We start from the raw sequence: 288,358 nt of genomic DNA on the forward strand, positions 1-288,358 counted from the left end.
TCGACTAACGCGGAGGCATAAGCTTTCGTCTGCAGTGCCTATATGGAGCCGAATCGCGCTGGTTCGTAGGCCTCGTTAAGGTGCTGTTTGGTGGAGCCCGGACGTCGGAGCACTGCGAAGGTAACGTACATTACTTGTATATTATTAACTTCGTAACGAACGCAAAGCCGGATTTTGAGCAACTATGCGCGGCCCTAGGTCATTTTAAATATGTCACCCCCTTTAGAAAACAATTTTAAGTTTGCATTACTCGTATAAGTTTCAACGAATTAGATCTATTAAAATAAACAATAAGCAATTGCACGAGAAAAACATGTTTAAGAATTTATGAACACAAAATTTAGATATTCAACTAAAGTTGTGGCATAAAATTATAAAATTAGAACTAATAATCAGTAAATATTTTTTTATAACAAAATATGTTCCTACCCACGGGGTAACCGGTTATCGTTAAATGTTGATATTATGGTACCGCTCCTTTAAAGATATTTCAAACACTATGATAACCGTTAATCGTTTAAAACCCGTTGATAAGGTTTTTTGGTAATCAATTACCGGTTAAAACCGATTTTTAAAAATCATATTTTTAAATTTTTTAACCATATTTTTTAAAATTGTTTATTTAGGTGATTCGTGGGTTAATAACATAACTATTATTATTGCAAAATCAAAAACTTAATATGCTTTAATTTGGTCGATTTCACTCAATTTCAAAATTTATTTTTTCAAACAGCTTTGAAGTTTGAAACATATGATCGAGATAATGGCTATCTTAAAAAATCAAAAAACTAAATAGCACAACAATTTTTTACTGTCATCATTTTCTTATTTATAACTGTCAAAAACCACAATTAAAAATAATAATTTTCCAAGATGACACTAAGAGTGATACATTGAAACAGAACTTTTTGGGTTTATTGTATATACTACAGTACCCCAAAACCTGGGTGTGCCATTCGAGCATTCTACGCTAGCCTACGATAGATAGTAGACACGATATAATAGCTACGTAAATCTCGGACTATATTCTTGATTAAAATATCGTGAATAGTACCTTTTTTAAAATATTATTTATAGTTTTCCTGACAATCATCATCTAAACTTATGTATGTAAAATTTAATTTTTTAACATTTGAATATTGGATCACAATGTAAATAGTACTAAAAACTAAATAGAAAAATGTACTAAAATATAGACTAAGTCCCTATTCTACCAACTATTTAGTAATAGGTATCAGTGCGCGATAACGACGACGACGTTTATGACAGTATTTATAATATATAGAATATAGATATACCTATATAATATATATATGATATTCACAACAGATAAGCAATGCTCGAATGAAATTAATTGAGGAAAAAAATTTAAAAATAGCTCGAAAATTAAATACAACTATAATATAATCATGATATAATTTAAGTGTTGAATACCACGAAAAAACCGTTAATTATTTTGGTCGGAAATAGGTTTTGATTATACAACCGTGAACCGTGATTGAAAATACGTGGTAACCGCATTGATGTTAATATTTAGATATTTACCTTGATTACCGATAACCAATAATCGCTTACAGCATTTCAAAACTAAAAACGGTTATCGGTTTTCGGTTCTCAAATTTACGGTTTTTTTACCGGTTTTCGTTACAAACCGGTTACCGGTTTTAAGCCCTGAACTAAATGTAAAACTAAGACTTTAAATACTAAAATTAAAAATTAAATTATAAAAATATTTTACATTATACCTACGTATAAAATATAGATATATATATAGATTGTCGAATTTTACTCCTCGGAACAATTCATATCTACACACCAATAAAACACACACAAAAGAAAAAGGTCAGGTTACAGGTATATCTTTAAACCCAACGGTCGCCGTGTGCCATATATAATTTACACGTTTATTTTAGTTATTCATAATAACTAATGATTTATTCACTTTATCGGTATAAATCTATGCATATGACACTCACAAAGAATGTAGCTTTCTATTGGTGAAAAACATTTCGAAATCGGTTCAGTAGTTCCAGAGATTACCCTCAAAAACGTCAACTAATAACTCCTTTTTATATAATAGTATAAATATTATTGCTGTAGTATAGATACGTACTCTCGATGGCGGACAGTCCGTTTTTTTGATCTTCTATTATTATAATGGTTTCTTTTTGGTTTCCTGTAGCTTCTAATCTGATCGCATCGTCTTCTGTCTACAATATATTAAACATGCAATATATTATATTGTATAACTACGTTCTGTGGCTCGTAGAACTACATTCTATGAATTTATTATATTATACTAGTTTTTACTCTCTAATTGTTCGAGTCTAATATTGACGTTTTGTATGTTTGTTATGCAATTATAAAAAATTTGTAGATAGGTATTTATTTTAAATACACAACAATACGTTAAATGTTTAAAATTAAAAAAATCATGAACACATCATAAGCAAAAGCTATAATTTTTTGGCACACCAAAAAATTTGCCCCTTTCACCCTCCTCTAAATGCGCCACTGTGACCACCACCCGCACGTTGTATCTATGTTATTCTGTATTTCTGTAGTAATAATCAGCCTATATGCTGTACGGATAACGATCCAAATAAAAACCATTCCGATTTATACGGTCCTGTGTTTTAATTTCCTGCTAATTATTATTTCAACATAATACTTCTTGTTCCGTATTTTTCTTATAAAATAATATTTCTTTCTACTACTAGGTATCCCTCGTGAATATTTTCCTGTAAATCTTAAAACTTATCCCATCCTTATGTTTAACTGCTCGATAGTAACCACGAAATTTTTGTTTTCAGCAGCTGCAGTATATTCTTGATTTTTATCTTTTTTATTAAAATTTTCTGTCTGTATTAAACATACGATATATTTGGTATAGCTACGTATAGGCTGACTGACTGTTTTCGCTCAGAATCGTTTTTCTTATACAATGATATTATATCATTAAATTAAAATTTAACACCATCTATTACAGTGACCTACTTGTGACCTATTGTACAGCAGAGCGACATCCGCTTACCTACCTTTTTATTCTTATAAATTAAAACTACCTACAAAACGATGAAATTAAAGAAAAAAATGAAGAAAAGTAGGTTAGTTTAGTTTAGGTTAGGTAGGGTTACATAATTTTAAATATATTGTTTTAATTAAATGTTCAACAAACATATTTTTTTGCTAATTTTTCTATGCAAATTTTTAATTTTTCATGCATATTTAAGATTTTTTAGCGCATAAATTTGATTGTTTTTTAATGCATATAAATCGGCGCTCTAGTTATACAGTCATAACTAGTCTTCGTGTTTTTTTCCCGTGCAAAACAGTTGTAGCGTCCTCTTAAACACCAAGTGAAAACGTATACGCGGGCTACATATAATATAATATGTTTGAGGTGGATCTTATACGTATAATATTATTGTCGTCGTACACCCTTTGGTACACACGATGGGTACCTGCTGGGTGCAAGTGCGAGGGGGCCATTTACCCGCGCAAAAACAGACCCTTTGGCGCTGGTCGGCGGGGCGAGCGTGTGCGGAGGCGTCACACTACACGACTAGCCGGCGCGCGGCGGCGTTAGCGGCGGCGATGGTGGCTGTCCGCTCTCCACCCGCGTACACTACCCCCGGGCAACAGTAGTGTAGCCGACCACACCACGAGCTGGACGTTCCGAGCGCGTATTGTATCATAATAATATTATCATATTATTATATATTATTGTAGAGTGTGCGTGCACCCGATTTTGGATTTCGATCAAATTTTTCTTGCTCCGGCCCGGGTCGACACCTGTAGCGCCGTATATCGTCTCTCAACTCTCGCGATATACACTGCACGCATTTATTCGTACGATAATATTATATCACTATACATACGGTCATCACACGGCGAACAGAGGTATGTTACATTATATACACAATGTATGTAAATTATTATTACCTAAATCATTGCAGTGGTCACGTTTTATTATTCTCACAATTGTATAGCTTTATTGTACGGGTTTTGCACGGGGTGGGTAATCGAGTCTGTTGCAGGCGAAATACTAGTTGAATAGTCGATGCGTAATGTTTTGTGTTTTGATTCTGCAATCGTCGCGCCTCGCATCACATATATTATTATATACGATATACCTGTGCTTCGCGTGCCTATAGGTTACTTACCGGTGGAAGTTATCATTGTAATAAGTTAAATTTTTGTGACGTGTCGTCGATAGTCAAATAATTGCCGAAGTTTATATGTTAAAATATATCGATCGATGAAGTAGCGCGTGCCTACTTAACAAAAGAAGAAATATATGCGTTTAAGACGCGACGTTTAAACCCACCGTATTTCACGCATATTCTTGTAACGGACGCGTACAAATGAATCATCGAGTACCCAACACATTACACAATACGAGTTTGAAAGGATTCGCGCCTTTGATAGTCTGGGCGACACCTATACTCGATAACGTTGGAGTATTTCGAACACGTTTCTGTTTTTGTCTTCGAATCGTCTCCACTTGCCACCTGCTAAAATATATATTATTATATTACACGTGTGTACGTATATAACCACGTTAAAATTTTTCACTTGTTATATTATTATGTACCTACACTCCAGGCGTGCAACTGGCCTAACGCTAACGGCTATAAACGTACGTGACTGGTAACTGTAATGAACCTACACCTGAGAACAACAGTTCAAATAATATAGTAAAAACATAGCAGCAGGATTTTCCGAGTACATAACAATTATACAAATCGAAACGAACCGGTGGGAGGGCGAGGGGCTGTTCATACAAGGGACGTTTGTAATGTCGCGAAGTAACAGAGTGCGGGATGGAAACAATTTTAGACTTCCGCGTTGAATTTCTGTAAAATAGAATAACTTCTGACTCATGTTATGGTAATATCGTGTAATTCAATTATGCGTATAGTCGCCAGTGGGGTAATTTATATGCTGTATATCAATAAACCGAAATGCTATAATATCATATTTTATATATTTTTCCGCTTATACACATGAAAATGAATACATAACCGTTTCAATCAAAAGGCTAATGTTTAAATTTTAAATTGTTCAATGAATTAAATATGTTATATTTCTATTCCATTCATCGTTAGGTTAGGTACTACGGCTACATAAATCCATATTACTACCGGAAGAATGTTTGATGTTAAATTGAACGTGCTATTATATCACATGCATTAACTCATGCAGTTCCACGTTTACATTAAATTTTTAAACATAGGTTATTGAATAGAAAATAATAGTTAAGAAATGACATACAAAGTGATAATGAATAAATAATAATGATATTATAAACTAATTTTAACTGTTTTTTTTTTATTATGACATTATAATATTTTTTGTTCGGTTAGGTGCATTTGAAAATAATATTATTGTTCACCCCTGAATAAAGAAATAAATTATATTTAATGTAATATATTATCCATATTATTTAATTTATAGGGCTTATAGACGTCATTAATTAGTCATGTAAGTGTATAACTAATAACTATATAATTAAATATAAATTGAATAGTTTTATAAAAAATAGTGTGCATTAAAAAAAAAAAAAAAAAAATGTCACTGTTTTTTTTTCTTTATACTAAGACTTATTTTTTTTTTTTATTGGGTAACCCGCGGCAACAGGCCATTGTGTGTGGGGGAGGGCACTGTAGGTTTTTAAATTGGGTAGGTTGGTACACGTGTGTGTTGTGTTTGGCAGAATTTCTAATGTGGCACCCGTAGGTTTCTGCCGTGCCCCGGGTGGGGGGATGGCGGAACTTGTTCTCCGGACACCGTGACTTGCCCGAAGAAAAATGCCGCCCACGGCCAAGGTATCGAACTATGGTCGGCTGCATTGCAGCCAACGCCTTTGTCCGCTCGGCCACTCCGTCCCCCACTTATTTTTTAAATTATATTTAAACAATAAATAATTATAATTAATTGCTTACGCTTTTATCGTATACATTTATGCCGTTATTCGTTATAATCTTTGGTATTATGTACAATTAAATTTTTCTAAAGAGTATTATTGAACAAAGCACTCAAGCACTCACACTATAAGATCAACATAACACACGCGCATATAATATGATGTAAAGTAGAATAAGCTACCTACCGTAATGGATAATATAATGGGTTATAATATATTCAGAGGATACACTCGCGGAGAAGCAGAAAATCAAATACCTATCAGTAAAGGATGCTTCCGTCATCGTGTATGTGTACAGTGAATATATTTTGTTATGTCGGTCATCACACATCACTAATCGAAGTCATATTTATAAGAGCGAGAAACGTCTCATAATTTTTAAATAATTATGTTTATTAGTTTTAAAAGGTAATAATATTGTAAACTCAAAGTTGTATAAATATTATCTGCTCATTAGTTTAAATTTTACTCTACATAGGGTTTATTCATCAATAATTATTATTATAGTTCCATTTTGGACGTTGTTTAGAAAATTCTATATTTAGAAGAAAAAATGGTTATTCACGGAATCGCAAGTATGCAAACGTGGACCTAAAAAAATAGTGATTTCAGGTTTATAGCGGGTTTTAATTTAATTGCACCATGTTGAATAATGACGTTTGCTTTAATAGTTTTTTATGAACTTGAAATATGCAACGTAGATGACAATTCTTTTCTTTTTTTTTGTGGGGGAAGTTTGTGAGTTAAGTAATTAGTTCATGCATGCGATAATGAACCATCTTAAGTCACAATTTTTTTTCAACAGATTTATTAATGAATATATAAATATATATAATATTATGCAAACGATTAAAAAAATAATAAAAGAGTAATGATCAAAAGTTTGATGCCCGCTGGTGTAAAATTTGAAGTTTTACAGCCATCTTACTATAGGTATATTGTATTGCATCAGGATGGGCAGGTAATTTGTGAATTGTGTTCCACGAGAAAAAAGTTCAGGGAACGTTAACGATAAGGTTTGAATTAAAACGTTGCAGTTGTTATATTACGATAAATTTATTATTATTATTATAGTCATCAACTACTTTTCCGTAAACGTTTTTAAGTGCCATAATTTAAAAGAAACCAAACAGTTTTGACGATAACCGTTGTGACAGGTTTATAAGACCAGATTAAATAGTCGACTTAAATGGTATTAAGCAAACGTTCTATAGCTTACTTTTTGGTGTATGATCATGAATTTCAAGTATAATATATTTTTTGTTTTTAGATTGTAAACGAAGTTTGAAAGCAATTTATATTACGTTTATATGTATTTTTATTAATTTGAAATGTATGTTAGAAAATACCACCTTTCATGTCTTTGTATGTTCGAAATATCAGAAATAAGCTTTAAAATGTGATTGAACAGTTCTTGGAAATACGGAAATATAGGGTAGGTACCTATTCATAATTTCAATCTGAACGTTTCAGAAAATTCATCAGTTAATTTATAGACTTATAAATTATAATAATATTGTAATTAATTACATTTTTTTTCCATAACGTTTAGTTTTATCGAAAGATCCAATTTCATATGCTTTGCGAAGGAATATTCATTTTACAATAATTATATGCGTTGTTGGTTTTTCAAGTATAGGTGTGCCACTAAAATCTAGTAAGTTTTTTAATAATTGCGAAAATCTGAAGAAACTCCTCGCTCACGTCGTTGCAGGGTACCTACGGGTTCAAGAAAAACTTTTTTACTGTTTAAAAACTTTAAAATATTACTAGTTATTTTAATTTTACGTTGCTTATTTAACGTTTATTTTACGCTGAATTTACGATTCACTTTACACATGATTCAATTATTTAAAAACAAAAAATATCGATTCATGTTGGATCTACAGTAAGAGTGTAAGACAATATTATAAAGTTTAAAATATCAAAATAACAGTTTTATATTTTATAAGGCTTCAAGATTATTTAACTATATTGCCAAAATGTATTAGATTCACTTATTTTATTTATTTTATTCATTAATTTTATATAATTACTGTACTTATAGACTCTCGTTTTTATATCAATGGTGTTTATTGTGTCTAATGCCTTTAATTATAGTTATTATATTTTTAAAAATTATTCATCACTATTTTCCGAAAAATTATCTTTTAGATTTATTTAAATGCATGGATTTTTTTTTCAGAACGAAAAAAAAAATAATTTCATTTCATTAATATCTTTCAATATTTTTTCTCTTTATGTTGTTAAATAAAAATATTATTTCACGGAAAGAGAATCGATTAACTTTTCCAAATGTAATTATATTTAGGAATATAAAATCCAAATAAATCTAATGGTATAGGTAGGGTAACTCCATTAATGCCCATATATGAAACTGTGCACTTCGGTTATTTAAAAAAAATAAAACAACACCATAACTACATACTCACTATATTCATTTTTGATTTGAAATTTTTAATTAATAAAAAGGAATTTTATCCGCTGGATAATTTGATTCTATTTTAATTCATATACCTAGTAACCTATTGAATGTTTTAAGCCGTTTGAGGACGGTGCATTTTTTAAACGGGTGTGTGTATGATAGCAAGGGTAAAATAATGTCAACGGTCGACAACGACATATTGTATAGGTAGGTAATTATTCCTTGGTGAATTTAAAAACTATCTACATACTGGATGTTTCGCCAGATGCACCATTGTGAATAAATGTTACGCCCGACATTTTAGAATTTTTAGATGATTATTTCCTATAACTACAGATTTACAACTCCATTTTTGAGTTTATAATATTCTTTTGAAGTCTACATAGGTTTATCTATAAACTCAAAATAAAAATAATAAAATTGTTGTTTTTCATTGTCGTTTTTTATTAATTTAATTAACATTGGTTATTTTAGAGACGTAATTGAGGTAAATATTTTAAAAGGCGAATTAATAATTATCATTTAAGTATTCAAATAGATATGAACGTTTTAAATCTTAGGCTGGGTATGGATACTAGCTATATTATGAGTGTATACATAGTAGGCGAGGGTGTATACGCAGCACGACAGACACGTTGGACACTCTGTATAAATGAAGGATACTCTGATAAGACTTATTCAAAATATTTCACTGTTGATACAATCGAGTATTTTCGTGTACCTAATTGTATTCAGAAAAGCATCACTATTTTTGTCAACTATAAATGATTGATTATAGTGATTTTATATAAATATAGAATTCAATCAAACATAGATATCAGATAATAATGTAATGGATTATACAATATGGGTGAAAACGGTAAAATATTTCATTCGATTCAACATTAACCAACATACATAGCGAATTAATCAAATAATATTGTACTAACCGAATTTTTTGACTTGAAAAAGTACATAAAATTCTATTGTGCTCGTATAAAGAAAAAAAAAGGAAATTCCGTTATAAAAAATGTACACGTTTTCACCGCATTCACCCGTTCAAGGATAAATTATAATTATGTAGGTACAGTAGATTATTCTTTTTGTACGTGTAAAATATTATACTTTGGCTATATATATATAAAGAATTTTAATTGGTATTAATGTAGGTACGCCCATACATAATATACGGAAATCATTAAGTTAGACTATTTCAAGCGAAATATTATAACCATTAAAATTTTCCTTAAGAATAAAAAACGGTTCCAAAAAACTACAGGATACAAGACGTGATTATAATATTATAATATTGTCTCACTTTGCTTGGCTCAGCACAATAACCATCATAATAATTATCATATTATTATACTATTATATATCATATTTAACTTCAACTCATCGCTGTTTATTAAACGTTACGCAATAATATTGGGGATCGTAATAATATTATACAATTAGTATATAAGTCTACTATAGTCTATTACAAAATTGGTCAATCATTGTTCAAGTTATAAACCGAACAACTAACTTGTAAGTCGTAATGTAAGTTCTGTTCGCCGTTGCACTAAATTGCAAAGAAATATTGACATTAGTAAGTCAAAAACAGGTCAACAATACGATATCAAAAACGGAAGTGCGCAGTAAATGTAATCAATTTTTCTTCGATATATCAGTAATCGTACAAGTAAAGAAAATATGTTCCGAGTTCTTTTTGCCTAAACAATGCCTTAAAATTGCCTTTAAAAAATTTTTAAAAACAACGGGAGACAAACACAATATGCAGTGTTGGGAATTATCTAGATAAGATTTTTTGAAATAAATTATCTTTTAAAGTATCTATATAATTATGTTACGATTTATCTAATGTTTAGCTTAGATAAAAAATGGACTTATCTAGATTAATATTATAGTGCCCCCAAAAAATTATAAAACCAATGTTACTAAAATTCTAATATAATATGAATTATTTATAAAATTAGAAGAATATATTTCTTGTTATTTTTGACAACGACAATATTAAGATAATACGAGAACCTGCATGCGGGCTTGCACTATACGCCGTTCTCTACTAGCCATAATAAGCATATTACAATAAATTAATTAGGTATAGGTTTATTTCCCCATTCATTTTTAAAATAAATTAAAATTAACTTCGTAGAACTGTTTTGTAAAAGGCTCAATTCGTTGTAATTATAAATATTATGTCATTATACTGATATAAATATAATATTACAAAAATACTAAAAAACAATAAAAATAAGTTTAAAAAAATAATATTTATCCTAGATATTTATATAGATAAATGTATTTAAATCTTTATCTAGATAAATTACATTTATGTTATCTTTATTTTTATCTAGATAATATTTTGTTAAAATTATCTTATCTTATCTACATAATTTTTTAGTTATCTATTCCCAACACTGACAATATGCCATAGTCATGAAATCGACATGGCTATGGCTCCGCTCAGTCTTGATCACGGATCAGAATTTCAATAGAAAAAAAAAAATAATAAAAAATGAAAAACGATTATCGCTGGCGGCGGTGGAATGCTATGGAAATTTGCAAATGCCGTTTAGAAATATAATATGTAAGTGCACCGCGTGTATAATTTAATGACGTGCAGCCATATTATATGACATGTAGCACAATATGAATACTCTACAGGGATTTCTGCTCGGGGATCGAAACAGGGGTTTCTACTTAAATGTCCCAAAGCGGATCGTATATAAATTATAAAAAAACACCACGTGAAAATCAAGCAGCTTAATAATACACCCAATATGTTTAGCGCCTATGTGTATTTATTTTTTTTAGCTCGCAGACCATCGACGCGATGGCACGCAGACGTCTTTAATATTATAATCTGCGTATAATGTCATATAGCAGCTTCGGGCGCGAACAAACTGCGAACACGACAAAAACTTTATTGTTACGATATTAAATATCTATATAAGTAATTATTGTAATTATAATATGGCCCGTGGTGTATTGTGTAGTACCTATTATTGTTTTATTAATTACGCTGCGAAGAGCAATATTTCTTCGTTCACCGCAAATAATAGTGTCGTCGACGAACGCTGTTCTCTATAATGGGTATTATTATATACTATGTTTTTATGCACGTATACAATTATCATATGCATTAACGGTACCTACCTATTTTTATCGGTCGTGCCGAACATACTCGTTCTATACAATATTATGTCGAATAATCATCGAAAGTCCGCCTAGAAATCATATCGAAATCGGGTCTTTTGACCGCGGTGTTTAAATAGTATTTGGGCTACATACAGGGCGATTTACCAAGTGCGCTCACCCCCGTTTTTTCATTTAATATTGAATTTATTTAAATTCTGATTTTTGATATATTTATATACACCTTATATGGGTATTTAAAGACAATTTTCAATTTTTTGAGCATTTTTCTCTTGCCTACTTAAAGAGTGTACTGACTCCTGGGAGATAAAAAACTTCTGTTTTTCAATTTAGAACCTCTATTTTTAACTATAAACTATTTAGCGAATATTTTTGCTGAAAACTAACGTATCTTAATCAAAATTTGAACGAATGGTTTTTGAGTTATCTAACTTTATGTAGATTGTAGGTACTCGGGATAATAGATCCATTGTAACGGGTCTGGAATATAATTGGAAAGTTTCAGAATTTGAATAAATTCATTACCAAATGAAAAAAGGTGGTCAGCAATGAGCATGCTTGTAAATCACCCTGTATATATTGTCACTTAGAAAGTACATCTTCCACTTTAGCTATCTAATTATATACGGAACAATATAAGTCATTATCTCCGTATAAATTGGATTTTTACTGTACTATATCGTAGTGAACCCGACCCCAGAGGATCGTTTTGCTGAGACGGAGCTGCAGATTAAAAGGGACCCGTGCCAACAGCTGAACAACGAACCCGATATCGTTGTGCTCACACACGCCACTCGATCGTCTATATAGCTGGCAGGGGTTAATATACAATAGGCATATATATATATGCCTCATATATACTTCAATACTATACACGGTGGCCAAAATTACTTGGGACAAAATGTGCGGGGATTGAGTGGAAAGTAACATAATATACTATTATTGGTGTATCAATTTCAACAGTTTTAAATTACTCTTAAGTCATAGTATAGCGTTAAGGCTATTTGAAACTTGCGCTGTAACATATTAAAATTAAATTAATATATGTATGGAATTCAAATGGAAACATGGAAAGTAGGTACCTATATACATCAATCCATATACATGTTCAAATATATTAATATACTTTTTGATGTACCTATTATATTTTAATTTGCTTCAAATTATAATATTGTAACACAAGAATCGGAAAATGAATTAATATTTTGTATTACTATGAACACTAATGATGTCTACCGTCGAATGAGATCGGTCGCCAGTCAGTAATGAATAATTGTGTCTCGCCAACAGTAGGTAAATCCGCCGCCGGCACAATTTGCTTTCCACTGCAACAAATATTAATCGAAGATAACAAATCTAAGTACCATAATATAAAGTATGAATTTCTCGCGGAATGCAAAACAAATCGAACAAAACTTCGAAGTGTGTGATTGAAAGCATCATAATCCCGACCTTTAACCAGATCGATAAGGAAACGTTAACAATAATATTACAAGTATGTAGTTAGGTATATCATAATAAAACGTGGGTTTGAGGCAGTTGTCATCGGATGACTTACGATGGTCATACGCCGCTGTTCACAATTTTATTGCGGTGGCGCTATCGCGTGCATAATTAATTATTATTATCATAGTACCGACAAAGCGATCAGAATTGAAACTCCGTCGTCGTACGGCTGCGGCACGCACGTCTCGACCGGAAACGTGTCCGCGGGCACCTTCGAGGGTTTCTCGGAGGACCTTATAAACGCGTTACTGGTATAACGATAATAATATTCATATAAAAGCACGTCTAGGGTTATTAATTTATACGCGGCGATGGCGCCGAAGAAAAAATATAAAAGTCGTATTAGTATTCTGTTCTGAAACCAATATTATAATAATGTGATGACAGGTCGTGATGGTATACCCGAAAACCCGTTCTGTACGGATGTAACGTTATCAATTTTTTGTTGTTGTCGTTTACGTATTTCGATAGTTTTTTTCAGTGTTCTCGCGGGGTAACGATAAGTATACATAGACCACCCTATATAGTCGTCCAAAGACCGGATGAGATTTCACGCACCGATAACTTAAAACGTTCAACTTTTACAATACCAATATTATGCATTTCTATATTATATTATTTGCTGTCAAAATATAATCTAAAACCGTATGCGTGATTAGTAGATGTATATTATTACGTAATTACTAGAACTAGGAAGTTGATGCATTTTGTATTTTTTTTTTCCAACTTCTATGCTTTCTTGTTGAAAATGTGTTTCAATAGCATCCGAGCCTAAATAACTAATTTTTATTTTGCATTTTCTAGCTTTTTATGTAATAGGTCATTTTTTCATATTTTTCCTCATTTCCCGATAGTTTAAAGAAGCATAGATTAAAGTGAGTGTTTTCCTGATGACATCAGTGCTGAAGATTTGGCTCATTTCAAATTTGCTCCAATCACTGAAGTGGACGTGGAGACAAGTTTTCCTAAATATAAATAATAATTATCCAATAACCGTAGTTCATTTAATTTTGACAATAGCAAATATGCTCTAATAGTATAATGCAATAACTTTGAGTAATTTGTAAGCTTTTATTTGTATATTTTTATGAATTAAAAATATATTTTATATTTTTATTAATTTTAAAGTTTCAAACCATTATTTGTAATTTGTTCACGGTCATCTTTGGTTATTTTTGTGTAATTTGCATTTTAAGGTAATATTTAAATTGTTTTAATGCCATCAACAGCTTCCGAGCCCTAGTAATTACTTTTATCTCATCAAATAAACGCCCAGTCAACAGTCACCAGAACTATGATAAAGAAACGTAATTACTAATGTGCTATTATTAGACTGGCGAGAAACTTTCAGAATTGTAATTTTACAGTGTTTACAATAAACGCGAGTACAGAAATTCTGTAACTCTGGAAACATGAATATTTACGAAATCCACTACTGCATTACAGTGAAAAAACACACTACCGTAAATGGTGGTGGGAGGGTAATGCCCCCCCCTCCAGGGCCCAATGATGACGCACGGCCGTTTATTCGTCAAAGACACGAATGGACTTGGCAGATCTAACGCCACAATACCACGGTTGTGGTCCACGAGCGAATATGTTATAAATGTCTTAATATTATTATTATACTTGTTAGATACCTACCTACTACACTTGGGTACCCAAAATAATATGTTATTATACCGCGGTGTTATAAAAATATTTAAATAACGTTAAACGTTGTAATAGTGATCGAAATTTGGTTAATCGTCGTCACCGATACTAATATATTCGCCCATATACTGCAGCAATACTTAGCTATCTTATACCTATCATATAATATTATAGCGTTAACATAAAGTGAAAAGTGTTACGCACTCATCAACGTACCTGTAGGTAGGAGGACTCATGAGGCTACGCATTGATCTACGAAATTATTGGGGAATTTGACTCCATTAACTTTAACAAACTATCATACAAAACAATAAAATTATTAAATCAATAATTATAAATATTAATAATATTGTATACAATATTTTATAATATATTAATTTATTATCATTAATGTAATTTTGTACATAACTATTGTAATTTTCGTTATACACATTATTTATCTTTCCTCTTTTATGTGGATCCATTAAAAAAATTGTCCGATCACCTCATTGAAAATTCCTGAACACGCTTCAGTCTAATGCGTGATGATAGAAATGCCGATATCAGCACACGTAATAAATATTTTTTCATATACTAATAAAATATGTTTATTACCTATGTGGGTGGTACACATCACCACATTATGATTTTGTTTTGGGTGACCACGGAGTCACGGACCTTTGGTTTATGGAGTGATAATAGCCTCACGAAGTACCTTTTTGCGCCCGACGACGTTATAACCTGACCTCGGTTAACTAAAACAATAATAACTAAAATAATCCTTATTGCGACAAAATATAAAATATCGACATTTAAGTACATCAAAATATTGACCGCCATGAATCGAATATTTTTCTATATTTTTCTATTGTGTCACTACATAAATAAATATTAGATTGCACGCGTATATATTATACAAAATTAATAATATCTATAAAAAATCGATTTATACAAAAACATTGTCATATTAATTGCGTATATGTGCACTGTTCCGTATTTTTACATGAACCCATATAATATATTTTATGCACTATTGTGCAGCCTGCAAATTATCGTAAAATTATTTACTTCTTCCGGTCTAGAAGTGGTTTTCATTTTTTTAATTCGATAGAACTATGCGAGAAAGCACGTTGTAAATCTGTCCGCATTCCAGCGCCTTGTATGTTTGAAATTTATTGAAAATGCGATCCCTTGGAAAGTATAATATTATACTGAATAATGTATAATATTGTGAATCCTCATTGTTATTCGGCTGTTTATAATTAAACCTTTCGACGATATCGTTAAAACTACGTCAATATTATGTAAATCATATTTTATTGGCTTATTGAACAGATCTAATGATGAAGAAATCGAGTCGACAGGTGTTTAATTTTGAACGAATCAGCTAATTATATATATATATATCCCGCACGGAAAAACAGTGTTCCCATCGGTGTTTATATTATTATAATACCAGAGAAAATATCTGAACAAAAATAAAAAATAATACTTTATCTATGGTTTTAATTTTACACGAACGATATTTAAGTACATAATATTATACCTTTAGTATAAAAACATCAACATTTTATTTATGAATATAATATCAAATTTATACAGTAAAAAATAAAAACGCACGCGTTTTTTCTCGAATCAAATGAAGCAATAGATTGACAGCCAGTCAAACAATATACTATATTATTATAGCATTAAAAAAAATAGTAACAATTATACATACAAAAATTTATAACAATAAAACACTACGAGTGCCGAACAACGTAAAATAAAATTACACTACTCGTAATACCAACACATACACAGTTAGCAATATCAATAGTTAATACCTGATCATGATAATAATAATGATATAGGACATAATATAATATATAGGTAATATAGAGGTACCTAATACAAGGTGCATGTTTTTTTTAAAGGAAAAGTAATTTTGTAGAAAAGTATTTACTAACGTTTTTGCAGGAAGTATTTTTTTTAAATAATTACAAGACATAATATTTTATGAAAACAATTTATACTTAAAAAAAAAGAAAAATTTTAAAATTATATACTTTTTTTTAAATTTTGTTTAATATGAATACTTTTCTGAGAATTTCAATAAGATCATATTAAATTCAAGTTTTGAACGAGTAAGTTAATCTCGAAGTTAATTACAGTTAGGAATTACGGTCAAGTTAAATTTAAAGTTTATAGATGCGAGCAGCACAGGGGTTAAGGGGCACACCACAAAATGTCGGTTCACTATATTCAGCTCATGTATACTTTAAATACTTATTATATTAACTTTTTGAAAAAATTAACGCTCACCTAAAAATTTACCACCTTGTTTATGTTTTCAATAATACTTGTGTTCGAGCGCAAGACACTGCGACCGTTATCAGTATAATTCCATATCGAATTAATAATATGTAGTTGGAAAACTGAATTTTTAGACGCGTTTCCCGCAGATGGGCGATGATCGCGGCCAGTCGTATCATCGTAGACGCGGTGTTAATATTTCGAAACGATTATGATAAATGTATCGTTTTTATCCGACAAACGCAGGATGTGGCGGGCACGACATGTCGCGCGCGATTTCCGCTCTCTGCAGGAAACGGTATGGCGAAAATCCGCGATGATCGCGGCCAGTTGTATCATTGTAGTCGCGGGGTTAATATTTCGAAATGTTTATAATAAATGAATCTTTTTTATCCGATGAACGGAGGATGGCGCTGGCACGACATGTCGGGCGCGATTTCCGCTCTCTGTGAACGGCGCGGTGACAGCGTCAACGTATAGTATAGTGACGGCGTTACATTATGATTTGTTGGCACCGCAGTAATTTCGCGTTAATCCGACCGGGCGAACACGAATATTACCCGACATATTGTTACCCTACACAATAGTAATAATAATAATATACCCGTCGTGGTGTGCAAATACCGCTGCAGAAATCCGTAGAACAGATAGCGAGAGAGAGAGAGAGAGAGAGAGAAAGAGCTCTATCAACCGGTCGCCCATAATATCGTAATAATATATTCGCCTGGCCGGGCGCGTTTAATCGGACAGACGTTTTCCAGTGATTTTCCCATCGTACCGGTCGGCCATTCCGCTCAGACCAATCCGTCTACGCAGCGATATTGTCCGTGTAGGTATATACATAAAACGCATATATTATATAATATATTGGACGCAATATGTTTTCGATGTTATATTATATATTATACGTGTATATAATAAACGCGTGTATAGCGATATATGAACTATACCGTAAGTATTTCATCCCCTCCCCCCGCACTCGGTCAGTTTTCATCACCCCCGGGCAGTTTTTTATACGAAATAAATCGATGACGTCATGTCGATGTTACGGGCTATATCTTCAAATGACCGCGGTTGGATTACAATAATTGAACGCGCCAATTCGTTTATTTCACTTAATATCATATTACCTACTATTGTTCGACTACGCTGCAATGCAATTTTATTGTGATAATATGTGCCCTTAGATCATATACTAGTATATAATATGATCTAAGGATGTGCCACTGCAGTCTTTGTCGTTGGAGAGACACTGACATTGTCCATACATTCAAATGTAATCGTAATTTATCTTTATATCTCACGTTGACGGTATAATATTTTTGGATTTCATCGAGTAACTCGAGCTCTGCGCTATATAATAATATTATATACCTACCTATATTATAGGTTGAACAGTAGGTTAGATCAGGTTAAATATTTGGTACCTATAATAATGCTTAATATATACATATATATATAATGCACGTCTTATCCGTCGGGATATGGACATGCAGTTGATTTTCGTATTCGAATAATATTGTTTTGTGTTTTCCTACTAATATACCTAATCAATTCAAAATATCAACTCGATAAGAAAAGTCTCTATGCCTACCGTGTAATACATATTCGCGAACACAACGTATATTATTGCTATTATATTTAATTAAGTCGTACAACTCATACGCGAGCGTATTACGTCCGTCACAATAACGATAATTAATAATTTATAGCTGATGTACGCATAACATATACTTCGAGCAAAGAAATGCATTCGCATAATCTATAAAGTCTAATACACTATAATAATATTTTACTACGCGTATATGACATATACATGGGTACTGATATTATACAATATTATGCTCATATACTACGCACGTACGAGTGATATTATATATATATTATATGGTATATGAGTAACGCGAAAAGTTTATGCGCTATAGTTTATCGGAAATCAATATTTCGACGTTCGTATATAATATTATTATTATAAGCATGCGCGGAATAATTTTTTTATGAGTTTCTTATTATGCAAATACAAAGTGCTCCAGCGGCTATAATATGACGTTTGTTTGTTTTTATGTTTTTACTTTTCGTCGGCGTATTATTATTCTATGCTTCTAATTTTCAGCGTAAAGCTACAGGTGAATATAATATATGCGCGCGCACGCCAAACCAAACGCGTAAACATCAATTATCAAACGTATATTATATTATGGTGGTTACTTAGGGTGTTAACCAATGACCACAATTATATATAGGTTTGGCAATCCCGGAAAATCGCAGTGGGTTACGGGATAGTTTCCGAAAATACAAAAAAAAAAATAAAACGTATATTATTATGGCATTTTTTTTCTTTTAATAGGTAATTTATAACTTTAAGTTCAAATTGTGTTTAAAAGAATAGTTGTTCCATTATAGTGAAGCACCGGTTTCATTGCCTAAATAAATATTGATCAGTAAATCAAGTAAACGAGAAACGTTACAATATATACCTGTTGACTATTGTATAATTGATCCATTATTATTATTAATTATCTATTATTAATCGATTTATTTTTATAAGTTATAAATGATGCATAAAGAATGTCTTGGTCTCTTGGGTCTACCATTATCAGTTTTTATGATATACAACCATAGAATTTATACTCATAGAGTATGTATAGAACGTAACTGCAAAACCACTGAATAATTATTATTTTGAGGTATAGGTATCAGCTGTGATTAAGTATTGATATGATAAAAATAAAAATGTATGCCTTTATATGTTCTGTATTATTCATTTTGAATTTATAAAATTGAGGCCTCCCTACACACTAGGTGACATGTAATTGTTAACATTTATCAGCTATCAATTAAATTGGAATTTTCGTCATGCCTTAACTTAATATTTTAATCAACAGTTCCATACACAATACATCTCTATTCTTATACAATGGCTTTTAATAGCATCGCTGCATAGTTTGATATACTAAGTAAGAGCACTTTAAAAAATCAATAGAAATAAATTGTAAATTTTATAGACAATTGTAATAAGCACTCTTACACTTATCCATAATGGCGTCTAATGGAATCGCAGTACATTTTGATTTGATTAGATTCTTTAACAAAAATCAATATAATTGTAAATTTTGTGAATATATTATTGTATTGTACCCATCACAAAAATTCAGTAAAATGAACTAACATTTAACAAAAAGACGTTTTTGTAAGAAACCACTTTACATATTTAGCATAATATACAAAAGTGGCTCCAGGGGGTCCTCACCCCCCCCCCAAACCTGTATTTCAAAAAAATTTTACATTCATAAAATCAGAATTCCAAAAAAAAACATATTATTATATTGTCGACAATTTTCTGAAAATTATGACAGCCCTCCCAACCAAGTCTCTGGAGACGCCATTGATAGTGTCATATATGCACTTATAGTTGATTCAACATTTTTAAATTTTAAATAATTGTTGATAAAGTAAGAGATAAAATTACAATTTAGTTTATTTTTCACTTATTATGTATCTAATAACTATATATTGCATATTTGTAATTGATTACAAAATTTGAATATCTAATTGAAATACGCATTTAATTAGTATAATGTAAATAATAATTGATTCTATGGTTATTAAGCTACCTTCCCGGAAATTGCCCAGCCCTAATTAAAATCATGTAAAATCATGTAAAACAACTAGATGGATAATCGGCTAATCGTCATTTGATGTAATTTAATTTACCGTATTTTCATGGTATTCAATATTTACAGTAAGATAATTTAATTCATTTATGTATTGATAAGTACATACTATATGGATATTTTTTTTAAATGTAATTATATTTTATTTTTTATTAATTAACCCATGGAAATTGGGTGGTTTTTAACAGTGGGGGAGGGTACTGTAGGTTTAAACACGTGTGTTTGTTAGTTTAGCAGTTTTTTAGTGGGCACTTGTAGGTTGGGTGGGGGATGGCAGCATTTCTCTCCGGACACCGTGACTTGCCCGAAGAGAAATGCTGCCCGCAGCCGAGGTTTGAACCGGCGTTGGTGCGCGTTGCAACCGAAGCCTTAGTCCGCTCGGCCACTCCGTCCACCAGTATATATTAATGTTTTATTGTATAAGTAATTTGTTGACTAAACGATCTGTTGTTGAATCCTATAAACGACGACTTCAGCCAAGTTTCAAAACCATCATTTCGGAAATCACTTTCCTTTACCAAATCTAAACAATATCGAAATAACGAAATTAGGTACAATCCAACTTGACAAATTTATGAGTTATATCTGTAAACATATTTTGTATCACAATAAATTTAATTTAAAATCAATAGTTACAATAGTTAGGTATTACATAATGCCATTATTGTACCAGTGGAGTTCAATAGGTGCATATAAGTATTTAGTATATATTATTGCATTCAAATACTAAATACAAATTTACAATATACTCATGATAATAAATACTTACCTAATTTAAATGTGTGTTACGAAATGTTAGTCAAAACACTGAAATATCAAAACTCAAAACTCCAAGCCGATATTTATTAAGTATTAACATATTATAATAATAAATCCTATTCGATTGACGATTTTTACAGATAAATGATAACAAATAATAAAAATACCTACTATTATTATTCATCACGCAAAAAGCGGTTAGCATCAACTTCCAACGATGCAGCGTATTAGGTGTTAAAAGTCGTTGTATATGTCTGTGGTTTTATCATATTTTTATTCTGCACGCACGGTTTACCTCAAATTGTTTCTGTGACCGCATTAATGCAGACAAACAAATGTAATTAAATAAATGATAATACCGCGTTGCTAAATGACATAAAATCCGGTGCAATTATACGGTCTACAATAGCGTAACGCAACGAAAAAAATTGTATTGTAATTGCAATTATTATTATTTTTTTTACGTTATACTATTATAATAATTAAACTAGCTGATCCCGAGCACTTCGTTGCCCGTTAAATGTATCAACTCTATATGACTCAAACTTTGTTCAATTCGTTATTTAATATTCAGTGTATAGTATTCAAAATTTATCTTAACTTTTCCGTTTCCCGGAATAAAAATTCTGATACACAGCAGTACATTATCAGGTAGGCAACCTGCCTGGTTAGGTTAGGTGCCTTTCCCAGGTGGGAAACGGACAATTTAAGATACATTTTGAATACTATACACTGAATATTAAATAACGAATTGAACAAAGTTTGAGTCATATAGAGTTGATACATTTAACGGGCAACGAAGTGCACGGAATCAGCTAGTCTATATTATTAAATAAAGAGGAGTTGTTAGTTACCATTGTTGAGGGTAATCTCTGGAACTACTGAACCGATTTCGAAAATTCTTTCACCAATAGAAAGCCACATTTTTTGTGAGTGTCATAGACTAATTTAAAAAGGGAATTGATCACCCCTGGTAGGTTCTCAAATAGGAATTTTGAGATTTACGATAGAAATTGTTGTTTATTAATGGTTATTATGGGTTATAGGAGTTGAGAATAATACTGATTTATTATTACATAACAGGCCATTATTTATAATAATTGATAACTCCTTTGTTTATTAAGTTAGAGAATCGATCAAATGCCATAAACCTCCTCCGCAATGAGCTCTTCAATTTAAAAAAAAACTATGACGATCGGTTCAGTAGTTTCCGAGAACATAGGCCTCAAAGGTTTTCATTTTCACATTGATATATAAAGGTTTGTTATATCAATTAAAAATTTAAAAGACGGAAAAGTATGAGTGGGTTAATTGTTTCTCTGCTACCTTTAATTATAATACTTCATTTTAAGTATTGTAAGTACCCTTATTGCTGTAAAATGCATTATAGGTCCATCGCAAAAGACAACCATATCAATATGCGTATATATATAGTATATCTATATTTGTATTCTGATTGAATTAATTTAAATATTTTTAATCAACGATATGAAAATGTAATTTATACTAGAATCTAGATAGATGACTATTTTATATTACGTAAGTAACTCATGAAAGAACTAAGCTCAGTATTGAAGCTTACACCTTTATTGTATTTTTAGTTATTAGCAATAAAAGAGTTAATTATTGTGATCACAAAATTTCATATCATGTAAAACCAAAAATAAGTTAAAATTAGTTTTTTATTGATGACTTTAGATTGAGTACCGATTATCAGAGTCACAAATTTATGTTATATAGTTGAATTGTTATCATTGTCAAAACGTATAGCTAGGTAGGTATTATAAGTTATAACTAGGTATATTTTTTAACCAAAAAAAAAAATAATAATAATAATAATAATAAATGTTAATGTGTTTTTCTTTGAAGATATAACTACGACTTATGAGGTTGATTATTTGATATACCTACAATAAATTAGTTATTAATACAGTGTCCATATAATTTAAAACAGTGCAAATCACCATCGCAATTTACTTTTATTATTATTGTATGTTTAAATAAATGTTTTATTCGTCATCATTTTATAAGGTTATATTATTATTACCTATATACTTTCTAAAAAAAATATTTAAAAAAATATTCAATCAAAATATAATTACTTTTTGTCAATCATACCGATGAACCCAATAGCGCGATAAGACTTCTGAAAACTAATTTGAATTCTTTAATACATATGCAGTCTACTTGAGATCGATCAGGCCATTTTTTTTTAAATTTTGTTCCTAAATCCTTTTACATTTTGTTTGAAATGTATTAAATTTTATATGTTGATCATTCAATAATTGAATTAAGTATCTTAAAATGTAGCCCGATCGATCTCAAGTAGACATATTAACGAATTCAAATCAGTTTTCAAAAGTATTTTCGCGTTATCAGGTCCATCGGTATGATTGACAAAAAGTAGGTACATACAAATGAGCGCGTGCGGAAGCGCTCCGATATTTTATTTACACACATTCGCACACACTATAATTATCACTTACTGCGCACACATTTACAAGAGCCGCGCCACCCGAATGCATACAGTTAACTCCTTAAAAACTGTCCGTTTACAATCCACATTTTATCGAATAGTCACGACTTACGATTAAATGTCTTACATCTAGACATCTTACATCAGTACTATTACCTTTCCATCTATTTTCTTCTTACGAATATAGGTACTCGACGCCCATTATATACATTTATCACAAACGGTTATTATCGTCATTCGTCTCGCACAAAGTTCAATACTGAATTTTCCACTCGAAAACACACCAGTCAGCGTCTGTTGTATACGTATAGGTAGGTGCGTACATCTGTTCAGCTATTGCCCGCAATACGCGTTCGTTGGCTTCGGAAATGTTTCTACCGTTGTAGCGAGGGGGTGCATCAAACAGAAAAATAAATAAAATAAATAATCGATTCCATCTAACCGACGATCGTTTTCGTTAGGTACGTCGTCGGCATGTCGCTGCTGCAACGTGATAAATGTGTTCACAGTCAATCTCTCTCAAATCTATAACACATACCACATAGGTATATAATATAATATATACGCACACGACGAGAATAATATATAACGTAGGTTATATATATGTATCCGACTGGCCGCCGCACTGGCTTTCATTATAAAGTAAATCGAATTTATTGCGGATCCATCGAGTTTTCATTTTTTCCGTTCCCTGTAAAATCGCTCGAACGATGAACTGCTGCACGAACGCCGCCGCCGCCGCCGCCGCCGCACAACATTCATCAAACTTGACGGCGGCGGCGGTGGCGCTGGACAGCGTCCGCCGGTCGGTCGGTTACGTGACCGAAAAATCGTGGCGGAAATCAATGCTGAACCGGAGTGGTTGCATTATATTATTACGAGCGCGTGAAATCGATTTGGACGGACTTAGTGCAGCCTTTGCAGTCAGCCGATCGTGAGGCGACTTGTATTAGCCATTAGGTATGCGTAGGATTATAGTATACATTGCGAACGATTCGTAGATACTCGCTGCAGTTTCGCACGTACGATTTTCGTAAGAAATGTTTCTAAGTTTGCCGTGCAGGATGCACGGAAAAATAAATAGCGTTTTTCCAGACACCTTTTAATACTTGCTGCAGTTTTGCACGTAGAATTCGCGACAAAAATGTTTGCCGTGGAAAATGTCGTCTGCGACAAAAAGAAAACCGCGTTTTTCATAAATCATATAATTGTTGGGTAATCATATAATATCTTTTAACCGCCACTTTATATGATTTGAGTTCGGGCGAATACGCTTTTGCAAATCGATTTGGACAGACGTTGTGCAGCCCTTGCAGTTAACCATTCGTGACCCGGCATATGTTATTCGTAGATATTTCGAATATAGAAGTTTCGCACGTAGAATTCGCGGAAAAAATGTTTATAATAGTTGTTACTGTCGGAGTTGCAACAGAAAAAAAAATCAGTAAAAAATTTTATAAATCAATTTCAGTTACCTAATCAATATCTTTTTACCGCGCTATATATGATTTTAATTCTCGCAAATACGCGTACAAATTAGGGGAAGCCCTATGGGCTGCGCCCCCTATTCCCAAACTGTATTTCTAATATTATAATATCGAAAGTTTTCTGAAAATTATTAATCCCCCCCCCCCCCCCAACAATGTCGTTGAATCCATCCCGCCCCTGGTACAAATCATCGATTGTACTAAATTGCGTCAAACGTACACGTTTACACAGATGGACGAATTAGGGCCGAGTCTTCGTATGTGCTTTACCATATTTTAAACCTACGACGTTTTCAGACGTCATATTATTATCATTTGATTTTCAAAAACACGCTCATACGAGTGTAAAAATGTGTACTGACTGTGTAACGATATGACTATATCGAAGCCTCAACACTCACGTATAGGGTGGGTATAGTATACGTCAATACCTATATGTATATTTTTGGCAGTTTACGGTAAGAGAAAATTGACGCCAAAAGACTGAAAATACGTTTTTGGAATCGTAAAAATACCACAAGCACACGCGGATCGAACAAAAAAGACAAACAATTATATATAGTCACCACAGGAAAAATTTAGTTCTAGATAATATTTTGTCCGATCAATATATTATTGTGTTTGTATGTGGTTCGCTTAAACGAAACATTGTTGCGAACCGATAAATAGTATTAGATATTTATAAACGATTGATTAGTGTTGTGCCAAACGAACTCGGTCACTTTAATTTTCCGTGTCCGTCTGATTTTTCAGTACAGTCGCGAGAAGGGCATCAATTATATTGAAAAAGCTAAGGTCATACCTATATATTTGTATCGATACAAAGTTTTTCTTCGTGACAGTAAATTCGATATAGGAAGGTTACCTATACCTACTTTCGAAAAAAAAAAAAAATGTTTTTTAAATTTTTATTTCGTACAAAATATCAATACGTTTAAATAGATAATATACCTATAATCTATTATTTTATCGTACATTTGCACGTATTGAATTTTGATATTATAATGAATCGTCTAATGTACAATAATATTATACATGAAAACATATGTGTCATGAAATAATTAATTTTTAATAAATAGATATAATTATGTTTTTATAAGCGGATAAAATGTTTTGCGTATAGGTGTACTTCCAAAACTTCGTAATGTATCAACAAGTTGTAATAACATTTTTTTACTGTTTTATACTATTAAAAGTGTTTTTTACTTGACTTAATAATTTAATAATTTTATCAATTACAATAATTCATTACGTATATTTAAACTAAGAATAATATCTTTAAATAATTATTATAGTCGACGAAATTTATTACTACTATTATAGTAATATAGTTTTTAAAATTTTCTTGGTATACCTATTTATAATTTATGTACCTACCTATTACCTATACATATACCTATAATACTAAAAGATAGTTTTACGAGTCCATACTAATAATTTCGCCGTCATAGACAGTAAGAAATTAAAAGAAAAGTTTCAACGTAAATGTAATTCCAGAGAAAAGGTCTTGGTGACACTATTAATAAGCATAAATTACTCTAACAATTTAAATCATTTGTTCAGTAATAATAAAAACCAATCGATATTAATTTTAATAATTAATTCAAGGTCGTAATTTTATAATTTTACCCGCTATTCATTTGTCCTTTTAATTTAATACAATTATGACACACCAATATTATAATGTCGAGGATATTTTTAACCTAACCTTTTTAACACCTAACGGCTAACAGTGATGTTAATCACATTTTTATTACTTTTTAAAACATCTCTTGGGAAATATAACTAAGAAAGGTTATAGCATAAGATAATAACATTATCTATATCGTAAAACGCGAATGTTCGTTTAATTTTACTTTAAAACTTTAAAATTATCATTAGAATTAGACAAATAGTTTCATACCCTTGATCCAATATGACTTTTACATTCGAAAATCTTAATCAGTTATCGGATTTTTTATTTTAAGTTATAAACTGATGACCAGTTAAAAACCAGAAATATTTTAAAAATAAATAGACCCAGACCATTCGTCTCATTTCTCTAACTTATAATTCATTACAGAAATTATATTAGTATTAAATATTTCAAAACTGTGAAAATTGACGACGAATTCTGTATGTAGCAACTCTAGCTATAATAATATATACACAAAAATGTATGATAAGCTTTTCAAAACAATTGTCTACTTATGTTTCATTTTAGATTCTGAGTGGAGCGATGAATGTATTGATTTTACAGTGATGTGTTGTTTTTTTTTAATTTTTTTTTTTCTGTGTCTTTGTACATCATAAGTAGTCGAAATAATGCTTCGATTTTCAACTTCAGTATTTTTTTCGATGGGGAAGTAAATTTAGTTGGTGCACTAGGGAGTGAGTAAAATTCTCAATAGTTTTCAAAAACGTCCGGAAAAACAAAAAAAAAATAAGGGAAAACCGTAATTTGTACGTAAAATTGGTTTTTGACCAAATCGATTTTGGTTTTTGGTATAACTCAATGAGTTGAGTCAAACAAATGACCGTAGATACATGCAATTTGTATTGAATGTTTATATTAGAATTTTCTTTAAGTACATTATTAAATGTTCTAAATATTTTGACTTGTTTTGAGCTGTTTACGTATTTTTTTGTTCTAATTTTTTTAGTTTTTTTTTTTTATAAATGTCAATAAAATGTTATTCGTTAGGTCAAAAAGCTTAAATATTTAATACAAGGCTTCTAATATATATTGTTACAATGACAGTCGAAAAATATTAAGAATACATAAATATTATATACATACAATTATATTTTATCATTTAATTTAATTTAATAATAATATTTTAACACTTATCAACTGTCCAATACATATTTAGGGGGGTGGGGGGGTGAGGTATATACAGTATACGAGTATACCATACTAACAAAAAAGACTAATTATTATCTGAAAAAAAGAAGAAGACTTTACAGTTGGCATTGAACTCTGATTTTGTATTTTATTTCAAATAATGGTGTAAAATATTTTGTAATATAAAGAATAACATTGTCTTATTTTTAGACATTATTATTATTATAAAGATTGAGATTAAAATATTGAAAACGTAGTTCGATCCGGTCTGCAGAATAAATAATTTTACACAAAAACAAAACATATACACTATATTACTGCTATTTTATTGAAAACGAATAAAAATAATTGAATTTGACACTTTTATTATACTTCGAAATAATGAAATATATGCATAAATTAATAAACATGACAATAGATTAATATGAAACAAACTACAATATTTAATATTATAATGTCCGCGAGCGTGTCCGGTCTGGACACACTCCGCTGGCAAACGCGCACGACAACGGTGCTCCGGCTGAACAAGCAGACAGTGTTATCGTCTTATCACAGTATCACACTACATACTTGACTAACAAAATAATAATAACAACTTATTGTTATCATATTTTAACATGTCGTGACCCAATAATTAACGGCGGGCGCCGCAAATAATAAACTTAAGCGGCGGTCGCGAGCAGACGCTAACACGCGCTATTATAGGCGGCAACAAGTACGAGTAATACGAAACGACAGAAATGACGGATGGGTGGCGCCGGTGCAGGATACGGCGGCCGTTCTGACGACGGCAGAACGACGGCGAAACGCGAATACGCAAATCTAACGGAACAACTTACATAACGTATACGAAATGAGCGGACACAATGCATTTAACTAACAAAATCATATTTTAACATTTCACGTGACCTAATAATTAACAGGCGCCGGACATGATAAATTTAAACGGTGGTCGCGAGCAGACGCTAACACTCGCGGTTATAGGCGGCGACAAGTACGAGTAATACGAAACGACAGAAATGACGGGTGGGTGGCGCCGGTGCAGAATACGGCAACCGTTCTGACTACGGCAAAACGCGAATGCGCAAACGTAACGGAACAACTACAACAGCTAAGTACAAAACACGTGTCGACACACGGTTTAGTGCGGAACACAAAATAACGCGACGGCAAGCGGACTCTCGAAAACAGATAACGATAATACAGTGCACTGCGGCGTCTCCTGACGTTACCGGAACGACGACTTGACGCACGCTAAGACCCGAACGTAACGAAAACGAAGACTTAACAGACGAAACGCGTCGGGACCGCACGGCGAATACTGTGCAACGGTAGACCGGGCTGGTAGCTGGCAGAGAGGGTAGGTTACAATGATATCACAACAGGTTTTCGGCGTACGAATTTCATGTGGCCAGAAAGCTTTGGAACCACAGACTTAGGTGGAGACAAAAACAGCTGACGACGGCGGTCGTGCTTGAAACCTTGAAAGCTTGCTCGGGAGACACGACGAGCGAGAGCCAAAACAACAGACGCTTCACCGTAAACACAGGTGTCCACCGTACCCTGCACGCCATCTTGTCGCACGCCGCCTCGTGATTTTGTGTGTCGCTTTGTTGCTTGACCTCAAAACACGTTAGTGTCTGAGGCTAACATACGCGTTACACCAGTGCCACTAAACTTTTCCTAAACGAAAGAACAACGCTTTTTATGTATCGTGGCATTAATTTATTATATAATTAGAGGTACTCTCGATGGAGGAGGACAGTTTTTATTTGTATGTCCTGTATTTCTACAATATTATTGATACAATCGTTTCTTTTCTTCCTTCCTTTTCGTTTGTCTCTTCTTCTTCTACTCTATACATTCTTCTAATTTAAGCATTGCTTCGTCTTCTGTATATAATATATTATGCATACAATATATACCTTTAAATATTTTACTCCGCTCATCCGTCACACTTCATCCAAAAACCATTTAATCTTCATTACAAATTTAATTATAGTTATTAACGTTGTTTGTAAAATTAGCAGTAAACATTTAACGGCTCTTAAAAGTACTCGTACAATTAGCATAATATCACAAACAAATTCCTTCAAGTCATTCATCGTTAGTGAATCCTTAGTCTGGTTAACTTCTATATAAGTTTGGTTTCAAAATATAAAAAATTGTATAAACATTTATATTGTTTATTTACGGTTTTCCATAGGGATGTGTTGTTCTAGGAAACGGATTTATATGTAATAAAAATACAAAAATATGTACATAAATATGGAAACTTATTTATTGAGCAACTGCAATAAAATGTTCTTTATATAAAGTACCTATACTAGGTTAGAGTAAAGGTTTAAGTACCTATAATGTGTCCAGTTTTTAGTTTAGAACTAATGCGGCATGAACACAGATTTCACTTTAAAAAAATGTAAAAGCTCCAATCGTTCAATCACTGTAGGTTTATACTATAATTATGAGCCCTACGTCCAGGAGAATCTAAAAATAGTAAAAATGTATTTAAGGTTCTTAATGTTTTGACCTTCAATCTACATACTAGATAATATTATTTAATTGGCTATTAAAATTATGCAACATTTTAATACAAGCAACCATTGATTAATAATGTACCTGATGATATTTTTTTAGGATTTAGTGATCATATATATCCAAATTATTTTAATCTATAAATGTATTAAAAACAACATTGGTAACTGGTATTTTAACGAAAGTTTAAGATTAATAAGGTGCGTCGGAGGTACCTAATTTTTCCCAATTTATAAATAGTGATATGAAAGAAATATTTCTATTATATTATTCATTTAACACTTAACTAATGTAGAAGTGTTTACTGTACTTTATCTACTATAGTTTTAAATTAAAATTTGTTTTTTTATCTTTCATTAATTCCAATATTTTATGAAATTTCAGAAATAATTTCATTATATAAGATAATTTTAATCAATACAATGAACATTATTTTTTAATCAACGGATAACCTATTTTATTAACTATAGTAATATAGTATCAGAAAGTACTTTTTTTAATACTAAGATTTTGTGAATTTAATTATAATATGTTGTTTTATTAAAATTGGTTCATCGTGATAGCTAAATGGCTTAAGTACAATAACGTGTAATTTAATTTACATAATGCCGGTCATATAACTTTGAACTTTAAAATAGCTTAAATAGTTAAATCTTTATATAATCTTGATACAAAAGGATTATGAATATAGAAAATTGTATACATATACCTACTGACATTTTACATTGTAACTCCTTTAGTTGCTTGATCTAATAGTTTCTATTATAATAATGCGGAGTAAGAACGTACCTCCTTTTATTTATTAATAGGTGCAAAATATTTTAATTTTACTTAGGTATAAATGCCTTAATGTCGTACATAATACTTATACGAAACTGTAAATGTGATATTATTTTATTGAAACTAACGAACATTGTAATGTGACTGGTTAAATGTCAAATATTGGGTTGAGTCGTTACGTTAAAGTTAAAATAGTTAAAATAGTATATAATTTATAATTTAAATAAATTTACAACTCACATCCGTATCAATTGGAATCGAAAGTAATCAAAAATATAGGTATATCTACAATTATAGCCTATAGGTATTATAACCACCAACCAATTTTTGTTCATTGTTTTCATTCGTGTTTGGTTTTCGTTGTAGACTACGATTATTCATATAGCTCATAATGCAATATGTACTTATTATGCATGATGATTATAATATTATACCGTGGAATATATCTCAAGCTCTGTCGATGAATAATTCATATAGCACTCAATATACAAAGACACGGTGATAATTACAATAAGTCTTGTGATAAAATTATCTGTGAAAGTAGATTGTATATTAATATTATAATAGAAGAAAATAAATTATTATTATCGAAACTCTATTGTCTCTATTGTAGAATGTTCGAACGTTCACGAATCACCAGCGGAGTGTAATATGGACCTGAGGACTTTTGATGGATTTTGATTTTTAGAATTTAACTGTGTTATTTCAAATTATCAGTTGGATATAACCATAAAAATGAAAACTTAGCTTATAGTTCACAACAAACAGATTGATGATAATTCAATGGAAAAAAAAAAAACGAAAAAAAATATCACAATGGATATTTTGTAACAATAAAAAAATTAACGCATTGAAAATAATAAATATAATGTAATATAATTAATGTAATCGTGTGTAAAATCGACAGACTAACGCACACGCAAGCTCATAATAGGTATATTGTGCTGGTAACATAAACTTTTATATAATTAATACGCATACATTACCTATATTGTATTTTAATTTAACCAATAATTATTGCTGTCACGATCAAATTAAATAACTCACACTATTTTAATTCGGCTATTCATATAGATAATAATATTATGATGTGTACTTCCGCGCGCGGGGCACTTTTTTTTTAACAATGCACCATAACGTTCGGTATATGTGTTATAATCATATTCAACAGATTACATAAAATAGGAACAAAGGTAATTACCAAGTTAATATAACAATAATTATATTTTGGACGCGTGCGAACGATTTTAAAAACGCACAGCGATTACCAATGTTGTAGTACCTGTGCTTTGACGTGTCTTCATCATATTTTGTGGTACCTACGTATAATTAATATATTATGTAGGTACCTTTCTATTGATAGAACGTACGCAAACCCTGTCTATCGAATTTTTTCTGTAGGGCTCGTAATTGATTAAAACTCGAGGGCGTATTACAATTTGTCGAGCATATAATATTATTCCACGAATACCATCGGGAAAAACCGAACTTTTATTATAAGACTTGATCCGCGGCAACGAGTTCGGGAAAACTACAGTGTATGACGCAGGGACGGGACGATTTCAGCTCGCGTTTATCCCTCTGATAATACATATACGGATTCTATTGTTGTTACTGTTATTATTACATGTACACGCAGCGTAGTATTTTTAAAGTCGTCTTTTCGTCGTTCCGAAGAGCCGAGACTCGTTCGAATCAATTTCATCTCGGTCGTATTCCCCGGCAATCCATTTCGTCCACGCGTACACAATATATTATTTAGGTATACACATAATATTATAATACTACACGGATATCATTATTATTATTATTATCATTTCGTATTTCTTTGTAAAGTCGTAAAAAAAAATCGAATAAAATTACTGCAGCGAACGCCCAAATGGTTTTACATGTTATTTCGATGGCAAGCAAACGGTGGCGGAGTCGTGTAACGGCCGAGTTCATATACATATATTATACCTACGTATAAACAACAGCTGTATATATAGGTATATAACATAATAAAATAAACGTTTATTATATCGTCGTATACCTACCGGACTGGTATCAGGGAACAAAAAAAACACGACACGGGGCCGGTCGAAACACGTGTGTATGTGTCGTGGTAGATACCTATAAAACGTGCGTGCTGTCGTTCAATTAAGCCAATAATATTTATGAGTCCGCAGGAGCGGCACACAACGTGTAACGAAAAAAAATGATTTCCCTTCGCGCACCGTCGCTGCCGGTATCGATGGCTTTTCCACAAACGCGACGAAACAGGTAGGTAGGGAAGAATGATGTGTGCAGGACAATGTAAGAATGACATCACGGTATCCATAAAGGTGTACATATATTATTGTACTATATGATTCACGTCGAGAAAATAAACCCTTTCGGACCGCGATGATCGATGCGACGCGAAGTCTTCGCTTATAATATTAATTTTCGTCCTGCGCGGTCCCGACGCTAGCGATACATTAATAAATAAACATAGTTTTCTTGAAAGTCGTTGAAAGTCTTCGAATTTTATATATTTTTCCCACACTCGGTGCGCATATATTCGTCCTGCAAAACGATGAATTGGAAATATTGTTTCGCTCCGGGAGACGTTCCCACGCATTTATACGGTCGGTGTGTGTACTTTAAATTTGCAAATTTAATCATAATATCGATTTCGTATAGGTCGACTGACGGGCGATAATAATATTATTGTTTTTACGCAATCTCGTATTGTGCACCCGCTGGCCGTTCGTACACCGGTTTTTGGGGCAGTCACAGCACTCCTCTATACATATATCGGTGGTTTTATTTTGACATAATCGATGTGTTTTTTTCGGCTGGGTACAAAACTGAATAGGTATACGGTTCAAAATTTTAAAGTGCATCGGAATACATATTACTATCAAGTAGCACGGTACGTTTACTACCGATTTTCTTTTTCATGAAGTACGGCCTTATACGCCTTATACGTGGCCTAATACCTTCATACGTCTTATGCCACGACCTAATGGCCATCATATACGGTCCCGCGAAGAAATCTCCGCGAGGCGATCGATCATGTAGCTCACCTCCGACCTGTCTGAATATACACAATATATGACGAGTTCCCGCACTTGATAATATGACGTGTGTACGAAGACTTGCTGATCTATGACCGCGAGTTCGGTATTGCTCCGGATACCTAAACGAATATATTATAATAATTATTGAACGAGACGACTAGCTGAGGGCCGTCACCGTCTCCCCGCACCTACTGCAGTATACACAGTATAAATTGTATAATACTGCTGAATTATACTAATATGATTATATTTACAGTTAAATACCGACCTGGTTTTTTTTCTCTAAACAAATCTGCAAATACAATTTTTTTGAAGTGAAAATTTCCGCTCATCGTTAAACTTACATTAAATTAGTATTATTTGTTTTTATTTGTATTATTTGATACACAATGCATTATAATATATTTATGTAAAATATTTTACTTCCAATCGTAGTCAAATATTCATTTAAGTATTCACTTCTTTCGTGTAACACACACACACACACGTGCTTTTATTTTTTATTTTTGAACCACAAAATTAAACACGTCGGCGCTTCTCGCCACTATTGCACAATTATTGCCAACTACTTAGCCACATGTTGATCTGCGGGTGTAAAGCCGTTACGTCCAATCAACGTGCTCAGGTCGAGTATGTGGGTTATAAAACATCGTTATAGAAAATTCGTTTTTCGAATATAGGCCGTCACGATGGCACTATAATATAGGCATACACGTCTACGAAATATCTGTATCGCGACACGACGTATGCGCAAATAATATATCGAAAGGGGGCTTTCTCTCCTACGCCGGTCATGTGGTGATTAATATCCCCTGCCAACCGTTGTATGACTACTCTCCAGCTCTCCACGAGCTCGGCCTATCAACGTTAGAGTTGACATTAGCTTTAAGTTCCTCCGAAACCTCATCGATGGTTCTGCCGACGCTCCTCTCGGAGGATCAACTTTTGAGTCCCCCCCTACAACTGACCCGCTCTACCACCATTTTTGGTATCACAATGCGAAAAACTAACACTATAGTTCGAACAATCTAATTCACCGCACGATGCGCATTGCTAACGTCCACCCTTCGTTCTTACACTTATCTATTACCTGGTTCCGTTTCACTTACGCTGAATATTGCCATTCGCATGTTCATTTATTTAGTTATTACTTATTACTGTATTTTGGGCTATGGCCATATTAAATTGAAATAAAATATTATTTAATTCCAAAGCTATATATTTCAATCACCGCGATTCTACTAAGCTTACGGGGATTCTGCGGCGTAATAAATAACAATATAAGGGGTCTGCGGGTATATGGCCTGCGGTAGTTGGTCTCTGCAGTCACTAATGCGTGCTGCGGTCAAGCATCGCTCGGTGTCGAAAGCTTCCGGATGGATGACCACTCTGGTTTATAGTGACGAATCCTCTCCCCACATATTACAGACGGCGTGTTCCCAAACCAACCGTACCCTCCCCCTTCTCATAAAATGCTAATGGCATTAGTTTCAAATTCCGATAAGATTAATTATTTTTTTTAAAAAACTTATAATAATAAGTACTAATAATATAATATATTTAAATGTAGATCGGATAATACAGAGTTCGAGTTGAGCCCTCCCTAGCTCGATAGATATTTAGATGTGCGTCGATTGTGAATGTTCGTGATTTACAAAGCGCGATGGTTTTTTGTGGAACAAGTCTTCTGATAATAATACCGTGAGTATAAAATACACGACAACGTTATGTAGGCCGTATATGTCGGAAATATATAACTGCTAGACGAGGGTAGATTTACGCGTTTCGGCAGAGAACCGCCGACGTTCGCGAAAAGATAGGATTTTATTTATAATGACGAGAGAAAAAAAATCGATTTACAGCAACAAATCGTAAACATTTGTTCTGGGAATTACGTATTTTACCCGAGTGACGGATGTGTAACGTTTTCTCCTCTTCTTGTCCAATCCGTTATATGCGGTTGACAATCTCGGCCAACGGCGGCGGCGCGCGGTGGCGTTCCGTTAAAAGTCAGGACCAGTATGTACCAAAATTAATGTCATATGTCACGAAACTGCGGTCGTGTGCGTTTTATGCTTTTCGAAAAAGTATTTTACAGTTTAAATGAAACATAATATAATACTTATCGCATACCTAATTTGTTATAAAACACCAAAAAGCCTTCTGTAACAATGCTGTTATTTTTTTTTTTTTTTTTTTGGATGAGATATTCATCATATTCGTTTCATTTTTAGCCGGTTTTGAAAATAATTTTATGGCAAAGTCACGCATTCAACAGCCATAGAAAAAAATTAAAACTCACAGTGAATAAACATTAAACATAGTTCAAACCGACTAAAATTGTTTACCATGTATTATTATTATTTGTATAACATGTTGTTAATTTTACGTCGAGTTGGTGTTTCTAATAATGCAAGTATACAACAACAGCCGATCTTTACTATGATACAATTTTTCATAGTTCACTATCAAATATTAGTCGACACGTCAGTACATTCGATAGATATAGGTGTTAACGAAATATTAAGTTAATTGATGAATAACAGTCGCGTATGGGATACCGTTCCAAACTGACCTACACACCAATGTACCGAAATTGCATATACGCCACGCCGACTAACGAACGTGACGATAATAATATTAGTTCATCAACATGTTTAAAACATTAACAATAACACTGCTGAATACTGATTATTCTAAAACCTTATACCTACTGCGTACTCGGAACATTGTCTGGTTTCTGGTGCACATTAAAGATTTAGAACAGTATACATAAATATTTCGAGCACAGAAATATCGACGTCATATTTATATTATTGTCGAACAAATTCCATGTCAAATTTGTTTTACAAAGTTATTTTATTATTATAAAACGCCAATGGTGCCTAACATATAATTAACAAGATTTAAATAAGTGAAATGGGTTTAAATTACTTTAAACTATTTTACTAACAGACCTGACAAATAAAATTCCTTTTGTACTAGGTACCTATAACCAATATTAAAAAGGTGGATAAGTGGATGTCGCTCTGCTGTACAAGTGGGTCACTGTAATGGATGGGGTTAAATTTGAATTTAATGATATAATATCATTGTATAAGAAAAACGATTCTGAGCGAAAACGGTCAGTCAGCCTATGATATTACCAAGTATACTTGATGATATTATTGTGAATAAAGTAATTTATATATAACCTATTTACGTGGAGCCTTGTTTAAAATTTTCAATTCTTAACCATAAAAGTTAAACATTTTATACATTTTTAACTACAAAATAATTAATAAATTATAAATTTGATAAATGTTGTCAAAATTTGAACTTAAAATGCTTATAAAAAAAAATTGTGCCTATGTATTTTTAATATTTTTCAACTGCTATTAGAACGATATATAAGGAGCCTTATTTTAATCTTTCACGCCTTTTTATCCAACAAATAAAATTTTATTGATATTTATAGAAAAAAAAACTAAACAAATTGAAAACTGACAATGTCCGTAAACAGCTCAAAAAGAGTCAAAATATTTTCAACATTTTATGGTGTATAGAAAATGCTAATATAAACATTCAGTGAAATTTTCAAGTATCTACAGTCATTTGTTTTTTAATTACAATAAAATAAGAAAATTGTTACATAAGAAATCGAGTGAATATCAAATGTTGTAAAAATATAAATTTCAGACGCTCATAAAAATTTAATTTAAGTTTTTTGTAGACATTTTTTTTTTGATAAAGGTAGACAAACTTATGAGTAATCTTATATTACATTTTCAAATCTTAGATTTAAAAATAAAAATTTTTATGAATTCTCAACTCAAAATAATTTGCTAATTTTCGTAATTTTTCCGTATTTTGTCAAAATTTGAACTTTAAATGCCTTTAAATAAAAACTGTGACTAAGGATTTTTAATTTTTTTCATCTGCCATTGAAACGATAACATAGGAGCCTTCTATTAAATTTTCAAGCTTTTTTACTCAACAGATAAAATGTTATTGATATTTATAGAAAAAAAAAACTAAAAAAAATGGAAATTGACAATGTCCGTAAACAGCTCAAAATAAGTCAAAATATTTGGAAAATGTTATGGTGTATAGGAAATGCATTATAAACATTCAGTCAAAATTTCATGTCCCTACAGTCATGTGCTTTAGAGTTACACCAAAAACCAAAATCGATTTTCTCGAAAACAGATTTTGCGTAAAAATTCTTGTTTTTTCTTAATTTTTCTTTTGTTTTTCCCGGCGCTTTTGAAAACTACTTTTACTTTTGACCCCCCAAAGTACCAACTAGATTTACTTTCCTATCAGAAAAGTTACTGTTGAAGAAAATCCAAGCACTTTTACTGTCCTAAAAGGTGATGACAAACACAAAAATAAAAATAAAAACACACATCATTGTAAAATCAATACATTCATCGCTTCGCTTCGCTCAGAATCTAAAATTTTTTTTTAAGTATAATTTATAGAAACTTGCGAAGTATTCTTTTTTTATATAAGTTATACATAATTTTTGGAATTGTATTACATTTTTTAAAAAATATCAAAATAGCCAATTAGTAAATCTAATTATTAACGGTAAAAACATTTATTAAGTATTGTTTATTATTTACCATTTTTTAAAATATCAATATTTCTTTGAAGTAAATTAGTTTGAACTGTAATAATTTTTTTAAATATAATCTTTTTGAGAATTTTCAGACGTAACAATAGTAAATCTACATTTTTTCATCATCCCTATAATTTTCATAATTTTTTTAATACGTTAAACTATTATCAAAATTTCATTTTTCTTTGGCAGGTTTTTTGTTACACCCTGTATTATTTATGCTACAATAATGAATTGTTTAGATATTTATTGTTTAATATCCCTGGTAGGTATCGGTACGTTAATATAATATCTATGCGAAAATCTGTGTTTTTGATTCCATCGTAAATTTTATGCTCTGAGATGTTTTATACGTCTTTTTATTCGGTGAAAAATAGGTGTGGAGAAACTTGTTAGTAAGTTGTTAATTCTAAGTTTTTACTACATCATCAAATGAGTTACGATGGTGTTATATTCAAAACTTCAACCGTAAAATGGAGTAAAATTGCAAGTCACCAAAATGCATAAACTGAAAACGTGGGACGTTCGAGTTTAATTGTGCAAGAATGTTTTTCCACGAAAAATAAAATATTTTGATTTTTTCCACATTATTTAACCGAGATTATCATATTACACGTAAATTTCACTGATATCATATTATTATAGATTCCCAACATATAAAACAATAAATAAAGAAATAATATATAAAAACCAATGTTGTAAAATATATTATATGTATACATATTATACTTATAGCCTGATCTGTCGATTTTTTTCTGTTCACTAATAAAAATAAATAAAAAAAACAAAATAAAAATTGTAAATATTATATTACACAAGTTATTATACTAATGGCATATATAAGCTGCCGATTTTTTACTGTTCAACAATAAAAACAAATAAATAACGAATAAAAATTTTATAATTTACTGTTACACGCGTGGGGTATTATGATATAATAAAAATAAGGCAAGGCGAATGAAACGTTCGTTATTGAGACGCATGGGTCGTCAAAATGTAATTGATTTGGTGATCCGTACAACGCCGGACAGTCGTTTACTGCAGCTATTACAATAATATTTTTCGGTAATAAATCTTACGACAAACCCCTCCCCTCCCCACCAGTAATATATACCATAATATAGCCGTTTTTGTCTGTGTTGAGAACTTTTAGTGTACCATATACCGCTATAATATATCCCTGTTTGGCCACCTGTGACTGTAATCGTTTTGGATTCACCGCTCGGAGACTTGCACGCTGAAGTGAAACGCTCGCGGTTACCACGATTTAATGTCGTCCACATAAATGTTCAAGACTTGGGTATACATCTATCTACGTTAATCGTATATAAAGCTGTCATCCGACAACCATCGCAAACCGTTTAAACCGCAATTATTTCGTCGTTATTTTGATACTATTATACTGAATGCATGAAAATAAAGTGAAATATCGATTAGTGACTAAAAATAACGATTTGTATAAGGTATAAATATATTGCGATATGCGCCTTATCGGCCGGTGTTTGCTACGCGTGATTTTAAAACCGAAATAAAAGTCAGTAACATTTTTTTTAAATAATCGGAAAAAAAAGGTTTCTGAGCGTAAATCTGTAGAAAATTTGATAGAATACACGGAAATTAGATTTACCGGTTTTAAAATGTACAAAATGTACATGCAAACCTCTAAAAATTCTAATTCGTTCAAATTTGTCAATTGCAAATACAAATAATTTGTGTGCATTTCAAGTGTCTAAATATCTTTGATAATTTTAAATTATACCAAATAATTTATAATCTACTTTATGAAAAATAAAATAAAATTCCATGATCTCTTTAAATTACAATTATTTACATCAAGATTTTTATCCGAAACGTGATTACAGACACTCAGTAAGACAAATAACAAAAACTTAATGCATTTCTCGCATTCTGTCGTGAGGATTGCTCGGTAATTCATACAAGAGCTGAAGAATATACCAAAATCCGTCGAAATTTCGATCTATTTATAAATTATTCACACGAACACAATACACTCGTAGTGGTTTAACGGTATTCGGCTATCGACTATCGTATATATATATATATAGGCACACGGTCTTCGCGAAATTTTCAATTCCCGAATAATAGTCGATTTATTTATATTTAAATTAAAGTTCACCCGTTAGACGGATAGGTATTTTGTATGGAGGGTATAATACAAGTGCGGTGGCTCGTCTGTCGTTCCGCATAATATAATAATAATACTTATTATATATACGCACCGTTCCAGCTGCAGCTGAGGCGTAATGCTATACAGAGAGAATAATTTATAATAATAATTATAAACGTACATGGTGAGATGTGAAAGTGACAACGGAGGACGTACCGTGCAGTTGTAAATTGTACATTTGTCTATACACTGTGGTTGATACAGCTGAATTCATATAATATTAAAATGTATAGTTCTTAAATATAATAATTTGGTGCGCTCATAATGTGTTTTGCGAACAAACCCTATTTCCGTTTACCTTGGCCCTGGGTAATATAAGAAAATAAAACTTAAAATAAATTATTCGATGCTATAATATTTATTCAATTTTTTTAGGGCAATTCTATTTTGATACTTTGCGCACAACTAGCGAGTACCCGGTAATATGATGATACATAAATATAATATTATTTAAGTTACATACTATAAATTATTAAAATGGCTTATGCCTGAAAGTATTTAAATCTGGTACCAATATGATGATATATCACGTAGAAAAATATAGATTTACCATGGTTACTAAAATATAATAATTGTGGTCCAACGTCCCGCCGATGATCCAACAGTTTTTTTTACTCATTCTGTACATTTCTTTTAATCGTTGTCCACATAACAAATAATTTTTTTTTACTTTTAAACGACTCGCATACTCATATTTTCATCTTATAATTGTATTACAATTATTATTATATCTATATAAATAACGTCCAATAATATTAGGAAAGCATGGGGCTAGTCATTAGTTTTCCTTTCAAATTTTGTTCACACAATCTTTAGTTCATAGTTATTGATTATATTATTATTATATTATTTTTTATGAAAATTTAATATTTTTTTTTTATTTAAGTTTATAATGAATTACAGTTCACGCCACTATTATCACCCTTATTAATAATATGAATAATATTTTGTTAAAAACACTAAATTGCGGCGTGTAATCAGGAAACGTGCGTGGGTAGTCTTCTTCGTCGTGTATATTATATTATTATATTATATGCAAAATATTTACTTAGTACTTACACACATAAACGCGAGTAAAAACACATAAAATATACACGCCTTGCAAATCTATAATGCGGTATAATTCACGCGTAAATTGGACCGAAGAAAACCGGAGACGCGGTTTTGCACTTAGCGCCGTTTCGAAAATTGATTATAGAGAACACTTTATAGTTTATGCGGTTTTTCTCCTGCCCGATTCACGGCCATTACAGCCGTACTTCTCTAATCGGTGAAATGACAAGTCGAACCCACTCCAGTTCGTAAATAATATATATATATATACGAATAATTGTGTATTATAATATTGTTAAACAGTCTCATATTGTTTCTATTACGATAGTTGTAAAATGTATATATATATATATATATATATATATATATATTAATATGTATAGCGCAGTGTCGTTTCATAATATTATATAGACGTCGTCGCGTCGGTGCCGCGATCGATTATTAACTCGCCCTCTTGTCTTCCTCTCTCGACCCTTTCCATAATATATCTTTATCATTCGGTATAGGTATATGTATAGGTACCTACCTATACTGGCGGAAAGCGATATACACACGACGTGTGTTGTCCGTGTTGACATTTACATAACACGCGCACCGTCGTTTTCCGACCGCGTAGACTTCTTATTAGCACTGCACCGGCGTAACATTATATACCTAACTGGCCACCTATAACGTAGGTAGGTTGTGTTATATTATAATAAAGACTTTCGAGTAAACCAACGTTCGGCTCCAGCGTTGTATACACAAGGGTGTGTGTGTGCGTGTGTGTGAGAGAGAGAGAGAGATGTATAATGAGAGAGATGGTCGGGTGAGGGCGAGGGAGGGAGTGGGAGAGAAAAAGAGAAACTTAGAAATGACCGTAATATGGTATAGCCAAATCGATAATTTAATGAGCGCCGTCGCGGCGGCACCCGTTACATATTTCATTGAGGTCTGTTGAGGGGTGCGTATTTTATACATTTATATTGTATAGGTACCTCTATATAATAACGATATAAATTACAGGTAGGGCGGCGGCGGTGGCGTACCGAGATGGTCACGGTCCGTTTGTGTGCGTAGAAAATACTGTTGATATGCATACCTGACACGATATTCGTTCGAGACGTATAGACTATAAACGCATTTCTACAGCGAATTTAATTGATGCTATAGTAGGCAACTTACGAAATGACGATAGTAGACTTTCGAGAAAAGCAATTTTTAGCACAACGCAGTATAGACGAACCGAAAAAAAAACTATTTGCCGAGCGCTTTGATTGGAGATACAACTATAAAGTTAAACGACGCGACGGTTTTAAATTTTAACAAACTATAGGTAACCACTTAAATTATATTAAACCTTCATATATTTTTAATGACATATGAGCATAAAAATATTGTTTAACTTTACATTATCAGAAAAAAAAATAAAATATGATTCATGAATAATAATTATGGTTCATCGTTTTGAAATATTATCGATTTTACAATTTGTATTTTCATAGTTTTTAATTTTTACGTTATCGAATAAATAAGCGGACGCACAGTTTTTTTTGTGTGTCCTACATTACTACCACTGGTTTACCACATTAAATGTTATAATATATAAGGTTTTGATTAGATAACGTTTATACTTTAAATAAGCAAAGTTTTTGTGCTTTGATGGTACTCGACAAACGCGGCCAAAACGCTTTTAGAAAATTAAATCAATTATAATTAGCTCGTATACAGTATCTATGGTGATAATTGCAATACACAGCTACATATTATATATTCATATATACAATATATATATATATATATATATGTTTAATGTATTTATTTATTTTATATATTTATTCTTAAATAAGATAATGGGCCCCACTGAAAACAAGTTCATGTGGGCACTCAAAATACATAAAACGTAGGCTAAACATTTTAAAATAAAATTCTACTTTTAATGTATAGTATTTTTTATTACACTAGTCCAACGTATTTACCATTAACCAATAACCACATATGTTATATACGTGCGAGCTATACACGTTTATACCGTTTACCGTAGACAATTTTATCGAAACTACTATTAAGATAACATATAGTGTATGTTCACGCAAAAGTCCTAATACGATAGTGTCAAAATGTATAACTTTAATATAGAAGCGTAGTCACACGATAAAAGATAATTTTACTTTGGTTTAACCGTGAGAATAATTGTTGAGGTTGGTGCGTTGAATTAATCTGGTTTTTGTGTGATTTTATAATTATTATTAATTTATAACTATGGATATTATAATATAACTTAAGACTACGGACACGTGACTACATAACTTGGACACATGACGAAACTAGGTGTGTGTTTTATTTTATTGAAAGATATTTTAATGCGATAATATAGATAATATAGGTAACATGGACTTGTGTACAAAAATAAAAAATGTCAACTATATATTATTATTTTACAGACAGGTTAGAATTTCAATAGAACGCATATTTTAGGGACGGTGGATCAACAGTGACCAGATCTCAGTGTCTATTTTCAACTAATTATTTCGTGTAATGTTTCATTTACTAGAAATCGATATACATACGTCCCAGATTTATAAATCGTTGATAATACGGACTAATTTAAATCAGAGTGTCTTCAATATGTACATATTATTTATTTATATATTATACAAATAGGTAGTATACAAATATTATAATGTTGATAAATAATTCACAGTTGAGTTTATAGCTGATGATGTATATCAATATTATATCTATATTAAAACTGCGCTTAATCGTATTTTATCCTTACTGTGGAAGACTTACACGATGCGTCGATACAGTGGATCAGTGGTCACAAGTGTGCCGAAAACTGGTTGTAAGTGTGCACTATCATATATTTTAATAAAAACATAAATTTCTTAGTTCTTAATATTTCGTTAGTCGTTACGAATAATGATTATTATATTTTATTACACTTATCGTTTAGAGGCCAATGTATGATATTACGAACAACTGCTAGTCGTTAGACATCTATGTCTTTTAAGAACCGTGGGTTTTGTATAACATTTTTAAACTATTAACGTAATAATTTTTAAATGGGTATGAAAGGTGGAGAACCACTGCCGTAGATAATACTTAATATTATTATAGGTGGGATAGGAAGTTTTAAATTATTCTAACCAAAGTCGAAGAAGTGTATTTTAAAAAAGTTCTGCGGTTATATTATAATACCTATTCTATACTACAGTACTATATTGAGTAATATAAACATTATAAACTATAAATCATTACGGTTAATAGCTTATAAAAATGTAATGTTGTATCGTTATAATATGCTATTTGTAAATCACAAACTCCGATCTCTTAGATTAATATTATTATTTAAATTGAGTTTTTATGGAACGATTTTTCAAAACGACGTTGTACTGATACTTTTCATTTAACGATAAACATTTTATTAACGCGTATAATATATAGGTTTAATTATTGGATAATTACTCGTTCCTTAAAAAAAAAAAAACAGAATTTATAATAATTACAGACTTTACATTTTCATGAAACTTATACGGCTACAATACAATAACTCAATAATGGATATGATCATACAACAACGAGAAATTATAAAATATGAAATTGCTTACTTAGGAATAATAGCTCGTGACGTAAACTCTAAGGTTCATCTTGTGTTGATAGTTTTATGTAAACTAGTAAATTATATAAGATGTTATTTGGAACACTAACAATTTTAATTGAAATATTAATTATATACATTTTATTTCGAGTAATAAATGTCGACACCCAATACATCATTATCATTTTTAGAAAAAAAACCTTTAAATATCGAATAATACGTGCATTGTTATTATTTTAGTTGTATAAATGTACTGTTTCGTTTTTACTTGTTTTCCGTGAAAATTAATTTATAGTAACTGAGTAGAACATAAAATAATATAATACTATATACCACGTGCAACAAGAGTATAGTCGTGTAATAAATTATTCAAACAAACACAATAGAAATTTGTATTAGTCCCAAATAACATATATACTATATAGCATACATTTTCCGTTATTACTCTTTACGAGAGTAAGACACTGAACTACTAATTTTAATTACGAAAAACATGGTTAATAATAATAATAAAAATAGGTATAGTATCGTCATAATAATCAGTTTAGAAATGCGTAGGAATCCTTGTCGGATTTACCAATTAAACATATTTTATAAGCAAAAGTGAATTCAATGTGCAAACCGTAATCGATACAAATGATTACGACCGTAAGATTAAGTTTTAGACTGGAAAGCTTCTTTGAACATCATATAGGTACTACACGCGTACTATAACGAATAAACTGCTTTTCATTTTATAATAAACACTAAAATCTAATTAATTAAATCACGTCATTGTCAGTCCACATGTTATCATAGTTTGCTAAAAAACTGATAAGTACACGTTATATTATGATCGCTATATCATGGCAGAAACAACCTCGACCGTCACTAAACAACCGTCATTTTATTCATATATTCAAGTCTATTTTTTAGTTTTTTTTTATAGTGCTTTCTAATAAATATTATTATAAAGTACCCTGTTAATTATTATTTATGATAGTTACTCGTCACAAACAATTTTTCGTATACGACAAATTATCTGTCCCGCGTGTATATGTATATATGGGTACTCTCCACTTGAAGGATTGATAATATGGTTTCGAAATAAACGAGATTTACGTGTATGTGCATAAATCGATCTTCGCTCTTGTCACATTTTCTGCGCGAATAAACAGCAATGATTTACTATTCACACTATACGATGACGTTCCGCAGACCGCCCGGTCACTGCGCAGGATAGATTGTTTATTTAAAAAAAATTCACGTTTGCGAGTATACCTAGAGCCCTCGAGCTTATCAAATTTGTAAATATTAATAATTTCGGATGCAGCGCAGATGTTTTTTTTCTCGATGTTATTATATATATATATATATATATAAGAAAAAAGATAAACAATTCTGGTTTTCTATAAAAAAGAAATATAAGTGGTGTTAAGAATAATAAATGACGTACTCGTGTTGAGACATTATGAAAACGAAAATATAAAGATGTGCATTTACGCGTGTTTTCGTGCATAATATATATATATACACACGGAACACACACATACGCGGCCGAATACTTTTATTTTCATATAATAGGTACCTCATTTCTTTTCCCGGACCTCTGACATAAACCATTTAATTTGGACGCGTATATATAAAAACAAAACGAAATAAAACTATTCTAAACCGACCGCCACGTAGGTATACACTAACCTACATGTACAGACGTATGGACATTACTGTACCTATCCACACTAGAAAATGTAATTTATTTTATTAATTAATGTTTTGAAATTTATATCAGTCACCGGTGATAATATTTTATGTCTTTCGAAATGAGTTTTTCCAAAACTTTCAATTTGTTTGTTTGCGTATAACACACCGCGCCGGACGATCGCGTTATATAATTTGTATGCGTATTTTATGTAATTTTTTTTTTATTTTCCAACAAACAGTATTAAACTCCGCAGATACGTATCTCGCGCGTATATTATTATACGGACCTTATTGTCTACACTGTTTCGTCCGCGATAAACTTATCGGAGTACGATCGAGTAACCGTAAATGTTATGCGTTGAAACTTGTGTAACGCAGCTTATACCATGCGCAGTGTGCATTTAGGGCACAGGATTACAGCGATTTGTATGTCTTGGACGCAGATTTCTAGGCGCCGTTCGGTTAAATTTGTCTGCGTCTGGTCGGGAAAAAAATCATAAACATGTCGCGGCACTATACATTAGTATTATTATTATTATTATATTATACAACCATGCAATACTTCGCTATTTCCGTTATGTTATTTGACGGTCAGACATAATATTATTACAAAAGCAGCGTCATCGGTCTATATAATATTATATAGTCATAGGCGCTCGCGATTACATTTAGGCCCTAATATTTGCGAGAAGAAGAATAACGGCGTAATATGATGCGCAACAACACATAACATAATAATACGCCGTAAAGATAACAACAGTGTAAACAATAAAATATAACAATATGTGCGAGTATGTGTATGCGAAAACATATAATCCACTCGAAATCATCGACGAGCACTGCTCGGTATATAATATTGCCGCTCGAGGGTCCTCCTCGTTTCGGTGTTATGAAGGTACCCACGCCGTAAAATCGACGCGAGCTCTTGTGGAACAACAACAACAATAACAATATTATTATATTATATTATACACAATACACTGCATCTTTACGTTCACTCATAAATTACGGAAAACTCCACAGCACAATATGACGCATAACTATTGTACGATATTGTGTCAAATCTATACGCAGTATCCGGAATCGGAACTATTTTGTATTTTTTTTTTTTTTTGTCAAAATATTGCTCTTGTCACTCCCCCCCCCCCCCCCACCTCGAGGTCTGTCGTTTTAATATGTTCGAGGGGAAAAGACAAATTTTTAAACAACTTACAATAAATTATATCTATATAATAGTAGGTATAGTAATAGTAATAGATATACACACATGAGATGCAAGGTGTCGGTTATCATAAAAGTTGTTTTCACCGTTTTCCTCCACGTTGTGGTATAAGATTTATCTGAAACAAAACTAACATTTTGTAATACATTTTTTTTTTTTTTAAGTGACTGATCGACGGTATCAGCTGCTGCGCATAAATGTCCTAAATAAATCATTTTTATAGTCCAATAAAAATTATATTAATATTTGTCTTTAGAAGTACTAAAGAAGTATTTACGGCTTGAATTACGTTCAGAAATATTTATTTAATTGCATTTTTTTGTTATTATTATTATGAGTCTACAAATTAAACATAACCATTGGTTTTACAGCGTTTGTTTTTAAATTTTACTATATCTCTAAAACTTAATTGGGTGGTGCGTCAAAATTTTCGTTTGACTCCTCTGTGAAATTATATCTCGATAGATCGGACGTCAACTATACAACAAATAATAGTAGTTTTTGGTAGTTTTTTTCCAAAAAAAATAGAATAAAAAATTAACTGAAATATCTCATTTGAACACTTTAATATGATCATTAGTTATATATAATATTATTACCAATAGTTCCGTTTGTAGAATTATTCTATGAACACTGAACAACAGTTTATAATTGTAACATACTATTAATTTATCATGGCTTTTAAAATTAAGACAATATTGAATATACACATCAATACGGTAATACGCTTACCTATATACACTGTTCGTACTCATACAAATAGAGATAGGCTAACACATTTTATAATGATATTAATAATTTTTTTTTCCTTCACCGTATTTTCGTGGTTATTTTACAATATAAGATAGAAGGAATGTGCGTGGAAAATCTACCAGCGATCATAGAAATACGTATAAAAAATGGTAGGATACGCGATGTTGACCGAGCTTCAAGGTGAATTGGTTTTTGAACGCCACGATTTATTATACCAGCTATTTTCAAATTCATAATAATAATAAAGTACACCGCTGTATCTTGGTCCGGACGAATATAGCGTGTTCTTCGAATTTTTATTATTTCGTTCTAAATCAATACGCATACCTCCGCAGGATATTGGAATATAAATTTGGACCGAACAGTGCGTATAGTTATTATTCGTTTGTTATTTATTGTTTCGACGTCGTTATGGTGTGTAACGCATGGAAAGGTTTAAAAGGCAATGTGTCCGTTGTGAGACGAGCGTGCAGCTATTGTACACCGAAAATATTAATCATCGACCAGAATAAAATGACGTATAAAGCCCCACAAACTGAAAACGCTCCAGTAAACCCGATTAATCTATAACCTCGCGGCTCTTCATTGGCAAGACTAAACACAAAGCTTACGTCGGTTATGGTTTCCTCTTTACCTGTATTATTATTATTATTATTATAATTTCCGCATCGATTTTGAGATTATGCATTGTTCGTATTTTTGAGTCTCTAGTGGTATACAAATTGTTAAGTTGTATACAACATTATGCAATTCCATTTTATTTAACTAGCACGTTTAAAATAATATGTCTTGCGCCTAAGTCTACACCTGTTGCAAATAGGTCGCGGTGTTGTCTTGTTGACTATTAATTTATCCATCTTGTTATTTTTACCACTCACGTACTATTTTTCTGTCAATTGGTTCTACAATGTATACGGTGCACGACCACGAAAAGCTCTTTATTGGTTTTTTTTCAATCATTCATCTGCACAGCATTTATTTTACAACATTCGTTATTCGCTTTGTTACCATAACGAGTTACGCACCACGTTTGTATACAAAATATTTGTTTACAGTCTTAAAAGAGTCGTTTTTTTTATCATTCATAAAAACATATTATGTAGTCGTTTTGTATGGTCGTGGACTGTGCATGAAATAAAACGTGTATTCTAAAACAAATAATACAACCTCCATTTCACATCATTATATGAAAATGATATTTAATATTTTTAATTATTGTTTGACGTAAAATTAAAATAGGTAACTGAAATCATTAAAGACGCTGCGCTGAGTTTGAATCATAAATATTATTACCATAAATTATTTCGTATAAATCGCGCCAACGGTTATCTTTATATTTATCCGAGAGAAAGTAATTTACCCAATTCCTCTTGAATATTTATGATGGATTTTGAAATTGAACAAATACAAAAATAAAGCGATTTTAATGATTGATAATAGCATAAATTGAAGATTTGACTTGAATTTATATAAACTGTTTTCTACGTTTGGCAATAAACAATATGGATACATTAATATGATGCATTATAATTTATAACCACCCATAAAAATAAAAAACTTTAACAACATATAAATACTATTTTATTATACATTCTTACTATACTCAACGTATATTTTTGTTACATATTAATATATAATATTAATTTTCTCTAATTCAAGTAAAAAAAAATGGACACTAACTATAAGTTATAAAATAAATTACATTAATTTTAATTTATAACTAAAGTTATTTTATAGTATACTTGAAAGGTTAGGTTTATGTTAAGTGATAAATATTGGTTTTGTAAAAATGAACATTATTTCAATAGTATATATACAGTATACACATATTATTCTAAATCAATTTTACTATAATATACATTTGTATAATCTTATACAGTAGTTAATTTATCATCACATTATAGTTTTTTTAAACGTTTTTCCTTAAAAAAGATAAAAAACCAGATGCTTAAAATTAACCGGAAGACTGAAGTAATTACACATTATAATAACAGATTGTCTACTATAAATGAACAATTAACGATAATGCAATGCAAATTTATCATAGGTAATAGTTAAAATATTAAAGTGTAAAAAAGAAAAATTTGTCATTTTTAATCTGTCTAATTGATGAATCTTATTTAATTGAAAATAATGTAAAAACTTAGAATAATAAAATGTTGGTTGTGAAACCATTAAAATCTACGTCCCTATAGTTTGAGTGACGTAAATCCCTTTGGGGAGGATGAGATATACCATGACCAACAAACGACGTTGAACGAGTATATTATTATGTTCAGAGGTATATATCTACCTGAAGACCAAAAAAAGTAGGACATTTCTAGATTAAAATATTAGGGGAACAAACAACGTTCAAGATGACGTCACTGCACATGCATAATGTGTTGTTTTCGTCCTACGAACATACAACATGACAAATTTGAAGTCAACAGAACCGATTTTGTGTCGTACATTCGTACTGTTGTTAACTTTGATAACAGAGCGCCTATTATCAAACTTTAAATTAAGAGCAAAATGTGTGGTTGTACATCGTTTATTACGAAATTTCATTGATAAGTGTGAGTAGGGTACCTATGTAAAATATTTCAATAATTCACAAATGCGGAAAAAACCGTTTAAAAATTTAATTGTCGCAAAATACCGCCAAAAAAACACACGTACTGTTACTTTTAAGTTGGATAGTGTAAGTCCAATCACTCGAATGTCAAACAAACAAATTGTGCAAATCAACGTAGCTATAATAACGACGTTGAACAAAAACGGTTCTACTGAACGCAAATTGGTCAGCCTATATTATAAGTATAGGTAATGTAAACTGTAAAGTATTATACATACGCATATAGCTATATTATTATTACACGAACCCATCGTTCAAGTGGTAGCTTTATTTCATTATGCCGTACAGTGCACTTAACTGTATAACGGCGTAATCGTTTTATTTATGCATCTGTACCTATGTTTTATATATTATTGGAATATCAACCAAATATCCTCTTCAACGGTTTAACCCATTTGTAATATTCAATGTTCACATATAAAATACATGCCAACAATAACATATTATAAACGGACCGATTGTTGTTAACACAGTTGATTATAAAAAATAAAATAAAAATAATGTCTAATTACTTTTTATCTAAATTTGGAGAAAATATTTAAAAAAACAAATTGACCACGTCATTGTTATACAATATGTTCGATCCACTAAAACTTTGCTGAAATACTTTATTTTTTTTTGCAATTAAAAATAATCTTTGATAAGTTAAAATCAAAAAATGATATGACTTTTGTTTTTTCTCTGAGGAACGTTGTTTATATTTCCCCACAGTATGTGCGATCTTAACTATAAATATATAACAATTAATAATTTCATAATATTTATCAATAAAACAATATATATATATATATTTTTATTGATCCTTAAGCCCGGCATCTATGGCCATTAGCTGTTTGTAGGGTTGTATTGTGCTGGTGGTAAGGTTTAGAACGGTGAGTTTTTGCTCGTGAGTGTTTGTGTTTCGTAGAATTTTTAATTTTTAAGTGGGCACCCGTAGCCCGTAGGTATGTCTGCCATGCCCAGGTGGGGGATGGCGGCCTTTCTCTCCGGACACCATGACTGCCCGAAGAAAATGCCGCCCGTAGCCGGGATCGAACCACTCGGTTGATGCCACTCCGTCCCTCGTATATATATATATGATATAAGTCATAAGACATAAACGTAATTATGTACATAAATTACTATCGTTGATAGACAAATACAGTTGTCAACGACTCGCGGGGCCGGAAATTAGATTAAACATTAAATGTTTTTAAATTTAAAAATAATAATAATAATATTACATTTCTTAGTAAAATAACGAGTATCAATAAATGATAACTCGAGTTAAAATAGGAAAAGTAAGCAATAAGTACTTTTTTATGAATATTAAATAAAATGATTTATTATCATTTAAAAAATTAGAAAGTTCTGTAACTAACTTTTTGAATGCCCACGGTATCTAATTAAAAAATCTACTAATCAAAAATATAGTTTACTACTAACTATCATATTCCTTGGTATTATCTTTTAACTCTAAGAACTTGATTTATTAAATTCTTATTTAATTATTATCATCATTCTTAATTATATTGTGTTGCATACTACACAATCATAATTAATCAAATTATTTTATTTGAATTTACGACTATGCCAAATATTACTATTTAAATGATTATTGTAGTGTTGAGATTATGATTAAGAGTTAGTTATTATAAGTTGTAAACTTCTTCGCTCTTGTTGTGATTCGGTTCCGAATTTGATAGACTTCTAAATCTAAACATATTATCTGCCTGAATATTGCATACACAATGCGCCGTCTTCAATTTAATGAATGAGTTTTTTATTCAGTTTCCGTACATAACGTAAAGTTTATTGATTAATTTTCAATCCAATTATTTTAGTATTATAGTTAAAATAACAAAAACAACAATAATTATAATACAAATTAAAAAAAGGTTGCTGGTTAATGTAATTAAATTCCGACTATAATTATCATGACAACAATTACTGACGCAACAACATAGCACATTTCGATTAAAAATTATAATAATATTATATTAAATAAGTGAAGTATTTAAACACGACGTGCATAAACAATAACGTCTACTCGTTCATAAGGTATCACAGGGTTCGCCAACTTTTTCCAACAAGTGAGCTACTTTAAAAATGTTAAGTACCTGGTCATCGATCACTACTTATAATCAGGTATATTATTTACATAATAATTACACGCAGCGTATAATAATGAATTGTATAGTAATATTCTTATTTTATATTTTCTCCGTCGGAAAATCGTATTTATTTTTTCTTCTCTAATAAATAGATACTTTGCTTTATATATAAAACGTGAAAGTGTGTTTAAGGTTAGGCATATGCTCAGCCGATATTGGTATAATTCATTTTTTATACGATCGACCAATATTCATCTAAAGATCGACTGGTTGGCGACTCTTGAGCTATATTATAACGATGTTCAAATAACATTATCATAAATATTATTACACGGGTATAGAGGTAATCGGGAAGACTAGAAATGGCGTTATTTATAAATTTATAATATATTATACGACGGCGGCGGTTCAAAGTAACATAAAACGAATTTTAACGCTGATAGGTCTTAACAGTAAATACTTCTCTCAATCGTATACGAGTTTCAGTAAACCAACATTTATTAATATTATATTTAAGGGATATACTGTACAGATGTAATCTAATTATTGCATACGCGTTGTTATTTCAGATTGTTGAGCAACAAATTCGGGTCAATTATCGGGAAGAAACTACCTGCAAGAACTAGCGGTGTTCAAAACAAAAGAACGCTTCATTAGCCCCACAAGGCGCGGTCTAATTGGGCTTATGAATGATTAACATTTCTACTAACCCAGGAGTAAGTTGTTTCGATATTTTAGTTTGAACCGTGAAATCATACGGATTTATCTATATTCCAGCGTTTTAATAAATAATAATATAGGATATAAATTATTTCGGATGAAATCAGCTTTAAAGTCGACTATAGATAAACATAATATAAGCAAAACTCGGTGACTATAACCTGTTAGTTGTTTAATTAATGTTCCATTGAATTTTAGTTGTATCGAACAATTATTTGATGCGAATTATATTTAATTTTTACAATATAGGTAGATTAAAAGGAACACATTTGCATCGGTACAGTGTGCATTGGTGCATCATTGCATATGATTTTAGAAAATCACAAAAATGTTGGTACCGTTTACTCTATTAAAATATAAAATCACCGTACATATTGTGCGGATATTAAAAATAAGTCTAACCTACGGACTAAATGGTTTAGTCCAAAATGTCTGATTTCTAAAGTTAAACTATGGTAAATTAATGTGCAAACTGAAAATAAATTGTAGAATTTATTCGTTGATATCGGATTCATCGCAATTTATTACAAGACACGGACGTTACAAAATCGACAATCTGTAAAGACGTATATTTACAACAACTGTCGTGTATTTGTAACTTCCTGTCGATAGCTGGTTATATCGCGGTGCGTATTTGAATGAACGTCGAAAAGACATGTTCCTAATACACAGATACTGATAAAAAAGATTTACAACAGAATACGTCACTCGCGAAATCAATGGTTTCCGATCGAGAATTTTAAATCCCTGCAGTATACCCACGGCGTTGTGTGGGTGGTGGGTGCAAAAACGTTATATATGTGCACAGCAACGCGTGATTTATCGTTGGGCTCCTCGGGACTTCCGGCGATGATTTTTCGTCCATAATTACTCCCCGATCTATCGTGTGGAAGTTATACGCGTACCTATGTCGGCAGTACACTAAATCTGGTGTTAAAGCTTAGTAGAATTGTTTTAAAAAAAAAAAATAAAAAGATAACGGCCCTCGTGATTTATATGCCACGAGTGTCGTCGTATACAACTCCTCCTCTCACTCCTCTTACGACAATTATACCTAACCCACATCATTACATTAAGTGAACCCCGTCGGCAACAGCATCGTGACCCACATAATGACGATCATTACACTTTCGTCACCCTATGACTATTGTAAACGGTTCATCGTAATATCGACTGTTGCGTACTGTTGGGTACCTACCATAGATTTGGTCACGGGATTCAGCTCCCAAACGAATTCTCTCCCGCGTTCCGTAATATTCTATCATGATCAATTTTCCGTTAAATCACTCAAATCTATAAATTATTTTGTATTTCTGTAGCTGCTTCATAACTCTTATTTTCGTACAATCGTCCCAATATCCTTCTCAAAATCTCAATGGACCATATATAACTGTCTTATTTTCTTTTTCATTCAATCACTATCTTGATCACAATTCTTCAGACTTTTCTTAACGGACATAACTATATTATGTGATCCAAAAACGTAAACATTTATTGAATACCTATATTCGTATACAATATATATGACACCTATACTCACCGGTTTTTATGTATATTCTATACAGAATATATGTATATATATATATTATAAAGAAACATATAAATAATCAAACTTTTATGTTTTTGGGTAAAAGTTTAGGACTCGATAACACTGTATATATATCTGATATAGAGCTAAGTAACTCGCTCTATTATTTCCCATCGGGATTATTCTTCGTCGATCGCTGAGTGCGTCATTCGACTGTGCAGTGACCCAAATATATATAAATATATATACATATTAGTATGGCAGTAATTTAATATTGTGCCTATAAATACAATACAACGGTAATAATAATCGTATCAGTCGCGTTGTCGTAACAATAATATCCGTCGGAGAGTTGGACGCGGGCGCGAGACGCAAACGAGCAGCGCACACTTTCATTCCACTAATGCTGCCCCGTCTCCGCCACCGTCGCGTCACGTCGTCAACAAATAAACGTCTGCACGGTTAACGTTTTTTTTCCGCTTCTTCTTCTTTCCCATCATTTCCCCCCCCACCTCCCCCCCTCGAGCCGCCGTCCGACCATATTCCGCCGCCGCCGATGACGGACCAGACGATTTGTCTTCGTCGTACGCTTTTCCCGCGGAATCCCTTCACGCCCACACATTTACGAAAGTGTTGTTGTGTGTGTATAATATTACACCTCCACGTCCGCTCGATCACTCTTCGTCTCCACGTGCACCGCGTGTATATGATACAATATAACATCGTTTACGAGTGTACACAATAACAATCGGCGGCGGTCGGGCATTAAGTCGCAGAGGGTATATACGCGCGCGAGCAGATATAGACGCACACAGAGTCGGCGTTAAAAATAGCCCGGACGGGGGAGGGTTGTGGCGCGAGGATTTGGGTGGGGAGGGTTGCCGGCTCCGACGGCGCGAGCGAGCGCACAGCATGCAATCGATCGGATGACGACGCTCTCAAACTCGCGGTAAAGAGACTATATAGATGCTCGCGTACGATTGTCCGTATTATTATTTTCACTATTTCTAAACACACACACATACACACACACACACACACACACAAACATATAAATAAACGCGAACCCGAAATCTCAGTTCCGAAATTACAACGGTCTACTTTTTTTTCGTCTCTCTCTGCATGCTGCACGCACTTGGAGCGTGAATGGTTTGTTTGTTCGTATTTTTTATTTTTTGAAAAATAAAATAATAATACAAAGTAAATACATATAATATATATATATAGGTTCCTGTATAGGTATATAATTGTGATGTGCATTGTTATATTTTACGAAAACAATCGTGTGTCGAGCGTGTAATATAATATAGCCGTGTACCTCGAACACATATATCGCCCCACGCTTCGATATCCTAATATAAAACATCAGCCAAAATGCATGATCACAGGTAAAGATCTTTAATACGAGCATAAATTATTCCTTTTTATGTGTATTGCATGTTAAAGAGACCTCACTCGTCTTCTAAATTTATGGTACGTTGAATATTCTATTTCTATGGAATTCAAAGTAAGAGCCATAGGACATGCGTTGTTATATTATATATTACGTATTATTTTAATACCCGAACTCTATATTTGTATATAATACCTATATATAAAAACATGATAGTGCAGTTTATAATATGGAAGAAGTATATTTTTTGTTATTTTTTTTTTGTTCTTTGAATATGCAAATAGAACAACGTGTTTTATTTTTATCAACCGTGTATAGTATGCGTAAACATCGCTGCAAAAATGTGAATAAGTAAAATATGGATCCAGTTAAAATAATAAAAGTCTTTGACAAACTAATGATTTTATATTTTTGTGTTTTGTTGACTTAGTCCAAGTACATTTTTTCCAGATATTTGCTTGGAATTACAATATAATATATAATATATACGTCGGAGAAGGGTAAAAAACAAATATCTGAAACCATTAAACCATATTCAAACCTGTGGTTGATCGATTCCGGAGAGTATTGCAAATGCAATTTTCTCGTCAGTATTGGATCAGCTTGGATAAATAACTCAAGAGGACATCTCACCCGAGTCCCGCATGGGGTTGCCTCCGTGTTAGAAACTTACAATACAGCGAATTCAGGTTCAGCAAAACCAATTTTGTATTGTTAACTTTAATACTAGAGTGGATTGATCTATTATCAAGTTTAAAGGATAATAATATAAGACGCTTTATAGACTTGACATTTTTTGATATAGGTATATTTATATTTTATTGATATCTTAATATTTTTAAGTTAGTAATAACGTCTTTATAAAATATTACACTTTTAATGCGAGTTATAACTGTATATAAAGACCTCGGGGTAACAACACTACATTTCCATATTTTGAAATTGTTCAGGGTGCTATTTAAAAATTCGTTATCACGTTTATTATTTTATATGTAATATATTAAAAATTTTTTTAATACTCTTAACTAGCTTTTAAATTAAAATACTTATAAAGCTCAAGAGGTGTTATGATATACTTATACTTTTACGCTTCACTCAAATATTAAAGATAGTAACAACTCAAAATTGTGGTTCTAAACGCAGATTTGGTATGTGGTACGTTTGTAAAACAGAGACAACGCGTGCGGGTTCGGTGTCCTCATAAGCGTTCTCTCCCTTTTCTAATAAATTTCAATTATTTTTATCAATGGATAAACGACGTACCAAATGTGGATTCTTTCTGATAACATTAATTATAAATGTTATAAACTCGTTAGTAAATAATTGTTTAGTGCACGGTAAAAAATTTTTACGTAAAAGGTTAGTTTAGAAATTCTCTATAAATGTAAATTCTACGTGTAAGCTAACAACGATTTGATTTAAAGGAAAATCATAATTTTATCGATGTAGATGCTTTATAACATTAAAAAAATAAATAACATTATGATGGTCTATACCTATGTCTACTATGCAGTGTCAATAAAACCGTATAATAGTACTGACACAATCATATTTTGTTCTATACAAATTAGATTAAAAATTAAACATTTTCGTGACTTTATGCAGTATATAATATTACGTTCATCATTCATGCTCGGTGTGGTACGCGTAAGTGTTCTACTATATATATGCATGTATTCACCTGCAGGACTGAAGGAGTATGTCACGCATTTGCGTTGTTCGAGGATCATTTGCGACCTGACGATGAAACGTGCTTGGGTGTCACGGAAATTTTTCTTCAGGAAAAATTCCTGTCTAATATTTTTCGGGCCGAGTACGTTTTTCCTTGGGCCCTAAGCTTGATTAAAGGTTTTCTACCTACGCTGCACGCTACAATTCTCTAGAATTTTCATTATTATTCCGCGACAGAATAATGTCTGAGGATGCTTTCTAGTAATCTTTTAAATTAAAACTGTTACGAGCCAATAAATGTAAAACCCTTCAAGACGACGTTATGTTTCAAATACAACGAGTTGTAGTTCTACACCTTAATTATATTAAAGTCTTACGGCTTTTGCAATAAAATGTAGAAAATATTCTCTAAATAATAAAATGTACGCACAATATAAATCATCCTCAAATAATGTCGACAGTGTCGGTTTGAAAAAAAAGGTTTTAGACGTTTAATGTGTTTTAAACGTAACACAATGTGATATATTTATATATTATATATATTTCTTTTACGATTTTTTTTCTATCCTTTTAAAAAGTATACATTATAAAAACAATGATACTTATTGTCTTATTATGATATCGTAGATTAGTATATGACATTAGTATGCATGCAATACGGATTGGTAAAAACTGTAAGTGATTAATTTAGATATTTACGTATTATACATTTTATATATAAAAAAAAAATGATATAATATTTCACTATAAATATTAAATACCTCCTAAAATACCTATAGTCGTGGAGAAATGAGAGTATTAAATACCTTTAGTTATATTATTTAAGTTGCGTGTTTTTATTTGTATGTCCTAAATATAGTATATGGAATAATAAAGACGATTAAAAATTATGTATAGCTATGATATAAACTATATACTAAAGTTTAAAAATCAATGGTTATAGAAGAACTATCATTGAATTTTTCAAGCATTATGCAAATATATAAAATGAATATTTAATAACTAACTAATCGTGATAATTAATGGCTCTGAATGTCGACACTTTATTATGCCAATTAAATTAAAAAGCAAAATCATTTTCGTTTCTTTTTATGGTGTTTTTAGTGTCTTGAACCCTTAAATTTATATTTTGTATAAGCTCTTCGCTGGAAATATTGACTGTCATGAAGTCATGAACTCATGAATTTCCAAATCGTTTTTTCTTCCAACTAGTATGGAGCTCCTGCGAGTAATACTAGATCTAATAATACATTTTATCCTAATACAGAAGTAACCAACTATGCAAACAAATGGCCCCCGGCCCCCACAATAGAATTATGAAAGCCACTAACGATCTAAAAATCTATTTATGCATTTTACCAAAGTTTGACTCATTTAAAAATTTAAAATATATTATAATTTTATACTTGTTAATTCTTAGATATAAATTAATTTTTAAGCTTTGTATTTCTTTGTTATTTTTTTCACAAACGATTTTTATTTCATCGAATTTATGTAATTGGGCCTTGTCCGTTTAAGATTTAAATAAAGAAACTAATATTGAAAAACCCTAGTCGCATATCAACAAACTATTTATTTTATATTCGGGTCGTTCGCTGCAGACCAACGACTAAAAAAGTAAAAACAAAAACACGTTAGGTACCTACACATACAAGTACGTACAAAAGGTAAATCGAAAACAAATCTCCTATATGTGAGGCGTATTATACATATTGTAACAATCGTTTGTTTTTGTTTCGGCGCGTACTTATATCAAGTAATGATTATAATTATAATAACATGTACTTCGAACGCGAACACAATGTATTGTGACGTCCCGCCGTGTGCAGGCATTACTCGTTCGATCCGTCATCGAAACTGCACAAACTTTTCCCCCGCATTCATGTCGTTTGACGACGAAATCAACTATGTGGTTGTTTCCAAACCTTTTAGCATATTATTATTACAACTTCAGTACAGGCACAGGATCGTTTTGCGCCGTGTACCGTAAACAAATAAACAAGCACACACCGACCACATATATATAATAATACGCGCATTGGCATTCAACGTATATATGGCATTATAATAATAATATATAGAAGGTACCTCATCAGTTAAGCATCAAAGGCCAATGCTATTATATACGATTTCTGATCGACACGATATAGGTACTCGTATAATATATATATTTTATCCTGCCCTCTGCTCGGAGACCTGCAGCACCAGCCAATAACGTGCGTGTCGATATAGGCCTGCACATGACACCCGTCGAATGCTCGATGATTTTGTTCCAACAATATTGTATGCCATCGCTTAAATGCTGTTGTGCTGAAAAAACAAATTCACGCGCGCCGAGTAACAATCAATGTACGCACAGATGTTGTTGGGTAAAAAAACATTAAATTGTTGACGAATTTTCGATATCGTAAATTATTGACGAATTTATTGCTGTATTGTCGTCCGTGGCGTGTCCGGTCGATCAACAATCGTCCGTACAAATTGTACAGTGATGGAAGGACGTGAGGTGTATAACAGTCGACGTAGTTGAGAGTACCAGTGTATAAAATACTACTACTTAATGTAGAGTAAAAATAAATATATTTAATTGAGACGCAAGTTTAAAATAGTGTGAAGTGACGGAAACATTCCAAGTCATATAAAATCGTTAACTGTGTAGTATTATAGGCTTGCGTGAAGGTGCTTACTGGTTACTGCTTATAGGACTCGGCGAAAAAATACATCAGCAGAAAATAGTGCTCTAGCGAGCTCCCTTATATAATATAATTTGGTACCTGCAGTTATATATCCTCTTCCTGGATTGCCCTGCCGGACGTCTGGGCGATGACTCTCTCACAGACCACTCACAATGATGTGTGTGTGTTCCGCCGCTGCAATAACTGACGCAGAATGACATCTCATATTTTAATGTACATTTCCCATACCTTATCCTGTTCGTAACAGTTATACGACTAGCTGTGTGTAATTCCAATCGAATTTTTAGTGTTTTTACCATATGCCTTTTGGTGGAATTAGGTTATATTTTAGAAACAATATATCTATAGACTATAGCTGACATTATATTATGTGCGTGTCTAGCTGATGCTCAATATTTATATTATTAACCCGCCGCGTATGGGGCAAAAGTCACATTGGCGGATACGCGTAGGTATTTTACTATATGTATACCTATACCTTGCACGACTATAAATTAAACGTCACCGTTAGGTTTCTAATCAACAAGGTTCTAATTTATTAGTGAAGGCCATTTCCTACACAGTTCTACCCATTATCGGTTAATTTGATTTCACCGTGAAACACGCGGCACAGTGAGTTGGTGCAGCATGTACCTGCAGTGATTGCTACATAAACATAATAAACACGTCGACCGTTCCGTTTTCTCATCATTTAAATGTAGGTATAAATTAATTACCTTAATGGCGTTTAGGTGCAGACTAGACGGTAACGAAAACAGAACAAATGTATATGTATGTATGCACGCTTTTGTTTTTTTTATTCACTATAATATCATAATTTGATTGTGACGTCTAAACACGAAAAATGTGAATTTAGGTCAGAAATGGACGAATAATTCTAGTAATAATTATTATAATAGTCTGTCGAAACGAAAACCAGCCAATACATTAGTGTGATAAGTAAAATATGCATAGTTAATAATATATTAAAAATTCCAAGTTACAATGAAATGATAACGATAATGATAATACATATGATAAACGTCGAAATCGTGAAATCATAAAAAAAAAATTTAATTAAATACTATATTCGTAGTAGAGTAATTCTTCTTTTTCCAAAAGTATTTAATGAAATTAATTAAATGATGAATTAAGTAGTCATTTTTTATGAAAAATTACTTTTTTTTTACCTTCCATAAGAATCTATTTAAAAAAAAAGTATTTTAAAATATCTACCCTCCATTTAAAACGTAATTATATTAGGTACCTATAGGTATATATATTATATATATATGAAATATGAATGAATATTTATTATATTTTAAAATTAGTTAATATTACCTACTCAATCATTGGAAAATATTTTGAATGATATTACAATTTAAAAACAAAATAAAGTATTCAACAACTATACAACAAAAATTAGTTTTTATTAAAAGACGTTTCCATCTCGGAAATCACTTCTTTAAAAAGCTTAAAATATTTAAACTTATAGAAAGTTCCATTTTATACCTCGGTATATAATGATCTACCTTATTTGGATGCTATTAAAAGAAAATGTCCTTAAGGTTAATATAGTAGAAACATGTCATGAACACCAATTATTGTTTAGGTATCTACCATTAAAGGATGGCTCTCATAATTATTATTCGTTTGTAATTGTTTTAATATTGCCCACCCTCGGGCACTTACCTTCCTGAAATTTTCGTCAAGGGGGGTTCAAATGTATAATTTGGAACCCCCTGATAATATTCCAACAGTGCACCTTTTTACTAATGATCCCTTATGTATACCTACTTAATATTATTCATCAGTACAAGGGTACAACCTACTATATCTACGATTTGTTTCTATACCATAAAAATGAGTCTTGAGACTTGTGTAAAAACAAACAATTATAAGTATCTATACCTACATAGAATAAAAAATAAGGGAGGGAGGGGGCCTCGGGGTTTTTATATTGGCAAGTAAATTATTTTGCCCCTCTTAGTTCTTTATCTTGTTACGCCACTGCTGACAACGTTCCGAACCAATTGATACATTGCACGAATTTTGTAAATTACAATCTCAATCCGATATTATATTGTATAACATTCGATTACACTTACCTCTGCCATTTTTCCACTCCACATAAGAGTTTCCTCACCACATCAACCAACATGCGATGCGAGTCTCGTGGGTCCGATATTTCATGTAATCCAATATGAGTAATATGACTATATTGATTGTATTGGCCAAACTTGTTTTTCCTGTAATAATTATTTGTCGGCGTGCACGGAAATCGTGAAGTACTGAGGTCGGCCAACGGAATTTCACCAATCCAGTATTCACACGAACGTGAACGGCACAACGTTCGTGGTTACGTTAGGTATTCGACGTATTACACCAAAATGCATAAACAGTGCCACCGGCTTATAAACGAATTATGCTACACGATATAGGTACTACATGATTACAATATATGTATGATAGTATTTGATGGTATTAACGGCATGGTTACGCAATATTATTTCACCACGATTATTCTCAGATTTTCCAAGCCCACACATATAATATCATATTAATATGTATATTATATATATAACGTTTCGTGGATTTTAATTCTTAAATATAACGTGCAAAGTGGCCTTTGAAACTGCATATTTCCACAAGGAACCTGTTAATAATGCATGCGACTTTGCGCTCCTGCCTTGACGCAACGCCTGCAGGTATGTTATTACCTTCAGGAGACTGACTGCACGCCGTGTCAGGCCGATGGAGTCCAAAATGCATCATATACCAAACCGCATGTTGCAGGAATTGAATGCACAATACTCTGTCGATATTATTACACATAATATACGTATTCGCTAACGGCGACGTAAAAAAAGGTCGGTTATAGATCGATAGATATTCATGGCCGAAATTGTGTAGCGCTCGCAGACGCGAATACTAGGCAAAAATGCAAAAATTAAAAGGGTGCTGACAGCTGACTTCTGCAGATATAGAGAATCTGGTGGCAAAGTCCCGGACGCGTGTGTAGACAGTAAACGGCCGCGACGACCATTTCATAATTTACAGACTATGGTGGAAAATACGGGTCTACCCACTGGCCGCGACCGCGGGTATATATACCGTAAACAGGGTCGGCGGTTGGACCGTGGGGATTTAGAAGCTCGTGCCGCCCACCGGATTTCACCGATACCGGAGTGATCAGGCTAAAAACATCCGTCTGCGAATTCCCGACGAATTATCAACAGTTTTTGTTTCACCTTTTTCGAGCAAGTATTATGTTATTATCTACAGTGGAATTTCGGCGAAACGAGTCTTGGACGAGTTTATACAAATATATAAGACCTACGACATATCACTATTATGTGGGTCGACGAGACCAGCGCGTTTGCTTTTTTCCCAAGGATTACGTGTCGGTCGGAACGTTAAGGTAGGATTCACATCAGTCACTTCTATTATTCACAGATTCGTTGCGTAGGAAAATAGCGACAATTCCATACGCTTTTACGACGCTTATTTATAATTCAAGTACAATGTATTAATGTGTGCATGTTACCTATATATTATGTTATATATATATGTGTGTAGATTGTTGCGAACACTTGCACGTTGCACGCTAATTCCGTGTGGGTTTGGAAAATCTCTGGAAAACCTTCGTAAATGCGTCGCGCAACATATTATTATAAACACTAATGGTAAATCGCCGCAGTGCATATTATCATCTGATTCATCTATTCGTATTATGCATGCATAATATTATCATACAACACAATAGCATTTATTAACATAACTATCGAATACTATAGATTTGGCTGCACGTTAGTATAATATGTTATCATTACAGTATAATTGGATATGTTTCCGCCAATTTAGTGGGATGAAAGCGCGAAGCAAAAAGTTCTCAAATTTGCATAGTGTATAATATGTATTATGTAAGTATAATATATCATTGGTTTTAAATGCACAAGCATTTATACGAGTATTCATAATGAATCGTGAATGGTAATATACGGGTGCTTTGATACACCGATCGGGATATGCACGTGGCTGTTTTATTTAAATATTGATTGATATAAAATCATCCGGTGGTTGCGTCTTAAGCACTACGTAACACAAATGCGCTTGATAACGGGAATTACCAAAAGGATAATCCTTATAAACATACAAAAAATTGCTAACGAATATAATTAAACGCTATAAATTAATAAATATAATATGCTAATTGTCTCGTATGAATAATTGAAAATTTTTTTATTTTATTTTTCCACTTGGTCCAAACGCTCCGCGATAAAAATATATGCTCTGACCACTATATATTGAACCACTACCGCGCGCGCGACACTGCAATTAATTGTGGTATACGCCTTTGACCAAGTGTGCACACATATTCTTATGATATTATACGTTTCAACCGAATGCTTTACGATAAACCAGACATCGTCTCAAACAAACCATACTGAAACAACAACGGGACATGAAAGCTAATAACATTATGATTTAACTCCTCCGCCGACAGCGGAAATATATTCGTCAGGCACGAAATTCCACCGCCGGGCTCGGTTTCTGCCCCGTCATCGCGGGGTGTGACTGTCGTCGTTTTTTAGTCGCAGAACGGCACCCCTCGATGGTTAAGTCCTCTCTGCGGCCCGACAGTGGATTAACTACCCTGCAACACTCGATGAGTATCTCGGACAGGCGGCAATGCACGACGGCGTCAACATTGGCGAGTCATTACTTATAGACGACCCATACTTTATTGTTTGTACATAGGTACCTATAATATATTGTTATTACGCGTATACCGCACGATACACACACACTAATTGAAATTCGAATGAATACGTACATGGGTAATTATAAAAACGTAAAAACAAGACTGGCTTAAAAAATCACTCGGTTTATTAAAATCACAGATTGAATGTATAAATAATTTTGAGTACGCGTATATAATATTAAACGGTGACGGTGTGACCAAACATTGTATGCGGTGCAAGCTATAGTTGAATATTACACACTATACATATATAATAATATTGTAACGCTACCGTGTGTATATAATATAGAGATTAAGGACTACACGACTTATAATATAACAAAACTCTTTAAGTCTTAAATTATATCTAATAAATCGTATTTGTACCCCGCGAGGTTTCGTGATTAGTTAGATTATTATTTATAAAATATATACAATATACATAGTACTGCAGTGATGTAAAAATTCCGTATTTAATTTTAATTTTTAGCATATATATGTTTTTTGACTGGGTACAACTTATTTTACTCACCAACTTTCGTCTACACTATACCCAAAAATATATCTTTTTTTGATTCCTCAATTTTCCTTGCTGCAGAGGAAAAATATCTAGTGGCACGCTACATTTTTCATTTGTATAATACGCCGAGTTTTAGTTACGTGTATTATATACACATTGTCTCATATGGTACTAAGCCGCTATAAGGCATGTGCATTATGCATTTATGCTGTACCTATTGGCTACAAAAACCTGGAAACGATAGTAATACTATTTACATTAAAAATATGTATAAATACCTACGACGAGCGTTGGGTTTTTTAAAATACGAATAATGAGTTTGTTAGCCACGTTCTATCAAATTGACACTATTAATATTATTATCATAAATATTAGTTATAGATTTATTATTGAGTGTTAATTTTAATTATATTCAAGTTTATGTTGTTAATTATTAACTATTTCTTTTTGAGATTATTATAGTTGCATTGTCCATGTATGGAAGACTTGAAATTATTGACACGTCTATACATGTGTCTTTTATAATAATAAGTATATCAACTATAAACAGTATTTTTTATTTAAACACAAAGTTTTAAATCCTTTTTGTAGAAAATTTGTATTATATGAAAATCATTGTTATGCGCCAGGATGTTTCAGCAGCTTACGCGCAAGCTCGGATGTAGACGATATAGTTAGACCGAGGATTAGACCTTAAAATGTCTGTGTTTTATTTTTATCCAGATAACAATATTGTGTACAAGGGATTAATATAGATACCCTTAAAACTTTGAAAACGCATTTATATTTGTATTTTATCGAAGAAATAATGCGAATTCGAAAAATACTCACCGCAGATGAATTGTATTTTCGAATGTAATACAATACAAATTTAGTCTGTATACAAATGTAGAATTCTGAAGCCATACAATACTTATTTTTATATAGTTTTCTTGATTTTCCCGATCGGTCGTCACTCGTCACGGATCGCCACGCAACGACAATGACATTTTTTTCCTCCTGACTCTTTTTTAAAGTGCTGTGAGTAATTTTCTTTTCGCCCCCACCCCCTTCTCCAAGTACTAACTAGATCCAATTTTATTCCAGAAACAACACTTGAAGTTCAAAGCATTTCTTTTTACTATAACTTTGTCTTCAGATATAAAAAAAAACCACACACCATTGTAAAAGAAATCATTTCATCACTCTATCCAGAATCTAAAATACAAAATAGAATATTCAGGATTATTCCAAAAAAAAAGTTCGCATATCACACAAAATACACGTATACAGCGAAATGAATGTACTATACCAGTAAAAATATATTCTACAAAGCTTCTGTACTTGAAAGTATCATAAATAATGTCTCAGTTAAAATCGAACGTCGATATTATAATATTAGACAAATATCTAATTTCAATGCACCTACCAACCATGCGTAAAAAACAAACACAATCCACATACTATAATACATAGGTAAAAACATTTAAAATATATTACCATAAACATTGTAACTCTTTCAAAAGTCTTAAAAAAATTAAGTACATAATATATTTATTGATTACTGCAGCAGCAACAAAATAATATAGATGCTAATAACAAATCAATAGCAGTAGGAGTAGGTATTCCGTTACTGTATGATTAAAAGATTTAATAACTTTAACATCACAATATTATGTATCTGATTTTATTTGTATTTGTATTTGTATTTAGACAGTATGTGCAGATAGACAGGTAAACGTATTATAATTGTAATAATTATTAATAAACAATTTGTTTTTTTGATTTCGATCGAGCGGAGCGAATAAAGTATTGATTTTACATTCACAAAGTGTTTTTTTTTTGCCTGTGAATACTATTTTTTTTCCTAGTAGAAAAAGAATGCTCCAATCATCAAATTCAAGAGAAGCAAGTTGGATATAATTTGTACTTTTGTAAGGTCGAAATTGAATATTCTCAGTGGATTTTTAAAAATATATGAACATTTAATATTATTATTAAAATAGTTGTTTGGTAACCGTGGTAACCAACGAGTCGGACCGGCTGACTTCGCTGAGAAGTAATTTATTTTTGCGTTTTTCAACGGTTAGGTACAATGGTTTATCAATGAGCTGTTAGGTACAAATCGTAATGATTAGTATGCATTTTATATTTTATATTCTCGAAGAGTGAATAAAAAAATAAAAACGATACTGCGTACCCCCTTAAAAACATTTAGGTATTATTACGCACGGCTATATTCGATAGGTATAATAAATGTATATTTAATTATAATATCATTATTATATCGCTAATGCGTTGATTCATCCATCGGTGTATTTAAATCGCTTTCAGGACAACTATAGTAATAATTACCAATCAGACCGATAATTTATTATATTACGTACAGACTAGTCCCTATTTATAGCTCGCAGCAGAAATTAAACGATTTATATTATAATATACAATACAATACGATCATGCCCCGATATAGTGTCCCGGTGGTCACTTTTGATCATCTATAATAGTATCATAATATGCAATAGTGTAATCTCTAGTATATAATAATATCGTTCTATTTAATATACACTTTACGATCGAAGTACGAATTCTATGCACTTTTCCCAACTTCAGTTATTACTTTATATTTCGTATTACGCACACGTACCAGCTGCTTGTGCACGATGACTACAACCTATACCGTAACCGTATAGGTACGGTTTAAAAGTTAGAACTGTTTGAAATATATACGTTTACTAATTAGTAATTACTAATTACTTATAAACTCGAGTAGGACTCAAAACGTCGAAAAGCTTACGTAAGGTACTTGAGTTTTAAGTATAGGTACGGGCGTATAGTGCCGTATACGGCGTACTAATGGAAAAATTCAATGCGAACATTATGCAGTATATGATAATTTAATAGAAGATACATCGACACGTCTTTGTCGTTTATTTTAATCAAGTAGTTTATTTTCTACAGTTTTTTTTTAAAAAATATCAATATTTTTGTGTTGTAAATTAATTTGAAATGTAATAACTTTTTTTAAAGTGATATTTTTATAGGTATATTTCCTAAATTTTTTTTTCCATACAATTTTCATCATTTTTGTAATTTGTTAAACTAGTAGGAGGTACTTATAAATTGTTATACTTATTTGTCAGGTTTTTCTATTGCATCTGTTTACATAATAATTATAAAGTATACAGTCGTCTTGGACAAAACTGTATAATATAATTTATTTACAAAATAAATAATAATAATGTTTTCTTCATACTTTATTATTTTATCAAAGATGTTTACTTCAGTAGTTTCTTGGCCTAACTATTGCAATTTATATAATACCTATACATATGTGGCATTATTGTGCTCTACTTTGTAATAACTTATAACGTCAAATTTAAATTTTAAAACAAAAATCGTTAGGTTATGTTTAGATGACTTTCTGCGTGTTTTCTTCTATTCCTCATTTGGATTGTTATATTATGAGTAATTTATGACTCACGATGACTGAGACAAGATGCATCTCATATTATATGCGTTAACACTTGCCTCACAAGTACACATGCATACAATATAATATATACACATATCACATATGTACAACCATGTTGTAATGTTGTATATACCTACGCATTATCGCTGTTCAAGTTACTTTATAGCATTCCTATTTTTATCGTTTCATTAGTTTTAATTTAGTGCGTAGGTTTCAATCAAATTTGAATATTTTTCGACGCGATATCTCCTATACACGGGATTCTTGAGCCAATACCTACGACATTGGCAGTGCCGTACTAACTAACGAGGGAGCCCCATGGCAATAATATTGGGCACCTCTATTCGACATAGTTTAAATTATATTTAAACCATTAGGCGTATACCATAAAATCGTCGATTGTGAAGACTTTTACAACATTAAAGACGACTTTGCACAAAAATTCAGCGCTGTGATTGGCTGAATCTAGCGGTATACTAAAAATTACAATATTATGTTACCATATCGTATATTTCATATTGTACCAGAGAGTAGAACCCAATCCTACTCGTGGTATAGCTTATACCTGCAGTCGCCACTAACCATTTAATTAATATATATATTATATCAGTACGAACACTTGAATCGCGTTAAGAATTAACCCGCAAATCAAAAAAAAATGATTTTTTTGTCGGCAATCACGGTTCACGTTTTTACGGTGCAGTTTGAAGTCGCCTACAGTACTGCAACATTACGAAAATATTATAGTCGGCGCAGCGTAGACGGTCACCGTATACGCGCGTAGTAGTTATCGTTCGCATGAGCTCCTAGTCCTGGTCCACGGGAACGTGACGCAACATGTCCGTCGCACACACAGACTCCCGACGATGATCAGCCTCGACGACGCAGTGGAGCAATGAAACTTCTATCATCGCGGGTGGGGGGCACGGCTCAGTATTTAACATAATATTCGTGTACGAACATCGGCGCAGTGCTAGTGTGCTACTCACCGGCGTCAGCGGTCCGCGCATGAGGCCCTGATATCGAGGGAATTGAAACGGACCCGGTGCGTCGGAATACGCGTCGAAAACTCACCATGATGCGCGGACATCCATAGAATACGACTACATCTTATATCACGTAAACACGTTCGTTCGTTCGTGTTTGTGTTTGTTCAATTATATACGAGCATACATGTTATAGCAGGTAACCGGTACCGCGTACCGGACACGACAACCACTGACCGCGGATGTGCGACCAAGTTACCAAGAACAAGTATTTGACGTTAATAATAATATCGACGGAGGCCTGCATGATAATAAAAATAATATTACGTTACGCGACGGCCCGCGGGATCCGAATAGTGTCGTGCCGGCAAGCCGATCGCCGGCGCGCGTGGTCCGTGCATGGGATCCTGATACGGCGCAGGCGATCTATGTCATAACTCCGCGGGGCAAGTTGAAACGCGCTCCGAAAAAAACGGCGGATCATGATCGATGATATTATTATTGCGTAGGTATCACCGTATACATAATTTATTATGAAAATACATATTTTGATACACGGCCCCGGCGGTCGTCGCGGTGTGTAATGACGTGCATGTTCGGCGGCCGCGCGCGTCGGGCGCAACACGTGTGCCGGGGAGAATTACGCGCGTCGTTCGTTTGAAAACAAATTATTCCTTTCCCTATTTTTTGCCTTTTCCATATTATTATTACTATTAACAATATTCGACTCGTCGCCGACTGTTCACGGCGGCCGGCGGCGACGGCGGTAGCCAGCCGCGCTCTATCGATTGGATGTGTCCGCCGCCGTCGCCGCCGCCGCCGCCGCCACCGAATGCTTCTCCTACGCTCTGCAAAAGTCTCGTCGAACACGCGACGCGCAGAGTTCGCGGAAATAAAAAAAACCACCACTGATGTGTGATGTGGGGTCATGATATAGATAGCAAAAACATGGATAGGACATCATTACAAATCGAGTCCACTGTATTTTCGCGGTCGTAAACCACTGATAACAGATGAGGCCGTTTGTTTAAATTTTTGAATAATATGATTAAATATAATATATATTCCAATTGAGGCCAAAATATATGTATATATATATATTATGGATAGTCGATACTCGATATGGGTACGATATAATGCACGTCTTATTTTGGCCTCGATCGGAATCATTGTACACCGCCGATAAGACGTCATGTCCTATGTTGACTATAATGCTGATTTTTAATAATTAATAAAAATTATATTTTTTTTTTTTTGTGAACTTGCCGCCAGTGCTCTTCCTCCGTGGATCCGTGCTTGGTATTCGTGGCCGAATCGAGCTTTGCCGAACAGCCAAACCATCGGTCTCGCACGTGAATTAAGAATTTATTAAGATTTAAAAGGACGCATTAGGAACAAGTATAAAATATTATCTATTGACCATTGTCAAAAGGTATACATTTACGATGACGAATAGGTATATTATTATTATTCTTGAGCAGCCACCAAAGTCTGTCGTGTTAGTCTTGCGAGCATGTACATTGTACATATTATAAAAAAAAAACCCAAGTTCAGAAAATAAAAAATCGGAAAAAGAGATTTTTTGAAGTTAACAAATCAAAGGAATAGACCATATTTTTTTGCGGAATTTATGTACGTTGCCTCTATTTGTATTGTGTAAAATGTACAAAATATGTTTTGTCGCACCTCACAGTCTATCACATACATGAATAGTCGGCGTATACATATAATATATATATAATCTTAGTCGTGGTACGTGTCTCGAATAGCGTGAAGAAGACTGCTGCAGTTGGTGTCCCGTTAGTGGAACTTCTATAGCTTTCGTTATATTTTAATTTTAAAGAAAATTGAACATTATGATATTTAATAATATAATATATACCTACCGTTATTTAATAATAAATACCGTAGACTAGAATATAGCATTATAGAGTTGTCCGAATTTTTAAATTGAAATATAAACACTTTATGCTGCAGATTTCAGATTTTAAAAACTCTGTGTATTTTGAATTATTACAAGTTTCAGTCATAAACATCTACTTATATCATACTGAGTTTATGATTCTTTCAAAATGTACTTTTCTAGCAGTACTTAAAAAATATTCGAAATTTAACAGTCTCATGTGAACTTGACAGTTTAAAAAAAAATTTGCTATCGTTTTTCTTGTAAATTCGTAGTTCATTGGATTACGGTTTGATTTCATTTTTACGTATACGAACGCCACGTTACGTTTATATAGAGTTCGCCTTTATTTATAACCCTTAATAAATCAAACACCCTTAATAACAATTATTATTAATAATTGGTACCTATATATACTTGCTAGTTGCTTTACATAAACATTGTAAGTTACAATTGCAACGTAAACGGTGCCTATTTCGCTTAAACCAGCGATCTTCAACCCATGATCCGTATTGCTTTAATTTGAGGCCCACTAACACATTTTAAGCATAGCATTCAGTATTCATTACATGTTTTTAATACGAACGCGTCCCGTGAAATAATATGGTTAAAACCCCAGACTACATCGTGATATAAAAAATCATAAAAATATTAATATGAAAAATTTAAAACAGATTAATTTTTAATCCTTTAATGTATAAAATGAATTTCAGATGATGAATGTACTGATTTTACGATGAATCGTTTTTTATTTGTGTATGTATATAGGTCCAACTTATAGTAGATACCTACAGAATTGCTTCGATTATAACACACATATAATATTTTCTGATAGGAAAGTGAATCAACTGTTAATATTACGGTTCACTCGACTCCTATAATATTGCAGTACGGCAGAGTACGTGGAAAGCAATGCTTTAGTGCATTCAGAAAAATAATATTTTTGTATTTAAAATATTTAAATCCATGCCGTATATATAAGGTTAGGATTCAATCCAATCATATAAAATAACACAAACTTACATAATATATAAGTATATACGCATATCCGTGATTATCATTCAAAAATCTCTTTGAAATATTATTATACATTTTACATTTATATTTTTATTTTATACAATGGTAGACACAGCACGATATAGGTAAAATGCGTTTTTTTTATTCAGTATTTTCATAATTCAATTCAATATAATTGTTCCGAATTTCATATAATCATATTGTGTAATATATTTCTCAATCTATATATTATATATACGATTATTTTTCAACGTTTTACATTAATTTTCTAAGTATTCTTTTTCTCAAATATTATAAAGTAAAACGTTTTTATAATATAGGATTACAAATATTTATGTATGAATAACACGATGCATTTTTGCGATAAATCTTTATTGTTTTTCATTATGTTATATAGTAGGTATATTCATTTTTATGTTTCCCCCTTTTAAAACAATATTAAACCATATTTTAATTTTATATTCAGAAGTTAAATATTTTTCTGAAAAGGTTGATTTATTAATATTGTACACGCTCAATCAATAGTTTATTATTCAAAGTTTTGATGAGCGGAGTAGTGGAGCGACCATTGGCTGTATAGCACTATAGCCCCAAAATTTTAATTCTTATAAATAAATGATAAACTATTGATTCAAGTTTGATATGTGCAACACTACATATACATCAAATAATGTTTAGTAAAATATCTTTTCAAAATGCAAAATTTAAAAAAAAAACTTTCCTTATGGCTTTATATGATAAAAAAAAATATCTAAATAATTGTTGTTCCTCGAAAAAGTGCAGTGATTATAATGATTGTTAATTATAAATATGTAATATAAATTCTTAAACATTTCAAATCTTGTGGAACAAGCGAGTTTAAAAAAAATACAAAAACTATGGTCAACTGAAAACGTTGGTCTCAAAACATACCTTATACATATTATAGTACATACCACCTGTGTATATGAACTAATTATGTCCGGTGCAAATCGCAAATGTTTAACCGACAACAATATATAATATACAATATATTATAGTAGGTAACAACTTTTGTTTGCGGCTTCGTTTGGGGGTACATATTATATAGATATATAGTTCTCCGGGCCGGTATATTATATTGAAGTCATTTAAACGGGCGACCGTGATGGAATACGTGCCTCGTACTCTCGTGCATCTATATTATAATAATATAATAATAAATAATGATACTGTATTATCAGCATCGCGTATATTCGTATGTAGGAAAAAGGTATCCAAAGTGGTCACTCTAAGGTTCAATATGGTGTCACACTCAAGGATTTTTTTTTGGTTTTTATGAAAACATTGTGTATTTGAATAATACGTCACAAATCATAATTTGTAATTGGAAACGGTTTTAAGCAAATAGAAAAAAAGTTATTTTTATTTTTGAAGTTACGAAACTTGCCTGCACTTTGACCTCACCTATAGGCGGGCATAGTGGTTAATCAGTGTCCGCCTTATTAGTTATCTAATTATTTCTTAATTATTAGTTAATTGTTTCATGTCATTGCCATATATAACTTATATCTATATTCAATTTATAACATTTTTATGTATAACTGAACAATGGCTAGTCAATAAATAACAATAATTTGGAAACTGATCCTTATTTATACGTCAATATTACTTAGATATAAAAAACTAGTATAATTTCTTACTAACAAAAACAAATTATTATCAAAAACTTTTCTTAGACAGGTAATTGTACTTCATTCTATAAGTTTCTTATTAGTCTTTTTACGATAGTTTTCGCCATTGTGACCACTTTGCGTCTTTGCCCAGACGCGCTAATTTTTCTAGTGATTTACATTGGAGCTAGCTGTAACTTTCAGAGCGCGCATATACAATTGTATATATATATATTTTAATATACTTAATGAAAACTAAAGCCAAATGACTGCTTGACAGTTTTGTAAAGTATTTGAGTAAATGTATAAAAAAACTTGTCAAATTAAGTATTTGGTATTTTAAATACTGCCTTGGACGCTGACGTCTGACGTAGGTATTTGTATTTGAAAATAAAATACCTTTGAAAAAATTATTCATATATAAATATTTAAAATCATTCAAATTTTCTTTTTCGATAGTCATTACTCATTATATTATTTTATTTATAATTAAAATCAAATTAATATTAAAGTATTTCAGAATTAAAATATAACATTTTTTTTTTCTTTAGTGAAAAATGAAATATTTGGACAAAGTTCTACATTTTGTTCTAATGATACTTAAATTTGACATTATGATTTTAATTTAGTGTTTACTTATAATTACATATAGTTAATTGTTTTGCCTACTTGTACAATAAAATAAGTAAAATTAAAATAATATTTTTAAGAGTTTTTTAAAAGTACTAAAATACATGCATAAATAATTTTACTTAAAAATGTTTTAAATACATTTTCAATGAAAATATCTGTATTTAAAGAGTTTATTACAAGACTGCTGCTGGATCGTTGTATGTATCGTTACAAAAGTTTAATTATGTATATAATAAATACGCAACATAGGTATACTGTGTATAGTCTACAATATAATACGCTTATACCTATATTATATTATACAATATCGATGGGTATTTATTTTATAACCATATATAGGTATGCAACTCAGAGGTACCTAACACGTAGTTAGGTTTAATGTTCTATGTCCGATGGGGTTTGATATTAAAAATAGAAGTCATTTTAATCCGCAAACCATGAACTTCTTCTATATTTTACACTATAGGTATACTTATATAGTGTATCAAATATAAAAGCATAGTTTTTACAATATACGATGTCATATAAGTTGTTCGATTGATCATTTATTTTATTAATATCAATGCGTACTTATAAAGAAACCTATGGGATATATGAAAGAACTTCATATCAAATATTTGAGTAGAAAAAAAACGTATGAATGGTCTTACAGTAATAATAGATAGTGGAAAAAACCATATAGAAATACTATGTCTATATTATTACTCTTCAAAATTAAATTTTTTAGTTCATAGCTTGGAACACCGAACCGAATATCATACTTCAATTCAATTTGAAACCATTTACTATTATATCATTATTCTAAATGAATTAAAAACATTAAAATATATTATTGTGGACATCTATAAGGTATAAAATAATAATGTTTAGAATGTAATTTGTATAATTGTATTTAGTAATGCCATATTTTCATGCATTTGATATTACTTTTATTTTTAATACCTATCACATTCTAAAACCTTAATTTTCATGGATTTTTATAAAAAAAATTTTATTTTTAAACACTTAAAACACATATCTGATATCAGCCGTCAACTGTATGCACATTACTACATAAGTATACCATGTATAGCTGAATGTAGACATACATACGAGTAAATGTATCCTATTAAATGAACCTAAATAGCTCAATGATAGTAAATCATTATTTAAGCTGTAGTGACAATAAATTAATTCTGTCACTTTTCGGTGCGTATAAAAATTAAAAAGCGATATTCTCCTACTGTACGCCACTGCATAGTAGAGTGGTCTAAATTAAGTCCACACTACTTCAGCCGTTGATAATAAATGACCTGCAAATCTTTAAATAACGTATTACCTTTACTGCTGCCATGTATGAATAATATACTACCTAAACTTTCTATACGTTCGTATTATCATAGGCCGGTATACCGTGGTATATAGATACTTGTACACAATAATATATATATATATCGTGTTTAAATGTATACGGTATATACCGCGCCGAATAAAATATAAACAATGCCGGATAAGGTTTTGAAAATGTTATTTAGTGGATTGTTTAAACCTGCAGCGGTACTTTTGTAGTGGAAAATTAACAATATAGTGGAAAACCGATAAAAGTAATTTGGCGAGTGTATAATGGACCTTAGCCCGCTGCTAATGATTGCTTTGGGTATTTCTTTCCACTCTCCATTCATAAAAATCCTCGGCCAAATACCTTTGTAAGCATTCCTATTTAATTATTTCAAACTCTTATAAATTCTCAGGCTGCGGCGGTGTATACACATTAGGCTATTTGGTATACCGCCACTTTTATTCTTACAATCCTACCTGCCTAAATATGTTTTATTATTCTATGAATAATAATGTGAATTGCTTGTAGGTACCCGTGATTAGCATGTACAATACTACAATGTATAAAAGATTTTATTTTCTGTTCATACTTTACGTATAATGTTCATAGTAATTTATTTTGTTATTCGTTACAGCGAGTAAAGTTAAAAAGTCTAAACAATTCAAATGATCTACATTTCAGCATGTATTTTTGTACTGAAACATCCGAACAATTCTTATTTCCTTCTACCTTGACGGTTTATTTTTTGTGACGTAATATACCGTTACAGAGGTCAACAATATTAAACGGTTGCCGATCGGTTTAATTTAATTTAATAAGTACTTTTTATTACAACTAAAGATTAGAAAATATTTTTTTTCAAACTAAACAGCTATAAAATTAAAGCTTAGAAATATTTTAAGTTATTAAATTGATGTTAAAAATATTTACTTCCACGGCTATACACATCATTTTATATTATGATGTACTGATAGAGTATAATAATAGGTATATAATATGATGCTTTTAGGTCACGAACGTAATTACAGAAGACTGTGTACTTACATTTTTATGTCACACATTTATTTATTTAAAACCAGGGCTTGCAAACGTTATAATAACGTTATATTTGACAAAAAATGATTGAAATTTGTATACGTGATTATAACGGAAAGCGATAACTACAAAAAATTAAATACCGCAAAACAAAACATAACGATTAACAAAATATGATATATATAATTTTATTAAACAAAACAAAGCGCAAAAAGTAATTTATAGAATATCATGAACAAAAAAATAACGTAAAACGAAATATTTTAAAATCTATTTATTTAAAAGGTCTATTAGTTTCGTAGAAACATTTATTTCATGCAATCAATCTAAGAATTGGTTGTATTATATTCCGTATCCGCGCCATTATCTACCCGCATTAGTTATTATTTTTAAATTTAATAGATATTAACACTATTTTAAATAACGATAAACGCAAAACTTCTATAACGTTTTAGTTCTAAATAACGATAAACACAAAAATTGGATAACGTTTTAATTCTGTGTAACGATAAACGCAAAACTTGGATAACGTTTTAATTCTGATTTTTTTTTTTCAAATGCAACCTCTGTTTAAAATTAATAATTGTTAGGTTATAGGAAATAATTATCTTCATTAAATTTTAGATTCATTCTGAATAAAAAACATGATTACCAATATACCATAATTTTGGTTTTACAATGATGTTTGTTATTTTTTTTTCTAAATTCATATTTTAGAGCAAAACATTTCATTAAGTCTTTAATATTGAGTATGATTTCCGGAAGAAAATTTGATCTAGTTAGGTCTTTAGCTAATCCTAGGGGAATCAAAAGTATAAAACCGTTAGGAATTTTCTTAAGAATTAAGGAAACTAATGAAAAATAGATAGAAAACGGGAATATATTCGCAACACCAGCTTTTCATTTTTAAATGTAATCAGAAATTTATTTTTTCTTATTTATTATAATTATAAAACGTTTTAGCACACCTGGTGTTATTACAAGTATTAAGTTTTACATCAGAAATTAATAATCCCAGAGACTTGACATTTTCACCAAATATTTAAATCAGCATTTTCTAGACACGATTTAATATTTTTTTAATATTTAGCTTTGTTTAAGCAATTTATGGATCTTATTTTAAACTTGATTTTTATTTTTCGATTTATAATATTCTTTATTCTATAGAATATTATATTATGATAGCCGATAGGTAATATTCTATATACAGACACAGTTTTTATTTGTCAGTCAAAAAGTTTTAAAAGGTATTAAAAAGTTCGTTCTTTATAAGTTATTCTTATAGAAATAATTTAATAATATCAAAAATACATAGGCACAACTTTATTTATAACTGTTGGAAGTTCAAATTTTTAAGAAATTGGATATTTACACGATGAATAATGATTTTTTTCTCAATCTATTTTACCTAGTTATTTTGATTTAATTAAAAAAATATAAAGTAGAATTTTAAACCCTTTTCCGTATTATGGTATCACGTATATTGTTATTTTCTATAATGACACAACGCAATCACACGGGAAAATTCAATAATAATAATACAAATATATTAAATTATAAATTCTCTATTGATATTAATTATAACGTTTTAATAAATACGATGAGACATTAAACGTAAATATAATATTATCACGCTTCTACAATAACGGTATCGAAAAGACGGTATCGTTCAATCGTCGAGAATCATATTCCAAACTATGACAAATCCGTTATGAAATAACTCAGCGAACGAGACAGTGTGCAATGGAGCATTATTATTTTTGATTTTAACGCTACAATTATATCGATGGTTTGAAAAAGGATTCTATCAAGGAACAGTTTTAGTTTCTCCGAAAGAATTCGTTAAAAACATGTTCTATATTGTTTTTTTATTCGACTTCTTTTATCAGGACAATCTGCAGTGTCCAATGTCCAATCTATATAAAATATATAATTATATTAAACTATAAACTTGTATAGTGTTGTTTCGTAAACGATTTACTGTTTTTATTTTTACAGCTATGGAAAGTCGTGCGTGAATCGGAACTGAAAACGAATAATTATATTGTTATACCTACACGTATACTTTTAGCTCTTTTCTATAATAGTTACTCCACTCAGAGTCTGCAAAAAGTAAATCAATTAAGTTCATGTACGCACTGCACAATGGACATTCAAATTAATATTGCGTGTACCTATCAAAATGAATAATGATATATTATGAATTCGTTTAAACGTAATTTGTCCAATGGTTCCAGAGTTTTCCCCCGCTTTGCTTTTTATGTAATTAGCAGTTCGAAACATTAAAATATAATATATGATGGCTCCATAAAAGTTTTCACCGTGGTTGCCATTTCCTCACCGGCTTAATGTTTTAATGTAAAATATCTCGGGAGTACGTGTATACGGTATACTTATATATTATATATAATATAATGTATAAATTATAACGTTTATCGCTTTATTCATATTATTTTTATACTGATTATTGAAAAATCGCATTACGCGCGTATAGTTCCGTCGCGTTCTATTATAGATTCTGAGTGGAACGATGAATGTATTGATTTTACAATGATGTGTTTTTTTTTTTTTTTGTGTGTCTGTCATCACCTTTTAGGACAGTAAAAGTGCTTGGATTTTCTTCAACAGTATCTTTTCTGATAGAAAAGTAAATCTAGTTGGTACTTTGGGGGGTCAAAAGTAAAAATTTCTCAGTAGTTTACAAAAGTGACGTGAAATACAAAAGAAAAATTAAGGGAAAACGGGAATTTTTACACAAAATCTGTTTTTGAGAAAATCGATTTTAGTTTTTGGTGCAACTCTAAAACAAAATATCGTAGGGACATGAAATTTTGACTGAATGTTTATATAAGCATTTTCTTTACACCATAACAATTTCCAAATATTTTGACTTATTTTGAGCTGTTTACGGACATTTTGAGTTTCCATTTTTTTTTAGTTTTTTTTTCTATAAATATCAATAAAATTTTATTTGTTGGTTAAAAAAGCTTGAAAATTTAATAGAAGGCTCGTAGGTTATTGTTACAATGATATTTGAAAAATATTGAAAATCTTTAGTCACAGTTTTTATTTATAAGCAATTAAAGTTCAAATCTTGACAAAATACGGAAAAATCACAAAAATTAGCAAATTATTTTGCGTTGAGAATTCATAAAATTTTTCTTTTTAAATCTAAGATTTGAAAATGTAATACAAGATTATCCATAAGTTTGTTTACCTTTATCAAAAAAAAAAAAAATCTCTACAATAAAGTCAAATTAAATTTTTATGAGAGTTTGAAATTCATATTTTGACAACATTTGATATTCACTCGATTTCTCATGTAACGATTTTCTTATTTTGTTGTAATCAAAAAACGTATGACTGTAGATACTTGAAAATTTCACTGAATGTTTATATGTATTAGCATTTTCTATACACGATAACATTTTGAAAATAATTTGACTCTTTTTGAGCTGTTTACGGACATTGTCAGTTTTCAATTTTAGATTCTGAGCGAAGGGATGAATGCATTGATTTTACAATGATGTGTGTTTTTTTTTTTTTGTGTGTCTGTCGTCACCTTTTAGGACAGTAAAAGTGCTTGGATTTTAACTTTTCCGATAGGAAAGTGAATCTAGTTGGTACTTTGGAGGGGTCAAAAGTAAAAATTTCCCAGTAGTTTTCAAAAGCGACGTGAAAAACAAAAGAAAAATTAAGGAAAAACGGGAATTTTCACGCAAAATCTGTTTTCGAGAAAATCGATTTTGGTTTTTGGTGTAACTCTAAAACAAATGACCATAGGGACATGAAATTTTGACTGATTGTTTATATTAGCATTTTCTATACACCATACAATTTTGAAAATATTTTGACTCTTTTTGAACTGTTTACGGACATTGTCATAATTTGTTGGGTAAAAAAGTGTGAAAACTTAATATAAAGCTCCTGATATATCGTTCTAATAGCAATTGAAAAATATTAAAAATACATAGGCACAATTTTTTTTTATAAGCATTTTAAATTTCGACAACATTTATCAAATTTATAATTTATTAATTATTTTGTAGTTAAAAATGTATAAAATGTTTAACTTTTATGGTTAAGGATTGAAAATTGAAAACAAGGCTCCACGTAAATAGGTTATAAATTACTTTATTCACAATAATATCATTAAATATACTTATTTCATAGGCTCCTATCATAAGCTGACTGACCGTTTTCGCTCAGAATCGTTTTTCTTATACAATGATATTTTATCATTGAATTCAAATTTAACACCATCCGTTACAGTGATCCACTTGTAACCTACTATACAGCAGAGCGACATCCACTTATCCACCTTTTTTTAGTTTTTTTTTCTATAAATATCAATAAAATATTATTTGTTGTGTAAAAAAGCGTGAAAATGTAATACAAGGCTGCTGATATATCGTTTCAATAGCAGTTGAAAAATTTTAAAAATACATAGGCACAATTTTTTTTATAAGCATTTAAATTCAATTTTTGACAAAATTTATCAAATTTATAATTTAATAATTATTTTGTAGTTAAAAATGTATAAATGTTCAACTTTTATAGCTAAGGATTGAAAATTGAAAACAAGGCTCCACGTAAATAGGTTATATATAAATTACTTTATTCACAATAATATCATCAAATATACTCGGTAATATCATAGGCTGACTGACCGTTTTCGCTCAGAATCGTTTTTCTTATACAATGATATTATATCATTGAATTCAAATTCAACCCCATCCATTACAGTGACCCACTTGTAACCTACTGTACAGCAAAGCGACATCCACTTACTCATCTTTTTTTTATTCACTTTAAAAATATTTAAAACACCAAGCGTGTATGGTATTAGTATATAGTTGTGAACGAAAAAAATTGAAATATTATTATCAACGCGTATCGAGAAATTCGTGTTGATTTATCAATCAAACGGTTCGTCGGTAAATATTAATATATTGTGTGTGCGTTGTAAAATTATAATTATTTCAAATATATTTAGCGAAGCGCAGCGCATGGATGTCACTGCAGCATTTACACAACAATCAAATCGGATTATTTACAAATGACAATATGAGCAAAATATAACAGTTTTATTCCTCCGATTTAGTGGGAATACGTAATTTATAATTCATACTAAAATCAAATACCACCACGCAAAACTCTGCACTGTAGAAACCACCGGCGATTATAATAAATAATAATACATCGCGTATCGAGCGCACGGAACAGCGTGTGCATATTGTACAAACACACACGTCACACACACACACACACACACACACACTCACATATTATATACTTTAGGATATATAATATATGTATACATAGTATATACTGTTAAAATTATATATACCGATGTCGGATTTCAGATAAAACAGACATTTTCATTTTCGTGCAGAATTATATTATATACCTACTGTGCTGCACAATAAGCCGGTTAATATAATAATGTTATATAATTGCGTTCACACGATTTTCCGTTATAGCAGTTCCATATTTATGCATTATATATTTTAGTTGCAGCATTATGTAGATACCTAATAATTTCGCGGAATACGCTCTTGTTTAAACACGCAATATGCGAAAATATCCCCTAGGTACAGAGGTTTCACAGGATATATATATATGTATGGTAGGTACCTATTGTACGCATGGTATATAAACCATAGAGACATGTGAAGATATAAATTCATAAAAATTTTTTTAAACGTACGTTTTCAAAATCGACGAGTGTAATAATATTATATACAGCGGCGCAGTACAATTCGCGCTAAGCTTGCGATAATGGTCTGTTTTCATGAATAATTTAAAAATTCAACAATTTTTATTATATGCTGGCATCGGTACCTACGTGAAATTTATTCCGAATACGTCACAACTTACGTCTATAATATATACATTGGTATATAATGGCAAACACTGCAGTGGCGTGTTAAAAGGAATTTTTTTTAATTACAGATTGCATCATCTTGATTAAAACGAGTGTAAACGCTGTACGCAGCAGGCTATAGAGTAATTTGGTGGCCGTTGTATAACTTTATAATACATTAAACGTAAAAAATTCGTGTCAAATGCAGTATTTTTTATATATAATATATATAATCTCAGAATGTTTCTATTAAATTATATAGTATAATATTTACAATTAATTTCAATACATAGACGAAGTTGTTTCTCTGCAGCTCTGAATTTGTTTGTTAATTATAAGTGCTTAGAACTTCTGGAAAACTAGAATAATATTATAACTGCATAATACGCAACTAATAAAGAGACAAAACCGGACATATTATTATATTATATATTTATACATATTATATATACTGATGGCTGAACAACCATTTTAGTTTTCAATTGTCCATAATCATACATAATATAAACTCGCTACTTTTTTTATTGTTTTATCTGACCGATTATAACCGTCAAGTTCACTGTGTGTTAGTACTATAAATAACAGTAATTTAAACTTTTAAGACGCTATTATAACATGCACGTATAATATTATATAACTTATTTTACTCGGGATTTACTCGTTAAAAATTTTGATACGCAATTTTAAAATAACGACTAAAAGAAGAAACTGCATATTTTTACTCGTAATTATATTTTCCGAATGACTACTATAATATATATGTAATATATAATAATTAGGTAATCAATTTTAATAATTAGTTACCTAGTAATTGCAGATAGATTATACTATACCACATGAAATGCATAATATCAAATTTATAATATATTGTAACCAGCTAAGAAATGCAGTCCAAATGTCCAATATACTATAGTAGTCAGTAACAAGTACTTAAGTCTCATACCTATATAGTATATATATGATCGCTGTTTTCTAACATCACTTTTCGTAAACATTTCATATATTTTAATAACTGATATATTATAACTATATGTCCATATTATTATATTGATTAGTCACTAGTATTTCTTTTACTGGTCATTTGTATTATAATACGTATTTTATAAAAAAAAAATATATATGTTCTATAAAAATAATATAATATAAAATACAAAATGCATGTACTGTAAATATTGTGTTAATTATAAAAATTATAAGGTAAAAATAAAATAATAACGAGCTTAACCATTAGGTATTGTTATCGCAATATGTTTGCCCGACATGACACGCAACCGCACAAAAAATATTGCATTTTTTGCACATATTATCTACTCGTATACTGTTAGGTGTATTTTTAATTTATTTAATTGTTTAGATGAAACATATATTATATATATTGTATATATTTCGTTATTATACTATTTTATATTAAATTCTTAAGTATAGAATATTTTACCGTAATAATAAGTTATTCATCAAAAACTTTCCAAAATTGGCTACAAAATTGAATTAACACATTGTATAACAAAGGAAAACTACGGTGATTGGGAGGGGAGAAAATGCCCCCTTTGCCCCCCCCCCCGGTTCCACCCCTGTCTAATTAAGTCTACAGCCATATTTCGCTATTTAGCTGTCAGTCTTATAATATAATAACTGTGATCAGGTTATTATTTTTCTATAAAATGCTTTCTATTAATATTTCCCTATGCGGATTGATTTATTCTACTAGGTATATTACGCATCCAAATGGTTGCTTATTAGACCTTGGTTTTAAACTTAACTGTAGTCTTGATCCAAGATCACCGTGGAGATAATAACATGGTGTATAAGAAATTATAGAGACCCTTGATTTTGTTATTATAACAGCAAAACATTTCAAAAATAGTTTTTAGTAAGGTTAACCTAATCTATAAGTTATAATCTACTCTGGAGTATGGTAGCATGATTCAGCGGGATCCTTATACCATTGGATCTCATCAGATTTGGTGTTTTCGCTAAACCACATGAATATTCAGTGGTAACCATAGGATTGACTATGTTAGCTGAACGAGCCGGCATGAATTTAATCTGCGATTCCTTGATGATGTAGTGAGCATACATAATATGCAAAGTTAAGCGTATAAATAGATTGTTATTGTAGTAAACGTATATTTAATTAATGCATACAACTTGGTATTGTCGTAGACTTTTACTATGTGTATTTTGTATATTATTCTGCGAGCTAGTGATAGATAGGTCATAGGTATATGCAATATATATTATAATATACATAACTTATAAGAGTGAAACATATAAATTATTAGATAAATTGGTGATCACTAATCAGTAGGTATAATATTTAGGCAAGTATAAGTAATAAAGTAATTAAGCCTTTTTGTTTAATCGAACGATCTGTATTCATAATAATAATTAAGGAAAGAATAGATCTATGATCATGTCACTATAACCAGATGCTGGAGATGCATATAATTATAACATAAATACGGCTAAGTAATTCCACATCTAATTAGATCTAGTCTAATATCCCAAATGGTAAGGATTTATGTGAGTCGTTGCTCCACGTAACATAATTTGATGTTATTTTGAAAGTAATAGAAATATCTTTTGTTCTTCTTTGTACGTTTGACCATTCGAAATTGTATTAATTTATATTATCTCAAAATATATACACTTTGCCCAGTTGTGTTGTTATAAGCACTACGTCGTAAAATAAATAAATAAACTGTCGTCGTAGTACATCCTGCACAGGGAACACTCCAATAATACCATACCTACTTAATAAAACTGATTCACAAACTTTGCTATTCGCTTATTAATTTTAAATATCTTCAACGTCAAACCAGACTTCTTTCCCTTTTAGTGTTCCAATATACACACGAATTACATGTGAAATAACATTTAAGATGTGCTTAGCCAATGTTCACCATTATCACCATTTAATCAAAAAATATAAATCTTATAGGTTCATATAGTAAATAGTAACTTACATGCGTATTGCGATTTGTGATCAAATATATATATATACCTATATGGCTATATCATAGTTATATTATTTGTTATTACTATTATTAGTGTTTAAACTCACATGCACCTTTTCGTAAAAGTGCTTGGCCATTTATATATATATATAAATAAATACACACATTAAAAGACAGTATGAATACATACTGTATAAAATGTATAAAAACCTAGCGTTTCTAAAATAATATTTCTTTATATTATTTCATAGGTATAACTATAATACCTCTTTTCCTGCAATTTTTTTCTCTTAAACTATTGGTGATCAGTATAATACAACTGTAAACTGTAGGTTGCACAATTTATTGAACGGAATTTATCGCAGCCGGGGTTCGCACGCGTCAGAGCCGTTCATTTCACAAAATAGAGAATTTTCTGTAATGTATAAAAAAAGGGTACGCTCAAATCGCATAAGCCACGGAGTGGAATTCTCCAAAGAGTATGAAATAAAAAAACAAACTGATATTTTTTGTATTCAAATATCGTCGAGATTATTTACGTATACTGCCCCGAAAACGCACGGCTTGTATACACATTTTGTCACAAGAATAATTGTTTTAGGAGTTGTACATTCACATTTCACATACCTATAATATATTTTTCTCGTCACTTCGAATACTGTACAATGTTCTCGTTTAGAAAACACTACTTTACAATCATTATACAAAGTGATTCACCAAGCAGCAAGCATGCACACTCCAATTTTTTCTATAATTATGCTTTTATTCAAATTCTGATTTTTGGAACTATTATATAAATATTAATTATATTGAATACCATATTTTTGAATACTTACTCGATATTTTTCGTACCATTTAAGTAGTGTATCTTGTGCCGATACAAACATCTGATTTTCAATTGGAAGTATTATAAAAAAGGATTATTTTGAATTAATTGGCGGATATTGTTTTTAAAAATGTTGATCCACCCATCTAACACCAAAATTGGAACGAGTAATTTCCTAATTTTATTATTAAACGTTATGTGCACATTAAATATAAAAGATATCTCTGGTTGTACACATAATATATATAGGTAACATTAAATATATTGTGTTATGGTTGTATTAATAATTATTTCTATGCCTTTATTTCAACGAAAAAATCTAGATTAGATATTCGATACAACAGGAAGGATAGGTGAATAGTTTGATTTATGGATTTATACAAACATTCGTAACAGGGGAAGTAGGGGAAGTGACAATGGGTGATGCCATTGGTAATATCCCGCGTATAATAGTATATATTAAAGTATATTATCAAGGAGGAAACACAATTTTGTTTTTATTTTGTCAGAGTATAATAAGTCACGGTCCCAGTTTCTTATCAGTGATACAATTTTAAGACATGGTTTGAATTAATGGGATAGTGTTTAATGTAAGTTTTGTGAGAAAACGCTTATAATGTAGTTTTGCAAGTGTATTTGAAGTTTTTATTTGTAGGTCGTTGAGTAGGGCTATTGGTTTGTTATAAGCCAGGGGACAACAGTAATGTTACAAAGAGTTATATTTTGAAACGCTTGAATAGAACGAATGTTTGAGGGTCAAAACTTAAAAGACGTTTAAAATAAATTTGTGAAAAGAATTGATCAATTTATAAATATATTGATTATATTATAATAATAAATGACTTTATCAGCAACATTGTACTAAATGTTCAATTCTTAATAGCTACAAAAATTATACAATACATTTATAAATTTAAAAGTAAATTTGTCATAAAATTAAAAATATTTTAAATATTTATACAAAATATTTTAAGTTCAAATATTCAAGATATTTAATATAATATATACGGCATACGCAGTATTAAATTAACCGTATATTAAAATATCATGTTTTATAGCTCATAATTATGTATTCAAACAAAGGAAGTAAAACCAAAATGTATTTATTTAACAATGTCATAAAACAATGAATTGATTTCACTATAAATACAGTTTAAACTTTAAATGGCTGTAAAAAAATTATTTTACAATCGTATTGTTCATATTATTATATTATTTTTTTTCAATTTCCTTAAAAAGTTATTTAAAATTCCAAAAATTATTTATTTTAAAAGTACCATCTGTGTCGAATTCGTAATCAATATTCAATATTGTACTAGCATATATAACTTTTTGAAACACTTTTTTCCTGACTAAACCTATACGGCTATAATAAAATAAACAAATTACGCGTACAAAAAGAAATATGAACTTGTTTTTCAAATGTTTGAAAATATATTTTCTTATGTACTTTGGATAAAATATTTTACTTAAAAGCCCCAAAAACATCGATTTACTTTTAGGGTTGTAACATTTTCCTCCTTATTATAAACCATACAAAACTGAAAAATAATAGATTTCGACCGAGATGATAAACCATTATTATGACTCATCGCCGTATTATTCTCTATTCAAAGAAAATGTACTCACAAGAAACGTTTTTGTCTATGTTTTGCACTAAAGTTGAGTAGAGTTTACGACAAATATAATATTGTAGAAATGCGTATTTTGTTAAATTAATTAAATCTTTTGTGAATTATAATTTTTATTAATAATTAAAAAATCAAAATTTTTCTGCAGACTGGAAACCTGTTGTAATAATTAAATTTACAGTTAAAATATTGTACAATATTATATTTTTTGATTTTTCATTATATTATATTATATTATAACAATATTATAAAATTATTGAAAATAATGCCGCGCCTTTTAATATTAAATTAATGACGCCATCGCTGCAAGTGACACAGCATTATACATAACAAGAGAAGTTGAAGGATTATTTTAATAAGCTTAGAAAATTTGATATTCAATTCTTCGGGAAAACTTTAGGGTGCATCGTTATCCCAAAATATTCTCCGATTACTAATGATAAAAAAATTATCTTTTGTTGCACACTACATTGTACTGACCTAAATAATTAATATACTTCCACTAGAATAATTATAACGAGTAGCCATTACTTATAAATAATTGTCACTTTAAATAAGATAATGTTTAAAAATTTAAAAATAAATATAATTAGAAATTAAAATCTATAGTCAGTAAGCCATGGATTTTGTTATAAAGTCCATAACATATCTGATATCATATTATATAGATTATTATATATTAACTAAATATTATATAAAATAAACTGTGCAGTGCTTAATTCGATTTTATTCATTAATTTAAACTTCCAATTATTATGCATTTCCAAAAGTGTATATATTATATTATTTTAAAGAGATTGTAAATTGACTAAGCGAATATATAAACGATTTCGATTTTTCATTCAACTACTTTTAGACAGTTTTTCGATTGATGGACGTCTCGTATATCAAATCATTTTTAAGATAACTTATCCATTTTGTGTGCTATTTAATTTATGGAAAAATCTTATCTACATATTCTACTTATTGAATAGAACTTAAACTTTTGATTTGTAAATGATTTATGTGTTTTTTTTTGTTTTTTTTTTTTTGTCACGTGTTATAACTTATAATTATTTAAACATATTGATATATTACCGAATAATTAATTAATATAAATCACTAAATTTATTTTATTTTAATATAGGTAGGTTCAGTGTACCTATTTTGAAAAAAATTAAGAGTTCGGACTTAAGTTAAAATAGGCACGGATTAACTTTGTCCAATTGATCTAATATTTAGTGTAGTTAATTTTTGTATGTATATGTATATTTTAAGGGCAAAGTAGGAAATCGGGCATTGTGCACAGTGATAGTTTTATTTTAATTAATTATTACTAAAAAGTAATGTTTATTAAGTTTATTTATTATTTATTAGATAAAAATAGAGTATTTACATTATTTACAATCTGTAATATTTATATATACAATACAATAAGTAAATTTGATAGCTAATATAAGGTACATATTAGCCATGAAATGGCGTGAGGAGGGAGGCCCACCAGTGTGGATACCCTCTAACTTGGGTAAAAAGTAATGTTAGTCACATAGGATAACATTGTATTATTTGATTTATTATCACATACTCAACTATTATGGCACGTAGAATTATAACGTAGAGATTTTTGCATTTACACCGATTGGTTTTACATAATGTATGCGTACGTAATTGCGTACAATTAGATAGGTATATCTCGTAACTACCAAGTCGTGGTATCAAACGAATAAAATGTGTAAGAATAGTTTTGTAGTGTTCTTGTTACGTATAAATACCATTCGATATAAATGTAGGCAGGGTACCTACACTTTGCCCGGCCAATGTATGATCAATTTGAGTAGGTATTAAAAATGTATGGGAATTGTGCACAGTGCCCGGGCATCGCATAACAATGCCCGATTTCCTGCTTTGCCTATAACGTATTCACTCTTTTAGGGGGAGATGAAAATAATTTTTTTTATCATCTATGGCTAAGGAACACATTAATGTAGGTATTATGTAAAATATAAGGAGGGTATTTAAGGGTCATCATAACGGTCGTTGACTATCTTAATAATATATAATTATTCTTATATAAGTACATATACCTATACTATACATATCATGTTATATTATAGGCATATTATTAGTTTATTATTAAATATTCTATATTCTATGAGGATAGTAGGATACTTTTATCGTGAAAAGGTCTAATTAATGTTTTATGTATTAAAATAATTGAAAAATTATACACTTTGCGTGAAAAGTAATCAAACCTTAATTTTAAAAGTTTCTTGAGTGTTGTAGTATTTTTAAGAAAAATGTCTGCAAGTATCAATCATTCCTTATAAGCCACGTATAATTTTTATAAACTTTAAATTACAATTATCTGTACAACATTGAGATGGATTGCAAATTTTAGTTTTCTGTCAAAGCCGCAGCCGCAATAGTTACCAAAAGTTATAACTTATTAATCTTAATTTGATTGTTGTAAGCCATTAAAAATATTCCACTATTATAGTGCATTAACCTAGTGTTTATGTTTTTTTTTTTTAAGGATTATAAATTTAATAAAAAAACGATGCATTATTCTACAATGATATTAAGTTGACTTATCCGGCTATAATGTAACTCAGAAGTTAGGAGTTTAGAACAACGAAAACAGTACGCGTTGATATTAAATTACATAAAAATGATGAAATATAATGTTAAATGTTTATAGCCTGAAAACACGAGTATAGGGGGTAATTTTCATAGTGATTTGAACCTAATGGCTTGTAAAGAATATTGCTGGTGGGTGTTGACTCTAGACGGAAATGTTTATGTAAAAGAAAAAAAGCATATTTATAAACACAAGACACAATACTAATTTAATAGAACTTTCAGTCTCAGACCTACATACTTTTCGTAGATTATTTCCGGTGTATATTATGTTGAAACTAAAATAATACACTTACGTGAGAGTTATTAATTAATTATAATATTATGTGCAGAATATTTTTAACATAGAAAATATTTTAGTCTTCTAAAATCGATACAGTATAGTATTATAAGTTTTACCTATATTCTTCATAAAATATAATTGAATTTGAAAGTTTTGAATAAAACTTACTTGTTTAAATATTTTGACGGATATCAAAATTAGATACTACACTAAATAGTTTTAAATGAAATTAATGACGAAACGTTATGGAAATATAAACTTATTTTCCTATAGATTTTATATATTTTCTAAATGTTTGTCTTACTTCCGTACGTCACGTCGTCGCTATACGTACTCAAATAATAATGTATAGACTCGATTCACCGCAAGAAGTATCGAAACATTGTGTCATTAATCAATCACAACAACAATTTATTATGTACTATATGAGTAAAAACTTTGACGTATCCATACACAATACATTTAACGAGTCAACTCAACCGAATATCGCTAAATTATAATGCTTTTATTATGTATCGGGGAAAAATTAATATTTATTTTTTGGTTATTTAATAAAAACAAAACGAATAACTTACTAAACAATTTGCCTACAAAATCGAACTGGAAAATGATTAATCTTTTCGTTACAACAATATGTACCGATGGTGTATGCATCGTAAAACAAAATATATGGTACTATAAAAATGTACGTATAATAACGTCTTTATCTATGAATAATTTTAGTATACTTAAGACTACAAGAGTAACAAGTGATTCGCTTATGGGTATTTTTATTTAAAAACATATTAATATATCATTGTTATATTATACCAAGTAAAATATTTTGTTTCATTAAAATATGTAAATTTGTCGAAACTCCAATACTTTCGATAATCTCCGTACTAAAATGAAAGCGCGGATACGGATTAAAAAAATCACCCTCCCAAATTCGTACGTTTTCGATTTATAATACTAATTCTAACAGTTTTATATTCCTCGATAATGTTCTCAGGAGAATTCAAAAATCGTTTAATTATGTCAGTTTGATTTTCACAGAATCAAAATTGTTTTAAAAGTTTTTTTTCAGTTTCACAAAATATTGTTTTATTCATACTATAATATTAAATATTTATTTATTTTAGAAGTCAAATAATATTCATACACAAAATACGCAGTACGCGTTATAAAGCACTCGTACTTTCAAGCAAAAAGTTTTTATTCTTTATATTTCGAATATTATATTTTGTTCTGCTTAAAGTTTTTTAAACGGGTTATCTAAATATATATATATATACATACGTCATACATATCATAATAATATTATAAAGTATAATAATTGTTATACATTGTGCAAATAATAAAAGAAATGAATAAAAATGTTGTTTCTGTTTTAAAAAAGCGATGATATAACGTTGTGCAAAACGCATCGAACGCCGTAAACAATCGTAAAATATGTTCTCCGTCTCACTGTACGTAGTGATAATAATATAATATGGTAGGTAGTGAGATAAATAATAATTATGACCTGGGCTATGAGGCCGATGAGGCGGACGGCGTATAACTCTTGCCAAATTGACTTGTCGGAGAAGCCTGCAATCGCTGCGCATGGTTCTGGAGCAAAATCATAATATATACCTATGTATATTATTCGTCGGCCAAAAACCATCGACACTGCTTTTCGTCTATATAAGAGGGGTAAAAACGAAATCGTCGCAGAGATGCAGCCTGCACCCGTCCGTGCCAAATCGGCGTGTTCGCGTTTCACCGCGGCCAATGCCAAGACAGTAACAATAATAATAATGGTGATAACAACAAAATCGGCTATACATATTATATTATATTATATTGTTCGTTGGCCGGCGAATGGTCGTCTACTCGTCTAGACGAGCGCGCGCGTGTGACGTGTGTTACACCGCGCGCGTACCATAGATGCAGTGCGCTCGTAGAAGTGTGTTCGCGCAGTTTACACCGCGGAGTCAAGGAGTATATATATATATATATAAGCAAAGACGATGCGAATACCGGGGTAAGCGCAAAAATACATCCGTGAGTATACCTACGCTCGCTAAACATAAAACATAAAATAGGCACGAGACGTTTGCGGACGTTCTCGTTTGGTCTGCAAATTATGTCTATATAAACTCGTGTTTAAAGTCCACAACGATCGAGCGGTATAAATATATGAGCTCGGCGGTGAACGTGGTATACGCGCGCCGAATACGCTGCACGAGCATCACGCACCAGACATAATATAATATACGCCTATGTATATACCTCGTACGCATCTCTCTCCGTCGATTCATTTAAAACCACCATCGCGGTGCAGACGCTCGGAGTGCTGTATATATTAAAGCCGGTATACGTCGTATTTAGTCTGAGTTTTATTTTCTTTATTCCAATGCACCCGCTCCGAACGATCGGTTAACGAGTTGGATTTCGCGTTTTTATTTTTTTTTTTATCCACCCCCGAAAAAATGGGCAATTTTTTGTTGAAGACAGTAGATGTCGTTCACTTGTTTACCATACCTAGCAATACCAGATGACTACGATTAAACCGTGCGCCCGTTGTGCCGATTTAAGATATTATATTAATATAGTTTTAACTTATAGGTACATTTTCGTCGGATTTTTATAAAAAATTTTTTTTGAAACCGGTGTGACACATTATAAAATTTGAATTAAATTAGCACACGTGTAGACCGCATATACCTAGAATATGATACCATTGATGTGGAAAATACGAAATCGAATAACATTTTCATTGACGATACATATGGCCCATAAGCGCGTCACGTATTCTTTCAACTGCTGGCAGTGGTTCGAATATACCTTTATATTATGCACATCGTTGATTTTTCATTATTTACAAAACGCATCGTGACTACTAATACCTATGTTCAATTCTATCAACACGATCTATATGGCTTTTAAAAGATGATGGCAAGAAATAAAAGTTTTCAAAGAGGTTTTGCTGATTTTAATAGGTAGGAAATAACACTTTTATTCGTATAATAATATGTAATGATATTCTGCAGTGGCTCAGTGCACAGCCGCTGTTTGCTTTTAGTTCAACCTATACCAATAACAATTGACAATTAACTACTTTTTGATTTATAAATCTATTAAAAAACGTATAAAACAATTTCAGTAAACAATAACTAATTAATACCTATATATATATGTGTGTGTGTGTGTGTGTGTGATTAATTATGATAACAGTATACATTTATAATATAACGTACCTATACTAACTGTATAGTGTATATACTGCAGCAGTAAGAGACGTATTTAATGGAGATCCAAGAGGGCTTGAGCCACAAGTGGTACAATTGTAAGGGTAGTTCATTTTTAACTGTTTTTTTTTTATATATTATAAATAAAAGTAAAAACATATAGAGGGACTTAAAAAAAAAATATCAGTTTATCATACGTAATAATATTATATGCAACGACATTATAATAAGTTATATAACGTTGTATTAGGTAGTTTATACTTAATAATTTGAGGTGGGCATTTTTTTACTAAATCTAAATGTTTTAATACGTTCCTGGCAACAGTAGGTACTATAATAATTAGTATACTGTATACTTGTATACATAATATGTATACATTGATTGTCACTATACTTGGTTTATGTCATTCGCCCTAATAATATGTCTTTGTGATTTATAGGTGGTACATCTCACAGGCATAATATGAATCGTAATTGTATGTACATATAATATAATTAATATAGGTAGGTAGGTACCTAGTTATTTCTTCCATCATTAGAAGTAGGTATTAAAATTTACAGTTGTAAGCAGCATAAAAGGTTTTATCACAATAACAAGAATGTTAAATTATTAAATGGGTATATAACTAAATAGAAATAATCAATTATACGTTCATGATTTTTACGTTTGGATTAAACGCTGAATATACTACATGATTATATTGTTTTCCAATATTCCAATTATTAAATTGTGATTTGTATAACTCTAGGCTCTAATTAAAGTTTAGGTTCAAAAACTCAAAATATCAACACATAATATATAATATACCAACTATAATATAGGTTAATTTTTATAAGTATCAAAATTGAATCTGAGTTTTTTTTACAGTTTTAATAAAACCAAACAGTATTTTATGTCCTCATTTTAAATTTGTTATTTATTCGTTATTATAATAGTTATAATTTTGATGATTTAATTTAAACAAGTGTGTAGGTAGATATAATGTATATAAATAAAAAATCACAATAATGTTTCTTACTGTAAAAAGGAATCTTAAGAATGAACAAAAGTACAAAAGAATTTAAATTGAATTTATATCATTATTATTAACAACTTTACATAATTCAATTACAGCTATAAGAAAAATAAGTTATCAAGGTGAACTGTATGTTAAAAAAAACAAAAACAAAAACAAAACTTGCAAATTTTTTTTATTTTTAAATATAATATTCATTTAAGAATAACGGCGAAAAGTTAGATCGAAAGTTGTTCTCAAATGCCCTGTATGATTAATATTAATTTATATGCAAGTTTAATATTTATGTATTCATTTTTAAAATCCTAAAAATTCTAAGCATATTTGAATAATCTCTCAGTAGTCTGTTTTGCTTATTATACATTTCGAGAGATTTAAATATATTTAATTAAAATCACCTCTATGCTTAAAAGCAATTACAATAGTGACAAAACGGATGTCTTAATACTATGACAAAATTACACAAAAAATTAATAATTATTCCTATAATTTTAATCCTTTAAACAAAGTTTACTAACTTTAAATAAAATGAATACCTACTGTGTTTATAATATACCTAGAAATTTTTTATATTTCATAGAATATATTTTTAATATTTATCTTTAAATAAAATAATAATACAATAAAATAAGTTGACACTTGTCAAAGCGAGTACCTACTCCAAATGTACATACCCATAAATACATACTCAAAAATGTAATTCATTATTTATATAATGTAAATGACAGGTTCAAGAGTATAATTAGGCAATTTGGTTGCTAACCTTATGAATAAATAACATACAACTACAATTGTTAATTGCTCTGAAAACTATATTACAAAAATACTAATCTAGAATAATTAATGTTGGGTTCTATCACTGGATGGCCTCCCTCCTCATGTGTTCATGTTGTAAAAAAAAAAAAAAATTGTATGTATGTGTTCAAATTTGCTTATTATGCCTATTGTAGCATAGATTGTAAATATTCCAATAATAAATAATAAAAAAAAAAAAGATTAATTATTATAATAATTGCAACTATTAAACGTCAGGCAGAAGAAAATTTTAAAATTTTGAATAAAATTGTGTGTAATTTCCTCCTGTGCTATACATATAGTACAAATATTTTATAGCACAAAAAATATTTATTTAAATTCTTATAATTTTACAAGTTTATAATATTTATAATAAAAACACATATTCAAAAATGGGATTATACTATTTTACATGCAGCTATGTACATACAAATTTTCAATTTTTAAAGTAAAAATTCTTATTTTTACATAATTATACAAACTTCTGAACAAACGGCAATTAGACTCCGTATAAATCAGAAACTATATTGTTTGAAATAATATTATTATTATTATAATTATATTATGTTTAATTTCGAAGGAAAATAAACTTTTCCAAATATTGAATCATAAATATTAATAATGGAAATACTAATAAAAAAGCAGAATAGCATCTAACAAGTATAGGTATATAAATATTGACCTGTCGAAACATTTATATAATAATATAATAACTAATAAGCATCATATACTTATATCATCTTAAAAAGGTTATTTATTGTTAGTTCGGTGCATTTTTTAATTTTAAAGTTTAGTTACAACGTCGTTTTTGTTCGTTTGTAATAACATATTATATCTTACACTGAACACGGTTTTCCGTCGTCATAGACCTCGGAGAAGTCTAATTTCCTATACGTATTCTTCAGAATGACGTATTTAGGTCACCCGAAAACTATGTGGTTAATAAAATGCAAGTCTGGGCATTAACTAGTCATAAAGTTAAGTTAGTTTTAAATTGTTTACATTACGAGTTACTTTTTTTAATTAACTTCAAATTTTACAAGTTATTTTTTTTTATATGACAGATATATGATATCTTATAATAAACATTCAATCATTATTCTGTGGTTCAATGGACAATTATTTTACGTCTTCGTCCTTCGGTGTATAAATATCACATTATTGCCCTTTCGAGCAGTCGGTTGTCAATTGACAGATTAACTCAGTTAGAGTAAGCTTTAGACTTTAGAGCCGTTTACCCGCAGGTCATATTATCGACGATGTGCTGTCGAAAACTCGGGTGACTCTCGTATTAGTTGTTGTGGGTTTGCGATAAGTTCGCGGTAAATTATTTAACTTAAATGTTTAAGTTCGTATTAATTTGTTGATCATTAGCATGTCGGCATACGGCCTCAAACAACTGTTTATAGTTTGCAGTACTGCGGATGATTTGATTGCTTTTTTACCAGACGATGTTGGTAATGATATAATATAATTTTCATTCGCTTTATTTTACGTATGTTTGCTTTTCATTAGGTACCCTTTGTTAGTTGATGCCGGTAGACATAACGAAACCCGCATTAGGCACACAATTTAATCTGTTGTGTGTTTGTTGTGCGTTTTATGGAAATTGTGAAAACCGTTCGTTCTGTTGAATCGTTGAAGAATAATATAATATGCACTGTGTACTTACTAGCAACTAAAATCTATAATATTTTATTACATAATACACAAATTCTCGAAGTTGTGTATATTATATACAATTATACAAATTGCAAACATCCATATAGGTGGTAATATTATAAATAAATGTTATAAAATCTATTCGAATGTCTTCAACCCCGTTCGTTCTTACTGACTTATTATAAATATAATATCGTTGTAGTTTGGTTTCGTTCAATAACTGTATAATATTTTAGAAAATAGTTTTCTCCGTCATATTTATTACCTACGTAGCTACTTCAGTGGCGTATTTACGGGGGGGGGAGGTATCAAGGGGATCAATCCTCCTCCCTCTCCCCCCTATAGGCTGTATATAATATGCAACATTTTCGCAGTCCTAACTTTAAAGTCGGGGCTACTAGATAAAAACATATCCCCCTCCAGGGGCGCCATTTGGGGTATCGCAGCGTATACATTGGCGGCCCTATTTTTCGCCGTATCATATTGGCCTGCCTTAATTTCATGCTGGCGCCGATGCCCGATGTATCAGTTAAATTGAATTAATTGAAATAATTAATATAAGAAAAAAATATTTTATAAATAAAGGGATATACATACTACATAGATATACTTAGATACCTATTAAAGAAACAATATGTATATTAATGAATTATACTTTTACCATAGTGTTATGACTTAAAATATTAATTATTTTTCATCCCTAATAGTAAGGTTAGAAAAAACTCCAACATGGCTACATTTCAATTTTCATTATTATAACTGTGGCCTGGTAAAAAATTTGGCAGCCCTATTTTAAAACTGAAATGGCGCCCCTGCACCCCCCCCCCCCCCATGACAATAACCTAAATACGCCACTGAGCTACTTATAGATATATTTGGTTAACCTACCATAAACTTTATTACTTAGGTAAAATTCAAACTATATTATTACACAAACGTAAGACGACAACAAAATACTGGGATGATTACCATGTAGGTATAATCTTATTTAAGTTAAAAAATAAAATAATCAATTATTGTTATTAGCTGTATTTAAGGTGTATCGTGTATTAAAACGTGTTGTTCCCTAGTAGCTGATAACTGATACCAACTTACTATAAGTACCTACCTAACCATTCATATTATGTTTAACAAATTTAATTTTTGGAACAGATTTTTAAGAGTATGGCCCTACGTACCAGTACAATATTATTATGATCTAAGCCATAAGGTATAACTACCTATTGATTATAAATACTAGTAGTACATTTTCTTCTTTACATTTTAATTTATAGGTATTCCATTCAACTAATAAATATAATATATTAAAGAAATTGTATACAAAAAGCCATGCCGTATAAATAGCCAATAGGTAACAATAAAACTATTCGCATAACCTATGATTTGTCAAAAATATTATAATTATGTTTATTTTATATATTTTATTGATAAATTTATAATACCATTTTAGGATTGAAAAAATCACATACCGAATTTTTTCGCATAAATAATATTTTTTAATTAGCTATGATTGTATTTTTTTATCCATGTAAATTTTATTAACCCGTATTCGTTGTGTTGTGCTTTGTACTTTTCGTTATTTGCATTTTATACAATTATTTTCACAATAAGGGTTAACAACTTTTAACACTCGCGTTCACTTTACAATTTACGCGTTGCAAAACCATTTAATAAACGTATTAAAATATGTTATATATAGTTTGAATTCTCCTGTTACACAGAAAAGAAGGTAAAAAAAAATTTTTCCTGAAAGCCTGACATAAGCCATATTACATCTTCCTGTCATCCATAATTTAAGTAATCTAACAATAACGTACCAACATATTTTATTCATGTTGACCACACGTGACATAATATTATATTTTGTTTGCATACATCCAACGTTATACATACCTACCATATACGTATCATACGTTACAACGCACTATAAAACATGTGAATAAAAAAAAAGTTGAGGTACGTACAAATATTTTATATTATATAGGTAGGTATATATTTTATATTATATTTCGGTTCAGTTTCTATTATCATTAAATCAAACCGAATAAACATCACAGTGATAAATATTATAATATATAATATTATGTAGCAAAACTATTTTGTATGAATATTATATGGAATAAAAAAGTCTTTTGTAGGTAGATTTAATTTGTATAAATGTACGGTACCTATGATAGGTTTAATAATTATTTTCAACATAAAACAAATTCCCGGTAAAAATCAATAATCCATATCGAAGACAATACATTTTCCTTTTATACAATATAATATTGTCATTGTAATATATATATATATATATCCATGAAAGTACAATAGATTTAGAAATTTAATAGGTGATTACTGATTAGGTAGGTACCTAACCTATATATGTGGTGATTTGACTTATTGTTATACGGTAATCACACATTTCCTGAGGCAAAATTATAACTTATTTTAATGTGCGTGTGCGCGTGCTTACTTTAATCTTACACAACTATATAGCGAACTTCTCAATACTATGATTTTCACCCGCAGCGACAGCATGTTATATTATACATACATTTTTATTTCATAAATATATTTCTTCGCATATCGACAAGTCTGCAAAGGTCGAATATAAATAGGAAAATTGTATAAAATGCGTCTTCGCCACAACGAACATTTGTTCAGTTGCAGGCCACTCATAATTCTCAGCGTTGTCATTCATTCATCATTAATATATTTGTCGTTTATTTGTTTACGTTTATGGTTTTCTCCTTCTCTCACTCTCTCTCTCTCTATCTCTCACTGTCCCTCTATTTCTCTCCGTCAATTCCAGATCGATCCATTTCACCATGGCGTCGTCAGTGGCGGCGTTTGACATGTTTATTAAAGCACGCATACGACACGTTTTCTCCAAGGTCGTTTTCCACCAGAAACTCATTAAAAGGAATTTTATTAGTAGCTGCTATACACCCGCCTGAAACCCATCGTCGTATATATCCTTTGCAGAGAATCCTTGGCTAAAGTATGGCGCCGACCAGCGAAATGTGTCTGACGTCGATCTGTTCAGAGTTAATCAACTCCCGCGACGGCGTCGCATGCAATTATTTTACTCCACAGTTTTAGCCAATAGCGTGTTTGAATTTCATTTGTAGAATTCCTATGTAATAAAAAAAAAATGTATTAAAATAACGTCGCCAAGTCAGCACGTAGCTTATTACAACTGCTGCGTACAAACTAAAGTATAATCAAATAGGTATAGTGGTGGTTTTAATAATACACATAATACATTTTTTAAACTTTTAAAAATAACCACGGAGTTAATAATTAATGTATGGAATACCTACATTGTTTTGATGTGTTTCAAGGTTGTAAATTTAAAAAAAAAAAAAAGTGTTTTTCGGAAAAAAAACCTATGATGTAACTGTAAAATTAATTGACGACATTAGACATGAACCCAAATCCAAATCTAATACCTACATAGGTCAGGTTATATATATTAGGAAATATACATTATGTATTCTTTATGTATGAGATACCTACTGTAATATTAATATTGTTATGAATAAATACATAATATTTAGACATACAGTTTATAAAAAATATTAAATCAATGGTAATATTTTTTAAGTATCAAATGATAAATATTAATTATTAATAACCAAGGTACATATTATATGATATAAATGAAAAAAAATATGTTTTTATAATATCGTAAACTATAATATTCTAATACTTTATTTTTAATTTCAGAACGCTATGGTTGAAGAATTTAATAACACGACAAACGCGATGAACGTGACCAAAGCCTTCGTAGAGTCAGTTATGAGCACGACGATGATAAACGACGGGCCGCTAGTGGACAGCGACGCCGTATCGCCGGTCACGTTGAGCATGGAATGGAGCAGGGTGGCCAGGCTGTTGATCATGATCGGCCTGTCCGTCATCGGCAGCATCGGTAACGTGTACATGATCAGCTCGGTAATGATCGAAGACCATCTCAACAAAAGGGGTGAGTACCTATAATTGCGAACGATCAATATTTTGATGTGTAATAGAATTATTATTATTTTTGTTTTATGAGTTAAGATGCACTACACAGGCTGATATTTATAAACATAAATCAGTGGTTTATGGGGCAGTGATTTTTTTAGCTTATATGTAGCTTATATTTACATATTTTAGTGGCTATAACCATGGGGTTTATGCCGAACCAAAATAGTTATTTCAACATACATAATACATAATATTATGTATGTTATGTATGTTATTATATTATGTTTAAAATTATATCAAAAGTAAATACTTATATACTGTACAGTGTACACAATGATTAATGAATAACTATAATATTGTTTGAACGAAACGGAGTGGTAGGGTTTCCACCCCGACACTCCCGTTCTACTTCAGAATATTAAATCGAGAATATAACATGGATTGTTGGTTAGGTTAGGACTTCGGTTAGTATATATATATAAGCTATAAAACATACTGAATAACTTAGAAATTTTCTAAATAGAATACCCGAATTATTATTAAATAAAATCAGATTCGTGTTTACTTAAGAGGATATCAGCCTTCCCAGCCTGATATTTGTTATCTCTCTCAGACCCGCACGCGCCACATAGACAAAACATATTCACGTGTTAAGTCATTTTTTTTATGAATTTTTAATAATCATTAACCGCTAACCTTAGAGTAAAATTACCTATTACAAAATTTAAATTCAGATTTAAAAATAAGAGTCAATATTTAGACAATCCGTGATATGCCAAATTCTCAAAAATATTATACTCGGTAATTCTTATAGTGGATAATTTTTCTCTAAGTTTACTCAAAAATATAAAAAAAAAAATCATTTTGCATGAGTGCGTTTTGTTTATGTTGCGAGTGGAGTAGTGGACCAAAAAGATAAAACAAATACCTAGTGCGATGGTATCTTTTTAAAACCTCCACACAGGTAGCCTCTGATTCATGTCAAAACAATTGCTCAGCAACTCAATTTAAATTTAAAAAATGCCATTGCAAAGAATGACATCGTACAACAGCTGTATTAATATATTATACAATATCCTGTATATAGTTACCGTAAAGTTGAACACTGTTTAAACCATATCGGGTCAGGTTATACTTCATATAATATTTTCCTCTCAGTTGAGTTCCTATGGTATCGTGTAAGACGTACCTATATATCTGCGTTAGAGATTCAGAGAGAGAAAACTAAAAGATATTATGCACGATCCAATTTAAAATTTATAAATTGTTTTCTACGTTCACGTTTAATAGTTTAATATAATATATTTGTATGTACGGTATATACTCAAAAACAGTGTACACTCAGTTGCTTATATTTTTCAGTACCCTATATGGCTATATACATATACATGATTTTGAATTCCGTTTGCGGGATACGAGACTAAACTATTGGATCGTAGATTCGTATAACTTGCGATTTTTTAACCCTTGTATTTTGCGTGTGCGCAACAACTTAACTTTTTTCATGGACACACTACGGTATATTATGTACATAATATTATATATTATACTATATATTGTAGATATATTATATTGTTCTAAAAAAATATTATATGGAACGATGCCCGTGATGCTGCAGCAGTCTGTTTGACGACATCGTCCGATGTCAAGGTGGACATTCGTCTCGACTACCAGGTGTTCATTGTTATAATATATTATTATTAATTCTAATATTGTGCGTTGTCACTTTGCAAAGTGTTGTACTCTGTATATAGACGTGCAACGTAGCATTATCAATATTATATTTTATAATTTATAATATAATAATATATTCTTGTCCGTCGCGTCGTCTACTCTATATGCGCTTGCAGACGATATTTTATAATAAATATACGTGATATATTAGTATACCTAACAATCGCAAAACCGGATCAATTTTCACAAGCACCTCTGCGTGGGTATTTTATTCCGATGGATTTGCTAAACGCGGTTTAGGTACATATACAGACGAAATTTATAGATATCTTGACGGTCGTCAACCGTTCATTTACCCGTGTAAATAATAGCCGAGACGTGTGTATGGGATAAATGCTCGCTTATAATGTTTCGCCTCGAACGACATTCTGCTGCAGCAGCGCAGTATATCGCTTTTTTTTCGATATATATAGACTCTAGTCTCACTATACTCAACAATTTATTATGATCAATAACGGTTTAGGTAAGTATAGAATATATATATATTTATATATTGATGAGCTAAGATTTCGATACTGGTTTTCGACCAGGGGTCTTTTAAAATGCCGCTGTGCATATTATTGCATTATTTTATATTACCTATATTATAATATAGTCGGCGGCAGCTTGCGATAGAGCTGCATTTATTGGAAATTGTTATCTTGCGGAATTCTTTTTTTAAACACCTCGTTTCTTTTTTTTCATTAAGTTAGGTAGGTAGGTACTCTATACATGGTATACAATACGAGCGATTTCTCGACGTGCCTAGTCATCGCTAAATACAGTACAACAAATGCGTACCCACACGATAAACATACCATGTACTTATGATATGACACAACTTGAGTGTTACAATTTTCTTATCATGACATATTATGAAAATTTTATAAATTTAAAGATGATGATATTATTATCTAGTAATGATTTTTTTATTCACTAAAATATCAACATTTAATAAAATCAAATACTCACTTAGGAAAACCATAAGTCATCAACAAACTCGTAACAAAATTCCCTATATAACAAAATAAAACGATAAAATTGATCGAGATCAACAACGAATTATTGAAAACTTTTGAAAAGTATATCAACTATATATCCGCAAGTGGTCAAGAATCTCCGATATTTAGATACCTTGAAATGTGCCGCTATACTCCTGATATATATTATATATATACATTTATAATTTATATTATATTATAGTATCTAGAATCTAGATACAAAGCTCCGAGTCTAGTTAGTAGTAGGTAGTATCTTTTGTCCGGTCCTGAGGGTATTTGAATAAAGGTTTTCTCTAACGGTATCTCCGGAGTCCGGATATACTGCGTGGCGGCGGCGGCGTACGGCAGACGGGGGCTTATATACTGAACGACCTGTGGGAATTGTGTTTATACGTATATATACACATTATACGTTTATATAAATATAATACACGTGTGGCTGTAACGAGACCTATTACATACGTATATACCTGTATAGTATATATATTATATACATATATATGGTAACACCGAGCTCCATCTTTACCACGTCGTTATATTATTGTACTATATATTATATATATAGATATATACGGTCGGTGTTGGGTAGCTGGTATTTATAAGCTGTTGATGGTCTAACATTTAATGCCGTCTAAAACTCTTACTGGAATGGCCGCACAGGTGGTGTTTTAAAGGCATTTTACGTCGTGTACGGATAAACCTCCTTTTCGAATAACATGCGTGATATAATATAATAATAAAATAATTATTAAAATCCTTCCGGCTTTCTGCTCAGAATAACACACGATATTTCACGGTAAGATATTACATCATTCATATAACATTATATGTAGTGTATGCAGTATTTACATATTAAAATTATGCACCTAATAATTATCTTAACGCATTCTAATAATAATCTATTAGTTATTACATATAAGTCTATACTGTAATTGATGTTTATGCATTTGACCCAGCGTTTTAATAAAAATAATTTTCTATAATATAGGTACTATACGTGATGATTCTGTTGCAGATAATGTTACTTTTCAAGTGACCCTAATGGTGAAAATCTAATATAACATTGTTTGTTTTTCCATTATTTAGACCAAACATTTTTGTGTTCATTTAATAATAACAGAATTTTTGTATTTAAACTATATTATCTCGATTTCAGTAACTATTATAACATTTTTACAAACTAAATAATCTTCAAAAACTGAATATTCACGAGATAATCAAACACGAGTAGATAGATATCATAATATATTTAAAATGAGCCACAGGCCACTTTTACATTTAAAAAAAATAAGCTCGAGATTATCAAGAGTCAACTGAGTCGGGACTAGGGTAAAATGTGTTAAACCATAATAAAATAATATATTCTTTGGTTCTATGGAAATAACTTTTGAAATTAAATGTATGTAGATTGTGTGTACGTATACAATGACCTAGTAATGTTATATTTGTTTAGTCTACTTTTCAAACTCCATTATTTACAAGCAGTTTTGAAGTTTTTGTGAAGTGTTCTATACTTCTATTTTTCTGTTTTTCGTACACACGCACGTATACACACTTAGCATTGGTTTGATAATTTATATACGTTTGTGCTCTGAGAATCGAGATAGATATGTCAATTTCAATTAAACCATAAAATAAATCAATGCACGTCCTCATTTCTAAATGACTACGGCAAAAATGATTCAACTGAGGTTATATAAACTTTGAACGGTTATATCTAAAGAAACTTGTACCGTTCCATTAAAGCCCGTGAGCTAGGTATAACAAGTCATTGCGTTCGAGCAATAAATAACTTCTAACTAGAGAAGACAGACGAGCACACATCGCGTTCGTTTTGATTTACTGAGCCGTATGATTGAAATAACTACACATTTATTCTACATCACTCGTTCGGCCGTATATACATTATACATACGAACATATATGCGTACACGGCGCATATATATAGTGACGCACATACGTACTGTAGGCAGGTACATGATTGCATACCGCATTTCGAGTAGCATATGCATATACCGGTTAATGGTTACCTATTAAAAAAGGTAAAATGTCGTCGAAGATGTAAATTAAACTCCCCGAGGCGACTATACAATATATACATCATATAGCCATATAGGTACAACACGCGCGACGTTTCCAGACCAAAGAACGTACTTACGTATAAGGAATCCAATCGTATACCTTTTCTACATAACGTTTATCGCCCGTCATAAAATCATGAAAGCGATGTCGTAAACGTGTATTATATCATAAAAATATGATAGGTATTATATTATTATAATAATATTATATACGTTTAGAAGTCGGAGCAGCTGCAATATCGCGCGCCACAGCGTTCTCTTCTGTCGGCAGATCGCTAATAATATATTAAACCCACGACGCAGCTTTTTCGCACGTCTGCCGCCTTCGTGTCTGGCAGTGCACTCCCGCCTGGGGCTGCGGTCGGCCCCGAGGGTCTTGCGAGTCTCAAAAACGATATCGTGCACCGCCGGTTATATTCATCATGATATATTGTATTATATTGCGTGTCGTCCAGTAGCGTACATACTGTGGGAGGGGGAGAGTGGACTATTAGGGCTCTTGGTATTTTTTTGCTATGTTCATATAGATGTATAAAAATCGAGAGGGCAACGCGCGTGTATAACCGTCACATGCGCCAAACTTCTAAAAACCCTTTAAATAAAATTTCACTTAAAAAAATCTGAATATTTTGTTTTTGACTATGCAATGTTTATTTTCTCGAATAAACCACATCCTTTCGATTTTTATGGCATATTTTCTATACAAAATAATTTCAATGTTAAACATCTGCCTGGGGGGGGGGGGGGGGGGCTCCCGCGGCGTCTCGCTTTTTTTATAAAACCCTTGTTGTTGAAAATATCAGAGTACGCCACGCTGGCGTCGTCGTGCCCGCGGGACCGATGTCCTGCAGCCCCCGAGAGTGTCGACCGTTTGAGATCGTACGCGAAAAGTTTCGAAATGGGGCCGGCTGCAGCACATAGGCGTCTCATCTCTACGTCGGATGTTCCGATGTTCGAGTGTGACGTGGAGACTGTGCGGGAAAAACGCGTGACCCGAATGCACTGCTCAAACATGTACAAACGTGACCTAAACTTTGAACACCTCCGAGTGCGCTGCAAAGGCTGAACCCTCGATTTATGGTACACAGTCGTATAATCCGCACGGGACCATAATAATATCATACACGGCGAGGCCTTTTTCCCTCCCGTCCAAAACCGCTGCGCGACGCGCATAATATAAACGAATTTCTTTTAATGGCTCTATTTTTTTACTTTATATTATTATTTGTCAGTGTTGTGCGTTTTTCCCCCATGCGACGAATAATAATAATAATGATAAAACCATATTAATATCGTTATAATTAATATTATCAACGATCTCTAACGATATATTATATTATTATGGTTTAATAAAATTATTATACTCTTCGCTCTAGGCGTTTATACTATGTTAACATGATTTATTTCTAAATAATAATAATATGTACTCACCACATTACCACACCTTCTGTTAGATTATTATATTATATTATATAACCATGATTTATATACAATATACGTCCCGCAGCGTATAATATTCTCTCTCAGACCTCGTTTTATTCTCAACACTGTTACTCTGCAGCACTCCCCAGCGCAGTTGAAGTTTAACTGTTAAACACTCTTCATTTAAACCTACACGAAATCTCCGTATTCTATGTATAGAACGTACACACGGGTTGTTATAATATATTTATTATATTATTTGAGACCTAGATGCTCGTGTGCATGCATTTTTGCTTTCGTGAGGGACATAGCAAAAAAACAATTCAAAAATGTGTGCACTCTGTGAATATAGGTACACTACACTATATATTATTATTTAAAAAAAAAACAACTCTTACGGATAAAATATTCATGAAATAATCGTAAAAGGTTTCTAAATAATATAGGTGCGCTTACGAATAATATACGATGACGTTATACATCGCTTCGTCGCGAGTTCGACTCTCACAATAGTAGAAACCTACGAATAGGTACGAATATAAAATATATGACGTAAAAAGACAGGAACACAGTACGGTGATTTTGCGCAAAACTTACATAATATCGATATTATTATAATATATTTTCAGATGCGTGAAAGGTCGAAATCGTATCATATTTATAACGTCATCAACCTTCGGTGTAATGTTTGAACATTTCTCCAAGTATGTATAAGTCGTTTTGATATTTTTATTAATCAACAAGAAAAAAAGTTGTAATTTGTACGGGCAACGAAGTGCGCGGGATCTGCTAGTATATTATATATACATATATATTATTTATATCACAACATGGCATACGGACGTGTGAAGGTTCAACTGGAGAGAAACAACAATATGTTTAAGCAGGTATAACACGAATACTTCAACCCCATCCCACGTGAATACAAAATCACTGCTATGGCTTGTATATATAGTACTACCCTGTGGTGGGAGGGAGGTGTAATAGATCACCATGGAAAACTTTTTTATCACCAGCAATATAAGTTTGGTCTTCGTTGCGTTATCGTTAAATTAGATGTACACATCATAGGTAGGTACTCACAAAAAGTTTGATCAACTGTATAAAAATGAAGAAAAACAAGGTATGTCGTTGTGTGCAGTGCCGAACCTTATTATAATGAGATGTAAGTACTGATATTGTTCAAATCCCCGGAAATTTTAAAAACTGCTCTGAACGCTCTTCTTTCTTCCAGCCTGTAAATGTGTGCGTTCACGTCAGACATGTATAAAAATTACGATAAACATAAAAAAAAAATATTCTCCATTATAAAACCAATTAATTTTCACCGGGTTACCGACCGTCCCTTATAACGTTTGTGACAAGTTGTTCTCGCGGAAGGACATCGTGACCGTGCGTATTTAAATATAGGATGCACGCCGCACAGGAGCACAATATTGAATATGTGGGTGTGGTGAAAACCACGATGACGCTGTCCTGCAAGTGAGTCTGAACGACATGGTTTTAGTCGTGGATAATAGTACCTATGGCAGTATGTTATTTAAAAGTAAAAAAATAGGTATTTTTTGTTATAATCGTTGTGTTCGGACAAAACCAAGCTATGCATACTCTTTTTATAATCGGACCTTTTCATGCACCATTATCATAATTTATTTAGGTGTCGGGTAGTGCTGCAGAATGTATTTGGGTGTTCTAAACTTCGAACACTGGGAAATAATTTAAACAAACGTTTGATTGTTAATAACCGTTATTATTCGAGTTTACATTGGTTAATACGAGTGTATAGTAATTCATAAAATTCAGAATGTCTAAAAAAATATATTAAAAGAGTGATCAAATCATGACGTAAACATGTACCAGCAATCAACATATTAAATGTGTCCAAGTTAATTAATACCCATTTAATTTATTTTAAATTTCAAACAACTTTTTGCAAAATCGAATACATAATATTCACATGAAATCTGTTATGTTTTAGTATAATATATAATATATTATATTATTATCTTTGGTACCTATATAATGATTCTAAAGATGCTTAGTAACGAGCACCTAGGACCTAGGTCATGTAATTAATTTTTCACGTACCTACTTTGTACTCATATATTATATACAAAATACTTGGATGATCAAATCGATTTCGGATTAATTTTAAAACTATACTACTATAGGTAGGTATGTAAGTACAACAACCAACAGCTTTTTGTCAGCTATTTGGTCAAACAGAAATTTAGTCAAATAAGATGCATTTTTTTATTTCCTATTTACAATGTATATATTTTATAAATACTAGTATTTATTGCTCTACCATGACTCTCATAAATCAGTTTTAATAACGTGGTGTATTAAAATGTCTAGATAAGTCTTCCGACCATATACGGCGCATTATAATAGGTAGTTACCTATTTCCGGGTTTCACCTGTGCGCACCATATCCATAGATATTAATACATTACTTATATAATATTACCTAAAACCGTTGAGTAAAAACGATGCTAAAACGATGATACAATTAGTTGAAATTATTAGTAATTACCATTCGAATTTGGTAATACTTATACTAAGGGTAGCCTTGACCCTATAAACCTTGGCTGTATAATATTATGCGTGCACACTGCACACGATAATATGGATTTAATAAATAATTATGACAAGCATGTGGATTTAAACGCAGATGCGTAAAAAAATTTCGCTCAAGTTTGCTCTCAAAAATAGACGATATAGTCGTCAAATATGCGTGGACGATTTTATATCAGTCGTGCCTAAGTGGATTATAAACGTGCGTGGATATAACGTTAATCGGTATGACTTATGGCGGGGCGATTATATAATAATATTATATAAGTCGCACTCGTTGTATCGGACCTGCGATGCGAGAGACCTTTAGCGGCGAATTTCGAACCCGAAACAATCGTAAACGAAATAATAAGATAATCTACAAAAATAAAATATGATCTACACGTCTCTAGCTGCAGCTAGATTATAATATAATATACATTACAACACGCGTTTTATTGCCACAGCGCTACTGCAACTGCAGTTACAGCCTACCGACGGTTTGGGACTGCGAATGAAGAAAAAGCTCACCAACTGCGGCACCAGAGTTATTTTTATTTTTTATTTTTATCATTAATTATGTTTTACAATCGTACTCGTGTGGCCCATTACAGCACACGCCTCACGATTACAATGAAAAACATAATGAAATATAAAAATGAATACAAAAATTGCAGTGACGTGCCCGAGAATCACACGACATTTTACCAATATGCCAATATATATTTTTTTTTTCTTTATTAGTAATACACAATCTGTACACAATCGGCACAATAAGAGTATGAGCTGAGACACAATAAAAAACATGAAATTATGAGCTAAGAAGCCACCCACCGATGACACTTATGTTTTTTTAAATTATTTGTTTTAACTTAATTATTATTATTTTTTTTTTTTTTTTTTGTTAGGGATTAAGTAGGTCTCTACACCATTTACGCTTAAGGCGACGAGGAGGATTACCAGGAATGGTTAATGAAGCCAGATTTTTTACAAGTTCGTTTGGATGAGAGTTAAGGCGTAGGTGGAATCGTTTGTAATAATTTTTAGCTTCTTCCTGAACTGTTTTCATATGTAGGTCTTTATGCAGGGAGTGATTTGAGACATATAGTGGAGAGTTGGTAATTTTTCTATGCCAATATATATATTATATATATATCAGTTTCAAGTGCAAATTCACGTAGCAGCGTATACACAGGGCGTGGCCAAGCAACGTTGGAAATATTGTGTATTTACCATGGGCATTATATCATAATGTGTATACAGTACAGAGTGTATCACGAATATCTAATGCATTCAAATATGTTATTTCAAAATGTATAACAATCGTCAGGTGTACCCGACACGCCCTGTACCTACCTAACTTTAACACCACTTGTATTTCTGCGTCCGCGAAGACATTCGCATTTAGTTGTACCTATTATTATAAAGGTGTAAGCTCGCCGTAAACTAACTTTTCGACAATCAATGCGCAGTAAACTTCGTATACTAAATTATATATAGCTTAAAACGATTTAAGTTCGAAGATAATATATATATATATATAGGTATTTTATAGTATTCAATAATAAGTTTTATTGGATAGAAATTAGCCGAACTCACACGTCGTCACACATTATATTGTTAAGTAAACTTTTATAAGATTATTGAACCACATAGTATCTACTTCACGATATTATCACAATAACTTTTTTATATTATAAATATTATACAATAAATGTACTGTTTTATTTAATTCAATGAATGCTTAATATATACACATTAAGTATACTTTATACGTTTTAAATATAAAATATGTTAATTTTAATCGACTAATCATCACGATACGCACTGAATTAAGGAAAAAAATATGTTTATAAGCCTGTAATTTGCTGTTTGACGTGAGAAATCGTAAATCAATTTCGTGCCAACACATTGTCTTTTATCATTTGGTTTTTTATAATAATAATTATATTGAAGAACAAATACACTATCGAGTTGATTTTGTCTCATAATTATTCATTCCTTTACGCGCTGTGGCTGTGAAGATGTAAAACAACTATAAATTATATATTATATATTATTCATCATTAATATTAATTATTTTTTTTTTTTTTTAATTTTTCTCGTTCAGATTTACAATACATTTCCTATAACTACTGCCTTCACGATCGGGTAAATAATAAAAATATTTATGTACAATGTATATTATAGATTTATTACTTATTATTCATTATACTTATTAGGCATATATTAATGTTTCCAATCGTTCATATTATTAATCATATTTTCCCGCTTAAAATCCGTGCTCTCTGAGGTTCTGTTAATGAACGGTCTTCTCTTCACGCGATTTATGTTTGTATATACTTTTCTATATTATCCTTATTACTTATTGTTTTTATTATTTTGTACACAGATTGAATATATTAAAATTAAAAAAAAAAAAATCCATGCTCATAATTTATTGTTTACACTGCATATCATTAATGTGTGCCCAAATTTATATTTTAATTGTTACGATATACATTACGTGCACGGGGTACATCTAGTCAACTATTTCGTGCGTTTAATAATATTATAGATTTTACGAGGGGACTTGTCAACCGATAAGTTCCCCATCAGGCGTCAGACAACCAGACAACTAATCAACAGGAAAAAAATAACTTTGCAAATTTCGTAAACATAAAACCTTGAAATTTATATATCGAATATAGATGCAGGTAAAAATTAATGTTCTTTTATCATTTGTTTACCTATTTGTATTTATAGTACTAATATTATGTAAAACGTTAGGTATTATTAATTATTTAAACTGTATTATTGCAACATTAAGATTCCATATCGTGATTCTTCATAAAAAAAAAATTGGCTTTTTAAAATAGAAATATAAAAGTTGCAGTTGACCACTTATGTTTTTCACCTACTACCTATTTTAAACAAATTTTCTTTTGTTATAATTATCTATTATTTTATATTGGTTTATTTTGATAATATAATTTTTTGAATTTATTATTATCTAAGCCAAAGTACCTACTTAGTATCATATTATTCATATTTAAAACTAATGTAGAGTCTATACTAATGATCATTTTTTTAGAAAATGCTACATTATAATAATGCTTAATATTCTTAACAGAAATTGGCTAGGTATTGATAATTTTACGAAATTTTAGTAATCAGTAAACGTGTTAACTATAAAATGCCATATTTTACACTGTACACCTTCAGTTGATTTGATCTATATAAAAACAATATTATATAATTTAAAAGTGTTTATTATAGTCCATAATTTTACCTATAGGTAGGTTAGGTAAATTTTGCCTACAGGACAATAAAATAAAATATAATTAGCTGATAAAATATTCCATGGGTCTTGTGAAATTCAAGCCTTTTGGAATGCGTGTAATATTATATAAACTTTTGTACTGTACGATGCACTCAATTTGAAACTCAATTTGTATGTGCTTCGTGGAAACATCGTTGATTGTTAGTTCAAACCGACTTTGATGATGGTCCAAAATCATTCAACCGAAATTTCAATAGCAAAAAGAAGAACATTAATAAAATAAATGTATCTTAGAAAATCAAAACAACTATAATCTATAGTCTATAGTTTATTGGAAATTATTTAGTCGATGGTCGTTATATTCGCTCGCTGTCCGAGAATATAGTCTTTATACGACCTTGTTATATATACGTAGAGCCCTCGAGGTTTAAGAGCAAAAAAACATTAAACCATAAGTATAATTCAGATTCTGAGCGCGTTCGGGTTTCTTTTTTATGCGGCGCAGAAACGATAAAATATATGAAAAATAAGAAATAATCAAAATCGAATTTCACTGCCCACTTGCGGCACCAGAACACAAGTTTAATAACTTTTTCCGTATCAGTCATTATACGTTGAAAAAAATGTCATATTTCTCCTATACCTACATTATATTATATTTATATACAATGTAATAAAATGTCTATAAACAGTACACATTCGTTAGCACTGCATCAGTACAATAATATTTCCGATTGCCGTTAGACCATTGTGATTAGAGTTCGACACACTCAGACAACGACAAATTTAATCGTTTCGATTTCCGACGCACAGCAGCTGCATTGTAAATCTGTATAGCATCCTGAGCCCTGAGGTCGATATATAATATAAATGTATGATAAATAGGCACGTGTACCCAGTGGCGTATGCAGGACTTTAGTTCGGTTAGGGTTTACCTTTATGATTAATCACAGACTCGTCACTCGTGGGGATTCATCTCCATTTACATTAAATTTTGCTAAACAGTTTTTACATAAACGGATAAAACAAATTATACAGAGTCAGTCTCAAATTTAGTCTACGTTTAGAGTATTTAACCTAGTCATCTATATAGAACATCTCCAGGGCGTAATAGTCAATGATACATGATACGAAGATTATGGCGGTTAGACGTTGCTAACAATGTTCTTAATAAACCAAAAAAAAAATAAAACTGATCCTCGATGTTATTGTCATTTTACAATTTATTTAATATCTATTAATAATGACAAGCTATTATTAATATACTCTGTGTATTGATTATATGTGGTGGAAAATAAGATTTTTTTAGAACGAAAAAATTTCAGGGGAAGTTAGAACCTTAAAACCTTACCCCTTTGTTCGCCACTGTGTGCACCTATACGATGTATGGTATCTCAATCAGGATTGACGAAGAAATGTGAGACCAAAAATCTATAAAAACGCGTTTGTACGATATTGTATATTATTTAATTATTAAAATAAAAATATGTATTGTTATGATATTATGTGGTGAAAAATTCAGAAAGTTAACATTAGAAAACATTTGAAATTTATAATAGTGATAAGTACGTACCTACACGCAGTGGCGTGTTGAACTAATTTTTAGTGAGGAGCGCCAAAAAATACGGTAAGGCTTTATGTAGTCCACTAAAATATTACATTCAATGTTTACTATTGTTTATTATTAACTTGGAGACTGTCGAGTAGTGCGTATTGGTGTATATTTATAATACAATAAGCTTTTTTTTTGTATAGTTATTATTCAAGTTATTATTCAGTATTCTATTTGTATTCAATAATATAGTATTCTGATGGGTTAATCTTGTTTTACAATATTCCACTAAATCCAGGGCCCCACCTCCACCTACCCACTCATGAGTTTTGATGGAGCAATATTGCTTTAAAATAATACCTTCATCACGCCACTGGCCATACATAACTAATTATATTTATTTTTATCTACTTAAACGTATATTGACCCTGAATATAACACGATAATAATATTTTGAATAAAATATGAGCTTAGCGTCCTGCATCGGATTTTGTTTGTTGTGATTGAAATAATTTGATCGCATTATGTAGATACACAATACATAATATTTTAAGATAATTTAATTCGTGTGTATTTATATTAATATAATATAACTCTATTGTCTCTCCCAGCTCCCACTATCGCTCTTACGCAAACACAATTCTATATACCTACAGTGTTCAAAACCAACGCTGTATTTATACATATACCAAGCTTTGTATATCAGAATATTGAATAATATTACTATTAATGAAAATTCGCTGAAAATTCGTTTATTATTGTAATATATTGAGTGTGTGACGTGTGTAGTTTGCGTGTACTCATAACGATAGGTAAAACGTAATCATGTTTACACACCTATTGTCGTATAATTATACGAATTGTTCGTATGTTTTAAAAATAAATATTAATTAATCATATTATAACTGTATAGGTACGCCGTATAACAATATAAGACCAATAATCAAGTTTATCTCGTAAAACAACGCTTAATTATGTGGCATGGGGCCAAATATTAATTAGCCTGTAAATTGTCACATTTATAAATTTATATTAAATAACTAATATAAAAAAGGTGGATAAGTGGATGTCGCTCTGATGTACAGTAGGTTACAAGTGGGTCACTGTAATGGATGGTGTTAAATTTGAATTCAATGATATAATATTATTGTATAAGAAAAACGATTCTGAGCGAAAACGGTCAGTCAGCCTATGATTTTACCAAGTATATTATTTTGTTGATATTATTGTGAATAAAGTAATTTATATATAACCTATTTACGTGGAGCCTTGTTTTAAATTTTCAATCTTTAGCCATGAAAGTTAAAAATTTATAAATTTTTAACCACAAAATAATTAATAAATTATAAATTTGATATATGTTGTAAAAATTTGAACTTTAAATGCTTATGAAAAAAAATTGTGCCTATGTATTTTTAATATTTTTCAACTGCTATTAGAACGATATATCAGGAGTCTTATATTAAAGTTTCACGCTTTTTTACCCAACAAATAAAAATTTATTAATATTTATAGAAAAAAATACTAAAAAAATTGAAAACTGACAATGTCCGTAAACAGCTCAAAAAGAGTCAAAATATTTTCAACATTTTATGGTGTATAGAAAATGCTAATATAAACATTCAGTCAACATTTCATGTCCCTACGGTCATTTGTTTTAGAGTTACACCAAAAACCAAAATCGATTTTCTCGAAAACAGATTTTGCGTAAAAATTCCCGTTTTTCCTTAATTTTTCTTTTGTTTTTCACGTCGCTTGTGAAAACTACTGGGAAATTTTTACTTTGACCCCCCAAAGTACCAACTAGATTCACTTTCCAATCAGAAAAGTTACTGTTGAAGAAAATCCAAGCACTTTTACTGTCCTAAAAGGTGATGACAGACACAAAAATAAAAAAAAAAACACACATCATTGTAAAATCAATACATTCATCGCTTCGCTCAGAATCTAAAAAAGCAAGTCAAAAATAGGAAATTTTTTCCTGTCTTGTTAATTTTAAGTACACACACTCTCGTCATTAACGTCTCCATTTCTGATCGATATATCGATAACGGCGATAACCATTAAGATATTATCATCTAATTTACCACAATGTATGTTTTCACTACGGGAAAAAAATAATGATAATTATAATATTTAAATATTGTTAATTCATTTTTATTATGGTTGGAGCAGTTACTGGATAGGGCGGTGTACCGAATTTTTTTTTTATTTAAAGAAATTTACAATCTATACAAAACCATTACAATAAGTAAATATCATAATATAGTGTACTGACTTAACGGAGGTCTATAGCGTTTGTTTATTTTGTGATCGAGTGACAGGTGTGTCGCAAAGGAAAATAATAGGTCTCTCATAATCGGTACTACTTAGTATATTGCGATATTATAATATTATTAATATTTGATATAATCGCAATAATAATATTGTTTGTCCATTATCAAACTGACGTATAGCATATATTAGTATAATATAATATTATTAATTAATAATTATTATACACTCATTTCAGGTAACACTTTCGTGGCGAACGTGGCGCTGGCCGACCTGTTGATCAGCGGCCTCGTCATTCCGGCATCCGCAGTGGTCATCCTGTCCGGTCTACAGGATTCTCCGCCGGTGTGCCAGTTCCAGTGGTTCCTGTCGATCCTGTGCTGCCTGGTAACCGTGCTTACCATGGCCGCGGTGGCGGCCGAGAACTACATACGACTCTGTCTGACGCCCGAATGCTACGCCAAACTTACCGTCACGAAAATCACCACGCTCCTGTTCGCCATATGGATTGTCAGCTCGATCTTGGTCACGTTACAGTCCATCTACAACATGGGACCAGATTATTGCGCCAAACGGGTAAGGCGAGTCCGTTTGTATTATATAATAATGATATGTTATAGACATCGATGAATCGCATATAATATTATATAGATATTATTGAAATAACTTTTGTCGAAATGTCTATGTTTAATTCATATAGTTGTATACTACACAGCGTGACGGGGGTAAAAGATGTGGACAAGATTTTCTACTTAGAATGTACGAAAAAAAAAATGTATTTTCTATTTTGTATATAAAAACATATTTTAGAGTGCGCACATGGAATATGATGCTACACAGCTACACTTCTACTGAGTTCATGTGTTAGTAATGATTTTAATTGTACTTATATTTTCGTATCATAGATTCCGAATTTCGGCGGTAATTGAGAGTCGGAAAAACGTAATTGTGCCATCACCAGTTTGCATCCAATTAACATTTGAATAACAAATAGACTAAACAAAACAAAACAAAATAATAAAATAGATACTTATGTATATATTATCTCTAATTGTATTTTTGTTATAATGTTGATTATATTTAACATAGCTTTATTAAATTTTCGTACCTGTAGAACCTTATTTTATAATCGAAAATGCATTATTTTTGTGTATTTTACGTCCGTACATGGCTCATTTGCGTACGTAATTTTATGCTTCTTTTTATAAATTAATCCGTGCGTTTCGACGAGGTTTAATAACCTTCTCTATCAAAGTACTCTAATTCGATTCCGCATTTAAGGCTCCGGGTACGTAAATTGACTAATTTTAAATAAAAACGCTGCGTATTCGTTACATTGTATGTTCAACATGTTATATTGAACAATATTTAATTTGTGTAGAATTTCTTTATCACTTGACCCACAAAATAACACGATTATGCATTGTTTATCATCTTTACTTAAATAATTATGAATAAATCCGGCGTTTAACGTTTCTTGTTTGAACTTTAAGCTCAGTTTAAATTGTGCTATAGGCACGCGTTGCGTAGCTCTGGTTTCTTTGAAAAAACTCGGTGTATTTCCTTCATGGCTTGTCTCATTTTACGGTCACTCATAGGTCTGACCTCTTCCTCGCCTCGTGCCAAATGTAATGGTCTGTTTTCGAGTTTTGTGATTTTGAAACGGTCCAAGCTATTAGAGATTGCACCGGAATACCGGATATTAACACCTTGTTATACCTGCAGCCTATAGGTGAACATTCGAAGTCCAGAATGACGAGTTTATGCGTTTCCTCTCTGCACACAATTAATACATGTAATGAGTATAATATATAATTTATATTATATACATAATATATAGTATTTGATATCAACAACAGAAAAAAACTTTAAAACATATACTACCTAATAATTTCGATATATTACCAAAAACATTTATTTTACATAGCTAGGTTCTATTATCCCAATGTAACACGTGGACCCTTATCCTCATTATATACTGCACGCAATATGACTTCCAGAGTTCTATGTCTATTTCTGGATTATTTTCTTCTGACTCGGTTATCATTCACAGTGCGAGTCGGCAGAGAGCTATTAACTCCTCCTTGCTTTCATGCCCCGTAAATTGCGATGGTTTTAATTCTCTGTATATATAATCGTCGTCGTACCCACCGGAATTTCACCATTTCTGTTAATGGAAGAACCAAAAACAAAAATTTATATAACTTTATATATAAAAAAAACTACAATTGATAAACTATTACTAATTATTTTCCTTATTTATGAATTTGATTATATTTTTGGACGTCTCGGGAGTGGGTGAATGTATCTCATAAAGGTAGTTCTTGTTGGATGCACATTTCGTTGAGCTAGTGACATTCGAGGAGGATGTACTTGACCGTAATTATTGTTCCGCAAGTAATGCATTTTGGTCAAAAAAAAAAAAATTAAGATTTTTTTGGTGAAATGAGAGTACCTAGGCGATGTTTACTGTTCACCATTCAAGAGATTTTTTATAGTTTCCTCACTTTCCTGATGACCGATGCACGACTGTCTCCCTTATTATATTTCTTTACCACACCACCACGTGTGGAGGGCACATTGTATGAAATATTGATAAATATAATAACCCACCCATACACTTTATTTTATAATATAATATGTGTTATATGTACTTGTGTGTATATATATGTGCAATCATGATCAAAAAACATCTCACGCGTCAACCCTTTTTTCCTATATATGAACGGTTATTTTGTCAGTGATTTTTCTGGCAAGACGTCAACAGACAATTGCTGCGTTGAACTATATATGTATGATTCTTGTCAACTCTTCCGAGAAAATATCCGCAGATTTCCTTTGTACACGTTTTTATGGCCTTTGATGTTATTGTACGATCATTGTTTTAAATTGATGATAGTATACGCATGACGTACAATAATATAATAATAAACATTGATCCAACCTTATATTATAATAAGTACATATACATACATATAACACGTTCAAAAGAAACGTGACGTTCAATAGAGAGAAAAAATGCAGTCACCCGTGAAAGACTGCTGCAGCAGTATAGTGTGCTAGGTACAGTATAATAGCAAAAATAACGATTCCTTTTCATATTTAGACCTTTATCTATTTAGTAGGTAGTCGTTTGACCTTTTAAGGTGGTATAAGTTTTTTTTTTTTTTAATATCACTTCAATGCTTCCTATTTTTTTCTCATTATTGATGTCGGCGTTTGTGTATAGCATGACGAAAACGCCGCCGCCGCCCTGATTATTATCGGCAGAGATTTTCTCTTTACGACCGAGTGTCCGAGTCAACCGGCAGTGCGGTGCAGTGCAGTACAGCTGCAGCATGAGTGAGTGAGTGTGTGACACGCCCTTCTGCACCTTTTCTAAATAACTGCAGCCATAGTGTATATTGCCTAGGTACTCTAATATGTATGTATCGATAATATAATTGCAATGTATTGTATTTAGTACCTACGTTAAATGTAGCGAATGATTGGCGTTTTTATTTGAGACTTTAAATATTCTATGATCACTGGTGCAGCAGTCATAAATACTGGGCACCAGTAAAAATTGAGCGGCGGTAATTGCTTTTTTTTATAATTGGTTTATTTAATGAGATTGCTGCTGTATAAGTGAACAATGAGAACCGCGAATAGTATAGCTGGTACCTACATCGAATAATAAAGAATCATAATTTTTATAACTTTGTCTATTTATCTAGCTGTGTCGTATATGCATTCCCGATTGCCATTAACTATTTTATATTACTTTATGTACGTTATGTTATTATTATCCGCAATGCCGACATAATAGTTAATACCTACGCTCTCGTTATTTTGACGATAAAGCTGGTTTCACACGGGTGGTTACAAACCCATTGAACCATAACGTTCGTCCCGTTCGCTCTCCGCCCCAATGTAGTTGTCGGCTGTCGCCTATACAACTCGTCTCGGTTGTATTAATTTTAATCAAAGTGAAGAAGAAGGATAGAATAAGGTTCAGACTTTATATTCAATTACACACTCCCGCGAGTCGCTCAAAACTTTGGTAATCTCGTTGTGACAGTGTGTATACCCATATCTATTATATTGGCAGGCCGGCGTCGCTTTGACAAAAACCGTTCCTATATGACAATACGATTATTCTCCGAGTCGTTGGTTTTTCAATGCCCTCGCCCAATATCGGGTCATCTACACCAAACCAATCTTATAACAACACCAGATCGTACGAGAGGACTTACATTCGAGGACAAGACTAATAACATTATATACAGGGTGATTCACCGAATATGCTCACCCCTGTTTTTTCCTTAAATAATGAAATTCTGACTTTTTAAATATTTACTTAGGTGTTTAAAGATAATGCATATTTTTTCAAATTTTCAAATTGTTTTCTTCTACTTAAAGAGAGCCCTGCGACGATACAAACTTCTATTTTTCAAACGAGAACCTCCCTTCTTTTATTACTGTAATTTTTTTGAAAATATTTATGTACTTAATTCAAAATCCGAACTATTAGTTTCTCAGTTTTAAAAGTTTTATTCTAAAAATAATAATCATTAAAAGTGATTTTACAAAAATATAAAATAGACGTAATATTGGATCTAGTATTTATTATACTTAGACCATTTTTACAAATGATTAATGTTGGTACATGAATATTAATCACCATAGCCTCATTTCTTCCAAACCCATTATTATAGACCTATTATCCAAAGTACACAAAGTTAAATAACTCATAAACGAATTTAGTACAAATTTTGATTCTGATACGTCAACATTTTCTAAAAATGGTCCGGTCAAATAATATAATTTTCAATCAAAAAGGTGGTTCTCATATGAAAGTTGGAAGTTTGTGTCACCAGATACCAGGACAGGACGGGTACCTAGTACAAGAAAATTCAAGGATTTAAGGAAATAGTCTGAGAATTAAAATTTCCGAAAGTCAGGATTTGAATAATTTCATTATTAAAGGGAAATATGGTGGTGTGCATGCTTGATGAATCACACTGTATATAGCATCTTCTCTGTGGTCAGTCGTCGTGAATTCGATCGCGGTTAACGTCATAATCAAGGCTGTGAATTTAATTCATTGGGTACTATATAGCTCATCATTATTATTTTGTTTTTTGCAACGTTGTAGAAGGAATTAAGTTCGATTAAGATATATGACTATAGTTATACTTACATAAATTAACATAGGCAATAAATTAATACATATAAAATAAATAATAATACATTTGTTTTAACTAATTATATCATAATGTTCGAAATCAGTGGCGTACGCTGGATTTTTCAATTGGTAGAGTAGGGGGCTTAAAATTAAAAATTAAATTTTATTTTTATTTGATCCAGACAAATAATTTTAGACGTTTGGATGATATATTAGGTCAGGTCATCAACTTTGGTGGAGGTTTTTGGTAGAAAATTAGATTTAGTTAGTACTTTTGGGAGGTTAAAATTGAAAAATCTTAATATTTTTTTAAATAATCGAGAAAAAATGAGATTTTGTTAAAATTGTAATTTTTTTATTAAAACAGTTGTTTGGCAACCTTAGTTAGACCAACATCGTTTGGATGGTCGTTTTTAGTTTTTTTTTTAAATGTCGATAAAAAATTATGTAGGTATCTGTAATAAATTTATAATTTTGTATTTTTGTGCTACAATTAATAAATTCTTAATATTATAAACAATCATTATTAATTAAGTCAACAAAATGAATATCAAATAATCAACAAATAATCGAACACTTAATAATCTAATACATAGGTGGTAACATATAATATAGGTACTCAATGATACGATAACCGCTACGATGGTACAAATTACATGTATTTATTTAGAGCGAATCTCAATCTCCCAAATTTATATTTAAAAGCAAATACAATTTTAAACTTTTAAAGTTATAGCAAATTGATTAAAAATGGTTATACCAAGCATATGCGCAATTTGGGGGGTTTAGGGGATGGCTTAGCCCCCTAGTTTTATTTAAACCCCCTTAAGTTTTTAAATATATTAATTCTTAAATCCACCTATTAAAAAAATTATGCGGGTCTGTATTGATTTTATAAATTTAGCCCCCCTCCCAAATCAGTTGTCCAAATTGCACCTATGATACCAAGGTCATGAGTGTAAGATGAAATAGGTAAAAACCGAGTACATCTAGCTCTATTCTAAACTTATATTTTTCGTTTTTTTATATTTCTATTTGTTATAGCTATTATTATGTGCATATAGTATCATCATAAAGATAATATTATTATAAGACTATTAATATAATACAATTTAAAATCTCTGCGAGCCTAATAATTGATTCATTCCGGCGCAGTCTATATAACTTCTATATTGATATTAACGTGCACGCATGCACATCATTCTTATGTATCCGCTTATTATATTATTGTTATGTAAAGTTTTATCGACGTTTTCGTGACGCCTGCAAACGGTTTTTACCTATATAATAATACATAATATTATTTGATATGATATATGTCACACACAGACGTGCGCAATACGGATAAGAGGTTTTAAGGCACTGATGTAATAATAGGTGGAACGAACATGTGTATGCTATAAATGCAATAATAATAATAATATAATATGTGTTTCCGCGAGTTTATAGATTCTATACTAAATTTCGTGACAAGACGGCAATCGCAGCAAACTCAGTGACGTGCATACTATCTATATATAATATACCTAGGTAGGCAGTGGTGGATCCAAGGCTTAATTTTAGGAGAGGCATGGGGGGGGGGCAGAAGAACAAAAAACTCCAAAATTGGCTACAAAATTGGCTAAACACAAAATTTTCAATTTCATTACCAAAAATGTGGTATATAATATTACTCCAGAGGTCTATAATGTATAATACACACACGATAGTAAGTAGTAACATCTGACTTTCAAATCCATAGACTTCCATCACAAGCTGTGCTTCGCTTTTATTTTTTCAATGACGGTATGGCAACATTCAGTACGGTTTTACCAGAAGACAAAATTTATGTCATCATAGACGTATTATACTGGCTGTATAGTATAGGAAACACGTGAGTGGGACGAATATTCCAACACACAAGTTGGTTAGGGTGCACCGAAAGGAGTTTCAAAATTCAAAATATTAATAGATTTTCTCATTCACTCCATCGGCCAGTGCCAACAAAAGCGCACACGAGTTGTCGAACACAAAGTCCAATGCCTGCATTTCGTTATAAAATATTGTTATTTTTTATAATTAAAAACTGAGTAACATAAAAAGTCGTTTTGTATATTGATGGAAAACGAACTATTATAATATATAAGCCTGACACCGGAAATTAACTGAGGTCTTATTTTTATGAGGCGAACGTGAACGTAAATTTTGAATACCTATTTTATAATCAACCCGACAGCTCCTACTATTTGAGTTCGTGCAATTATCGGGTAATTTTGAGAATGTAAAAAATGCAAAATGTATACGCATACAAATTTTCCAAAATGTTTAAAAGTGTATAATATAATATATCTTCCTCTCCTCCCCACCAACACCATTGAGTTTGACTCTAACGCACAGTAACTGTCTTTCAAAAAGGACGTTTTTTCACATGGGTTGTCACCGTCTAACAAATACGTAAAACGTATTATCAAATTTGTGTTCAGTAGAACAAATTCTAGGCTATACCTTTAATATTAGAGTGAATTGACAATTGACCAATTATCTAACTAAAAAAGGTAAGAAAAATTCTTATAAGTATAGGATCATTAGCTTAAATCTATGTTTGTAGAAACGTTCGTTTTTTTAAAAAATTTAAATAAGTTGGTGTAAAATATTACAGTTTAAAAATGCTCACGGAATTCGTTTAAAAATTGAACTTTCGTAAAAAAAAACCCGAGTATAAACACAGATGAGATAATAATTAATAATTGTATTACATTTAAGTTTTATGGTATATTATGCCATACATTTACCCTAATAATATTATAAAGCTTACTACTAGAAATTGATTTTGCCGAACGCATATTTTCAATGTCTGTGTATACGTCTGTGTGAGTTTGTGATGCGATCAAACGTGATGCGCAGTGGCGGATTTAAGGGGGGCGGAGCCCCTCTCCATTTACCTAGCATCTAGGTAAATAAATTGGGCCGTTTTTTAAATATTTGTGTCGTAATACTTGGAAAAGGGAATTTCTTTTAATTTCATAGGTACCTACGTATTACGAAATAAATAACTAAGTTAATTAATCAAGTCTTGACTATAATTTTATCGTCAATAAAAGACCGTAACGATTAAATCTATGGTGATCGTCCCGAATAGTCTCACCTGTAATGTACTTATCATGGGCGTGCTCACGGAAGGATTCATGGAGTTCAATGTTGAATATCAAACGACATCACCACAAGGATAACCTATTATATTCTTCATAATTAATAATACAAAACTGTACACTAAAATATTTTTTATTAATAATATGTATTATATATAGGTAATATTTTAAAAACATTTTCGCCCCCATCACTAAAAAAACAAAATTCTAGATCCGCCGCTGGTGATGCGTCCGCCGTCTTCACAATTATTGTATTATAATTAGATCAAGTATATATTATTATATTATACTAATTGGCCATTAAGTGCCTAGTGCCTAGGTACCACGAATAAATTATAGACAGAGACTTTGGACAAGTAAAATTAATTATTGTACATACAACTTTAACGTTTATATAATTACATACTGCCGTGTTGCAGATAAGCCGCATCGTTCCGACACAGGCGCTGGCGGCCGGTGCCATTGTGCTGGCGCCACTGCTCATCACGGCCGGGCTGTACATGCGCATCACGTACCAGGTGCACGTGGCCCGGCTGAACCCGAGCTTCAAGCCGCCGCTGGCGTTCAACTGGGACTACTCGCTGATGCTGGCCAACGCGTACAGCTTCGTCATGTTCGTCGTGTTCTGGGCGCCGTTCGCCATCGTCCTGGCGCTGGCCACCGTCCAGCGGCTGCAGTCCGCCCAGGTGTTCTACAACCTCGCGTGGCTGGCACTCAGCAAGTCCTGCTTCAACAACCTGGTGTACTGCGCCGGCAACCGGCACTTCCGCAACGCGTACGTCAACCTGTTCCACTACTGCTGCTGCAAGACGACGGTGACGTTCTCGCGACGGGCCCGCGACGGCGCCACCCGCCCGTCCGGTGACGTCCGCGTCCACATCATACCCGGCTACAACATGTACTCGTACACCAGCCCCACCAGGTCGCGGGAGTCGGGGTCGTGTCCGCTGCAGGGTCGGCCGCGGGCCAGGGCCAACGGTGGCGGCGGCGGTCTCGGCTGCGGCGGTGGTGGTGGCGGCAGTGGCGGCGGCGGTGGTCGTGACGTGTACGAGTTGTAAGCAGTACGATGATAATAATATGATACTTGTCCGGCGCTTATACCTTCGCCCCGAACACGCATTAGATGACTACGTTATTATTATTATTATTTATTATTTATTATTATTTAATATTATTATTATTATTATTATTATTACCTACGTGTGCGATTTATATTTATGCGCACGAGTTTTTCTTCCCTCGTATTATATATGCACAATATACACAACATTACATAATATACCTACTCTCCAAAAAAGCGCGTTCGCAGTATTTCTACGCACGCGTTACTACTCACATTACCTCCTATAACTATATTAATATGTAGGTAATTATAGGACCCAATAAATTATAGCCTAATATATATATAGCCACTACCGCCAAAATGTTTAATATTGACTTTAAGGTAGAAACTAAGTTTTCGATTTGTCGCGTGTACCTATGTTATGTTATAAAAAAGAAATCCCATATTATCGATTCGTATAATATGATAATAATAATAATAATAATAATAATAATAATATATTATAGTTGGGGAATAGGAATATTATGGTCGGGAAAGTAGGGCGACGAGTGTATACGCGCACGTCAATATCTACCTATATAATATACGTCAAATATATAATATAGAGACGTGTGTTTTAGCTGCCAACGTGGACGAGTATGCTACTCGTATGTAGACCGATTAATCCATCGATCAGACGTTATAATACAGTGAAACCTCTAAAAACCGGACACTCTCGGTCGCTGAAATATTGCCCACTATTCTGGGGTGTCCGCTATTCGAAACGTTCAGTTTATAGAAAGTTTGTAGTTTGTTGCAGCCAAAAAAAACATCCACTTTTTGAAAGTGTCCGTTAGGGGAGGTTTCATTGTATCACATTATAGTACAACAGACAAGCCCTCCGATCTTTTGGGGCCGCTCCTTTTTCTACCGATCGTCGACTGCACCAACAGTACAATATCCTATCCGCTCCACCCCGCGCATTATTGTACCTACGCGTCGCGAGTACAGCGCAGTCGCTTCGTGTAATATCTATGTATGATAATTATTTATAATAATAAATTATTTCATTCTCTCGTCGTCGACCTGTACTCCAAGTGTTATTATACGAATACGCGGGCGGTAAGCAGCAGTGTCAGCTAGGGTGGGGGGAGGGGGAGAGAGGTGACAAAAATAGAGCCATCCGTCATCGAGCAAAACGGTGCGCATCACACGCCACCGCCGCCGCCGCCGCACGTGTCAATACGACGTCATAATTGTATACGCGTATAGTAATAATGACGGCAGTAATAGTATGCAATGCGGCGCGATAAAGTCGACTTTCGACGGCCATAATAATATTATATACCTACGGTTTGGCTCGGGCGCCCGGAGCGGCGCGCACTTTAGTGAAACACGAAACTCGCGGCGACGGATTTAGAAATAAATTATTTTTTTCTCCTCGCGCGCACGTTGTTTCAGTAGACCATAGTGTACCCATATAGATCCTAAACAAGACGGCGGCGGCGCGGCGGCGATAACGACCGATGTGGCGGCAAAAGACTTTTTCGCTCGCGTTTTTTACATTAGTCATATTAAAAATTTGTAGTCAATCCATCCACTCGTCCCGCGTTCAGTGCACTACTCTGTAAACTCGCACTCGTGATCCGTCAAAATAATTACCACGAGGTGGTGATTGGAGGGGGGGAAGGTAAATGGCATTCAAGGGCACGGTCTAAAGCGCGCACCACCGAGCTCGTCTTCTCGATCCGACTGCAGCGTCGACGCGTCGTTATGTCGGTATCGTTGGTCGTGAGCTTGATGTGTATTGATATAAATTTACTCGAAAATAACGTCCAAATCACGGTTATCTACACCGCGATGTAGTAGTTATAACCGTGGTCCTGATCCTCGTACCGACTATACCGACTCGTACGCGCAACTATGATATAATTATGTAATTACGGCAAATTCCGTCTATCGTATTTTATTTTATTTTATTTTTCAACATTAATTATCCCTCCCGCCGTCCGTACTTACATTCCGACGCGGAACTCGCCCGCGGTGCTCCGCGTATATACAGGAAACCAATGCATTCCATCGTTGATTTATAATAATATATTGTATATAAGCATGTATATAATATATATATATTATATATATTATATACTATACCCGTCCACTGTCCCGAGCCAAACAAGCGTTGTCAATTATATAATACCTATATGTATATACAGTATATATTATATATTTATTAAACTATTTATAGCCTATATGGCACGTCTTATATATATATATATTATATATTATACACATAGATACTTAGGTACAGTTACGCTGAAAGTGTATACCGCGCAGTGTGTTTGTTTCGTATCGGATCGAAGGAGGCGACATTTTATTATACGTTTTGAAATTTAAAAAAATAAACTAAAAAACGGCAAGTCTTATATTATATTATCATTATTAATGTTATCATAATATAGTATACCTAGCATAATATGTATTATTATTGTTCGGTGACAATTATAATATTATATTAAAATATAACAATATGTACTTACGATTAAAATACGGAGTGCGATAATAACATATGCCGTCTTCGTTTCGATTGTAGTCTTATAATTAATAAAACATATTATTATGTTTCAATGTTTGGTAACTGGTATATAATATAGGTAGGTATCTAAACGTTAGTCTTTTAACTTTTTTATTATTATTCTAGCTTATAAGTCTTGCACCTCCGCTGACGACTCGTATAATAGCCATTGCCCAATAGTGCACTTCATGTTTGTACGTATACAGCCTATTTTTTTTTATTAAAACTATAAAGTTAAAATATAGATGGTATATTGTTAATTTTATTATTAAATGTTAGATGAATTCGTGTGATCGACGTTTCATTCACAGTTACACCAGCTGACCAGCTGACACCGTCGGTCCGTGATCGGCGGTAAATTGTGTAAGATTTGGATTTATATATTAAGTACAAACTATATGTTAGGTACATGCGCAATCCCACCGGATGAACCGAAGTCTGGTCAATTGGCAAAACGATAATCACGAGTCGGTCGGTTTAGACTGAAGTGTTGTGGCTTGGAATTGTGTGTGTGTGCCAATTTCAGAAAATTCAACAGTGTAAAATCTCATTAGAAAATAAATCCCAAAACTGCTTCATTTCATTTCTTCCACCCAATCCACCCCCGCCGCCCGTGTAAAACGCACTGCAGCAGTAATGCAACGGTGTGATAATAATAATTATATTTATTACGTTCGTTTACAATATTATCATGATTTATAATACGTTAATGAATAAAATTTGAAATTTGGATTTAGGGACCACCCGCGACCACTGGATACAGGATTCCATCCCCGACACATATTATATTATACACTATACAGGCGTTATTACTGCGCACGGCCTGTAATAATTATTGTGATCAGTGGTCGCTATATAATATATTTTTTCGATTTAGATAAAGTGTATGCGTATACCTATTAGTACGTGATATGATTTTTAATTGCTTCAATGTTTGTATTCGGCATTTCCGCACACATATAGCCACGATTTTAGGAAAACAATAGTGGTTTGACGTCCACCGATGCAAATATAACGCGACGTTTCATTTGTTCGTATTCATATTATTATAATATATTATGAATGTTATTAAATTATTCAAATCGTTATAAGCGACAGAGTTTCCGACCATATATTATATAGGTAGGTACCATTAATATTTATATATAATATTATATACATAAACAATATTATGTAGCATTAAATATGTATCACATATTCGTTGGCATTATATAGGTATATAGGTGGGTAGTAGGTATATAATATGTATAGGTACACTCGGAAATGTCATGGTAATAATAATTAACATAAAAACCTGAAACACAAAAGGCTCTTGTTCACAACTACTCCCATTGATGGTATTATTCTGTATACACGACGTATATTATATTACCTATATTGTTTTATGGTCGTTTTGAATTTTGATTGTTCACTTTGACTGTGCGATAATATTGTTATTCGTCAAATGGCTGTTTTTCTTCTCCAATAATATTATTCCCAGATATATAATATAATAATACATCTCACCGGCACGATAAGGTTTTTTTGTTTTGAAGTTAGGTAGGTATTTATATTTCTATAATTTATTTGGAATTTAAATGAAATACAAAACATGAACGGGAACTCACGTCTTCCAAAAGTATCCGAAAAATCTCGACGACCCGTAAAAACGTATAATATAATTGGTTCGTAAAAAAAATTGAGAATTTTCTGTTTGATAAAAAAAAACAAATCGTAATAATGTTACGTAGGTACCTACCTACCTAACATTATGAAAATTATTAATTGTCTATACTGGCCTACTATCTATTATTCACTTTTGTAATCCACCACGATTAAAACGAATTTCCTCTTTTGAGTACCTATACTAAGTACTATAGGTATCGTGAAAAATGCCTACTCATATAGATAAATGTAGATAACCTACATCTGAACCCTCTAACAACTTTTAAAAAATACTAGTTAAAGGTAGCTGTTTTTAGATTCTTGACTTGTAAATATGATTGGCACCTGAAGGAGTATAAATTATAAACATAAGTATTAAGTATAAAGTTGAGGCACACCCTAATAAAGTAATAAATACCATGCATTGCTAATTGCTGTGCATTTTTTTTATTTGCTATTCAAATTATTATTCAACTTGCACTCTTCAGAGACGTACCTCTCTACTTTGCCAAAAACGTCAAAAACTCTGCAGCGTCCAATTTGAAACGGTAATGGTTGACGTACTTTTAACGCACCTAACAATTGAAATTATTATTGTCTTACTTATCTATTGACTCTTATTGTACGTTGTATGCATTGTAGTTTACATTATTATCGTACATTTACACTTTAGCGTGCACAACTCATCGTCGTAAAACCTTTTGAAACACAACACATTATTATTATATAGGTATACCTACGCGTGGAGTTGCTATTAGTAGGTACCTAAATATGGTGACCTTCTTGGTTTCTTCTATTATACAAGTGACACTTATTAAAGGATTTGCAAAAGATGACTCAGAATGACAAAATATGAATTTCTACAGTCGTTCAGAAGTCACATAGTAGCGAGAACTGGAGGGACAAGCATTTTATTTAAAAACTGAGTATATAATACTTAATACTTACCTACCTACCTGCCTACTACCTACCTACCACCAACCTCTATTAAATAAAAGTGTGTGCGCCTATTTGTACAGTTGTTGTACAGCTGCCACCTGTCTATATAATATGTATTTGTTCGGTTTTACGTCGATTGAATGGAAATATAGCATCATATTCATATATAAAGTGAGTTTCGTTATAATATATTTAGAGGGACTTTTTAAAACCATAATAATCGATTGTGCTACACAATGAGCGGGTTACGTGTAATCGGCGTTGTTAACAAGTTACCTAAAAGGTACAGTTCCATTATAAATAAATATATTATATAAATTGTGTGTAAATATGCTTAACACTTGAAAAAACATGCGTACCTATTTCAAAGACGTGTAACATAAAATTGTTCTGTTTTCAGAACGTTAGGTACCTAGGTATTTATTTTCAAAACATACTGTAAAAATACTCAAAAAAATTATGAACAAAATGTCTTCAAATGTAATTATTATATTTATATTATATACCTTATACCTACCTAACTACATAGACACATAATAATATTTTACTAACTATAGTAAGGTACCTTTTATATATCATATTTATATGTATACAATCCCATCATCAGTTGTGTTATTGACTTAGGCAACAAAATTATATTATGTACTTACTTTTATCTGTGTGTGTGTGTGTGTGTGTGTGTTGTAAAAATTATGAATATCACAGGCAACACGCTGTGACCAGTTGTAATTTTAACTTTTAAGTACCTACCTAGAATAACATTAACATACAATAATATTATATTTATGTATGACTATATATTATTTTATATACCTAAGTAAGATTTATAATGTATTAAATATTGTCATAACAAATTAAACTACAAGCGCATATAATATATAATATTTAAAATTATATACCTATTATTATTATGTCTAAACCCTAAACCATATTTTATTAATTAAAAATATTACCAATCTATGAAATTAACATGTATTGCTGTACATACCAAACTTATAAAAATAATCGTATAACATTATATGGTGTACCTATACCTTTTTTTTAATGTAGGTATCTATTTCATACATATTATAGTTACCTACTTCGTACTTAAACTTAACTAGGTTGGTACCTACTATTAATTATAATTGTTTAAATATTTAAGTCTTAGCATGCATTATACAAATTACCTACCTTCAGGCGGGGATTTTAAATTGATTATCAATCCTATCTAAACTATATAATGAAACAACTAATTTAAGACTAAATGTTGTGTCAATTTTGATTTGTATAGTAATTTTTGAAAATTTTTAGGTACATATATCTATAAAATATATAGACCTGACCCCTATAATATATAATACACTGCATCGGTTTGTTGCAAAATTAAACAAAACATATTCTTTTCAAAATATATACCTATGCTTTTTGAGTGAACCTTCCGTTGTAGGTACCTATAATATAATTAGGCGTTGTACTATATAATCATATAAATTAATAATATAATTATGACATGGTTGATATTTATTTTTCTTATCCCGATAGCCTTGTGCCTACGTTATTCAATTTCACTTGCAATGATTAATATAAATATATCATAATATCATATTATATGTATCTATCGCTCTAATTTCACAATTATTTAACAACATTTTAAAATATTTAATTCAAATTTAATTTATAACATATCATTTGCGTTCAGATTTACTCGCAGCAGGTTACATTTTGTTTTGTAATAACGGAATATAAGAAAATATATATGTATTAAACGTCGTTAACAAAAAAATCTCGTGAAATAATAATGGGACCACAATATTTTTTCTACTGGCAATTTTCAACAACGGGTAAACAACATCTTGAAAAATTGTTTTTTTTTTTAATATTATTCATTTTGAAAATTGGAAGTTATACACGTATTGTAAATCTAAATCTGTGATACAATAGAAAGGGACGATTTTTGAAATTGACAACCTTGCTTTAAAAGGGTAATTATTTTTAATGATTTAATTTCTTAAACTTTTAACGTCATGCTGTCAAACACATAAACATGTTTTGCAATAAACATATTTGTTTCGCTCAAACATCGTACTATTCACTATTAAAAAGTCATTGACAATTAGGTAGGTATATTTAGTAATTTTAATAGTATATCAGTAACATGCATCATAGTTCAAAAAATAAAATATAACTGAATAGGTAGGTATAATTCAGAAAAAGCTTAAAATAACACATGATTTTGAAATATTTCTACAATTCAAGTAAGTTAATAACCAAAGTCCAAAATTATTAAATTATATTTAAAACTATGGATGTCAACGTACATTTAAAACAAAAACACTCAAATTATATTTCAGTAAAACTGTGATTACATATAATTTGTATAAATATTTTATATCATTGACCATTGTTCAATATTATATATTTTGTTTATCATCAGGTAGGTATAATAATAATGTATTATTATAATTTGTAAGTATGTTTTTCCACATAGAAAATGTTATTATTTCTGTTCTTAAAATACAACTCGTAATGTCTAAATTTTTTGTATGTCAATAATGCATATTAGTTGTAAGCAGACAAAAAAAAAATTGTAATTTTATACTAAATATTTTGTGTGCTTAGAACTTAGTAAACAAAAACTTAAAACAGTAATATAAGAAAACCATTGTCTATTTCACCTATGACTTATATGCATAGGTACAACATTATATTATAACAACAATTAATATCCTAATATAAGGTGCTTTTTTTTGTGTATAACTAACATTATGCCTGTTTAATATTAATCCATAATAATACAGATACTTGAATATTTGATTTCTTTTATTTTTTTATTTAAACTGGGCTTAAACCTAGTTTTATAAATCCACCTAAGTTCATAACCAGCTGGGTAAATCTAGGTTTTTCATTTTTAACACCGTAACCATGATCAAAGTAATAGTGAATACCATAGTTGGTTTAACACCAGTTTACATTCTATTAACCAATATTAAATGCTACAACCAAGCCACATAACTCATGATTTAAAATTAACAAAATTAATTTTAAAGGTTTCAGGTTAGATTTTACTAACAGTTTTTTTAAATTGTTTGGTTTTGATCTTAACAGTTTATTTAGTTCTAAAATCTTATTTAAACTGATTTTTATGAATTTAGTTTCGGTTACAAAATTAGAAATGAAAAAATCTAAGTCTCACCTGATTGGTAATTAAGTGATTTCCAAAAACTGGCTTTAAGCCTTGTTTTGAACCAATAATTGATGTTTAACAGTGTATTGTAGAATTATACTACTTACAATTTACATATAGGATGGATAATTTAATGGGAGCGAACAATTGCTTTGTATTTCCGATACCCACATAAGGATTGATGAATAATGAAGTAAATTAAAGTAAATAACATATTAATAATTGGAATAGAGTTGGAGAATATTGTACATAGGTTTCAAAAGTTGTATTCCAATTATGTACAATTTAAATGTACAAGTTATTAGTATAATTAAAATTACTAAAAAATTGTATAAATGGTGGTTTTAATGTTAAATTCATAATTTAAATTTATTAAAGCAAATCCTAAAATAAAGTATTTTAAATTATAGTAAGTACCAACCTAACTTAATGTAATGTATATCTTTATAATTAAAAAATAAAAATAAAATTATATAATTTAATAGTTATTTGGTAGTTGTTGTGTCAATATTCAACCAATGAAAATTATGAATTCAAAATTCAAACAATGCTTTACAATTTGCAGAACTTTGTGCTTAAAATATACATTCTTATTTCAGTTCTATATTCACCGATTGTAATGCATCATGACACCACTGTGGATAATTCTTATCTGGGTATATATTTGTCATAAATTCCTGGACAAATTCAGGAAATTTGTTTACCTTAATGCTTTCTCTAATACCTTTCATCAATTGCATTTGATAATAAAGATTATGTATTGATAATAAATTGCAAGAAACAGCTTCTGTACCGACAATTTGATGTATATATGCTCGAGTATATGTCTTACATGTTGAACAACTACAATTTTTTTCAATTGGTTCAAAATCCATTCTGAACTTTTTATGTCTTAAACTAATCTGACCACTTGAAATTAACGCACAACCAAACCGAGCTGTTCTCGTTGGAAATACACAGTCAAACATGTCTGCTCCTAAAGCGCAACAAATTACTAAATCTACTGCAAATCCAACTCCCATCACGTACTTAGGTTTATCGCAAGGTAATATATTAGTAGATAGAATAACCATTTTCCAAAAATCTTCTTTATCTTCCCCACCAACGAGACCACCTATAGCATAACCATTTACTTTTCTTTCCAAATGTAAATTGGCACTTAACTTTCTTAAATTTTCTGAGAGACCTCCTTGGACAATTGGAAATATATTCTGTTCAGTAGGTCTTTCATGAGCACTTAAACAACGATCTAACCAACGTGTAGTCCTGTGAGTAGCTTCTTCCATTCTTTCACTGTCTTTTGAAGTAGTTGGTACGACGTCATCTAACTGCATTATTATATCTGCACCAATTGCATTTTGTATTTGAATAGACTTCTCTGGAGTTAACAAGCTTTTTGTACTATCATAAGGTGATTCAAAACTAACACCCTGTTCATTAATTTCAGCCATATGTAACAATGAGACCATTTGAAAGCCTCCAGAATCAGTAAGTAAAGCACGTTTCCAACCCATAAAATTATGAAGGCCTTTGGCTTTTTTTAATAATTCAACTCCAGGACGTAATCCCAAATGATATGTGTTTCCTAAAATAATTTGACAGTTCATATCTTCCAGCTGTTCTGGTAAAACAGATTTAATGGATCCTTTGGTACCAACAGGCATAAATACTGGCGTTTCCACTGTATAATGTGGTAATTTCATTAAACTAGAACGAGCTTTTGAGGTAGTGCAGGAGGCAATCACATCAAATTGCAAAGCTTTTCCCATCTTGATTTTTTTTAATAAATTTTGGTTTGAACCTATTCAAATAAATTTCTGAAATAAAAAAAAATACGATAAACATTACTATAAACATTAAATTATTGTGATTGGTAAGTCAGAGTCAAACGACTTATACATATTTTTATAAAATAAATTTAGTAAGCATTGAATAAAACGGAAATTATTTTAAATGTTAATATAAAATACATTATCACCATATTGTATTAAATACTTACAATATTAATAATTTGATATATCTATATTCAATCAATAGTAATATGAATAAGTAACTACATTATTATGCAACAAAGACCAATGCATAAAAGATGGACAAGTGGGTACTGCTCTGCTGTACAGTAGTTGTAAGGGATGTATTATATTTGAATACAATGATGAACCATTGTATACGAAAAACGATTCTGAGCGGTTAGTGTAGTCCTTATATTATTATTTTTTATTCGTTGCTATGGTGGTAAACAGAGTGTTAGAAATTAAAATCCCTTTTTTAGCAGTTTTTCGTAATTTGTCGGTAGTTTTTATCGATGCTTTCTGAACTACTTGAAATTTTCAATTTTGACCTCCCAAAAGTCATAACTAGGTTCACTTTTCTATCAGAAAAGATGCTGATCTCAAAAATCAAAGCATGTTTACTATCCAAAATGTTGCTGACAGACAGAAAAAAAAACCACACATCATTGTAAAACCAATACATTCTTTCGCTCCGCTCAGAATCTAATACACAAAACATTAATATTTTTACTATTTACCAGGAGCACCCCTAGAAAATAAGTTTAGCTGGTGAAATATGCAAGGTACATTTTTAACTTATTTTTTCAAAATGTGTTTAAAGGTGCTTACTTTGTAAGTGAAATAAAAATTGAATTTTTCAACAAAAAAATTTTAAATACAAATTAGGAAATAATTTATTTTTTATATGAATGATAAAATCCTCTCCCTCGCACAAACACAGGTAGCTAATAATTAAGCAAGTACTGATGACCAAAATATAATTGTTCCTTTATATTCAACGTAAAAAGAACATAACTACTAATAATAAAAAGAATTCAAAATAGAAGTTTTTGATATTTTCATTGAGGCTACCACCAAAATGTATAGAAATCCATTTTCTAATGTTTTGGTAAGTATAACTTCTAAAGTAAAGAACAGCAACATTTTGAAAAATGGGCAATGTATAACAGTATTTAAGCTGAAAATAGTTAGAGCAGAAAAAATCAAATATTCAGAAATAATTACTTGAAAGTTCTTTGATAATAAAATCGAAAGAAATTTAGAGAAAAGTGAGTTTACTGAGTAGGTATTTAAAATATTAAATATCATTGTGTAGTGTAGGTGTTATTGTAAATATGATCCCGGTGAGTGCATTGGCATCCACTGAACCCTACATGCGGTTTCCACTGATTTTTACTGATATTATATTATATTTTTTAATACAGTTTGAAACTCGGAAGTATTTTGAATAAAAATTCTTAACTCTAAAAACTTTAAGTTATTTCATAAAATAGAATTCGAAGCAAAATATTGTAAAATCATATTTGTTTTTGATTTGGTTTTAAAATATGAGAGTATATTTACAAAATATTAAAGATGATAATGTCAGCCACATTGTGATTCTCACTTTCTACGAAATAAATTACTATGCTTGTCATAAACGGTAAATTTGTTAATTAATTTTATTTCAAAAGTCCAAACAATACATTACAAATTGATTGTCAACTCGTATAAACATAGATTCAATCATCAAACACAACAGTGGTGACTCAGTGACTGGTGAGTACTTTTTAATAAGAAGCCTAAAACCTAATTTACCAAAAGCCATAGGTAATTATTAACATTTGCGTTTAGTTTAAAGATATTTTAACATAAACTAGGATATTATTAAAATAATACTTACATATGCAACCAAAAGCTCATTAGTAAATCGGTAGGTACAGAAAAAAAATGTAATTTAAGTAAAATGTTTTCATCGAATAATACCTGTAAATTATAGTTTGCGATGTAATAATACACGAGAAGTACTTATTACATTAGGAATATAAATTTTAAATGTAATTTTTTTACCGTTATACAACAATTTTGTATTTAACGACACAATGACTGTTACAGTCTACACTTCTACAGTCGATAATAAGTTGACTTCAAGCAAAGAAACAAAATATTATAATTTCTTATCATTAAACAACAACATTGATTGAAGTTATCAGTATCCGTCTATCTGTAACCACGCATGGATAACACGTGCGAAGTAACCGGTGCTGCTCGGCGTTCTGTGTTATTGGTATAATATTATTATATAGCCCTCAGGGCTAAGGTAATACAGACACACAGTTCATTGCATAGAATATAATTAATCGTCTACTGATCTACAAGATCCAAGGTTAATTATTTGTTTATATATTATCATATCACCTTAGAAAAGATCAACTGATTTCTAAATTTTGTTTGTTATTTTTTTTTTTAAATTTATCCATTTGGTTTTTTGGCTGTGTAATAACAGGGTAATGAATACACGGTACAACTGATACGATTGCCGCTACAGCTTATTGTAGGCCGGAGCATGGCCTGCTACTTTATATCACACCAATAATTGGATAGTTTATCATCGTGTACCTATACACAATACGTCAATACACTTGGGACAATTGCTTTGAAGTTAATTGCACGAATATCTTATTAAACCGATATTACACATTTACACTGTATATATAACAAATAATTATAGGTAAATATTATACCCGATCGCCGAATGTGAAATGCTATAACCCTATTATAATGCACGCATACAAATTTCGCTCAACGCTGCAGGTTATGAACTATAGTGATAATCTATAGTATAGAAAGAGAGAGAGAGAGAGAGAGCACGAGTTGCCTTATTGCGAGTTTTCCAGGACGTAAGAAATTTTCAATTTTAGAACGTGTAAACTTTTTGCGATGATTGTTCTATGCTTTCACGGACCCCCTACCATCAACACCAATTGGAAACCACTTGTCGTACCATGTACTATAGGTAGTAGTGGCATGGATTATGAATATTATTATGAGTATTCATAATCAATGGTAGTAGGTAAGGTAAACGGAAAAAAGTACCCGTTCTGGTAACAAAATACGGCCGTAAAAACATGATTTCGTACATCAAGTTTTCCTCAGCCCTTGTTAGTCGTAGAAAGTAGAAACACGATTCATTCACGAAAATAAACGTGAAAAGTTCTTCTTATTCTTAAAATCACATAAAAACATAATTATGCATTAAGGGGCCTCGCTACGGTCTTTATTTAAGGGGCAACATCTAATCTTGTCATAGCCGCCCGATATCTATGTGTTAGTCGTAAATGATTATTAGTGTGAGTGAAATTAAATGCGGGTATCCTCTCTCGTACGCGCATGCACATGTCAATAACTCGATAACCATATAAATTTCACTACACGAATTTTACACAAACATACAATTTTGTTTTGACAAAATTAAAGTTAGTTAACGTTGTCTGATTTTGATTCTGGAAAAAAATTTGAACTCAGCAGAAAATTGTCTGTAGATCGTACGAAACATTTTCCATTTTTAATATTAATTTTAGTATTAATTATGATTCGAAAAAGTTCATATTTTCAAGTTTTCAATTACAAGTTCACAATAATATGAAATTTAATTTTTACAAAGTGCTTCGTAGGATCTATAGACAATTTCTTGGCGAGTTCAGGTTTTTTTTCAGAATCAAAATCGGACAACGGTAATTAACTTTAATTTTGTCAATACTTTAGGTCTTTTCAGCTAAAATTGACGGCAGTAGCGAGCCCTTAAGAGCCTTGTATTACATTTTCAATCTTTTTTACCCAACAAAAACAATTTTATTGACATTCATAGAAAAAAAAAATAAAAAATATAATTAACATAATGTTCTTTTATTTCTTTTTAGCTTTTTATTGTTATTTTATATTTTTTGATATTCAAGTTGATTTTGTTTTATTTTCTATTGTCATATTATTAAAAATTAATAAAATAATGTTAAAAGCTATGTACCTACTAATTGAATTGCAATAACGTTATTTACGATAGTATAATTTGAACGTAATATTAATTATAAGTTCTAAACATATATTAGGGAGTAATGAATGTTTTTTGAGCTTGACGAGAAAAAATTTCTTAGGTTACGTACATATTTTTTTAGTGCGTATACCCATAAATATATTTATCAATACACCGATGCGTATCGGATAGAACGTTTGCAAAGTGTATGTTTCTTTGTTATGAAATTCTAAAACCAAAACAAATAAACAATCCATATTGACCACGATGGCCGTTTTCATTTATTCAAAGTAAGTTTTATTGGTGGTACTAAGTTTTTTACAGTTTTCGTATATAAATAATATAAATAATACATTAATAAGAGGGAAAAGGTAATAGGGGTTTAAACGCCCAAAACCCCTCCTGGCTACGCCACTGCAGTCTGCATCAAAATGATTAAAAAGCTACCAAACTACCAAAGTTCAAAAAATCAACCACATAAATGTGGCCTGCATAAATTATATTTTGAATGTTATAATATTATATAATAAATAATAATATCTTAGTGACTTAGTCTGTGATTTTGATATAAAGAAAAATACATTATTATTAATTATTTTTGCTATTATTATTACTAGTGTTATTATTGACATTGTTTGTTTGTTTCATTGCTTGATTAATTTACATTTTCCAGACGTGCACACACTGATTCTTATCAGGTACTATTTTGTTTACGAAGTTAGTTGTGGTGGTTGTGATTACTGATTATTACCATTGTAATTGGTGATTTTTATTTACCACGATTTAAGATAGTACTATCATCTATTTATCTATTCTGTGGTACTATCTACTATTTACTGTTCCAGTATATTGCTATAAAGTAAAATTGTTCTGTGTTATTACTTACAACTGTAGTATTCGTATATTTAATATTATTGTAGAATCGGAGCATTCAGCATTACAGCATTGTGAAAATGACAATATATAATTATAAATAGTAAATTTCCAAACATTTTTACAGTTTACTAATATTTGATCAGTAACAAAAGTTGTTTTTACGAGGGTTTTTATATTTCAGAGCAAACTGTTAAATTCAAAACTGGTTCACTGTTGTTAGAACAGAACAAAATTAATTATGTCGCCAAAGTAAGTTTAAGACATCATACATTATGTACCTATGAAGTGTATTTATTTGTATAACCATGGGAAAACATTTGGTTGAATCTTTTATTGTTTTATTTTTAGACTGGGACTAGCATTATCTAAAGTAAAGTGTTACCCGCGTGCCCACACCCCATATCTATTTGGAATTGGGGGATATTGAAATGTTTGCTTGACTTGACCCCCTAAAGCCCCTCACTGATTATTGCTGATGTGTGTAAAGTACACCAATTGTCATCTTGAAGTTTATGTCCACAATCAATGTTGAACAGTTAAAAATCTATGTTAGCGTTATTAAATTTTATTTGTTTGTATTGCAGAAAACGACGTGGAGGTTCAAGAGGTCGTGGTAGAGGTATATCAAAAAGAAGAGGCCCAAAACCACGTCAACCTATGTCTCCAGACACTGCCACTGCAGATGATACCGATGCTGAGGGTACATCCACAGATGGTAATGTGTCTTTCAAACAGGTGATGTCACCACCACATTCACCATCCAGGAAAAAACATGCTGACTACAATGAAGAAAGAGAGCTGTCGTTACCTCGACTAAAACCTATTGTCATTCCAGAAAATTCTACCTTTCTGTCATGTAAAAACAAAACCAGGAAATTTTTGTTATGCTTGTAGGTATCTTATAAATATTTTTGTTGTTTTAGTGCTGAGCCGGGATATCAATTCTGACTATATAATGACGGATGATGAATTGGACCATGTTCAATGGGATCTTGAAGCAATGTTGACTAATGTTATCATTCGCAGAAATACTATAAGAGACGAACTAAGCACTTTTGCATCGATGCAGTTTGCTCGTTCCTTACATAGGATGGCTAAGAACCCCAAACTTCCTACAATTGTAAGTATATGTGCTGTGAAAATTGTATTAATTATTTAGTAATATTGCCTAAATAATCATACCTAATATTTATTTTAAGGAATATTTATTTTTATTATTTATTAAGAATAATAGGCTTTTGCACAGAATGTTCGAACATCATATAAAGTATGCAATGTTTAATATTACAATTATTTAAAATTAAAATATATAAAACAATTTTTTGGTGTACGTCTTAATATCAGCACCACGTGAAATTGAAGGCGTTCAATGTGGATGCTTTGAACGCTTTAAATGCTGTCGCATCGTTTGTCTTAGTGCTTTGAACGCTCAGACTACATGATGTCACGGAAAATAGGTGTTATGTTGCTTATTCCACCGAGGAAAACATAAACTCTATTTCCCAAACACTCAAATGTAAAATTATAAGAGATAAAACTATTATTAACTCACAATAATTGGATAAAAAACTTAACAAATACAAAAACAAATGTATAAAATAAAAAAACCTCTGATAACCAGCATAGTGATAACTGATAACGTCTCAACGCTCACGCCATAAATATTTGCGTTTGTCTATAGGCCTGTGAGTGTTCATGTTTAAACAAACTGTTCAAAGCTTATACAATAAGCGTAAGTACTGAAAGTAAATAAGCACCCATGTCAAACGCACCCATTGAGATGCCAATACCTGAAATGCATTTCTAGGTGTCAGAAAAAAACTGGAGGTTTTATTCTATTTTTTTAATTTTTAATTTTTACAGAGACCAAGAGCAGCTGCAGAAATATCACCCGTGAATGAATGTCGTAAGATGAAGGTTGAATTTGATCCTACTAGCAAAGTAATTATAATGTATGATAAATGTAAACTGCTCAAGATGACAAAAACTGTCTTTACTTAGACCAGTGGTGTGCAACCTTTTTTGATTCACGACCCCCAAAATGATTTACTTTGATAATATGACCCCCCCCCCCTTCCTACCAACATTTTGTAAAAGTTTAATATATAATTACTTAATAGTCTTAATGTATACAAACATTTTATTCATATAAATTAAATCGTTAATTTTAGGCAGTTTTAATATTTCTTTAATTTAATTAAACCAAAACATAAAAAAAATACAAAATTTACTGAAATTTATTATAATGATAATCAACATTTTAATATTTTTAAAATCATAAAATTACTATTTAATTATTTTAATGAGAGGCCTGAGCTTGCATTGTAGACATGATTGATTCTATGTTTGGTTTTAGATTTGACACTGCTACTCTTAAATCAGCTTCAACATAAATTAGTTGATGCAAACGGTTTTTTGGAAGCTAAAACTTCTCTGTGAATCATACAATGGTTAAACACTATATTTGAAGACACTTCTAGAACTTAAGCTTTAAAACCTTTTTTTGAACCAGTAAGGGCAGGTTAGTGCATATTGACACACACATTGACCAGGGAATTTCATTAATTTCTAAAAAAATTGCTTATGAGAACAAAAATATCATTTCCAGTTGTACGTTCTTCTAATGGTTAACAAAATAAAAAGTTTTCTTCAATTTTATCTTTATAAATATATATAACAAACACAAGAAGTTGAGCAAGGTTAGTTGTTATATCCGTAGATTCATCTAATTGCATTGCAAAATAATTCCCTCGTAATATATTTAAGAGTTGTGATTTTATATTATCAGACATAATTTTAATTCCACGTGACACAGTATCTCTTGATAAGGGAATCATCTTTATACAATATTAAAAGTATTAGTTTAAAATAATCTAAAATACAAATAGTTATTATAAAGTATAAACTATACAAAATAATAAGCATTAATAGGATTACCTTAACGGTTCGTACATGACTATTAGACCATTTCATAATAACCGTGAAATTAAATTAAATTTAAAAATAACCCTTATACTGCGTGTTTCAATAGAACTTGTTATCGCAACATTAAGATTCATTTGATGTAAAATTATTGGCGATCCCCAGGTTGACTTAGACCACTGACTTAGATACACATCCCCACCTATAAATTAACTTACACCCCAATAATTAGTACAGGCTGATGTGATACGACAGCTATGCAAAAACAATACAACCAATGATTGAGTGCCTACATGGTTTGGCTCCTCAATCTGCATGCATGTGTGTGGTTCACTATTAATATAATGAATAGAGTATATACTAACCTATCCATTTAATGATATTTATGTATAAAACACTTTAATAGTATAAAATAATTGTTTAATTTGAATCAATTTGTTTTAGGAGTTGCCACCAAGCAAAACTGAATCAGCAAATAAATTTTGGTCCCTTGTTGAACCATATCTGAGTCGTGTAAAGAAAGAAGATCTTAAAGTAAGAGTATATATTTTTTTATGTTATAATCGTTTGATCTTAATGTTATATTATTTACAGTGGTTAGATGATCTAGTTAAATCGTATTGCACCAGTAAAAAATTGTATGAAATACCACCTTTGGGTGAACATTATGCGAAAAATTGGGCTAAAGAAGAGCTAGAAATGCAAAAAAACCAATCATCATGTTCTCCACGTCCGCCTAAAAAACTTAAATTCGCTGAACGTATAGCACCCGATGTTGTAGAACTAGTGGATAAAGCTAATTCTGCTATGTAAGTTGAATCTTGATGTTAAATTGTTGGTGTATATAAATAATATTGTAGTTAACATTTGTATAGGATAACTTTAATTAATTCATTATACACGGTGTAACAGAAAGAACTCACTTTTTGTTCTAATCAATGTTTTAAAATTTTTTTGTTTATATATAATTTATAGCCACTTGCGCTACACATGTAAAATTCCAAACTGCAACTGGTCAACGTATAATATGGGAAACTAGTATTTAGAAATAAATTATGTATTAATAACGTTCACCGGTGGTCCTAATTTTTTAAGTTACTAACTTTAAATTAATATTGGATGTTTTAATGAATCAAATCTTCATAAGTATTTCAATATTTGAATTTACAAAATATAGCAATAATGAGTAAAAATTACTTGCAGTTATAAAAAATAATATTCCAACTTTTTAGATTTCTAAATCTAGTCTAAAATTATCTCTATTCTCTAATATAGTATGTTATCACTTATATTTAAATGTCAATATTATATTAATAACTTACTTGATTTTATATTTACCACTAATTTAATTCTTAATTACAAAACTATTAATGTACAAGAGCAAGTTAGCTGTATTCTTCTTCTACATTAACATAAAATAATTTGTTAAATAACACAAGATTCATAGGAATAAAACTTTTTTCTCCTATATTTATAAATAAATTATTATTTTAAAAATCATTAATTTTCAATTATAGTTTTTATTTTATGAACATCTCTCTTTAACACGTGTACCCTTAATTAATGTTTGTTTTTATTCAAATATTACAGAAATGATGGTAATGTATACACACCAGTTTATCAAAGAGTTGTAACAGCTCTTATGGATCATTCAAATATGTCTTTAGAGGATGCAGAAGAACATTTTTCAGAATTTGATGGTGAATTATTTACTTTAATACTCTCTCATAAAAAATAATTCATAACAATTTCTCGATCTTATTTTAAGACGTTGAAGAAAAACCACAAGAAATGAGTAATGTTTGTAAGGAATTTTATGCAGAACAAAATGTCAAGAAACAATTGCATAAATTGGGGCTCATGGGTCGTAATTCTAAACAGGTACCATCACCGGAAGAAATGCTACCTTCTTTGACTATAGCTGATGAGGTATTTATAATCAAAATGTTTTTTTTAATTTATATTTTATATTAAGGATAAACTCATTACTTTAGGAAAATGACGAAGTTCTAGAAGAATTAGTCAAGTGTGATAATGCATTAGCTCAGTTAAGAGAAATGAACAAGAATCACTTGACACATTTATTAGGAAGATGTCGTAAAGATTATTATCAACAAATTATAAAAAATAAAATTGAAAAAGTAAATAACGAGGTATGTTAAATGTACGTACCAAATATTTGGATGTTAAATAATAGGTAGATGTTTGTTTTTAGATTTTACATTTTAAAAACCAGCAAAATGAATCATGGACAAAGGAAAAGAAAATTGCTCAAATGGCTGAAGAAGATGATGAGCTGCATTTTTTATTAAACCAACGTGGCACTTTACTTGGGCAATTGCAATCAGTGGCAACTGAGTCCTTATACTTAAGCCCATTAGTTTCAGATGATTCAGAATCTAGTTATGAAGACTGTGAACCATCTAATGTACATATTAAAACTGAACCATCTGAAAATGATACTGACGTAAAAATGGATGATCAAATAAATTATGAAGAAGGCTGTCATGCTGAAGAGCACGTTGAAATTAATATTAAACATGAAATTGTTGATGACAGAATGGACTTTGAAGAAGCTAATGACATCGCAAAGAATAATGATGTAGAATATGATGAACATGTTGACAACGCAGAAGTTTTTACTGAAGAAATAGAAATAGAAAAAACTGTAAACAAAGAAAATGAAACAGAAAAGGGTGATGAAGGCAAAATTGACCAAGAGAACCAAGAGGATCAGACAGAGGTGCAAACAACAGATGTTAACGTCAATCCACCTGTTATGATTAAACAAGAAGAGGATAATTGTTCAGAGAAATTGTCTATTGAAAGACGGCGTAAGAAGCCTAAAAAAGGAATCTCAGAAAGTGAACAGACACCTAAAATTGAAGCAAGAAAACCGATTAAAATTAAACAGGAACCGGCTGATTCTGATCTTGAATTAGATCCTTCGGACGATATAACTGATGGCGTTAAAAGAGAACTTCGGCCTCGAAAGTTAAATGAGCCGCATATTTATTTTGAGCCATATGATGGATCCTCAAGTGAAGGGAGTGATTTTACTGATCTGTCGGATTGATATTAATACCAAGCTTGCAACAAGTTGTACACTAACAACTTAAGTATAGGAGTGGTCTCACTATTTATAATTTAAAAATTTAAGTCTGATTAATTTTTTCATCTTTATAATTTGTACCCAATGATATTATATTGTATCAGAGTATAAGATAAGTTATATAACTTAGAAATAATAATTAATAAGAGATAGAAATGCAATGTTTTTTTTTTCAATTGTATCCACATACAAGAGGCACATAGATTATTATGTATAGCTTCTAGATTCATGTGGTCGGTCAAGTACATTATCCATTAATCATATTTCGTAATTATATAAGTTTCTTTCTGTTTTTAAAATCAGCCAAGTACTCCAAGAATAAGTTGAATTGTATTAATCATTAACAAAAATATTTGTGTTTAAGTTTCATTTATTAATATTTAGTTATACTTATGACACTTAAACACTTAATATCACGGTAGACTATAGGTAGACTATAATCTACCGTGCTTAATATTAAATCAAACATGTATTATTATACCCTTTTTACATTTATATACCTAATTGCATTTTAATTTTAATTTTGTTTTTATTTATATACTTTATTCTTAGTTAGCACTATGCAAGTTCATTTTTTAATGAAAACATTATATACATTTTTTCTTGTTATAAATAAAGTTTCAAAAGACTATACAAATTGGTACAGAAAAATAAAATATTTTAAAGCAATGACTTATAAATTATAATATTATACTATAAGTAGTCAACTATTCCTACCCGGGTTTGTTTAGAAACGTACTTGGAGGCGACCAGACTTTGTTGGGGGATGATCAGGCAACGTCTGTCTGTCATAGTGTCATCCCTCATCAATTAAACTAACTGCATACCTGCCATATAATAAAACCGTGTTCCTGTGGACTCATTGGCTTTCGAGAACGACATAATATACTATATTATATATAGGGGTTAAAGTTTGGTACGTATTATGTATCTATACCAGGGGTCGATCTTTCTAGGAATATAGGTCGATCGTTATAAAAATTAATTTTACCATTATCGGTTAATCATAATACATAGTCAGAATTATTGTCAGTTATAACTCGACCGTCAATTAGTCGTCACGTGCAAGTGTGCAACGCGTATATATTCCGTATATTTTCGTTAATAAGTTCCAAATTTATTTAGAATTTACAATAAATAAAATGAATTAGTAATTTGGATTTAAGTTTAAGAGCAGCTGTTTCTAATTATATACCACAATTCTCAAAACTTGCAGAAAACCAATGCCAGTTATCACATTAATAAAATAAAATCACATTAATTAAATAACAATATCAGATTTATACAAAATTTTTTTTTTACTTTTTCTCGTGTATTAAAATATTACATTATTATTATTATTATTATTATTATGAAGAAACAATAAATATTTATTCTTTGGAGCATAGACCTTTTTTTTTTGCTCATAAAACAAATCTCTTCCTATAAACCTAAATTCTCCTGGATGTCGATCAACTGGGACTAAAAAATTCAAATGTAGCTCACTGGTTTGAAAAGGTTGGCGACCCCTGAATTCTGTACCAAGAGACCATCAAGTGTTTGTGAATCATAGTTAGATGAATATAATAATGTAATATTTGTTTGTGCACCCAAAGTATAAAATTATAATTTGTTTAGTAGTAATATATTAATAATATATAATATTTATAATAGGTATATATATATGCAGCCTCAGCATTTATAATACTTAAAAAAATGTCCTACTGTGTGTGATCTAATTTTGACTTGAAATTAATCTTATGTTTTATCATACAATCATGATGTTCCTACAGTGGAATCATTTAACAATTAATTCAAGGCTGCTAAAGTACCTAGCTGTTTTACGGTTGCAATATCTTGTACTTTTTCATTTATTTAATTTTTAACTTTTTGAATTTTGTTGATACTCCATTGTATAGGTAGGTACTAAGAATTTAAAAAAAAAAACATAATAAGATTTATTTATTTCTGAACACTAATAAATTATAATTGTTATGCTTGGACCCTATATATATAAAGTGTCTAGATGATATAATACATAAATCCAGACTTTGAAGTATTAGTAAAATAAAAAAAGCCCCATCTAATTATTATGATAGGAATCTTTTGCATTAAAAACATTGATGACAAATATAAAAAAAATGGGAAAAGTAAGCAGAACTTGCATGTGGACAGAAAAACTACTATTTTGATTGCAGCCTTTTTGAAATGAGTTATTATTTTGAATTTGTCATTACCTAGTTTCTAAATTAATATATATTATGGTTGGTAGGAAATTTAGTTAGGTACCTACCTACTCTGAGAATTTATTTTTGTTGAAATAATTTTTGGTTTAATTTTTCATTATTCGAAGTGACGGTATAGGGACATAATGAAAAAAGTATGCAAGTATTACATGCAATTACTCTGATGTGGGCATAGTAGTTTTTGAATTGAGTAGGTGAAGTAGGAGTTGGGATGAATGTGTTAAATTTGAATTCAATGTATTAAATCATTGCATACGAAAAACGATTTTGAGCGGAGACGGTCTTTTAGTTTTACTAAGTAGGTATTTTTATTATATGTATGTGACAAATATATTATTTTAATATATATTAGATGATTACATTATTATAAATTATAATATACTAGCTGACCCCGTTCACTTCGTTTCCCGTTAAAAATGCCAACTCTATGACTTTCATAAGTAAAAGGCTCGAGCTATCATTGTTTAGACTCTATACGTTGATTGGCCAGTGAGTCAAGTGAGTCAATCAGGACACGTTTGACTATAATATTATACAATAGCCATCCCGCCCGCAAGTGTAGTTTATTAATAGGTAGGCAATCTACCTGTGATTGCGGACCCCATGGAGTGCGTACTTAAATATATAATTTAACTCTAAGGTACCTCTCAAAGTTATTCCAAGGTTATCGTTTTTACTTAACTGCAGGTGGCAAAACCAGTTTATTCTTATTTTACCCCTATTTCACCCCTTAAAGTTTTAATTTCGTGACAAAAAAGTAGCCTATGTCACCCGGGAATAATGCAGCTTTCTACTGGTGAAAGAATTATCAAAATCAGTCAAGTAGTTTTTGAGTTTTTTGCGGACAAACAAACAAACGCCGTCTCTTCATATAATAAAAAAGTATACCTAGGTAATAGTAAGATAACTTAAGACAAATGTTTAACTGTCCAAACGACCAAACTATCCTTATAATATTAAAACATTATACCTATATTGAATATTCTATAATTTATAATATATATCGCTACAATATATTATTTTATTTGGAAAAAAAAATAATAGCAGGCCGGTTACAAAACGCTTGTATTTTCTTTGTTGTCCTGGAGACATTCGCTGTATAATATATTATAATAATAAACACCTGTTTTAGTTTTATTAACGTTTGTATTTTGTACCGACCATTTGACATTTGCTTATAAATAATTATAAATAATAACAATTTATCTACTCTACCATGGAACATTCTCGACAGACGATGCGAAATGGATTTGGCGGGGGAGACGATACGAGAATGAACTTGATCATAGCCGCGGCCACGGAGTTTGTCGACGACGTTTTGGATCAGGTTCGTCTGATTTTGGAGCCGAGCGATCACTCGATGAGGCGTACTGTGGACGACAACAGCTTGGTCGAAAGAGATAGATCGTCGATCATCGATGAATCATTAGAAATCTCGCCAAGAGGATTGATCGACAGGCTGTTTGACGAGATTGCAGTAAACTCCGCTGTGGAACGGATGCATTGGTCTGAGTCTGTGATTTCAGACGACAACCACGACGACGATGACGATGCAGAAGGCATCCTGCTGCACCTCTCGGCCTCTGCTGCAGCTGCGGCTCATTTCGATTCCACTAGAGAATTAGTAGCAGTGAGCACTAGGTATTTTCGTGGAGATCGGCCGTCCCTGCAGCAGGACACGGGAGTGCAGGTAAGTATCGCCGGCACAGATCAGGTCAACGAGACAGGCGTCGAGAAGCGTCCTAACCCAATCGAACCGACGCCGATGACATCGCTCCGGATCGGATTCCAGGTACCCGAAGAGTCCCCGACTTCGTCCGCGGACAACGACGAGAAAATTTGGGTATCCGACCGGAATCAGACGTTCAGGCCTTTGGAATCGCAGCCAAATCATCCGTCTGCAGACGAGAGGCGATCGTGGTCGTCCGCGGACGAGGAGGAGACGATGGTCGTCTTGGCTGGTACCGTTGAGGCTGCAGGTAGCGATATAGAGGAAGTGGTCATCTGCACTGAGCCGACGCCAAAAAAACGTAGGTCGTTCCTGTCTGCCCTCGGGAAGCGTATTTTGAGTGCCGGCAGAAAGTTGTGTTGTTGCGGCGGCGGTCGACGTGTACGTGTCGAGCCGTTGGAATGAATGTTTAAAAGTTATGTTGTGGGTGCAATTACGACACCATGGAAGCCGTTTATACATGGATACCATGTGTTATCTCGTTTGCACGCGTTTTTTGAGAATGACGATAAAGACGCATTAACGCTCAGAGGAAAATACGATACCTACGTTGTAGATATAGTGTTTTCGTCCACTACAGCTGGTGGCTCCATTTTCGGAAGCCGTGGTCAGCAAGTGAAAATAATTTTGTAAAAAAATAACCACCACATCCGGTCAAATTCTGGTCGTACGTATACGTGTCGATTTTTGGATATCCGCACGTGGAGGATCCACCGAATATCGGACGACAAAATAGCATCACACACGCCTACATTTAACAAGTATAATAATCGTTGTCAACCAAAGCACTTATCACCATCGTCACTTATCACGCATCTGCACTTGTAAATAATTATTACCTACTTATTGTTCCAATATTATGTTTTTTGTATCACTACTTTTTTCTATTATCGTTATTTCATATAATAAAAAAAATATTATTGTAAAAAATTGTTTATTTAGGTGTTATTAAAAATTAATCAATTTAGGTAATCTTAACTAGAAAATTATTCGCTATTTTAAAAAAAGTCTTAAAAAGTCTTTGATACTTCAAAATGCATATATTATATGTTGTGTATTTACTACACTCAATTTTTTTTGGTAATTTCATTAATAACAACTTATTATGAACTTTGATTACATTTTCAAACAATCAAGGTTTTCAAATAGTATTAATTCTAGAAAAGAGATTGAAAATATCAAGCGTCAAACATTTATAAATAGCTCAAAAGAGTCGAAATATTTTGAAATTATACCAAGTATTTATATAAAATGCCAATATAAACATTATGTAAAAAATTCAAGTGACTGATTCAGTTTTGAATTACAACAAAATAAGAATTCGTTAATTTACGGGCAAAAACAATGCCAAATGTCAAAAACAATTTTAAATTCAAACGCTCATAAACAAATATTTTCACTTTACGGTTTCCAGTACACTTTATTTTTTCGTTTAAGTTACTAAAATTATTATCACATGTTTTTAATAGATATTTTAATATTTGTATGAAATTATAAATAGTTAAATGGGGGATAACGATTTAAGTTTTTTTTGTAATTAAAAAATTGTATTAGTTGGTACCACGGTTGTAGATTTACAAAATCTTAAACCGTGGTTGGTACTTGGAACTTGGGGGTTGAAACATTTAAAGTATATCAAATGAAACGATTTCGATAAAAATGTATTCAACCTATAGGTAATAGTATACTATTTTTACTAATAATAAAATTAATCACTGTAATATCATAAAATATGCTTAGTAATATAGACTGACAGCCCAATAATAATCAATAATATCATTGAATTCAAATTTAACACATCTATTACAGTCACCCCACTACACACTTACCGTACAGCAGGGTGGTATCTACACGCCCACACTTTTTTTTAAAAGTTTTCTCCCCCTAAAAGTACCAATTGGATCCACTTTGCTACCAGAAAAGATAGTGAAGGACTTTTATTTTTTTCTACAATAAATAATCTGTATTCTAATGAGTAAAAAAAAAAATGTATCATTATAAAATCATTACATTCATTTCTCCGTTCAGAATCTAATACTATACGGTTGAACGATTAACGTCCAATTCAACTTAAAGTTTTCTATTAAATATTATAAAAACAAATTGTGTTTGGCTTTATATTGTTGTCTCTATAAACAAACGCGCAGTGAAATATAATAATATACGCAATAACTAAAAACAGACATTGAAACATAAACAATTATTATTGTTATCTTAAGTTTTTGCGTCCAAACGGAGTTCGCACGTCCATTTGTACCAAACCGTCAAATATTATATTATATAATTTTGTGGTTACGGTACGGTAGCACACTCGCTACGTAGTCATTTGCCTGGCCCATAGCAATAACTTATTTTGCTAAAATGTAAAGAGAATACTATACTACATGTCTACATTACTATACCTATATGTTTAATCATTTATACAATATTTGTAAATTACTAGCTGTATGTACAGTGTGAGCTACGCACCTACCAATAAACTGTCCTGCTCTTTCCTCCATTCGAACAAATTTAAACTACCCATTTTCTTCTCTCCGTTTTAACTTTTCCCATACGTAGGTGCCAAATATGCCTGTGCAGCTATATATGCTTCTTCTAATAATGTCAACCTAATCAAGCCGGTCGGCGTAACTAAAGTAAGCCACGAGGGTACCCGCTATAAGGACTGACCGCCTGCAGGGTGGGTTGACGATACGAATCGACGGATCAGATGATGTTCAAAACGTCCCACAGGCCAAATTTACCATCGCAGCCGTGGCACTTGACTGTAGTATATATATACACAAGACGAACCGACGAGGCAGTGCCTAAAATTCACGAATTATAGACCTAGTAGCGTGCAAAACCGAATGAAAGTATACTGATTCACACAATTTTAGACTCAGTCGTCCAGCAGACGTCCATCAGCCGATTTCCATCGCTCGCGACTAGTTCCGTCAACCCGGACGTTGATCATTTGATTATTTTTATAAAAATCAATATTGTTTTTTTACAGCCACTTTACTTCAACAGTGGCCAGAAAAAGAAGTATTCATATAATATTAATTATTATTTTTGAGTGTCAGTCATAATATTTAAGTATAATAATATAGTGATGCAACTTGTACATTATGAAAGTGATGTATTTGTATTATAAATGAACCAAATCGTTTTGGAGGTGTACATCAATAAATAATATTAGTGATAACTAATAAGTCTACATAACTAAATAAATGTTGTTTATTAGGAGTATAATATTATACATAACAATGAAAAATAAATGGTTTTTGCTAATCTACAGTGTAAATAATTGTAGTAGCTAATTAAATTGTTTTTTCTCTACATAAAAATAGCTTATTACGTCATATTTGTAAGCAGAGGTCACTAAATACCATTTATTTAATAAATACCTATTTCATACATAATATAATATCTACCTATACCTACCTATGCCTATTTTTATTTTTATTCATCTTATATCTCATCTCTCATTATAGTACCTATAATAGTTCGTATTTACTAGATAAAAAGTCGTATCTATAGAATTTTTTTTAGATAGGTGTTGTAATTTTAGTTTATTTATTAAATAATATATGACAATCATCATTAAAAAAAAAGTAGGGCCGGGATTCCAGAATCCAGACGACTCTATTATGGCATCATTGACTCATGTCCCTTATATTCAGTCTATATACTATAGATGCCTAGTCATACATAGGTACATCACATTAAATACTTTTTAGTATTTTAAATATGTTACCGGTAAATTCTACCATTTTTTTTTTCTTACCAATTTCAAATAACTAATAGTTTGCGTCAAGCTTGATGTATAAACTACAATGATGATATATGCAAGAGTCTAATATAGCCTATAGGTAAACTAATATTGAGTGAACAAACAAATACTAAGCAAAATAAAATATTTTTATAAACAAATCGAATGTTAATGCTTTTTTTAGGTAGGTAGATACTATAATAAAGTTTATTATAATAAAATTGTATGTATGTTTCCATATGTTGAATTGTATAATATGTATTATATTTCTCTGTAATTTAATATTATGTTATTTTTACCTAATTTTTTTTCTTATCTTATTGGTGTTTTAATAATATTCATTGTAGACGATGTATTGCCATCATATAGAAATTTCAATTTATAATTAAGTTTATCAAATTTAACAATATTGCATAAGTAAATTATATTAATAAAAAAAAATAAAAAAAAATTTCGTCAAACTAGGTACTATATTTTTAATAAAATAAGGAATGTATTGGTTGAACGTAAAGATATTTTCTTACAATGTATAATACTATTCCTAAATTATAATATCATTCTGTGGAAATAACATTCCGTATACAAATAATATTCCAATTTTTTTTCCTGTTATGTATTTTTTTGATTTAAACCCCTCCCTCCAAACTTTCAAGGAATACATACCATCAACGAGTTTCCATTCATGAGCATTACTTTGATGATTTACTAGCGGTCATCATATAACTATTGCTTTAAAGTTTAAAATAGAATGCTTACCATAATTTATATAGGTTTGGAGTTTTTTTCAAGCAGTATTTGAATTTTACATTTATTTCATTTTGAAAATGTAATTTCATACATATCTTTATACAGTGACGTAATTTGGTAATGTTTGTGAGGAGGGAATTGAAACATTTACCCCCCCCCCCCCCCACACACACGCGCCCACACTCAACACAAAATGTTGGTTTGTATCATAAAGACCTCTCAGTCCAACTGTTGTGATTTGTAATCTGTATAATGTAAATATAGGTACATGTATAAATGCATGTATACAATAAAATAAATAATTACATACTATACATATTTAATAAAGTTTTAAAAAATACTTTTTCGAGTAGATTTGTGAGATAATCTGCGTAGACGTAAGATACGCCTACGTAAAATTTCGAACTTCAAAAGGTTATAACTTTGGAACTAAGTCCTACCGATAAATTCTAATTGCACCATTGTACTTAACACGTTGAAAAATATAGATTTCTGAAAAACTAAACTGCATTTTCTATGTAGATTCGTGGAACATTCCACGTAGGTATGGGTTTCCGAAAAAAATGCCCAAAAGTTGAACTAAACTGCATTATTTCAATACATTTGTGCAATATTGCAATAGTGGTTAGTGTTTATTACGAAGCAATATTATCTTAGTTACAGCTACCATTTGGGTATTTATTTGTTGTTTCTATAAAATATACTATACAGACATACAGTAGTACAATAGTACTTATAAATAATAATATTTATACAATTAAATAAGTAGATAACCATGGTTTATAAGTTTAAAAAAAATAATTCATTGGTGGGATACGACCCTCAAATCTCCCCTACCCCGTAATTACCCGCCCCCCACCACTGTTGCTATATACAGACATATAGTCATACAAGTAAACCTATGGGCTATGATTAACTATAACTATATTAGGTAGTTAATTATAATATGTCTCTGAGTTGCTGACAAACTATTTGACCCATAATCAGATAATTTAGATTATAGACCATAAAGGTACCTAATTAAAACGATGATAATATATTAATATTATACAGACACGAGACATTCAGTCATAATATTATAGTAGTATAGTTTCAGCGCGGGAACCTTAGATTATCGTTATTTCCTGACTTTGACATAATATTTATTAATTTAAAATACATAATATAAAATGTGCCTATGTAACATTTTTGTGCCCATAGTACATTCGTAATGACTAATTTTAGAAGTGTAGTTTCACTAATAATTTGTTTAGGTTTTTAAAATCTTTTATCTATAGGTTAAATTTTTTTATTTTGTCATGTAGTGATAAATACTTTTATAAACATTTAGTGATATAAGTTAGAAACTTCATGATAACTACCTGAAATCACGAAAAACGACTAAGAACATTTGACCGGTGAATTATGCAGGTTTGCACCGTATTAGCATTATTATTTTTTGCAAGACTATATATAGGACATAGGTACATACTCTAAAATTATCTGTTGCGTTATTCATGATTAGCCATCACACGGACTCAAACAACAGACGGCAACAGTGTAAGCCGAATTATACAAACACGCATGGGCTTATATACAGAGTGATTCACTGATTTGTCCTCGTATAGACCCGCCCACCTGCAGGAGCCAACAATTTGTGTATTATGTGTATAGTGTATAGTGTATACTCCTTTACTACTCTACCCGCCTCTCACCTATACCTTAAAATACGCATATAACTGTTTGAATATTTAATAGAAATTGTTAATTCAAATTTTAAAATATTTACATATTATATTAACTTTATAACTGAACTGCAGATAATATCTAATTGTTGAAAAAAAACAACAATTTTAGTTTTTCTTTTTTAATTTGTGAAGTACCTACTATATTATAATACGTTTCCAAATAGAATATTCAAAACGACTACTAAATGGAGAAAACCTGTTATCGAGGGGGACAAACTTGGTGAAACACTCTGTATATATATAATACATTAATACAGTATGCTTTATAATGTGCAGCACTTATCATATCATAATATTTTAGTTTTTAGGTAGGTAAGATATTGGGTACTTATATAGGTAGTCATAACGACGCCACCTATCCATCGCGTATAGGTAATCAAGTCAGTGTGCTGCCGGCAACGTACGAAACAGGAATAGTGACGCCGGACACGACTTACACCATAAAAAAATGGGAAAATTCAAATACTTGTTGGCCATCTTGGTCGCATTTGTGCTGGTCGTTTACCAGAAAATTGCCATTGATATTGTGGAGCCCGAAACAATGCCCGTGGACGTTTGTTGGGGATCCGATTCCGGCCGGACGAAAGACCGTAGCAATGCCAAAGAAGTTCGACCATTTGTGATTAACGTCACGTCTGAAGTATGTAATATCGATCGACATTTCAATAGTACCTACATTATAATATTATGTGTAGTGTAAGAATACATATTGTACAATATAATAGGTATGTGGTATCTATAAGTATGTGGTATGTGGTACCTATAAGCTTATATTGTTACACTCTTTCCTGCCGTAACGTAATTATAGTTGACGGGATTAATGTTACACTGATACATAAATCGTTTCAAAAAAAAGGTGGGTAAGTGGGTACACACTATACTGCTATATGTTGTACACAAGTACATTAGGTGGCATGCGGGACATGTACATTGTATCGACATAATTTATGGGAGAAAAAATTTCAAATTTCAAATGCTATAAATAAAAAAAAAAAGAGTCAAAATATTGTCTTGGATATTTGATCATGACGTATAGAAAACAATAGAATAGTTAATCATTTATAAAAAATTTAAAGTATCTACATGGTTGTACCGGTATACCGCGTATACCGTTATTCGTTTTTGATTTACAACAAAAATCTATTGTGACGATAGAGAGATAGAAATGCGTTTTCTTTCCTTACCGTAATAATATTAGTTGATAGGATTAATGTTGATACTCATTACTCATATTCATACACAGGTCGTTTAAAAAAAAAAAGTGGACAAGTGGGTTACACACTACACAGCTCCACTGTGCTTTAGGTGTCGTGTATTTCATTGTATGCGAAAAACGATTCTGAGCTAAGACGGCCTGGGCCTGTATGCACTCGCCTATAAATATATATTATTAAATAATATAATATTATACTATATTGCTATTAAAGTAATATATTTTAATAATAATATACAGCAGGTTGAATTAATTTCTGCCGAAAACATTGAATTTGAAATTGTTATCATGCGTATAAAATATAAAAATAAACTTAAATAATTTAAGTACCACAAATAATATTTTTAAATTACAAGAAAATAACTAAAATCGTTATTCTTTGTAAAAATATATAATTTTATCCAAATTCGAAATTAAAAGGTTTATATAAAAAAAAAAAAACTGTGACTATAGGTATTATATTTTTATATTTTATGGTTACAGTAGAAGAAGTGCTTCGATTTCAACATATAGTACCTTATCTTTTAGAAAATTGGATCAAGATGGTACTTTAGAGAGGTCATTTTTCGATTTTCTCAATAGTTATTTAACGCCACGGGAAAAACTACTGACAAATTACGAAAAAACCGCTTAAAATGGGATTTGTTTATCACCATAGCAACGAATAAAATAATACAATATTATAATATTAATTCTACTTTAAGTCTATAATAAATAATACAAATTTAAAAAATCCAGACGGATAAACCGTCTCCGCTCAGAATCGTTTTCCTTATACAATGATATTATATGATATCATTAAATTCAAGTTTAATACAATCCATTATACATTGTCCCACTTGTAACCTACTGTACAGCAGAGCGACATCCACTTACCCGCTTTTTTAAATTTGAAATGTAATGTTCACATAAGTATTCGTTAATCTATATAATTGGTGGTCGGGGGGGGGGGAGGGGGTACGTACTTATACACAGATAGTTTATCTATCTTACACTATCTTGTTATTATAATGCATTTAAATACTTTATTTTTGTAAACAATTTTGCACTTAATATTATTGTGTGTCTAGTATAATATATAACTAATTAATAATTATTAGTACTTAGATAAAAATTTAAAAATCTATGTAATATATTTTATGAGAATTTTTTTTACGAAACTTTTATTTATTTTCATATCAAGACGATGGTTCACAAAAGTAATGTTGAAACGATGGCACATCATTTAAAATTATAATATTTACTATAGGTACCTACTTTTCAATTATCAGCTATTATACTTCCTCCGAGTTTAAATTTTAGCTTCTACTGATTTTTATGATTAATATTGGAGTACCCAAAGAAAATGCATTTTTGACGACCCACTAAAACTTGACCTTTGATCTATAACTTTGATCAAACATCAAACAAACCGCTATTGTATTAATTGATTATTTAAAATGCTGCTGTGTTAATAAACATTTTTTTGCTGCATAAGAGTACTTTATTTATTGACTGAGTAATTTAATTAATAATGCAATATGAAAATATTAAAATTTAAAACAAACAAAAATATTTGATTTTTCTTAGGCAAGAAATATGATTTTCATTAAGTCACATTTTGGGATATCTTCTTTATGTTATACTACTTGTGTTGTTTGTACCAAGGTTTGTTTTTCTTTTCCTAAACTTGGTCCCGATTACATCACGTTACACGACTTACAATCGTTTGTCTATACGCCACACGACATAACCAAGGCTCAACCAAGTCATCGCAGAGCTGTTTATAATAAAATATGTAACCCACGTTCGTTTACCCCAGGTCATCGCAGACTTGAAGAACAGGCTGTCAAACGCCAGACCGATCGTAAAGCCGTTGCGGAGCGTGAATTTCGAGTACGGCTTCAACGGCGACCACTTGGCGAAGATCATTGACCACTGGTCGAACCGTTACGATTGGACCGCCAGACAGGCGTACCTGAACTCGTTGCCGCAGTTCAAGACCAACATTTTCGGTCTAGACTTGCATTTCATACACGCAAAACCCCCAGCGCAGACCACGGCCCGAACGATCCCGCTGCTCTTGCTGCACGGGTGGCCCGGATCCGTCGTCGAGTTTTACAAAATCATTCCGATGCTGACCACCCCGGTGGCTGGTCGCAATTTCGTTTTCGAAGTGGTAGCGCCCTCGTTACCGGGTTACGGGTTTTCGGACGCGGCCGCTCGGCCCGGCATGGGTCCGGCACAGATGGGCCAAATGTTCGTCAAGCTCATGGAGAGGCTTGGCCACGAAAAGTTCTACGTCCAGGGCGGCGATTGGGGAGGAGTCATAACCGAGGCGATTTCGAAGTTATTTCCCCACAGGTAAGATATGTGCATCGCGCATAGACGTGAAAACTAGGTGCACTATCTATAACGTATAGTTACCAACATTACTCACCCTATAAATATTTTAGAATTCTGTCTGTCGCGGGAGACTGATGATCTGATGATCATCTTGCTTCATGTCCCGTTAACATAATTCAAAAATATGTACTGAGCAATATGGGTATTATTTTTATATTTAGCTGGCAACTATGGCTATTAGTTGTTTGTATATTATGGTGGGGAGGTAAGATTGGATTGAAACACGTGGGTGTGTATGTGTGGAAATGATTTGTCACTAAAAACGCGGCTGGTCACCCATCCGAGAACTTGTGACACTCGTCGGTGCTTGCGTTTAGAACACCTTTTGTGACTGAATGCAACCACCACGCCACACCATGTGTAATTTAACAGTGTACCTATTTTCGCGGACATACGGTATAGTGTACAAACATATTTTAGACATTGCCATTATATCCTCATATATATATATATATTATTATAATATTAACTAGGTACCCACCTACACTATTTATCTCGACCACTAAACATTTCATCGTTTACCTACAATTATATTGCTCACAATTATATACATTTATATTTCAATCAAATGCACGGTAGGTATAAACACTACTAGCTATAGCATATCAATTTAAAAATTCCGGTAATTTTGTTGTTCATTGTTATTTAAGTTCCACATTTTATCATTTTTTAAACAATTTAAAGTGAAAACTTCTTAATTTTACATTATTTTACTGTCATATTGACACTTTATTATAATATAAGAAGCATTTTTCTGAATACCAACACGCACCAGTTTTTAGTATTCAAATCGGTAAATTAAAATAACTCTTTCAACTAAAGTAATCATTTTGTACTGTACTGAAAAAATTGTTAAGTTTACCAAACATTAATAGTATTTTTAACAAATATCACAATAGGGAATATTTTAATGTAAGTTCATATTCCGTTGTATTCCATCCCCAGTCCCCCTTATAATTTTACCTGTAGAAATGCAGAATATTTTAGAATATTTTTAAAATTGTTTATTCGCATGCATATTTTGCACATTTATAATACAATAATAGTCCCAAACCTTAAGAGGGCGCTACACCCGCATACGTTTTCTCTGTGGCTCTGTCTTACAAACGCATAATATATAGCAAACTGTACTCGCAGAAGATCACGCTTAGCTCTGTTAGTTTAAAATTTAGAGTGAATTGACCTCTTATAAAATTTAAAGGTAAAATTATTATCAGGGATTTTATTATGCAGGGATTCCCGAAAGGTGGTCCGCGGAACCCCGGGGTTCCGTGGAAGGGCCTCAAGGGTTCCGCGTACCGTCCAAAAATTAAACAAAACTTTCATAAAAAAGAATCACAACCGCGCCGCCGTTGTTCACACATTCGTTATGTGTTTCATTTCATGCTTCTACTAGTATTTTTAATCGCACGTGCGGTGGCCCACGATAAAAATACGCATGGATTTACCGAACTGATAAAACATCGTGGGAGTGGGGCAGCGCACGTAGCCGCTGCCAGCTCCATTCGAGTAAAGACCGCGATAAGACTGCAGAAGTTAACGTAATTATACTAGTGAAAAAAGAAGTGGATTGCAGTGAGTTTAGTTTATATCGCGATTGTTTATATCTGGTATTTTTGATTTCACAGGTAATGATGTATTTGTTTATTCATAGAGATTTGTATGCACACTGTGCATAATTAAATAAGAGCGATTTATTAACATGTTATTATTTTATTTCAGTTTATAATAATGGATAGTTGGCTCAAAACGGGGCGCCTCGCAAGTGGAAAAAATGTTTTAGCATGTTCACCAGCAGAAAATAATGAAAATATTTCGGAAATAGATGTTTCTAGTTTGTCAGTAAGTCCAGTAAGAAATAAGAATATTATATACCTAGCGTCATAAAAGCCTTATTTATAAACCTATTATTTGTTTATTACATTTTTATTATTATATTTGTTACTATATTTGTTGATTTTGTACAAAATTATAATATATTTTCTTTATAAAATTGAAATGCCTGAGGGCGCAGGGGCACCTATGGCCAATTTTTTTAATTTATTTTGTTCTTTATTTCAATTTAAATAATTATAAATATAACAATAAGTATTGTCAATTAATTTCAGGATTTGGTAAATACTGGACAGGAACGACAAAATAAACTTGTTAGTGAAATTGTTTTACCTGAGGAGAGAACTACTTCTAAAAAAAGAAAATATGACGAATCGTATTTGTCCTTTGGGTTTATTCCTGTCAGAATGGCTGAGAATCCGGATGGACAATGCGTTTGCAACAAAATAATGTGTAATAGTTCATTGGTACCGGCAAAGCTAAGACGACACCTTGACACCAACCACCCGCAACTGAAAGATAAAAGCTTAAGCTTTTTTGAAAGACACAAAGAAGTACAAAAAACTGGCGTGGCTGCTTTACAAAAATATGCAAAAACAGATAATGAAAACGGAACAGAAGCATCATTCATGCTAAGTTACAGAATCGCTCGTGCTGGTAAGCCACATACGATTGCAGAGGATTTAATAAAACCATGTATGACAGTCGACAGAAATCGTCAGCTGCGTATTCGGTGAAGATGCAGCGAAGAAAATTACAGCAGTTCAGTGTTCTAATAACGTCATATCTGACCGAATTCATAAGATTTCAGACCACATTCAAGATGAATTAATTTGTAGATTGAAGAACAGCAAGATGTTTGCAATACAATTAGACGAAAGTACAGATGTCGCCGGGCTATCAATATTGCTTGTTTTTGTGAGATACCCCTATTAGATTCTAATGAACCTCATAGGTTTTTTTAGATTTTAATTTTGCGGCAAGTTATGAATATTTTAAAAATCACAAACAATTTATAATTTTAAAATACTAATAACTTGCTTTAAAATTTGAATTAAAAAAAAAAAAACATATGAAGTTAACTAGATAATATTCTTACTTCTAAACGTTATAGGAGGTCAATTCACTCTAAATTTTAAACTAACAGAGCTAAGCGTGATCTGCTGCGAGTACAGTTTGCTATATATTATGCATTTGTAAGACAGAGCCACAGAGAAAACGCATGCGGGTGTAGCTCCCTCTTAATTAATTATAAATTTATATATTTTAATTTAATTTAATTTGTTATATTATAATCATATACCTACATTTTTACATGTGTATTTATTATTAATTTTACCTTAGGGTATACGGCATGCACTCGAACATGTGTTCGTCGACTTCGTCTTTGACACTCAACGATTATGTTCGATTGCTGTTGGGAACTTACTGGCCTTCAATAATCGTCAGCAACGAGAATGAAAAATCCCGGACCTATCCGCTGAGCAAGATGTTTTTCGGGTTCCTCGAAGAATCCGGATACATGCATTTGCAAATGACCAAACCCGACACAGCAGGTGCGCTATTTTATTTTGTCCTCTTTGTTATTGACACTTTTTTTATCAAAAACTAAAAAAAGGCGGTATGCACACTGCACATATGAGGAAATCGGGGGGGGGGGGGGCTTGAGGGGACTAAGCCCACCCAGAAGTTCAAAGTACAGGTCTTAGCCCCCCTTTAAAATTTTAAAGTGACTAAATATACAATAATTGTTATAATTGTAAAATTCATACTTATTATTTAAAACTTGATTAAAAAAAAAATTATAAAAAAATATTCTGTGATAAAAATTAAATTAAATTCGTAAGATTTTACCAACTTATTATCATACCTTGGAACGATCGTAATTTTATAGTATTAATACCCGCATTGGTTGTTTATCAGTAAAGCGCGGATTTTTAGATTCTTAAAAGCTTAAAATATGATGCTAATATGCTCTAAAATACTTTTAAATATTCTCTAAATATTCCTTAAACTTGTAAATATGCAGATAATATTGGTTTTTTTTCTTAATAGTTCAATAAAAAAAAATTAAATAACTGTTATGGGCCATTCCTTTGGTAATAGGTAAATTATTTAAATATAAAAAATTTAAAACAGTTTATACATAGGATTATAGGAATATAAATATAATAAAATCTCCATATATAATTATATATAAAACACAAAATAGTTAAATAAAAACAATGAACAACTTGTACGCACCAGTATCGGATCCAGAGGGGTGGCAAAGAGGAAATTTGCCCCTCCCCCAATCCCTATGTTTCCTTTAGTTTTTTACTATGTTTAGCCAATTTTTGTACTTTTTGTATTTTTGCCCCCCCCCCCTTCCAAAAAAAAATTAAGCCTTGGATCCGCCACTGGTATGCACCATTCTTTGGTAAAAGATAAATTATTATATTTATTTATTAATTAATTATTATAAAATCATTCTCACAACATTATCAGTTGTCAAATTCAATAATCTATGGTACAATCACGGACTGAGAGTAACGGTATGACCAACATTACCAATTTAATTACAACCAAGTAGATAATTCAATGATTTTTAATTTTTAAATCAAATTATTTTTTTCCTAGAAAAATCACAACTCGAGAAATTAATAAAATACGCTTTTTTATGAACAATAATTGAATATATTCTAAAATATGACAAATAGGCTAAATATCCTATAATGTCCAAAATATGCTAAAATATGCAAAATAAAATTTTTCCTACAAACTCCATGATGGACAAATCGTCCACATTTTTCATCCTCGTAAAGCTGCATAAAGCCAATAAAAATATGTAAAAACCTCTCTATTTATCAGCAATCGCCCGCGTCGCGTCGTCCCGGTTTCGATGAAATTACGTATTAATATGCTATGGGTAACTGGGTAAGTATGTGACTTTTACATTTTGTACGAGGCACCTCTTATGGATTTGCAGACTTTATTTGAACCCTTAAATCCACCATTGGTTATAATTCTAAATTAAAAATGAATAACTTAATAATTTCTGTTAAGAATACTTCTAAAAAGTTAAAGATAAGATACCTAATTTTTTTTGTACTTAATTATGGTCAAATTGTTTAGTATGTCGAACTTTGTAAATTGTCTTGTTGAAATAAATAATTTCGAGTGGCCCTAGTACAGTGGTACCTATTATAGGTGCAATGAGCATATTATAGATGCTCAGCCCCCCCAGTAATTTCACCGGATTTCCGCTTACGAGTCACTGCAGCTAAATGATTGTAATAAACCATTTGAATCATAGTTTCATCAACATGATCATAGGTGGCGCTTGGTTGTGGGAAAGGATGAAGGGGCAAACAATCCCAAAAAAATCAGCATATTTTGACGAGTATTATTATTTTAATAAGATAACAGAAAGTCATATTGGGAAGATTTATTATTTTTTTATATATATGAATTAGATTCTATTTTAAATTTTTTATCTGAGTACGTATAATATACTAGCTATATTGGTGAATTTAAATCATTTAAAACTTTAAAAACTTAAACTCTTTCCATATAAGTTCCGTATAGACTATATTAAAAATCAATAGGTATATCAATCCATTTTATCGTGCTATATCGATTATTATATTGATATTTGTATATCGTTAGAAAATTGTTCGTTGAGTGCTGTCATGACGTCAATCATTGATTAGGATTTAGAATTGTTAAATATTTGATTGGAACCAAAACATTTTAACTTTGAATGTATTTAAGTTTGGTTTTCCAAATAATCTAACAAATGACGGTACGACATGCTGCAAAGAGTGTTTACGAAAACAACATATTCAGCTTATTAAATAACCTATATATATATATAACTTTAGTCTCTATTTACAATAATAAATAATTAATTAAAATGAATTTAAGTAATGAGGTTTCTTCAATAGTTATAAAATCAATATTCAAACTATCGAAGTCATTTCGAGTACTAATAAAACGAGTGGGTTAACTATCTAAATTCTAAAGCATTAGAGGCAATTCAAGTGTGTCCATTTTATAAAATGTAATCTGCAAATTAAAAGGTATAACAGCTAAACAGTTCGATACACTTTTGATCTTTCACTGTTGCTTACATAAATAGTTTTATCATTGTTTTGTAATAATAAATACTAAATAGCACCTACGTCTCATATGCCAATTGATTGTCTCCGAATATTCGAATGTACCGCATGGCATCATGGGCTATATTTTATCTTTTAAAAAATAAACTGTTTTATGTACCTGCCTATTATTGTTTATTTCACAATAGATAGGTAATATTTATGATAAAACTATTTAAAAACGTTAATAGATGGTGTGGTCGTGCGAAGTCGTTTGACTATTTAAATATAATAATATGTTAATCTATATTAAAATTTAAGTTTCTCCCTAAAAGTCGACTAAATCCCCACTTATATATCCGCGCAGGAGTTGCTCTGAACGATTCTCCGGTCGGCTTGGCAGCTTACATCTTGGAAAAATTTTCCACCTGGACATCCACGGATTACAAAAATCAACCAGACGGTGGCCTGTCCAAGTTCAACACAGACGAACTGTTGGACAACGTCATGGTATACTGGGTCACTGGTTCGATGACCACGTCGATGCGCCTGTACTCGGAGTACGCCAGTAACAAATATCGAGCTCTTCCTCACATAATGTACGTATATACATCACTGTACAGTGTACAATATGCGTGTTTTGCATGCGCGCTGTAAATATTATTAACAAGATTTCCAAAATTTTCGTTTCATATTATATACACATACAGGGCCAAAGTTAAGGTTCCAGCAGCATGTGCTGTTTTTCCAAACGAGATGCCGATAGCGTTGGCATTGAAGACACTTTTGAATAGTAAATTCGAAAAACTGATCAGAGTTACAGAGATGAAGGCCGGCGGACATTTCGCCGCGTTCGAACAACCCAGACTGTTGGCCGATGATATCTGGTTGACGGTTTACGAGATGGAAACCATAAGAATCAATTTAGTTTAACATTATTTATTTATGTTTTGTACACCGCGATATTCTCACATTTTTTTTAGGAACATTTTTTTTTAAATTCTGTCCAAGGTATTTTTTTGTAATTTTCGATCGCCGATAACTGGAAGGAGCGATTCTAATTTTGTCGGCTTTTTAACCATATTTTCTGGTGATATGCGTCTGTTTCCTGTAATAATAAAACATTTTTTTTTTTTGTAAGGCTTTAATATAGTATGTATGAATAATATTTATTCGATAAAATCACATATTAATATGTTAAATGATTAAGAGCAGTGTTGGGAATAGATAACTAAAAAATTATCTAGATAAGATAAGATAATTTTAACAAAATATTATCTAGATAAAAATAAAGATACCATAATTGTAATTTATCTAGATAAAGATAAATACAACAATACATTTATCTATATAAATATCTAGATAAATATAATTTTTTTACACTTATTTTTATTGTTTTTAGTATTTTTGTAACATTAGATTTATATCAATATAATGACATAATATTTATAATAACAACGAATTGAGCCTTTAAAATACAGTTCTACGAAGTTAATTAAAATTTACTTTTAAAATGGACGGGGAAATAAACATATACTTAATTAATTTTAATATGCTTATTATATCTAGATACTCTAAAAGATAATTTATTTCAAAAAATCTTATCTAGATAGATAATTTTATCTAGATGATTCCCAACACTGTTTAAGAGGGCATATTCGTTGCCTCTGTTTTACTCACGCATCTTGCATAATATACTATATTTATTTAAATACAAGTATAAGTACAGACGAATCATTCTAACAATTTAAAAATTCTTACTACCTACTCATCCTAAAGTTTAAAGTCCTATCAAATGGATTAGATGAGAGAGCACACCCGTGCACACATTTACTATATTATGTTATTAATATTATAGTCTTAATACATTTATAAGGTACTTTAATTTTAAAAATCATGACACTGTTTTAGAGATAAGGAAAAGGAACGTATAAGTATGATAAATATAATGTATGATCATATAACTATATAGCAGGTACGATTCCACAGTGGAGGGATCCATTAAAGTTACGTTACCTATATAATTTAAAAGTAACTTTTTAACTCATCTAGTCCGTTTTAATTCATAATAACTACCTATTATAAAACATTCTTAACTTAACGAATTGAATTGAATACATAAAATTATCTAATCTAACCCGTCGAAAACAAAAAGTAACCACTTATTATATTTTTGTATAACCACCGTTAAAATCCCAATTTTCTATAATACTGATAATTTATGTAACACCGACTGGATAATTTCGATAATTGATAATGGATGATATTTTTTGATGATAAAAACTTTTTTAACATACACGGTTTAAACCTAATGTACGGTCCCTAGCACACTGAATCGGTGGTGGTAACATATTGTCTTGGTGGTGCCGCTGTGGCAGCGATAAAATGCTGGCGAACACAATTTACCACTAGACACCTGCAGTCACCACCACCGGGATTCAATTCAATTAGGTAATCAATCAACCATCGTTCATCACCAATAATTTTAGCTTGATAATTATCAATACAAATATGTAATAGATACATTTGGAAGAAATGGTTTTAAAATTTGTATTTTAAAGTTTTAAGCTAGGTAGGTATTGAAAAAAACAAATTTCGAACTTTTATTCAGAATCAATTTCCGAATAAATGCTAGCGGTAAATTTCAGACACTAATTTATCATCCGGCTTAGTTAGCTTTTATAAGTAATTTTAACGAGTTTTAAAAGAAGACTAACTTCTTGCCTAGCGTTCTCCCTTTATCCTAATAATATGCCACTTTTTTCTAATAATACAATATAGGTATAGCCAAGTATACCTTTCCATTTATGAAACGGTCTACCAGACTCTCCGTGGGATTGTATCAGCAACTCGGTAGCTCGTTTCGGTTTAAAGTAATTGCCGGCAAAATCGTCTTCGGCCGATTTCTGATATTTCTGAAAAATTGGATATAATACGATACATTACAACAATATAATATAATACGTCATATAAACACGTTTTGACTTTAAACGTCGCCAGTGACTCCACACAGGCAACGCGCATATACAATAAACAGCTATTGTGCCTACACACAACGATCGCTATAATATGATTGAAAAAATTTTCAAAAAAAAACAGACAAAACGTGATTGTGGATAATATATTTTTGTCGAAATGTGACTTAACTACCGTGATGATGCGTGCGTGGACGTTTCACCTGATCGTAGACGGGCACTTCCGGCGACGACGACCGCCGACTGCTGTCTGAACTGGAAGACTTGTCGAACGACAGACCGGCCAGCGTGTTAAATATGCCCAGCGACATCTTCCTCCGGCCGTTTTCGAACGTGCTAAACGCCGCTGTACCGTTGGCAGGCTGTGTTAACGTGCCTATTATATTGTATATATTATAGGAGATTATATGCGAGAAAGACGCGTGCTGTGAAGCCACATTATTAAATAGCATAAAATAGCATGTTGTCTGCCGAAAACGTAAGTATACTATATATATTATATATATATATATATAGGTAAACGAAACAGATAAAACTATATACGCAGCAGTGTCATATAATTTAAGTCTCGTTGCCGAGATGCTCTTTAAATATTAGTTTTATATATATCTAATGCACCACGTGTTCTGCAAGAGCTACCTGCAATAATATAAGCGAAAACAATATTGTTCAGGAGTCGGTGGTTTGGTCGATAGATAGGAAGACAGTATTTAAAATTGCGCACAAATCGCACACGCTGCAGCAACTGTGCGTATAAAAGGCGGGCGAAAACCGCACGATCATCGTACAACTGTAAAACACATAATTATTGTTTAACCTGCAGCGGATGGAACGTATATATCGCCAACAGATTTTCAGAGTTTTCTAATCTAGCCGGAGCGGTCACCGAGTTAACCGACTGCCTGCGGCCTGAAGACGACGCACCTACCGCATCCAAATGCCGAAATAATCGCTGGTTAAAAAATGAAAAATTTCTAAAAAATCCCACCCCCACGTTTACCTGAAGCCGGAGGCAGTTTTATCCTCGTCAGGTCCGGCAGTTTCCAACTCTGCGTGTCGTCCTCCCATTCCGCGTCTTCTTTCAACCTCTCCAAGTTGCTGAAAGAAAAAAATATCACAGTCTATTATACCTATAATATGGTGTTGTATAATATGTTCGTACAACCGAGCATTGTATATAGTATATAGGTACCCACCTGTAATTGCATTCTTTCGACAGCGTTGGCACGATTTTTTCTAAGATTTGACTCTGCAATTTGATCTGTCGCTCCTGTTTCCTGATTGTTTCCAGGTAATCCGTTCGCTCGTTTTCAAATTCGCTCTGGATGTCCGCCACCTCTCGGTCCGACGCTTTCAGCTGAAAAAAAAATGTAAAACCATAACGCAACTTCAGCTTTTTTAGTAGGTACGGAATTTGGTTCACACACCACAGACACTTCAAATAATATACATTTTATTTTCTACTTGTTTGTATTTTTCTTGCGATTTTAAAGAATATAAGCATTTTTAGAAATTTTTGGCTGTTTCAAATTAATTTAAATTAATTTTTATATCGATAACAAGCTTATGATAGGTAGATCTATTAGTTTAAATTATTTAGCATGGTCGTTAAAATGTATTACCAACATTTTTGTAAAATAACATATTAAGTTATATAAGTTATAACAGATTTTCACTATTTCAGTTTTTAATTTTTAAGATCGTCGCAATGAAAATATATGAAATAAAAAAAATTAAAATATTAGATCAATAAATTAATATGTATTAATAATTTAATTATATTATATACAAACATTATACACTTTATACATTGAGCCATTCAATATAAGGTAATTTAAAATGAATATAGTAATTAGTTCAAATTTGATATTTTTGAAGAGTAATAGGTCCATAGTAAGTAGTATTATTAACCAACAGATTTAAGTGATTTTTTGAAAATTATTTTTAATGCCAGATTTTTTTAGCCACTACATTTTATTAAATAATATAATTGTGCATTTATCGATCCCGCCGGCAACTGTTCATAATACTTATCTATCTATTAACTCATCCGACTCTATTAATTACGCCGAGCTTTAAATGTATTATAAATTATAATATATAAATATAAATAAATATTTAACATAATTAAAAATAAAAATTATTAACTAGATAGGTATAACAGTGTTGGTAGTTGGTTCGTTATATAACGTATACTTATAAATCATGATATTTTAAATATTTAAAATGTTATAGTAATTATTTTCATAAAAAAAATCAGTAAAATATAAATACTGTCTAAAAACTATTGCTGGTTTTTTAATTTATTTATAAATTTAAGACTTGGAATGGAAATTATGTCTCATAGATACTTAATAGACAACAGTTGGCAGAGTCAGTTTATTATACTTTCTTTCAAAGTTTTAAAACAGTACAATATGTTTAGGTGGAATTGATGAATCCCCAATAATATACAATTTGGTCCCGTAGTCCATCCAACCGGCCATACCATAACCTATATTATACTGTCGTGTACAGTGTTGAGCCAAGATAAATACAATTTTATCTAGATAAAGATAAAGATAAATTATAATAATGTTATCTAGATAAAGATCAAGATAACTTAATTATTTATTTATCTAGATAAAGATGAAAAAAATTTGTTTTTATCTAGATAAAATATCGGATAATTTTTTTTTTATGTTGATTTATGGAACTCTCTGTAAGCTCGTAGAAATATAGAATAACTTAATAGTATGTTATCAAAAATGTCGATAGTTATTAGTAAAAATCACCTACTTAATAAATTACTTAATTATCTACCTATAAATTATAATAAATAAAAGCCGTTTAATAAATTACATTAACTGTCTAAATTCATCTAGATAACGGTGATTTTTATCTTAGATAACTGTGTAAATTAATAATCTCTATTTATCTAGATAAGATAAAAGATAAAAGAATATTTATCTAGATAAACTCAACACTGGCCGTGTATGTATTCCATAATAATATATTATATAATATACTTTTTGTCTATACTTCTTCAACGCCTCGTTCTTAGCCGTCAGCTCTTCCTGTATATCGTCGTACACGCCCAACACCAAGTTCGGTCCGTCTTCGGTCTCGACGGTGGCCAGCGCTCTCGCCAAAGCGTTCAACCGTCTCTCAGCTGCTTTTTTTTTGCGCGATCGACGTTCCTGGAGCTCTCTGTCGTTTACTCGCTCCCCGCCGACCATACTCTCTTGGAGTTTCTTCAACCTAAATAAATATAAACATGGTACTACGAATTAAATTGTAATATTTTATAATAAGTGTATAATGGGGAGCGTCAGTGTGTGACGATAAAATATAGGCAGAACAGGTGGGTATAGGTACCTTTTCAGTATTTCCTGTTGCGACGAGTTCAGTTCCACTCGATTGCTCTTTAACGCTTTTTCGACGATCTGTTGCGGGGATGACGTCCTGCAATTGCTGTCGTTCTGAAAATATGCAAAAACAACGTTTTTATACTAATATAGCGTATACACGTCATGTACCACGGTATCGTGCAGCGAACTTTAATGTACCAAACGCACGTACGCACTTTATATGTGATACCGGAATGAGATACTCATGAGAGTTATGTAGCTAAATTGCATATCTAAAACGCCGTGTAATCATAATTTATTATTAAAACTCTTTCAAAATAAAATATAAATACAACTTGAAGCGAATTTTGTCGTTTTCTTGTCGAGTTAAATTTAATTAAATAAATTTATAAATTTTACCATCATACATTTTGAATTTCAAATATAGATTTTTGTTTTTTCTGATTTAAGTTTAAAAAATAAATTGATATTATAGTTTTATGATTTTTATATTGTTATTTGTTGCACAATATCGAATTTAATTGTACTATGATTTTTAATTAGATTTTGAAAATAATTTTATTTTTTTTCGATTTAAAATATAAATTTTATATTTTTATGCTTTTAATTTTGATTTCTAACAACGAAAAAACTGTCGTTACACAGCTGCATAATAGCTGGCCTGAGAAAACAAAATATTAGTTATTTATTACTACCTACCTACGTATGAAAAACATCCTAACCTAACCTATCAACTATTGTTAAATTTTAAATTAAAATTATTTTTTTTTAACATTTTAAATCTATCTGTGTGTTATAAAAATGTAAAACAATTTTAATTTTGGTATAAATTATTGGTTTAATTTTTTTTCGTTTTTAATATAAATTGTGAATATCATTAAAAGAAATATTTGATTTCTTAGAAGATTTTTAACGATTTTCAACGATTTTTATTGATATTTAAAGCCCTGGTCTACATTATATTTAAATAATAGTCTACAGTGTAGATTTACACATACGCGTACGTCTGAGTTTGTGATTCATAGACACTATTCACCAACATAAAAACACGTGTCGACTGTCACCCTCTTAATGTTAAAATAAAACTAAACGCTTGAAAAAATAAAAAATATATTTATATACGCAGCATATACGATAGGCACGTACTTGATTCGAGATCTTTGCCAAATTTTTGTCGTACTTCTCTTTTAACGTTTTCAAATCTGCTTGCATCTGACACTTGGAATTATATTCTTCTTGGTATTTTTCCCTTAGCTTGCCCATTTCATCTTGATACTCCTGCCGTAATTTTTCCTTTTCGGAAATATCGTTCGCGGGCAACTGAGCAGTGGACGCTTCCAGCAGTTCTTTGAGTTTTTTGATCTGTTCTTGATACTGGCGCAGCATTGTGTCTTTGGGATCTTCGTTCACGTGTGGTTCGTTGTATATGTTCTTGGCACGATTGGCGTACCTCAGTGTCGACAAGGTCTCGTCGTAGTTATTGTCGGCGGGCGACAGGCAAGCGACCATCAGCGTTTTCGTATTTCCACCGAGAGAATCCTATATACAACGACGAACAAATTTTTAAAGAAAACGACGACAGAGGAAGTGCCGACGAAAATGTACATGTTCCTTGTTGATTATATCTTACCTGTAGTAGTCGGGTGAGTTTTGAATCTCTGTACGGTATGTGTTTCGCTTTCCCGTCTACCAGGGCTGATATCACGTTGCCCAAGGCCGACAAAGAGAGATTGATTTTCGTGGCTTCCCTGAGCCGGTCGCCCGAAGCTCCGGTCTTCGCCTGACGTTCGCTGCCCGCCAAATCAACCAGACTCAGTTTCCCTCGTTTTATCGACTTGATGTCGTCCACGTCCTGCGAAGTTGACATCATTTCCACGGATATGGTAAAAATCGAATGGCTCCTGGAAGAGTCTGCGTTCATCATTGTGGCTCCGGTTGCTCTATTCCTCCAACCCTGTTCCATGAGCTTTTGACACTCAGTCACATCTTGGACGGCGTGATGTGATAACTCTACAATAATAAGCAAGTTATAACTTATAAGTAAGTAAAAGTGAATATATAATCATTAAAATTAATATATATATAACAACGCGTGTGTACCGTGTACGTAGACTCCCCTCTCCGGGTTTTCCTTCAACTCAAGTCTCCGTTTGGTGTCTGTGCTCAACAGGTCTCTCACTTCCTCGTTGTAGATCTCAATGTACGAGGCGAGCACCAAAAACTTTACGTCATCCGTCACAGATATTGCCTCGAAGACGTGTTCAAAAGCTCTGGGTATGATACCACGTTGGTTCGGAGGTGAGTCTACACCCTGCATCGAGAAACTCTTACCACATCCAGTTTGCCCGTACGCGAACACCGTACAGTTGTAACCCTCTAAGATGCCCTATATATAAATCATATCGTAACGCGCACACGTAATAAAATATTAGTTAATTGATACATAATGCGTACAGTGCCGTACATAATCTGATAAACAATGTTCACTATTTGTTTTCTTTTATCGAGTTACGATTATTTCTCCATCCTGCAGTGGCGTAACTTGGTAAAAAAACTATGTGGGCAAAATAGTTTAGTAATCAAAATCAAAACCCTGAACCATCCCTCTTCCCACAGTTTAAATATATTTGTATTTTACGTGTCTATTATACCCAATTGTTAGTTTTTATATACAAATCTTAAGACCCATATTACGGTTTATAGAATCAAATTGTAGGTATTGATAAATATTATTAATAAGTAGGTTCAGAAAAGATTTCATTAATAAAAAGTAGGCATGTCTGGGAGAGAGGAGGGAAATGATATCCTTGCCCACCGAAAAAAATGTCTGGGGACAATTGCTTCCCTCGACCCCACCCCTCAGCAGTTACGTCACTGTCACCTTACGTCACTGTCACCATAATAACGCAAACATAATAATTGCGGAAAACCACAGGACATCGCGTCATTCACCATATTCTAGCACATCGTATAATATATATAATATTACTTACTTCCACAAAAGGATAAGCGATGTCGTTGTATATCTGCTCTGTGTTTGAATCGGGCCCGTAAACGCCGTCGAACGTAAACGTTTTCGGCGGCGCCGAGCCGTCTGTGGGATTGACGATCGAACAAGTGCATTTCTCCGAGTCTATAAACACCACGTTCTGAAACGTTTTACGGAAGTTGATTAGAAAAGCTTATTGGATATGGGTTAAATTACACAATTACGATATTCAGATAATGGATACCTAATAATATATTATATTATATAGTGACAGATTTCGTCCGATAATCCGATGTATATCAATAAAAACCGGTATAATAAATGAAAATTTCCGATTGCACTGATGTTTGAGCGATTGTATTGAAAACTCGGGGTTTGCACAGTACCAATACGGGAACATAACAATAATCATACTGTTGTGCTTGTAAACGCCTCTGTGTATGTACTAGATACATAAAGTTGAGGGCACAATACAGGACGATGTTGGTCAATTTTTTTTCTTGCTCAACACAAAAACCGATAGTTATATTACCTACCCATATTATTATAATATTATATTATATTATATTATCTTTATAGTGTACCATTATAATAGCGTCACGGTAAACAAACAATAAATTGTATTTATGAGAAGTGTATACCTACAGTTTTTAAAAATCGGAAGGATTTACACACTATAATATAGTGGTGTTTTGGAAAACTATGTATCCACCGATACCTAGGAATTAGGATACACATAATATTACGATTTCTCACGAACCACGCATTTAGCCGGTCAACGGTCTATTTCTGTCTGTACACAGGGCAATATAATATAATAATAAACAGTGGGTCACCCACCCTCCACCGTACATCACTTTGGTTTTCCAGCATTGAAAAACGAAATTTCGGCACACGTATAATCACTGCATATTATAATGTAATGCACAACGACTATATGGGGTTAAGAGAGAGTTGGGTGGGTGTTAGTGTTAGATGTGCGAATTGCGTGCCCGGCGTGTTTGCTATTCGTATACTATTAGGGTGGCATGCTAGCTATTACTAGGTTTATAGGTCACAGTGGTGCGTGGGAATCGTTTTTATAATAATGCGGTCGAGAATGGTCACCGACTAAATCTCATTACAGCTTTAATAGCCTATAATATATATTTTGTACATATATTTATTGTAAAATTATATAGGTCAGGTATGAATATAACTAGACCACGGTCTCACCTTACTGTTTAACGCCCGTTCCCTCGTGTTCATCGGCCGACACCTCGCAATGACTTTTACGTTTTCCGAAGTCATCGCTGCACATTGACTGCAGCACCAAGTTATTAATGTATATGCAACAAAAATTGACAAAATTGTACGTTATAAATTTAAAATAATAATATATTATTCTTCATTTCCCCAATCCTCTCAAATCAAAAAGTGAACACGATAATCTTACATTAAATTTGCTATTCAGTTATTGTAAAGGTTTGTAAAATTAACGCTCTCGTCTGTAAAGAAAATGAAAATAATATAATATATTGTATAAGCATTTAAAAATGGGAGGGGTTGTCAAAATTTCAAAACCTCCGTGACTATGTCAACTCAATCGTATTTGTAAGATAAGTATCGTGTGTTAAGAATTAGTACAATCGAACTTTTCATTCGTAACGAAACCAAAAGATGTTATACAATCTTAAAAATGGTAGTGTGGAGGGTGAAATGTATGAAATATGAAAAATCGAATTTTTTTTGAAAGTCACTTTTAAATGTTTGTAAAAATAAAACTATCGTAAAAATATAAAAGTGTAAGTTTATTTAAAACTATGAAATATAATATTAGTAGGTACACAAATTACAAAAATAATAGTAACATAATAGTATACTATAATATACATCATATATAATACATTAATTTATTATACTACCTATAACTACCTTCCTATAGGCATTGATTTTATAATATAGTGTATTATAAAATCTATGCAATAGGTCAGAGGTTCCTAAAGTGTGCGCCACGGCGCCCTGGTACGCTGAGGTGTCTTTACAGAGGCGCCACACTACCATAGAATTTTATATGGTCCAAAAATAAATTTGAAAACCCAACGATAGCAGCGACGGAAACAATTAAGATTAATATCTATTTATTTATTATAGTACCTATAATTTAAATAAAATAAATATTTTCGTATATCCCGTTACAATTTTTACTGGTTTATATTTAATTTTTCTAATTTTTTATGATTAGTCATGACATGACTTGGGAAGGGCACCCTGAGAAAACCTTGGTTCAAATAGGGCGCCAAGAGCCAAAAAAGTTTGGGAACTCCTGTAATAGGCTATATTATATTTCGATTTTCGACAGCCGAAATCGTAAATTTGTATAACAATACTAATAATGGCGGAACTTTTATGGCGGTTTATTGATTTATTTTTTTCGACCAATTTAAATATTTGAAACAGATAAAGGTAGGTACCTGAAAAAAATCGAACAACAATATTATTTGTATGTTCTGGTTATTGTTACACTTTAGTGGGTAATGTATAATATACTTTAATGTATAATATATTATATGAATATAATATGATAAACAAATTAATCAAACAGTATTTATTTTTTTTATGCAACGCAGTATAGTATGACGGGTCACGCAGCCCAAGTCTTCTGGGCCTGGACATTGGCCTCTCCGACCCTGAGTTTCTTATGACTTTGATTAGGTTTAGCGAATGCCGAATTCCAATCCTTTGAAATACTAAACATCGATACGAAACGTATTCGAATTTGTTTGAAAAACATGCACGCCAACGTTATCTCGCCGTTTGGTTGCCTATATATCATTATAATTTATATTTTAATTAAAATTATAATTGGCGCAGTATATGATTCGTGTCCGATTCACATGCGATTTTTTTTTTTTTACGTGTGTCCGATAACATATTATAATATACAAATCGTTATAAACTATAATATATTATGTATCCAATATCCATAAAGTGCATTTCGTGACGCAATTCCACAGTGAAATTGTTTTTCACATCGCGTTATCATAACGAAATGATCAAGTTTTATATACTCTAAAGTCTAATTTTAATTTTCAGTCACCCATGCCGACCACAATTTATATTGATGATCTAGTATAGTGTATAACTGTATATACATTATTATAATATATATTATGTATTCTGCCGATAAAAACAATAGATTACCGGTGTAATATCATAAGCATAACGATTTTTTCATTGGAAACGTGAAAAATATACACGAATTGTGCCACAAAATAAAACGTACAATTATTAATTCATATCTGTCGTATTGCTACAACAGTTATAATTCGTAAATATAATTTCGATTAAACAACATTTTTGTGGAAACGCTACAAGTTTATTAGACAGTAAAATTATAGTACATTAAAAAAAAAAAAACGGTTTTACGACGAAAATTTTAAACGCGATTAGACTAATTGGTTTAAATAAGTCAACGTAAGAAAGGCCCTCGTCACAGAGTTTTACCGCGTCCTACGTTCCGGTAATGCAAATAGGGAGCCTGGGGCTACTCTTCAAAAAATATTTGACTTTAAAATTTTTTTTATTTTTCGTTATTCTCGTGATACAAATATGTATACAATTATATTTATAGGTAATTAATTAACGTTAAAATATATCAATGGTAAGATAATACTGACCATTGATTTATGTAAGTAATTTTCATGATAGGCTTACTTGGTCATATTCATAAAAAATAAATACATAAAACAAAAAACATATTGTTGTAAAACCAGCTAGTAGGTTCACCGAACACTATTCGCTTCGTTATCAGAATATAAAATGTCTAATGGTATGTTGTGGATGGGGTGTAGGGGTGGTCCACGAGTTATTTTAAGTCAACAGTTTTGTTTGCCCCCCCCCCCCCCAGAATTTGTACACATGTTAAACGCTCTATGGATGGAGTTCGCGAAATTTGAGGGCGTGACACGCGCGGTACAAGAAACCAAAATTATTAGACACAAAACGGCTCGATATACGGCGTTTTCGGTTCAAGGTTTTTTTTTCACGGCGTGGAAATGATAACACCAGTCCAAAGAATGATAATATTATTATTATACTTATATGCGAAGCGTAAACAATTATTATGCGAACTTGGAACGAGCGTCTGCACACCGCACCCGCCGTCTGCGATGTGGGTGTATACGCGCGGTATACCTACACACTATATTATATTATATTACGGTGCGACCGCCGTCCATGTAATATTATAATAACAATATAAGTGGGTGCGCGTTATTCGATTCGCGGAAATAATCAATAAAATATCGTACTATCATCATCATTATTGGTATGTATATAAGTCGGCTCCGCGTTGTTATACACCTGTCAAACGCAATCACCACCGACACGTACGACCGACGTCTATACACGAATGTCGGCACTATTATAATATTATGGTCCCAACTCCGCGGCTAACCTCGTACATAAAAATATTCGTGTGCCATCGCTTTCGCATATACAAATAACACAACACATTTATTCACACACACACACACGCACACAAACGCGGTATATTGCGAAGTACAGTATATTATGTGAATATGTCATATATAGTATATGAACAGTTCGAGTGTATATTGTATAACACTATTGTCATATGGGTGTCGAGTTGCGTCCCAAGCAAAAAATAAATAATAGTTTAATGTACTATAATATGCGCAACACATTTACCGAAAAACGTTTGTACATATTAGTACTTATTTTAAAAAAGGGTTATTATAATAATTTATAGGAGTATACGTTTTTTTATTTTTGAAATAATGAATAATACATATTATATAGAAGTATAGAAATTGAAAAATTAAACCAATTAAGTAGGTATTACGAGCACAAAGTTTGAACGAATATCATTATTTTACTGCAGGGCCTAAAATTGTGTGCAGTAGCTAATATTAAATGCGAAGTATCAAATTCAAAATTGTGCAGTACTTTTTTTCGGCTTTTATATATTTTTATTTGATTAAAATTCAATATTTATTATTGAAAATTACTAATTAGAATATTGTATTCGTTTAAAATTCTTAACACTAAAAATAATACCGACTACACCATGTTCTGGGCAGCTTATAATATAATAAGTATATTAACCTTAAAAATCGTCTTAGATTGCATTTATTATAACTTATTATTAATAAATAGCGAAAACAATAATGCAATGAAGTTATATCACTTACTGCACTACTAGGTCTATGTTCATTATTTTAAAATATGTTGGTGTGGAATTAGGAGTGCAGTAGCAAAATATCTTAATTTTAGGCCCTGTTTTAGTGTAACAATATATTATATGACATGTAATTTTATACTATACACAATACACTGCAGTACACAAAGAAATATTCGTTCAAACTTAATTGCTTAACATGTATTATGAATCATAATTTATGATACAGTGGCGTATTGGTGACAAAATTCCAAACCTTGACGTAAATATGGTAAAAAAATAGCATATAATATACACGGTAATTCACCAAGCATGCTCACCCCCATTTTTTCTTTAATAATCAAATTATTCTGAATTTTGAAATTTTGAAATATATACCTTTTTTCAAATTGTTGATTTTTTTTTTTTGTACTAATTAAGGAATGTCCTGTGGTGGTACCTATAAACTTCTGGGTTTCAAGCGAGAACCTGCCCCCCTTCCTTATTTTTACTGTAAATTATTTAGTGGATTTTTTTTTGTTGAAAATGCTGATGTACCTACCCAATTCAAAATTCAGACGAGTAGTTTCTCAGTTATACAATGTTTATTATAAGGATAATAGATAGTCCTTAAAAGTGGATTTACAAAAATATAAAACAGATGTAGTATTGTACCTAGTATTTATTATACGTGGGCCATGGACCATTTTAACAAATTATTAACGTTTATAAATTAATATTGATAACGAGTAGTTAAAAATCACTATAGCCCCCATGTCTTTCAAACCCATAATCAGGGACCTATTATCCTTAGTAAGCTAGTTAAATGACTCAAAAAATACTTCTTTGAATTTTGATTCCGATACAACATTTTCAGAAAAATTATTTAGAAAAAAAAGGATTCTCATTTGAAAATCTTTAGAAGTTTGCGTCACCACACTCCTCCTAAATAACTACAAAAAAATTCAAGAATTTAAAAAAATTGACTTAGCGTATATTTTAAAATTCCAAAAATCAGAATTTGAATAATTTTATTATCGAAGGAAAAAACAAGTGTGAGCATGTTTGGTGAATCACTCTGTATAATACCACATAGGTAACACAGCTAATGCATTTCTAGGGCTAGTGCAGTTCCACCAGGTGAATACCGGTCACCACCGCAGTACCATGGTATGATATAATATTAAACCATATTTGTAAGTTGCTACATATAGACTACATGTTATAGGCTGTAGTAAGTCCTAAATCCTAAATGTGCAAACAAAAAGATATTATAATGAACGGATTATTTTAAATGGATTTCAAAATTATAAACTGAACACGTTATTCATGAATATCGAAATTATATGAAATTAATTTAGTCATAATATAATATATTTAATATATATCATATATGTCTATACATATATGACTATAATGGTATTAATAATACTACTATCAGCCAGCACCCCGCACTTGACTCTTGTGACTCTTCGTGACTTCGAAACGTCAACTATATACGAAATATTATTGTTTACCTAATAATTTGACAGGATATTATGTTTGTAAAATACATATTAATGAAAATGCATCGAAATAAAAGAGTGGGAAAGGGTACCTAATACTTATTATATCCTGCAAATAACAAAATTAGAGTAAATATTTAGATATCCATAGACATACATCGCGTTAGTAAGTTCAAAGTTGTAGTGTTGTATATTTAATATTGGTATATTATAAATATTGAATATTAAAGATAGAATTTACTAAAATCACACCTCAAATAAAAATTAAACAATAACACCATATTTATAAAAACTAATCAAAAACTATAATAGAATATTAAAATCTCAAGAAACACACCCTGCAAATGCCTCAAATGATAGGGTAGGCATATTATGTCTATTAACCCCCAACAACAACCTAAATAGGTACGTATAAGTACAATGTACAACGGAAGCTATAGATATAATATATTATTGGAAAATTAAAGATATCAACAGACAACATTAAAGAAAATCAAATTGTCTTAGCTGTTAATAGTAACTCTCTCAGTTCACTTATGAACTAACAAAATAAAATCAGATTATCAGTACTGCAAATTCAAAATAGATTTAATAAAGCCCTCCCTCCCTTAATAAAAATTATAATTTGTATACCATGTCACATGGACGTAGATGGAAATGAAACGGCACAGAAATTGACAACATTTACAATTCCACCAGCTGAATTCCTGACATGTCTTTTCTAAATATATCTCCTTAACATATAGTTACCTTGACGTAAGAAAAAAAATAAAATTATGGCTGACGGTATTGAAAATAATTTTTGGTGTTACGGTATTGATTTCAATACCGGTTTGAAACGGTAGGTATACCGAAAAACCGAAACCGAAATGATTTGGTATACCTAAATACCGAAATGGTACGGTTAGGGCTGACGGTATTATCGGTATACCGGTATTTTAAAATTATTTTGGTAAACGGTGTACCGTAAAAACCGAATGAACGGTGTACCGTAAAAAACCAAATGAACGATTTTAGTGCTCTTTACTAGTATCAATGGCAATATTATAGATTATAATATTATATATTATAGTATATAATTAAGTATATAATAGTATAGACAGCATATAGTTGTCAAGCATGTCGTTGTAATGAATGTGTTTTAGTTTTAAAATAAATTTTATATGGTATAATAATCTAAGTACATACTTCAAAATATGGTTCTTAACTATAGATAGGTACTTAAAAATTTGGATAAACTTCGTGTGAATTTAAAAAGTTTAAATTTCGAGTGGAAAGTTTAACCTGACGTAATTTACGTCAGTGTCATACAAAAATTGAAAACTATACAATTTTCGAGCATTATTATTTATTATAATTTACTCATAACTCATTTCTCCTGAGTCATAAGTCGTAACAAATATTTTCATTTATATTTATTTATTAGTACCTATTAAGTACCTACCTAAATGTGCATTGTGCAGCGGTAAAGCCTCTTGAAGTCCCGCGAGATTAGATTATTCAAATAAATAGGTAGGTAGGTACCTCAAAGAGCGAGGTACTGGGTAGTGCTCCATCCAAGGAATTTTCCTAATTTCGCCACTGTACAGTGTATATAATATATATATATACAGTGGCGTATATAGAGGGGTTTAAGTGGTTCACTCTACCCCCCCCCCACACACACACATACACACAGACATTGAAAATAAACGTAATTGTGTATATAGTTATTATTATTAATTATACTGTAGTGTAAGGAATCCCCGATCAGGGATTTCTATAATACCCTCCTCCAAACAAAAATTTAAAATAAATCCTAGTTACATATATAAGTACTTAACTATATAAAATTATAGACGATAACAGATCGGAAAAAAATCGACAAATTTATCGATGTATGACATATATTGTATGTAGCCTATAGGTTGTCGCTTCAAAGTTCAAAAACACTGTTCTGACATCGTGTCAAAATAATTTAAGTCTTTACGCAGTGTTATGTAGCCATGTAAGTATGATATATGAATACAGTACCTAGCTGTAATTTACCTCACTTCCCGCTTTTGTATTTGTGGTTAGTTATACCACGAGACTAAAACAAATACGTCGCTAAAAAGTCCAGCATCCGTGGGCAGCATCAAGGTTGAATGACAGACGACAGTCTTGACACCGGTGGATTTTCGAAACTAAATCGATTTAAGGTAAATAAATTGCGAACGTTATCTATAGGTATAGCCGTGTACAAGTATTTACTGGCGAGTCGAGGTTATAAAGTGTTATGCCTAATTATACATATGCGACAATATTAAATTTATCGATGCGTGGTAATGTCCGATAATCGACGACCTCTCAACTCGAACACTCTCCCGAATAAAGGCGATGGACCGCACGGACGAACACGAGACCACGAAGTGTTTTAAAAGCAAAACGTCCCCGAGAGACCCGCGGATGGCGGCGATCGCGCGTCGACTCCGGCTCGGGGCTTTTGTCGGACTACAGGTGGTACGATGTAACCATACATAATGACAACAATAATAATTTACCTGGCGGCGTTGTCGTGTCGTGGTGGTGGTGTGTGCATATAAGAGTGGTAACCACGGGCTACGGTACGAGGACTGAGGAGTGATGGTTGGCAGCGGGTTGCTTGAATTAGGCAGGCGTAACCAACTCGTTTACCGTTGCGAAACGTTATCAGGTAAAGTATAATAATCTTAAATCTTGAATATAGCTGGCCGCTGGGCGTCATGGAATACAGTTAAACAGTTTAAATAATAGACTTTGATTGCACACATTAATCATAAAAAACACTTTATTTAAAAACTTTATATTATCCACTATTATATTATGGCTGCCAGCTGATTATATAAAATGATTAGATAGAAAAAATAAAACAAATTATTGACAATTATATTTTATATTAAGCGTTCAAAAATAATTAAATAATACAAGTACCTAATTCAGGGAAAAATAATATTAACTAAAATTTAAATTTTATTAAATCTAATTATTGGTATGGCCAATTGATTATCAAAAAATTAATTATACAGCAATTTAAAATTATTTATGTGATTTTTAAAAAGGATTAATATTTTCTAGGTATTTATTACAAAAAATATTTAATTGTTCAGTTATACATTAAAAATATAATTTTCTAGACAAAAATTGTAAAAATTAAGACCACCATAGATCTAAAACAACATTTATTAAATTCTAATGAGCAATTCAATTCACTAAGTTTGTCTTAGCTTATATCAGTCTGTTTAGAGTTCATTGATTTCAAAATAACAGTTCTCCTATAGTTTTTTGGTATATTTTGTACATGCTTTTACTATTATTAACATAAAAAAAATATAATAGGAATTTACAATTACATTAAAAAAACTCCAAAATGTGGATATGTATGGAACATTCAACCATCAACAATGTGATATGTTTTTAGAGGATCTGTCCTCTGATTAAGTTGATTATATTGTACCATAAAATATAATTAAAATTTAAAGGCACTAAAGTTAATTGTAAACTTAATTTACTAATGTTTTGATTTTCTATAAAAAAAAAAAAATAATAATTGGCAAAACCACCAAAAATTAAAAAAAAAAATTATTCTACACAAAAATAACTTGAAATTTGAGTCATTCTTTCAATAGTCATAAAATCTGAGGTCGTGTGACAATAATTAAAATGTAACATACAAGTACAATAATATGACTAAAATCTAAAACTAGTGTTTGTAGGAACCCATAATTATCACCCTGAAAACCTGAACATTTTGGGCTTTATACCTTTTTGTAATTATTTACGAATTATTATCTTCGTAAGATACTTGATATGTATTTATATTTGGCACATTAGATAGTTGATTTTGCTTCTCTTGTAGATCAACCTGTAACTAAACCATAATTTTTTTTTAAATTACATTAATAGGTAGTTATTATGGTAATTATTTATTTAGTGAAGTTTAACATGAAATTAAAAATATACAACACAAATTAAGTAATTTTATAGCAATGAATCAATTTTAGTAGACAAGTATATTTACTTCATTTTTCAATTTTTCAATAACAGACCCAGACTCCGATTTAATATCATTAGTAAAACCTTTGGTCTGATGCTTGAATTGATGAGTAACTAAAATTTGACTTGTAGCAAACCGTTTCTTGCATATGTCACACACATATGGTAACTGATTATCATCAACCTCATTATGCGTTGCCATATGCATATCGTAGTAGTGTTTTACAATAAATGATTTACCTAATACAATAAACATTTGAACTATAAAAGTTTACATCATCATCAGACAAATCTAAAAACTCTAAAATGTAAAACCAACCACAAACTTCACAGACAAGAGGTCCAGTCACTCCATGTGTGGTTCGATGCTTATGAAGATTATCTTTACGACTAAAATGTTTTTGACACAAATCACACCCATACAATCGCTGACCTGTGTGACTCAACATGTGACGCATAAGATGTTCTTTACGACTAAATGATTTAGAGCATGTCTCGCAGCTGTATGGTCGTTCCCCTGGAGAAATAATTATTAAATTAATAAAGAATTTAATTTAATTCAAAGGAATTACATGGTTTTAAAGAATAAAGATAACTGATACAATATACAAAGTAAATCAATCATGAATTAATTTACTTTTCACATTTTGTATGTTCAATCAAAACTATGTACAATATGAACAATATTTATAAAATAAGGTATAAACTATAAAATAATATTTTTAATACCATATATTACAGGTTCTACAACAAACTTAAATATTAACACATTGACTGGCACCAGCAGTCACACAATATGTACTATCGACATGCCAAACATATTTTTCCATGTTATTCCTAATTTGTACATGGGTACTATTTTATTTAAAAAACCATTAAAAAAAAAAAAAAAAAATGTTTATTAAATCAAATAAATTGTAATGCACTGTTTTTTGTACATTATTGTAGTGCTATAGAAAAATTAAATATTTAAAACCATATTAATTTATGGTTTCCAGCGGGCATGTGCTATTAATGATTAACTATAGGCGGCCGGTAGTCACAAAAGTATACATTTGAGAATTACACATGACTGCTGGGGCGGTCACATGACAGTCAACGAGTTAATTATCATAAAAGTTGGTTAAAATATTTAATTATTTAGTAAAAATTTACCAGTATGGAGTTTCCTATGTTGAATTAAATGCTCTTTTCTTTTAAATTTTTTCTCACAGACATCACAAGGAAATCTTGGAGGCATTGTATCTCTTGCACTTCTTGTTGGCAAATTAGGAACACTTCTATTATTTATAGCTTTGCACATCTGACTATGCATAACAATTTCTTCCTCAGATTCTAATACTTTCCCACATGCAGTGCATGATGCAAGAGCTCCATCCGTTGGTAAAAACCCATTCATATAAGTTTTATCACTAGACTTACTATTATCCAAATCTGAATCTTGATCATTACTTCAAAAACAAAAATACACATTGATTAGAACTAACTTAACATAACTTAAAATATCTTTTAATTAATTAAAAATATTATCTTGATAATAACTCACTCAGATTTATTAAATTGAAAATGAAGCATCTCTGGTTCAACAGTTAATGGAGTCACATAACTTAAAGAATGTACGTTCATTTCAGAATCTTCTTTATCTGAACTAGGAATATCCTGGAAAAATAACAATACATCTTATTAAAATCATACATGACATTTATGATTAGTAAAACCGTGTAAGCATATTATTATAAAATAATGATTTTTAAAATATTACGTTATTAATTGCAATTTGCTACAAATTAAAAACCTGTAATATACAGAGTACTCGGCTATTAGTATTTTAGTACTTTTGACCAAATATTGGCATACCCCGCGACCTATGAATGTTGGATTTTATAATTAATATTATATTGAACAGAATAATATCTTATATAGTTAGTTATTTTGAGGAGCCATATTTTACTGAGAAAAAAACTGTGGGTCAGCTGATCTTTGAAACCCAGCCCCTGGGTCCACCACTACGCAAATAGACCAGAAAATAAATGTCACAATGATATTTAATGCTATATTAACCTTAGTAAATTGCATAAGGGTTGAGAACTACCTTTTTCGATGCTATCCAATAAACAATATCAATGGCCAAAAGGCAAAAACACTAAGTATAGTGCATACAGGGATATCTGTAATTATGTAATCTTTAAGAACTTTGTAACAATGTGACTTTGACTTCGTTCATCAGCTAAGGTAATATGTTACACACCAGATACGACAACCCATGACATCTTTCAAAATGATTACCACCGCTACACATATACCCATTGTCCCTTATGCTCCTAATTTGTTTATAATAATTAATAACTAATAGTTCATCAATTGTCAAAATCAATTAAGTTTTACATTCCAATCTCATACATCTGGGATTCTTACCAGTTTCTTTCCGCTACACTATTGACATGTGCTTCTTACACCAAATAGTCTTAATTTATATTAGTTATATATAATTTAATTTTTTTTTTTCTACTATATAACAGTTTTGAGTTATGACAGCTCAATGTATAACACTTACAGGCATAGAGTAAATGGTCTGAACATTTTCACTAGCATCATTTTCTTCATTAGATGAATCTGTTTGAACCGACTGATTTGAATTACTGGCTACTGTATAGTTGTATTTCATAGATTCAACTCCATTAGTTGTACTAGTTATAACTTGCTATTGTAAAATAACAAATTGATGAATAATATATAAATCATTATTTTTTTAAATAAAAAGCAATAACAACTAACCTGCATATTATTATCATATTTACAAAAATCTTGATAACTACTGTTTACATCATTTACTATTTGTATTGAACCAGATTGAACAAGATTGGACAGACTTTGCATTGTAAGCACAGATGATGAATGATCAGAGCTATCATTTTTCTCTGTACTTGCAGAATTATCTTCTAAAGATTCTCGTACATAAACCTGAAAAAAAATATAGATTTTAAATCAAAACAATGGTGAGTAGGGATTTGAATTACTTATATTTTGGTTAAATTATAGGTATAGTAAACTGTTAAATAGAAACAAATTAAATTACAATTTTTTTTATTATATTATTATATAATATTATCTATTATGATTTAAGATAGATGCAAAAAGTCAGGGGTCGGGACGCTACTAGTTTTTTGTAACACGCTAACGCTACAGCTACTTTTTTGCTACATTTTTAAAAATGTTCTAAAACTAGTGTTTGTAGTTTGTACTGACTTGACATTTGGTCACTGGACAGGACCCGGGACAAAAACTTCACTAATACACTAATCATTATCATAATATAAACAAACAAATATAATCATGATTGATATTTTAATAATCACCAATTAGATTGTAGGTAGCGACAAAATAATGTTAATTTTTGCTACACTAACCAGAAATGTTTAGTGCGCTATAGTATTTTGCTATCTAAGGCATAATGTCAATAAATTACATCAATCGCTACAAATAAAGTAGTGTGTTACTGTAGTGTCGCTACTATTAGCGGGCTACTCCCGACCACTGCAAAAAGTAATGAATAGTAAAGTAGGCCTACTACAGAACTGTATAATGTCTAGCAATTATTTAAAGCCTGTAACTTTAGTTAATTACTACCTAATCACATTTGAAAAAAACAAATAATACTATAATAACATTAATAAAAATAACTTACTTTTCCTTGGCATTTCGCTTGATCAGAAACACTTAAAGTTGCACAGTAACTTTTTAGCATAGATTCAGTATTTACGCATTGGTCTATAAAATCGTAAAATTCTTCCATTTTTGCTATACAGTTTTCGCATACTCCTTTTGGTAAAGTATCACTTTCTTTGATCTAAAAATCAGTAAAAAAAACAACATAGTTATTATTTTATTGGCGATCTCAATAAATTATTAGGTACCTAACTATTACACTATGAAACTAATAAACTTGTTTTTTAAAAATTACAACTAGGTACCTACTGTTAGCATAATATGATATTTTCCAATAATTGAGAATATTATATTTTAATTTGCAAACGGATACCTACCTCTGATATTAATAACAGTCGAGTTTATAATATTAAAATATAATACAAAAATGTACGGGTGATCATAATTATGTTGAAGTCTAATGTAAGGAAAAAAAGCCACAAAAAACCAATTTATTTATTTAAAAAAATTAATTGTATTAAGTCTTGTCAATTATATTATGAATAATAGCGATAGTATTGTTATAGTCTTATTTCAACTTCAGTAACTTTTCTGGTGGGAAAATTAATGGTTAGTTAATAATTTTCAAAAGCGTCAGGGAACTAAAAAAAAAAAATTCAAAACAATGTTTGAAGTATACACTATACCTAAGTATTATATAACTTAAAAGGAATCACTCTGTACAAAGTATACACATTATAAATAACTAGGTGTAAGACATAAATTAGTTGATTTCAAGATAATACCTATGTAGTTTATCCACTAAATACCATGTTATTTTGGCACAATTTATGACATGTTGGCATTTTACTGAAGGAAATTCAAAAGATGTACCTAACCTTTCTTGGGTTAAGATAAAACTTTTATAAACTACTTTCAGTCTCACACATCTATCTCGAGAGTCAGTAATTGTTTTTCAGTGTATTAACTAATTATTTTAACAATGGAAATAATCAATTCTAACAAAAATAATAACAAATATTAAATTATGTTTTGAGGGTTATATTATGTACGTTCTAAAACATACTGCTAAAGGTTGTATTATGTAGAGTTGTAGTAAAGCAACCATGCTTAAATGTCCATGGACCATTTACACAAATATTGAAAAATTAAAAATACTTAAAATTGGAATACCTCATATTATATTTAATTATTTAATTAGACTTTTTTTTAGTGGCTTATTTTTCTGGTCTTTTCCCGTGGCTATTTTTTCGGTGCATTTTTTTTCCGAGGCTTTTATTTCCGACCACCGTAGGGGTGTACTCGTCGCCGTCGTTAGGGGTTGTAAGTAGGTATCTACTCGGAGGTGAACAAAACAAATTGTTCATGTCCGGTGTTCACTCACCTGCAGGGGTATACATTTTTTCAGTTTGAACTGTAACTGCCGATTGCTGCTCTCCTGGCTCTTGAATAGATGGTGTTTCTTGCCGCCTACGCACATGCAGAGCCGGCACAGCTCGTAAAAGTCGACCTTTTTGTAAATGCTCATCGTACGGGGATTTCGAAAAAAATAATTAACAGGTCGCGCACGTGATTTGATTCATCCCATCCACGATCCATTTGTCCCGATGCGGAGAATTGACAACCCCGCCATTTGCGTCGCAGTTTTTGCCTTTTGGCGTCAAGATCGGTTCGCGAACGCGGCAGAGTTGTTGTTGTCTACTTGTCTGAATTGTCTGTTAGTACTTATTGTTGTTGTTATTGCTGTTGTCGTTGATGGCCACCGAGTGCACCACTTGCATTATTGCACATCTGTACATAATATTTTGCACGTTTCCGCTAACCAGTAACCCTAGTTCTAGTAGGAAGTAGTGGCAGTAGGCTGATAACAGCGACACTATAGCAGGCTAGCAACCACGCCACCACGGTCCACGGTTAAACGGTTTTGAATTATTATGACACAAACTTACTGTACAGGATGATTCACCAACCATGCTCTCTACCCCTCAATTTTCCCTTTAACAATATTCAATTTTCAAATAATTTAAATTATCTAATGATTGTCATTTCTCAGAATTATTCTGATTTATGTTACTTTTAGATATACTTAAAAGCCACATTTCCAAATACTTTTAAATTTTTTATGCCATTGAAGGGTCTTGTGACTTTTGACGGATACGAACGTCTATTTTTTTAACGAGAATCACCCTTTCCTTTGCAAATTGTTAAATGTTAATACTCTGAGTTTTTTTTTAATATTTGATGTGTCCAAATGAAAATTCGAAGTGAATTTTGAGTTATTTAATTTTGTGTACTAAAGAGTAAGGATTATTAAACCTATTAGTTTTGGAAGATTAGGGGCTGTGATGCTCGGATCTAGGACAATTGGTGGGGGACAATTGGCCCACTCGAAAAAACGACGTATGCCGACAATTAATTGGCCCCCGTAATAATTTTATACCCGGACAATATTGATCCAGACATATTGGTCCCCGGCTTAAAAGTTGAATAACAAATATTTTTGTAAACATAAAACGTTATTACATTAAATATGGTAATTCAAATAATAATTATTAAAATGTTGGTCAACGTTTAATAGCAATACATGGACTATATAAATAATATAAAAATTCCTCTGACAAGTTATTACTAAAACTAATGCAAATAGATAAAACGTTTTTTTTTCTCATCGCTTATAGGTTTCATACAATTATTTAAAAAAACATTAGTAGGTAGATATGGTGGAAAAATCGGTTACCGTCTCAAATAGGTACGTTGTTATTCAAATTCTGTAATATTTTTGCTTTATAAATTCCATACTTATAGTGATAGGTACGTAACTTAAATTAATGAATTGTAATGTTGCAAAAAAAAAAAATGTTCAGTGTTTCAAGAATAAAATTGATTGAGGAAACGAGGACCCATAAATATTATTGTCTGTGTATAAAATTATGACGGGGACCGATTGTCCACATAGGGCTGTTCGATTATTTCGATTAATCGATTATTAGTTATTAATTATTATCATGATTATTTTTTTCCATAAATTATTTTGCAGTTTTTATAAAATGCGTTAATTGCCAAATAATCGAAATTCGATTAATCAATTATGAATTAATCGAATTTCCGATTAATCAATTAATAATAATAATATAAATCGTATATAGTATATCGTATATCTATTTAGAAACAAATGATCGGTTGAAAAAAAGAAGTATATATCACTACAGAACACTCCTATATAGTGGTATAAAAAAATCTAAATGATGGTAAATATGGTACTTAAGTATACTAAGTATACTTTAAAATTCTACAACACTGGAATTTGAATAAAATAATTGTTCAATTTTAAAAATAGGGGCGAGCGAGCATATATCACTTAAGTCTTAAGATCACTCTGTACAAAAACATTTTTCTATGCCAAATGCTAACAACTAACAAGCTGCTGCCATTTTGTTTTCAACGATAAAATCGAAACCCGAAATTCGGAGAACTCGCTGATCCGGTTTATAAATTATAATTTGTAAGCCTTGGGTTAAGGGTAGGTTTGTAAAAGAATTTTGAACAAACAATATTATGCTTATAGTATTTTGTTATCAAATCCCTCATCTTGTGGTTGCACTGTCGGGCGTCGGCCGTTATCGCAATACATACACGACCCCTCCCACTCGTCTATGTAACCGGAACGTCAGAACTTTGGTAATTGGTGCACTACCGGAGTACCGTCTACGACCGACTCCACTGTCGCAGATTTTTTTTCTTAATTATTAAATTATCATTAATTACAATAAAATTATTATACTTTGCCCACTTTGGGTCTTAAGATAGATAGGACGACTCTAATGTAATTTTATTGGCCGAGATTATCAACCAAAATCGTAGCCATTTCATCGATTTAAAATCGTCCTTTGTATCTATTATTAATGTACGTATCTAAAATTTAATTACAATTATTATTGTAAGCACTTCATTAACAGCAACCAGTCGTATCGCTCGTTCATGTACCGTCTGTATGCGTACTTAAAATATCAGTTTTATGTAATTCATGAATATATATTTACGCAAGTGGGGAAACTTGAACTCAAGATTTAGCTTCTTTTGATGATAACAATTATATGCTCAAGAAATAATTTCACCGACTTTCATGCTTACACAATTACTATGATGTGCAGCAGCAGCAGCTAATATTGATTGGTAACTGTTGATTTGTGATATTTAGTAAAGACAGATTTTTTTGAAATGTCTAGCGACATGTCCTCAAAGGTGGAGGATGATTTGCCATTGGACGCCACAGCGGATGCAGCAGGTAAAGCATTTCGTATGAGCGACGGTGACTGGATCTGTCCAAATGCTCAGTGCGCAAACATAAACTTTGCTCGTCGCACGCATTGTAACCGATGTAATAAGGAACGTGAAGACTTACCGGTCAAGAAAAAAGCTGGTGCAGAAATCGGTAAGGCAGCTGCCGAAAAGAGTAAAGGGCTGTTCTCGGCTGATGACTGGCAATGTAGCAAGTGTGGCAATGTGAATTGGGCACGTCGATCTCAATGTAATATGTGCAATGCTCCTAAATTTGCCGATCCAGAGGAACGAACTGGTTATGGAGGTGGCTACAATGACAGAGGAGTTGTTGAGTATGTCAGACGAGAAGAGTCTGATGATGAGTATGATGAATTTGGACGTAAGAAAAAAAAACAAAAACGGGGGTAGTGGTTCTATAAGCGAGGATTCCAATAGTCAAAATGGTAGAGAAGAAGATAACAATGATAGAGGAAGAAATAAAACGTGGGTGAAACCTGTTTTTGACAATGATGACGATGAAGAAGAAGATGATGATGATGATGATGATGAAGATGGAGATCTTTCGAAATATGATTTATCTGAATGGGATGACTTAGCTGCCCAAGCCAAAAGAGATAGATCAAGATCTAGATCACCATTAAAATAATTATGATTTAAATATTTTGTAAGTATCATTCTATCAATGATTTTTTTAAATTTGACTAGGTTAAAATATTATTCCTATATTAGTATATTAAATATCATCATGTTTATCTAATATGATATCTGAAACTTTGAAAAACATAATATTTTTTATAAATACAAACATGCAGTACAATTTACAAAACTAAACTTTTAAGTTGAAGTTATTAATAACAGCACAATGTTACACAATTTTTTTTGAAACCACCATGCACCAAAACTATAGAAAGTTTTAGATCTCAGTCTTGAAGCTTTTCTAAGGTTTTTAGGTTTATAGTTTTTGAAATTGTACATTGATTCAGCTTCTGTTATAATAATATGTTATTTTTATTTTTCAGTTTATGTTATGGCTATTTACAATGTTGTTGACCAGTCTGCGATTAATATTTTCCAATAAATCAACCATACCACAAATTAATTTAGTGATTAGATCATTATATTCTGATATTTTATTTATTTTGAACACTATCAATTTTAACTGTTACATATTTATATTTTACTTCTATTAATTGTATTGTACGCATAAAAAGCCAAAATACTAAAACTATGTCATTAAAATAAGTTGTACAGCTTTTGTCATTTTACATTTTTCCAATTTACCTTGTGTGCATATATTATAAATATTAAATAATTTATTTTCTTCGTTTCACAAAAATTTAATCTTTAATAATTTCACCTATTTTGTTTTAATTAAATTTGTATTAAACCGTTGCAGTCAGTATTAATATCTCTTTCCAGTTGCACATAACATGTTATATTGTATTAACTTTAGACAAATGTGTTGAATTCTATTTAATTAAAGCATCATCTTCCAAGTACTAATTGTTTTTGAAATATTTACAAAAGCCTTGCTTTTAATTGCCGAAAGTCTGTATTTTGATAGTTAAATATCAAATATTGATCATAAATCATTCTATTTTATTATTGGAAATAAATTTAAGATCAAGTATCAATAATAAGTACCTACCTAATTGATATTTTTGTATTTTTTATGGAATTGTATTTATTTTCGTATTTGTTATTACTAATTTGTAAACATGGTGACTTTACTACTTGCAAATAATTGTAAAATTAAAATTTCTATTTTGAATTTTTTAGACTAAATTGACTGAAATAATAATAATACTTGCGTGTTAGTTAAACTGTATAAGTTATTAATAATATTAATGTATTGACAAAATTATGCATTTTGAGATTACCTGTAAACTGTATAGTTTAAAGTTTGAATTATCGACATTTTTAATTAAAAATTATTATATGTATGACAATTTTATCATAAATAATCCAATTATACAAAAGGTTATAATATATTATAATCATAGTGTAAATTGTTTGTGGTCATCGATTATTATCACAGCAATAGTTTATGAGGAAATGTTGTGTTTTTAATTATTATAATACTATGTAACTGTAAATGTTAAAAAAAATAAAAATTCAATATTATTATTACTATCAATTTTTATTTTTTTCATGACTTGTTCCTTGGCTAGTTTATTATTTAATACAGTAATACTTATCCTCATAAAAAGTTGTATTATGTGCATTGTGCATTTATAGAGTTCAACAATTTTTTTTTTATTTTGCATAAATTATAAATTGTATTTTAATATTTATTATTACATTTTGTCTTCATGAATATTGCTGTAAAGAGTTTTATGTAATATATATATATTATATATTTACATTGCCTGTAAAAATAATACCTTTTGGAATTTAAAATGAAAAGTTATGATTTTAATTTTTGACAAGTAACCTAGTTTACATAATAAACATAATTATAAGTAGGTATGTCATCTTTTTTTCACATAAAATATTAATTAGGTAGATAGGTATAAAAAATATAGGTAGCTACTTATTATACTCAGTCACTCAAACAATTGTTACCATTTATGTTATAAAATGTTTATGTATTAATATTAATTACCTACCTAGGTACTTTAATTCTCACTATTCTCAGTATTATATTCTAAACCTATTATCTTGGATTATTAATTATTATTAGTAGTACAAACAGTCCAATAACTCAGAAACTACTTGTTTTAATTTCAATTTATACACAATATTTTTGTTAAAAAATATATCTGGATACCTAACATTTTACGTTAGTAAAAGTTAGGTAAAGTACCTAGTTCTTATTTGAAGAAAACAGGTTGTTTACTTGTATTGTCCCAGAATAATAAATTACATAATAAAATTAATTAATGTAGTCTCTAAGTAAACTTACAAATTAAAACTAGAATTAATAAATTACTAACGCTTAAGCCTTAAAGGGTGAGTGGGGGTGTGATACTGTATGATGGCTGTAGGTAATAAACTAATAACTAAATAGCTAATAGCCAATAAGTATGTATATTATCATTGATTATAATTACAATTTATAATCAATGATATTATATACATAGGCGGAGATTTGATTGAATTTTAGAGGGGGCTTAAATTTTTCTTTGCAAAATAAGCCAAATACCCCCTCTCTAATATAAATATTACCTTCACATTCACATTCAGTACCTACGCATTATATATTAAATTACTAAATTACAACACTACTAAATACGCATTACTAACTACATAATATGCACTTTAAAAATCACTAAATTATAATACAATAAATATTTTATTATTATAGTACAATAAACCTATTTTGATTAGCAAATATATCAATAACCATCTCAACACTGATATTGATATCTTTTTCAATGTATAATATTAAAGAGTTATTAAAGTTTTCTTGCAGTACCTATACTCGTACGTAACCATGTTTTAACTTAGGTACCTAACCTGGCTACGTGTAGTAGTTTGTATAATTTGGGAAACTCACTTTTAGAAATATTTCGTTAGCTGCCCCCCCCCCCGTAAAAAGCCCCCCCCCCCACCACTAGCAACTACCAATCACCGCCTATGATTATATACCTACCTAAAAATGGCTAGAATATGCTCATTTACAATTTTGATTTAGGCAATGACGAATAATATGCAATGTATTATTACCTAGGTACCTACTACATATTTATAAATTATATTTAAATACTTGTCGGCTATCTATCATCCATTGTTGACTATTGTACACAAATCGAACTAACCGGCTGCCATGACCTATTAGGTTCCTTATAGTATCTATAGGTATTATTTATATCCATATAATATTATGACAGTTGTACTTGTACCTACATAATATGCTGTGTTTCTGTACAATCATATAGGGTACATAAGTAACCTAACCTACAACCTACCTACCTATCATTGAGTATTTGAGTACCAGCTATAAGGTACTATATTATATTGCGGTACCTATATATACCTAATAAATACGTTTTTAAAACATTTTCATAGCATAATACGTTGACGATATCGATTAAACACCGAGCGCGAGGTTAAAAATGGTGAAAAAAAGTTTCGGTTATAACGCGATGTAGATATAAGTACGAGTGTGCGTCTCATAATTGCGATCGGCGACCTACCATATTATTATGGCATATAAGCTGTTTACCGATTGTCTGACGGTGTGTGCGCTACAGCCTACAGGTGTGTGGTTACAGCGGAAGTGATCTTCAACCTTATACAACCCGCTTACTGCCTAAAGTCGTGTATTTGTTGAGACCATGTTTCAAAAAAAAATCTGATTATATATATATAATATGAAAAACGGACAAATTACCTATTAATTGATTTATAGTAATTATACTACCTGTTATATATTATTATCTCGTGTTCATTTTATTTGCTTCGTACGGATGTCAAATGAAAATACAAATTTAAATAACACATATTTTTTCAAACTATTCAAATTGCCTACCTACCTATATCGCGACCACTCGGCCGGCTATAGAGCATCGGACAACCATGGCGATACCTTCGGATGTGCCGCCAGTGGATCTGAATAAGGAACAGCAGCAACTGGTCAGTGTTCGTATGTCATATTAGTATGTACGTCTATATAGTAAGTCAGTAATGTGTTTACGGCATATTTATAGCAGGGGTCACGAATTATAAAAACTGTTGAAGGGCCGCGCATGCATTAGGAATCTGGTAATTGTTCGCGGGCCATCAAAATTTCAGATATCGTTAAAAATCAATGAACAAAAATGATCACAACACTATAATAGAACGTGTAATCATAGGCACAACTAGAGGCCAAACACTGGGGGTGCTAAAATTATGTAGAAAACACAGACCCGTGTGGGCTACGCCCCTACATCCCCAAATACTATACTTAAATGTTATAATTACTATAACCATTCCTAAATGCACCGTAAGGACACTAATATTTAAGTAAATCAACAGTAATGTACCTGATAAATACATAAGGTATATTATATTATTTAGGTGATAAAATTATTAACCTGGAAGTATAAATGGATAAAAAAAATGTGGTCAAGTGGGTACCGCTTTGCTGTACAGTAGTTGTTGAGCATGTCGTTGTAATGGATGTGTTATTTTTGAATTAAATTTGAAAAATTTTCTCATGGCTATAAATAGTTTATAAAGAGTCAATATTTTTTGAAGCATTTACGATGTTTTAGAGTTTACGAGAAAATGCCAATATAAATATTTGGTGAACATTTCAAGAGTCTATGGTTATTCATTTTGGAAATACAACAAAATCTAAAAAATCGATTAATGGGAATTAAATTTACCGCTGAATATTGTAACAATTATAAGTTTAAACACTCTTAAAAAATGTTCCGTTTAAGTGTACGTTTTTTTTATAGGTAGAAAAACTTATGTGAATTCTTTTATTAACATTTTTAATCTTAGCTATGAAAAGAAAATCTTTTATGAATTTCTAACTGAAAAAAAATTAAAAATATTTAAAAAATTTCTCAGTTATATATAGCTCAAAAAGAGTCAAAATCGTTTTAACATTTTACCTTGTAAGGACAATTTTAATTTTAACATTTGGTAAGAATTTCAAGTATCTAGGATTATTCGTTTTTAAATTATAACAAAATATCAAAAATTGATAGATGAAAATTGAACATTGAATTTGTACACATTTTAAATTCAAACACTCATAAGAAATGGATGTTACTTTCCAGTAAACTTTTTTTTTGTTTAAGGTAGGAACAATTTTATTGTGAGGAGTCTTCTATCAAAATTTATAATGTTAGCTATGAAAGAAAAAACTTTTATAAATTTGTAGCTGAAAAATTTTTTGAAAATTTTCGAAATTTTGATGAATTCTAAATTCTAATATTTGATATACCTATAATTATTACAAACAATTATTTGTGTTTCTGCTAAAAACGGAGAAATAAAAAACCTTACGTAAGGCTAAAAAAATGTTTTTCATATGATTTTTAAATTTTTGGTGTTTTTGAACTGGAGGTGCTAAATTAAAGTTTGGGGGTGCTGAAGCATCCTCAAGCACCCCCCTAGTTGCGCCTATGCCGGGTGTAATATTAATGGTTTTTACTTTTTTTTCTTGTCTGCGGACCGGATAAAAATAGTCCTCGAGCCGTCATTTTGGTGACCTCTGCTGCAGTATAGGAAATAGGAATCCAATAGGTATACATCGTACTTACATAATATTATTAAGATTTAAGGGTATATATTTGTGCGTGTGTTGTAGGGGGGGGGGGTAAAGCATCCCCCTCAGAGCTTCTTCAAAAATTTCAATGTGCGGAGCGCCAGAGCGTCTACGATTCCACGATCGTGTATGATGAGGGAGCATCTCTTTTTCGTTTCCGCGGTCTATGCTGGAGTAAAACTATAATATATAAGTAGATATCTATGCGATGTGGGAGACACTCGTATAAATAGTTTGTTGTAAAACCTGTAAATAATAAATATCAAAAACAATGGCTTGATCTCAAAAATAAAAACACGTTTGAATGGGCATCGTAATTATTATTGAATGTTTAATGTTCAGGTAAAGTTAATCTAAATTATACTCGCATCTCGAACTTCGTAGTTTAAACAATAATTTACAATTTTATAAAAACCTATGTAATTCAAATGTCGACAATTTTTGTTAATTTTTATACCTCACACTAGCCACACTTCGAGAAAATTCTAAACACGCGTCATTTGACGTCAATGCAGCTGCAGTGTGTCCAACTCATACATCGTCAGTGGCAAACAACGTTTCTTCAATAATATCTGCACCACTATATTATTTCTTCCGATTTCTCTCTATAAAAAAATTGCCATGTAAATTTGTGTAATAAAAATGAGAATATGTAATTTATTGTTTAAAACCGTTGTAGGTACTTGCGCAGCTAAATGCAGCTATGTAAAAACAATATACCTATAAAATATTATATTAACCAACGCGTCACGGCCAGCGTACCGCAGCGTCCTCGGCGGCGAAAAGAATTTCCGCTTTACGCAACAACTATTATATTATTGTACAGGGTGCATTCTATTATGTTCATTTATATCCACCTGCCACCCACTAATATACCACTATTAATTAATTTAAAGTTAAATGTCTAACGGAATTCGATAGTTCAAATTTAAAAATATTACATTTTATATTTAGGTACAACTGTACAAGGTACCTTCATCGGTTATTTTCGATACTTAGGTACCTATATATATCTATATATTATCTAGTTGGTACAAAACCAACATTTTTGTGATTATGTCACTTGACACAATATCAGCAAAAAAATCAGGACTTGAAAACTAAAGCACTCCTTATCCGTCGTGATTGCAATATATTATATTGGTCGTTGACGCGCTATAGCTATAGGTAGCTGTAGCCAGTACACAATATTCTATAGTAATGTTACAAATCTAGCTATTGTAGGTATTTGCAAGTAAATAAATAAATATGTTTTCAATCCAGTATCTAATCCTGTATTGTTTGTGATGCGAATAGTTGTAGGGATAAAGGCTATATAATAGGACTTACATTTCTAGAAAAAACTTAAAATATGCATGTATCACTTTTTCCTAAAAATGGCTTAAACGTTTTAAAAAAATGCATTAAAAAGAGAGATGCTTTATTTAAAAAAGTGAGTAAAATATAACTAAAAATACGGGTTATTATATTTATTATATCACGAACTTAATTATACATATCTATTGCTTCTTGCTCGTTGACCGTTGTGGTCTTGTGGAGTAAAACATAGGTGTATTGTGTATATATTTTAAAAATGAAAGCTCCTATATAGGCTGCAGAGTAAAAACCGTTCAACGCTGTAATTACCTACGTCTTGTAAACAACAATAACAAATCAAAAACTGTAACCAAAACCAAAATAATTTCATAAACCGAAACTGTTTTAATTTAAGTAAAAAAGAATCAATAAAAATATTTTTAACGTTGTTTACGAAAACAATAAAATACATTTCAATCAGTATGATAGGTACTAGGTAGAGAGCCTTTATGTATATTATCCAGGCTCTCTAGTACTAGGTATTTGAAAAGATATCGACACGGATCAACCACAACAACATCTGGCTAGACACCCTGTATATAATATCATTGATAATAATATTATTATGTGTACCCACAAAATAATACGCCATATAATATAGGCTATAGGCGGCGACCATTGGACACGCCGACCGTATATAACGACGTCAAAGCGTAACTCTCGGGAAATCGCGTTTTCCGCTTGTACTTATATACATATGGGTATATAGGTATATATAGCCACCAATAGGTGTATACGCAACACGGAATCGATGAGCTGCAGTTTTTAAAATTTCGGCGGGGTGGATCGCGTATAATGCATAATAATATTATATACCTAACTGCCATTATTTGTTATCGCGAAGTCCCCACTGACATATTATAGTGAAATGGGAATTTAGACGCTACTGCATTCATAAAATCTATTGGGCGTACAACAATATTGAACGCGTATTCACCTATATAGAGATTCGTATAGGCAAATAAACCAGGTACGGTGCTCGGCGAAGATCGAGTCGTTGCGGTGGGTTCGCGGTCCCTACCTTCGACCTTCCTATACCCACAATATAATATACAGACAGTTCGTTGGTCGTTGGTGTACATTTCGGGTTCGGGGCGCAACAGTCTTCCGCCGAAAATCGTGCACGCGGGTCGTCCCACCGTACGATATTGCTGTGCACATATAAATTAATTATTATTTATTATCGTCTGCAGGGCATAACATAATATTATAATATTATACTACATCGGCTGAGGCCTATTTGTACATTTGAGGCGGTGCATATCATATCGAGATCGATCATCATTATATACCTAAACGCACGCCATATATATACTCCATCGCAGCGCCAGTACCTATATATTTATAATAAAATGTCAGTCGGCGACTTGAACTTTACGACGGTAAGCACATCACATATCATCATTATTGTTTTACGCGATGAACGTTTTTAAGTAGTATTAGGTACCTATATCAATGTCACGTTGACAATGCGGTAAATAGGTAGGTATATTTCAATGGAACCCATAGGTACATATTTAATAATAGTATACGTGAATTTGGAAATTAAAATTAATAGAACAGACTTATTTGTTTACATGTATTTCATTATTTATACCTAACTGCCGCACCGTTCCATATATTATACTATTGTTTTTATTTTATTTTTATTATTTAAGGGTTTTCGTAATAGGGTTTAAAATATTAAATCAAAATACTAGGCTATAACAAAATATAATAACAATATAAAATATCCAGACCGACACACCGTCTCCGCTCAGAATCATTTTTCGTATACAATGATATGATATCATTGAATTCAAATTTACTACAATCTATAATACAGTGACCCACTTGTAACCTACTGTACAGCAGAGTGACATCTACTTACCCGCTTTTTATTTACGACTCTGTTTTAATTATGTCAGGAGTTTTATATAAAGGCAATTTATTACGCATACCTTTACATGATTTGAAAAAAAGTATAACAATACAAATTACTATACAGAATAATTAGTAATTACATGGAACCGAATCATCACGTCAAAAATTACTTTACTTATAAAATTAATAATTCGATTAAAACGAATCCGTCATGACCATGCACAAAAAAAATAAATGTTTCTGTTTACAAGATTTAGGAAAAATGTAAAAATTAAAAATACCTATACTATATATATATAATAGCTTGTCGAAATTAATTATTATAATATGCCTCAATATTAATTAATACAATTAAAAACGGAAATAATAATGTGTTATATAAACGTAATTTAACGTAGGTATAGACTATTATAGTCATAGGCCATAGTAGTGGTTATATACGATATATTATAATTATAATAAGGTTATTGAAAGTAACAAAAGTAATATTGATTTATTATCTATTTCTATTAATCGGAAGATGTTTCAAATCGTCCATGACTTTAATTGAAAACAATGTGTAACAATATAGAATAAAAGAGCAGTAGAATACTGGTCTTTGTTTACATTTTATTCAATATACAGTCTAAAGTATAGAGTAACTTACTCACTATAGGTACTTGTGTTTGTATAAATTGGTTTGGTTCCTATGCGACGCCCCCTTCTCCCAGGCTTGTATCATGGCTGTATTATATTATGAATATGATCAGCAATAACCCATCATAATCGTAAATCGAGGGACATATAGGTATCTTTGTATGTGAAATAGCGTACCTATACCTATGTATAATATTCAATTATTGTTGTAAGTCCATTATATAAGTATGTTATGTAGGTAGGTACATAAAAAAAGGTAAACTAATCTAGAACGAGAAAATAAAAGATTTTTTTTATTCTGGTCGATGGCCTTAGGAATATAAGTTTGCTGTATAAAATATGAATACGATACAATTCATAATAATGTTTGGTAAGTATTTATTTCAAAACTATATTTTGAGTGTTAAATTTATTAGGTACATTTTAGTATTTATTTATACTTATTCCTATAGCTGAATTAGATAAATATTGATTTTACAATTACAGAAAAAGACAGGTCGAGAGAACAATCTGATTCCATTTAAAAACTTTTCAGAAAAGCATAAAGTTTATTAAAGTAAAGCTTTTTTGTTTTTACTTACATTCTTAAGTATGATAATTTTAACTACAAAATAGTGGTTTCAACTGAGAAAATTTTATATATATATTTATTTTTTTAAATTAAGGCTTTGACAACTGAGGTCATTAGCCTATTACTGTGCATGGAAAGGGCGCGGTTGGTTTGGACACTGGTATGTGTGGCAAAGATTTGTCACCAAAAAGCCGGGGACAAGTGACACCAGCCGGTGCGTACACTCAGAACACGTTTCGTGACTGAATACAAACACAAAGCCACACCAAGCAACATTTTATATTTTTATAAAGCTTATAATAAGTATTTACATTAGATACATTAACGCTAATACGCTATAATTGTAATATAATAGTCACAAAATAATAATAGTTTAATAGTTTATATTATATTGAGGACTGTGTATACAAGTGATTTCTAATTAATAATTATTTCTTTAATTCGTAGATGTACTAATTCCTTGAGTTAAGAGGATGTCAGCACAATATTGGTTTTCTCTCTCAGACCCACGTGCAACATACATAAAACGCTTTCACCTAAAATCGTTTTTTAAAATGATTTTTGCGTTATCTTAGAGTAAAATAAACAAAAATTATAGAGGCTAATATTTTTGAGGATATGACATATTGATTTTATATTTTGTTGTTATTTGACTTTGTATTCGACTTTCAAAATTTACCTACAACTATATAGTATGTGCAAAAATGTTACCTTTTCACGATTCGTTTGAGACAATTATAGCACATTTTCCTTCACACTTTAATATAGACTTAGGCGCTTAGGACTATATACCTATCTGTTACAAACAAGAGTGATAAAAATTAGTGTTTGAGTGTGATTTTTTTCAATTATGTTAGATCACAGATCTTGAAAATAACTGCATTGACGCATTGTTTAACATTGTTATGCTGGACATTTTCAGTTTTCAGTATTTTGCAATTCACAAGTTTTAAAATGCTTCTTAGTTCTTACTGCTTCTCTAAAGATTGTTCGGATGTTGCGTAAATTGGTTACTAATGTAAGTAGTGCAAATTTTACATTTTAGATTCTAAGCGGAGCGATGAATGTATTGATTGTACAATGATGTGTGTTTTTTTTATTATTGTGTCTGTTATCACCTTTTAGGACAGTAAAAATGCTTAGATTTTCTTCAACAGTATCTTTTCTGATAGTAAAGTTTAATTGGTACTTGGGGGGGGGGGGGGTTAAAAGAAAAATTCCCCAGTAGTTATCAATAGCGATGTGAAAAACAAAAGAAAAATTAAGAAAAAACGGGAATTTTTAATGATTTTTGAGAAAATCGATTTTGGTTTTTGGTATAACTCTAAAACAAATGACCGTGTACATGACATTTTGACTGAATGTTTATATTAGCATTTTCTATACACCATGTTTACGAACATTTTCAGTTTCTATTTTTTTTAGTTTTTTTTTCTATAATTATCAATACAATTTTATTCGTTGGTTAAAAAATCTTGAAAATTTAATAGAAGGCTCCTAGTATATTGTTTCAAAGGCAGATAAAAAAAATTAAAAATTCATAGCCACAATTTTTTTTATAAGTATTTAAAGTTAGAATTTTGACAACATTTATAAAATTTAAAATTTAATAACTATTCTGTAGTTAAAAATGTATAAAATGTCCAATTTTTATATCTGAAGATTGAAAATTTAAAACAAGGTTCCGCGTAAGTAGGATATATATAAATTACTTTATTTACTATAATATCATCAAATATATACTTAGTAATATCATAGGCAGGCTGACTAACGACCGTCTTCGCTCAGAATTGTTTTTCTTACACAATGATATTACATCATTGAATTTAACACCATCCATTACAGTGACCCACTTTTAACCTACTGTACAGCAGAGCGACACCCACTTGCCCACTTTTTATAATTTGTTTTGATTTATTGACCAAATCACTCTCTTGTTTATTTGTACACCTAAAATGCGTATCACTGTACTTTAAATATCTCAACATTTAAAATTATCTTTAAGGTCATATACCTAGGGGGAATTCCCTCCCCTGTCTGAAATGTTCTCAGATTATGCAACTTAACGTAAATTTAATATTAGTTTCTTAAAAATAATAATATTTCACTATCCTTTTGGCTTTTCTCTCTCTATTGTTTATATGTATACACCGTTCACCTCGACGAGTTCTTATGCTACACGTAGATTATTTTCTAAATCATAATATTATAAATGAAAATATATATTACATATTACATATTAGGTAGGTACGTATAAGATGTATAATCACATTATGTTTATATGTACAAACTCTATTTTTTTTAAATGTGGGACATTCGTACTACTCGTACTAATTATGTTTAACGTTTTAATTACACAAATTAAATATGAATAGGTACCTACGTACCGTTGATTTAAATAAATTAATACCTACAACTCATGTATATTCACATTACGTGAGATAGACTTCACCAGCGTTTCTTAAACTTTTTCATCCGTGGAACCCTTTTTTATGTCCACTTTTATATACTGTATTTAATCCGAAAAATATGTTAAAATAAAAATAATAATGATTTCTTATAATAATGTATATACTGTATACTGTATTTATTTTATTTTATTTTATTTTTTTTTTTTTATTTATTTAACGCCAAGCGGCAATTTATAGATACATTGTACAATTAGTAGATTAACATGAAGTGATAATAATGAAATAAAATACATGGAAAATATAGTTATAATTATAGACTTAAGTTTAAACTTATACTAAACAGCGTTCAGCTAGGAGAGTACATGCTAAGGTAAAATAAACTAAAGACAAAAACATTCAGTAGAGATAAACAATAATATAGTCAGCCAAAGATCAGGAGCTATTAAGTTAGCTATTTAGTTTAGAGCTATTTAGTTCAAAAAATATTCTAAGGGACAGACAAACAGGACTTCTAAATTTTAATTTTAATGAGTTTCGTGGAACCCTGAACTCTGAAGTGATCTCTACGGAATCCTGGGGCAGTTTAAGAAACACTGGACTACACAAACAATTTGTAGATATTATATGGACTACATCATAATATCTACTATTTTAGTGATTTATCTCCTGCGTCGACTAGGCAATAATATTATAGAAAACATTGAACAAAAAATAATTTATAAATTGGTCTCAACAAAAACCCTTTATTGCAAATGCTTGAATTTTCATAAGTAGTTGATAATAATATTTCTCAGTTAGAAGTCCATGAGGGGGGGGGCGGGGGGGATAAAATACATTTTGATAAGCCATATAATTTTGCAGGGAGGTTTTGGAGACCAAAATATTACGTCTTGAACCATTATAATATAATAATATATATATCACTAGGCACAGAAAAAGCTATAAAACTTTATGAATTTCCTTTTTTTAAGGCCAAACCATTAGACGTCAACAGGTATGCAACCAAAAAAACCATTGCTCAGGGGATGTTGGATATCGCCTTATTGACGGCCAACGCAAACCAACTGAAATACATACTCCAAGTGGGCGAGAAGCACGAGTTCTACAAGCCTCTATTGGTACTGATAGCTACGTCTATATTTTTACAAGTAAGTGGGCGCGCCTATAAATTATATACCTAATGTCCTAATATATACATGAAATATTATTATGTATACACAATACATATATATTATAGACATTATTATGGACGCTCGTTAGACCTGTCTAGAAAACTAGAAACATGCGAGATTTACCGTAAGGTTTTAAATTCTTTGACGCGCAAAACCAAAATATAACCTATCATTTTTGAGAGAAAATATCTTAAGATCGAAAATAAATTATAAGTAGCTTGTGTAGAATATATATGTTATATAATATTACATCGATTTGACCAATTCTGACATTATTGCTGTTGAAATACTACGCGTCCTATAGGTGTTCATGGGAATGATATTTCTATCACTAAACCTGCTTCGGGACTGTCGTTTCCATTTGATCGAGTACAAGACGTCGTCGCTGTTCATCAACCAAGTGCCGGTCGTGTGCACGTTTATGGTGTTCACGATCAACATAATAATAGGAGCTTTCGATTCCGGGCTAGCCAGCATCGTACCGACATCAACGTTCAACGCGCCGTCCATCCCGCCCATCGGGTCAAATTGACATATTATGTATAGAAAAATAAAAATTGACAAACAATATACAATACAATATTATACTACACATGTATCTATCTATTAGACATGTAGACGAAATAAATTTGATTTAATTAATATGTTTTCCCAAGTTCATCACAAGGTTTATAACCTAACCTAACAATAAAATTGTAAGAAATGGTGACCGTGGTACCGACTCATAGTAATATTAGGTACTCTATGTACCGACTAGACCATTATATTATTGAATTACGGGTGGGTCACTGGGTTTATGTGTGGACCGTCGACACGTAGTTATATAACTATATTATATTATATATTATACTTAGATTTCGAAAAATACTATATACAAATACAATACATTAGGTACTTTAATGCTAATATTATTATTATTTGGGAACATATAAATCGAGAAATGTTCAAATAGTAACGTAATTTTGTATGAAAATTATTGTTTAGAATAGGAATCTATTGAGGAATGATATTGAAAAATAATTATACATAAGAAGAAATGATACATTTAAAGAATAATATAGGTATTTTGAATAATTTTTCGGAAATAGTTTTAGTTTTTTATTTTAAAGAAAGTCTAAAACAGTGAAATAATAACCCAGAATCGTATCATTCCATGAAAATACTAATATTCTAACATAATTTTCCTGGTAAATATTTCTCAACTTATGAAGTCCGTCTTTTATTTTTGGCCGAGAAAAACTTTCGGTTTACTTGTACACATACCTACATTCTAAATAGGTTGGTACATTTATTGTTCTATTACGGACTACGGTATTACTGCTGCAGATATAGATATAATTATATAAATTATGTAATATACTGGTAAACTATGTGTTCTGTTTTATACAATATAGGTGCTCGTTGGTGGGATATTCTTGGTTGTTGGAGGGCTGGACATTAAGAAAGAAAAAGATCAAAGAAAGTGTTTGATTTTAAACGACGTTTCCGTCATCATGGTTTTCCTGATAACCACGATCAATATAACTATATCAGGTTTTGGATTTGACGTTAGTTCGTCGCCGGACACAAATTTGAAGAAACAAACTTAAGTTAGCTGTACCACTTTCACGTTTTCTCTCCCACAAAAAATGTTCAAGTAAAATACTTAATGATACTTATATATTATTATGATTTTATTTTTGAAAAATAAAGTTTATTTAAACGATAATAAAATATTGGTTTTCTTTTCGCCCTTGATATATCTAAATAATTTATATACAGTGGATTCCGCTTAATGTGGACACGTTGGGACTAAACTCATTTGCCCAGATTAAGCGGTTGGCCATATAAACCGAAATTCGTCTAGCCCATATTACACGGACGCCTATTTAAACCGGTGCTCAAATTAGGCAGAATCCACTGTATATTTAAGTAACTGTCACCTTTTTTAAGCATTCAAAGTTTTAAATTTAGAGGGTGGTAGAAAAATTGAACTCGATGGTACTTTAGGGCTTTAGGCTGTCAAAAGTAAAAAGTACAAAGTACGTTTCAAAATAATCGGGAAAATCAAAAAAAAACATAAGAAAACGTGAATTTTTACGCAGAATAAGTTTTTGACAATAACGATTTTGTTTTTTTTGTTGAATGGCATTCTTGGAAGTCTGAATTTGGTGGTAAGACATAGGTATTTTAAAGTTATACCTAATTGATATTTTTGGTTTATATTGGTAATTTTTGACCACAGCCGGTGTGGTCATTCGCTCGCTCGGAAATTCAAATCGAAAACATACCTCGATATGTAAAAAAACCACCATGTCAAAATTATTTTTGAACCACTATTTTCAAAACGTTGATTACATAGGTTTCAAAAAAAAAAAAAATTGAAAATTCGTTATAAGCGCTGTAGACTATAAGCGTTGTGCGTGTGAGTAAAATACCGAAAATCGTAAACTTCGTAAGGCTAAATAGTACTTATATAAAAGGTGGATATTTAAAATTAGAGTGGATTTCAAATGTAAGCTATAAAAAGAACATTTTTAAACATTTCTAACTTAAACACTTTTTTTATAATTCTCCGCGAATTTGATGAATTCTAACTTCTGACAATCATAAAAAATATAGTGAATTTAAGCTTAAATTGTGTTTTAAATTACACAAATTAACAACTTAATAATATGTAATTATGTGGAAGTGTGGAACCTTGAATTCACATTTTAAAGTTTTTCAATCAAGCAGTTATTTATCAACAATATTTGAAAAAAAAATAAATCGAAAGTTTCTAATGGCTATAAACAGCTCAACAAGAGTCCAAATATTTTGAAAATTGGATCATTTATGGAAAATGCCATTATAAACATTTGGTAATATTTATAAGTGTCTACGGTTATTTGTTTTTGACTTAAACTAAACAAAATTAATCCATTTTGTCAAAAATTAGTTTTGCGTAGGTAACAATCCCCCTTTTCTTCTTATTTTTTCCCCGACGCTTTTGAAAACTACCTACTGAGCATTTTTACTTTTACATGCAAATATGCAATGGGTCTATAAATATAAAGTGGATACAAATTGTTTTTTTTTAAATTATTCAACGTAATCCATTGACTTTCCAAAAATTATGTTTGTATCATTTCATTAGAAAATCCTTAGTTAGATATACCTATATACAGATTATTTCTTTATAATTTATATTTAAAAATAATATTGTATAATATGTACCTACCTAATTACAAAATTACTAATCTTTAACATTTAATTAGCATTAGGTATGGATTTTTATAGTGTAGGTAATGTAAGTACTATTTCCAGTATAGGTACATATAATGGTTAAAATTATGAATAATGATCATAATAAGAAAAGAAAAATTACATTTTTAAGCAAACCCCAGCTGGGTGTCTCTAGCAGCTAGATGCCTATTATAGAGATTAGAACACCCCCCAAGCGCCCGTCAAACTACAGTTACAGAGCTTAGAATTTTTTGGTTGGTACATTATAAATAAACAGTCAAAAATAATATCGATCATGTTAATAAAACTATAAAAGTACTTATAGCAACAACAAAAATATTAATATGTATAGGTATTACACATAAAATCAAGGCGTTTACGAAAAGTTGTCATGTTATAATATTATAATAACTGGAAAGTATAATTTATATATATAAATGACATTAATACATTATCGTATAATTTATACCAATGTCCTCGATACGGAGATAAAAACAATTATTATTGTTTTCTGCCACCACCGTCGGCCGTATTTGATTCTCAGACATTATGGTGTATCTCTTGCGGTGTTCCACACGTCCTGTTTTTATCTCACCGCATTGTGTACTTGTGTGACAGTTGTAATAATAGTTTATCGGTGACCCATTATAATATATTAACAACAACAACAATAACAATAGTAATAACAATAATAATGCAGTGTAGTATACGATACTATGTATGAATGTAGTATACGATACTATTATAATATGCGCTTGAATAAAATTCTATACATCACAATATCGTGTATACCAGATTTCACTCAATAGTCAATAATGGCGGAAACGATAATTGCGGCGGACACCAGCCTGGAAATGGACGATGGCAAAAACGACGACGAAAATAGTAAGCGTTCTACCACTCGTCTGTTGTCCAGGTCGTTGAGCAAGGTCAGCAACGTCACGTATGACACCAAGAAGAACATGGCGCAGGGGATGATGGACATCGCGCTGCTCACAGCCAACGCTAATCAGCTCCGGTACATACTGGAGTTCCGCGACGTTAACTCTACGAATTTTGTTCTACTGTTGGTGCTGATTGCGTGCAGCCTCATATTACAAGTAGGAACTATATTAAGTATAATACATTTAATACGGTGTTATATAAACGCGGGAAAATCGAGTACTTATTCGTAAAGCCGCGTATGTGCTAAAATTTGGTCGAATTTTAAGCTTAAGGGGATTCGAAACCATGGTTTTTTGTTTTGTCTAACACACACACGACATACTAGACTGGTTCTTTGTGGTACTTTCCCACATTTTTGATTTTTTTGATTTTAATTTTCCAAAAATTAAAATACGACAATTTTTAAATACTCTTTTTTAATATGACATTTTTAGGAATTTGGGGGATAATATCAAAAATGTGGGAAGGTCGATTTTAAGTAGACTTGACGAGTGACAACAAATTCAAATCTGTTTTTAGAATTCTTATCGCTTCATCAGATCAATTGGTACGTGTGACAAAGAACCAGTCTAAAATCCTATGTCGCGTGTGTGTTGGACAAAAACAGAAAATCACGGTTTCGAATTCCCTTAAATTGTTTTAAATAAATCTTAAATATAAATAGGCAAACAAATACGCATAACCTCCTGGTGGTTCCATAATCAATATTTAAAAAAATTTATTGTTCCCTTTATTATTATAAATATTAATATTATTGTGCAAGAATTTAAACGAGGATACAAAAAAATAGTTGAAAAACATTAAAAATACATGGTACAATTTTACATATTAAGCACTTAATATACTGAGTAATATAATAGGCTGTCTGACCGTTTCCACTCAGAATCGTTTTTCGTGTACAATGATATTATATCATTGAATTCAAATTTGACACCATTAATTATAGTGACCTACTGTACAGTAGAGCGACACCGACTTGCTCGTCTTTTTAAACTATAACAATAGTTTTGGACAAAAAAACTAGTCTATACCGTATATTGAAGAAATATTATAAAAATCAAATCAGCTATTATACTGGACCTTCTTTATCATGGTATAATGTACCTAGTACCTACCCTAAATCCATATTAATGGCAGTTTTAAAATGTTTAATATAAACTCAACATTTTTAAAATAGCTTTTGTTTGTTCGTTAAAGTGATGAAAATTGGTATTGTCTAGTTTTTGTACGGACCTCATCGTTTTATTAAGTTTGACATAAGACAATTTAAAAAAATATCTCCAAGTAAGAACATTTTTTTTTTGGTTATATTTTGAAGTTTAAATTTTGAAAAATATTGTATATTGAAACGAGATTAACGATTATTGTTATATTTTATTTTTTTAATCCAAATTTATTATTCGTGGGGACCTGAAACATTTACGTATATAATTATATTTTATAATATATTATTTTATACATACACATTAAAATATTTAGATTTAGTTTCAACTATTGTTTATTTATACCATGAACCTTAATATTCACACACCTGCTACGGTAAGTTGGTATTGACTCTAATCTCAATATAGGTATAGGTAGGTCGTAGGTACCTATTATACAGAGCGTAACAAAAAGTACTGACAAATGAAAATTGAAAAATAAATACCAGTTAAACGTATGAAAAAAAAATATGGATGATAAATAATTTAAGATTTACTTAAGTATGGAAAAAGAATATTTTGAAAAAAGTTTCGAATTAATTTACTCCTAAAAAATATTGATATTTAAAAAAAATTATTACTTGACTTAAATAAACGTTTTTACCATCAAACATTTTCTAAAAATTGAATTTTTCTATTATTAAAACAAGCGTAAGTGGATGTTGCTCTGATATAATATCATATTACTAAGTAGGTATATTTTATGATATTATTGCGATTGAAGTAATTAATTTTAGTATTAGACATTGTTAGTTGTTACTATAGTACTATACTACAGTAGGTTAAATTCATTTTTGCCAAAAAAATTACATTTGAAAATGTCATTGTGTGTGTAAAATATAATAATATAAACTAAAAGTTTCATATATCCACAAATAATATTTTAAATTACAACAAAAAAACTAAAATCGTTATTCTTGATTTTAATATGTAATTTCGTCCAAATTTAAAATGTCTGTAAAAAATAACGGTTTAAATATTTATTGGTTACAGTGTAAACTATTTATGAGAATTTATGTTTTAAATTTTCAATTCTTATAGTTTATAATTTTTTAATTAAAATGATTGATAATTTTCGAGATTTTAATAAATGTTGTCAAAATTTGAACTTTAAATGCTTATAAAAAAAAATTGTGACTGTATTTTTAATATGTTTCAACTCCTACTGTAACAATATATCAGGAGCCTTATATTACATTTTCACGTTTTTTGACCTAATAAATACAATTTTATTGACGTTTATAAAAAAAAAACTTAACAAATTGAAATTTGACAATGTCCGTAAACAACTCAAAATATTATGAAATTTTTATCAAGTATAGAGTAAAATGGTATAGTAAACATATAATGTACATTTTAAGTGTTTACGATTATTCGTTTTTGAATTATAGCAAAATAAGAAAACCGTTACACGAGAAATCAAGTGAATATCCAATGCTGTAAAAAATTTAATTTGACTTTCCAGAAGAAATTTTTTTTGGTAAAGGTAGAAAAACTTACGAGAAATCTTGTATTAAATTTAAAATCTCTGAAATTTTTATATGAATTTTTAGCTCAAAAAAATGTGCATATTTTTGTGATTAGGTACTTATCACATATTTTGTCATAATATTTATTCGAACTTTAAATGCTTATTAAAAAAATTGTGACTATGTATTTTTAATACTTTTTAACTACCCTTGTAACAATACATATTAGGAGGCTTATATTCAATTTTCAAGCTTTTTGACTTCACGAATAAAATTTTATTAACGTCTATAGAAAAAAAAACTAAAAAACAGCTCAAAATATTTTTTAAATACTATGGTGTAAAGATAATGATAATATAAACATTCAGTGAAAATTTCATGTACGGTCATTTGTTTTAGAGTTTCACCAAAAACCAAAATCGATTTCGTCAAAACCCGTTTTTGTGTGAAAATTTAAAATTCCCGTTTTATCTTAATTTTTTATTTGTTTTCCCGGCACTTTTGAAAACTACTGGGACTTTTAAATGTTCACCTCTCCAATACACTAAAAATTCACTTTTCCGTCGAACAACATACTGGAGTAGAAAATCGAAGCATTATTTCGATTACTTGTCGTATACAGACACAAAAAAACAACACATATCTTTTTAAAATCAATACATTCATCGCTATCTAAAATAAAAATGAAACATTTTATACTTGCCAGGCGCCTGGTCTATACATTTTTTATTAATTTATTATATTGATTAAAACAAAAGTTTTGTCAATTATTAGGTTATTCTGTTACACCTTGTATAATAATTATAATTAATAGTAATATAAATTCAATTTTCTCAATAAAAAAATTTAACGCAGTGTATTGCTAATTAAATATCAGTATAAATTGCTCGAAGTAGAATAGAGCATTTTAATACTATTATGCCGGGTTGCATAAACAATAAGGGCATCGCCGTTTTCGACCAAAAACGTACCCATTCTTCTTTAGCTGATTTACTTTTCAACCAAATTTAAAAAAGATCAATTCCCTTTTTGGTCAAAACAAAAAGTTAAATAATAATTAATATTATATACTTTAAGTCTTTATGTTATACTTATAGAAAATTATTAAATATATATATTATTATGCCTTATTTGTTTAAAAAATATATAAATAAATAATTATTAAATATAATAGTATTGTGTATACGGAGTATATTAAAAATTAAAATAATATGTATATAATTTTTGTAAAATGGTTGCAAATATAAATTTGGAAATTATTAAAAGTATAAATTAGAATTTGTCAATAGTCAATAGTTATATAATATATTATAATTATTTTTATATTTTACAAATTGTATGCAACTTATACTTTTAATAACTTTTAAAATTATAATTACTATAATTTTACAAATATTATAAATTATTATATTTAATAATTTTCTATAAGTATAATATATTAATTATTATTGTCCTTTTTGTTTTGGCAGAATAGTGAATCAGCCGAAAAGGGAAGGGTACGTTATTGGTCTAAACGGTCTCGCCCAACAATCAACAATCGCATAACATTTAACAAATCAATAGAGAGTAATGGTCCCATTATTTAGTTTCCAATGATTGCTCCAATACATTTTATTAAACTATTAAAATGCACTAATTCATTAATTGTTGCCAAAAAAAAAATTCAAGTCAGTACATAACAAATAATGGCCATCACTATATATCTTCTAATGATTAGCTAGGGATAGAGGAAAATAATATTGATATGTAAAATTCAGCTAGGGATAGAGGAAAATAATATTAATATGTAAAATTAAGTTAAGTACAATAATATTTTATAAGTTTTAACTAGTGTTGGGTAGTAACGTAACGCAATTACTTTTTCAGTAACGCAACAGTAATTTCAATACATTTTACTTAAAGTAACGCAATTGTAACAAAACTACTTTTTTAAAGTAATTTCTATGAAACAACGCACTAACACGTTATTTTCCAAGTTATTAAAATAATAGTTTAGAATGTATTCCAAAAACAAGCCGATAGGATATTCCAGAAAAATTAAAATCAATTATATTTATTTTCGATTCCGATAACAGTTGAAAATATTACTAAATACTACCTATTAAACGGGAATACATTTTATCACTTTATTAGTAGAAATAAAAGAGTTTGGTTTAAATATAAATTTAATTAAAATGATTTATGACTTATGACTATATAGCCAAATAGGTGAGATGATTATACATTTGTACATAATAGTTATATGATTAAAGTATATACATAATAATTGAATATTATGGTTCAAAAAAAAAAAATAATAACTGTTATAAATGATAAAAAAGTAACATTATTTGTAACGCACTACTTTATTAATGAAAAAGTAATGTAACATGATAAAAATAATTTTAGGTAACGCAAATGTAATTTAAACAAAAATATTTAAAGTAACAAATAACGTAATTTCATTATATTTTAAAAGTAATTTACCCAACACTGGTTTTAACTTTTAACTATGAATTAGATATTGACATTCCAAAGGTATGAATAGGTTCATGCCTTCATGGTACTATTGATTTTAAATACCAGTATTATACATTGCAAAAAATTAATAAAATATATTAATATTTTGAAAATATGATTGTGTATTGTACTTACATAATGATAATTGAATTAACATATTTTTTACTTAAATATCCAATTTCATCAAATATAACTGCAATGTGTTTAAAATAAAAATATGTAGTTTTGAAATGTTTTGATTACAATCAGAACTTATAAGATAGGTACAATGTTTTAAATTTTTGAGCCTTCAGTCAAAGCAAATTTTATAAATTCTCAACTACAAAATACATTCATGATGTTGATAAATTTGAACTTTGAAAACTGAAATGAAGGTATTTTGTATTTTTGATACTTTTAAACTACTATAAGACAGTTTGGGAAGGATATAGTATACTCTATTCAGAATAAGAACACGGCCGACACGTTTTTCCGTACACCCCTACCACAATCCGGATATTGCTTTGACACTGCACGACGACCGGCCAATCATAGAACGCATAGCCATTGCATGGGGGGGGGGGGAGGGTCTGGCAGTGTTGGGGCAGCTCAGTCTGCATGCGCAAAGCGGTTCTATCTTATTCTAAAAAGAGTATAGTTGTAATTATTCCATTTTCAAGTATTTTGACGAAGTATAACAGTTTTTATCAATACTTGTAAAATAGTTCAAATCTCTATAATAGATAAAAATTAGTCTTAATATATTTAGAATTTAATTGAGTATAGAAAATGATAATTTAAGAAATGTGGAATGTTTCAAGTTTCCACAGTAAATATTTTTTAAATTATAACAAAAAAATATAACAATTTAGTAAAAATTCATTAAAAATATCATACACCCTGCATAGTGTTTCTACCATTACCTATATCTGCATTACCGAAATTATTTTGTACACTTTAACTTTTTTATTGTGTTGCTTATTGCTGACGTCGTAGGTGATTGTTGGAACTATTCTCATATTCAAAGGTCGCATGGCCTGTATCAGTAGCGGCACGTCCAATGAGATAACCAAAGTGGATGTCATCAAATTAAACAACTATGTAGTCCTTGGAGTATTTCTTATAACCGTCATCAACATATTCATCGCAGCATTTACAGTAGCACCGACTTAACATTATACTTAACACAATATGGTAGCACACTGCATATCACCAACAAAATTGTATGTTTACTGCAGCATAGTAGTAGCATCTGATCTGTGATCTTCACAGTCATGATGATAATGTTGTATAATAAATTAATAATTATATTATATTTAATATATAAAATACACGCATACGGTCATACTCTATGACACAACTTGCCAATAAAATATATGTGTTGGATTTCAAATTGCATTTTTATATTATATTTCAATTAAAAAATGACTACAGAATAGAAAGTATAAAATAAAATACAGAATAATTAAATATATACCAGGGATGGAAAACATTTAAAAATGAAACTAAAACAAAAAACCAAAAAAAAAAATTAGCAATTTGAAATGTTTTTGTAAAAACAGAATTATTCTAGTAGGATAATTTAGATTATTTGAAGTATTAAGTCTGTCTATATAAACATATTGATTGTGATGAGTTAACATTTTAAGTTTCTCATTGTTAAAATTCATTTTTATTTTTTACCCTAGGGGCTAAGAATAACAACGGCATAAAAAATGCTAGAAAATATTATGATTATTAAAACTACAATCATAATCCCCAATAAATATATATCATTATTACTATTGTAAAATTATCAAATTTATTTTAAGTATTGTTATTAACAAAAATATTAATATTAATATTATATTATATATCATAATATTAATACTGTTAATTATGTAACTTTTAAAAAAATGTTTTTTAAAATGTGTACTTGTACCTACAGTTTTAGGTATAATGTTTTAAAATGTCAACAAAAAAGAGAAAAATAAAAATGTTTTCCAACCACTGATAAAAATCATTTAAGTAATAATAAATAAGTAATGTGAAATGATTATAGACATAATATTTAATAGATGAATTATTTTTACCATTATTTTATCATTAAAATCTTAATGAATTAAATAAACATTAATAAGTGAATAATATTATGTAAAAGCTAAAACATAAATTATATAAAAAATAAAAATATATTTTAAATGTATTATAATTTTTTTTAATTTAGGCGTTTAAAAAATATATTATAATTTTCTTCAGGTATAATAAATTTCTGCATAAATAGCAATATAGTCTCATATTTTTTCTAACCATAAACTTAATACTAATATAATTATTAGGGCCCAGAAATATATGCATTTATCTTTATTAGTATAAAAATAAGCTAGGCAAGACATACATTTGAATCTTAGCTTCATGAGTTGGTATGTACAATTTGATTTTGTATATTTTTGAATACTTAGAACATTTTTGATTATTATTCTATTTAAGAATTTTTCTAAAACCTAATGCATATATTGAAAAAAAATAATATTAAGTTTATACCTACTACATATTATTTACATTTAAATCATTTTTACTTATTTATTGACTCATTGACCTTTCGGTTGATTATTGTGAATAATCAATTGATAATAAGTTCATCAATATATATCATATAATAATAATATAATATTTGGTGTAAGTACAACAAGAATAACAAAAAAAGTATTGTAAAACCTATGTAGTAGCTTAGTATACTTTAAGTATGTACTGACGTCTTCAAATCTTTGATATTTCCCTCGATTCAAGAATATATATTTTACAGAAAAGCAATGTGAATTTAAGTTATAAAATGTACGTAAGTCTTAGTTTTAGTAGTAAAAAATGTAACTCTCAGGCAACACACATAAATATTATAAAAATGTATTTTTGTTCATAACTTATTATTTAGATGAGTGAATACTTAAAATACAATGTGCAATGCAATGAGTCAATGAGTTATACAAGTTCAGTATATAGGTGAATTATTTAAATTATTTAATACAATTTATATGTTTTTAGTGTATATAATATTCGGGCCCTAGTAATTATATATTATTTTTAAGTTTTTCTTAATACCTATTTAAAAATTGAACTTTAAATATATTTTTGTAGTCTAGAATAAATTATTGTATAAGCAATATTAATGTTAAGTTTATACCTGATTAATAGAATTTTCATCATCATTTTAAATCTTAAATAAAAGAATGCACAGAGACTATATCATAATCAATGTTTGAATCAGAATCATCATTCTCATTAACCACAGGAATGATTTGAACAGTATTATCAACATAATTATCAGCATTATCATCATTCAAAGACATTGCCTCATCAATATCAGACATTGTATGGACATATATTGTTTGGACATTGTCGTCTGTGAACGAATTCTCGAAATCTTCATCTAATTGATCTGCCATTCTACTAAGTCCAAGATCATTTTCATCTTCAACAGGTACATCTAGCTGCACTTGTGGTGATACTTCTAATGGTGAGTAGAGGTATTTCATTACTTTTTTCGGAGTACCTAAGTCTAATGATTTTTCTGGTTTTGGAGGATCAGGATCACTCTCTGAAGCACAAGATTGTTTGCACTCGGTAATTTTTTCCTTTCTACCAGAATGTCCATATTGAGTATATTCTGTAGGATTGACTAACGGTTTTAAAAGATCAAATTCCTTTAAATTATCAGAGTCTAGAATTCTTGAACTGTTTATCTTTCCATCTTTAATATTCATTGCATTGGTTTTTATAATTTTAATATTTTTTGGACCATTATTTATCTTCACTTCAATATCTGTACTGTCAACATAGAGAGGATCTATCTGCTCGATTTCAGTATCTGTGAATATATTTTCATCTGTAGAATATTGTGTTTCAATTATAACTTCTTCAATTCCTGACTCAATTTCAGTTTTTTCTTCTTCTGTTGTTGTGTCCATTTCTTTCGATAAAACATTTTCTTCTGCTTCGTTAGTTGAGTATTCTTCTTCAAAATTCTCAGGGTTGACATTTTGGGGTTTAATTATATCGTTGATTTGACGATCAATAATCTTTTTCAAATGTTGACATTTCTTTAAAAGCTTGATACGTCTACCAAAAACATCATTTTCATAATGTTCAATCAGTTCTCTTACACCACCTTTTATACCAATCTGAAACGAACCACAAAGCTTTAATTAATTTCTTTTATGAAACTAATAATACCTTATATCAGTTATTAATAAGATTAATTTAAGTTTTAAAATTTAAAAAATTAAAAAAAAAATTATTAACTATTTAAAGTAAAGTAGTCTGGGGAAAACTAGAATACACTTGATTCAATTAATATAAACTGTCATAGGTATTTTTAGGATATTCAGCTGCCTTCAATAAAGCTTAGGCGAGTTATACATTAGTCAAACTTTCCAATTAGTCAAATTGTTTAATAAAAATCAAAAACAATTAGTTACGTATTTAAATCATAATGATATGGTTAATATCAACAAAAATAAAAAAATTTACTAAGTTAAAAACTAATAAAAATCCACAAATACAAAAAATATATCATAAACATTTATTAAATTTTAATTTTAAGAAATTACAAAATGTTTGGTGATTAAACTTTTATTTTTAAGCCAATGGTTTTAAAAATTAATTAAAACTTTGATTTTATCTAAGGCTGTTAAGTTATAATTATTTTGAGCCAAAATATAACTAATTTATTTATTGCTACCTATATTATGATTATATAAATTAATTTAAATTAAAAATAACTATCAAAAAACACTTTCAACTTAACTTTTAAGTGCATTGGCTTACACAAAGGCGCCCCAGTTGAAATTTAATAAAGGTGCCAAGGTACCCATTTGAAATATTAATATTTATTATTTTACAGTATGGATACATTTGAAATTAATAAATATATTTTTTTTGTCATAATAGGTATGTTATTTAAATTGTTATCCTCAAGTACATTTGTCATTAAATCACCATACAATTATTAGGTATAATATATATTGCTAACCCCTCTTTCTCTATTTTTACCTACCTAATTAATTTAAATTATATTTTGTAAAACCGAATAATTTTTTATGTACTTTTTTTAAAATGTTATGTGCTTTTCTTATACTTTTTTTATATACACTGTTAATAGCTGTAATGTCTTGCTTAAGTATTTTTATTATAATACTATTGTAGTTGGGCTAACACCTGTATGCAATTAAAATAAATAAAACCGATAAATATTAAGCTCACCTCTTGAAGACTATTATCAATTGGATCAACACTATCTGGATATGGGCTGTTTGCTTGAATATCAAAATGTTTTTTCATAATAACAGCCAATTTTTTTACGTAATCAATAGCTACATCTGCTAAGACATATAAGCTCTCTTCGTTTGCTATACTAAATCCAGCATGAGCTGTGAATACTACAGATCGTTTTACCATTATTTTATTCCAGTCATCACGATCAATTTGATACTCGTTTTCCATAATACCATTCGCAAATCTAAAACGTTCATTTGTAGTAAATTTTCGACGTGTCTGTTTAATTTGAGGAATAGGAGGCAATTGATTGTATTCAACTAATCCTGTAGGATCATCAGGTGTTTTTAAAATTTTTAAAGCTAAAAGATCCAACTCATTATAATATTCATTAAGATCAATATTGTACATTATATCGGGGTTAACAATATCAGGGTCTTCTACAAAATATTCAGTATTTTCGGTTTCTGGTTCTTCATCAGAAATGTTTAAATTTGTGTTTTCTGATATATAATGTTTAACATAATCACAATCTTCTAACTTTGATATTTCAATATCTTGATTTAGTTCACTATTCTCTTGTTCACCACAATCGGCCATAAACAATTTATTGTAAAAACTACTTAAAAGTATTACTTGTTGTTCTTTACTCAAATTAATATCATCTGAATCTTCATCATCAAGTAAACTAGGAAATTGATGTGAAGAAAAATCACAAGGTGGACCAGATAAGCCGGTTGAACACGATGGACCAGGTATGCTTGTTGAACTAGAAGGACCCGGTAAGTTTATTGAAGATGATGGACCAGGTAAGCTAGTTGGAGATGGTGGACCAGGTAAATTGATTGAAGATGATGGACCAGGTAAGTTGATTGAACTAGATGGATCAGATAAGCTGGTTGAACACGATGGACCAGGTATGCTTGTTGAACTAGAAGGACCAGGTAAGTTTATTGAAGATGATGGACCAGGTAAGCTAGTTGGAGATGATGGACCAAGTAAATTGATTGAAGATGATGGACCAGGTAAGTTATTTGAACTAGATGGACCAGGTATGCTGGTTGAACTTGACGGACCAAGTAAGTTTATTGAAGATGTTGGACCAGGTAAGTTGATTGAACCAGATGGACCAGGTATGCTGGTTGAACATGATGGACCTGGTATGCTGCTTGAATATGATGAACCAGGTAAGCTAGTTGAAGATGATGGACCAGGTAAGTTGATTGAACCCGATGGACTGGGTATGCTAGTTGAACATGATGGACCTGGTATGCTGCTTGAATATGATGGGCCTGGTATGTTTGAATGTGGTGTGCGATATAATTCGTTCAAAGTTAAGTTAGTGTATTGTTGTAGATGTCTAATCATTGCTGGAGATACTTTTTGGAAATGTGATTCTTCTTTAGTTTCTTTAACATTGGAAATTGGTTCATTTGTTTTAGAGCCAAAGGTGAAATTTGGTGATTTTGAATTAGTATTTTTATCTTCCTTATATTCCTTTGAAGTTGAGAAACTTAAATCTGATTCAAGAGAGTGATCACTATCTTCATCAATTAACCATTCATCTTCTCCTTTATCACACAGCGAATTTTCTGCTAATATACACATATTGCCCATCTGTGTCACGGTCAAGTCTTCATCGATGTCAACATTATCTTCTTCATCGTCAACATTAACATATTTTTTTTCAATTTTTTTTACAGTGACACCTTTCATATCATCAGAATTTAGTTTCTGATCTGGGATGTTTTTATTAGGTATGTTTACAGTGCATGGTTCATTTTTATCATTAAGTTCCATGATTCAATGAAGTAAAATATAAATAATTTTATTGACTTGTATTTCCTAAAACAACAGTAAAAAAAATTTAAATATATTTAAATATAATATTATGTATTATTAGTTTAAATGATCAAAATCAAATAATCTTATTAAAAAAACATAATTAATATCACTATGTAAAGAGTTAGTTTGGTAAATTATGCAATATTACATAATATTGATTTAGTTATTTAACTGTTGAACATTTGAACGCTTACCATTAGTCTATTCAAAGAACAAAGGAAATATTAAACTGATTATTTTAGCATGTTTATTTAACTATCTTTTATAAATATTGCTAAGGGCCGTTCTTACAATATCAGGTTAAAGTTAATCGACACTTTACAAACCGAATTCTGCCGGTAATAAAATCTGTTATCAGTCGGTTAGCGTTTACCGATACTTTACTGGCCTGTAAGAATGGCCCTAAGTATATTTATTGATAAAATATATTTTATTGCCATCAGCAATCAATTAGTTTTGATTGCAACGAAATTCCACAAAAATTACCAAGTTGTTTCGACAACTAGTAAGTAATAGGTTATAGGTGCACATATAATTTATAAAAATAACCTTTTGGTACACTAACCTAACCTGACGATTTGTCATATGGTATGCAACAAAGGTATTAAAATGAGTTAAGCTTAGTTAATATCTCCAAGTCATATCGTAGAAAAATGAAATAATCAAAATTTAAGATATGATACCTTTACACTTTATAGATAAGATTGATAAACGTATGATCAAATAGTAAGGACTAAGACCACCCTTAAAGTTCATAATTTCTAACAAAATAATAACCCGATAAAAGAGAAATTATTACTGTTTTGGGTTAGGTAAATTAAATCAAATTAATGTGAGTAACTAACTTTGTAACTGTTTCAATTTATAGACGTATGGTACAATATTCTCAGATTTTAATTGAAAACAGTAATGACCAAAGATTGGTACCTATGACAAATGACAAATTTGTATTTTATATTTTTACATAGGTATTGAATACTATATAGACAAACCACTAATAGAATACACAACGTAAATATTATAATACAACCAAACTAAAAAATCTAAAACAAACAACTTACCAGTTATTTTTTAAGTAGTCTAGGACAGGAATTGAGAAGTTTATTATAATCTTCACTCTAGATGCTGGCTTTGAATAATTATGGTTTAGATTTGGAACATCTGAACACTGAAAGCAAACATCCGTATTAATATTTTTTTAATCTAATGACAATCACCGATATCTGGGACATGGGCTCCAGAAGTTCGAAATGCCGACTCTCGTAAATATGGGAAAATGCTTCAAACGCTAAGTGTTAGCTGCCGGGCGGCTGACGCTGGCTTTCGAGCTTTGCTTTGACAGTATGATTTTTTGACTTAATATTAAATAATTTTGTCTATTTGTCTGGACGAAGGACGACTGGCCAGTGGCCGTCTGAACTCTGAAGCAGTGGTGCGTGGGCACTGAGTCCAATGGTTATGTAAACAAACCGAGAATTGGTATCTATGACCGCGGTACACGACAGCCATGAACCACTAACCAGGTTCTTCTTTATATTATCAACAAGCGTTTCTTCCCAGTTCGCAGTACGATTTAAATTTAAGATATACTTATATTAGAGTACTTTAATGTTCATGATCTTAATCTTAAATCGTGATTCGCAGCATCAAACTTTTGTTCTGTGACCAAACGTATCAGGCATTCAAACCATAGACCTGTAAACTAATGAACAACGCCTCCCACACCGCCCTGCCGGCTGCCATTGATTAATCCAGACGACATAACCGAGAGAGAAAATCATGTTTTGGCACACTGTAACAGCCCAAAGCCCCAAAATGTCTCTCTCTCTCTCTATGCGCTGTCCATTAGTTTAAACTTTATAGCACGTATTAAAATATTTAATTCATGGTTTACAGGTCTATCTATGATTCAGACAGCCGAATACCGTCTACCGATATGAATTATGAATAATATACGACACCAACATGCCACGCAGCTGTATTAACAACAAGGTGTATTGATACACCATGGCTTAAGATAATTACACCTTGATTATCATACACTTTAATTATCATACACCTTGATTATCAAGTATCAATTATCACGTCACATCGGTGTGGCGACCACGATTTAAGATATATCTTAAAAAATCGTAGTGGACCGTAACGAACCGTAACCGTATAATCATGGACACTATTAATTACCTCCAAGGCGGGAGCCGGGAGGAGCCGCCGTTAATCGACTTTAGGTACGCGGTTCTTTGTTTTAATACTAAAATACTAGATGTATGGATTACAAAACAATTAATATTGATTCATACAAATTAAAAAAAAGAGTTATTTTTAATCAAAGTATAAATTGTTATTGTTCGTTACATTGTTTTGGGCTTTTGTCGAAATTCTAGTTTGGTAGATATGCAATTTAGTTTTTGTGGTTAATACCAAGATTAGTTCATGATACCACAGACTAATATAGTAATATATTATATAGCCCGTACTATTAATACGATTTTTAAAGTTGCTGTAAAGTATGGGTCACTCTTTTATTATTTAGGCTCTCTAGGTATACCTATTACATACCAACGATGTAGAGAAGATATTATAATATCTTATGGCTACCTTATGGCTTATTGTGGTTATCTAATGAACCATAACCGTGTTAAAGGAATATATTTTAATGATATCAAAGAATTTATAATGGTATTTAGCACGGTTGTAGATATATATCTTAAACCGTGGTATTTAGTCATCTCTCGTCGATTTAGTTTTTATAGACATAACATATTTATGTGAAAAAACTTCTAATAAATAATTTGTTTTGTCTGGCTGAAGTGGTTTTTATTTTGTCAAAATAAATAAAATGTCTAAGTTAATTTCTAAAAAGAACAAAACCGATAGAGAACTCTGTCAGATAATTTCTACTTCAGTCACGGAAATAGTCCGCGATAGCTTAAATCCAACATTCAGACAAACTTATTTCGACACCATACAAGTATAACAGATATCGTGGATAATTTATATTAGTATATTACCTACCTATTAAGTATAAATTTATTTTAATATGTCAAAATAGTTTTTTTAGAATTTAATATTATTGATATGATGTACCTATACCTACTTAAACTGTACGTAATAATATTATTTAATCGATATTAATTCTTACTTTATTTTTATTGTTTTTGTTGTATATGCCTTATTAGGTTACTAATTCTACTGATGCTCAAAATGTCTTGGAAGATCGTCTTTTAAATATATTGGGTGTAAATAAATTTTTCGTAAGTATAAGGTAATAGGTATACTTACTTATATCATTTTTTTTAGAATATATTTTAGAATGGATTTTCTTTCCAGTGGCGTAACGATGATGGTAGAATAGGTTTTAATAATCTTATAAAGACTTAAATATTGATCAGTTTTTGGTTTAGCATATTTTGCTTATTTATGTTGGTTTTACTAAAAATAAAACAGTTATTATTAGTACTTATACAGTTATACAGTTAATATGCTATAAACTGATATATTTAGTAGTATATTTAGTATATTTAGATTTCGATAAGACAGGCATTCGCACAAGTACGAGAAAGTCAACTATATAGGTAGCTACTATCTTAAATTTGTTTTAATGTTGATTTCAATTTTCAGTAGAGGTTTTACTATTTTAGTAAAATATTTGAATAACTATTTATATTATAGATCTTATAAACATTAAACATGGATAGGACATTCACATTTGAGACTTATGTGAATTTGTGTGAATTTGTGAAATTTATCAAATTATCTTATATGTTTTATATAAAAATTAAATTTGTGAACTTTGGACAGTGGATATTGCTACAGTCATAACTCATAAGAAAAAATCACGATATTTTGATATCAAATTAAAGATTTTGAAATTTCCTAAAAAATCTGTTGCTTATATAATTCCAAAACGTATCTCTAACCATAAAATAATAAACCATAAGTTCAAATGCGATAAGTCTAATAATCAGTTTAACCTGCCGTATTATAAATAGCAATATGCTAATTGCTAAATGCCAATATAAATAATATGCAATAGAATATCCTTAGTAATATATGTATATATAGGCCGATAAACCATCTTCCCTCAGAATCGTTTTTCGTAACCAACGATTTATCATTTAATGCAAATTTAACACATCTATATTAAAGTGACCTCAAAAATTAAAGTATACTCAATAATTATGTAGATACACTAGCACCTTCTATACAGCAGAGCGAGTTCCCATTTTTTAAATTGATGTAAATTCATATTATATAATATTAATAAATTAATAGGACTGAAAATCAAAATATTTGAGTTTTCCATAACACATTAATATGTACGTAATAGTATCTAATTTTTAAATAACTGTTAGTAAAATTGTTTATAATTTTTATTATCCACAGAAACAAAATAATGTAAACGACTGTCAAACATACGTCATAGAAGATTATATTGCTACTAAAATATTGTCCCCGTCCGATGCAGTAAATACATATAGACATTCAGAAATGATTTCATTGGTAAAACATCTTATGAATACAAATTCAAAATCAGATTAAAAAAAATCTGTTGTCTTTCTAGAATCTAGAGTCTATAGATTCTAGGCTCTATCAATGTTTTAATATAAAGCAAATGAGAAAATATTGAATACAGGTTTAAAAATAAAAAGTAACTTTCAAAGTGCCCAAAGATAGTTTTTATTATAACTTTAAGACTTGAATTTTGTATAATATACAACGCTTCAAAATCCTGCTAAAAATTATTTTATAACTTTAAATTTATAATTAAATAAATAAATTAAAGATATATGTACCGCAGTTTTATTTACGTATTTATACATTTATACTATTTATTTATTTATACAATTAGTAAATACCTATTAATAAACAAATTATCAATTTTACCTATATTTTTTTTTAGTTTCATAAAAATAGTAATTTTGTTGAATCTATCACGATACAAATGATTTACTTTAGGTGTGAATAACGATATAATTTGTGAAATTACCAATTTAGGCAAACAGCTAATAGGTACACATGTATGTATGTATTAGAATAATATTATACCTATTGATTGTATTAGGTTAGGCGTCAGCTAAAATATTATTTGGGAACAATTACAGTCCACAAAGGACATTTGGTATATCAATAAAAATTTTACATTACTGATAGGGTTTGTAGCACGCAATCCAATTATATATAAAACAAAGTTTTGGTTTTCAGTACAGAATTATATTAATAGTAGGTATGAAAGTTAATAGTTATATATATATATATGTAAACATTTTTTCAAAACATGTGTGGTTCAATAAATAATTTATGAACTAATAAAATAATAAATCATATAATTTATAACATACAACGGTTATACCTAAGTAATGTAGCATAGCTATAATTAATATTCCAGTTAATATAATTATTGTAATAATTGCAGTTTACAAGGATAATTATTTTTTAATGAATAACATTAACGAATAGGTATTATTGTTAATTGTACTTTTATTTATTATTGTTATATCTTTTTTGCATCAACGATTAACCATCATAGTCAATATAATATATTATTATTATAGGTATATAGATAAGATTAGTTTTGTTCACATCCATTAATTACCCTATGTAATTATATTCCTATATAGGTATATCGTTTATAATATCGATCAAATATTTTAAAGTTTTCGCAGCATTTTGTTAATTTAAAGCAGTGTCCCATAATAGTAGCACTGTTTAGGATTAAGATGTTTATTAAAATTAATTTTTTTCAATTTATACATTTATAATGTATCTGGGCCACTTGGACATGGTTTCTAAGTATCTAACCGCACGCACCAAGGTCTTAAATTGTATGTAGTAAACACATATCATTGAGGACACGTCAATAATTAACGGTTTGGAAATATTTTATACAAACGGGACTAAAAATAACACGGATTTATCGTCATAATAAAAACGTGAATACACTATCATGTACTCGTCAATAATTATAGAACCTAAAAAACATAAAACTAAATTTAAAGTGAGTACTGAATGTTTTATCAACTAAGACATTAATTATACAGTAATTATTCAAATACCTACTAAAGAGAATTTAAAACGAAAACCTCATAAAATGCATTTATAATCTTATGAATATTTACCGATATTTGTCGTTTGTTCTTGTACTGGGGTGCATATTTTGTATGATTAATTGAATAAATTGATTGCCTATCTAGGATCCATATTCTATACCTAGGTATAAAATATTATTAATATAGCAGGTAGTTTATAATATATGTATATATACTAGGTATATATTATGTATATATTCTTCTATGTATCGTTTTAATTTTAGTATATATACGGTCGAAGCAAAAACATATGTATTATAATTAATAGGTATATACAGACCTTGAACCGATTTTTAGGTGTTTAAAATCAATAAAGTATATGCATAGAATTGACAGTTGTATATTTAAATATTAAATCTATAAAAATATTTACGTAAAATTGTACGAACAGTTTGCGTGCACGACAATCAGTGCAATCAAAATCATAAATAATAAATAAAATATTCCTTGTGATAATAGGTTGAAATTCTTATCTCACGCCCTTTAACGTTACATATATTAGAATATCGACTAAATTATTCAAAACAAAAATCACACCACGGTTATTAACCAAACATAAAAAATAAATAATACCGGCCACCCATATTTTCCCTAATACATACCAGTCGGTGAACGGTTATTATTCCGATTTTTGGTGAGCACATAGGTGTAGTTATTACCGGAGATTTTCAAAGTTCTGTACACAATGTATTGGAATGAGTTGAATCCTCAGAAACGCAATGTCTTGTTCAAGTTCGATAATTCGGATGTGAAAAAAGACAAGGACCGAATACTTGTAAAACTCAAAACAAATGTATTCAATTTCGTTAGTTTGTTTTTATCATCTTCCAACATACACGGTTTTAACCACTTGACAGACAACATGAGGCATTACACCGAGAAGTATGTGTTATATACATTATTTGTGTAAGAATATTATGTGTAATACATTAGTGTTCGAGTGATGCTTTGGTACTGTAATAGTTATCCCTACCTATATAATATGTAACCCTTTCACTATTTTGCATAGAATCTGGTCTAAGATTAAAATATTGGTATTGACGTATGTTTTTATGGCCATAAATATATTCAAATATTCTCTGGTTCTATTTAAACTTTTACAAGTAGACAGTAGCCAGTAGCCACGATATGTCAATTATAGCAGAGTAACTTGCGAACTCCGTTTCTCGGCTCAAAATAAAGTATGTAACAAAACACGCTTAATAATTATTTTACATAATACATGGAAAAGATTATTAGTTGCAAATTGATATCGAAACAACAGTAGAATATTTTTATCTAATTATTACATTGAAATATTTTATGTATTATAAAAATCACAAAATTAAATATAATCTGTTATTCATGTTTTTTCTTAAGGCCCCTGCAAATGTGTCATTTTTAAGGAGTTGTGTTTAGGCAATTATTTCGTTCCTGCGATTACTGATCGTCTTTGCGTGTGTAGTAAATGATCATTAGTGTGTGTATACTCCCCTGCCATCACCCGCGACCAGTATCAATTTACACTTCATTGTTATTTCTTATCTGGTTTATGGTCGCACGCACACACATGCACAAGTCATTTAAAGTCATTAGAAAACCAATTTATGGACGTGAAATAGCCGTCGCACTGACAAAAATTAAGGTACTTCTAGTAGTTCGATTTAAAAAATGTAAAGATGTTTGTGTTGGTAAACAAGTTTACTTTTCATCGGTCGGAGCACTCCATTGATGTGGCCTAGAAGCGTATTTAGAAATATATAATTTGTTGTTTGAAAGGAGTGGCCACAAAAAAAATTGTTATCTTATATCCTGCTCTTTTATTGGGTTTATTAAAATTGGAACTAATTTAACAAAAAAAATATTAAGAGGAGGAAACACCCGCGTCCCGCATGCATTGTCACCGTTTTATGTACTTGTATAATATAGCAAATTGTACGTTCTGCAGAATATTCCATTCAACTCTATTATGTTTAATATTGAAGAGCATTGACCTATTGTCAAAGTTAAAAGTAAGGATATTATCTAGCAAATCTCATAACTTAAAAGTTTATTTTATATTATACATTTAAGCAAGTTATGAACATTTAAAAATATTAAAATGGTTATACACTGGAGACAAGGGCTTATAATATAGTTTTCGTATAAGTCCTATTACTTTAAAAGTTTAAACTAACACGAAGAAAAACTTTAAAATTATTTTTTTATTAAGTTTTCAACATATTGGATCATCTTCTAAACACGTTTTGTTATTGATATTTACAACTCTGATACATAGGTATATTGTCAGGTTCATTTAATTTATAACGATGTATACCTATTTAACACAAACCACTAACCACTGATAATTTATTCTTGCTTCAATAATTTTATGTGACAGATTTATTTGGGTCATTGCAATATGTTTGAGTATCTACGGTTCAGCTATACTTGGTTCATCCACTTGGACTCGTTATCAAGAAAACCCAACTGTGATATCCATGGACAGAGAGTACAAGGAATGGGCGACTGCACTCCCAGCAGTCACTTTATGTCCTACGAACAAAATTGATGACCAACTTTTCGACGAACTAGTACAGAAAAAGTAAGGTTGGATCGAAAGTACGAATCTTACAATAAAATCAAACACCTAAATTAAGACGTGTAAAACTATAATGTAACAGGAATGTCATTCAATGTAGAAAGTTCAAAAAGATAAAAACGTACCTATAATAAAATAAGTATTTTATTTTTTAGCATTTTTTCATAATTAATTGAAGAAAATTATTTAATCGTTTTTACACAGCACCTATGTGAATTATCAAGGGTTCTAACTGCTGCTTATATACGCAGTGCTTGATATTAAACCCAAGAAATCTAACCAATTGGGGTGATAGCTCGGTGAAATACTGAAACTAAATACATCATTTGGTTTTGTCTTTTAATGTTCAAGCCGTTCGCATGATAAAACAATCTAGGTACTTAAGAGATAATATTTATTTAGTTTTACAAACTACACAGAAGAGGAAAAAGAAGATTTACGGACGTTTCTGGTGCAGTTGGCAAACGCCACTTACGGGACGTTTAACGAAGTGCCCGTGTACGATCGGATCTCGCCGAATGAGTACTTGCATTATGTCATGTCCCTGGGCGGTGCTATATCGTACACAATCAGTAACAGTCACGTAGAAATATTTTCGTCGATCGAATTGGTGCCCAGTGTAACCGAGTTGGGCTTATGTTATTCGTACAACGGGTACGTTGCCCCTTACAACGATTACAAGTGAGTACCTATTACCTATTTATTATTATGTAAAAATTATCAGTGCACGCGCAAGTGGGAATGACATTTTATGAAAATCTCGAGCGAATTTTGAGAAACAGGTTGTAATATATTTTCTTTCGCAGATATTGGTTAAGACGCAACATCAGCGAGTTCCCGAAAATAGAAATCATGTCCGGCACTCCGTTGGACGGTGACATTTTCGTTCAGATAACGTCCATGAATTTCGGTTACATGGTGATAATAATGTGTTTGAGAGGATGACGGTCAGCATAACTGTTTGTTTTCTCTCTTTGGTCCCCACGCAACATAGACAATACGCAATTGCGCAGAATAATTTTTTTTCATGTTTTCGAGTAATCTTAGAGTAAAATTGCCAATTTGAAAAATATTGGAGAATAATATTTTTGATGGTATGACGTATCGATTTGTCTAAATATTATCTAAAAACAATTTAAACATCATTTACATTTACAAAAATTTTTTTTTTCTTTGAAAGTCGAATACAAAATAAAATCTAATAATACAATACAAAATAGGTACATCAAACCCTCAAAAATATTATCTTCTACAATATTATTCTTTATAATTGTTGTAGTAAGTGGTTTTACTCTAAGATAGGTGATTCAAAAATCATAAATAAAGATTTTAGGAGAAAGCATTTTATCTATGTACCTAATAATAGATAGAGAAAACAAATATTGCGCTGATATCCTCTTAATAAATATTGTTTTTTTTTTTTGGTAATCATCATTGGCACAATAATTAATATACTATTACACCGTGATGTGTTATACGCTCACGCATGTTAGGGATTTGTGCACTCCCCCTACGAAGTCCCCGACGTGGCGTGCCGCATTTTCCCGTCACCAGAGAATTTCTACAAAACGCTGGACGTGACAGCGCTGAGCATATTCAGTACGCCGGAAATCAAATACCTCTCGCCCAAGCAGAGGGGCTGCAGGTTCTTGGATGAGAGTGAGTTAGAGATAAGTCAGATTTATACGTACAACATATGCCGGAACCAGTGTCGAATGGACCAAGCGAGAAAACTGTGCGGATGTGTTCCGTACTTTTACAAGCCGCTTAGTGAGTGACTTTGCTGCAGTCGTATATTACTTGTTATTTCGCATAAAATAAAATATAGGTATTTAAAATGCAAAGATAAAATCACGTTGATAGCCTAGAGGTATTGACAAGACTTCAAGTACGGGTTGGGGGTGAATTTAGTATTATTATCATGGCGGTATTTCGTGGGAGCCTCCAGCCATCACCCATCCATAACCCTACCACGTTATCGAAATAAAATAATTATTTTTACGCGTTGTTATTCGATTTCAGGGTCCAATTTTTTTTTTTTTATTACTTTATACATGCACCTACCATTATACCAATATACAGTATCGTGGCCAAGACTTTATAGTGGGGGGAGGCCTTGCTCACTGCCTATATATGTTACTAATTATTATTATCTTTTTGTGATTTCCCTAACCATTATATTAGATGGATCGCAGTATCACACTATTGCAGGCATCTGGTAAGCGCAATATACTGTAACTCAATATAAGATTATGTAAAGGAATATCAAAATAAACATAAAGCATTCTCTGATCCGGATCGAATTAAAAAAAAAGCCCAATCATCCATCGTTTTTCTACATTAAACCTTAACGAACAAAATAGTATTCGATATGAGTATATGACCATTCAATAATAATGAACTTTAATTTCAGATAAATATAAAATATGCGATGTCAAAGGGATGCATTGTTTGGATCAACATAAAGGTAAATTTAACTACATTATATTGGTTTTGCGTATTAAATATGATGAAAATATCTTTTACTGATTTTTTTTCAGATTTTCTTATAAAACTCCGGAATACAACTGGCGTTGATGAAAAAGTAAACTGTGGTTGTTACCCACCTTGTGACGATGTTAATTATATTGTAGAAGGAGACAACACAATTCAATGGTAATAAAATATCCATGTACTAAATTACTAATAATAATTAATAAACAATTATCCCAAAATTAATTTATATATTATATAACTGTAAAACAAATATTATGCCGTTACTGTTAGTTGTTTGGCAATTTTTACTTACAATTTCATCTGTTAAGCAATTATTCAACACGGTAACTATGATTTTTTTTCAGGTTCTTAGGAACTAATTTAAAGTGGGGACTTATCAAATATCCTCGTATGCGTTTGAAAAGAAATGTTTTATTCGGTTTCACTGATGTTTTAGGTAGGTAATCAAAAATGAAAATAAAAGATCAATTTGGTATTATAATTCATAATAATCAATAAGTAATAATAAGTAATGAAATAAGCAATAACATACTTTATACACTTACACTTTTAGTTTCGATTGGAGGCACAGCTGGTTTGTTTCTTGGATGTTCAGTATTAAGTTTCCTGGAGATAATTTACTTCTTCACATTTCGTCTGGCAATTACGTCATTGTGTGAGAAATAAGAAGCATTTTTTTTATTATTATTATTCTACTACGGCATTAACTATTCTATTAATCTTATACTTATTGTTTTAATTTATCTATTTATCTCTATGATTAGTAATTATGAAACTTAGTAGATCACAGTTAGTTTAAATAGTTATATTATATTCTTTGTTGTTACACTATTGTTATTTTAATGTTTCACTTATAGACTAGTGAGTAGTGACTAAATACTATTACAAAATGAACCAAATAAACACTGTGATTATTAAGAACATTCTTTCTACGATTATCTGTGACAAATTTATTTTAATTTTATTTACATAGCAGGCCGGTGCCCAAGATAAAATTATAATAAAATATATCATAATAATATGCACTTACAACTCAAAAGACTATATTAACGATTGAACGTTATGTATTTTTATGATAGGTAATGTGTTATAGTATTTACAATCAATATCTAATGGTACCTAGTTATGCTGTGTCCGCAATTACCAATAATTTAGATTGATGTAAAACGTATACTTAGTGATTACACGACAGTGTTATTTATTAAAATATATATGGTATATTACCAAGGTATATGCACGTAAAGACGAATATCATTATTGTTGGAATTATAAACAAAACACCCTATATAATGTAGTGTATAAGTAATATATTCACACTGTAGTTCAGTAGACGCTGACTATACATTTTTAAAATACTACAGCATATGTCTTGTGTAGTGTAGCCGGGTATACATAGTTAGTCGTTGATTTATATTACGCCTCGTAACACTATTGTACACCGTATTATACTTATTATTATATTATATATATCCGATCTTAATATTATTCACCTTTAACTTCTGTATATCTGTGTACTTCAACAGTTATTATATGGTCAGGTGATAACCAGGTGTAGGTATAAACATGCGATAATCGTTTAATAATAACTAAAATATTGTTCTCACAGATTTTGAACCCTGTCACTCCATATTATTATTATAAGAAAAAAATGAAAAAGGGTGATGGCGGAAACAGTCATTTTAAATCTTGCCTACGTAAGATGGTGTTTGCATTGTTTGCAAACATGATCGCGTGGTGTGATTAATGTATAGGACATAATATGCATAATATTATGCCATATAGGCGTGATAGGTGTGTATTAGCAACGTTAAACAGTTTTTATATTTAGAATAACTTTGATGCAATATTTTTGATAATGTGTAAGCGTTCTATAGGAAATTTTTTTGTAAAATATTTAGATGAACAGTTCATATAATCATATGACACATTTAATCATATTTTTATTAAAAGATTAAAAGCGATAATTTTTTTTTAAATATATAGAAACTTAGTCAAATTATTGTCATTTCATATAATATTTCTAAAAACATAAATAATAATATGATGGTTCAATTACGTATTGTAATATCTACGTATGTTGTATAGTAATAGTGTATGGTGTGCCTCACAAATCTCGGTGCCATAATGAAGTGCATTATGTACCTATTTGGATAATAATAATATTGTTTCGATCGAATCCAATAAAATGTACGAGAGACATCGAGATGATGTCATATTTACCAATTGTATAATTTAAATGTTGAATATCATTTATTGTATTATCTTATTCAAATATATTATAACTATATATTTTCAGTAAAAATATATTATTAGTGTTCTATATAGTAATTTTATTTTCGGTTCATATTATACACTACCTATAACCTATTAGAAAACGGTTATAATATATTTTACACCGTAACCTAGATGCAACGTAACTTAATAATATTATAATAATAACAATTATATGTTTGAAATTTGTATATAAAAAACAATTTCTTACATAATAAGTATAGTATATTGAAATAATTTGTAAATCGTGTATAAATATCCCTTGTCATACATTGCGTGATATTCAGTATTTAATATCCCAATCTTGACGTCAGCTAAATCGAAGGATATGTCGATTTACACGTCAGCTAAAAGGATGACTCTGGTTACCATCAAAATATTGATGGTCATACTGCAGGGTCTATCATTATCCGTGTTTGCCACACCTTTGATTTTGGAACCCGAATGGTCGGCGATTGTCGTACCCGTTACACAGTCACCGGCCACTGCTCAACAAAGCCGACTTACGGCACAGTCGAAGGATTTCCGACGGTGGAACCATTTGGTCACACTGACCGACAGTGAGTCGGCGGGGACGGTGACAGAGGCGCCTCACCTCTATAGTACGTGTCGCGGTTTTTCTTGCCACGATTTGAACCGCAGTTATAAGAACCGCCATGTCAAAGATCGCCATGACAATAAGAATTGCCACGGTCATAATCGCCAGGAGACGAAATTACGCGGTAACAATCACCGATCGGAGAAGAAGCGATGTGGTGGTAAGAACCAGCAAAATTGTGGTAAAAATCAGCACCAGAAGCACTGCGATAAGAACCGGTGCGAAAAGCACTGTGGTAAAAACCAGGGTAAGAAGCACTGTGACGAGAAACGAAACGGCCAGAGTCGCCATGATACCACGCATTGTAATCGACAAAACAACCGGCAAAATAATATAAAAAACGGCAACAAGCGCCAACAGTTTGTCGTGGATAATAAGGTTAGATATTATATAGTAATGGCGTCGTGCCTATATAGGTATTAATAATATTTTTTTGCACATCGGCCAAACTCATTGGTGGCCGGGCTAAGTCATAAACACATTGGACGCGTTTTTGGGTACTATATTTTAAATCCTATCACTATATAAACACTTGCAGTGAAGTCATCCAAGGAGCTTTCCAAGAGAAAATATGTCTCGCTCTATTTAATCGAAATAACTACAACCACGTGTGTATTATGTGTTATTGAAACATTCTTGGTTTGGCATGTACAAAGGTTTTACCTGTAATTAAAGTCGAGGGACTATAATATGTAAATAGCAATGAGATAAATCCATACGGCGTGGGAGGGGAGGGGATACTCTCAAGCAAATATATATATATATATATAAGTAGGTTCTATTATAATATAATATATTATACAGTTGTGAGTTGTCTATATGTTATTAAAATATTGTACAGACTAAATATCGTCGCTACAAAACTTGCGGGGAACACTGGTTAGTTTTAATTGAGATATAAACGTTTATATAATATAACGTTTATCGGCGTTATTGTGACGTTACTGTTATTGCTTAGAAATGGGATTGGAAATAAAGAAATCACGATATTAATATGCAAAAAAAATAATAATAAAGGTTTTATGTTAAATTATCAAAATCGAGCAACTAAAATTTAGTTGTAAGTTAATATAATTGTAAATCTAGGTACTCCTCAGGAGGTATTGCATTCTATTAAGAAGTACAGGTATTAATCTATGTAAAATTGGTTCATATATTGATTTATCATTTATTGATCGTTGTTCAGATGTAATTGCTATATCAGACCAAAAATTACATGCTGCTATTGCAATATTTTTTTCTGAGTGTGTGATGTTTTTTAACATCGTCTAAACAAAAGTATGAAACATGAATGTTATAATTAATATTGTTAAATAACAATATAAAACATAAAAACTTTTTTACTATAACCTCAAGGTCAACATTGGAAATATTATGTTGATTTAGTTGATCCATACTTTAATAAAATAAATTTAAAAAAAAATATAAATATATTATCAATTACATATTATTTATTACTTTATATATTTATTTTTTAGATGCCTATTGACTATTATTACTCATAACAACGATCTCAGTTTTGCGTTATTTGCGATTTTCAACTTCAGTTGGTATCTTTTCCTACGGGAGAATTATGACTATCCGGGGGAGACCCCCGGATCCCCCAATGTTAGCTAAAAGTGAATACTCTATGGTAGTAATTCGGTCAGACCTGTCGGATTCATCAGACTTTTCAATCTTGATTTATATTTTAGGAAAAGAAGTCTTTGTTTTTTGCAACAACTTCTTTTATACTAGAATAATAATATATCGAAATAGATGTATCATTAATTTAAAAAGGTTTTCTGCAGATGACACCAAAGAACATCAAGTAAACTGTTATCAATAGGCCATTATTTTTAACTTTGTCATCATAACAGCTAAACTATTTGTTTTTTATACACTACCCCAATTAAACCAATAAGCATTATCTTAACATATTATAAAACAAAGTCCTTTTTCTGCCTGTATCTTTAAAACTACGCAACGGATTTTGATGCAGTTTTTTTAATTGATAGAGTGATTCAAGAGGAAAGTTTATATGTGTATAACCTGCATAATATAGAAGATAAACATCCCCGGGAAGTGCTCAAATAGGAATTTTGAGATTTACGATAAAAACTTTTGTTTATTAATGATTGTTATGGACACAAACAAATAGAAAATATTCAAATTCAAAATAAAATAACTAGCTTTAAGTGAAACTCGGGGGCCCACTTGACTCGCTGAGAGTGGGTACCAATTTTGGAGTAAGAGTTGTTTGAATAATAAAAGTCGCGATAGTTGTAAGTCAAAAATTTAGGAATTGTGATATGAATTTGAGATAAGGCTTGCCGCTTTGGCGGGAATGTTTAAAAGTTTGAGCGTCTAGCAATCCGTCACGAACTCCAGGATTTGAATCTCCAAGATCACCTCCCGTTTGTCCGCCGCTTTTAGTTGTTAAAATTGTTAAAAAGTGTAGAGTCGATAGGTGTATTTATTTTGATTGTCTAGCTATCAGTCATCAAATCACATAGGTAAGCTATCCGACTGCGTCGGATAGCGGGCAGTATGCGAACCCTATATTATCAAGTTTAAAAGTTTGAGCGTCTAGCAATCCATCACTATTGTTGCAAATTGAAACGGGACCCCCTGCTCCTATCCGGTGCTTCATTGAAAGTTGAATGTCGTGTTCAAGTGTCTAGCTATCAATCATCACCGGTGTAGGTGGTAACCGACTGAGAAAACCACAAACGGCGTATTGAATACGTAGGTACTGCTATCGTTCGTGTGGTGCTTTTGGTTGTTAATAAGTGTAAAGTCGATGCTGTATTCGATTGTCTAGCTATCAGTCATCAAATTCAATATAATGGTAAAACCAAAAATGAAAATTGTTACTTTTAAAATTTTGAAATATTGCGCACGATATCGAATTTTTCAAGAGAACCGAGATTCAAAGACGTATAGGACATATGTATTGTTATATATTGCGCTTATATGGTTACTCGACTTGCAGTTATTGTATTATGATACCTTGAATGCAGTCTTAAATCATAATCATAAGGTATTGTTTTTTGTAAAAGTACAAGCGAAATCACCATGTTTCACTGCAGTGTGATTATTACTTTCGCAACTTTGTGCGATCCCCAGATGACCGCAATATTATGTTGAACAGCATAATATTATAATAAGTCCTAAAAAATTAAATAATTTTTTCAGTTATATACACCCCGGCCCCAACTCACTATCACGTATTCATGTCGTTTTATCATTACAGGTGATTATCAACGTCAATGATGGTCGAACGCCAGGTCATCCAACCATCATCAACGTCAATGATGATCGAACGCCAGGTCCAACCGTCATCAACGTCAAAGATGGTCCAACGCCAGGTCCAACGCTATTACCGCGGATTGAAACAACAGTTGCGGGGGTACAGGTCTCGAACGTGCCGGAAAGCGTTGGACAAAGCTTCAGTTGTAGTAGTGTCCATAGATTCAGGCATTCGGACATCATATGGTTGTCGTTATTAGGAATCTGTATAGCGATAACTTTTTATAAGGTGTATTTTATTTCCGATCGCTATTACAGTATTATGTATTAACATGATGAATTTGAATGTCGTCTATTATTATAGTAACAGTCGTACTTAACAGTCAAATGTCATCCGTCAGATTGGCATACACAAGTGCCCGTTACATTTTGTACATTAATATTATAATATTTATAGTTGGCATACTATTGCGTATTGTAAATTTGTAAATAAATTTTTGTTTTTTTCTCTCGACAAAGCTGCAGTGTTTTAAATATTCAACACAGTGATGATTATATTTTTATAGTTATATTATACGTAGGTTCGAGGATTACATTTTGAGCTTATATTAGTTTAAATGTATTTGACAAACCGACGATTAACAGCAATAATTAATTACGTACGACTGTACACGGAACATTCTAGTAACGTAAAGGTACGTACTTGGAATTATTAATTATATATTATGTCTAGAATTTAATCACAATGTTCATGGAATAATGTGGTTCCAATATCGTTAGTATGGTACCATATTATAGTTTAATTTTGTGCAAATGTCAGATATAAGTACATTTATTATCCATCAAGAAGACCAATGTGAAAATATAATATAGATAAAATATTTGCAAGTTTCACAAAATACAATTGTTATCGATGTATGATTACTTTTTATATATATAAATATATAATTTTGCGGTTGTCTAATCTCTGTCATTATATTTATGATACAAAAACAAACTTAAACAGTCTTATTATTTTTTGGTGCGTACATTCAGAGTGAATCTTTCATTGCATTAACAAATCACTTAGTATTATAGACACTGTCGGATATCTGTGGAAATACTCAATACCGCAATTTGGCCGCCATATCGTTATCGACAACAATAAATTGTCATCGGTAATTACGGTCGACTCCACGTCGAGAAGATTCGATACCCCGCCCCGCCTCTTCCATCTGTATCGCCGTCTGCCGTCTCACCGCGAACCCGTCACCGCCGCGTCAGTGCGTTGTCGTCCGTTCGTCGCAACTTTTGCTGCGGCAACCCCGGCTCTTGTGTCACGTCCGGGTTTCGCGCGACAGACTACTTTCACGTGTTCGGTGGTTCTGAGTGTGCCGAGTTACGTATCGGCCGTGGCGGTTTTGCGTGTTTTTCCCCTTTTGGTCTATCCGTCCGTGTACAGTTTTCCGCCGATCACCTGTGGTACATTGTACTAATTGTACGCACCGAATGCACGCTAAAACGACTTGTTGTCACGTGATCGCGTTTGTTTTGTAGCCGTCGATTTTGTGTCGCGTTGTGTGCCGGCAACGTGCGGGTCGTGTCGTCTTCCGCGTCTCCAACAGTACATTTCACGGTGCCTCCCGTGGACCACGGCATGATTTATTGGTTTAACCTGCTCTTCGTGGGCCATCGTGGGATTCCCAGTAGCCAGCGTTAGATCGCCGTGTGGACCAGTGGACCGTTGAGAAGGACCGAGTGGCAACACTGTCGATGGTAATCAGCGGATACCGAGGAGACCGGTGATTACACTATTATTCATTATCATTGTAAAACATCATTGTTTATTATTTTGATGATATGACATTATATATTATTTGTAACGATATTGTTAATTGTCCCCGTAGAGTTAGTTAGTGGGCGCCCATTGCATATGAATATAAAATAATGTAATTTTCTTATGAATAGTAAGGCGGTGCTTCTGGCCCGTCACAAGAACGTATTACTTGTTGTTATTCATTGACATCTAGTTTCAAATTAATCACACAGTGTCCACTTCCATCCGTGTCTTGCGTTGCGGTGCTTATTAAATAGGAGCGTGGGTCAATAACAAAAAAAGTGTAGCCGAGTCGGCCGACGACCTCTGGGTCGGCAGTAAGGACTTTGTACTACATTTTTGGTAGCAGAGCGTGGTTACGTCCACATCTTATTTATTGTATTGTGTAGGATCTATGGGCCCGTCCTTAATTTAAGTGTGTTTACTATTATAGCTAGTTAACTTTTGTTTGACACGTTGTGGTCGGAAACATTGTATAGATTAAAATTAATTTTGCGATTAAATCAATAATTCGCGAAAAGAAAAAAAAAGCGCATTACTTGTGTCTTATTATTTTGATTTTGCATTTTTATAATATTTGTATTATTATTTCACGTAAAAGCGCTTTTATTGCTTTATGATTTATTATATTTTGATTTTGCGTCTAATAATTTATTATTATTATTTTTGCGTGAAGCGCGCAACTTGTCGTGTCTATTTATTTTTATTTGCGTTATTGATTTTAATTATTATTATTTCACGTAAAAGCGCTTTTATTGCTTTATGATTTATTATATTTTGATTTTGCGTCTAATAATTTATTATTATTATTTTTGCGTGAAGCGCGCTACTTGTCGCGCTCCTTTTATTTAATTTGTTGAATAATTTTGATCATTTTGTCGCGTTAAGCGCGCCCTTGGTCGCGTGATAATCTACTTTGGGCTAAATTATTTCATTTTGCGCTTAGTATTTAATTTTATTTGCATATTAAAAAAAAAAAAAAAAAAATCCGTCGTCATGGCTGGTGATGAAGAAGTCGCGCGGGTCAAGCGGTTGAAACGTAGTTGTGAAGTCAAACGCAAGAGTTACGTCAATAAAATACGTGCAGTCTATAGTGTGGCCGTTCGGAGTGCGGAGGACACGTCTGTGGTACCCCAGCTATTGGTAATGGTTGAATCCCTCGATCACTTGTTGTCGTCCTTTACCATCGAAGATGAAGCATTGTTGAATTATTTGTTGGATTTAGAGCTTGACAATGAATATCCCGACACGGAGGGCGTCGAGATGTTCGAATTGGTCTCGTTTTCAAAAGCAACCGCCCATCGTCTTATGCAATACTGCCCCGACCAAATAACAACGTCTACACACGGCGGTTCACAGGTGTCATTAAACGATGTCGGCCAGAATGTCCAAAAGTCAGACGAACAAGTGATTACCGACAATGTTGCCATAGATGTGAGCCCAGGTGCCGTCCAATCAACTAAAGCAGGTTCTGTGAGGTCTAGTGGTGGTCAAGTCATCAAACCTACCCGCTTACCTGAGATACCACTATCCACGTTCGAGGGCGACATTTATGAGTGGGTTACATTTCGTGATCGATTCACAACATCGGTGGACAATCGAACATATTTATCCGATATCGATAAGTTCTACTACTTGGTTGGGTGTTGCAAGGGGGCTGCTCGAGATGCTATTCGAGGCATTCCGGTATCAGACCACAATTACAGGCTGGCGTGGTCCACTCTCGAGGAAAGATTTGACAAACCCCGTCTGGTGGCACGCTCATTAATCGAGAAACTGTTAAATGCACCACGAGCTCCTTCAGAAAATTTAGTTGAGTTAAACAAATTGTTAGTGGTATTCGATGAAGGCGTATCGTTGCTCGAGTCCCTGCATCTACCAGATTTAGGCGATTTTATATTATTCTCCATAGCCGCTCGATGCTTGCCTACCTATAGCATCAAGTTATTCGAAGCCCAACTAGCCAACGGGTTTCCTACGGTACAAGAGTTGTTGAAGTTTGTAAAATCTCGTGTGGCCATATTAGAATGCATTCCACCAGAGCCTACATCAAAACAATCAAACTCTCACAAATCTACTAAGACTGCATCTCATAATGCGAGGAAGCCGCCACTGCATACCTCTATGGTTACAAGCAGCAACCCGTCAAAGGTATCACCGTCTTGCAAATGTTGCACGGGTACTCATGGTCTAACGTCATGCCCAAAGTTCAAGGGTTGGACGCAAGAAAATCGTAACAATTGGGCGCGAGTCAATAAGATTTGTTTTCGATGCCTACGTACAGGACACTGGGTGACCAAGTGCAAGTCTTCAAATGTATGCGGTCAATGCTCCCGAAGGCATCACTCGCTTCTGCATTCAGCTGGATTTGCTGCTCCGTCCAAAGAAGAGAATTCATCGGATGAGGGGCAACCAGACGTTGCCACCACATCGTCATGTCTTGGCCAAAATACTTCACCGTCGGTCATTCTCGGTACAGCTCTCATACACATGTCCGACAACGTTGGCGTGTTGCATACGGTCCGGGCGCTCATTGATTCAGCCTCACAAATTAGTGCTATTACTTCGGAGTGCACGAATCGTTTGGGACTCCGGATGCAAAAGTGGACATTACCTGTATCCGGTATCGGTGGTGTTCAGGTACAAAACGTTTTGGGGTTAGTGCGCTGTCAAGTACAACCAAGATTTTCACCAGATCCCGTCTTCAATTTTGATGCGTGGGTGTTTCCGACGATTACGGCTGATATGCCACGACAACCGCTATCCCGTTCGATAGCAGATAAATATCAGCATCTTGCCCTAGCGGATCCCTCATTTATTAACCCTGGTACCATCGATGTTTTATTAGGCGCAGACCTGTTTGCCCAAATCCTAAATGGAAAACGTGTGTCTGTAGGCGATGCTTTTCCGACAGCATTCGGAACGGTATTTGGATGGACGATCATCGGGCCGGTTTCAAATTCAACTTCCAATATTTCTGTGTCTTGCCATACATCACTTACTACTTCTGTCGAAACGCTGCTAGAGAAGTTCTGGGCGCTCGAAGAACCCGACGCGGCACCAGAACAGTTTACGCAGGAGGGGCAGTGTGAAGCAATATTTCGTGACGGTTGTACCCGTGATAGTTCTGGTCGATTTTGTGTACCACTTTTGCTCCGTCAAGCCGTTTCTGGTGACACTTTTCGCGGCTCGCGTGCTGTAGCTGAGAAGCGATTCGAGCATTTAGAGAAGAAATTGGCCAACAACTCTCGTCTCCGACATTTATATTGCGATTTCATGTCCGAGTATTTGAAGTTGGGACACATGTCTCCAGCCAAGTCCGATGGGGATTATTTTATCCCGCACCATGCCGTCTATCGTCCTACAGATACAAACCCGAAAATACGCGTAGTGTTCGACGCTTCCGCGACATCGTACTCGGGCTTTTCTTTGAATGATTGTTTGCTCCCAGGACCGAAATTACAGCGCGATGTTGTGGACGTCCTATTATTGTATCGAGTTCACCGTTTTGCATTCACAACCGATATAAGAAAAATGTACCGTCAGGTATCCGTATCTCCGTCGCATCGACGGTACCAACATATCTTGTGGAGATCGTCGCCTGAACAAATGTTGCAAGCCTATGAACTCAATACCGTGACTTACGGGGTCAACTGTGCCCCCTACCTCGCAATCAAAGTGCTGCGGTCCATGGCTGAGCAGGACTGTAATGACCTTCCGTTTATAAAAGAGGCATTATTGTATCAGACATACGTGGATGATATCTGCGCAGGCGGTGACACGTTGGATGAGGCCCTCTCCCTTCAAGATGGTCTTATTCAAGTTCTACATGGTGCTGGCATGGAGTTGAAAAAGTGGGCCAGTAATGCGCCCGTCCTACTTGATAAGATCCCCTCCGAGGACAGAACGTGCGAACCACTGTCGCTCGATGATTCTACTGGCACAGGGACGAAGGTATTGGGATTATAATGGTCTCATCAAGATGTGCGTTTATGTATACTTTTCAACCCGAACGACACGTTTCCACGAAACGTGGTATGTTGTCATTGATTGCGCGAATGTTTTATCCATTCGGACTCTTATCGCCTGTCACCTTTTTCGCCAAAACATTAATGCAACGTGTGTGGAAAGCCGGGCTTTCATGGGATGAACAACTGCCTCTAGATATTGCGGAAGTCTGGTGCAGTTTTGTTGCCGATTTGTCCAATCTGCAATGTGTCCGCATCCCTCGATTTTTAGGCACACGCCGAGACATGCAGTGTTCAATATGTGGATTTTGTGACGCATCGTCAACCGGTTACGCCGCCGTGGTGTATTTTAGAGTAATTGATTTATCGGGCAACCCTAGTGTTTCGTTGCTTGGAGCACGATCAAAAATAGCACCAGTGAAGTCAACAACCATTCCGCGTTTGGAACTATGTGCGGCACTTTTGCTCGCCCGCTGGTTGGCCCGTATTACAGTTACCTTGAGCCTTAAATTACACCTCACCGATGTACATGCCTGGTCAGACTCCACAACGGTGTTAAGTTGGCTAAAGCATCCGCATGAATCATTTAAAATATTCGTCTCGAATCGTATTTACAAAATTCACTCGCTGGTGCCTAAATGCCAGTGGTATTACATAGAATCTGCCTCCAACCCAGCCGACTGTGGTTCGCGAGGACTCACTCCGTCGGATTTCATTAAACATGATCTCTATTTCAACGGTCCACCATGCCTGTCTTTGCCACCTCAACAATGGGACCAGTATATCCCAATTAACACAGCTGATCAATTGCCTGAATTTAAGATAGAATCTGCAAAGGTGCTGGTCACACAAGAAGAGACATTTGAGTGGTATGAGCGTTTTTCCTCTTATGTACAAGCTGTTTGAACCACTGCTCGTATACTTCGGTTCATCGCGCGATGTAGAAAACAACCGGTTAAAAATGGGTATTTATCCCGCAAGGAACTTGACCAGGCAGCGCTTCTGATTGCAAGTTCTTCGCAACGTTTTCATTTCAGTACGTTGATTCATGAGTTGTCGCAGGAGCGAGCTATCTCTATGCGATTATTGGCGCGTCTGCGTCCGTTCCTCGATAATGAAAATATAGTACGCGTTGGCGGTTATATAGGTCAGATTTGTCTGATGACCAGAAACACCCTGTGTTGTTATCAAAGACTTCTCATTTCTCGGTCCTATTGATTCGTCATTGGCACGACATCACAGGTCACAGTGGTCCGCAGATCGTTTCTTCTTTGGTTTGTCGTCAATATTGGATATTATCAGTCCGCACATTAATCCGTACTATCATTAGCCGTTGCACCACTTGCATGCGCATTACGGCAAAAAACCCTCAGCCAGTAATGGCGGATCTACCATCACCATCATCACGTGTGACGGAATGCCACCCGTTCGCGAGGGTTGGAGTGGATTATGCAGGCCCCTTTTCAGTAAAAGAGAACCGACTTCGAAAGCCGCGCATGTATAAAATGTATCTTGCCGTTTTTGTGTGCTTCACGGTACGTGCGGTCCATTTAGAATATTATGTATCTGACTTGAGCACCGGGGCCTTCATAGCTGCGTTACATAGGTTTGTGGCACGCCGAGGTCTGCCTACCGATATTTACAGTGACTGTGGCACAAATTTCGTTGGGGCAAACAATTCACTTCGTGAGCTTGTCAACGATCCAGCGTGTCATGACCAACTAACGGCCAGTGTCCATTGTACGTGGCATTTTAACCCTCCCGGTGCGCCTCATTTTGGTGGGCTCTGGGAGGCAGCAGTTCGCTCATCCAAATCATTGTTGATGCGCATTATGAGGGAGCACACTTTCACCATTGAAGAGTTTGGCACAGTACTGTGCAGGTGTGAAGCCATTTTGAATTCTCGGCCAATCACTCCCGCTCCGTCCGATCCCGCTGAGCTTGAGTGCCTAACTCCGGGGCACTTCTTAATCGGCAGACCGTTACTTGCCGTCCCTGAAGCGGCCATTCCAAGCACAACCCGGTCATTAGAGCAACGGTGGAAGCTGGTGAGTCAATGCGTTCAAGCATTCTGGCGCCGATGGCGCAATGAGTATCTCCAGACTCTCCAAATCCGTAGTCGGTGAACCAATGATTCTCCAAATATATCTGTCGATGATATGGTCGTAATAAAGGACGCCCATACTCCGCCGCTGAAATGGCGTATGGGGCGCGTAATCGAGGTGTTAGCTGGCTCCGACAACGTCGTCCGAGTCGTGCGGCTCCGTACTGCTATTGGTATCCTAACACGTCCGGTAGTAAAGGTGGTTAAGCTCATTAACCAGCCTTAGAGACCTACCAGCTCTCTTTGATTTTTATGTCTGTACCTGTTTTATTTTTTATATTTCATTATTTTCTCCTTTTCCCTTCTCTGACTCATACACCCATTTTTTGCACCTGCGCCTAGGCACCGCGGTCGTGAGTCACGGGGGGAGGGGGCACTTTGGTTAGCTGCCAGAAAAAATTAGGGGCACTTGTAATTTATGTATTTATACGCCCTGGCATTTGAATTATATCCTAATCTGTATTTAAAATTGTTACTATTATAATATGTCTTTACAAAAAAAAAAGGAATGTATTTTCAGGTTAATCGGTTAGCACAAATCCAACCCTCATCAGTTCAATCTTCAGGTTTCAACAGTTTGCAGCTTCAGATCCGGCAGTGTTCGGTAGTAAGACGTGCTCGTCTTACTAGGGGGAGGATGTCGGATATCTGTGGAAATATCCAATACCGCAATTTGGCCGCCATATCGTTATCGACAACAATAAATTGTCATCGGTAATTACGGTCGACTCCACGTCGAGAAGATTCGATACCCCGCCCCGCCTGTTCCATCTGTATCGCCGTCTGCCGTCTCACCGCGAACCCATCACCGCCGCGCCAGTGCGTTGTCGTCCGTTCGTCGCAACTTTTGCTGCGGCAACCCCGGCTCTTGTGTCACGTCCGGGTTTCGCGCGACAGACTACTTTCACGTGTTCGGTGGTTCTGAGTGTGCCGAGTTACGTATCGGCCGTGGCGGTTTTGCGTGTTTTTCCCCTTTTGGTCTATCCGTCCGTGTACAGTTTTCCGCCGATCACCTGTGGTACATTGTACTAATTGTACGCACCGAATGCACGCTAAAACGACTTGTTGTCTCGTGATCGCGTTTGTTTTGTAGCCGTCGATTTTGTGTCGCGTTGTGTGCCGGCAACGTGCGGGTCGTGTCGTCTTCCGCGTCTCCAACAGTACATTTCACGGTGCCTCCCGTGGACCACGGCATGATTTATTGGTTTAACCTGCTCTTCGTGGGCCATCGTGGGATTCCCAGTAGCCAGCGTTAGATCGCCGTGTGGACCAGTGGACCGTTGAGAAGGACCGAGTGGCAACACTGTCGATGGTAATCAGCGGATACCGAGGAGACCGGTGATTACACTATTATTCATTATCATTGTAAAACATCATTGTTTATTATTTTGATGATATGACATTATATATTATTTGTAACGATATTATTATAATTGTCCCCGTAGAGTTAGTTAGTGGGCGCCCATTGCATATGAATATAAAATAATGTAATTTTCTTATGAATAGTAAGGCGGTGCTTCTGGCCCGTCACAAGAACGTATTACTTGTTGTTATTCATTGACATCTAGTTTCAAATTAATCACACAGTGTCCACTTCCATCCGTGTCTTGCGTTGCGGTGCTTATTAAATAGGAGCGTGGGTCAATAACAAAAAAAGTGTAGCCGAGTCGGCCGACGACCTCTGGGTCGGCAGTAAGGACTTTGTACTACAGACACATATTAAAATTCTAAACAAAAATATGAATCTTACAAGTCTTATAGATATATTGTATTGATTTTTACTTACCTACTGGCATATAATATTTGAAAATGACGATTGTACATGAAAATATTGTGAGAATCATAAAATATTTTCGGATTTATAATTGATAAAATAAATTAAAATTTATGTGAATTAGTAATAATAATCAATGAAAAAAACTTAATATTGTGTTAAAATAAAAAAGTTCACTGTACTTTCTCCTAAGTATACTGTAATACTGTATACAAAATGACTCAAGTCTTTTAGAGGATAAATCTTACTACGTACATGCTTTGGGTGAATTTAGTATTATACGATAATATTAGTATTCATAATCAATGGTATTATTCATTGGACTATTAATTTATTTTTGCTTATAACATGAAAGTTATATGCAAATTAAAGTTATAAAATCAATTAAAATGTAGCTGAGACAGTAGTTTTATTAAAAAAAAAAAAAATTGTCCTAGAAGTTAGCGCTCTCCCCCCACCTTCTTGAAAATTACCCAAACTTGTGTAAATATTTAGCAAAATAATTGAAAATAATTGGAAATAGATTTTTAGATTTTGAAAATCCAACTTTTAAATTTTGCGAATTATTGTCAAATTGGCAAATTGTTTGCAATTAATTTACTAAATATTTGCGCTAGTTTGGATAATTTTTATGATAGGGGGGAGGGGGGGAACTATCTTTATAACAATCGTGTTTGTTATTAAATTTTGATATGTTTAAAAATGTTAAATATTAATTAAATTATCTTAAAATATTAAAAATAATTTAAACGGCAACTACCAGTTTCGTATGTGAATGCAATAAAAATTAAAAAAGATAAACCATTACATGCTTAATTTAACAGGAATATCACATTACATTTGTTTTTCAGATTGATATATATATATATATATATATTTATTTTAAAAGTATGACGCTTCACGTTTGTGAAGCACACAATTATATTTATATTGGTACCTATATAATATTATAATAATGATGAATTTCATCAAGTTTATGACTAGTTTTTTGTACTTAACAATCAAATGTAATTACTAGCAATTTATTTGAAAATATTTAGTAGTATTTTGAAGACGATCGAATAAAAAGGAAAATTGATAATGATGTACAGCCTTTTTGCCGAGTTGTTTAAGATACACTTACGGCCTTTTGTTTAATTTTGCATACTAATTATTTACTCAGGTGATAAAAAAATGGCGAATCATTGTTTCAGATATGAGTTGTTACTAAATAAACAACTATTACTTCATTTTTCGAAACAGAATATTGTATGGCGTATTTCATACAAAAAGAGTTGAAATTTGAACGAGTATAGTTATAAGTTTTTAAAGTTCAGATAAGTGAAATGAAGTGACACGTACAATGCTATAAGTTAGTCCCCTAATTAATATTTTGATAAGTGTTGCAAAATTTTTTTTTTTGTGACAACATTTGAAAATGTATTACAAATTTCCTAAGGAGTTACTCTAACTTCAGTTGAAAAATATAGATGATATTTTTACTATAGCATTTATAGAATAAACTATAGTTAATATTTTTACGAAATTTAAAAATAAGTTCTTTGTTAGAAATTCATAAAATTTTTAATTCGTAGATAAAACAAAACAAGTTAGGAAAGCTCACTCTGCAATTCCTGGTTAATAAATAAAAATTCTGATTCGCAGCAGTATATTATCAGTTAGGCAATCTACCTCCGGTAGTTCACGGACCCCGTGCTGTTTGTAACGCTATTTTACCCAACAAATAAAATTTTATTTATAGAAAAAAAAATTTTAAAAAATGAAAACTGACAATGTCCGTAAACAGCTAAAAAATTCTCAGTCATTATATATAATTTTCATTATTTTTACGTATTTTTAGGTATTTTACGTATTTACTCAGCAACTACCAGTTTCGTATGTGAATGCAATAAAAATTAAAAAAGATAAACCATTACATGCTTAATTTAACAGGAATATCACATTACATTTGTTTTTCAGATTGATATATATATATATATATATATTTATTTTAAAAGTATGACGCTTCACGTTTGTGAAGCACACAATTATATTTATATTGGTACCTATATAATATTATAATAATGATGAATTTCATCAAGTTTATGACTAGTTTTTTGTACTTAACAATCAAATGTAATTACTAGCAATTTATTTGAAAATATTTAGTAGTATTTTGAAGACGATCGAATAAAAAGGAAAATTGATAATGATGTACAGCCTTTTTGCCGAGTTGTTTAAGATACACTTACGGCCTTTTGTTTAATTTTGCATACTAATTATTTACTCAGGTGATAAAAAAATGGCGAATCATTGTTTCAGATATGAGTTGTTACTAAATAAACAACTATTACTTCATTTTTCGAAACAGAATATTGTTTGGCGTATTTCATACAAAAAGAGTTGAAATTTGAACGAATATACCTAGTTATAAGTTTTTAAAGTTCAGATAAGTGAAATGAAGTGACACGTACAATGCTATAAGTTAGTCCCCTAATTAATTTTTTGATAAGTGTTGCAAAATTTTTTTTTTTGTGACAACATTTGAAAATGTATTACAAATTTCCTAAGGAGTTACTCTAACTTCAGTTGAAAAATATAGATGATATTTTTACTATAGCATTTATAGAATAAACTATAGTTAATATTTTCACGAAATTTAAAAATAAGTTCTTTGTTAGAAATTTATAAAACTTTTAATTCGTAGATAAAACAAAAAAAATTGGGAAAGCTCACTCTGCATTTCCTGGTTTCTAAACGTATCTTAATAAAACACTATAAACTATAATTGTATGATCAAATTAAAAAATAATTTGGTAACCTTTATATAGTTTGGTAGGTACCAGTGTACCACGAATGTTTTTAATATTGGCTTGTATAAATCCAGATTAAATGCTTAAATGTTGATATTTTTTTTTAATAATTCCGGGCCAAGCCCCTACCTCCCTGCCAAAAAAAAATGATTATTAGCCTGTAAGGCTAAGAATCTTTAAGAATGATATTTAAGTTCAATAGTCAATAGTAGTCGATTTTACAATTTTGATATACATTTTCATTTACAATTTGTTATAATATTTACATTTCATTACAATCTTGTTTATAACAAGTTACAATAATTGATATGTATATTTGTTTTACATTTACAATTCTGTTATAATAGGTTACATATTTTATGACATTTTACAATTATAATGTAATTTACAATACTTATTTAATTACATTTTGTTGCGTTTGCTTTTTTTTCCAGAATACATAATAATATAAAATTTTGATTACCTGAAATTATAATATTAGAAGTGTTAAAATGTTAGTTAAATATATAATATAAGTTTATATTTCCCCTTTTGAATACAATATTTTTTAGTGATAATAAATCTTCCACCAATTGATAAGTTATGTGAATAATATAATAAACTGTTACATACATACGTCAACATAATTTTATTTACTTAGGATAATCGAGTATATAGCTTGTATCTCTTGTTTTTTCTATTAATTTAAGTAATTCCTTACATTCTCCGTTACAACGGTCATTCATAAAAAGTTCAATATTTCTGGTTATCTTATTTAATTTTTTGAAATCATAACGTTTGTTTAATCTTTTGTTTGCTTTTAATATGTGCCAGTTAAAGCATACTGGTTCCATCTTATTTTTCTTAAATTTAAAAATATGTATTTCGGTGCTTAATATTTTTTTTAATTCTTCGATAAATCTAAAATAATATAATTGTGTTAAGTTTACGTAATTACCTTCACCGTGAAATTATCCTAAAAAATCTATATATATATATATTTTTATTTTTTTTCTATATTTTTTACCTAGTCTATACAAATATATCGTCCTTATTTTCGCGACTACATAGTCAAAAACGCATTTGGTTAAAATTACATCAGCAATTGGATCGTGACAATGCGTGATATGATGATTCGCATTGCACACCAATCCATGTGCTTCCAATAATTTTAACATTCTGCCGTTTTTATTAAGTTTTCATAATATGTACCCTGAATATAAAGTTTCCCTTGTTTCTATGTTAGCTAGTTTTAAATTGAACTCGTCATTATTCCTATCACTATATGCTGTTATATTTAAAAATGCTAAAATACCCCTTAATCTTAATCTTTTTATAATTGTCGATCTGTCGTTCCATTCCAAATAACTATTATTGGCTCCCTGTTATCAATGTGCAAATATTTCTGTAGGTATACCGTTGACAAAGTTGACTCCCCCTGATGGTTCATACTTTTGTATAATTTTATTGTTCCAACAATGGTGTGGTCAAGTTTGGTTTATTCCGGAATACCCTTTTGATGGTTTAATTGCTGTTAATATTACTTATGAAATATTATTTTTTTATTTGTACGTATTTATAATTTATATTATTATTTATTTAATTTTATTATTATGTATTTATTTTTTTTTTGATTTATTATTATTTTTTTTAAATTTTTTTAATTTAATTAATTTTTTTTTTACAAGGATTTATTTATAAAAAGAAATCGGTGGTAAAAATACGTCTATTAATTAATTGATTTAATACTGCACCTATAGTTAAACAAATTGATCTATTCGGACGTGTAAGGTTCAAAATGGATGAAGATAAGTGGTCAAAGGAATCATCACTAAGTTTAAATCTTCTTCTGATAGTGGTATGAGCATTCTATTGTTTGCTTCTAGTACATGATGTTCAAAACAGCTTACGTATACTATGTTTCTTCGTACTAATTGAATATGCGCACTAGTTAATTATACTTCCTTTAATTCTTTAATAAAATCGATTGCATGTAATGTTAATGAATATTCTAAAGGTATTGGTGCATTTCCGCCCATGTTTATAATTTATATTTTATTGGTTAACGTATATTTTATTTCGACGTTTTCTTGTTTATTTTCTGAAACATAATTTATATTATTTTGTTTGCATCACTATTATTTATATATAATTATTAATATTAATTAACTAGCTTATTATTTATTAACTTATTTTTTTTTTAATATTATCTTGGTGACGGTGGTGGAGTGAATGGTGTCTCTGCTAACCCCCTTATGTAGTCACTTCTGTTTGATGGTCTATATTTAACTATTCTTCTGGGTATATCAATTACTTGTTTATTACTAATATATTTGCATTTAATTAATATATATATATTGATATTATGAGTATGAGAGATAGTGTTACATATAGTAGGTTACTGTGTATAAACTGGTGTTTTTGGCTTTGTTCTCTTAAAACTTCTTGGTCTATCATTTGTTGTACTTCATCCAAGGACTTGGATAAGCCGTGTAGATCCGTTAATTGTATATTTGGATTGTCTCCCCATTCTTTATTTACCTCGAATCTATGTATGTGTTCAGGTATCTTCTGTAAAATGTTTTTTATGTTAGTTGTAGGTATGAAATCCTTATAATTCGTGTTGGTAATCTTCTCTGTGGCGGTTAGTACTGCATATTGTGTAAATACTTGACAATTATTGTTCACGATAGTTATTTCTCCAATTTTAGTTGTATCTAGCGTAAATGGCTCGACTAAATCTGTACAACTTATGGTCAGAGCTTCACTTCCCACATGTAACCAGGTGTTTTTGTTTCGTAATTTATGGTATATGTTTCTTTGTAGATTAAACTTTTCGATTGCACAGTTTTGTTGATTAGAAGTGATATCCGGACCTTTGAATAATCGTAATTCGCATGGTTGGCGTTCGCTGTTTTCTTGAATAGGTTGTGGTGTTCTACATATTCTATATATTGTAGTCTCTGTACAGTCGTCCAACTGTTTTTCTGTATATGTTGTAAATCGTTTCCTATCTTTAGTTATTGCAATATTGTTATAAGTAATTTTTGGAAGATACCACCTTTCAGTATTATTTTGAACATGGATTATTGGTATAGGTATTAAATGGTATAATGTAAGTTCAATGTCGATAACTAATGGTATTTCTGTAATAAATACTAAATTATCGTTTTCGTAGTAAATACTCATTTTAGTAATTTTTTGAAATTCATTTAATTCTGAAGCTTTTGTTCCCATAGGAATGCTATATTGTTTTTTAATTGTTAGTTCTATTGATTTTAAAGTTGATGCTAATATTCTTGTGGTGTCATAAGTCTTGGGTGTATTATTCCCTCTCTAGCAGCAGTTACTATTTGTCCTAACGTCTGAGTTTTGTAGGCGTATTGATTTGTGATTATTGTATATAAATTATGTACTTCTCCTGCCATTAATAAGTCTAAAACATCGTCAGTTCTAGTTTGTATTTGTAACATTCTTACGTATAATTGTTGTTCCTTAGTCGAAATGTTTCTATATAATTGTTCGGTTTGGTCTAACGTATTTCCTATATTTTTTACTATTGATTTTACTACTGTTGTTTGAGCCTTCATTATGTGTAGTATATTAGCCCCTGATTCTTCTGTTTGCTTTATAGCTTCCCGTGTTTTTTTAGTGCATTTATCATCGAATACGCCAAATAACGTGTAAGTACATAGCGTTACCTATTATGTTTACTAGCCCCCTTCTTTTCCGTTGCTTATTATCGAATTGATCCATACCACTTCCTAATGACAGATACATACGTTCTTTTTGTTTACTTGTTTCGCTATACAAATCCGTTATCACTATCTGGTATTTCCCGCATAAATCGATATGTTTTTGATCAGTACATATCTTTGTAATATTTTCATTTTTTCCCCCAGTAAATCATATTTTGTATTGTACTCCTTTAACGAAAAATATGTTACAAGTTTATATTCAGCCCCTATAATCCTAGTAGGTCCTAAATTTTCGTAATATAATCCCTTGCCATTTCCATAAGGCGTATATTTAAAGTGTTCTGATGTATTTATTTCGTCAGATTTGACTAGATAACCTATCATCATCACCACTCTAAAAGTATAAAATTATATTTATATTAAACTAACTACCTACCTTATTTATTATTATCTTAAATATATTAGATTCTGAGCGAAGCGATGAATGTATTGATTTTACAATGATGTGTGTTTTTTTTTAATTTTTTTTTTTGTGTCTGTCATCACCTTTTAGGACAGTAAAAGTGCTTGGATTTTCTTCAACAGTAACTTTTCTGATAGAAAAGTGAATCTAGTTGGTACTATGGGGGGTCAAAAGTAAAAATTTCCCAGTAGTTTTCAAAAGCGACGTGAAAAAGAAAAGAAAAATTAAGGGAAAACGGGAATTTATACGCAAAATCTGTTTTCGAGAAAATCGATTTTGGTTTTTAGTGTAACTCTAAAACAAATGATCGTAGGGACATACAATTTTGATCGAATGTTTATAATTGCATTTCCTATACACCATAACATTTTCCAAATATTTTGACTTATTTTGAGCTGTTTACGGCCATTGTCAATTTCCATTTTATTTAGTTTTTTTTTCTATAAATATCAATAAAATTTTATTTGTTGAGTAAAAAAGCTTGAAAATTTAATAGAAGGCTCCTAGGTTATTGTTTCAAAGGCAGATGAAAAAATTAAAAATCCTTAGTCACAGTTTTTATTTATAAGCATTTAAAGTTCAAATTTTGACAAAAATCACGAAAATTAGCAAATTATTTTGTGTTGAGAATTAATAAAAATTTTTCTTTTTAAATCTAAGATTTTAAAATGTAATATAAGATTACTCATAAGTTTTTCTACCTTTATCAAAAAAAAAATGTCTACAAGAAACTTAAATTAAATTTTTATGAGCGTCTGAAATTTATATTTTTACAACATTTGATATTCACTCGATATCTCATGTAACGATTTTCTTATTTTGTTGTAATTAAAAAACGAATGACTGAAGATACTTGAAAATTTCACTGAATGTTTATATTAGCATTTTCTATACACCGTACAATTTATAAAATAATTTGACTCTTTTTGAACTGTTTACGGACATAGTCAGTTTTCAATTTTTTTAGTTTTTTTTTTTCTATAAATATCAATAAAATTTTATTTGTTGGGTAAAAAAGCGTGAAAATTTAATGCAAGGCTTCTGATATAATGTTACAATTGCAGTTGAAAAATATTAACAATACATAGGCACAATTTTTTTTTATAAGCATTTAAAGGTCAAATTTTGACAACATTTATCAAATTTATAATTTATTAATTATTTTGTAGTTAAAAATGTATAAAATGTTTAACTTTTGTGACTAAGGATTGAAAATTTAAAACAAGGCTCCACGTAAATAGGTTATATATAAATTACTTTATTCACAATAATATCATCAAATATACTTTGTAATATCATAGGCTGACTGATGTTTTTCGCTCAGAATCGTTTTTCTTATACAATGATATTATATCATTGAATTCAAATTTAACACCATCCATTACAGTGACCAACTTGTAACCTACTGTACATCAGAGCGACATCCACTTATCCATCTTTTTTTTTTTTTAAAACCACCTATCATAATCTAATATATCCCTTGGATCGTATAAAAGTTCCATATAATTTTTTAGTCGTTTACATAATATAACATGAAAGTTATATGCAAATTAAAGTTATAAAATCAATTAAAATGTAGCTGAGACAGTAGTTTTATTAAAAAAAAAATTGTCCTAGAAGTTAGCGCTCTCCCCCCACCTTCTTGAAAATTACCCAAACTTGTGTAAATATTTAGCAAAATAATTGAAAATAATTGGAAATAGATTTTTAGATTTTGAAAATCCAACTTTTAAATTTTGCGAATTATTGTCAAATTGGCAAATTGTTTGCAATTAATTTACTAAATATTTGCGCTAGTTTGGATAATTTTTATGATAGGGGGGAGGGGGGGAACTATCTTTATAACAATCGTGTTTGTTATTAAATTTTGATATGTTTAAAAATGTTAAATATTAATTAAATTATCTTAAAATATTAAAAATAATTTAAACGGCAACTACCAGTTTCGTATGTGAATGCAATAAAAATTAAAAAAGATAAACCATTACATGCTTAATTTAACAGGAATATCACATTACATTTGTTTTTCAGATTGATATATATATATATATATATATTTATTTTAAAAGTATGACGCTTCACGTTTGTGAAGCACACAATTATATTTATATTGGTACCTATATAATATTATAATAATGATGAATTTCATCAAGTTTATGACTAGTTTTTTGTACTTAACAATCAAATGTAATTACTAGCAATTTATTTGAAAATATTTAGTAGTATTTTGAAGACGATCGAATAAAAAGGAAAATTGATAATGATGTACAGCCTTTTTGCCGAGTTGTTTAAGATACACTTACGGCCTTTTGTTTAATTTTGCATACTAATTATTTACTCAGGTGATAAAAAAATGGCGAATCATTGTTTCAGATATGAGTTGTTACTAAATAAACAACTATTACTTCATTTTTCGAAACAGAATATTGTTTGGCGTATTTCATACAAAAAGAGTTGAAATTTGAACGAATATACCTAGTTATAAGTTTTTAAAGTTCAGATAAGTGAAATGAAGTGACACGTACAATGCTATAAGTTAGTCCCCTAATTAATTTTTTGATAAGTGTTGCAAAATTTTTTTTTTTGTGACAACATTTGAAAATGTATTACAAATTTCCTAAGGAGTTACTCTAACTTCAGTTGAAAAATATAGATGATATTTTTACTATAGCATTTATAGAATAAACTATAGTTAATATTTTCACGAAATTTAAAAATAAGTTCTTTGTTAGAAATTTATAAAACTTTTAATTCGTAGATAAAACAAAAAAAATTGGGAAAGCTCACTCTGCATTTCCTGGTTTCTAAACGTATCTTAATAAAACACTATAAACTATAATTGTATGATCAAATTAAAAAATAATTTGGTAACCTTTATATAGTTTGGTAGGTACCAGTGTACCACGAATGTTTTTAATATTGGCTTGTATAAATCCATATTAAATGCTCAAATGTTGATATTTTTTTTTAATACTGGCTAGATAAATTTACTTTAAATATTACTGTTCTTAAATCTTAACTCAAATAATTGTAACTAATGAACGGACACAACGGGAATATATAAGGTATTCTAAACTTATGTTGAAAACTATGTACTAATTAAATCGTAATAATTATGCTTTCATGTTCATTATAATATACTAGCTGATCCCGTGCACTTCGATGCCCGTTAAATGTACCAACTCTATATGACTCAAACTTTGTTCAATTCGTTATTTAATTTACGGTGTATGGTGTTCAAAATTAATCTTAACTTTTCCGTTGCCTGGAATAAAAATTCTGATTCGCAGCAGTATATTATCAGTTAGGAAATCTACCTAGTTCACGGACCCCGTGCTGTTTGTAACGCTATTTTACCCAACAAATAAAATTTTATTTATAGAAAAAAAAATTTAAAAAAATGAAAACTGACAATGTCCGTTAACAGCTCAAAAATTCTCAGTCATTATATATACTTTTCATTATTTTTACGTATTTTGTCAATATTTAAACTTTAAATGCTTATAAAAAAAAATTGTTACTATGGATTTTTATTTTTTTTCATCTGCCTCTGAAACAATAACCTAGGAGCTTTTTATTAAATTTTCAAGCTTTTTTAACCAACAAATAAAATGTTGTTAATATTTATATAAAAAAAAATAAAAAAATTGGAAACTGAAAATCTCCGTTAACAGCTCAAAATAAGTCAAAATATTTGGAAAATGTTATGGTGTATAGAAAGTGCTAATATTAACATTCAGTCAAAATGTCATGTACCTACAGTGATTTTTTTAAGAGTTGCACCAAAAACCTGAATCCATTTTTTCAAAAACAGATTTTACGTACAAATACCCGTTTTTCCTTAAATTTTTTTTTTAGTATTATATTAAATTATTTCGGGTATTTGTATCATCAGACATACTCATGTTGTCGATTATAACTATTAAATAGAAAAATTATTAAGTAACAAAATAAAAAATAAAATATACCTAATCAAATGTATAGAGTGTAAGACAAACACTATTTGGATAAATAAAAAATATAATTGGCCTCTGGCATAGTAGAAATACTTGCAAGCAAATACTTATAATACACAAATAGTCTGCACTTTGTTAATAAAGAAATATTGTTTTGGAGGGACATCCAGTTAAAATAGAGTTTAATAATGATAATTGACAATATGGGGAATATTAGTTAAGAATAGAGATAGTAGAGTTTACTAAACTATAATATATAGGGTGTAAAAAATAAAATTATTGTTTTAAAATATAATGAAAAAATGTAAGTTCTCAAACAAGAAGCCTCAAAAGAAGCATGAAACAATCACAAAAAACTTCAATCAACAGTCCACCTTCGCCATATTCAATCAATCCAGTCGGATAAGGGATAAAAACGATGTTTATGTTCAAAATGTCTTTGTAATTTTTTTAGTTATAAGTTTTTAATTTTTTTTTTTTGTGACAACCACTTGAAAATGTATTACAAATTTCCTAAGGAGTTACTCTAACTTCAGTTGAAAAATATAGATGATATTTTTACTATATCATTTATAGAATAAATTATAGTTAACATTTTCACGAAATTTAAAAATAAGTTCTTTGTTAGAAATTTATAAAACTTTTAATTCGTAGATAAAACAAAAAAAATTGGGAAAGCTCACTCTGCATTTCCTGGTTTCTAAACGTATCTTAATAAAACACTATAGCTATCCCCCTTACTCTTCAACATATATGCTTCTGATCAGCCCACAACTCCAAACACCTCAATTGCTGACCACGCAGTTGATAAAGAATTTATTTCGATTCATAACGACCAAATTATAGCCTCTATACTAATTTACAGTCTCATTTAAATTTATAATTTGAATGGTATGAAAAATGGCGTGTAAAAGTAAATCACAAAAAATCAGTTCATACAACTTTTACACTTAGACACGGTCAATGTCCAAATGTTTCAATTAATAACATACCTAACCTAACCCTCAAAATAAAGAGCTATATACCTTCTAAATGTCACTAATGTGATCTTACTCAAGAAATCTATGTTTTTTTTAACCCTTATCCTATATGCTTATTGCCAGTCTTGTAAAGTATTCGAATAAAAGTATTTGATACTTTTGTTGTATTCGAATACTATTTTAAATACTTTTTTTTTAAAGTATTCAAATACGTATTCTGAATACATATATTTGTATTTTTTATTCATTCAAAAAATTCTTTTTTCTGCTTCAGAAAAATAGTTTTATCATGAAAATAATGAACATTAATTTTATTCTTTGAACGAAATATAATATTGGCTCATGATATGATTATTTTTATGATCACCAATGTGATGTTTTCCGTAGGCCCGTATCGGACGTATCAAATGTGGTCAACATTTATAAATAACTTATGATTACGATTTGTTTTTAATTATTAATTAATAAATGTTAATTAGGTACCAACCATTCAAAAACTGACAAAAACTAGTTGTGAAAAAAAGTATTCACTATTCGAATATGTATTCTGAATATATTTTTTAAGAACTATTCGAATACGTATTCTGAATAACTTAGTTCTCATTTATCCCGAATAGGTATTCTGAATACAAAATAAAAGTATTCTTTACAAGACTACTTATTGTACAAAATTGTATAGATTGTGTATGTGCGTTTATGAAAAAAAAAATGTTAAATACATACTATTTACTAAACAATAAAAAAAAAATAAAATATATGGTTGTTACCGATACACAGAATAATATTATTCACCTGTTATATTATTTAGTTGTTATTAAATAAACAACTTATTGTGAACATAATTTTCTTTGTTCTGAAGGAGTGTGGGTATGGAATAAATCACTTAATAGTTATTATAAAAGAGATCGAAAAGTAATATTTTATTTCATTTATTTTTCAGTGTTCGCATTATTTCTTATAATTGTATTATATTAAATCAAAATGACTTTTTTCAAGCAGTACTTAGTAACGCTTACATTTATGGTCATTTCAATTTGGGTTATACCTACAGCTACTGTAACTATAGCAACCGTCATAGGTAAGGATTACACTGATTTACAATGATTGTATTTGTATTATAATTTTTATTTTGTCAACATTTATCGGCAATGAGTCGTATAACATTCCAGAATTAATTTAAATATGAAAACTAATTATTGGTACTTTATGGTTATCTAGATACGAATATAACATATTATTATATCATTTATTCATTTATTAATTTATGTATATTACTCAATATGATATAATTAATACAAATGTTATACTTAGGGGGGATATTTAAAAAGTGTTTTTCTAATGATTTTGGAGGAAGATTAAATATTCTAATATCACATTTGTGTAAACTATTCTAGTATATCCGCTGAAGTATAGAAATACATTTAATCATAAAAAATATTTGACTTATTGAAATTTGACTTTTTTTTGTCAATCCACAGTCAATTAATATTATCAAAAATAACTTAAATCGTTTTTTTCTACTTAGGTTTAGATATTAATTATTATAGACAGTTGTTTAAAAGTTGAATGACGTACACAAAATATTCGGACAGTTGTTTAAATATTTTTAAAAGCTCACGTAATATGTAGTAAATAGACAAGGTTGACTAATAAAAATGATTTTTTTTCAGATCACTGCAATGGTAATTTGTTTAATTAATTATTATTTATTAGTAAACAAATAATAACTTAGAATAGTAAAGTTATAATATGCAGAAATTAATACTCGTACAAAAAAAAAATGTACGAGTCTAGAACTTACACAATGAGGAAATCATATGAAAATTAATTCTTAATACTCGAAATAAAAATACTACTTATATTTGTTGAATCAATAAAATATGTTATAACTTGTACCAGGAGAGTGGAATAAGAAGAAAAAATAAAGTTTTTTTATGGTACCTCAATCATTGTTTTATATTAATTATATTTACATTTTTTTTTTAATTTAATACTTAATAGACATTACAAATGCAGTATTCAATGGTAAGGTTATTGTATCTAACAAATAATTAATTTTATTACATCCTTTTTTTGAAGTATATTAGACATAAATACATAATTATAACTTACAAGCATTGTCTTTTATGATCTTAAAGATAAATTTAAGCTATACAAATTATATATATTTGGATATTTGAGCATAACACAAACAAATACTTACTAATTTATTTATTATTCGAAATATATTTTGTATATTATTCTATGAGTAACTTTCTGGCAACATCTAATGGTTGGTAAAATGTATGTTGTATACTTATATCTTGTATGGTGGTTCCAGGACATCCTCGTGGCTCTGTTCAATCATTTCTCATAAGTCATTCGTGAATCATGTTTTATATTTAATGGGTATTATGTTTTTGTTCCTACACTTGGGAGCTTTTCGATTTTTTCAGACTAAAAAATTAATTCATATAGGTATCTCAGATTATTTTAATTATTTAATTATTTATATGATACTTTGGAGGGATTTAACTTCAGCTCGTTAACCTCACTTTTAGCACATAACTGTAATATGTATAATTTTTATTATCTTTTATCAAATTTATATACATTTAATATGTTATAAGTTACGAAATGGTGTAATATTAAAACTATGAGCATATATTATGTATTATAATATATAGTTAAGTTTAATATATAGTCGATCCTAAGGTCTAATCCTTTTTTTTCTACTTAGGTTTAGAACTTAATTATTATAGATAGTTGTTTAAAAATTGATTGACGTATACAAAATAATCGGACAGACATTTAAATATTTTTAAAAGCTTACGCAATATGTAGTTAATAAACATAATTGACTAGTAAAAATGATTTTTTTTTCAGCTACAATCATAGGTAAAATGTTTTATTAATAATTAGTAAACAAATAATAACTTAGAATTTTATGATATACAAAATTTTATACTTGTAGAAAAAAATATTGTATGGATCTGAAACTTACACACTGAGAAAATAATATAAAAATAAATTACAAAAAAAAAATATTACGGAAAATTGTTAGGTCAATAAAATATGTTGTTATAAGTTAAAAACTTATAATAAGAGAGTGGAATACGAAGACAAAATATTGTTTTTATGGTACCTCAAGCATAGTTTTATATAATTTTGCTTAAATATTTTTTTTAATAGTGGAGACATCTGATGTAACATTAAATGGTAAGGTTATTGTAACTAACAAATAATTAATTTTATTACATTCTTTTTTTAAAGTATATTAGATATAATTATTACTTTTATTATATATTACTTCCATATTTATTATTTAATCGGTATTATGACTTTTTGACTTTTGTTCCTACCCTGTGGGGGGGGGGGGGGGGGGGAGAGCTATTCAGTTTTTTCACTCAAAACAATTAATTCATATTTTCTCAGTTTATTTTAATTTTTAATTTTTAAATTTTTATAGGTTTTTAGACTATGCTCTTTAGAAACAATTTTTGATTTAAAATAACATGTGCCCAAAATAAATACAAATGTTATGCAATTATTTCATGTAGAGTTTTTAAAAAAAAATTACATTTTTATGTCTTTTAAAATTGAATATTAACTTCCTAAAAAGCAAAGATAATTTACCAACGAGTTCATAGGTACACGTTTAAAAAATAAAATCAGACATTCCGAAGTATGTGTGATTTACTACCGCTTATTGCTCTAAGACGTATGAAAAAAAATAGTAATATGTAAAAATAACTCTCATAAAGAATGATTGGTCTACTAAAAAAGAACAAATTTATTGTAAGCTATATACATTATTGTCTTTAATCTTTATAGCTGGTGAAGACGGTAAGTATTCATACATTCTATAATTTGTCTCATGAAAAAATTAAGGAAAAAATTGGATACAAATAGTATGGAAAATTGTGAAAGTTTCGAACGAAAATTCGGAACTAATAGTGTTTTTAACTGACCTAAGAATATATAGTTTAATATTCTATTTCAAATCTGCAAATTGTATAAAAATAAATTATGTTAATGTTTACAAAACCAGAAAAATGTTCTATATTGAGTGGCATAGATACACGATAAGAACCATTATGTTAAAAATTAATATTGACTATAATAATTTGCAAATTAATCAATAAAATATCAATCCCATTAAAATTATAATCATATATATTTGAAGCTGTAGATTGTAAATGACTATTAAAATTTTGTCGACAACTAAATATTATTTCTAATGTTTTATTGATGATAATAGTAATTTTAATATCCATAATTAATTTTAAATTTGTTTAATATTTTTAATCAATATAATATACAAATTACCTTTAAATGTAAACCTATTTGTATTTTTAATTTAGATTTTGTACAAAGTACGTAATTATTGTGTTTTTAATTTATTTTGAATTTGCGTAATAATGTAGAATATTAATATTAATATTAATAGCAATATTATGTGATACATTGCATATCTTTTCACATTGATAAACTGTCATCAAAAAATTATAAAAAACAGGTACTTTTTAAATGAAAACTATCATACGTCGTCATTGTCTTTATTTTTAACTATTCAATTTCTAATTATGACAATAAAATCGCAATTTTGTATTTATTTTAAATAGGTATGGTTTTCTCAAACCACATAATACAAAAACTTAAATGACAAATAATGCAGATTGTACCTACGTCTAACTTTTGTTGATAATTTGCAATCTTTTTGTCTCAGCATTCTTGAAAAATAGTTAGCTATTAATATTATTCATTTTTAAAATAAAAGTCCTTCTAATCGAAATTATTAAATAAAGTTTTATTAAGTTTTTATAGTCGAGTGTTACTGCCGCATTACTTACCTCCCGCATTTAAAAGCCATGTAAATAAATTCAGCACATATGCTCATTGTAAATATTATATTACAGATTTTTATTAGTACCTAACTAATTAATTATTATTATTATATTTGGTAGGTCACATTGGTAAATATATTTTTTTTAAATTTTTTTTTTTTTGTTAAAATGTTTTATTTTATTGTGTGTGAGATTTTGCGATTATATATTTTAATATTAATTATTTCGTCCATTATATCTTCAATAAAAAATTTACAGATAAAAATAGACTTTGAAGATCAGAAATATTACTGCACATGTTCTTCGTCAAGTTTTAATTTTAGTATGAAAAGTTGTTTTCCAAAAATTTCATGATCAACATGAAATTTTCAATCTCTATTACTTATAATGTTTTCATATCAGAATAGAATATAAGGTGGATTCTTTAAACCCAAAATTAAATACCCTTCAAATGTGAAACACACGAAATAATAATGGTATTTTTAAATATCCACTTCTAAGTATGCACATAGTTAATACTTTTAATATCCACATTCAGAAATCATAAATTTGCATTAGCCACAGATTAATGTACAGAAAACCAATATGAATCATCACATTAAACACAACTATAAATTTCGTATTGTATTGAATTATATTATTAATAATTTGGTATATATTATATATATTTTTTACAGCGTCTATTAGTAAGTATAATGTTTGTTTATTGCCATATTTTTACTTTTAATTTTCCTGGAATGACCAGATGACAAATCTTACAAAACTAGTTGTTATACGTCATTTTAGTTTTTCAGAATAATATAATATTATCTTTACATTTTATCCTAATAAGAGTGGCTATACTTCTTGTCCCCAATCACCAACCTACATCTGCAGTTGTACGTGATTCTACGTGTTCACATATCTTTTGACTTTTTAAGAAGCATAGTTTTTATTTATTTGTTAGATATACTGTGCCGCATATTTATTATAATAAACTTATTAGGTATTAAAGTTTAGAATATCATTTTATAACAAATGAAAAGACTTTTTTAAATTAGTAAAGGCATTTATAAATATTAAAATATGCTTATAATCTATTTTACTCAATTTTAATTAATTAACATTTTTATTTACAGAAACTGAAAGTACGTTTTATTTATTTATTCTTAATATTTAAGAGGTAGAATGTAGATACATAATAAAGTTGTTTAGCATGGAACTTGAATTTTAAATTTTTAGATTCTGACCAGACCTATATTATTATTGAAAAATGTTTGTGATTTTGATGAAGTTCATATCAATTTGAAATTTTAAAATTCGCAAAATAAATTTTCACCATAGAGTTGTCACTACCTTGACAAATGAAGATACGAATAACGTGTAACGTTCACTGTAGTTTAACAATTTTGCTTTATAATTATGAATTCATAACTTATGTTAATGTTTTTCTATAGAAAACACATTTTCATTATACCGTTTAAGGTTTAATTAGTTTGTATGGATCACTTCAGGACAATTTTATCTTACTCTCTCGTTTTAATAAGAGTGACAATACCTACTATTTGTTTTTGTCCACGAGTATCTATAATTATAGTTGTACACTTGTACGTGTCCACATATCGTTTTGACCAGGACGTAGTTTTAGTTTATTTGTTTATATAGGTACTGCACAATATTTAATATGAGAAATTAATTATTAAAGTTTTGAATAATACTTTATAAGAATCTAAAAGATTTTATTTTCCCTAAAATCTAGAGTTTTTACTTTATTCATCATAATATATAAATATGCCTGAAAATTATAATCTATAATTAAACATTATTATTTACAGTAAATGAAAGTACGTGTTATTTATTTATTTTTAATGTTTATAATCGATAGGTTTTTTTATTTATTCATTCCTAACAACTTAAAAATGTAGCTCTCGTCATATTTGTAAATTTATCGTTATCATTTATGAACCCATTAACTGTTAGACAACTAACTGGTTAGACACATTAAACAAAATTAGTTGCCACTTGCCAAATTAAAAAAACATATTTGTTACTGAATAATTATAACTCTTAATAATTTATAATTCATAATGAACCTAAGTTATCATATTTTATAAATTATATTCGTAACAATAACATTTTAATCATTTATTTTTTTAGCGTGGTGTAGTACGTAAACATTTTGTTGTTTTAAATAAATAAGTAGTTTTATAATTTTATTTGTTTGAAATATTAAATTTGTATTAACTAATTGCATGTGCTTGGAACCAAAAGGGTCTAAATCGATTTTTTTTTGAAATCCTATTTTATATACTTCATATTGTAACGTTAGTTTACATTACATACACATTTCACGTCATACTAAAACGGTCTTTCTAAAGGCTACGAAGAGACCATCATACGAATAAAAACCTGGTAGTAAAATACTTAGGAGTCACACAGAATGATTACTCAACGTTTGCCTACAAATAATTTCAACATTAGAGAGCCTACGCTACATTATACCCAGTACTACAGCACCAAAGTCCAATTATTTTTCAGCTATTGAAATTTAAATATTTAAAATATATATAGTACTAAGTCATCAATATGTAGCTTCTGCCCCCTTATAACCCCAAGCAATTGAGAGAAAATAACAGTACCATAACCATAGATAATAATAGTATATACATGTACAGGAGTATAGAACATCCCTATACCTTATACATACGGTATACTGTGACCTAAGAGAATATAATATGTTACCAAAATGGTTACTCGTGTACCTATCATGTGTACCTCATGTCCTATCCATATCCCATATGTATATATTATCTATGACCATAACCAGTGGCGCAACTAGAAAACAATTTCGGGTAGGGGGGGGGGGGTTTATAATGTTACGATATATGTATATACATAAGCTAAAATCCTGCATGGTTAATAATATTGCATAAAGAATGTTAATATATATTCTGTATACATTTCTCAATTATTATTGTCATATATCACATGAAATAAAAGAATACACGTCATATTATGAATAAAAAACACTAATAGATAAATATTGAGTCATCGTTTTGAAGTTTTAGCCATTTCATCAGTTATCAACAATGGGTCAACATAAATATCCTGGTGTATGTTGAGGACTGCCCATCCATTTAGTCTCATTTGACCAGTAGTATTTCTGATATAATTTTTAAGTCGACACAAGGAAGAAAAAGACCTCTTTCCAGTAGCTGTTGTGACTGGTAGTGTATTTAATATTTGCAATAACTTTGAGATTACAGGAAAAAAATCAGGATTACAGAGGAAAAACAGTTCTGTTGTTGTTATTTGTTAACGACGAATTTGGTGATTTGAATGCGCAACTGTTATACCACAGTTTAAGTTCAGCATAACCTACTTCTAAGCTAGTCAAATTGTTGCTGTTACTTAATAATTCAGTATAAAAATTGAACATAATATTTTGAAGTCCTCAAAAGTTTCTTCAGATATTTGTTTGCTAGTATTAGGTAATAAGCGGTTGAAGCTTTTTAGTTTGGCCGTATGTTCAAGAAATCGTCTATGGAGTTGTTCAATAAAATTAACAAGAACTGATATGAGTATTGAGACTATAATATTCTGTTGGATTATTATTCATAATATTTCTCCTATTTTTTTTGTCGACCTGTTGTTCTTGGAACACTAACAGTTATACCAAAAACAGAACAGACATCTTCAACTTTTTAAATAAATTATCAAACTCAACATCAGCTTTTTGGTGGATTTGTTTTATAGTTGATTGTGTCATATCAGCAAATTCTAGAGCAGGTTCTAAATTTAGTTTTCAGTTTGAAGAAATTTGCTCAAAGGAGCAGTATTGCAAATGCTTTTACTAATATGAATAAGGCTAACCAAAACAAACAGCTAATGGCCATAGTTGCCGGGCTTCACGAACAATAAAAAAAAAAAAAATTAAAACTTTATATTTTTATAATTATTATTTTCCAGATGATTTGGTCGGTAAGAAACATTTTTTGTGTTTTTTATTTCATTGATATTTATAATTTATTGTTGTTTGAAAGTTTCTTGATGGATTTATATAGGCAATATTTTTCTTCTGACATAATTGTTTGTTAATCAATTGGTAATCATAAGAAACTACTTTAAATCTGTAATACTGTATAAAGTCTAAAAATTATAGACGAGGGTGTTTTTTCCCATATACATAGTTATTAGGACAGCTACTCTGTGTGTAGCTATAATTTCTTGGGTTAATTAGAAAAAAATATGCAAATGCATCAAGGTTGGGTTAATAAATCATTAATAAATCATTAGGTAATTATAAATAAACTATCCAATTACTATACAAATTATGATCAAATTTAGATTGGTTTTTTATTTCTACCAAAATCTACTCATTTTCTAAGTACCTGCCAAACATTCTGTAAATGTATTGAGAACTTTTCAAACAAATTAAAAATGTTCCTCTTTAATCATAACAACATATTACAAATGTTCTATAATTTATAAATGGAATTTAATTCTAGCTAAAATAGGTAAATTCTTTTTTATTTTTAATAATTAGTTTTTTTATACTATACTTATATTAGATGAATCTTACATGTTTATAATTTATATAGCTTAAGACTACAATATTTATATTATCCATTAATGCATGTTCTTATAGTAGAACAATACCTATTATAAACATTTTATAATATTAATGACTACATTTTTTTTTTATTTCAGTATCAAAAGGTACGTAATCACATTTATTTTGTAAAAAATAATTGTTTTATAGTCTTTATTCTTATAAAGTTTTCTATTAAGGAATGTATGGATTTCCCGACGACATTTTTTCTATTTATTAACTGTTAATTAATCTATAAATTTTCAATATATTTAACTCGTAATCATGTGATATTTAAATACCGCAAATCGCCAAAATATTTTAACAAACCTCAAATAATCGTTTACACGTTCAAATATTTGTACGAATTAAATTTTTGCAAGCCAGTTTGAACAAGTAAAAATAATCTGATATAACCCCACAAATTTAGATAACGACAACTTTGTTAATGACGGTCCGTTATTATATAATATCATTGTATAAGAAAAACGATTCTGAGCGAAAACGGTCAGTCAGCCTATGATTTTACCAAGTATATTTGATGATATTATTGTGAATAATGTAATTTATATATAACCTATTTACGTGGATCCTTGTTTTCAATTTTTAATCCTTAGCTATAAAACTTGAACAATTATAAATTTTTAACTACAAAATAATTATTACATTTTAAATTTGATAAATTTTGTCAAAATTTGAACTTTAAATGCTTTTAAAAAAAAATTGTGCCTATATATTTTCAATATTTTTCAACTGCTATTGTAACAATATATCAGGAGCCTTATATTAAATTTTCACGCTTTTTTACCCAACAAATAAAATTGTATTGATATTTATAGAAAAAAAAACTAAAAAAATTGAAAACTGACAATGTCCGTAAACAACTCAAAAAGAGTCAAAATATTTTCAAAATTTTATGGTGTATAGAAAATGCTAATATAAACATTCAGTGAAATTTTTAAGTATCTACAGTCATTCGTTTTTCAATTACAATAAAATAAGAAAATTGTTACATGAGAAATCGAGTGAATATCAAATGTTGTAAAAATATAAATTTCAGATGCTCATAAAAATTTAATTTAAGTTTCTTGTAGATATTTTTTTTTTGATAAAGGTAGACAAACTTATGAGTAATCTTATATTACATTCTCAAATCTTAGATTTAAAAAGAAAAATTTTTATGAATTCTCAACTCAAAATAATTTGTTAATTTTCGTGATTTTTCCGTATTTTGTCAAAATTTGAACTTTAAATGCTTATAAATAAAAACTGTGACTAAGGATTTTAATTTTTTTCATCTGCCTTTGAAATAATAACCTAGGAGGCCTTCTATTAAATTTTCAAGCTTTTTTACTCAACAGATAAAATTTTATTGATATTTATAGAAAAAAAAACTAAAAATATTGAAAACTGACAAAGTCCGTAAACAGCTCAAAATAAGTCAAAATATTTGGAAAATGTTATGGTGTATAGGAAATGCAATTATAAACATTCAGTCAAAATTTCATGTCCCTACGGTCATTTGTTTTAAAGTTACACTAAAAGCCAAAATCGATTTTCTCGAAAACAGATTTTGCGTAAAAATTCCCGTTTTTCCTTAATTTTTCTTTTGTTTTTCCCGTCGCTTTTGAAAACTACTGGGAAATTTTTTTCTTTCGACCCCCCAAAGTACCAACTAGATTCGCTTTCCTATCAAAAAAGTTACTGTTGAAGAAAATCCAAGCACTTTTACTGTCCTAAAAGGTGATGACAGACACAAAAAAAAAAAATAAAAAAAAAACACACATCATTGTAAAATCAATACATTCATCGCTTCGCTCAGAATCTAAAAAACACTCATCATTGTAAAATCAATACATTCATCACTTCGCTCAGAATCCAAAATACATCAACATTCACGCAAACGCTTGACTCCCATCGGTAGGTCACTGTCAAATGAATTGTGATGATATTTTGTAGAAAGACAATGATTTGGGCATCCATATGATTCTTATATTCTGAATCATAAGGTATAATATTATGTTTATAATTTTATTTTTAGATGACAGAGGTACGTGCATATTGAATTAACTGTATTTTTTAATTTGCTTAATTTTTTGTGATTTGTGCCTCAAAACTTATTTAATGATAGTCAATGGTCATCATACAACTTTTACTTACTCACTGAGTACCATTATAGCTATGAATCCGTTTAGTTGTCAAACCGTCATCCATTTATTGGGTGTTACTGTTACTATCATTGTAAAGACTAAAGATAGACCTATACAATAGGTATTGTATAAAACGTTGACTCAAACTATATAAAAATCATTCAACTTACATATAAACGTGGTATCCGGTAGGTCCATAATATCACATTTATAACAAATCATAATTATAATTATTTCATTTTTTTTTTTAGAAAAAGTATCGAAGAGTACGTACATATTTAATTTAATTTACAGTATCGTTACGTGCCCTATTAGATATTTATAACATAGCGCACGTTGCTAATAGTTTGGCACTGTGGCGATATAATTAATTAGGCAATTAATATAAAATAGCATGCAGAGGTCATTGCTATAAGAGCGTAGTGAACACAGTACTAAATAAATTAACTATAAAAGTGTTGTCACACATCTCTCCTAGGAAAAGTCTCGATATTTTTGAATAAAGATGCGAATCGACCACAATTCCAAATTATGCTACGAGACCCGAATTCTGCCTTGTGCCGGATATTTTCCACTACTACGACCACCCATTCTTAAGGATGGGAGCATATTATATTATAAGGGAGTCTATGACAAGAGCTCGTCAGACGGTTATTAAGCGAAAGACGCTTGGAGGCAGGTCGTAAAACCTCTCACAGGCTTAGCTATCAGTTCAAAGTCAGATCATAACACCCCTCACGCCACTCTATTATAAGTTAATATTATATTTTTGTATTAAATATATGTTAATTAAACACACATTATATCTATATACATCACGTCTTCATTTTTCTGAGTTGATGTATATTTTATATATATATATAGACACAAGTTGGGACATAACAGTAATTAAATTAAAATTAAAAACTAATCAATACTATCTAATATTTCCATTTATATTCTACAATTTTCAATTGTATATATATTTTTTATTTATAAAGAATATTTACAATCTGTGTAAGAATATCACAATAAGCAAATTTGATCATTTATGTATATTTTAACTTTGAATAATATGAAGAGGGAGGAAATTGCCAGTGATGGAACTCAACGTGATTATATAATAAAAAATAAACGTATTTGACTCAATGAATAACTTAATATTCAACAATATGGACATTTACAATTTTATATTTATATGCCAACGTGTATTGTAAAATAAGTAAATAACCTTATTCGTTCAACTATATCATGCGGAATTGGGAATAATATACTTCATCTATGCAAATCAAATAAACATTGCGGAATATTGAACATTTCTTATGACATATATTATTAAAACGCACATATGTGTATATGTGTGTGAGTATGTGTAAGTAACCCACAGTCAAGTCAATCACACTCATGGTTCTGAAATTTGATGCATAGAAAATCCCATGACCAAAGATGTGGAACTCGAAGCCAAGTTTTTAAGAGGTGCTTACTGCTTACACGGGGATTTGTTAGCACGCAAATAACTATTTGTGTTATTTGTAAATATTTGACTAATAGTTGCCATCGGTTACAGAAAATAAATAATCGTTATAATTTTCGATCTGAAAATTTTATATTTGGCCAAAACCCCTCAAATTAATGTGTTACAATATGCGTAGTTTACATATAGTAGATTTTAGGACAGGGTGAATTCACTGCCACTTTTTAATTTGAAATGCTCCATCACGTTAAGAAACAAAAAAATCAATTTTTTAAGAAAATATTAACCATGCATAATTTAAGGATGAAAATCTAAGAGCATAATATAGAGCATTACACTTTTCCTACAACAAACGAACCCTAGTCAACTAGTACCTATATTGTGTTTTATACATTTTGATTCGTAGCTTTCCATTTTTCTAATACATCTTTAAGTCCAAAACCAGAAATCAGTTTATGCATTAAATAATGTTGTTAAAATGTACGTATTGTTGAAATATGGAAACACGGTTTTTTTCAAATTTGTATTTAATTTTAATATTATTGATACGTGATTATTAAAAAGTATACGTACGTCGTACAGCAACATAAGTAAGATAAACGTTGTACATATCATTCAAATGAATGTTGCTATTCAAACGATATTTTTTATATTTCGAACAGTTTGTTGAATTTATTGAACATATACAATTTTAACCAATAGTTACTTATATGATGTACCTAGCTATAACAAAAATAATATGAAACTGTGTCAAAATGTAGTTTATATTTACAGACGTTATAGAACTATTCAACGAATTCGAAATTGGTATGAATTAACTATAAATATACCCGCCGCGGAATAAAATCATGATTGGACGCTCATTCAAAACAATTTCCTCGTCCATGCGACCGTTACCACTTTTGCATACGGAACGCTCACGTGACCACAGAGTCGTGTACGTGTTTATAAAATAATACAGTGTACGAGGTTGATATTGGTATGTTTCGGGGAACCAATCAAAAACCGACCACGCGAAACCGACGCAAAATGGTCCACCGCGCAGTCATGATATTTTTTCGCGGCGGTGGGTAATGTGTGTATCAAATATGATTTAGGCATTTTAAATTTTTATTTTTTTTTAAATTTATGTTGATAACGTTTTTATGTTTTTGGAAAAAGTATTAGTTAAATTGATCAAAATCAGAAAGTTTTAAATAATATTTTTTAGTTTATAATAGAAGAAAATTCCAATATTTTCAATAGGTACAATTAAATGGACATGAGTTTAATACATTTTGGTTTGGTTTGTGGGCTAAAAATTGCACTTCTTTATATATGTACCTACAAAAATCGAGTTCTGTACGCGTTTGTAGAAGGGCATACTAATGAACACACTCAACAAATCTAATACTAATTTACTTTGCAGAAGGGGAATATAAAACACCTTTAAAGTTCTGCAGGAATGAAGTTACAAACAATATCGAAACGTTTATTAAGAAAATTTTTACAATTAATGACGTATAGACAGAAGGTTAATCATTTTTTATGATCATCTTATGATTTTATTTATATATATATTATACTACTATAATAATTCATACTAAAATAAATGCGATGTTTACGGCAAAAAATAATTCAACATCATATTATAACACATATATTACTAATAGTAGTACTTACCTATTATAAATTAATAATATATCATTAAATAATATTATATATTATATATTATTTTTTTTTATGGACTAAACGGCTCGTGACGTTTAGACTCTTTTGCCCGCAAAAACTACTTTCTTCATCATATCTGCATGTTCCCAGTACACTCCAATTTTTTCTGATATTTCTTTTACACTGTTTTTCTACCTTTTCCGGGGCCTTTCTCTTGATCTCTTTTTCCTCACCAATTATGTCATTGCTCCTTTGAACATACTTCCATTAGTCCACTATACATGTCTTGCCCATTATATCCTTGTCTCTTTGATGAATTGTATCGCGTTATATCTTTTAATATATATACTCAATAATATAGGCGGTCAGTCTCAGCTCTGTATTGTTTTTCTGTACGCAATGATTGAATTCAAATTTAACACACACATGAATATATTATGATCCATTTTAAACTACAGTGATTTGATCAAAGACAACATACACTCAACAGTCTACAATAAAACGGTTACCTACTCGCTTGCTTCCTTAAAAATGCTTTCCCGAATTTGACAATATGCAATATTATTACATTGAGCTATTCAAGAACGAGGTATAATACTCGACTCCAACAAGTGTACAAAAGTATACAGGTTAACTATTCCCCCCTTTATATTCTTATATAATATTATAAATAATTTTGTTATTTATTATAATATGCTTATTCAATATTTCTACCAGCATTTCCTGAAAAAAAAAAACTCTGTACCGAAATCGCTGGTAAAATTGGGCACTGGCACTACAATGTCAATAATTATAATAATTATACAGTTCGTGTTTGACTCCCGATCGAGTAACACGTGTGTAGCCTTATCACAACGCATTTTTATCTGCCGATAGAAGTGTTCCTACCCTGATCTACGACAAATCGGTAATATGTTTTCATATATAGTATTAATAGCGTTAAGTCGTCTACCCAATTAGATTCAATTACGATAAATAACTGAATTTGATTGCAATGAACACCCATATGCCTAATCCATCGTGCTTATATTTGCATAAATTTATTAACTATCTCTTATAGTGGCAAAATATTAGCGTCCAATAAACTTTCAACTCAAATCTACTCCATCAAAACCTCCTCGACTCAAGATAACCCTGCCATAAATGATTTAACAATACCCGACCTGCTTCAATTTCCCCAACAAACAGCTCCCAAGTTAAAAGCTTCTCTAAGACAACAGGCAACTTTGCCATAAATTAACAAAGCTAATATAATTAAGTCAATATATGGAATCAAACAAATTCAATACATCATTGTGCTCAGTAAAATTACTGATGTAAACAACATAATATCCACGTCATGTAAAACCAATAATAGATTGTGCGTTTGCCTCAAAAACTAAGATGACTAATGACATCAAAACTTCCAGGATCGACCGTGATTGTCTTAGATAATACCTTATCTCTATATAAAAATGGATTCCTGTTTCCCTTGGTCATCGCCTCACGCATGAACGGCTGGACCGATCTTGCTAATTCTTTTTTTGTTGTATTTGTAATTGTCAGGAGAAGGTTCTTATGTAATACAATTTTAGGAAAATCCACCGGCAAAATAGAAAATTTGGATGTCAAAAAATACAACAGTATAGCGCCATCTGTCCAGAAAAAAAAATAAACTAAATTATAAAAAATTTAGTTGCAGACCAAAATAATAATAGTGTATTTTATATTCCTTGCTATTGGTTACGGGCATGTTTGTTGATTTATATTATTATTTTTTGTCGATGTATAAATATCTTCTAACTATTTAAATGTGAAATTGAAATTTTTTACATGGTAAACTCTGGAACTACTTATTAGATTTTCTTGATTTTTTTTTTAAACTAAAGAGTATATCACGGAAAAAGTTTCTATAAAAGAAAATTTTAGGAAAATTCACCGGACAAGTAGGAAATCTGGATGTCAAATATACAACAGTGACGCAACAGGTTAGGTTTGGATTTTGTATTAATTAATTATATTAATCCACCATAGGTAGAATACGACAAACTTGGTATAACTTTGATACTTAAGAGTTAAATCATACACTTCGTACAAACAGGCCTAATTGATAATATACTGCTGCAAATCAGAATTTTTATTCTGGCCAACGGAAAAGTTAAGATTAATTTTTAACACCATACACCGAATATTAAATAATGAATTGAACAAAGTTTGAGTCATATAGAGTTGGTACATTTAACGGGCAATGAAGTGCACGGGTTCAGCTAGTACTGTATATTTATTATAGATTACACAGTAACTTGCTTTTTATGCAAAAATAACAGGCCATGCATCATCCTCATGTAAGACGATATACACTGCTTTCCCTCCAACAGAAAATATGGTCACCTCTAATGAGCAAACAACATCTAATAATGGTACTCTATTCACCCACCAATCGGCTTAGCAAATTTACCAGTGCTGGTCTAGGTATCTAAGGAATTGGATCCTTTACAGGACAAACACTGTGAGTTATTCACTAAAGATGACCTGCTGCAGGAAGCTGTATGGCACTCAGGTGTGGGTGAAAAGCATCGTCGGGACAAAAAAGTCGGAGTCCCTCCTTACGCAGTCTCAGAGGTGTACCACTCTGTGGCTCGCTAGGTTCTATAGGACAGTATCTGATATGGCAGCGTTGGTCCTGGCCATAGAATACAAATCAATCGCCGGGCTAAAGAAGACTGGTGCCGTGTACTCAAAGCTTGAACAACGGAAGGAGACAATCCAGGCTGTTTGGGATCGGACGACGAAGGGGACTTGGACAAATGTAGTGATTCCGGATATCGAGGTATGGTGGTATCAGGGACTAAAATAGCAGGCACTTACCAATCACGGATGTTTTCAAAAACATATTTTGGTTCAAGGTATTGGCGCAAAATCGATGCAAAAAAGATGGAGGATTCGATCATGGTCAGGAACATTCTGGAGAGGGAACTACAAAGGACGGAAGCAAATTAAAACCAATTAGTGAAATGTAGTTAAGTTATAAATTGTAGACCGAAGACCAGCTGTCAGGGTGGTTAGATGCCCCCAATTCAATATAAACGTCGCTTACTAGCGTAGACTATTTTGTATGATATTGTTGTCAATGTAATATATATACAGTATATGCAGTGTATGCAATATACAGTGTATGATTGTAAAATAAACGATGTGGTCAGGGATAGCAATGGGTCATATTTACCTCTTTGCCCACGATTCCAAACAAAAAAAAAGGCGTAAGTGGTCAAGTGGATAAATAATTTAAAATAGTGTTTGAAAAATTTTGGATTTTCTGAGGTTTGAAAATCGAAATTCTTGGAATTCTTAATACAAAATCCAAATTTAAACATTGAATTTGTATTTTATTTAGTCAAACTAAAATTGTATAATCATGTTGATTGATAAAAATTGTATTACCTACTCTCATTGTTTGCCACGATATTAGTACGGTACGATGATTTTAGAGAAAAGAAACGGTAACTTTGAAGGAACTTATGCCTGGTGACAGACGGACGGACAGCGGAGCCTTAGTAATAGGGTCCCGTTTACTGTACGGAACCCTAAAAACTATTTTATCACATAAATTGTTTTTCTTGATTTACTTGAAGCCAACTCTCTTAGTACTTCATTTAAGTCTAATGATTTTAACAAATCATTCTCAGTATATAAAATCATTTGTATGTCTAAGTTTTCTTAGGTTTGACTGGTTCTATACTTATTTTTTACTCTAGTTAATTTAGAAAATGCTCTATCCATACATAAATAACATTATTAACTATTGATGATATTATTGATATCAATGAAAATATTGAATAACGGTAAAATGCGACTTTTTTACCATAGTGATTTTGTAGGTATTTACTGTTTAGTTGTTTTTGTCGGTAAGAAAAAATGGTTTTTAAAATATACAAAAACTATTCTTTAAAATCACTGATAAATGTGTATCAGCTTAAAATTGTTTGGGCCCCTTTTATTTTGGTACTTGAGAGGATCCCGGGGCTTCCTCCCTGGCTAGAACCCCCCCCCCCCCCCCCCTTAATCCAGCCATGACCACCAGTAGTCTAGTTTTTTCTCAATACACATTCTATAAGCTTTTATTAACCCAACGCATGTTATGTGTTTTTGTTAACAAACGCCGTAATCCGGGACCCTATCAGAGTCTGTTGTGGTAATTTGTTTTTGTTGATACATCTAGACCGAGAATCCAGTTTCATACATATAATAGTGGTGCCATCACGGCTTTTTGTGACAATTGACGATATTCATCATTTGAATTTCACTAAAATTTTACTAATGACATTGATTTAAAATTTATAAAAAAAGCATTTAAGTTTTGCGGAACCCTGAAGTGACCTCAATGAACACGGTTTAAGAAACGCTGCAGTATAGGTATTTGAATAGAATATTAGAAAATATTATATTATTTATATAAAAACGACATTTATATGCCTACTTAATTAAACAGTCATGGTCTCACATTTTTTGTTCCGCTTCAAATATATTTTAAAACTTTGACGTGTTACGTCCCAACGGACGTCGATATATACATCAACGCAGAGATAAAATACGTGATGTACTATGTATGATGAATGTTTAATAACGTAGTACAAAATTACAATGTTATAATATATGGTGTAAAATAGTGGTGTTACGACTCTTTAAGATCTTTAAGATCTGTATTTATTTCTTGCCCTTGGATTATCAAAAGTATGGTAAGCTTGCCTTTTGTTTGTATTATTTTGTCGTTAATTCCCCTTAAGTTAACCGATTATAATCTGTCGGGTGGCACTACTGAGTGCCCTCCCCTATCTGTTATTCTCGACATGTAAATACTTTATCTAAATTACTTATTGTACCAAATTGTATAGATTGTAATTATATTTTAAATAAAAAAAAAAAAAAAAAAAAAAGTTAACCGATTGTGTTTTGTCTACTATTACATTGTTATCTAAAATATGGTTTTTTATTATATTTACTTCACTCCCTGTGTCGACTAGAAATTCTAATTCCCTATCTGTACAGGCGGGTGATTTACATTTTATATGATTATTGTTGTTTATTTCCGTTAATATAACGGGGTTACAACCTCGGATGGATCCACGCATATATGATTGATCGCACGCGCTCCGGGAGTCACGTGAGATGTTCGCTCGTTTCCCGAATTATTATTACGTCGCTCGTCGTTCTGTTTTTTATAACAGACGGCTATATTGTGTCCCGGTTTGTTGCAGTAAGTGCATGACTCGCTCCTTGCATTATAATTGGTCGGTGGACGTGTGAAATTATTCTGATTGGGTGGTCTACTATTATACGCGACAATGACATTGTTCATTCGGCACTGCGACGAAAAATGTCCTTCGCGATTGCACGTATGACAACGCCTAACATTAAAATTGTTGTTCCTCGGATTGGGGTTTCCATTAGTATTCCTATCGTAGGTATTGTTTCTGTTTATAGTATTGTTATTGTTGTTACGATAGTTGTACGCTGTGTTTTGATTATTATTATTAAATTGTCTATTTTGATGCGTATTTCTATTGCTATACGTATTATTTGCGCGGAAAATGTCTTGTACATCATTATATGTACGAATATTTTTTTCGGTAATTAACGCGATTTTGTTCGAGAGTAGTAGGATTTTTTGTTTTTACTTCGAATTTTATTTGGTCGCTTAAACCGTTTATATAACTGACTAACGCTTGTTCCCTAATATTGTCACGTAATATTTTTGCTTCGGTGGGTGTTTTGTCTATGGCTACCGTGTTACATAGTTTCTAATATATTTCCTCTACTCTATTATTGTACGCGCATATGGTTTCATTATGTTTTGTTTTTACTATGTTTAATTCGATTTGTAAGTTAGCTGCTCCGTAGGGAGTTTCGAATGCGTCTAACAATATTTTTTTCATATCGCCCCATTCTACAATTTCCTTATATCTGGTTACGTTAAAAGCTCTGTCTGATAGTTTAGTAGCTGCTATCATTTTTAACATGAAAGGGTGCTGTTCTAAGTCTACCGTACTTATAATTACTTCGCATGCATTTAAAAATGGATATATTTCGGATTGTCCTGAATAGTTAGGAATTAATTTTATTGCGTCTAACACGCTTATCGGTTTCATATCGGT

General features: G+C 30.9%; 16 protein-coding genes and 2 long non-coding RNA genes across 31 annotated transcripts; 14 read left to right on the top strand and 4 right to left on the bottom strand.

Annotated features, from left to right (window-relative positions):
• Window positions 1-3,660: 3,660 nt before the first annotated feature.
• Window positions 3,661-135,597, top strand: LOC132938019 (melatonin receptor type 1A-like). 2 transcript variants are annotated; one of them, XM_061004671.1, is made up of 5 exons: window positions 3,661-3,903; window positions 54,869-55,015; window positions 104,106-104,364; window positions 120,447-120,784; window positions 128,923-135,597. In XM_061004671.1, exons 2-5 carry the CDS (start codon window positions 54,989-54,991, stop codon window positions 129,559-129,561), a joined length of 1,263 nt encoding a protein of 420 aa, XP_060860654.1. In that variant the 5' UTR covers window positions 3,661-3,903; window positions 54,869-54,988; the 3' UTR covers window positions 129,562-135,597. The 2 variants fall into 2 exon arrangements, with proteins under 2 accessions (XP_060860654.1, XP_060860655.1); XM_061004672.1 differs by lacking the exons at window positions 3,661-3,903; window positions 54,869-55,015 and adding an exon at window positions 72,254-72,495.
• A 999-nt stretch (window positions 135,598-136,596) lies between these two features.
• LOC132938020 (queuine tRNA-ribosyltransferase catalytic subunit) lies at window positions 136,597-141,830 on the bottom strand. 2 transcript variants are annotated; one of them, XM_061004674.1, is made up of 3 exons: window positions 141,712-141,830; window positions 141,545-141,627; window positions 136,597-139,686 (listed from the first exon to the last, which is right to left on the bottom strand). In XM_061004674.1, the coding sequence occupies exon 3, from the start codon at window positions 139,636-139,638 to the stop codon at window positions 138,460-138,462; it is 1,179 nt and encodes a 392-aa protein (XP_060860657.1). In that variant the 5' UTR covers window positions 139,639-139,686; window positions 141,545-141,627; window positions 141,712-141,830; the 3' UTR covers window positions 136,597-138,459. The 2 variants fall into 2 exon arrangements, with proteins under 2 accessions (XP_060860657.1, XP_060860656.1); XM_061004673.1 differs by having other exon boundaries at window positions 141,545-141,801.
• Window positions 141,831-144,477: 2,647 nt separating this feature from the next.
• LOC132939341 (uncharacterized) lies at window positions 144,478-151,218 on the top strand. Its single transcript, XM_061006445.1, has 11 exons — window positions 144,478-144,647; window positions 144,729-144,796; window positions 145,132-145,403; window positions 145,471-145,667; window positions 146,411-146,488; window positions 147,914-148,003; window positions 148,064-148,278; window positions 149,060-149,169; window positions 149,238-149,398; window positions 149,464-149,622; window positions 149,685-151,218. Exons 2-11 carry the CDS (start codon window positions 144,786-144,788, stop codon window positions 150,543-150,545), a joined length of 2,154 nt encoding a protein of 717 aa, XP_060862428.1. The 5' UTR covers window positions 144,478-144,647; window positions 144,729-144,785; the 3' UTR covers window positions 150,546-151,218.
• A 9,878-nt stretch (window positions 151,219-161,096) lies between these two features.
• On the top strand, window positions 161,097-172,007 carry LOC132937903 (juvenile hormone epoxide hydrolase 1-like). Its single transcript, XM_061004495.1, has 5 exons — window positions 161,097-161,403; window positions 163,778-164,319; window positions 167,539-167,750; window positions 170,641-170,872; window positions 170,984-172,007. The coding sequence occupies exons 1-5, from the start codon at window positions 161,212-161,214 to the stop codon at window positions 171,204-171,206; spliced, it is 1,401 nt and encodes a 466-aa protein (XP_060860478.1). The 5' UTR covers window positions 161,097-161,211; the 3' UTR covers window positions 171,207-172,007.
• LOC132937904 (zinc finger BED domain-containing protein 5-like) lies at window positions 165,711-167,507 on the top strand. Of its 2 annotated transcripts, XM_061004496.1 has the most exons (3): window positions 165,711-165,989; window positions 166,084-166,203; window positions 166,470-167,507. In XM_061004496.1, the coding sequence occupies exons 2-3, from the start codon at window positions 166,093-166,095 to the stop codon at window positions 166,929-166,931; spliced, it is 573 nt and encodes a 190-aa protein (XP_060860479.1). In that variant the 5' UTR covers window positions 165,711-165,989; window positions 166,084-166,092; the 3' UTR covers window positions 166,932-167,507. The 2 variants fall into 2 exon arrangements, with proteins under 2 accessions (XP_060860479.1, XP_060860481.1); XM_061004498.1 differs by having other exon boundaries at window positions 165,711-166,203.
• On the bottom strand, window positions 171,248-188,984 carry LOC132937900 (osmotic avoidance abnormal protein 3). 7 transcript variants are annotated; one of them, XM_061004493.1, is made up of 14 exons: window positions 188,282-188,737; window positions 181,023-181,074; window positions 180,803-180,890; window positions 179,592-179,747; window positions 178,699-178,984; window positions 178,229-178,608; window positions 177,745-178,137; window positions 176,606-176,709; window positions 176,257-176,488; window positions 174,445-174,605; window positions 174,249-174,346; window positions 173,452-173,624; window positions 173,071-173,188; window positions 171,248-171,381 (listed from the first exon to the last, which is right to left on the bottom strand). In XM_061004493.1, the coding sequence occupies exons 3-14, from the start codon at window positions 180,875-180,877 to the stop codon at window positions 171,269-171,271; spliced, it is 2,289 nt and encodes a 762-aa protein (XP_060860476.1). In that variant the 5' UTR covers window positions 180,878-180,890; window positions 181,023-181,074; window positions 188,282-188,737; the 3' UTR covers window positions 171,248-171,268. The 7 variants fall into 7 exon arrangements, 5 of the variants coding, with proteins under 5 accessions (XP_060860476.1, XP_060860472.1, XP_060860474.1 ...); XR_009663856.1 differs by lacking the exons at window positions 181,023-181,074; window positions 188,282-188,737 and adding an exon at window positions 188,776-188,977 and having other exon boundaries at window positions 173,424-173,624; XM_061004489.1 differs by lacking the exons at window positions 181,023-181,074; window positions 188,282-188,737 and adding an exon at window positions 188,776-188,911.
• Window positions 188,985-189,118: 134 nt separating this feature from the next.
• Window positions 189,119-195,765, bottom strand: LOC132937902 (zinc finger protein 436-like). Its single transcript, XM_061004494.1, has 9 exons — window positions 195,297-195,765; window positions 193,932-194,093; window positions 193,022-193,207; window positions 192,801-192,947; window positions 191,793-191,905; window positions 191,402-191,697; window positions 190,566-190,763; window positions 190,272-190,486; window positions 189,119-190,121 (listed from the first exon to the last, which is right to left on the bottom strand). The coding sequence occupies exons 1-9, from the start codon at window positions 195,438-195,440 to the stop codon at window positions 190,029-190,031; spliced, it is 1,554 nt and encodes a 517-aa protein (XP_060860477.1). The 5' UTR covers window positions 195,441-195,765; the 3' UTR covers window positions 189,119-190,028.
• Window positions 195,766-197,578: 1,813 nt separating this feature from the next.
• On the top strand, window positions 197,579-199,692 carry LOC132939588 (zinc finger Ran-binding domain-containing protein 2-like). The gene is given in 3 exon segments (XM_061006843.1): window positions 197,579-198,589; window positions 198,591-198,857; window positions 199,213-199,692. Coding segments are annotated over 2 exon segments (708 nt in total). The 5' UTR covers window positions 197,579-198,130; the 3' UTR covers window positions 198,840-198,857; window positions 199,213-199,692.
• Window positions 199,693-202,134: 2,442 nt separating this feature from the next.
• LOC132938659 (ninjurin-A-like) lies at window positions 202,135-214,117 on the top strand. 4 transcript variants are annotated; one of them, XM_061005628.1, is made up of 4 exons: window positions 202,135-202,771; window positions 212,210-212,386; window positions 212,715-212,950; window positions 213,805-213,927. In XM_061005628.1, exons 1-3 carry the CDS (start codon window positions 202,715-202,717, stop codon window positions 212,940-212,942), a joined length of 462 nt encoding a protein of 153 aa, XP_060861611.1. In that variant the 5' UTR covers window positions 202,135-202,714; the 3' UTR covers window positions 212,943-212,950; window positions 213,805-213,927. The 4 variants fall into 4 exon arrangements, with proteins under 4 accessions (XP_060861611.1, XP_060861613.1, XP_060861610.1 ...); XM_061005630.1 differs by lacking the exon at window positions 212,715-212,950 and having other exon boundaries at window positions 213,805-214,117; XM_061005627.1 differs by lacking the exon at window positions 213,805-213,927 and having other exon boundaries at window positions 212,715-213,798.
• A 2,168-nt stretch (window positions 214,118-216,285) lies between these two features.
• On the top strand, window positions 216,286-223,518 carry LOC132939095 (ninjurin-B-like). Its single transcript, XM_061006116.1, has 2 exons — window positions 216,286-216,714; window positions 222,705-223,518. Exons 1-2 carry the CDS (start codon window positions 216,430-216,432, stop codon window positions 222,879-222,881), a joined length of 462 nt encoding a protein of 153 aa, XP_060862099.1. The 5' UTR covers window positions 216,286-216,429; the 3' UTR covers window positions 222,882-223,518.
• Window positions 223,519-223,760: 242 nt separating this feature from the next.
• Window positions 223,761-230,237, bottom strand: LOC132939093 (uncharacterized). The gene is made up of 3 exons (XM_061006115.1): window positions 229,865-230,237; window positions 226,947-228,803; window positions 223,761-225,865 (listed from the first exon to the last, which is right to left on the bottom strand). The coding sequence occupies exons 2-3, from the start codon at window positions 228,756-228,758 to the stop codon at window positions 224,903-224,905; spliced, it is 2,775 nt and encodes a 924-aa protein (XP_060862098.1). The 5' UTR covers window positions 228,759-228,803; window positions 229,865-230,237; the 3' UTR covers window positions 223,761-224,902.
• Window positions 230,238-235,554: 5,317 nt separating this feature from the next.
• LOC132939650 (pickpocket protein 11-like) lies at window positions 235,555-240,845 on the top strand. Its single transcript, XM_061006931.1, has 9 exons — window positions 235,555-235,774; window positions 237,252-237,455; window positions 237,855-238,133; window positions 238,259-238,370; window positions 238,946-239,222; window positions 239,866-239,919; window positions 239,993-240,107; window positions 240,293-240,384; window positions 240,502-240,845. The coding sequence occupies exons 1-9, from the start codon at window positions 235,578-235,580 to the stop codon at window positions 240,612-240,614; spliced, it is 1,443 nt and encodes a 480-aa protein (XP_060862914.1). The 5' UTR covers window positions 235,555-235,577; the 3' UTR covers window positions 240,615-240,845.
• Window positions 240,846-242,547: 1,702 nt separating this feature from the next.
• LOC132938836 (uncharacterized) lies at window positions 242,548-246,379 on the top strand. The gene is made up of 3 exons (XM_061005841.1): window positions 242,548-243,195; window positions 246,053-246,086; window positions 246,168-246,379. Exons 1-3 carry the CDS (start codon window positions 242,548-242,550, stop codon window positions 246,377-246,379), a joined length of 894 nt encoding a protein of 297 aa, XP_060861824.1.
• A 2,481-nt stretch (window positions 246,380-248,860) lies between these two features.
• On the top strand, window positions 248,861-251,833 carry LOC132938837 (uncharacterized). Its single transcript, XM_061005842.1, has one exon. It carries the CDS (start codon window positions 248,861-248,863, stop codon window positions 251,831-251,833), a length of 2,973 nt encoding a protein of 990 aa, XP_060861825.1.
• A 284-nt stretch (window positions 251,834-252,117) lies between these two features.
• LOC132938838 (uncharacterized) lies at window positions 252,118-252,738 on the top strand. Its single transcript, XM_061005843.1, has one exon. It carries the CDS (start codon window positions 252,118-252,120, stop codon window positions 252,736-252,738), a length of 621 nt encoding a protein of 206 aa, XP_060861826.1.
• Window positions 252,739-253,211: 473 nt separating this feature from the next.
• LOC132938839 (uncharacterized) lies at window positions 253,212-253,958 on the top strand. Its single transcript, XM_061005844.1, has one exon. The coding sequence runs from the start codon at window positions 253,212-253,214 to the stop codon at window positions 253,956-253,958; it is 747 nt and encodes a 248-aa protein (XP_060861827.1).
• A 14,528-nt stretch (window positions 253,959-268,486) lies between these two features.
• On the top strand, window positions 268,487-270,416 carry LOC132939097 (uncharacterized). Its single transcript, XR_009663951.1, has 4 exons — window positions 268,487-268,656; window positions 269,249-269,260; window positions 269,580-269,603; window positions 269,899-270,416. It is a non-coding gene; the product is annotated as an uncharacterized LOC132939097 (long non-coding RNA).
• A 4,828-nt stretch (window positions 270,417-275,244) lies between these two features.
• Window positions 275,245-282,283, top strand: LOC132939096 (uncharacterized). Of its 2 annotated transcripts, XR_009663950.1 has the most exons (4): window positions 275,245-277,102; window positions 279,016-279,390; window positions 281,352-281,384; window positions 281,986-282,283. It is a non-coding gene; the product is annotated as an uncharacterized LOC132939096 (long non-coding RNA). The 2 variants fall into 2 exon arrangements; XR_009663949.1 differs by lacking the exon at window positions 275,245-277,102 and having other exon boundaries at window positions 278,265-279,390.
• The last annotated feature ends 6,075 nt before the right edge of the window (window positions 282,284-288,358 follow it).

This window comes from Metopolophium dirhodum, chromosome 2, assembly GCF_019925205.1.
Source record: "Metopolophium dirhodum isolate CAU chromosome 2, ASM1992520v1, whole genome shotgun sequence".
In the NCBI taxonomy this organism is placed as follows: Eukaryota; Metazoa; Arthropoda; class Insecta; order Hemiptera; family Aphididae; genus Metopolophium; species Metopolophium dirhodum.

What these genes read in the sequence shown, in the direction of transcription:
- LOC132938020 (XM_061004674.1), bottom strand. Translation starts at nt 139,638, where the DNA reads ATGGGAAAAGCTTTGCAATTTGATGTGATTGCCTCCTGCACTACCTCA.
- LOC132937900 (XM_061004490.1), bottom strand. Translation starts at nt 188,978, where the DNA reads ATGACGCCCAGCGGCCAGCTATATTCAAGATTTAAGATTATTATACTT. An exon ending in AAAACTGCCTCCGGCTTCAG is followed by an intron (nt 173,625 to 174,248) that starts GTAAACGTGGGG and finishes ACAATATAATAG; the next exon opens with GCACGTTAACACAGCCTGCC. An exon ending in AAGTGCCCGTCTACGATCAG is followed by an intron (nt 173,189 to 173,451) that starts GTGAAACGTCCA and finishes CCAATTTTTCAG; the next exon opens with AAATATCAGAAATCGGCCGA.
- LOC132939093 (XM_061006115.1), bottom strand. Translation starts at nt 228,758, where the DNA reads ATGGAACTTAATGATAAAAATGAACCATGCACTGTAAACATACCTAAT. An exon ending in TTGATAATAGTCTTCAAGAG is followed by an intron (nt 225,866 to 226,946) that starts GTGAGCTTAATA and finishes GGTTCGTTTCAG; the next exon opens with ATTGGTATAAAAGGTGGTGT.
- LOC132938019 (XM_061004671.1), top strand. Translation starts at nt 54,989, where the DNA reads ATGATTAACATTTCTACTAACCCAGGA. An exon ending in ACATTTCTACTAACCCAGGA is followed by an intron (nt 55,016 to 104,105) that starts GTAAGTTGTTTC and finishes TTTTAATTTCAG; the next exon opens with AACGCTATGGTTGAAGAATT. An exon ending in AGACCATCTCAACAAAAGGG is followed by an intron (nt 104,365 to 120,446) that starts GTGAGTACCTAT and finishes CACTCATTTCAG; the next exon opens with GTAACACTTTCGTGGCGAAC.
- LOC132938838 (XM_061005843.1), top strand. Translation starts at nt 252,118, where the DNA reads ATGCAGTGTTCAATATGTGGATTTTGTGACGCATCGTCAACCGGTTAC.
- LOC132937902 (XM_061004494.1), bottom strand. Translation starts at nt 195,440, where the DNA reads ATGAGCATTTACAAAAAGGTCGACTTTTACGAGCTGTGCCGGCTCTGC. An exon ending in TTTCAATTTAATAAATCTGA is followed by an intron (nt 191,698 to 191,792) that starts GTGAGTTATTAT and finishes TTGTTTTTGAAG; the next exon opens with TAATGATCAAGATTCAGATT. An exon ending in TTGAAAAATTGAAAAATGAA is followed by an intron (nt 190,122 to 190,271) that starts GTAAATATACTT and finishes ATTATGGTTTAG; the next exon opens with TTACAGGTTGATCTACAAGA.
- LOC132938839 (XM_061005844.1), top strand. Translation starts at nt 253,212, where the DNA reads ATGGCGGATCTACCATCACCATCATCACGTGTGACGGAATGCCACCCG.
- LOC132938836 (XM_061005841.1), top strand. Translation starts at nt 242,548, where the DNA reads ATGTCGATTTACACGTCAGCTAAAAGGATGACTCTGGTTACCATCAAA. An exon ending in AGTTTGTCGTGGATAATAAG is followed by an intron (nt 243,196 to 246,052) that starts GTTAGATATTAT and finishes TTATCATTACAG; the next exon opens with GTGATTATCAACGTCAATGA. An exon ending in CAATGATGGTCGAACGCCAG is followed by an intron (nt 246,087 to 246,167) that starts GTCATCCAACCA and finishes GTCCAACGCCAG; the next exon opens with GTCCAACGCTATTACCGCGG.
- LOC132939341 (XM_061006445.1), top strand. An exon ending in AAATTCTACCTTTCTGTCAT is followed by an intron (nt 145,404 to 145,470) that starts GTAAAAACAAAA and finishes TTGTTGTTTTAG; the next exon opens with TGCTGAGCCGGGATATCAAT. An exon ending in TTGAAAAAGTAAATAACGAG is followed by an intron (nt 149,623 to 149,684) that starts GTATGTTAAATG and finishes GTTTGTTTTTAG; the next exon opens with ATTTTACATTTTAAAAACCA.
- LOC132937903 (XM_061004495.1), top strand. Translation starts at nt 161,212, where the DNA reads ATGGGAAAATTCAAATACTTGTTGGCCATCTTGGTCGCATTTGTGCTG. An exon ending in TCGAAGTTATTTCCCCACAG is followed by an intron (nt 164,320 to 167,538) that starts GTAAGATATGTG and finishes ATTTTACCTTAG; the next exon opens with GGTATACGGCATGCACTCGA. An exon ending in GACCAAACCCGACACAGCAG is followed by an intron (nt 167,751 to 170,640) that starts GTGCGCTATTTT and finishes ATATCCGCGCAG; the next exon opens with GAGTTGCTCTGAACGATTCT.
- LOC132939650 (XM_061006931.1), top strand. Translation starts at nt 235,578, where the DNA reads ATGTATTGGAATGAGTTGAATCCTCAGAAACGCAATGTCTTGTTCAAG. An exon ending in GTACTTTTACAAGCCGCTTA is followed by an intron (nt 239,223 to 239,865) that starts GTGAGTGACTTT and finishes CTTTAATTTCAG; the next exon opens with ATAAATATAAAATATGCGAT. An exon ending in GGAGACAACACAATTCAATG is followed by an intron (nt 240,108 to 240,292) that starts GTAATAAAATAT and finishes ATTTTTTTTCAG; the next exon opens with GTTCTTAGGAACTAATTTAA.
- LOC132939095 (XM_061006116.1), top strand. Translation starts at nt 216,430, where the DNA reads ATGGCGGAAACGATAATTGCGGCGGACACCAGCCTGGAAATGGACGAT. An exon ending in CGTGCAGCCTCATATTACAA is followed by an intron (nt 216,715 to 222,704) that starts GTAGGAACTATA and finishes CTGACGTCGTAG; the next exon opens with GTGATTGTTGGAACTATTCT.
- LOC132938659 (XM_061005628.1), top strand. Translation starts at nt 202,715, where the DNA reads ATGGCGATACCTTCGGATGTGCCGCCAGTGGATCTGAATAAGGAACAG. An exon ending in ATAAGGAACAGCAGCAACTG is followed by an intron (nt 202,772 to 212,209) that starts GTCAGTGTTCGT and finishes CCTTTTTTTAAG; the next exon opens with GCCAAACCATTAGACGTCAA. An exon ending in CTACGTCTATATTTTTACAA is followed by an intron (nt 212,387 to 212,714) that starts GTAAGTGGGCGC and finishes CGCGTCCTATAG; the next exon opens with GTGTTCATGGGAATGATATT.
- LOC132937904 (XM_061004498.1), top strand. Translation starts at nt 166,093, where the DNA reads ATGGATAGTTGGCTCAAAACGGGGCGCCTCGCAAGTGGAAAAAATGTT. An exon ending in TAGATGTTTCTAGTTTGTCA is followed by an intron (nt 166,204 to 166,469) that starts GTAAGTCCAGTA and finishes AATTAATTTCAG; the next exon opens with GATTTGGTAAATACTGGACA.
- LOC132938837 (XM_061005842.1), top strand. Translation starts at nt 248,861, where the DNA reads ATGGCTGGTGATGAAGAAGTCGCGCGGGTCAAGCGGTTGAAACGTAGT.